Source organism: Dama dama, chromosome 30 (assembly GCF_033118175.1).
Source record: "Dama dama isolate Ldn47 chromosome 30, ASM3311817v1, whole genome shotgun sequence".
Classification (NCBI taxonomy): domain Eukaryota; kingdom Metazoa; phylum Chordata; class Mammalia; order Artiodactyla; family Cervidae; genus Dama; species Dama dama.
Window position 1 is genome coordinate 16,183,248 of NC_083710.1, and position 243,677 is coordinate 16,426,924.

Below are 243,677 nucleotides of genomic sequence, written 5' to 3' on the forward strand. Positions count from 1 at the left end.
GTCTTGTAGTCTATGGGGATCGCAAAGAGTCAGACACGATTTAGGGACTGAACAATAACAAAGCCATTCTCGGGTTGGAAATAGACTGAAACAGTCTCCGATGCCCATAAGGTGCACTGGGAAGACCCAGAGGAATCGGGTGGAGAGGGAGGTGGGAGGGGGGATCGGGATGGGGAATACGTGTAAATCTATGGCTGATTCATATCAATGTATGACAAAACCCACTGAAATGTTGTGAAGTAATTAGCCTCCAACTAATTAAAAAAAAAAAAAAGTATCAGAAACGCTGTTTGAAAGGTTGTTTTCAAAGGTTGGGACCAGGAGACATGTCATTTATTGAGCGCTCACTGCGAGCCAGTCCCTTTCCGTAATTTGAAGGCAGCAATCTAATTGGAAGGCAGATCCACTCCGGAGCCGGGTTTCTTTCCTTGAAACCGTTAATCACTAAAAAGGCATAAAAACAAACAAACAAACAAAGTACTCCCTGAAGCTGAACCCCTCTCGCAGATGCTAACCCATCTGCAAGGCTTTTTAGTGTCACAAAGCATAAACCATCCCTGGCGCAGCTGGTTCAAGAGCGGCTCTGGAATGCAATGATCTCCCTCGCTCTGTCGAAGTCGGTTACCGTCCAACGCGATTCGGTACAAGCCTCAGCGCCCGGAGGAGGGGAGCTGCCCGCGCGCGGGCCGCCGGCGTGGCGAGGCAGGCGGGCGCGGGTTGCGGGCACCGGGAGAGGGAGACATGGGGACCGGGGCGCTGGAGGCGACTCCGGGGACGCGCGGTCGCCGCCGCTCCCATCGCCAGCGCATCGTCCGGCCGAGCCGGGCTTTCCCCGCTCTTCCCCGCCGCTCTTCCCGCGCGCGCGCGCGACGGCGGCTCGGCGCCCGGTCCCCGGGGGGAGGCCGCTCGCGTCCCCGCGGCCGCCCGGCGCCCCTCACCACCCGGCGGCCGCTTTCGGTTCCGCGCCTTATAAGGCCGGCCGGGGGGGTCACGTGCGCCCCGGGCCGCCCGCCGGGAGGAGGGGGCGGTGGGGAGGAGGCGGGGCGGGGAGCGGGGAGGAAAAGGGGAGGGAGCCGGGGGCGGAGGAAGGCGCGGGAGGCGGACTCCGCGGCCGCGGGAGGCGGCGGCGGCGGCGGCGGCGGGGAGCGGATCGCGCGGCGCTGGACCGCGGAGGAGGAGGAGGTGGACGGAGGGCCCGGCGCGGGGGCGGGAGAGCGCAGCGCGGCGGAAGCCGGAGACGGCGGGAGGGCCGGTGGCTGGGAGCCGGGCGGCGGCGGCCGCGAGCACCGCGGCGAGGGAGGCGCATCCAGCGGCCCCGGCGGCGGCGGCGGCGGCGGGGGGCCCGGGTCCGCACTCCGCGGGCGGCCGGCGGGCGCGGGCCGGCGCGATGGAGCCGCGGCACGTGCGCCCCGCGCCCGGCGCCCGCAGCCCGACCTGGGAGGAACCGGTGGGTACCGCGCCCGCGCCCGCCCCCTCCCGCTTCTTCTCTGTCGCGTCCCCCTCCCTCCCGCCCGGGCCGGGTTCCGTTCAGGAAATGGCCCGGGATGAGGTTCCCAGCTGCTTCCCAGCCGGGGCCGCGCTTCCTCCGCCGCCCCAGCTCCTCCTCGCGCGCCGCCCGGAGCCCCTTTGTCCGGCCAGCCGAGGCTTTCCCCGAGGGGGGCCGCCGGCGACCCGCGCGGACCACGGCCCTCGGAGCACCGTTTGATTTCCGTGCTTCATCGACTTCTCAACTTTTTTTTTTTTTTTTTTTTGGACTTGATTTTAGAGAGAAGAGGGTAGGTAGGGAGGAAGAAAGGAGAAATCCAGACCGTGGGTCGGCGGGCAGGGCTCGGAGGAGACCCGCGTTCCCGCCTCCCGAGACCGCGCCCTGGCCCATCACCTGGGCGCGCAGGTTCCCGGGGACCCGCGCTGGCCCGGCGCTTCGCGGCTTGAAGCCCGGAACCATGCTTCCGACTCTGGCTCGCCGCTAAAGCCCCGGGCTTTTCTAGAGGGTCAAGGGGGCTTGCCAGGGGTGAAGCGGGAAGCTGACCTTGATTTCGCCTAGGTTCTTCGCCGCCCATAAAACGCGGAGGTTGGGTGATTTTAGGGACCCGAGTAGCCAGTACATGTGCCTGGTATGTGCGACGGTAACGAGCAGGAGCCCGGGGGAGAGGGGGTCTTCGCATCCGTTCTCTCAAACTCTTTCAACTTCTTTCTTGCAACTCAGTCAGTCAGAACCACCTCACCACCCTCCAGTGTTTCTACCCCGAAATCCCCGTCTCGGTCAGAGCTCTGTAATACTGTGTGGGCTGCCTTTTTCCCCTGGCATCGAATTTTGGCTCTCTGCGCCCTGCCTCGATGTTTGGTACTCCGTCCTGGTTGATATTCTGGAGCCTCTTTGAAAAGCCTCACCGGTGTTCTGTTCACCGTGTTCCCAGGGACTCCCGCATTATCTGCTCAGGCTGGCCCCCTGCCTGTTGAGAGCTTCTAGGTCAGGTGCCAGGGTTGGTTCTTTTTCGTTTCCAATGTGTACCCTACCGGCTCCTTTGCCCAAGTTCCTCTGCCTTCTGTTTCCCGACCTTTCGGGAGTGTCCTTCAACCCTGATCCGTCTGTATCTGCAGCTGTCTTTGCTTTCATAAAGTTGAACATGTTATTAGCTTGCCCGTCTGTTCTTATTTCTTACGTTGTGTGTATTACTGAGGATTAAAATATCCCTGAAATTCAAAATACAGTTCGGTTTTGGAGTTTAAGTCAAAGATCCCTGAAAACTAAATTCAGTGACCTGTTTTGGTAACTTTTTTACTTTTAACTTTCCTACCTGGGAAGTCCTTTATGAACTTGCAGACCTGGAGTCAGCAATCACAATGAAAAATGCCCAGTTGTAGTATTTTACTGTAGGATGCTGATGCCACAGCTACTTTGGCAGGAAAACTTTTATTTTTGCTTTCCTTCAAGTGACAAAAATGAAAATGTTCATTTATTAGCCTTTAAAACTAGAGCCCAAACAGAAATATGTGAGTGAATTGTGACACTTTGTCCAGTCTGCATAACTCTCCTTTAAAAAAAGAGGTTTATTTTCTTTAAACTCTGTGGGCCTTTTTATTTACTCAACAGGTGTTTTATCCAGCACCTATTATGTTCTAAGACTGTTGAATGTAGCAGTTGACTGCACAGACACAAACCCTTAAATCATCACAGAGCCTTCATTCTTAAGTAGACAGAATGTCTTGTTTCATACATTTTACTATTTTAGAGTAAAAAGAAAACAGTTCAAAGAAGAAAATCATCAGAAATCTTGTGTATGTGGCATAAAATGATCCTTTGGACACAGTGATTTTATTTGAAACCCCGTGGCTGTCCATGTCTGACATGAAGTCTAAGAACTAGTAAAGAGGACTCTCATTTAATTTCTTAAAAATGATAAGTTATCCAAATTACTGAAAAGTGGAGTGGACAAGAAAAATGACCTGGTAAAGTAGGGGAAATAATGCATGTAAATGTCAGTTATTTCAGACATGGGGAGCTAACTGGGGAAATGTCAGCTTAATCTATGTTGAAGGACAGATTTCCCTACAAAAACTTTTCTCGGATCAGTGATCCCTTATTAATCTAATCAAAGCTATGGACTGTCTTTCCAAGATGTACCCATGCAACATACATATAAAAATTTAATAAAATTTCATGGGAATCAGAGTCCCCATAGCCCAGTCTGTTGACCCTCAAAGACCTTGGGTTAAAAAATCTGCTTTGACCTGGATTCCATTTTGCTGTCATTTAAAATCTCTTTTTTTCTGAATTCCAATACAGGCTACTTTAATACTTTACCATAAAAGTATACTCAGTTACATTTATGAAAAGGAATATTCAGGAGCGAACAGGAAATATTCACAGCACACAGATCCTGTTGCATTGTTTCTTACTGTAAATAACAGCATACATGTAAGGATATACTTTCTCTGGTCTTTTTTGCCAAGTCCCAAAATATGATATGATTCTACATGGAACCATTCAGATAGAAGAGTTAACATCATGTCGTGAATAGATGCTGAGTACTAGTAAAGAGAACAGCCCCTCTAGCTTGAAATGTACTCATACCTGGAGCAGCGAGGCAGCTGCTGGCCATCAGGATGGTCTTTCTACTTGGAGATGAAATTAAATTATTTAATTAAGGGAGGGTATTTAAATAAACTGTTAACCTTATCATTACCCCACTGAGGGCACTGGGCCTGCAAGAAGATAAATGTTAGCATTCAGGTGTCTGTGTATTTCCTTTAATGCTAGCTTTAGAACGTAATCAAATCAGTGGAAACGGGCATTACCTAAATTTCCAATTAAAAGATATTTTGGTGGTGGTAATAGGTGGGTTCAGGAAGATATTTAGCCAAGTAGTCCTTGTAGATAATAGCCTGTGGGAAAGTAAATAGAGTTCTTGCCAGAACTTAGCAGAGTATGAGGGTGTTTACAGAGTAGCTCTTGAACAGTACTGGGATGCTATAGTACCCTTTACTTATTAAAATTCATTTTTATTTCCGAATGATTGTTACCTAGTTGGCTCTGATGAAGCTATTCAGAACCACTGAAAAATTAGGGAGAGAAGAGTTTCAAAGGAAAAATGGCCAACACATAAATGAGAGTTTATGTATGAAGTCTAGATGACCGAAGTTGTGTGCCTTAGGTGCAGGGATGGGCATACGTACATGGAGTTGATATCATGATTACTGTCATTTCAAAATCCTCTTTGTTGAGATAACAAGGGAATTTTAATGAAGCTTTCGGTGTTACATTCTAAACACGGAATAGGTAGTGTATTATGGAAGCTGTTTTAAAGTTTGCATGAAAGCAGATCTGTACCTGTTCAACCTGCAGTGTTCTTTGTATGGCTCCCATTAATTAGGAATGTGAGTTTTAGAACATGTTTTTAAAGTGCCTATGTACTTTGGTTCTTCAGAATCTACTGTAGACTTCATGTTTTATGACATAATATTAACGTAAAGCCCTCTTAAGTAGACACCTAAACATAATTTAGTGGTAGCTTCTATTTCCACTTCTTTCTGAATGCAGAGTCTATGTGGCTTATGTCCAAGCTTATAATAGTTTGTTTGTGATACATTATGTTCAAAACAAAGATTTCAAAGTAATAATAATAAGATAAATATGTAAGATGCATCTAAGAAATTATTTGAATATCTGAAAACACCAAGTAAGGCAAACAGTTCAAGGAAATCTTATAAATTAAAGAAATAATGTAATATGCCACATATTTGAAATTTGTTTTAGTTGCTATTTTGAGCTACATTAAAATGGTTGTACATATTGAGCTCTTGACATTGCTATTATATTTTTAGGGGAAGTGAAGTGCATTGCAGATATACAGTGTACAGATTGAATATCCCTTCTGGCAATTTCTAATTTACAGATAAGACTTGAGAAGATGCCAGTGGGTCAGCTACTTTAAGTTAGGGATTGTAGTTCCTCAGAAGAGATGACTGGAGAAAAGAGAATCTTTCATGAGCTACCTTTTGTGGGAAATGATGCGACATTCCTTCACTTGTTTATACAGTATTTCACTCTAAGTATGTGCTAAGGAAAATGCAGACCAGGGATCATTTAGTTAACATTGGCGGGTGAAGACTGACTGTGCTTTCAAAGTCACAACCAAATTTTAGAACTTGTTACAAGAGTCTTTGAAGAGCAGGGTTAGCAGGTTAATTTTTCATGAAGTAATGAATACCTTTACTTTGAGGTATTAATAGCCCAGTTTTTGCACGTGAAGCTATATATATATATATATATATATATATATATATTTACTTTTTTATTTAATATTTTTAAGTGATCAATGTTTGAATGAGAGTGAGAAGTGTTTTCAGTCCTGTTCTTAAGATCCCAGAATAGGCATGGACATAAAACAATGGACCTTGCCCTTCTGTTTCACTCTCTGCCTGGATTTTGGAAAACATTACTTATATAAAACTTTAAACCTAAATGTGAACAGAAGCATGATGACGGACAAATCAACTTTTGTTGTGTGGTGTGGTAATGTGAATAGAACATTAGAATAAGACACATGATTTTGACTTCGGTCCTGCTTGTGACTTTGGGCCTCAGGTTCTTTACATTAAAAGAGAAGGTCTGAACTAGGTTTATTCTTTCAAAAGGCCATTGACTTAGGTGCTCTTTCGATTTGTGAGACCACTGGATTTGTCAGTGACCAAACAGTTGGGTTAGAATAAAGGCCATTATTTTGATTTTTTTTTTTTTTTTCTTTTAAAAGAATGCCCTCGTCAGAGGTATGTTCTCTGTAGATACAGACTTGCATTTTTATGGCGCCTTAAGTGTTCTTAAGGTTTATTCTGCCCAACTACTTTCCCTTCCTAAAGAAGACAACAGAGCCCAAGAAGTAGCCTTTACTAGTTAGTAATACCTGGCAGCAGTCTCCTGTCGTTCCACATTTGAATTAACCGTCACATTTTACATTTCAATCAATTTAATCTGCCTAGTGGCTAGACAGTGGTATGGGGATTGTAGATTGTTTCTGAAAATCTCTTAGAACTGTTCTGTCACAGCATCAGATTATTGACAGGAAGATTTAAACTTAAAAAAAAAAAAAAAAGCAAAACACCCCTCCGTTATTCTGGAGGACCCTTTAAAGGTCATGTCAACTGAAAAAAGTTCGAATGAATTTGAAGGGCGCGACCACGCTAAAGAGACTGGATGCTTTCCTGAAGTGTGAAGACTCCATGGTGTGGCAGGGGCTTTTTGCCCTACTTAAACACACAGCTTAACAGCAGCCTGGAATCTCCTGTGGATGACAAGAGGAACCTGTCACTTGAGTCTCTTCTCCCCGAAGCCCTCCCACAGCAGGCGTGCACATGGCAAGGCGAGGCTGCTGTTTCCCAAGCGTCCGCTCCACCAGCTCGCAGGGGACGAGCTGTGAGCGGTGGCTGCCGCCTGTTGATCCCATTTCCTCCCGCTGCAGTTCGGGTTAGGGAGTGGCTCTCTCCCAGGACCTTCCAGTGTTTTCGTGCTTGGGCTCTGGCGTTCGCAAGGCTCCAGCGCATTGTTTTCTTCTAGGCAGTCCCCCGTTGGCGCTTGAGCTCAGACCTTTCTCTTGCCCGCCGTCGTCGCGGGCTGCGTGTAACTCGCTGGTTTCTGCGCGCTCTCCACGCCCTTGCCAGTTTCCTGTTAGCCCAAGGGATCGCTCTTTCCGAACGAAAAAGTTCTCCGAGCGGAGTGGAGCCTCCCGGAAAATGCTCTTCTCTTCCGTGTGCGCCGGATGGGGGTGGGGGTGGGCCAGAAACTGAAGGCCACGGTCGGGAGAGCCGACGGGACCCGGACCTCCGGGCGGAGGCGGGAGAGGTACGCTTCATCACAGAGGGACTGGGGGATCCGGAGACCCACCAAGGGGCAGCGCCTGTCCATCTCGGGGCCGCAGGGGACTTGTACTCGCGGGGACTGTGTGGCGAGGCCCGAGTGTCTCTGCAGAGATCCTGGGTTCGGGAGGGTGGCGGGGGCACCCAGGGGAGCCGGCAGGAAGCCAGGTTCCCTTTCTGCGCCCGGGGCCATTCTTGCCACGGTTGCCCGGGAACCGAGGGAGGGAGGAAGCATCGCCGCCGGCCGGGCCTGCGGGAATGGGGGTGCGGAGGTTTCGCGCCTCTCTCGCCCTGCGCGGCTCACCCTGGGGACCCCAGACCCTCGGGAACGTGGGACGTAGTTCTGATCCCTCCGTCGCTCCCATCACCGCTACCCGCACCGGTGGTATTCCGGGCCAGGAGCCCTACAGCACGCCGGGGGCTGGGCGCGCTGGGGTCCCAGGCGGGCCTGGGTCCGCGTCCCCGGCGCCCCGCCGTGGCCGCTGCTCGGGCCGGAGCCGGACGCGGGGTCCCGGAGGCTCCCGGCCGGGCGCGGGATCCAGGGGGCTCCCGGGCGACCCCTCCCCGGCGCGGGCGGCTGGGGGGTGAAGATGGCGGCGGCGGCGCGGGGCTCCGGGCCCCGCTCGAGCGGAGCGCGGCCCCTGATCGCCGCCCCCGCCGGGCGGGGCTGTGTTCCCGCAGGAGTCGGACAGGATGGCCGGGGCCGGCGGCCAGCACCACCCCCCGGGAGCGGCGGGAGGAGCGGCAGGCGCCACGGTCACCCCCGCCACTGTCCCGGCGGGGCCCGGAGACGACTCGTCCGACAGCGAAGCGGAGCAGGAGGGACCCCAGAAGCTGATCCGCAAAGTGTCCACCTCTGGGCAGATCCGCACCAAGGTGAGGCCGGTCGAGTGCAACGGGGAAGGCGGGAGGAGGCAGGCCGGGGAAGGGGACGGAGGGCGCCCGGGCGCGGGGAGCGCGCCGGCGGATCCCGGGAGCGTGGGGAGCAGAGGTGAGGGCGGGGCCTGGGCCGGGGGGCGGGGCCTGGGCCCGGGAGCTCGGTGAGCCCGTGGAGGGCGGGGCCGGGGCCGGGGGCGGGGCCTGGACCCGGGGGCGTGGGGCGCAGAGGTGAGGGCGGGGCCGGGGCCGGGGGCGGGGCCTGGACCCGGCGTGGGGCGCAGAGGTGAGGGCGGGGCCTGGGCCGGGGGCGGGGCCCGCGGGAGCTGTTCCAGGCCCCAATGCTGGGGCCTCCAGGGTGGGCTCCCGGGGAGCCAGCGTGGGAAAAAGACGAAACGCTCTTTAGAGTTCCCGCTCAGGGATCCAAAAAAGAGTGTTTTATTATTTTTGGTCCTACCTGCCGAGCAGTGGTTGCGGAGACCTTGTGCAGGGAGAGAAGTGCAGGCAGGCCAGCCAGAACTGCTGCGACCTTCGCCACCTTCTCTTCCCGCGGGCAGCAGCCTGTGGCTTCCTGACCCTCCCAGAGAGGGAGGATGGGGAGGTGACCCCCGCCTGCCCCTTTGCTGTCCTTTGGTAAATGATGCTCGTACCCTGCGCAGCACAAACCACAGACCTCGAGTCCTAGGTTTCCACTAAGTGCTGTATTCAGATCTTATCAACACACGCATGGTTATTTTTAATACTGAAAAGTAACTGCTTTGTGGTATATGGAGATACGCAAGCTGTGTTACTCTTTCTGTAGCAAGTGCTACTGACCTGTGAGGGCTCAAGTTGAGAGTTTTAATTTGATTTTACATAATATATATATTTCAAATGCTTGCAACTTAAACATTACGTATATATTCTAAATTTGGGTCATTTTAGAAATTATGACGTGGAGAGTCTGTTATCACTGGGCGACTTTAAGGAGGAATTAGAAAAGGGAACCAATAAAATTTTTAGATTTGTGTGCTCTTTTAAAAATAAATGTGCAGAAGTTAATTTATTCCATACCTATTTTTACGAGAACTTGTTTTCTAAGGTTAATGGACCCACATATGAAAATAGAAGTTTTATTATATGCCTGTGGATTCATGTTTGCACTTGCCTGCCTCCTTATTTTCTAAAATAAATATGTGTAAGCACACACACAACTGTTAACAATCTTCACTGAGTGAAGAGTCAAAGACTGCTTCATTTTTAAGTGCACATCTTGTAACTGCTTTTAATAGTGACATTTTTAATTTAATAAAATTTGTGATAAATTAAGGGTATGGAGTTTAATGTATTTTTAGAAGATTAAGGCTAAATAAAATAGGGACTTTCGTAACAGAGAGTGCCTTTAACATTTGAAATCTTAATTTAAAAAGTTCACAAAACTGTGTTGATAATCAGCAAAATGACAGGTAGTTTAAAGTGGTATTTTTACATATTCACCTGAAATGGTTAAAATTCCATGTATACTTACATCAAAGTTGACCAGTAAATTTATACTGTTTGGAACAAAATTTAGAGAGATCGCTAATTTGAACCGAGTAAAAATAAAAAACAAATTTGTTGGGAGTACCCCTAAAATTTGAAAGATACTTGAACTGATGATGATAGCTACAATTATACTGTTTAAATTTGATATTTTCTGTGATTTGGGGAAAAGCTTATATATCAAGACTGAGAGTCAATTCAAGAAGCATATTTATTGTTGGTTTCCCATTTAACTTTCTAACAAAAATGTTTAACACTAATGTTTTGCCATGATTAGGGATAATTAATGATCATTAAATGAAATGTTCCTTAAATTACCAAAAATGTATTGAATTTCAGAAGTTGTGTTTTTTATACTCGCTTAATGCAAGTGCATACAAGTTCATCAACATTATCATACATGCGATGGACACATGCGATCAGGGCCTAAATTGGCTGAAACTGCTGATTCTTGGCCTTCCTACTTGCCCCATCGCCCACTCCAGACTGTTCATATCTGCCACAAATTTCAGCAGTTACATCTCTTATACTGATTCTCAGGGATGAAGGCAGAGCAGTGGGGGGAAGGAGCACCGCTAAATTCAACTGTTGGTTTCCAGTCTTCAGTTATGATCCAGATAAAAGTTGAGCGAAAAGATCTTTAGAAAAGGACCGACACTCTGTTGATCCCTGCACAGGTGTGTGAGGTGGGAGAGCCTGGAGGAGGCGGCCCTGGGACTAGCCCAAGGCGTAGTCATTTTTTAGACAGCAGGAGCTCATACATCCTGAAGATAAACCAAGGGATCACTAGGTCTGACAGGTTGTGGTTACTGATAGCATCTTCAGTTATGGTGTATAGCAGTCTGGAATGGTATATGTGGCACATGAACATATAATTTGTGTGCCTATATCCACATATTTACGTATGTTTGTGTATGTTAATATACGCTGTCTCTTTGGAAAGCACTTGTGCACATACTAAGGGCCTACAGCAGAGTAAGTTGAACAGATGAGTTGAACATTATTTCTTGAATGACTGTGTATACATTATGTATGTTCATGTAATGCTTCATATATATGGGTATTATGATTAAAATGCACTACTTCTTTTAGTTTCCTTTAAAATCCTTAGGATCATAAAGCTGATTGATGTTTAACTTGGAGTGAAAAATAACCACTAATTTAAGTCATTACATTATTTTAAGTGTTTTTTGTGGTAAATGCTGGTTAATGTTTTAAATAATTTGAGTGTTAGTGAAGAACCTTCATTGTGGCATTTGGAAAGTGTCCAGACTTTTCTTAATTGAAAAAGTAAAGTGTGCATATAGTAAGACATTCAGATAGTGTGAGAGGATATTTGGTGATAGGACAGCATCCAATGAAAAGTCATCTCCCTCCCACACTAGACCTCATAGTCTATTTCAAAGGCAATTGTTGACAGTTTGTGTGTTTCCAGAAAATTTCTATGCACATAAAAGAATATATATATATGTATACATATATGGACTTCCCTGGTATCTCAGATGGTAAAGAGTCCACCTGCAATGCAGGAGACTTGGGTTTGATCCCTGAGTTGGGAAGATCCCCTGGAGAATGGAATGGCAACCCACTCCAGTATTCTTGTCTGGAGACTTGTATGGACAGAGGAGCCTGGCAGGCTACAGTCCATGGGGTCACAAAGTGTTTGACATGACTGAGCAACTAACACACACACATATGTGTGTGTATATATATATATATATATACACACCCACACACACACTTAAATATGTAGTATTTTAGAAATACTGATGAGAACATTCTGTACACATTCTGCATCTTGTTTGTTGGGGATATAATATGGAGATCATTTCTCTAATGTTTGTCTATAAATACCTTATTCTTTCTGATGATGGCAAAGTATTCCTTTATATCAGATTGAGCTCAGTGAAACTACAGTGTCAGCAGGTCAAAATGGTAGAGAGTAAGGCTGGGAGGTAAGGAAAATGGGGAGAAGTACATGCTTTCAACTATAAGAGGACAGTCTTCTGGGGATTTAATGTACAGCATTGTGACTGTAGTTACTAAAACTGTATCGTGTATTTGAAATTTGCTAAGAGAATAGCAAAGTATTCTCAACACACACACAGGTACACACACGGTAGCTGTAAAGTAATGGATATATTAATTACCTTAACTGTGGTAATCATTCCACAATATATATGTCTATCAAATAATCATCACGTTAAGTACTTTAAGTATATACAATTTTACTTGTCAATTAGACCTCAATAAAGCTGGAAAAAAATGATCCCATATGGGAAATCTCATATGGTTTAACCTAGCATGTTATGTCATCACTTAATTAACCAGCTCTCTATGAAAGGAAATATGGGCTATTTTAAGACAATAACAATCTCAGCTTTTTTGCAGTGGATACTATATACTTTTTAAGTAAAGAATAAATAAGACTGGCATGCGTTTTGAATTAGTATGGTCTAATAAAATCCGCATGTACATTTTAGTATCCTCCTCAATCCCGTATTGTATACTCTTTGTTCCTCTGTTCATTTCCCATTTTTTCCCTCCTGTTTCTTTGTCCTTGCTATCTCTTCGCCTACTTTTCTCATTCTCTGTTTTTCACCACTTTTGTTTCTATGGTTTCTCAGATGGTACAGAATCTGCCTGCACTGCAGGAGACCTGGGTTCAATTCCTAGGTTGGGAAGCTCCCCTGGAGAAGGAAATGGCAACCCACTCCAATATTCTTGCCTGGAGAACTCCATGGACAGAGGAGCCTGGCGGGCTATAGTCCGTAGGGTTGCAAAGAGTTGGACACGACTGAGTGGCTAACACATACACACAGTGATTCTCAAGAGTCCAAGATGAAGTTGCTCAGTCGTGTCCGACTCTCTACGACCCCATGGACTCTTGCCCTCCAGGCTCCTTCATCCATGGGATTCTCTAGGCAAGAATACTGGAGTGGGTTGCCATTTCCTTCATCCAGGGGAGCTTCCTGACCCAGGGATCGAACCCAGGTCTCCCGCATTGTGGGCAGACGCTTTACCCTCTGAGCCACCAGGGAAGCTCAAACTATCAGCTAAATGGAATTTCAGGTAGTCTCATCTAGCTACCCAGGTGCTAAACACTAGATAATTTTATGGCTGCCTCGATTTCCTCAAAGGAAATAAATCACTTGTATACAGAAGTTTAAGTACTGCTGATTGGGGAAACTAAAGGGAGATGTAACTCATCAGATCTCTTCCTTTCTCTTTACCCTTGACTATTATCCCTAAATTCTTCCTCTTGCCTCAAGGAGAAGGTTGATTCTGCATTTAGATGTACTGTTGTAGAGAACTTCACAGGTGTTTACTGGGTGTGAGACATTCTGGAGCAGCACTAATACAAACTCAGAACAGCTTAATTTTGAACATGATTTTGAAGGTCACTTGGCTAGCTTTTTCTTGGCCCATCAATACTGTAATGTTTCATTTTGCAGTGAATGGCTGGAGGAACCTTGGTCAGGACTATAGACTAGAATTGTTCAACTGTCATAAGCCAAATGGTAAAAACAAATAGGAACCAACTCAAAGACTTTTTGACTCATCCTGGCTAAGGTCATGAAGCTTCATGTGTCAAAAATGCTTCCTAATTTGCTTTATTATGCTCCCACTTATTTTTTCCACATTTATATGTCTTACAGTTAATTTTAATGTCCATAAATGAGTTTCTAAATTTAGGTAAAACATACCTAAACGCTGGAAAGATATTTAGAACTTTGCAACATTATACCTGTATTAGGACATCTCTTTCTGCCCAGTAAAAGAATAACCACCACATTCTTCAGTTAAAACCTGGTTTTACTTTAACTTGAAGGATGTATAAATAAACTCATGTCTTTATGGTAAGGCGTGATCAACATGGAAATATTGATTTGTATTTTTCACTGCTTTATGAGATGCAATTTGTGCAATTAAACATTATCTTTCACCATAAACCTTCTGTAGAGTAGATTAGGGAAGACTTGCTCAGCGTTTTTCAAATTGTAGATGGCAGCCCATTAGTAGGTTCTGCTAGTTCATATCCAGTGTTTGAAACAGAAACAGAATAGATTAGAAAATACTATTTAAGACATAGCCACAGTTCTATGTGGAAACATTGAATTGGGTAATGATCCAAATAATATGGGACACAGAAACAAGGCCAGCTAACTAATAATAAAGCAAGTAATATTAACAAGTTTATTGTTCAGAAACTCACTATGATGTGAAAGGCAAGTAGGAATATTTATATTTTGATAGGTGATGAGCAGGAAGATATCTTGAATTATAAGAGTAATTAACATTCGTCTAGGCAGAAGTCAGCTAACTTTTTCTATAAAGGGTTAGGTGGTAAATATTTAAAGCTTTGAGGGCCATAGACTGTCAGAATTACTCAACTTTACTGCTGTAGTATAAAAGCATCTATAGGCAGTACTTGAATATACCTATGAGTGGCTGTCATGGGATATATGTCTATATGTGGGTTGTTGTTCAGTCACTAAATTGTGTCCAGCTCTTTGCACACCCATGGCTTGCAGCATGCCAGGTTCCTCGGTCCTCCTATAGTTTGCTCAATTTCATGTCCATTGAGTCGGTGATGCTTTCTAACCATCTCTTCCAATAAAAGTTTAAGGATGTTAACATTTGAGTTCATAACATTTTCATGTGTTAACAAATATTCTTTTTTTTTTTAAAGCCATTTAAACATGTAAAAACCTTCTTAACTTGTGGGCTGTGTACAATCAGGTGCTGGAAGTATATGGCCCATGGATTTTCTTATGGACTTCAGTTTCTGATTACTTTTCTAGGTAATGGAAAATGGTTTGCATAGCATTGCAAAGTTAAGGTGCTGCGAAATGCGATCAGCATTGAAGGGACCAAATAAAGCTAGATCTCAATCCATTTAAAAATCTCATCTTTGTAGAACATTTTATTTTTAGCTTGGTTTGCGTCTTTGCTTCCATTTTAATGTGAACTAAATATAGATTGGAAACTCTGAGTCTTGGTACAGTAATATATGGTATAACAACTTTCTTTCCATTTTGATTACAAGTTAAACATGATATCCCATTATTAAAGATGAGACTTAATAAATAATTTATTCAACCTTCACATACAACTTGAGATGCATTATTTGAAGGTATCTAAATTTAGAAAGCTTTCACTTTAAGGCTGCATGTTTGCTGTTGTGGTGGGAGTGATGAAAGGTTTTATGAAACTTCTATTGTAAATGACTCGGGGCTCCTTTCTGTTTCCAGGGTACAGGGTTTCACTCATATTGGATTTGTTAGGCTTTACTTGCTCAGGAAATATGTTTATAAGCAAAGGTTTTAATTAAAGAGAGTTTGGTTTATGTCTAAAAATAGACCTTTGAAAAAGACCATAACATGTTAGTCCATTATGGTTTCCCTTGACAAATTAATTTGATTTTGTTGGGTATGGAGTGGTTTTCTTCTGTGACTGTTTAGTTATTTGAAACATGTTTGTTTTTTTGATTTGGTTAAGTGGCTTAAAAGGTCAATATCCATTGTTGATAATAACCTTAATTTCAGATGCAATATACATTGTTTCTGTTTTATCAATAGATTGTCACTTAGTTTTTTCAAAGTAACATAAATGACAATATTCCCCCCACCCTGCTTACCCCGCTTTTTATTATAAGGATATTTGGAAGACTTGTTAGCCTCTTGTTTTTTTTTTTAATTTTTATTGGAATATAAAAAATGTAGCAAAATGAATCAGTTATACACATACATAGATCCGCTCTTTTTAAGATTCTTTTCCCATGGATATCACGGCAGAGTATTGAGTAGAGTTTCCTGTGCTGTATGGTAGGCCCTTATTAGTTACTTAAGCCTCTTGTTTTATACCAAGGGAGTATGATCAACTTTATCACGTGTGGAGCAGGCATCTCTAACCTTCTCACCGTGCAGGTTGAACACCAGGACTTTGTTTAAACCCCAGATTGTAATTTAATGTTTGTTGTTCAGTCACTAAGTCATGCCCAGCTCTTAAGCTTGGGACATTCATGGCAGAAAGGTAAAGATACCTTTCTCCTTAGTGTTTGTTTATAGAGCAGTTTTATAACATATACATGATCTCATCAAACAGTTGTGTAAAACTATCTGAATTTTACAAATGAAAAAACTGAGAGCAGCAGGTTGGAGTATCTTCTAGGTAAATGGCAGGATTGGAACTCAAAAGCAGGACTTGGAAATAGTGGATGGCTTCCAAGTGTCTTCTTTTAAGTCCAGTAAGCTTCTTGGATTTGAAACTTGACATCTACGGTATATAAGTATGGGTGTATTGGGTTGGCCAAGAAGTTTGTTAGTGTTATGGAAAAACCCTAACGAACTTCTTGGCCAACCCAATATGTGGGTGTCTCCTCACCTCTCCTGCCTGCCTGCCCTCCCCTATGTTACCGTCTCCCTTCCTGCCCTGCCCTTTATTCATCTGTTTAATCTGAATGTATCTCTGACCAATGTTTTAGGTTTCCTAATGCCTTTTTGCATTCAAAACTTGTGTTTTTAGTGAGATGCTGAGCAGTATATGTTTGAAAAGTGACTTTCAGAATAAAATATTTCAGCTGAAATTTCTACTAATTTTAATTACCATTAGCCAAATCACGGAATCAGTTTGAAAATGGCTTCAGAAGGACTCATTTATAAGAAATGCTTATAGATATCTAGCGCTTCAAATAGATTTCCAAAGAAAACTGTTAGTTTCACTTTTGTTTTAAAAGGTCATGATATAGTGCTAATATGAATTATATACTTTTCCATTTGGCCTATCGAGGAAAATACATGAATAAAATTTATTTTTCTAGCTAAGGAATGAACATGACATTTATAAGGTACAGTTTTCTCCATCTGACTCTTCCATTTAGGTTAGAAATAGTTCCAGGATGTGTACTTGAGCAGGCACACCATTTTGAGTGGGGTTATTTGTACAGACTCATATAGTACTTTTTATAAACTCATATAGTACTTTCATTGACTATGCTAAAGCCTTTGACTGTGTGGATCACAACAAACTGGAAAATTCTGAAAGAGATGGGAATACCCAACCACCTGACCTGCCTCCTGAGAAATCTGTATGCAGGTCAAGAAGCAATGGTTAGAACCTGACGTGGAACAAGAGACTAGTTCCAAATTGGGAAAGGGGTACGTCAAGGCTGTATATTGTCACCCTGCTTTATTTAACTTAGGCGCAGAGTACATCATGTGAAATGCCAGGCTGGATGAAGCACAAGCTGGAATCAAGATTGCCGGGAGAAATATCAATAACCTCAGATGTGCAGATGACACCTCCTTTATGGCAGAAAGCGAAGAGGAACTAAAGAACCTCTTGTTGAAGGTGAAGAAGCTGGCTTAAAACTCAGCATTCAAAAAACGAAGATCATGGCATCCAGTTCCATCACTTCATGGCAAATAGATGGGGAAACAATGGAAACAGTGAGAGACTTTATTTTCTTGGGCTCCAAAATTACTGCAGGTGGTGACTGCAGCCATGAAATTAAAAGATGCTTGCTTTTTGAAAGAAAAGCTATGACAAACCTAGACAGTATATTGAAAAGCAGAGGCATTACTTTGCCAACAAAGATGCATCTAGTCAAAGCTGTGGTTTTTCCAGTAGTCATGTATGGATGTGAGAGTTGGACTATAAAGAAAGCTGAGCGCAGAAGAATTGATGCTTTTGAACTGTGATGTTGAAGACTCTTAAGAGTCCCTTGGACTGCAAGGACATGAAACCAGTCCATCCTAAAGGAGATCAGTCCTGGGTGTTCATTGGAAGGACTGATGCTGAAGCTGAAACTCCAATACTTTGGCCACCTGATGCGAAGAACTGACTCACTGGAAAAGACCCTGATGCTGGGAAAGATTGAAGGTGAGGAGCAGGGGATGACAGAGGATGATGAAATGGTTGGATGGCATCACTGACTCAATGGATGTGAGTTTGAGTAAACTCTGGGAGTTGGTTATGGATAGGGAGGCCTGGCGTGCTGCAGTTCATAGGGTTGCAAAGAGTTGGAGATGACTGAGTGACTGAACTGAATATAGTACTTTAAAATAATATTATATATATATATTCATATATACATAAATGAATATATACTGTTTCTGGTTTGTGGAGCATGGTGGTAAAATAAACCCCTATGAACTAGAAGGAGAACATTTTCAACACCAGCCATCTACCTACATGCCCCTACTCTTTTTTACTCTTCTGTTGTCCCTCAGTTCATTCAAAATGGGACTTCCTTAGTGGTCTAGTGGTTAAGAATCTGCCTTCCAAGGCAGGGGATGAGGGTTCTATCCCTGATCTGGGAACTAAGACCCTGCATGCCATGGGGCACCTGAGCCTATGTGCCTCAACTAGAGAGAAGCCCGTGCATAGCAACTAAGGCTGGACACAGCCAAAAGTAAATAAATAAATGTTAGCAAGTGATTTATTCCAGAGGATGCATATGGTGTCCAAGCACTGTCATAGATGCCAGCGATAGAGCAGTAAACAGAACCAAGGTAGACGAAGACCTCTGCCCTCATGGAGCTCACATTTTAATCCGGGAGAACTTAGAAACTTATAAATATGTAAAATGCATAACACATTAGAAGGTGAGAAGTGCTAAAGAGGGAAAAAGAACATGGATGGGAGTGTGGGTAGGGTAGGAAGGGGAAGGTCTTCCTGAGAAGGTGACATCTGAATGGTGACCTTGAGGGAATGAGCCTTCCTCTTGGGGGAAGGCGGCCTAGGCAGAAGGAATAGGGGTACAGTGACCGAGAGACGGAAGCCACAACAAGGAGGGGGTCAGTGGGGTGGGGCTGAAGTGGGGTGGGTATGGGAAGAAAGCCAGGCGTTAACAGCAAATTAATGGCGAGTGCTTTGCTTGGGCCCATGCATTCCCTAGGGTGGCGTTAGTGGTGAAGGATCTGCCTGTCAGTGCAGGAGATGCAAGAGATGCGGGTTCAATCCCTAGGTCGGGAAGATCCCCTGAAGTAGGAAATGATGACTCTTTCCAGTATTCTTGCCTGGAGAACCCTATGGACAGAAGAGCCTGGCAGGCTACAGTCCATGGGATCTCAGAGTCTGACATGACTGAACGTCCACACACAGCACACACAGGCATTCTGTAGTCTGGATGGGCTTCAGAGGGCTCCCCAAATTTGGTGTCCATGTGTATGCCCCTCAGAAGACTTTAAAACCATCGATTTGTAAAGGGGAATTGCAGGACAGATAGTAAAAGATAGATGGGAAAAAAAAACACACACACACACTGTAACCATCAGTTATCATGGTCATTTGGAGAAATGCTAAAATTAGTGATGGATTTAATGAAATGAAAGGAAAAGCCCCATTGGACAGCAAGGTTCCTTGGGACCTTTAAGTGGTGCCGGGTTTGTGTCTCAACTCTTCCATATACTATTTGTTTTTAAATGTGGGCCTTTTTTAAAGTCATTAGTGAATTAGCTGCAATATTGCTTCTGTTTTATGCTTTGGTTTTTTGGCTGCAAGGTATGTGGGATCCTAGTTCCCTGACCGGGGGTTGAACCCACAGCCCCTGCATTGGAAAGGCCTCCACAAGAGTCCCTTCCGTGTACTGTTAGGTGACCTTTCCCATGTTACTTACTGTGGCAGAGAATGCTGTGTACTTCAGTCTCTGGGATTCCCCTTCTTTCCTGGCCAGCTCCTGGGCTTCATTTTGTGTGCAGAAAGGTGGGGCCGTGTGACTGCGTTTCAGCCAGTGGAATGTGAGTGGGAGTGATGCTCGTCACTTTGGCCTCTAAAGCCATCTGTGGGCCCCTCCTTGCCCGGTTCCTTCTCTCACCTGCCAGACAGATGTAGATTATGCAGTGGAAAGAGCTTGGCTCCCTGACTCATAGAGCAGAGCCTCTGTGCTCCTGCCCCCAACCTCACTGACCACATTGGATTGTGACGCAAAAGGGCTGTGGACCTTTACCGTGTTGAGCCCCTGAGATCTGGGGATTATCCGCTGCAGCAGTTAGCGTGCTATGACTGACACGCTTCATCTCTACGAACTTTGGATTTCTCATCTGCCAAGTGGGGCTAGTGATTCCTACCTCTCAGGGTCATGATGAGGATTAGGGAAATACACAGGATGCTCTTGTATCTCTGATTAGTATAATTATTTTTAAAAACTGGAATAAAATCCTCATACCCCGTTATTCCTGATACATGTGCCTTTTAAATATTTTAAGCAGCTTCTTAATCAGTAGGCTATATAGGCCATGGTCTTTTGTTGGCTCTTTAAAAGACTTGATAAAAGTATTATATTTTTACAGATCATTATTTTGTAATGTCCAGAACTATCTTTGCCACCACAAAGGGCCCTTTGGATATCTGAAAACTCACTGCAGAAGCCGTGTCTATGGGCTCACTGCATGACGTGCATGAAGACTAACCTTGCTTCTAGAATAAGATATGCTCCAAGTGTCGTAGGGAAAATTTGCTTGATTAAAAACGAATGACCACTCAGAGCTGGTAGTGGAGATATGTGGCCAGGTTGGCTTTTAGGTGCGTCCACTGCCCAATCTGCTTTATCCTGAACTGATTTCTCTACACTTTGCCTGTCTCCCCTTCCTCAACTCCTCCTCTGTCCCCATGATCTGGCTTTTGCCCCAACCACTTCATGAAAACTTTTTTGCAAAGGTGATCTAATTGCTAACCTCCAACGGTCTCTTTTTAGTTTTCACTCAACTGTATTTCTTGTAATTTTGACATTGTGGACCGTTTTTTTTCTCTCACATCTTCCCTGTTTGCTTTCAAGGTTTAATTCCTTTTCTCTTTCTTACTAGCTTTTGACTGCCTCTCGATCTCTGTCCAGGATTCTCACTCTCTTTGTTCTTCCTTTGGTGGCCTCCTCTATAAGGTTAGGCTTTGGCGTCCAGGCCTGTCTATCTCCAGCCTGTGCTTCATTGTGTGATCTGGACCACAGTTCCTTTACCTACTAGACACTTACTGTGGTGGGTCCTGTGACTATCTCAGCCTCAGTATTTTCATAAATAGCTTAAATACAGTCTCCCCACTCCCTGGGCAAATTTAGCTCCATTATTTTTATCGGAAGAATTTGCTTTGTAGTTAACTGATTTTTTTTTTCTTGCTAATCATCTTCATTAATTCATTTGCTTTTTAGCGAATATGCATTCAGTGCCTTCTTTGGCTAGGGTGAGTGTTGGGCCTAGGAATCACTAGTGTATAGAGCAGACACAGTCCCTTTCCTCATGGAGCCCAGTTAGCGGTCATCATGTTTGGTCAATTGTGTGTTTGCATAGGTTATTTCACTTAATCCCCATAATAAAACTAAGTAGGTAGATACCAATATTATCCCCATTTTAGAAACAAGGAAACCAAGGATTATATAAGTACTTTATCCAAGATCACCCAGCCTTCAAGCGACCTGTTTCATGCCTGATTTAACTGTTACAATATTTATATTGAGCCTTCACTAAGTCGTGTCCAACTCTTGCGATCCAGTGGACCATAGCAGGCTTCTCTATCAGTGGGATTTCCCAGGCAAGAACACTGGGGTGGGTTGCCATTTCCTTTTCCAGGGGATCTTCCTGACCCAGGGATCGAACTGGGGTCTTCTGCACAGCAGGTGGAGTCTTAGGTGGACTCGTTACTGACTGAGCCACCAGGGAAGCCCACTGTGACACATACTGCTGTCTTTTTCTCTACTGCTCGTGTCTGTCGTGAATTCTTTCCTTCCTTCCCACTTCTGTTGCTGTTTTTTCCTAACCTTCTCTTGACCTTTAGGATTTAGCATTTGGGTTTTTTGTCATGGATTTCCTATTCGGTCCCTTCCCTACTATTGCTCTGCCAAAGCTATCATTATAAAAGAGAAGCTTGATTATAATAAAGTTTTGCATAAACTCTTGCCCAGTACCCACTACTGGTAAATTTCTTATGGCTTAGTAGGTCTTTCTCAATTTAGTGGTAAACCACCTTTCTAGTCATTTAGTCAGTATTTATCGAGTACTGTTGTAGTTGCCGGAATGGCAAAATCGCATAAAAAACCCTGCTTGCTAGAGCTTCTAGTCTATTGAGGGAGAAGTTAATAAACATATAAGCAAATACATATCAGATGTTCATAAGCACAATGAAGGGAAATAAAGTAGGATAAAGGGAGAGGAAGTGGTTAGAGCAGTGTGTGCACGCGCGCATGCATGTGTAAAGTGTTTTGGGTGAACTGGTCCAGGAAGGGCTCTCCTGGATGAGGTAGTATTTGAACAGAGATCTGAATGAACTGACATGAGCCATGCAGCTCTCTGGTGTCAGGGCGTATCAGGCAGAGTCAACACTGTGCTCTCCAGCCTGCCTCTGCCGTCCTGGGGGCGGTCAGGCCAGACCTTTTTCTGTTCCCAGAGTAAGGCAGGTGCGGGCACATCGCCAGGTCTTTGCACTTGTTATTCTGTCTACCTGGAAAGCCTCCTCTTTTCTGCTTCTCTGCCTGCTTCATTTTCTGCTCTTCTTTTCCCACATCTCTGAAGCATTGAAGTGGCTTACATCCAGTCCTGTGTATCAAGCTTCAGTACAATGTAGCTCTGACTGTGGGACCAAGAGGAAGGTTAGTGGGTTAGTCTATAGAGCAGAGACTCTGTTCTCTTTCTCTCGCTCTCTTTCTTTATACATGTATTATATAACGTTATATAATACATGAAACTGAAAGTGTTAGTTGCTCGGTCCTGTCCGACTCATTGCAACCCCATGGACTGTAGCCCGCCAGGCTCCTCTCTCCATGGAAGTCTCCAGGCAAGAATACTGGAGTGGGTTGCCATTCCCTTCTCCGGGGGATCTTCCTGACCCAGGGATCGAACTGGGGTCTTCTGCCTTGCAGGCAGATTCTTTACCAGCTGAGCTACCAGGGAAGCCGGTGTAATAGATTTAATAATGCTTTATATTACATATCAGATAATATATACAGTATAATATGTAATGATTTTATAACTAATAATATATACTATATTATATATATTATGTATAAATGTATGCTATATATTTATATATCATAATATAATATATAATTTTATTAAAAAAGGAAGATGAGTTGTAAATTTGGCCCCAAACTTCCTGGCAGCCACAGCAACAAAATCACTTACAAACTTTCACGGTCAGGAGTGAAGAAGCCCTCTCGATTTTAGCAGGAAAACAAGTTTTCCTAGGTCCCCGAGGTGGTGTGGTGTTCTGCCAGTGTCCGCGTGGCTGTTCCTGAGGGCCGAGGTGGGCACTCGCCCACATCCCGACACCGATGTGGGTGTGTCGCTGCAGTGAGACCCTCCCCTTGTCGGGTCTGGACACGAGCCAAACCACAGCTTCGTGCCAGCAGTCTGGGAGGGGATTTAAGTCAGGCAGCTTGAGCTGTGGCTAAATCCAGGCATGAAATCCAAAATATTTTTGAAGATTGAATAAATGGCATGACCTTCAGACCATCGCCTGTTAAACTGGGTGTCTGCTAAAATACTTTGGAAGTATCCTAGAATCTCATGTTCTTTGCTGCTGTTATTTATTCAGGTGTGATTGATAAGAGGGGATCAAAAGGTATGTTCTTAGCTGGTACAGAAAGAAAAATCTGATGTTTCTTGGTAGCTCTCAACTCAGTATTAAATGGTTCTGTGAGTAGGTTTTTTAAGAATATGTTTGCAGCGTTTTATGAGTACAATGCAGAATGTTAAAAACATGTATGTGTTACGAGAAGAGTGTTGACCTCATGGACCCCTGGAGAGGTCTTGAGGACAGTTTGACAACTGCTGTGTCTGCATAGTGTAGTTGGGGCTGATTTTATTTTATTTTATTTTGAGAGAGAGAGCTGGGAGGATGTCTGGAGGGAGAGCAGAACAATCAAGAGAGGAAAAGCCAGTGCAAAGGCCCTGAGGTAGAAGCATACTTGATACCGCCCAGGAATGTGAGGAGGCAAAGGATGCCTAGGGTGAAGTGGGGACGGTGGGAGTGAGTAGCAGGAAGGACCCTAAGAGAGGTTAGGGGGACAGCAGACATGTTGTGAGGATTTCTGTGAGATGATATACATATTTGGCATGGTAGCTGGCACACAGTCAACACTTCAGACATACTACTTATCATAGTAATGCGCTTCCCAGGTGATGCTAATGGTAAAGACCCCACCTGCCAATGCAGGAGACGTAAGAGATGGCCAGTTCCATCCATGGGTTGGGAAGATTCCCCCGGAGGCGGAAATGGCAACCCACTCCAGTATCCTTGCCTGGGAAACCCCATGGACAGAGGAGCCTGGTGGGCTACAGTTCATGGGGTCGCCAAGAGTCGGACACAACTGAGTGACCTAGCCCAGCACACAGCATTTCATAGAAATAGTAAAGTAATACAGTTACAAATTTGACCTTTAAAATAAAAACAGCGTCTAAAACAGACTCTAGAAGTAGGAGAGACAGGAAGCTGTAGCTAGAGAGAGACCTAGGGATCAAATGAGGGGTTTTGTTGTTGTTTTTTTCTTAGGAGAAAGAAGGGAATATTGGTTAGTTGAGAGGGAGGATAAGATGATGCAGAAAGGAGAGCCATGTTGCTGAAGCAGCGTTCCTGAATATGTGAGGCAGGATGGGATCTTGTGAGTAGCTGGTCTTTGCTGGGAACAGGGCAGTTTCTCTCTAGTTTGAGTAGACCCAGCGGTAAGCATTTCTGGAAGTTCTTTTCTGATTCTTTCAGTTTTCTTAATGGAATAAGAATTGAGGTCAATAGCTGAGAATCAATATGGCGGAGAAGATATTAGCAATCTGAAGAGAGAAGAGAAGATGTGAAATACTTGAATGGGAGAGTGGGAAGTGAGTGGCGTGGAGAAACAGTGGGAATGAGCTGTGCTGTGTTCAGCTGCTCAGTCGTGTCCGACTCTTTGCGACGCCCCAGACTGTAGCCCACCAGGCTCCTCTGTCCATGGAGTTTTCCAGGCAAGAATGTGGCAGTGGGTTGCTGTTTCCTACTCCAGGAGATCTTCCCAGCCCAGGGATTGAACCCTCGTCACTTGTGTCTCTTGCATCGGCAGGCAGATTCTTTACCACTGTGCCACTTGGGAAGATAGTGGGACTATCAAGTGGCATTTAGGGTACTCCTGAAGTGAGGGGCTGTGAGTTTAAGGTCAGCACTGCCAACCTTTTGTGGGACCACGTTTGGCTGCATGAGTATAAGCACAGAATAAGTGGAGAATTGGATTACACCAGGATTGAGGTTTGTCTAAGAAAGTATGGCAAAGCTGGAGGGGATGGGGAGATTGAGAGTGGATACAAAAGAGAGGTTATCATGACAAGGTCTGAGATTTGTGTTAGGTATCCAGTGGGTGCTTGAAACAGGTTCTAGGAAGTAGGGATGGAACCCAACACCTAAGGGAGGGTGGAAGAGAACATTATTGCAAAGGGTTAAACTGTAGTCATTTAAATTAAAAAAGGAAGAAAAAAGATGAAAGAAAGACCACCAGAAGAAACTTTAATTGTTTTAAATGTGCTTTGCACATGCATTAGTAATAGGTTTTCCTGGGGAAATCTTTAGATCATGTATGTACAGCTGGTGTCCCTCCATCAGTAAAGTACAAAGAATATTTTACTTAGATAATGAAACAAACAGTTCCTCAAAGAAATAAGTAGATCTGCTTCGGAATTTTTTTTTTTTTTTTTTTTTTACTATGCAGTGACAGTCTAACGTGCATTAAGTAACCCAAGTGTTCCCGTGACAGCTCTTATTGGTTAACTTACAGGACCTCTGTCAGCCTTCGCTTCCTTATATGTAAACCATCTTGAGGGCTTCCCTGGTAGTGGAAAAGAATCCACCTGTATTACAGGAGATGTGGGTTCGATCCCTGGGTCAGGAAGACCCACTGGAGAAGGGAATGGCAATCCACTCCAGTATTGTTACCTGAAAAATCCCATGGACAAAGGAGCCTGGTGGACTGTAGTCCATGGCGTCACAAAAGTGTCGAACATGAAGTATCAACGTTAACAAGAAACTATCTTAAAACTTTGTGGGGACCAAAGAGATAAAGTCTTTAGCTCATTGCCTGGTACACAGTTAATGCTAATAAATGTTCATTGTATTATTCAAGAATCTTGAAGTAAATAGCACTTTTTCAAGAGGATACCTCTGTGCTTACAAGTATATGCATGAGTGGGTGCTAGTAAAGTCTTCAGTCATTGTGAAAAATTCCCAGGCTAATTCTGCCTTTGGCATGCAGAGCTCAGAGCTGTTTGACTGTAAACAGTTGGGAAGTTTATAGAGATCTTATCATAAATCTGGTTCGGATTCCATGGTAAAGGGTGGAATGTTGAAGGAGGAGATTCAACTTTCCCCCATAACACTTCTGCCTTATCATCACCCATACTTGTCATAACAGTTCTAATTTACTACCACTTGAGTATTCATGGTCTTTCTCCTCCTCCTCTTAAAGAAAAACCGCTCTAACTTGTTGGATCAGCTTCTTTATTCTCCTTAGTTATGGAGTAGGAGAACAGCTATGATGATTCGACAAGAGAAAATTCCCTCAACGGCATTAGTACCATAAGGGACTAATGGTGTAATTGAGAGACTGGAATGAATGAGCAGGAAGTCACATACACTTGGCTTTCTTGTTAAAACAAACTGTGAGCACGTGTGAGACATTTCTGAGGAAATATGTGGGCAAAGGAGGACGACTGGGGTCCTATGTGAACAAGTCAGAGAAACAGCCAGTCAAGTGGAGCATTACCATTGTTGTGATTGCATGTATATTTGCAGGCTGATAACGTCCGGGACTTGATGTATGCTTTAATTTTCCATCGTGGTATACTATGAGCATGTGGTACATAAAATACTTAAATTACAAAGCCATGTACACCTGTGTTCACAGCAGCGTTATTTACAGGAGCCAAAAAAATGGAAGCAAATCAAGTGTCCATTGATGGATGAATGGGTAAACAAAATGTGGTCTATATAGACAGTGGGATCTTAGCCTAAAAAAGGAGAGACATTCTGACACATGCTATAACGTGGCTAAACCTTGAAGACATTATGTTAAGTGAAATAAGCTGGCCATGAAAGGACAGGTGCTGTATAATTCCACTTACATGAAGCCTCTAGAGAAGTCACATTCAGAGAAACAGAAAATAGAATGGTGGGCTCCAGGGGCTGGAGGAACAGGGCATTAGTGTTTAATGGGTACTGGGGTTCACTTTGCAAGGTGAGAGAGTTCTGTGGGTGGACGGTGGTTATGGATGCACAGCCGTACACTTAAACATGGTTAAGAAGGATTGACATATGTATACTGTTATATATAAATTAGGTAATTAATAAGAACCTACTGTAGACCACAGGGAACTCCACTCAGTGCCCTGTAATGACCTATGTGGGGAAAGAATCTAAGGGAGAGTGGATATATGTATATGTATAGCTGATTCACTTTGCTGTACTCCTGAAATTAACACATTATAAACCAGCTATATTCCATAAAAATTAATTTTAAAAAAGCTGGTGAATTTTATGTTATGCATATTTTATAATTAAAGCAAATTATAATGCAAACTTCATAGAAATGGCCCACTATAAACTAAAATAAAATATTATGAGAATTTTTTAGTGAGACAAAAGTGAAAAATAAACTCAAGAAATTTGAAAAATATCAAGAACATTATGAAAACATCAGAAAACTCTGAAACTTTGCTTAAGGACAAAAAATTTGAATGAATGCTCTAAGTTTTACCTAATTTTATCTGTAACTTTTACACAATTACAAATACATTTGCTACTGGAATTTTGGCTTACTGAAATGATCTGAAAGGCCATAAAATAATATCTAGTTACATATTGAAATGAAAGAGTACTGAAGAGAGTCTTAGCCAATCAGGTATAATTAAACTTAGCCTAAAACTACACAAAAATTAATGTGGCTTTGATATGGGAATAAACTGAGAGATCAAAGGAACGAAATAAAAAGTCCAGAAACTTTCCCATAAATATATAAGAATATATTTTACAGTACAGATAATATTTCAGATCAGTGGCGAAAAAAATATATTACTCTGTATTCCTCTTGTGGCAACTAGCTCACCATTCAGTCAAAAACTTTGGAAGCCCAAACTCTACCTCACACTATGGACTATGTGGTTTCCGGATGGGTTAAAGATCAAATTTATAATAAGTGAATCATAAAAGTACTAGAATTCATAAAGATAGGTAATTGCATTGTCACAGGGTTGGAGGGAATTTCAAAATGTGACACCAAGGAAGAAAACAGAGTTAAAGCTTCCTGAATCCTAACATATTGAAACTCACCATGAACCGATTTGCAAGGCAAACAATTTCCCAAATTAGTGTTTAGCTAGAAAGATTCTCATTATATGGTTATGACACAAATGTTCAATAATAAAATATTGGTGAAATGAATTCTGCTGTGTTCATATCAAATAAATCACTGTTCCATCAGATGTACAGTGCCTGGCAGTTGTTATTCAGGAAGTACATAAATGAACAAATAAATTAATTTACATCATGTTGACCTGGAAGAGATTCACAATATAGTGGGTAGAAAAAGGAGATTATAATGCCATGTGTAGCCGTGTGTAACCCATAAAACCCCTACAAGGTGTGATCCATACTTATAAATATGATTGCTATAAAGATGTTACTGCGATGTTAGAAGCTGGAAGCCTGCATAGCTAAAAAAAAAAAAAATCACCATCCATTCATGCATTGATGGATATTTGTTTCTGTACTTTGACCATTGTAAGCAGCCCTGCAGTGAACATGGGGGTGCATATATCTTTTTGAGTTAATGTTTTTATTTTCTTTGAAAAAATACTCAAAAGTGGAATTGTTGACTCATATGGTAGTTCTTTTTTAATTTTTTGAGGAAACTCCATGCTGTTTGCCATAGGGGATGCGCCAGTTCACATACAACGTTGCACAAGGGTTCCCTTTTCTCCATGTTCTTACTAACACTTGGGGTTTTTTATCTTTTTGATAATAACCATTCTAACACAGATGATATCTCACTATGGTTTTCATTTGCATTTTCCTGATGATTAATGATGTTGAGCACATTTTCATGTGTTAATACCTGTTGGCCATCTGTATGTCTTCTTTAGAAAAATGTCTCTTCAGATCTATCTGGAGAAGGCAATGGCACCCCACTCCAGTTCTCTCGCCTGGACAATCCCATGGACAGAGGAGCCTGTTAGGCTGCAGTCCATGGGGTCGCAAAGAGTCGGACATGACTGAGTGAATTCACTTTCACTTTTCACTTCCATGCATTGGAGAAGGAAATGGCAACCCACTCCAGTGTTCTTGCCTGGAGAATCCCAGGGACGGGGGAGCCTGGTGGGCTGCCGTCTATGGGGTCGCACAGAGTCGGACACGAATGAAGCGACTTAGCAGCAGCAGCAGCAGATCTGCCTATTTTTTTAATCAGATTTTTTTTTTTTTGCTATTGAGTTGTCTGAATTCTTTATATATTTTGCATATTAACTCCTTATTAGATACATGATTTGCAGATGTTTTCTGTCATTCTGCTGGTTGCCTTTTCATTTTGTTGATGGTTCCTTTTACTGTGAGGAAGCCTTTTAGTTTGATGTAGCCCAGCTTGTTTATTTTTGCTCCTGTTGCCTTTGCTTTTAGTGTCAGGCCCAAAAAATCATTGCCACGACTGATGTCTTAACACATATTTTACGCATATGTTTACCACCTGTGTTTCCTTCATGGAGTTTTGTATTTCAGGTCTTACATTTATGTTTTAAATCATTTTAAATTGTTTTTTGTGTATAGTGTAAGAAGTGTAAGATTGTGGTCCAGTTTCCTTCTTTTGCATGTGGCTGTCCAGTTTCCCCAATACCATTTACTAAAGAGACTGTCCTTTCCCCAGTGTATATTCTTGGCTTTTTTGTTGTAAATTAATTGACCATTTATGCATAGGTTTATTTCTGGACTCTCTGTTCTATGTGTTCATTATTGATCTATGTGTCTGTTTTAATGCCAGTAAAATACTCTTTTGATTACCATAGCTTTGTGATATAGTTTGAAATCAGGAAGCATGATGCCTCCAGCTTTGTCCTTTCTCAAGATTTCTTTGGCTATTTGGGGCTTTTGTTGTTTCCTCAGTGGCTTTATGGAGCGTTACTACTGTAAGTAATGAGAATTAACTGTATATTAAACTACTTTAAAGGAAAAATGTCACCAATAACTATTCTTTTCAAGGAAAATGAAAATGTTCTGTGGAATCCAGTTTAGGTAATGATTCTTCAAAAAAGCATTTATTAAATACCTTAGTTCTGTTGAGTTCATTTTTGTTCTTTAGGAGAAAAGAATTATCAGAGGTTTTTAAAGTATTTTTTATTATCATGAAAGCAAAGCTGGTATTTGAGCTGAAACTCATCACTGCAGAACCAATCAAATCAGAATAGTATACCAAAAAATCTGTTCTGTCAGAAGAGAATCAAGTCTGTTGTTTCCATTTTCGACACACTTAAAAGAAGAATTTTAAAGATAGAGCACAATTACTCACTTCATTAAGAGGACTCATTTTTCTCTATACCAAGCACATATTTGACTTTGAGATCATCTGTTTCATGTCACAGAAAACTGGCCTTTATCCCAGAAAGAACATAGAAGCTTGAAATAACAAGTAGATATTGTGTCTGTTGACCCCAACATTTTACATTAGTTCTTAATCTTTGGGCTTAATTATTAATTATTGCTACTGTTGACTTAGCAATCAACAATACATTTCTCAGTCCTATGTTGGTTTAATTTAAAAGGAACAACTCTGAGACTAGAGAGATTCTTAGCGACAGAAGGATGCGGTTTCCTTTTGTTTTTGTCAGTTGCTTTTTATTTCCTTTTCCCTATCAGAATGACCCTTCTGGGATCGCTACTCCCTGTGTTTATGTAATAGATTCCTGAAGGGGTCTTTAAAAATAGGGGCTGTATTCTGCTGCTTGGAGTTCATATTACTTGATGTCTGAATTACAAGAAAAGTTTTTGTTATGAAATCTTTCTGTATTAAGTTTCTATTTGGACAATTAATAAGCAGGTATATTGAAATGCTATATATTAATAACATAACTGCTCCTTTGAAGCAGTAGAGTGTAGTCGTCAAGGACACTTTGCTTTTTGAGAAAGGCCTGGTCTGAATCCGAGTTGTCCAACTTACTACCTAAGTGACTTTGGGAGAGTCAATCTCTCACAACCAGTTTCATTAAATTTGTTATAGTAAGAGCACCTACCTCATAGAGTTGTTGTGAGGATTTAAATGAGATAATAGGAGTATTTAGAACAGTGGCTGGAACATAACTGGTAACTAATAATGCTCAGTTATATGTTAATAGTAAAGAAATATAGCTAATGTACCATGACAAGTTTGGTGTTTAAAATAAAGCCAGCATCTGAAACACACTTTACTCTGTGATGATGATCAAGAAAAAAGAATGTTTACTTCACAAAGAAACATAGATCTGCCCATTGTCATCAGACAATGGCATCCCATTAGTTCTGTTGTAAATAGTTTCTATTAATAAATTTACTACATTGTGAAATCTCATTATGAAAGCCGAGACAGGGCATTGTCTATTGGAGTTTTGCTTATTATCAACAACTTATAGGACATAATGTTTCTAACCGATGAGGGTGTTTTGGCAGCACCAGGCCTTGTTGCTCTGCGTGGGCTTGCTGCGGCGGCGGGGAGGGCGGGCGGCTGTCCTTCACGGGGAGCGGGGACTTCTCACTGCGGCGGCCTCCCTTGCTGCGGAGGGTCTCTCGGGGGTGCGGGCCCCCGCACAGCGGCACGTGGGCCAGTCCTTGCAGCCTGCGGGTTCCGGGCACACAGCTTCCCTAGTTGTGGGGCGCGGGCTTCGTGGCTCTGCAGCTTGTGGAATCTCTTCGGACCAGGGATTGAACCCGTGTCCCCTGCATCGGCAGGTGGATTCTTATCCAGAGTCACCAGCGAAGTTCCCAATGAGTTTTTAAACGATGGAAAATAATTTCTAAATCCTCTCCTCCCCTCAGACGTCACCTCCTTAGTGAGACCTGCTCTGGCTGTGCCGTGGAAGTTGCAGACCCCACTCGTTCTGGGTGCTCCAGCGTCCTTTCCTTCCCTCCTGGTTCCCTTAGCACGGACCAGTGTCTGATGCCTACGTTATACGTGTATTTATTTCCTCTGCTGTTGATCTTCTGACTCTAGACTATAAACTGCACGGGGGCAGGGACATTTGTCTGTTTTGTTTTCCGCTCCATCTCCTGTCTCTAACAATGTGTGCGTGTGTGTGCCCAGTTGTGTCAGCTCTCTGCAACCCCATGGACTGTAGCCCACCAGACTCCTCTGGCCGTGGGATGTCCCAGGTGAGAATGCTGGAGTGGGTTGCCGTTTCTTTCTCCAGGGGATCTTCCCAACCCAGGAATCAAACCCACATCTCCTACATTGCAGGCAGATTCTTTATCACTGAGCCATCTGAAAGCCCCGCCTATCACATAGTAGTTGCCTAGAAAGTTTGTTGAGTGAATAAGGGTATAATTCTAGTTTTGAGAAATTCTTCTATATATTTTAGATGTTGTAATATTCATCCTTCTCTTTGATATCAGTTTAATTAAGAGTAACTCAGTTTTAAATTAGGATCCTTCCTGATAGATACTCTCAATATGTTATAGCAGAGTATGCAATATAGTATGTAATTCCCAGATGGTGCTAGTGGTAAAGAACCCACCTGCCAATGCAGGAGACGTGAGAGATGTGGGTTCAATCCCTGGGTTGGGGAGGTCCCTTGGAGAGGGCATGGTAATCCACTTCAGTATTCTTGCCTGGAGAATCCCATGGACAGAGGAGCCTGGCTGGCTATAGTCCGTAGGGTCGTAAAAAGTTGGACACGACTAAAGTGACTTAGCATGCATGCAACATATTAATGGTGTGCAGCTATTAATACTTCATTTCTTTGCCATTTATTAAGGGTTTATTCTGTGCTGAGGATATAAAATTAGTAAAACACAGTCTTCTCTTAGCAGAAGTGATAGCCCTGTGTACAAATATATAATATATGGCAGAGTTCCCAACCTCTGGGATCTAATGTCTGATGATCTGAGGTGGAACTGATGGAATAATAATAGAAATTGAGTGCACAATAAATGTAATGAGCTTGAATCATCCTGAAACCATTCCCCCCAACCCCAGTCTGTGGGGAAATTGTCTCCCATGAAACCGTCCCTAGTGTCAGAAAGGCTGGAGACTGCTGATTCGGTGACTGATGCATGCTGTAACACAGGCAAACATAGAGGGCGCTCTTGGGCAGATAGGGAAGCCTTCCAAAGGTCACACTGAAGTGAACCTTGGCCGCCGGTGAGTAAGGAGTCAGGGCCGAGGGAAGCGCCCCAAGGAAGAAGGGCATTCTAGCCAGATATTACTGCGTCTTGGCTTTTTTCTTCTGGTGCTCTGCTGTAATTACTGTGTTACCCTTTCCTTAAAACACTGTTTTTTAGTGTTCACTGAATTCATGGAACTTTTTTCAGGGGTTCTCATGGAAATTGCCTATGGTGTTTTTCTTAGACTGAGTATAACAGGAAAGAGTAATTAGAAAAATTGCCAAGTTCTGTTTATATTCATTATGATGCAGTATGTGTTTCTGAATTAAAGATTTTTCTTTTCACTGTAGTCCCTGTGGTTGTAAGATACACAGTAGAAAACTCTAACAGTTGAAGAATGCCAGTCTATTTCCATTTTTGTGTTTTGAACATAGAGAATTATTACAGGGGTTATATGTGTTTTTTAAAGAGAAACTTAGGCATATTAAGGAATTCTTCAAAACATGATTTTTGCCCTTTTTAAACTCTGTTGTTTGTGCACGTTCATATCTTCTATGAGGTTACTACATTTACTAAAATCTACATTCTGAGGACAATGAAAGTTCAGGTATCTCACTCAAAATCAGTTGTGAAAAGCACCAAATTTCATTGTCCTTTTCGCCTTTGAATAAATTGTAAGCAAAGAAAATATTTGTAAACTTTTGTCTGTGGCATATTAAAATAACTATTAAGATGACAGTTGAATCACCCTAAGGGGAGATATATATGTGTGTGTGTGTGTATATATATATATATCTTTATTTATATGTATCTTTTACATATGTATATATATAAAGCTGATTCACTTTGCTGTAAAGTAGAACCTAACCCAACATTGTAAAGCAGCTGTACTCCAATAGAAATTATTTTTTTAAAAAGAGAAAAAAGGATGACACATGTAATAATCTACATCACGGAAGAGGAAAAATGGCATCCTTGCCGTCCCTTGGCCTATGGGCTGCAACATATCTGTGTATCTCCTGACCCAGATAATGTTTAAGCACAGGCTGTGTGTGGTTCAGTATCCATCCACTCACCTGCTAACAACTTGAACTTGGGAGCTGTTTATGTGCTGAAATAACAAAAATGAATGAAACACATCCCTCACATCTTAGCTGTTCACTGTCTGATGTGGCCTTCTCGTGTTGAATAATACCTCAAAACTTACTTCTCATAAATACATAGCTTGATTTAACAAAACAATTTTTGGAAAATGGAATTGAATATTTGAAAATACATGTCACTCTTGAAATAAATAGTACCTGGTACTTTGTTCCACACCCAGTATTATTGAAGCGATGCTTCAGAATGGATAGTGTTGAGTGTCTTAAGGACATACAAACCATTCTGCCGCTTATAATTAATTGTGTGATAGTAGGTGAGTCAGTTAACATTTTCAAATCTCAGTTTCCTAATTTTAAAATTGAGATAATTCCATCCACCTTTTGGGGTTGTTATGACGATTAAATGAGATGAAATGTGGAAAAGTGAGCTTCAGTTTGTTTTCTGTCTCTTTTGTACTTTTTCCTGCTTTAGGTCATTTTTCTGCAACTTGTTGAGTAAGTTCAGGTTTCATTTTACTACGAGTTGTTTGAAAGTGCAGGAGTCCCTCTAATTTGGCAATATTAATTTCAGACTGGCAGCTTTGCAGTGGTTCTGCTGCTGCATTGTGTCTCGCTGTTCTAAAGTGAAAGAACCTTTAAAATATTTACTTGATCATGAAAACGTATCTCCTGGGACTGAGGGCATCAATGAATAAGACATCTAAGTATAAAAGTGTAATACATACTTGGCTTGACATTCACCATCATTATTTTTGCATCCCTGTTAATCTATAAATAAAATACTGTCATTCTCTTACCTTAGCTTGCAAATCTTTCAGAAGGCTCCCTTTTTTTAAATGAGTTTTTTTTATTTTTGGCTGTACCATGGGGCATGTGGGATCCTAGTTTCTGACCAGGGATCAAACCTACCCACCCCTGCATTGGAAGTGCGAAGTCTTAACTATTGGACGGCCAGGCAAGTCCTTCAGAAGTCCCTTTAAAATTCAGCCTTCGGTAGACTTGTCAGCTGGTCCTCATCGCGTCAGCCCTCTTCTTTAGACTACTTCTTGTTGTTCAGTTGCTAAGTCTTCTCTGACTCTTTCTGACCCCTTGGACTGCAGCACGCCAGGCTCTTCTGTCGTCCACCATCTCCCAGAGTTTGCTGAAATACATGTCCATTGAGTCGGTGATGCCACCCAACCGTCTTATCCTCTGTCACCCCCGTCTCCTTTTGCCTTCAATTTTTCCCAGCATCCCAGCTGACTCCTTTCCAGTGAGTCCGCTCTTTGCATCAGGTAGCTGAAGTATTGGAGCTTCAGCTCAGCATCAGTCCTTCCAGTGAAGATTCAGGACTGATTTCCTTTAGGATTAACTGGTTGGATCTCCTTGCTGTACAAAGGACTCTCAAGAGGCTTCTCCAGCACCATAGTTCGAAAGCATCAGTTCTTCAGTGCTCAGCTTTCTTTATGGTCCAACTGTCACATCCATACACGACTACTGGAAAAACCATAGCTTTGACTATATGGACCTCTGTTGGCAAAATGATGTCTCTGCTTTTTAATATGCTGTCTACGTTTGTCATAGCTTTCCTTCCAAACAGCAAGTGTCTTTTTAATTTCATGGCTGCAGTCATCATGCGCAGTGATTTTGAAGCCCAAGAAAATAAAATCTATACTGATTCCACTTTCCCCCCATCTATTAGCCATGAAGTGATGGGATCAGATGCCATGATCTTAGTTTTTTAATGTTGAGTTTCAAGCTAGTTTTTTCACTTCCTCTTTCACCATCATCAAGAGGTTCTTTAGTTTCTCTTCACTTTCTACCATTAGAGTGGTATAATCTGCATATCTGAGGTTGGTGATATGTCTCCTGGATATCTTGATTCTAGTTTGTGATTCATCCAGCCCAGCTTTTCGCATGGTGTACTCTGCATAGAAGTTAAATAAACAGGGTGACAGTATACAGCCTTGTCATATTCCTTTCCCAATTTGGATCCAGTCCATTGTTCCATGTTGGTTTTAACTGTTGCTTCTTGATCCACATACAGGTTTCCCAGCAGGCAGGTAAGGTGGTCTGGTATTCCCATTTTTTAAGAGTTTTCCACAGTTTGCTGTGATCCACACAGTCAAAAGCTTTAGTGTAGTCAGTGAAGCAGAAGTAGATGTTTTTCTGGAATTCCCTTGCTTTCTCCACAACTCAGTGAATGTTGGCAATTTGATCTCTGGTTTCCCTGCCTTTTCTAAATCCAGCTTGTGCATCTGGAAGTTCTCAGTTCATGTACTGCTGAAGCCTCGCTTGAAGGATTTTGAACATAACCTTGTTAGCCTGTGAAATGCATGCAGTTGTATAGTAGTTTGAACATTCTTTAATTACCTTTCTTTGGGATTGGAATGAAAACTGACCTTTTCCAGTCCTGTGGCCACCGCTGAGTTTCCAAATTTGCTGACATATTGAGTGCAGCACTTTAGCAACATATCTTTTAGGATTTGAAATAGCTCAGCTGGAATTCTATCACCTCCACTAGCTTTGTTCGTAGTAATGCTACCTAAGGCCCACTTGACTTAAAATTCTAGGATGTCAGGCTCTAGGTGAGTGATAACACCATCATGGTTTTCCGGATCATTAAGACATTTTTTTGTATAGTTCTTCTGTGTATTCTTGACACATCTTAATATCTTCTGCTTCTGTTAGGTCCTTACTGTGTCTTTCTTTTATTGTGCCATGCTTGCATGATGTGTTCCCTTGGTATCTTTAATTTTCTTGAAGAAATCTCTAGTCTTTCCCATTCTGTTGTTTTCCTCCTTTTCTTTGCCTTGTTCATTGAAAAAGGCCTTCTTATCTCTCCTGTTCTCTGGAGCTCTGCGTTCAGTTGGGTATATCTTTCCCTTTCTCCCTTGCCTTTCCCTTCTCATTTTTCCTCAGCTATTTGTAGGGCCTCCTCAGACAACCACTTTGCCTTCTTGCATTTCTTTTTCTTGGGGATGGTTTTGGTCACTATCTCCTATACAGTGTTACAAACCTCCATCCATAGTTCTTCAGACACTCTGCCTACAGTATCTAATCCCTTGAATCTGTTCATCACCTCCCCTGTATAAACAAAAGGGATTTGATTTAGGTCATACCTGAATGGCCTAGTGGTTTTCCCTACTTTCTTCAGTTGAAGCCTGAATTTTGCAGTAAGGAGCTGATGATCTGAGCCACAGTCAGCTGCAGGTCTTGTTTTTGCTGACCTTGTAGAGCTTCTCCATCTTCAGCTGCAAAGAAAAGAATCAGTCTGATTTTAGTATTGACCATCTGGTGATGTCCATGTGTAGAGCTGGGTTGGAAAAGGGTGTTTGGTATGACCTGCATGTTATTTATTAATGTCTTCGGGTAGTTGGAGCCACCAACTGAAGTGAAAGGAGCGTGAAGGGGACTCTTCTAGGTCTGATTCTGCCACGGCTATTCATCTGTTACCCTAGTTGCTATGTCAGTACTTGCTGGTGCCTGTTCAGCAGCTTCCTCCTACTCTCTCTATTTTCAGGCTGCTGTCTACATTTTACAGACTCGTCGTCACCTCAGCTCCGCCTGTGTTAGCTATTGTCATCCTTGATTTCTGTACTCCTAATTGAACCTTCCTGGTTTTATTTTTGAAGGCCCTAAATCTCCTGAGTGATTTTAAACAATGTAGAACATATTAAGCTTTAAATCTCGCGCAATAATAGCTTTTTCCTTTTAACATGAGCCCACTTTCAATGTAATTCCACCTTCCATTTTGGATCATTGTATATAATCCTCTTAAAACCTTTTTTTTAAAAAAAAAAAATTGCAGATGGTGTTTGTAAATATTGTACTAATAGTTTATATCAATAAACTTAGCAAAATTTAGTCTATGATTTGAAAAAAAAAAAAAAAAAAAACAAGAGTCTTGCCTCCTTAAAATAAGTTGAAAAAATTGCTTGGCTAGTAAATCATGTTGTTTATAGCCTGAGTCACAGACTTCTGTGTTGGAAAGGAAACAGCTAGATTCTTTATTGGCCTAGAAAATAAAAGTGGTATTGCTGAATGTTTGTGTCCCTACAGAATTCCTGTGTTGAAAGCTAATCCTCAGTGGGGATATTTGGAGGTGGGATTTAGGGAAGTGACTAGGTTGTGAGTGTGAAGCTCTTACGAATGGAGTTAGCGTGGATGTGACCCCAGAGAGCACCTTTGCCCCTTCTGCCGCATCAGGTCACTGGGAAGCCAGCTGTCCACGAACCAGGACATGGGCCTTCCTCAGACACTGAATCTACTGGCTCCTTGATCGTGGGCTTCCCAGCCTCTGGAAGTCTGAGAGATAAATTAGTATTGTTTATAAGCCACTTAGTCTATGGTATGTTGTTATAACAGTCCATATGGACTAAGGCAATTATTATATGTCAAAAGTAATTCAGTGTTTGGTATAGTTGGATGTATAATCTGTGCTAACATAGTAATTTATTTTCTATTATCTATAATGGAAAACTTTCTGCACTGGATTTTTGGACAATGACCAGCTGAAGAAAGAAGAGAAAAATCAACTTCCAGCATAGAGCTGGAAGGCGAAAGGCAAAATATTTATCTCAGTTGAGTGTTTTTCAAGAAAACACTGTAATCTTTTTTATTGCCCATTTTCTAGAAATTTTACTGCTGTTCAGGTTAACCATGTTTTCTCTACAGTTGACTATTTTAATTTTATTTCTATTTTCTGTGACTGTAGGGTTTTGACATATAATGTTATGGATGTGATTATTTTATAAGTAATGTATGGCTCTTTTTCTAAGAATACATAAGCAACAGGATATTGGTTTAAGACCTGTGTTATTCAGATATGGCAGTACGCTTCATCCAAGAGAAGCAACTAAGACCTGCTGGTTAAACTAATTTGATACAACTCCAATTTCCATAGCATTGAGAAAGAAGTTAGTAGAATGTTATATATTTTTAGAATATGTGTATGTGTGTTTTTTTTTCTTTTGGTTGTTTGTAACTAAGACTTTTATCCTCTTAAAACAAAAGTCCCCACGGGTATTACATATAAATATGCACCACTTTCTCTTTCTCCATAATGTTTATTCACACTTTTCTTGCAGGATGGTTCAGACATTCTTGTTGGTGCTTTTAGGGTGCTTATATTTGTAATAATCCCTCCACTTAACCATTTAATAAAACTTTAACATGCCCCTTGAGAAATTATAGGTGTATCAAAAGACTAGGAGAGGGACTTCCCTGGCATTCCATGGGTTAAGACTCTGCGCTTCCACTGCAAGGGGCTTGGGTTCGATCCCCGGGCAGGGAATTAAGATCCTGCATGCTGCATGACACAGCCAAAAAAAAAAAGACTAGAAAATGTTCCTTAATCTGCCCGTATTATAAATGTAGCACTTTTTTTCTGATGTGATTTAGATCACCACTTTATTAATACTTGAAGGGAGGATGTTGCAGACTTCAGAATAGAAATACATAATTCATGAAATTCTGTTGTTAGAGCTTTTGAAAGCTTGCATGGCACTTTATTGTTGATTATTACTGATGGCACTTGGCTTAATGTTGCAATACTAAGAAATAGTAAAGTCATTTACCCAAGAAATTAAAAAAGGATTAGTAATATGTTCAGATAAGGAATGACTGATACAAATTTCTGAATACTGTTTCTCTGAATCAGAGCTGAAATTGGAAAGTAATTTTTATCATCCTTGGCACTGTCCTTGAACTTTTATCTGTTTAATGGAAATGTTAGGGTGAATAAGGTCAGCCTATTTAGAAACATTTCAAGCTAATTTGGCTTTTGGTTCAAGGCAGTCTACTGCTATTCTGGCTAAAGAAAATAAAAGAGGCTGCTGACTGTCAAGATTTAAATGTTACCTACTTCTGTTTCCACCAAATAGATTTTGTATGAAAATGTCTAGCTATAAGTGTTCCTGCAAGGGCAGTTCAAGATGTTGCATCAGCATTCTCAGTGGTTTTCCCAATTCCAGCCTTATTTTGCCTCTAAAACTCTCTCTACAAGTGAGTCCGTGTTTTTCAGACAAAATGTAAGAGTATTAGAGAAGGCATTTAACTTTCCAGTTCTAGATCTAGTCTGTACCTTATGTCTGTACCTTACAAAATGTTGTTTTCTGCCATTCCCATCTGTGAGCATTTGTTGAATGGGTTGGGTTTCTGTTCTCTTGGATAGAAGATTGGACTAGGTGACCAGTGGGCTTCCAAGGTGGCACTAGTGGTAAAGAACCCGCCTGCCAGTGCAGGAGACGTAAGAGAGGCGGGTTTGTCCCCTGTGTCAGGAAGATACCCTGAAGGAGGGCATGGCAACCCACTCCAGTGTTCTTATCTGGAGAATTCTGTGGCCAGAGGAGCCTGGCGGGTCTGTAGTCCATAGAGTCTCACAGAGTCACACGTGACTGAAGCGACTTAAGCATGCATGCACGATCAGTGACCCTTTCAGCTCTGATATTCCTCAATTAGTATTTCGTGACTTCCAGTATCAGCCTGTAACTAGGCAATATTATGGGGAAATCCTTTGCTAATTATGCTTGTTGTAATGAAAATGAATGAACTGTTTCTAGTTCTTGATAATCTTGAAAACTAGCTTCTGAATCAACTCACTTTTTAGAAGTCTTTCTCTAAGAGTTTCAGATTCTAAGAAGGCTGCTGAATTGACGATTATAAATGTCAAGTCTGCAATATTGTTAAAACAGAAACTTTTATGACTTTTTCTCTCGCCCTATATATTTTTCTTGATGTCTGAAAACTTGATATTTCTGAGCATTTTTCATTAAGTATACCCTTTTTAAAGGTTTTTTTTTAATGTGGGTCATTTTTTTTTTCTATTGAATTTGTTACAGTATTGCTTCTGTCGTCTATGTTCTAGTTTTTTGGCCATGAGGCATGTGGGATCTTAGTTTCCTTACCAGGGATTGAGCCTGTACCCCCTGCCTTGGGAGGTGAAGTGGCTCATTGGACCGCCAGGGAAGTCCCAAGTGTACCCATTTTAGTTATTATTTAAATTCTCCTCAGAAAATTTTATCCCCATACTACCTGAATATCATAGATTGTAGTTTCCATATAAAATTTTACTTGGGAGGGAAAAATGGATTTCTTGACTCTAACAATTTAGAACCATGAGTCGAGTTTATGTGTTTTTACATGTAAGGAAAGTTTAAGAATCAGAAATAACTAAGTATTAAGTCCTTGGCAGTAAGTCACAGAGCCAGATTCCTAATTTCTTTCAGTCACGCAGTGCTGGGAAACAAAAACTCAGATCATTCTTCATTCCACACTTACCATCTTATATACCTATTTTAAAATGCTGTAGCATTTTGGGGACAATTACTATGGTATTTGCCAAATGGGTATTTTAAAAATTGCATCATTTTCTATACTTGTGCATTTCTCTTTTACTAGGGAGATGTTTTCACTTCTGTTTATTTAAATTAATTCATTTTTGGCTTGTGCTGGGTCTTCATTGCCTGGCAAAGGCTTTCTCTAGCTGCGGTGCATGGGCTTATTACTGCCGTGGCGTCTGTTGAGGAGCGCAGGCTCTGGGCGCGTGGACTCAGGAGTAGCTGCGGCTCTTGGGTTCTAGAACTTGCAGCTCAGGAGTTGTGGCGCGCAGGCTTAGTTGCCCTGTGGCATGTGGGATCTTCCCGGGCCAGGGATCCAAACCTGTGTCCCCCGCATTGGCAGGCGGATTCTTACCCACTGCACCAACAAGGAAGTCCTCCCCATTTACTTCTAAGTTTGCTTTTGCCTGTGTCTGTCTGGACTTGTGACTTTCTGTTTTACTCAATGGACTATAAGCTGCCGACACTCCCCACAGGGTTCTGGGGAGACAGACCTTCATTACCCGGGTCGGCCGCCGGCTCTCTGCTCACCTGCCTTGCTCAGCCTCACCTAATGGGCTTTTGAACTGAATTAGTAAAGAAGGAAAGGGAAACATATTTGTTATTGGCAGCAATAATAATGCAAAGTGAAACTACCTTTTGAAATGTTTTTTCTAGGCCTTCCAACTGTATTTTTAGTGACCTTTTTGTTCTTAGGGTTTTCACATTCCTTAATGTTTTTTTCCTGTGTTGTTTGCCGCCTTATCTCAAATTATATTTACCCATCAATTTCTATTTTATTATTATAGAGTTTCCCCTCCAATGTTAACATATATCAGAGGCAGAGGCCCACATTTTTAGACCTTAGTTTATAGCAGTGTTTTTGTTTGATGCCATGCATCATTGGATCTCATTGCTTGTCCTGTGATAGAGCTAATGTGTATAAAATAATGCTAGCTTTTTCTGAGTAGTCACACTGATATTTTCAAATCATCATTTTTACCAGGCGCTAGAATGCTCTTTGGGAGAAGGCAATGGCAACCCACTCCAGTGTTCTTGCCTGGAGAATCCCAGGGACGGGGAAGCCTGGTGCGCTGCTGTCTACGGGGTCGCAGAGTCGGACACGACTGAAGCGACTTAGCAGCAGCAGCAGAATGCTCTTTGTTTAATTTATTAAGAGAAGGGCACTCCATTTTGATATCTTCTGGAGGAGGCTAGATGTCCCTCCTGTAGGCATTGATAACATTCCATATTCCTCTTTACTCTACAAATTGTACTGTCATTTTATATTTGTTTCCCCGCTAGAGTCTCCAGCCTTTGCCCTTGGGCCCAGGAAAGGGCTTATTGAAAGTCTTTTGAAATGAACTGAAGAGGGTGAAAATAAGCAGTCAGTTTTAGAACTTCGGGATAGTGGAGAGTTGGTAGGGTTTATGCCAGAGGCTCTGAGTGCCCAGACTCTCTTCCTATTTTTGGTCTAGGAGAATAGCCTAGAAATTTCTGCTTTAGCTAGCCTAATACTAGCTAAGATCGTCAGAATTTATTAAGAAAAAATTATTGGAATATAGTTGTTTTGCAGTGTGGTGTTAGTATCTTCTGTATAGTGACATGAATCACCTACACGTATGTATGTATGCAAGCAGTGAGGTCCTATGTATATGGATCTCCTCTTGTTTGGAGTCCCTTCGCATTTGGGTCACCACAGAGCACCGAGTATAGTTCCCTATGCTATACAGTAGGTTCTCATTAGCTACCCATTTTATCCATAGTAGTATATTATAAGATCATGAGAATTTTCTAAAGATAATAAATTGAAGAATCTTTAAAAATGGCGCTCTTAGTAAGTATGCTACTGGTTGTCAGCACTTTAAAATGTTTGAGAAGCAAAAAAATGAAAAAGATTCACTTTTTGCTTCAGGAACTTGCACCTGGAATGGGGAGATCTATCGAAGGGTCAGTGACACCAGTATATATAGTGGTGTGACACTTGTGAGGTCCTTGAAATTATTCTTTCATTTGTAAAGTAATGACTGCCATCCTCTCTTCCTGTTTTATTCAGCTGTGAGATTCAAATAGAGACACGTCAAAAACCATAAGAGTTATGCAAATTCAAGGTTCTGTTATTTCACTATTCAGAATGCAGGGAGTACAGTCATCTCTTAGTCTCCAGGGAGCTGGCTCCAGGGCCCTCAGGCTGAACTCCATGGATGTTCACGTCTCGTATATAAACGGGCTTAGGGACTTCCTTGGTTGTCCAGCTGTTAAGACTCCGAGCTCCCAACGTAAAGGGCCCAGGCTTGATCCCTGGTCTTAGTTGTAGTTGAGGCACGCGGGAACTAGTTCCCAGAAACTTCAGGCACTTCCCCCGTGGTCCAGTGGTTAAGACTCTGAGCTCCCAATGCAGTGAGCCTGGGTTCAGTCTCTGGTCAGGGGACTAGATCCCGCATGCTGCAACCAAGACCTGGTGCAGTCAAATAAACACATAATATAAATGAAGACCCACCCCAGTGGTTGAGACTCCACCTTCCAATGCAGGGGGCGTGGGTTCAATCCCTGGTCTGGGAACTAAGGTCCAACATGCTGCAGGGTGTGGCCAGAAATTAAAAAATGCTGAAAATGAAATAAGCCCTGCCAAATCAATCAATCAATCAATAACCCGGAAGTCAGCACATTTTCTCCAATCAATCAATAAATAGAAAAAGAAAAAATACCCCAGAAGCCAACATATTTTCTCAAGGATTATACAGAATAAGAAAGACAAGTGGGCTTGGTGTTATACCCAGTTTTAAGTGCAGTAGACCCAGAAAGAGGGGCAGCTGGTTTACAAGTAGAAGCCGTGACCATAGCAGGGGATCAGATGTGAGAGCAGATTAAGGCAAATAGTAGAATAATAGAAACTGGTGATCGAACTTTAGTAACAATCTCTACATAGGGATGTAGGAACTCCTAGTTGTGGATATTTATGTGAAAATATTAAGTATTTAATATAAAGAACTGGAGAAGGAAATGGCAACCCACTCCAGTATTCCATGGACAGAGGAGCCTGGTGGGCTACAGTCCATGGGGTCTCAAAGAGTCAGACATGACTGAGCGACTACCATAAACACAATATAAAGAGTGTTGGACATCCCTGGGGGCTCAACGGTAAAGAATCCTCCTGTCAGTGCAGGAGACCTGGGTTCAGTCCCTGCGTCGGGAAGACCCCCTGGAATAGGAAATGGCAACCTACTCCAGTTTTCTTGCTGGGAAATTCCTTGGGCAGAGAAGCCTGGTGGGCTGCAGTCCATGGGGTCGCAGAGTCAGACATGACTGAAGCGACTTATGCAAAGTGATTGAAGACAAAATTTTTTTGAATTGTTTATTCACAGGTATCTCTTGTAAGTTCTTTGCTGTTCTTCTTACTGCTTTCCAAACAGAAATAGTACAATCTGTTCTTTTTTTCTTTGCTGCTACATTGTAGGAAATGATTCCATCTGCCATTCAGTGTTGTATATAAGAGCGCTTGTGTGTTTTTAGTTTAGGTGTAAATATTTAAAACTACCAGGAATTTTTTTTTTTCAGGAAGCTATTCACAATAGCCTCATTCATCTTAAAGAGCTTTACTATTACAAAAAATGGCTAGTGATGTTAACTTTATATAAACATAATGAAGTATGGATTACCTTAATGTTAATCTATTTATTAAGCTTCACATTGAAACATGTATATTACCATATGTGAAATAGATGACAGGTGCAAGTTTGATGCATGAAGCGGGGCACTCAAAGACAGTGCTCTGGGACAACCCAGAGGAGCGGGGTGGGGAGGGAGGTGGGAAGGGCATTCAGGATGGTGGGACACATGTGCACCTGTGGGTGATTCACATTGATTTATGGCAAAAGCCACCACAATATTGTAAAGACATTATCCTCTAATTAAAATAAATTAATTAAAAAATATATATATATATGTTTGTTAAGCTTTAGCTGAATGGAGCACTGCCTATATTCTTTTCATTCTGAACTAATATTAAAATAACCTTTGTGGGTATGCTTGATGCAACCAATACAGGCTTAGAGTGCAATCTTAACACTTAATAGTACTCTTGTAAAAGGGGGAGCTAAGGATTAGATTTGTTTTCTAGATTAGTAGCTTAAATATACTAGATTTAAGTTTCCTGCAATATATTTATAATACTTATAATATTTAGGGTTGTCATTGTTCTGGCAAAATTATTAGGACTTTATAGCTGCCTATGTTCTGAAAGTAATGGAGAAGTATAGCAAATTTGGCAAAACAGATGGTAGTGGTCAAGTGAATCCTGCTTTATTAACCCAGTGGAAATTTTCATAATGGACTTTCTCTGTTAGTATAAAATAACCTGTAATCCCACAAATGGATATTGTATGTACTCTGGATTTCTGTTTCCTATTTTTCTCATGGTACTTTATATTGCTATTTTTATCCCTGCTTTGAAATAGCCAGCAGTCTACAGATCTACCTTATGAGTTGAGGATATGATGCAATATTTTAAAAATGCAAATTTAGGTTATATTAACATCCCATTACTTCATGGGAAATAGATGGGGAAACAGTGGAAACAGTATCAGACTTTATTTTTTGGGGCTCCAAAATCACTGCAGATGGTGATTGCAACCATGAAATTAAAAGACGCTTACTCCTTGGAAGGAAAGTTATGACCAACCTAGATAGTACATTAAAAAGCAGAGACATTACTTTGCTAACAAAGGTCCGTCTAGTCAAGGCTATGGTTTTTCCAGTAGTCATGTATGGATGTGAGAGTTGGACTGTGAAGAAAGCTGAGCGCTGAAAAATTGATGCTTTTGAACTGTGGCGTTGGAGAAGACTCTTGGACTGCAAGGAGATCCAACCAGTCCTCCTAAAGGAGATCAGTCCTGGGTGTTCATTGGAAGGACTGATGCTGAAGCTGAAACGCCAGTACTTTGGCCACCTCATGTGAAGAGTTGACTCATTTGAAAAGACCCTGATGCTGGGAGGGATTGGGGACAGGAGGAGAAGGGGACGACAGAGGATGAGATGGCTGGATGGCATCACCCACTCGATGGACATAAATTTGAGTAAACTCCGGGAGTTGGTGATGGACAGGGAGGACTGACGTGCTGCGATTCATGGGGTTGCAACGAGTCGGACACTACTGAGCGACTGAACTGAACTGAGCTGAACATAAAATGATAAAAATGTTCACTGAGACAGGCTGGATCATCAATTAAATACTAGCTGTGGTGTACTGACCAACTCTTAAATTGACAGGGTATAGGGAACTATTAACTGTTTGTAAATTATAATATTACATTTCATATATGTAAAATGTGCATGAACAAAATAGTGGCAAGGATTCCCCTCCCACCCCTCTCTCTCCCCTGTCCCTGCAAAATAATGGCAATCCTACCTCCAGAAGGGCTTCCCTGGTGGCTCAGATGATAAAGAATCTGTCTTCAATGCAGGAGACCCGAGTTCAGTCACTGGGTTGGAAGATTCCCTGGAGAAGGGAATGGCTACCCACTCCAGTATTCTTGCCTGGACATCCCTTGGACAGAGGAGCCTGGTGGGCTACAGTCCATGGGGTTGCAAAGAGTTGGACACAATGGAGCAACTAACACTTTCACTTTTGCTTGCTGAAACTGCCCAGGATGGTGATGGCTCCGTGGGATACAATTTGAAATACATTGATGTAAGGGGAAAAGTATGGGCTTCCCAGGTGGCTCAGTGGTAAGGAATCCGCCTGCCATTGTAGGAGACATGGGTTCATTCCCTGGGTCTGGAAGATCCCTGCAGGAGGAAATGGCAACCCACTCCAGTATTCTTGCTTGGAAAATTCTGTGGACGGAGGAACCTGGAAGGTTGCAGTCCACAGGATCTGCTATGATGCAGCAGCCATACTTCTTGAAATGTTAAATGATCAAGAATGGTAGTTCTGCAGCAGAACTTGCCTTTACGTGGATGACGTGGATTGTTTGGGGAAAAAACATAAAGTAGAATAAAGAGAAAATAATACTAGGATTTAAGACTCTGAGACATAGCTCTATGCTTTTTTTTGAAGCTAGTGTAGGCAGAGTTTTTAAAGTGAAATAATGAGTTTTTAAAAAATACTTCAACTCTTGGAAGATCCAGGTATATTTAAAGTTCATCATCTGAGTCCTCTCTTTCCTCTGTGAATATCTGTAGCACTTAAGTATCTTTCCAAAGATGTTTACAACATAGTGATGGTATTTGTGGGATGTCTGTAATTTTATCTCACTTATTATTAGACTTTAATTTTCTTAAAAGAGCACTAAGAGCAGAGATCTTTAAAAAAAATAAAAATGAGGATCTCAAAAAGTTATGCGTACACTCATAATGCCCATAGCAGTGTTGTTCGCATTAGCCAAGTGATGGAAACATTCCAAATGTTAATCAACTGACCAATGTATAAACAAAATGTGTTACATATTATGTATATGTATTATGGAATGTTATTCAGTCATAATAAGGAAGGAAATCCTGACACATGTTACGACATGGATACATCTTGAGGACGTTATGCCAGGTGAACTAAGCTAGCCACACACAAAAAATTCTGTATGATCCCATTTATATGATCTACCTATAGTCATTAATCATAGAGACAGAAGGTACAGTGCTGCTTGCCAGGGACTTGGGGGTGTGGGAGAATGGAGAGCTGTTTAATGGATGTGAAGTGTATGTTTCTCATACAGAGTTCTGGAGGCTGGTTGTACAGTAGTGTGAGAATAGCCAACATTATTGAATTGTACACTTAGAGGTGGTTAAGCTGGTCAAATTTGTGTTACGTGCATTGTACCCCAACTTCTAAGGAAAGCCTGCGGAAACTATTAATATATATAGGTGCTTGTTAAAATAGTGTTCAGCAACAGTTGATCGAATTTGGTTATACTTCTAGATTTTAAGACACAAACTTTGATTCAAATTTGTAATGTGATATCAGCAGTAAAGAATCCGCCTGCCAATGCAGGAGACACAGATTTGATCCCTGGGTCAGGAAGAGAAGGGAAGAGAAGGGAAACCTCGTAAAGGGTTTATATTTTTCCTAGTTCTCGTAGACCTAGATCTGTGTGTGAAATGACTCTTACCATTGGGCAGAGTTAAGAGACAAGTGTGCAACAGTGTGCCATTTAAGAATTTTATTTTTAAGAATGATGTAATTAGACTTATTAAGGCTTCCCTTGTGGCTCAGCTGGTAAAGAATCTGCCTGCAATGCGAGAGACCTGGGTTCCATCCCTGGGTTGGGAAGATCCCCTGGAGAAGGGAACGGCTACTCACTCTAGTATTCTGGCCTGCAGAATTCCATGGACTGTATAGAATGAAGAATTTTATTAAAAAAAAAAGATGTAATTAGATTTCTTTAGAAATTGTATGACGTATATATTTTATTTTCTTAAGAGTTGAAACTTTTTTGTTTTTTTTAGTTGAAACTTTTTATTTTGTGAATAATTCCAGGTTAACTTACGTCAATTCAGTAGTGTTAGGTTGTGACAAGTAATTTTTGAAAGACGTCAAATTCATTTCAGGTCCCATTATCATGGTAAGCATTCTACAGTCATTCCAGATTTGTTGATTTTTGTGCCACCCATGACTTTCAATAGCTGTAATTTAATATTAATAATGTAATACATTGTACATTCTCCTATGCTTAGTGGAACTGGCAGAATGGTTAAAGTTGACGCTCTACTGGGAGAGAAGGTTCTGGTCATGTGACCAATGTCTTTCTGGGGGGAGGTCTTATGCGAGGTGGAGTGGGGGAACCATGGGAGAGAGGAGAGTGTGTAAGGATGATGCAGAGTCTGATGACGGGTGTGAGCACGTTGGAGGAGGTCCTCTGCAGGTGGGTTTCCGTGTCTGAAGGTGGGTCTGCTTTTTGATCACACTGGTTTGATGGCTTGGCTGGTTTAGAATTCTTGTTTGGAAGTCATTTTTTTTTCCCCCTCAGAACACTGAATGCATTGCTCCACTATTAACAGTTTCCAGAATACAGAAATTCTTTTTCATTCTGGACTTTTGAGGCTTTTGTATATAGCTTTTCCTCCATTCTTTGTGGAAGCTTGCAGGATCTTCTCTTTTCCTCAGGAATCTGAAACTTCAGAGCAGTACTCTTGAGTAGATTTTTTTTCATCCACTCGGTGGGCTTCTTACACCCTTTTGGTCTTCAGTTCTGGGAAATTGGCTTGAATGATCTCTTTCATTCTGTTTTCTCTGCTCTTTCTTTGAGAATCATTATTTGGATGGCAGCCCTTCCCCACACATCATCTTATTTTCCTCTTCTCCCTTCCTCCCCCATTTTCTGTCTTTTTGGTTTTCCAGATGATGTTCTCAACTTTATTTTTCTAACTCTTTTATTGCATTTTCCACGTCTTTAGCTAGGTAGACACACGTGTGCTAAGTCGCTTCAGTTGTGTCCGACTCTTTGTGACCCCATGGACCGTAGCCCGCCAGGATCCTCTGTCCACGGGATTCTCCAGGCAAGAATGCTGGAGTGGGGTGCCATGCCCTCCTCCAGGGCATCTTTCTGACTCAGGGATCGAACCCGCGTCTCTTATGTCTCCTGCATTGGCAGGCGGGTTCTTTACCACTAGTGCCAGCTAGACACATAAACCTGCATAAATGTACGTACTGTGTGTGTATATATGTATGTGGAGGGGGTGGCTTGGCAGGGTGGCGGAGCTTGAGAAGAAGAGCGGGAGAGAGGGAACAAACAGGAGCACCCTCAAAGCTGTACGGACTGCGTGTGCGTGGGCTGGGGGCTTGTCGCTGTGTAATCGGGTCAGCCGTTGTGTCGGTAGCCTCTGCCATCACTGTCTTTACAGCTTTTCTCTTCACTTTGTCAATGCTCCAGAGAAGACTCCTCCAATGGAAAGTTGTGGTCCTGGGTGCCAGCATTCATTGAGGAGTCTGTGGAGCTCTCAATATCCAGTGTGTAAAATTTTGTGTAATTTCCCTGTTTTCTAATAGTATGTCCCCACTTTCAGTTATGCCTGGGCTTCTATTTCCAGCATTCTCTGTGTGACCCTCTGCAGAATAAACCTCCAGTTTTATTCCAGGGTTGAAGAGGGCAGTTGCTGGGCTGAAGTTGAAGAAACTGAGGATGGGGGTGTTGGGGGAATATAGGGAGTGAAGAGGGGACTGAGTGATTTTCAAGTAGGTTTTCTTTTCTTTATTTTTTTATGGGAGGATAATTGCTTTATAGTGTTGTGGTGGTCTCTGCCGTACATCAGTCATGCCGTACATCAAATCAGTCATAATTTTATATAGCCCCTTCCTCTTGAGCCTCCCTCCCCCGTCAAATTGATTTTCAATCACTTCCTTTTCAGTTCAGTCCAGTTTAGTCGCTCAGTCGTGTTTGACTCTTTGTGACCCCATGGACTGCAGCACGCCAGGCCTCCCTGTCTATCACCAACTCCCGGAGTTTACTCAAACTCATGTCCATTGAGTCAGTGATGCCATCCAACCATCTCATCCTCTGTCGTCCCCTTCTCCTCCTGCCCCCAATCCCTCCCAGCATCAGGGTCTTTTCAAATGAGTCAACTCTTCGCATCAGGTGGCCAAAGTATTGGAGTTTCAGCCTCAGCATCAGTCCTTCCAATGAACACCCAGGACTGATCTCCTTCAGGATGGACTGGTTGGATCTCCTTGAAGTCCAAGGGACTCTCAAGAGTCTTCTCCAACAGCATAGTTCAAAAGCAACAATTCTTCGGCACTCAGCTTTCTTTATGGTCCAACTCTCATATCCACACATGACTACTGGAAAAACCATAGCTTTTACTAGATGGACCTTTGTTGACAAAGAATGTCTCTGCTTTTTAATGTACTATCTAGGTTGGTCATAACTTTTCTTCCAAGGAGCAAGTGTCTTTTGATTTCATGGCTGCAGTCACCATCTGCAGTGACTTTTTAGCATCACCTTTATCGGGCATCCAGCAACACCTGGGAGCCAGTTCTTAAGCCATCTGGGGATTGTTTGTTCAAGAGCGCTGGTGTTCACCTTTTCCTCATTGCCCTCCTAGATTGTGCTGAGTCCATCCATACTCATCCATTTGTTTTACATGTTATAGAATTTTACATCTCATTTCATTTATCCTTGTGGTTTTATGCCTTTTTAGAAATCCCTTTATTGAGATTTTGAAGTGTTGAGAATGGGTAGAGCTAAAAGCATGTGTCCAATCATCCATTTTAAATTGGGAATTTGGAAACTTAAAATTTGATCAAGGTGATATAAGAATGGGTATCTTTATTTCTTTATAGTTTTAAAATTATAGTTGGTTTGCATTGTTGTGTTGGTTTCTGGTGTTCAGGAAAGTGATTCAGTTGTGTGTGTGTGTGTATATATATACACACACACATATATATACACACATATATACATTCTTCTTCAGGTTCCTTCCCATTGTAGTTTATTACGAGATATTGAATATAGTTCCCTGTGCTATACAGTAGGACCTTGTTGTGTGCCTGTTTTATCTATAGGAGTTTTATCTGCTAATACCAAACTCCTCATTTGTCTCCTTCCCATTCCCTTTCCTTTTTGGTAACCATAAGTTTGTTTTCTTTCTTTTTTTTTTTTTTTTCTTTTTTTCTTTTTTAATTTTTATTATTATTATTATTTTTTTTCCCAGTGGGTTTTGTCATACATTGATATGAATCAGCCATGGATTTACATGTATTCCCAATCCCGATCCCCCCTCCCACCTCCCTCTCCACCCGATTCCTCTGGGTCTTCCCAGTGCACCAGGCCCGAGCACTTGTCTCGTGCATCCCACCTGGGCTGGTGATCTGTTTCACCATAGATAGTATACATGCTGTTCTTTTCAAATATCCCACCCTCACATTCTCCCACAAAGTTCAAAAGTCTGTTCTGTGTTTCTGTGTCTCTTTTTCTGTTCTGCATATAGGGTTATCGTTATCACCTTTCTAAATTCCATATACATGTGTCAGTATGCTGTAATGTTCTTTATCTTTCTGGCTTACTTCACTCTGTATAATGGGCTCCAGCTTCATCCATCTCATTAGGACTGGTTCAAATGAATTCTTTTTAATGGCTGAGTAATATTCCATGGTGTATATGTACCACAGCTTCCTTATCCATTCATCTGCTGATGGGCATCTAGGTTGCTTCCATGTCCTGGCTATTATAAACAGTGCTGCGATGAACATTGGGGTGCACGTGTCTCTTTCAGATCTGGTTTCCTCAGTGTGTATGCCCAGAAGTGGGATTGCTGGGTCATATGGCAGTTCTATTTCCAGTTTTTTAAGAAATCTCCACACTGTTTTCCATAGCGGCTGTACTAGTTTGCATTCCCACCAATAGTGTAAGAGGGTTCCCTTTTCTCCACACCCTCTCCAGCATTTATTGCTTGTAGACTTTTGGATAGCAGCCATCCTGACTGGCGTGTAATGGTACCTCATTGTGGTTTTGATTTGTATTTCTCTGATAATGAGTGATGTTGAGCATCTTTTCATGTGTTTGTTAGCCATCTGTATGTCTTCTTTGGAGACATGTCTGTTTAGTTCTTTGGCCCATTTTTTGATTGGGTCATTTATTTTTCTGGAATTGAGCTGCAGGAGTTGCTTGTATCATAAGTTTGTTTTCTATGTCTGTGAGTCTGTTTCTGCCTTGTGAATAAGTTCATTTGTATCATTTTGTTAGATTTCACATGTAAGTGATATCATATGACATTTGTCTTTCTCTGTCTGACTTACTTCACTTAGTATGTTAATCTCTAGGTTTATCTATGTTGTTGTAAAAGGCAACATTTCAAGGAATGAATGTTTTAATTTGAAAATTAATACTTAAAAATTTGTTAGTGTGTAGTAGCAGTTGGAGCATAGTTTAAGAGTGAATTTTTGGATGACAACCCCAAATAGTTCAGAAGAGGCTTAAGTGTATGATTCCTCATGTGTTCGTGTTCTTTAAATTTGTAGTGTAATGCCACTTTCTCTGTGATCTAAATATGTGATGACTACTTCAGAAGCATAAATAATTTACTCTTCACTTTTTTTAACTGCACGTGTTTCTAAAATGAGTTATATTAAAAATCCAATAATTGCATAAATATTTGAACGCATATACATGCTAGTACCATATGAGCTATTCTTAAGCCAAAGGCAGTGCTTCAGAGCTACTGTTCACTGAGAAAAGTAATGTTAAATATTCAAGGACACATCCCAGTAGGACACTAAAGTGTGTGGGTATTTAACGAAAACTTTTCTCGTTGGAAGAATTACAAATTCACAGAGAGCATGATTAAATGCTAAATTTTATATTAGGCCCGAGTCTGCTGTATATGAAGACTCGGGTTCGATCCCTAAAGATCCCCTGGAGGAGGAAATGGCACCCCACTCCAGTATTCTTGCCTGGAGAATCCCATGGACAGAGGAGCCTAGTGGGCTGCAGTCTGTGGGGTCCAAAGAGTCTGACACGACTGAGCGACTCACTCACATGCACACACACACACACACTGGGTCTTTAGTTGGAGCACGCAGGGTCTTTAGGTGGGGCATGCAGACTCTTAGCTGTGGCATGTGAGATCTAGTTCCCTGACCAGGGATCAAACAGGACCCCCTGCATTGGGAGCACAGAGACTTAGCTTCACCAGCTCCACCAGCAGGGAGGTCTCTCAGGCTGCTTTCATTGCAGGTGAGACACCAGTGGTAAGTTTGGGCAAAGGCTCAGAAGTTACTGAATTCATTCATTCAGCAAATATTTATTGAGCATCACAGTTGGTTTCATTCAATTATGAAACCAGGCAACTGTGTCACAATTGCATGCAGCAGTGAACAAGACATATAAAAATCATATATACATATGTCATATATTCATACAGAAAGCTTAAGTGTAATAAATAGATTGTGCAGCTTTTTAGAAGGTGATAATTGGAAGGGAAAACCATAAAGCAGAGGGATGGAGAAGGAAGAACTTGGGGCCTACGCTGTGCCTGAATGCTTTTCATACTGTATTTCCCAGAATGCTGGGGGCTGCCTTGGTGGTTCAGAGGATCAGTAACCATGTGCTCTGAATTTTATTTTTTTTAATATGTTTGAGAACATTTCAAAAATAGTAAAGAGCAATAGCATGTGCAGACAAATATGTATGAAGTTTCACACATTAGATACCACCATCATGTTGACTGCTGCCAACGCAATAGTCATGTTTGGGAAGAGGCCTGGGTTTTCACACAGTTTTGTTCATACTATAATATACAATTTTTCTTCTTATCATAATATGCAGTTTTACCCATAAACCTAAAGATAGTTTGCTTTAATAGAACATCTCGCTTCCATACATTTTGAGACTGCACTGCTAAAAGTTTTTGAAAACCACCTTGTAGAATCTAATTTGCCTTCCCCTTGGTTTACCAGGATTGTCTTCAGCACCTTCAGACTTTTCTCCTTTCTAATCTCTCTTGCATACCATTGATAGAGTTAATTTTCTTAAAACACTGAAGTTTATAATTAAATGCTTGAAACTCAAACCCTATTGTGGGGGAAAGTAAGACCCTAAACAAATCTTTGTTTCCTCATCTGTAGGTATCTTCTCTGCTCTAAACTTTTACTTCTGTGATTTTTTTTCTCCTAGCTGTGTCAGTGGTTCTTATGATCCATCTCTATCTTACCCACCCAGTGCCTCTCTCCCCCCAAATAATCCCTGCCCTTTGAAGATGCTCTAGTCTGCTCTTCTTCTTCACTCCTGTCTCCCTTCGCCAACGCACACGCCACTTGCTGATTAATTACTCTTTGTTTATATTTTTGTTGTTCCTCCAGATTGGGTTCTTTCTTTAGGCCATTGATTTAAATTATGCACATTGTTTTAAAATAGTCTCCTAGAAATCATGGTTAAAGACAAGTTCCTGGAAGAGTGTTGGCAATACCAAATGATACAGCATTAAAGTAGATTGGAAACTGGGAACAAGCCACTTGATTTGTCAAGACTGTGCTTTCCAGCACAGTAGCCACTAGCCATGTGTGGCTGTTTAGATTAAAATCAATTAAAACTAAGTACAATTAAAAATTCAGTTTTTCAATCTCTGGGCTTCCCTGGTGGCTCAGATGGTAAAGAATCTGCCTGCAGTGTGGGAGACCTGGGTTTGACCCTGGGTCAGGAAGATCCCCTGGAGAAGGAAATGGCAACCCACTCCAGTGTTCTTGCCTGAAGAAGTCCATGGACATGACAAAATTCAACACTCATTTATGATTAAAACTCTCCAGAAAGCAGGAATAGAAGGAACATACCTCAACATAATAAAAGCTATATATGACAAACCCACAGCAAGCATCACCCTCAATGGTGAAAAATTGAAAGCATTTCCCCTGAAATCAGGAACAAGACAAGGGTGCCCACTCTCACCACTACTATTCAACATAGTGTTGGAAGTTTTGGCCACAGCAATCAGAGCAGAAAAAGAAGTAAAAGGAATCCAGATAGGAAAAGAAGAAGTGAAACTCTCGCTGTTTGCAGATGACATGATCCTCTACATAGAAAACCCTTAAGACTCTTCCAGAAAATTACTAGAACTAATCAATGAATATAGTAAAGTTGCAGGATATAAAATTAACACACAGAAATCCCTTGCATTCCTATATACTAACAATGAAAAAACAGAAAGAGAAATTAAGGAAACAATACCATTCACCATTGCAACAAAAAGAATAAAATACTTAGGAGTGTATCTACCTAAAGAAACAAAAGACCTATACATAGAAAACTGTAAAACACTGGTGAAAGAAATCGAAGAGGACACAAACAGATGGAGAAACATACCATGTTCATGGATTGGAAGAATCAATATTGTCAAAATGGCTATTCTACCCAAAGCAATCTATAGATTCAATGCAATCCCTATCAAGCTACCAACGGTATTTTTCACAGAACTAGAACAAATAATTTCACAATTTGTATGGAAATACAAAAAACCTCGAATAGCCAAAGTAATCTTGAGAAAGAAGAATGGAACTGGAGGAATCAAACTGCCTGACTTCAGACTCTACTACAAAGCCACAGTCATCAAGACAGTATGGCACTGGCACAAAGACAGAAATATAGATCAATGGAACAGAATAGAAAGCCCAGAGATAAATCCACGAACCTATGGACACCTTATCTTTGACAAAGGAGGCAAGGATATACAATGGAAAAAAGACAACCTCTTTAACAAGTGGTGCTGGGAAAACTGGTCAACCACTTGTAAAAGAATGAAACTAGAACACTTTCTAACACCATACACAAAAATAAACTCAAAATGGATTAAAGATCTAAATGTAAGACCAGAAACTATAAAACTCCTAGAGGAGAACATAGGCAAAACACTCTCCGACATAAATCACAGCAAGATCCTCTATGACCCACCTCCCAGAATATTGGAAATAAAAGCAAAACTAAACAAATGGGACCTAATGAAACTTAAAAGCTTTTGCACTACAAAGGAAACTATAAGTAAGGTGAAAAGACAGCCCTCAGATTGGGAGAAAATAATAGCAAATGAAGAAACAGACAAAGGCTTAATCTCAAAAATATACAAGCAACTCCTGCAGCTCAATTCCAGAAAAATAAATGACCCAATCAAAAAATGGGCCAAAGAACTAAACAGACATGTCTCCAAAGAAGACATACAGATGGCTAACAAGCACATGAAAAGATGCTCAACATCACTCATTATCAGAGAAATGCAAATCAAAACCACAATGAGGTACCATTACACGCCAGTCAGGATGGCTGCTATCCAAAAGTCTACAAGCAATAAATGCTGGAGAGGGTGTGGAGAAAAGGGAACCCTCTTACACTGTTGGTGGGAATGCAATCTAGTACAGCTGCTATGGAAAACAGTGTGGAGATTTCTTAAAAAACTAGAAATAGAACTGCCATATGACCCAGCAATCCCACTTCTGAGGAAACCAGATCTGAAAGAGACACGTGCACCCCAATGTTCATCGCAGCACTGTTTATAATAGCCAGGACATGGAAGCAACCTAGATGCCCATCAGCAGACGAATGGATAAGGAAGCTGTGGTACATATACACCATGGAATATTACTCAGCCATTAAAAAGAATTCATTTGAATCAGTCTTAATGAGATGGATGAAACTGGAGCCCATTATAGAGAGTGAAGTAAGCCAGAAAGATAAAGAACATTGCAGCATACTAACACATATATATGGAATTTAGAAAGATGGTAACGATAACCCTATATGCAAAACAGAAAAAGAGACACAGAAGTACAGAACTGACTTTTGAACTCTGTGGGAGAAGGCGAGGGTGGGATGTTTTGAGAGAACAGCATGTATATTATCTATGGTGAAACAGATCACCAGCCCAGGTGGGATGCATGAGACAAGTGCTCGGGCCTGGTGCACTGGGAAGACCCAGAGGAATCGGGTGGAGAGGGAGGTGGGAAGGGGGATCGGGATGGAGAATACGTGTAAATCTATGGCTGATTCATATCAATGTATGACAAAACCCACTGGAAAAAAATAAATAAATAAAGGAGAGAGAAAAAAAAAAAAAAGAAGTCCATGGACAGAGGAGCCTGATGGGCTACAGTCCATGGAGTTGCAGAGGAGTTGCCAAGTGAACAACACTTTCACTTTTCGGTCTTAGCTGCACATTTCAAGTGTTCAGTAACCATGTGTGGCCAGTGGCTACTAAGACGTGCAGATAGAGAACATTTGCATCATTGCAGGATGTTCAATTGGGCAGCATGTGTCTAACAGGTCACAAGTGACTTTGCAGTTCTGTTTCGGGAACTTCTGGAGGAGGAATACATTCGCAGATGATCAGAGGAAATGCCTGATGAAAAAACGGAAGTGATGAGTTTAGATAGTTGATCCTAGAGGTTTGAAAGTGACAAGAGGGATAGGGGAAAAGTAATAACGAAGTAAAATGAGGTGTGTTGGGGGGGAAATCCATGAAAACAGGACTGAGTTTGTTCTATACATCGGAGGAAGAGTAAGGAGGAAGAGCTAGACATATTGGATTTGGGGATAAACAAGAGAAACAAGAGAAACAAGAGAAACAGCATGGGTTTCACTTTATTTCAGTTGTGAGTGAGTCTCCAAAAGGTGTCACACAGTAAATGGCAATGACATCCATGTTCCTAAGTAAGGTTTGCATCCCCGAGCCCCGCACCTTAAAGGTGTGGTCCAGCTGGACGAGACCCAGACAGGGGCTGAGAGGGCGGGAGGGAAACGGATGCGTCCATCTCACCTGAGTGAGGGGGTCGGAAAGAGACCACTTGGTGCCTTTTCCTCTCTTTTTCTGGTTTTGCTGGGTCTTTGCTGCGGGGAACAGATTCTGTCTAGTTGTGGTGCATGCAGGCTTCTCGTTGAGGCACGCAGACCCTTAGAGCACCTGGGCTCAGCAGTTGAGGCTCCCGGGCTCTCTGGTTGCCCCGCAGCTTAGGGGATCTCTGTTCCCCCACCAGGAATCAAACCTCCTTCCCCTGAATTGCAAGGTGGATTCTTAACCACTGGACCACCAGCGAAGTTCCCCCCCGCCTTTTTTTTTTCCACTTGACTCTTGACATGATCTGTGTGGTCTCTGAACCTGGACTGGACAAGGTTAGAGGGCAGGTGCTATAGCTCCATCTCCCTGCCTGGCTTCAGAACAAGGAGAGGCGGTTGTGCTTTCACTGACAATAAAGCAGCATGTGGTCCACATACACAATGGAATATTACTCAGCCATAAAAAGAATGATGTGGTTTGCAGCAACTTGGAGGGACTTAGAGATTATCATATTAAGCGAGACAAAAGACAAACATCATATGATATCACTTATATGTGGAATCTAACAAAATGATACAAATGAACTTATATACAAAGCAGAAATAGACCCACAGACATAGAAAACTAATTTATGGTTACCAAAAAGGGAAAGTGTGTGTGTAGATTAGGAGTAAATTAGGAGTTGGGGATGAACAGATTCACTCTTAGTATATGTAAAATAGATAACCAACAAGGACCTACTGTATCACTCATGGAGCTATACTGAGTATTTTTGTAATGATAACCTATAAGGGAAAAGAAGAAAAAATAGATCTGTCTGTATGTATACATGAATCACTTTGCTGTACGCTTGAAACTAAAGCAACGTAAACAACTACACCTCGGTTGAAAATAACACAGAGCAGCAGGGTTTGTTTTCCGTGAACCAGGACAGGGCCTGGTGGGTGGCCTTTCACAGAGTGACCCCACTCAGGAGCCTTTCCTGCCGAGGACAGCATGACCTGCTTGGTACAGGCTGGAGGTGTGCCCATCAGATGCAGAGGCTGGAGGCTGACAACCACTCTGATCACCTTTCGTTGTTGTTGTTCAGTCGCTCAGTCGAGTCTGACTCTCTGTGACCCCATGGACCGCAGCACGCCAGGCTTCCCTGACCATCACCATCTCACCGTCTCCCGGAGTCCACCCAAACCCATGTCCACTGAGTTAGTGACGCCATCCAACCATCTCATCCTCTGTGGTCCCCTTCTCCTCCTACCTTCAATCTTTCCCAGCATCAGAGGCTTTTTCAGTGAGTCGGCTCTTCTCATTAGTTGGCCAGAGTACTGGAGCCTCACATTCCGCATCAGTCCTTCCAATGCTTGAGCCCAGAATAGAAGGAGTGCCCAAGGATGTTTCCAGAAGGAAAATCTCTGCAGAACTCACGAAGAGGCCCCTTTGAGGAACCAGATGCTGTGGGTAGTAAATGAAAGTTAGAACCTGACAGATTCCAAGGGAAGAAGCCTTTTCACACCTGAAACAGCCTGAACTGGGCAGGGGGAGAAACTTGAACAATGAATGAAGTTTGGAGTTTGGTATGGACGCTTTACCTAGTGAAATATGAATATAATGGTTTTTGTGTCTAATGGTGGCCAGAGAACTTTTAATTTTTATGAATGGCTGGAAAAGCTTTGGAACAGATTCCATCCTTGATAGGGGATGAATAATGGCACAGGGGGCACAGACCACAGTTTTTGCTGCTTGCTCTCTAGGGAGTCTTATCCATTTGGGCTAGAGGCTGTACTGATTTGGAGTTTGATGAGAGTGTAGAATGTTTAGAAGAGCTGTTAAGAGATTATGTTAAGGAGCTTCCCTGGTGCCTCTGAGGTAAAGAATCCACCTGCCAGAGATTCTTTTATGCGGATTCTAAAGGCAGGAGATTCACATTCAATTCCTGACCTGGGAGGATCCTACATGCCGAGGAGCAACTGAGCCTGTGCGCCACGACTACTGGGCCTGTGCTCGAGAGCCTGGGAGCCGCATCCGCTGAGCCCACATGCGCTAGAGCCTGTGCTCCACAACAGGAGAAGCCACTGCAGTGAGAAGCCTGCGCCCCACTGCGAGAGAGTAGTCCCTTCTCATTGCAGCTAGAGAAAAGCCCGTGCAGCAATCAAGACCCGGCATAGCCAAATAACAATAATGATAAAGTTTTAAAAAGAGATTATGTTGAGAATTAATAAGAAGTAAGCAAAAGGTACATCATGAGAAACTCTGGGCTGGATGAAGCACAAGCTGGAATCAAGATTGCTGGGAGAAATATCAGTAACCTCAGATATGCAGATGACACCACCCTTAAGGCAGAAAGCAAAGAAGAGTTAAAGAGCCTCTTGATGAAAGTGAAAGAGGAGAGTGAAAAAGTTGGCTTAAAACTCAACATTCAGAAAATGAAGATCATGGCATCCGGTCGCATCACTTCATGGCAAATAGATGGGGAAACAATGGAAACAGTGGCAGACTTTATTTTTTGGGCTCCAAAATCACTGCAGATGGTGACTGCAGCCATGAAATCAAAAGACACTTGCTCCTTGGTAGAAAAGTTATGACCAACCTAGACAGCATATTAAAAAGCAGAGACATTACTTTGTCAACAAAGGTCTGTCTAGTCAAGGCTATGGTTTTTCCAGTGGTCATGTATGGATGTGAGAGTTGGACTGTGAAGAAAGCTGAGCGCTGAAAAATTGATGCTTTTGAACCGTGGTGTTGGAGAAGACTCTTGAAAGTCCCTTGGACTGCAAGGAGATCCAACCAGTCCATCCTAAAGGAAATCAGTCCTGAATATTCATTGGAAGGACTGATGCTGAGGCTGAAACTCCAGTACTTTGGCCACCTGATGCGAAGAGCTGACTCATGTGAAAAGACCCTGTTGCTGGGAATGATTGAAGACAGGAGGAAAAGGGGATGACAGAGGATGAGATGGTTGGATGGCATCACCAACTCAGTGGACATGAGTTTGGGTAGGCTCTGGGAGTTGGTGATGGACAGGGAACCCTGGTGTTCTGCAGTCCATGGGGTCACAAACAGTCAGACACGACTGAGTGACTGAACTGAACTGAACTGAAGCAAAAGGAAGGAAATCAAACCAGTCAGTCTTAAAGGAGATCAACCCTGAATACTCTGGAAGGACTGATGCTGAAGCTGAAGCTCCGACACTCTGACCATCTGATGTGAGCAGCTGACTCATTGGAAAGGACCTTGATGCTGGGAAAGTTTGAGGGCAGGAGGAGAAGGAGTCGACAGAAGGTGAGATGGTTGGATGGCATCACTGGTTTAATGGATGTGAACTTGGGCAAACTCTAGCAGACGGTGTGGAACAGGAAAGCCTGGTATGCTGCAGTCCATGGGGTTGCAAAGGGTCAGACACAACTTGACGACTGAGCAACAACAACAAAGCAAAAAGAATAATTGTCATTTGGAAGTAAAAGCAAGTGGAAGATGCAGTATAACACAGTCGAGTTTTCTTCTGTTGGTGCTTTTAGTGCCGTTGATGCTATGGCGGGGATAGTTATTAAATGTGTTTCTTTCAGTTTATGATTGGGCTGGGGTAGTGTATTACTTCTATTTTATTCTTAGGCTTGACTTATTTATGTATGTTCTATGGGGGACTTCCCTGGTGGCTCAGCTGTAAAGAATCTGCCTGCAATGCAGGAGATGCGTGTTTGAACCCCGGGTAGGGAAGATCCCCTGGAGGAGGGCCCGGCAACCCCGTCCAGTATTCTTGCCTGGAGGATCCCATGGACAGAGAAGCCTGGAGGGGCTGTGGTCCATGGGGTCGCAAAGAGTCAGGCATGACTGAAGGGCATAGGGCTTGTAGGGGGGAAGGAATCCTCATAGCAACTTACTAAACCAAATAGAGTCAGCATCCCCCCAGCATAGGGCTTGCAGGGAGAGAAAGTGGGTGTTTAAACCAAATTGGGGTTCTGTGAGGAAGGAGAAAAAGATGTTGGGTAAACCCTTGTACATATTCCTAGAATTATATATACCAACTTATTATAGATTAGATGGTAGGACCGTAGTATGCATTGAACACAGCTTGTCCCAAAACACCGTAATATAGTGGGTTTAATTATACAAAAGTTCATGTCTTTTTTTTTTTTTTTTGATGTGAACCATTTTTAAAGTCTTTATTGAATTGTTAACAGTACAGCTTCTGTTTTATGTCTTGGCTTTTTGGCTGAGAGGCATGTGGAATTTTAGCTCCCCGACCAGGGATCAAGCATGTACCTCCTGCATTGGAAGGTGAAGTCTTAATCATTGGACTACCAGGGAAGTCTGTTGTGAACTTTATTTCTTTCTCACCAAAAACAGTTCAGCAGCATGTGGCCCAGAGCTGATGGGATAGCTCTAACATAGCTTGAATATTAAGAGTTGCCAAGTTGTAATAACAACGAACCTCCCCCAGATTCAGAGACTGAGAGAACAAGGAAGTTTCTCTCTTATGCAACAGTCCCAGGAAAGCTTCTGAGGTGAGTGGGTATCTCTGCTACGTCGGGCTGCTCAGAGACCGTGGTTCCTTCTGTGTTGTTTCTTTGCCATCTGGACATGAGTTTGAGCAAACTCCTGGAAATAGTGAAGGCAGGGGAGCCTGGTGTGCTGCAGTCCATGGGGCTGCAAAGAGTTGGACGTGACTTAGCGACTGAATGACTGCAACGAACAGCATGGGATTGATTGTCCTTAACTGGGGGGTCCAGTCTGTTACCGTTTCCAGGTTCCGGCCAGGAAGTGGAGAAAGAAAACATGGAGCAGGGAAGCCCGTGTATCAAGGGCCAGGCCAGAGGGCGCTCATTCCTTCTGCTCACATTCCGTGTGCAGGATCTTAGCCACAGGGGTCATCCAACTGTGAAAAGCCTGAGGTTGTTCTCTGTTTCTGCTGCTATAAGAAAATACTGAAGGCTGGGTGGCCTATAAACAAAAAGCATTTATTCTCACAGTTGTGAAGGTAGGAAGTCCAAGGTCAGAGTGCCAGCAGATTCAGTATCTGGTGGGAGCCTGCCTTTGCGTTCATAGGTGATCATCTTCTAGCTGAGTCCGCCCATGACAGAGGGGATGAAGGAGCTCTCTGGGGTCTCTCTTACAAGAGCACTAATCCCATTCTTGAGGGAAGAGACCTACTGATGTCCCCAAGGCCTCACTTTCTAATATTATCCCACTGCGGGGTAGAGGTTGACATATGAACTTTGCAGGGACATAGCTAGTCAGCCCTTGGGAAATGGAGTGTCACTTGGCAGATTCCAAGTTTGCCCCAGTCGTCATCATCACCAGCCAGCAGACGGTGGGGAAGAGGCCAAGGGTCTTAAAGGGGATTGCACCTCAGTTGTACTCATCTCTTCTATTTACTCCCCATTGGCCTAAACTTAGTCACGTGGCTGCGTACACGGGAGGCTGGGAAATGCACTTTGTAGCTGGAAGGCCAAGTACCAGGGGAAGGGAAGAATGGATTATGATAGCTGTTTCTCTCATACAAAGGTTTCTATCTTGGGACTTCTTATTATTAGACAAATTTTTATTAATGCCTAAAGGCCAATATCCTTCATCATACCGAAGGCATCATCATCACAATGTTTTTGAATTGAGTTACTTGCTATCCTATCACCATAGGAAAAACTGATGTTAGTAGTAAAGTAGTATTAGTAGAATCATTATGAAAAAGTTTTTTCTAAAGGCATTTTTTATTAAAAAATATATACATGATCTTGGCCTTGTAAGACAGTGTGTGTATTTGTATGTGTGTGTGTGTTTGAACTTTTATTACCTAAGGTTATATGTTTGATAAAAGAAAACAGGCGTCTCTTTGGAAGTGGATGGTGAAATTTTTTCCTATAGCCCATTTGGATTTTGATTCTGCTACTCGGAGGTGGTTGCTTTCTACTCAGGTAGAAAACGATTTTTGAGTGGTAGGATGTTGTCCTAAACTTTTATTATTTTTTTTTTTTCCAAATGTTCAAGCTGGTATTATTTATTTATTTTTAGAATTTAAAATATTTATTTATTTTACTTTACAACATTGTAGTGGTTTTGCCATACATTGACTTGAATCCGCCATGGGTGTACATGTGTTCCCCAGCCTGAACCCCCCTCCCTCTCCCTCCCCATCCCATCCCTCAGGGTCATCCCAGTGCACCAGCCCCGAGCACCCTGTATCATGCATTGAACCTGGACTGGCGATTCGTTTCACATATGACAGTTTACATGTTTCAATGCTATTCTCCCATTTCATCCCACCCTCGCCCTCTCCCACAGAGTCCAAAAGACTGTTCCATACATCTGTGTCTCTCTTGCTGTCTCGCATACAGGGTTATCGTTATGTCTTAAGCTTTTAAAAATCATTTTTATTGAAATGTAGTTGATTTGCAATGTTGTGTTAGTTTCAGATGTGCAGCAAAGTGAATCAGATACATGTATCCTCTCTGTTTTTCTTTTTTAAGATTCTTTTCCTGTATCTGCCATTACAGAGTATTAAGTAGAATTTCCTGTCCTATGCAGCAGGTTATTAGTCATCTATTCTCTATGTAGTAGTGTGTATATGTCCATCCCAGGCTTCCCAGGTGGCACTAGTGGTAAAGAATCCGCCTGTCAATGCAGGAGACGTAAGAGATGCAGGTTCGATCTCTGGGTTGGAAAGATCCCCTGGAGGAGGGCTTGGCAACCCACCCCAGTATTGTTGTCTGGAGAATCCCATGGAGAGAGGAGCCTGGTGGGCTGTAGTCCGTGGGGTCGCAAAAGAGTTGGACACGACTGAGCAGCTAAACAACCACCACCACAGGTGTGTGATGCCGCCTAAGATAGGCATCAAGGTGTAGGTATGTGTGAACTGAAGAGAGGGAAGGAAATGTGCCATTCCAGCCAGACAACAGAAACATCCATTTTTCTCAACACGGTTTTTCTCAAGTGGATTATAGTCTGAATGGGTTAAATAAATAAAATAATTTGGACACTAGAATGACTTTGTGAGGTTAAGGAGATAGGGTAAACTGTTGTCTATGCCTACCGACTGAGTGGGTAGCTTGACTTGTTTTATGATTTATTTTCTTCTCAAACTGTAATGTATTTTTCAGAGTTCACATCCACTGATAATATTGAAAAATGAGAGATATAATAAGCTTTTTAGAGTAAACATAGTCTTAGCACATTGCTCTCCTTTGGGAATGCATTACCTTTTACAAATAGGGCTCCATGAAGACTGAGCACATGAAATTGCAAATGAGTGAGCTCTGCCTGGGTAATGCATGTGGACAGGAGGGTACTTAAGCCCAACAGTTAAAGGTGAGCCAATGAGAAGGGAAGATCCTGGAGAAAAGCATTCCAGGCCTTTAAAAACACGTAAATGTAGGTCCCAGCTCAGGAGAGTCTGTCGCGTTCAGCCCACGGCAGGTAGACCAGTACACCGGGAGCATGAACTGCAGGACCAATGAGGCTGGAGACTGCCCGCAGAGAGTGGACTGCAACGGCAGGAAAGGTGTTGGCAGCCACGGGCCTCAGATGCAGGGTTTTTGTTTCACTCTGTGGTTTACGAGCAACCAACCAAGACTTTGAATAAGGAAGTGACAGGATTAAAACTGTATCTTAAGGGAACAATTCTGGAGGGAAGGAGTATGGAGAATTAGCAAGGATGAGATTTCCTTTTATGAACAGGAGGGAAGGTCTGTTGGATGGTAGTGTTCAGCTGAGGCCTGCTCCATAAGCCAGCGTCCCTGTGAGTAGAGAGCAACGGTGAGATCAGGGTCTAGACAGGCCGACAGGAGGGTTCTTCTTCTTGGTTTTTGTTCGGAGACTTTGACTGTAGTGTTTTGGTGGTCAGGAAACCCCTGGTGTGTACCTGCTGGGGGAGCCAAGATACAGAGGTCCTGGGTCGCTCTTGGACTCACAGGACCAGAGGACAAGAGGTCTTTTGTTTATACTGCCTGGCAGGGTCTTCTCTGTGTCTCGTCTGTTTATTTCTGCCAATCTTCAGGGAAGACTTGTTTGGGTGTTCTGTCTTGCCTTCACTTTAGTATGGGCTAGTGAGAGTGGAGTTGTTTTCCATCCTCAGGCCAGACTTTGAGGGGAAGCAGTCACTTCCAGATGAAGGATGGTGCCGGAGACAGCAGCCATGCAGGAAATTCTTCCTCCAGTGCCGGTCCCACTTCTCCGTAGTAGGTCACGGCTGACATCTAGGTGAGAAGTGGGCTCAGGGCAGGTGGCTCAGATGGTAAAGCATCTGCCTCCCGATGCGGGAGACCCAGGTTTGATCCCTGGGTCAGGAAGGTCCTTTGGAAAAGGAAATGACAACCCACTCCAGTATTCTTACCTGGAAATTCCACAGACAGAAATTCCACTGGCGGGGTCCAGTCCATGGGGTCACAGAGAGTCGGACACGACTGAGCAACTAACACTTCACCTTCAGTTCAGTTCGGTTGCTCAGTCGTGTCCGACTCTCTGCGACCCTATGGACTGCAGCATGCCAGGCCTCCCTGTCCATCACCAACTCCCAGAGTTTACTCAAACTCAGGTCCACTGAGTCGGTGATGCCATCCAACCATCTCATCCTCTGTCGTCCCCTTCTCCTCCTGCCCTCAATCTTTCCCAGAGTCAGGGTCTTTTCAAATGAGTCAGCTCTTCACATCAGGTGGCCAAAAGATTGGAGTTTCAGCTTCAGCATCAGTCCTTCCAGTGAACACCCGGGACTGATCTTCTTTAGGATGGACTGGTTGGATCTCCTTGCAGTCCAGGGGACCCTCAAGAGGTGAGAAATAACAGAATGAACAGAACTGGAGCACTGGCAGTAGGAACAGAAAGAAAGACAGGACTTCAAAATCGTTTTGATGGCAAACTAAGGAATTTAGGGCAAGAGTGAATTAAAGATAGTTCAGAAGTCTGAGGGTTGTGTGCTTCGGAAAACGCCACTGCTGCTGTTGACAGATGGGGTCACAGGAAGAGGAACAAAGCTGCCGTGGGAAGGTGCTGAGAGCATTTCGAATTTCAGATGGGTGACTTTTACCCAGCGTTGTGTGGTTACTTCCCGGAAGTTTCAGAATTAGAATCTAGGTTTCCTGGACCAGACAAACCTGTTTTTAAAAAACTATACCAAGACACATTCTGTGAAGTAAAAGGGGCTTGTTAAGTTTCAGATGGTGATGGCATCTCCATGGAGCTGGAATAAAAAACCAAGAGTAAATGGAGACATTGGTTTTAGGAGGCCTGTATATATTTAGAGGACATAATTGGCGAATCAGCTCACAGGGAAAGATTGGCCAGATAGGATATATTTGGAAATAGCCAGGGGGCAGTTGTTTTGAAGGAAGGAGTGAAAACTGGGTAGTAAGGAAAAGGAAAGAGGCAAGAATACTCTGTATTTGGAGGGGAGAAAAAGAAGTTTAGAGGGAGTTTAAGTGAGAGGCAGGGCATAGATTGTAACCTGGGACATAATTAAGAGGTGAAACAAGTTTTTGCTTTTTAAGTGCAGACTTGCCAGGGGAAAAGAATGGGTAGGGAAGGAAGGATTAGAGATGGGAGGCAGAGGGAAGAATTCAGTTCAGTTTAACACAAAAATTATACCACTGAGGTGATGAGCGTGCTGCTGGGGACCAGGGATACAGAGATGGAGTAAACACGGTCCTGCCTTTGGGGCGTTTACTGCGTCATAAAGGGCAGGACCAAGAATAAGATAAGGGGGACTTCCCTGGTGGTCCAGTGGGTAATACTCTGCACTCCCAGTGCAGTGGGCCTGGGTTCGGCCCCTCGTCGGGGATCTAGACCCTGCGTACATGCCACAGCTAAGAAGCTGCGAGCTGCAACTAGGGCTCTGTGCAACCAAAATAAGTAATAAATAAGTAAATATTTTTAAAAATAATTAAAGAATAATGTAAGAACAACTACTATCATCTGCTAAGATTTATCTGTTGGGAGCTGTTGTAAACACGTCACATAAGTAAACAACAAAGTCCTACTGTATAGCACAGAGAGCTATATTTAGCGTGTGTGTGTGCGTTAGTTGCTCAGCTGTGTCCGACTCTGCAACCCCATGGACTGTAGCCCACCAGGCTCCTCTGTCCATGGGATTCTTCAGGCAAGAATACTGGAGTGGGTTGCCATTCCCTTCTCCAGGGGAACTTTCGGACTCAGGGATGGAACCCAGGTCTCCTGCATTGCAGGCAGAGTCTTTACCACGTCAGCCACTGTAAGCAAACAGAAAGGTCCTACTGCATAGCACAGAGATCTGTATTTAGTACCCTGTGATAAACCATAATGTGTGTGTGTGTGTGCGCGCGTGTGTGCGTGCATGCATGCTCAGTCATGTCTGACTCTCTGTGACCCCAGGGACTGTAGCCTGCCAGGCTCCTCTGTCCATAGGATTTTCCAGGTAAGAATACTGGGGTGGGTTGCCATTTCCTCCTCCAGGCAACCTTCCTGACCCAGGGATCAAACCCATATCTCTTGTGTCTCCATGTTGGCAGACAGATTCTTGACCACTGCACCACCTGGGAAGCCCCAAACCATAGAGGAAGAGAATCCTTTTAAAAGAGAAGGTGTGTACGTATATAACTGAGTCCCTTTGCTGTACGGCAGTAATGGATGCAACGCTATGGATCAGCTATGCTTCAATAAAAAAAACACATAAAGTTAAATCGAAAAATAAGATAAAGTTAAATTGAAAGATAAAAAAGATAAGGTTAAATTGAAAAAAAAAACTTCACATAAATTCATTGGCTCATTTAGTCCTTAACCACACCCCCTACATGCTGGTTATCATCGTTAGTAGCCACAGTTCAAAGGACGAGAGCTTCAGGCACAGAAAGATTGAATCACTTGCTCACGGTCTTTATCAAGTGGTCCGCTCTGGAGCCATGATTTGCATCCACACTGTAGCTCTGCCCCCCCGGGGGCCATGTGAATGGACAAAGAGAAACGTAGGAACAACGCACAGAAGGGAGGGAGGAGGTGAGTTTTTCTGGCAGTGGATAGAGTAGGGCAGGAAATCTCAGAGCAGGAGTGAGTGGAGGGCAGGAGATGGATCCTAATAAAGGAACATGTGGTCACAAGCCCTGTGTGGAACCCATGTTGGTCGTGCATGTGTGTGTGTGCACACACACATGTGTGTGTTACTGTAATTTCACAGCTTTCATCTCTGATCTTTGCTCTGTTCCATTCTAATCACAGAGGACAGTCACATTTGATTTTATTCATTTTTTTGAACAATTAAGATGCTCTTAAAAAATCTCCTGGGGAGGTGGGAGGGGGCTTCAGGATGGTGGGACACATGTATACCCACGGCTGATTCATGTCAATGTATGGAAAAAAACCACTGCTATATTGTAAAGTAATTAGCCCCCAGTTAAAATAAATTAATTAATTTAAAAAAAGGAAAGAAAACCCAAAAAAGGAAAAAAAATCTCCTAGAACCAAGTTATCCTTTTAGGAGTATCAGTCCTGCCAATTGAACCATCATTAGTGTGGAGTTTATGATTTTAAAAATAATAAAATTTCTTTCTTTCTTTCCACCTACCTCCTGACCTGTCCATCTACTCACCTGCCCACCTATCAATGAAATCAGAGAACTGGCAGACATCTAAGAATTTCCTATGCAGTTGAGACCCAGATAATCTCTGGGAAAGAACCAGTGAACTTGAAGAGTACTATTGAAGATCACAACTGAAATTCCTGAAAATAAGCAGATACTTTGCACAGAATGGTTACTTGCCCTTTCTGATATAAATGTGTGGTATATATAGAACTCCTGGTTAGATGATCCTGAGCATCACCCCGTTTCCCGTCTCATTGCTGACTGTCTGGGCCCTCTGACCACTGGCCCCTCGGCGGAACTGCCGTCTGACCTGGGGACTCAGGGCCGCAGTGTGGTGAGACTTGGGCGTGGCCTGAAGTTGTTTGTCATGCACATTGCTTACTCGTTAAAAAAATAAGCATGATGCTTGGTGGTTTGTGTTAACCACATCAAAACAGTTGTGTCATTGTGGCCAAGTGGGAAAGTAGTCACATCACTCCAGTATTCTTGCCTGAAAAATCCCATGGAGAGAGGAACCTAGCAGGCTACAGTCCAAAGGATCACAAAGTCAGACATGAGTGAATACCTAAGAACACACACACGCGAAAAAAGAAGTAAATTCTGCCTCTGTGACAACATGGATGATCTGGAGGGCATTTAATTGCTAAATGAAACATGTCAGTCACAGAAGGACATATAGAGCATGATTCTTATATGAGGCGTCTAAAATAATCAAACTCATAGAAATAGAGTGGAATGATGGTCGTCAAAGTCTGGGGGGAGAGGGGGAAATGAGGAATTGCGATCCAAAACGTATAAAGTTTCGGTTACACAAGATGAGCAAGTTCCAGAGACCTGTTACAGGTCTGCCTGTAGTCAGCAGTACTGTATTGTATGCTCAGAAACTTGGTAAGGGTGTAGCTCTGATGTTGTGTACTTACCTCAGTAATAATGAGAAAGAAAAGGGCAGGAGGAATCTTCTGGAGGTGACGGACATGTTTATTACCTTGATTGTGATGACAGTATCACAGGTTTAATCATATGTCAAAATTCATTAAAGGGCACACAGTCCTTTAAGTGTATGCAGGTTTTTTGCATATCAATTACATCTCAATAAAACTATTAAGATTGATCTTTCTACAGAGGAAAAAAAATGTCATGTATAGGCAAAGGGATTATTCTTAAAAGTGAGCAGAGATGTTTAACAAAAGAAGTGAATTCAGCATTAAAAGGAGAGATTTTTTTTTTTTACTCCTTTACAACAGAGTTATTTTATGCCACTCACGAGTCTAGGCAAGGATTGGTCTAACTCTGACCATCTCTGTTCCCAGCTCTGAAACAACAGCCAGGCGTTGGGCATGACACCACCACCACCCTGTGGTAATATGTTGTAATTCAGGGTATTTCATGAAAAACCGTCCAGCCGATGCGTTTACAGTATGAGCATTTTGTTCCTTCTCCTTTGTGTAACAGTATAATAGCACTTTATAAAATCATGTATCTTTATCCCTTTAATATCAATTAGAAAAACATTTAGGAACTTCTAAAGAAGGAACACATTAAAAATAACTTCACAAAATAACCACAGTCTCAGGAAGGTGATTCTCCCTACAGCGTTTCTTTCTTTCTTTTTTTTTTTTAGGGGTGTTAGGAGTATTTTATTTTATTTTATTTTTCATTTATTTTTATTAGTTGGAGGCTAATTACAATATTGTAGTGGTTTTTGTCATATATTGACATGAATCAGCCATGGATTTACATGCATTCCACATCCCAATCCCCCATTCTCAGGACAATTACAAAGCAATGTAGAGGACAAAGTACTTTCATAATCATTAGATGGCTTAATGACATAGAGGTTAATTGGAATATATTTATATTTAATATAGTGCTTTTTATATTGCTTTAGAATGCTTTAATTTATAAATATGGTGAATTCTAAACTATTGCATTTCATTGTTGTTCAGCCACTAAATTGTGTCAGACTCTTTGTGACCCTGTGGACTGCAGCATGCCAGGCTCCTGGTGTTCTATAGAATGGATAAACAGCAAGGTCCTACTGTATAGCACAAGGAACTATATTCAATATCCTGAGATAAACCATATGGAAAATAATATAAAAAAGAATGTATATATGTGTATAACTGAATCACTCTGTTGTGCAACAGGAATTAACACAGCCTTGTAAATCCGCTATGCTTCAATTCAAAGTATTGTGCATTCTAAATATGTGTCCCCAAGTTAGAGTTGATAGTATTAAAGGCAAAATAATGAAGCTGAGCTTCTAGGGTGGTCCAGTGGTTAAGAATCCACTTTGCGATGCAGGGGACCTAGGTTCGATCCCTGGTCAAGGAAGATCCCACAAGCCACAGAGCAGCTAAGCCCGTCCGATGACCACTGAGGCTGCGCTCTAGAGCCCTCCAGCCACAACCAGCGAAGCCCGGCTGCCTGGAGACCACGCTCCACAAACAGGAGAAGCCGCTGCAGCAAGAGGCCCTCACACGGCAACTTGAGAGTAGCCCCCGCTCGCCACAAGCAGAGAAAAGCCTGCGCACAGCAACAAAGGCCCAACACGGCCAAGAATTGTCATAAATAAATAGTAATGGGGATGTTTTTAATATATCCAGACATTTCAGAGCCCTCCTCTAGGCGTGGGGAAACTATGGTTTCTTCATTATGTTTCCCTGGGCACGTATGGTCTCCTGATTTCTTAGGGGGCAGACCTGATCACTTCCCAGGGTTTGTGTTTATTGCAGCATAACAGACTTTTATTTGACAGATTACATTTTTTCCTTTTGGGACAGGGAAGATGTCAGGAGTTGTAGTGGAAAGCCTTTTCTGTCACTCTGTTGAACACGGCAGGGTGAAAAACTGCAAAGCCACGTACAGGGCCACTTTAGAGTTTTATGCTTCCCTTGACTTAACAACCTCCTACACGCACAGTGCTAGCAGGTATACACCAGGTATTATACACCCATGTATGATGGATGGCCAGACTGCGTTTTTCTCTCAACGTATACATCCCAGACAAACTGCAAGCTGAGTGTGTCTCTGTGTGTGTGCCTGCATGTGCTGGAGGATTACGCGCATATGTGTGTTACATGTAAAGGTCAACAGTTACTTCTGGACATTTTCTTTAAAAACGGAACAGTAGCTTATTTTTTTCTAAGGATAAAAGCGAAATGATTTTACAAACTTCTAGAATAATAAATGCCAAGATTTTGTTGTATGACTCTAAATATCATTATGTTAAATGCATCTCATCATTTGTCTCATAGTTTTTGAGCTGTTTTTTATGCAGCTGTAGAATTCTTCAGAGTAGCCCAGAATGTGGCGGTTGAGCTGGTTAGGTTCTGGAATACCTATTCAAAGTGCCTGGTCATGCACAGAGAACAGACTTGACAAGGAGGAGGGGCAGGGAGGGATGGATCGGGGGTTTGGGATTAGCAGATGGAAACTATTATATGAATAAATAGCAGGGCCCTACTCTGCCTCCCAATGCAGAAGACGCAGGAGACACGGGTTCAACTCCTGGGTTGGGAAGATACCCTGGAGGAGGGCATGGCAATACCCACTCCAGTATTCTTGCCTGGAGAATCCCATGGACAGAAAAGCCTGGCAGGCTATAGTCCACAGGGTTGCAAAGAGTCGGACATGACTGAGCACACACTGTAGCCCAGGGAAATATATTCAATATCCTATGATAAATCATAATGGAAAAGAATATGAAAAAAAAATATATATATATGTATAACTGAGTCACTTCACTGTACAGCAAAAAAAGAACACAACATTGTAAATTAACTATACTTCAATACATTTGAAAAAATAAAATAAAAACAAAGTTTATAGTCATATATTCTGATACACAAAACTGCTTGAGGATAACTGCTTCAAGTGATAGTTTATAAAAAGGAAAATGATTTGTAACTTTGTAATTTGTAAATAGAGCTCCTGCATCACCTTATTAAAGTGAAAGTGAAAGTCTCTCTGTCATGTTCAACTCTTTGAGACCCCATGGACTATACAGTCCATGGAATTCTCCAGGCCGGAATATTGGAGCGGATAGCGTTTCCCTTCTCCAGGGGATCTTCCCAACCCAGGAATCACACCCAGGTCTCCCGAATTGCAGGCAGATTCTTTACAGCTGAGCCACAAGGGAAGCCCAAGAATACTGGACTAGGTAGCCTGTCCCTTCTCCAGCAGATTTTCCCACCCAGGAATTCAACTGGGGTCTCCTGCGTTGCAAGCAGATTCTTTAACAACTGAGCTATGAGGGAAGCCCTATCACCTCATTGGGTTATTCTTAAATACTAGTTGTGGGAACACACGCCATCTCCATTCTTCTATAAGCTGAGATCCGCCTCCCTTGCTACTTATCGTCTGGCACTAAGAGTGCAGAGTCCTAACAACTGGACCACTGGGGAATTCCCAATGTGCTCGGTTATCAAAGCCAAGTGACTGCTCCCACCTCTGCTGGAGCAGACCAAGTGGGGGTGGAAAGAGGGCAGAAGTGTGCGCTAATGGGCTCCATACCCAGAGGAAAGGCCTTCCAGGTGCAGTAGTGGCAAAGAACCTGTCTGCTGGTGCAGGAGACAGAAGAGATGCAGGTTTGAACCCGGTGTCAGGAAGTTCCCCTGGAGAAGGGAACGGCTACTCACTGCAGTATTCTTGCCTGAAGAATCCCATGGACTGAGGCACCTGGGGGGCTACAGTCCATAGGGTCACAAAGAGCTGGACACGACTCAAGAGACTTAGCACGCAGGCATGCATGCATACAGAGGAAAGAATGGCTTTGAATGTAGAGATGCAGTACTTCCTAGAACTGTATTTTAGGAAGATTCTTACCCCCAGTTTTTAAAATGTTCGAAGTTAAGAGTGAATGATTCGACTGAATGGAATCAGTTAAAGTGCTAACATATTTTTTAAGGCTTTATACAAATTATTATACTTAAATATTTATGAGAGTTTATTAAACCTGACTGATAATTGTAATCACAAAAAAAATTTTCCTTTTTTTAAAAAATTAATTAAAATTTTTTTTAATTGGAGGATAATTACTTTACAATATAGTGATGGTTTCTGCCATGTATCAACATGAATCAGCCACAAGCATACACATGTCTCCTCCCTCTTTTTTTTTTTTTTTTTATTAGTTGGAGGCTAATTACTTCACAACATTTCAGTGGGTTTTGTCATACATTGATATGAATCAGCCATAGATTTACACGTATTCCCCATCCCGATCCCCCCTCCCACCTCCCTCTCCACCCGATTCCTCTGGGTCTTCCCAGTGCACCAGGCCCGAGCACTTGTCTCATGCATCCCACCTGGGCTGGTGATCTGTTTCACCATAGATAATATACATGCTGTTCTTTCAAAACATCCCACCCTCACCTTCTCCCACAGAGTTCAAAAGTCTGTTCTGTATTTCTGTGTCTCTTTTTCTGTTTTGCATATAGGGTTATCATTACCATCTTTCTAAATTCCATATACATGTGTTAGTATGCTGTAATGTTCTTTATCTTTCTGGCTTACTTCATTCTGTATAAGGGGCTCCAGTTTCATCCATCTCATTAGGACTGATTCAAATGAATTCTTTTTAATGGCTGAGTAATATTCCATGGTGTATATGTACCACAGCTTCCTTATCCATTCATCTGCTGATGGGCATCTAGGTTGCTTCCATGTCCTGGCTATTATAAACAGTGCTGTGATGAACATTGGGGTGCACGTGTCCCTTTCAGATCTGGTTTCCTCAGTGTGTATGCCCAGAAGTGGGATTGCTGGGTCATATGGCAGTTCTATTTCCAGTTTTTTAAGAAATCTCCACACTGTTTTCCATAGCGGCTGTACTAGTTTGCATTCCCACCAACAGTGTAAGAGGGTTCCCTTTTCTCCACACCCTCTCCAGCCTTTATTGCTTGTAGACTTTTGGATAGCAGCCATCCTGACTGGCGTGTAATGGTACCTCATTGTGGTTTTGATTTGCATTTCTCTGATAATGAGTGATGTTGAGCATCTTTTCATGTGTTTGTTAGCCATCTGTATGTGTTCTTTGGAGACATGTCTGTTTAGTTCTTTGGCCCATTTTTTGATTGGGTCATTTATTTTTCTGGAATTGAGCTTCAGGAGTTGCTTGTATATTTTTGAGATTAATCCTTTGTCTGTTTCTTCATTTGCTATTATTTTCTCCCAATCTGAGGGCTGTCTTTTCACCTTATTTATAGTTTCCTTTGTAGTGCAAAAGCTTTTAAGTTACATAGAAAACCCTAAAGACTCTACCAGAAAATTACTAGAGCTAATCAATGAATATAGTAAAGTTGCAGGATATAAAATTAACACACAGAAATCCCTTGCATTCCTATATACTAACAATGAAAAAACAGAAAGAGAAATTAAGGAAACAATACCATTCACTATTGCAACAAAAAGAATAAAATACTTAGGAGTATATCTACCTAAAGAAACAAAAGACCTATACATAGAAAACTATAAAACACTGATGAAAGAAATCAAAGAGGACACAAACAGATGGAGAAACATACCGTGTTCATGGATTGGAAGAATCAATATTGTCAAAATGGCTATTCTACCCAAAGCAATCTATAGATTCAATGCAATCCCTATCAAGCTACCAACGGTATTTTTCACAGAACTAGACCAAAGAATTTCACAATTTGTATGGAAATACAAAAAACCTCGAAGAGCCAAAGTAATCTTGAGAAAGAAGAATGGAACTGGAGGAATCAACCTGCCTGACTTCAGACTCTACTACAAGTCTCCTCCCTCTTAAACCTGCCTCCCACCTCCCTCCGATCCCAATCCTCTGGGTTGAAAGATAATACTGATGATCCTATTGTCAGGGCAACAAAGAAAGCACAGACATAAACAGACTTTTCGTCAAAGTGGGAGAGTGAGACGGTGGGAAGACTTGAGAGAGTAGTATTGAAACATACGTCACCAAATGTGAAATGGATAGCCAGTGGGGATTTGCCGTGTGATACAGGGAGCCCAAAGCTGAGGCTCGATGTCATCAGAAGCAATTTTTAATATGTGTAGGTTCCTGTGCCTTACTCCAAATCTATTGAAGCCAAACCTCGCAGATGAAATGTGAATTGGTGCAGTCTCTGTGGAGAACAGCATGGAGGTTACTTTAAAGACAGAGCTTCCGTGTGATTCCAGCAATCCGCTCCTGGGTACATATCCAGAAGAGACGAAAACTCTGTAATGGAAGTTTCGTGCACCGTGGTGTTCATAGCAGCACTGTTTACAGTAGCCGAGACATGGAAGCAACCTAATGTCCCTCGGCAGATGATCCACTTAAGAAGATGTGGTGTATATACATAATAGAATATTACTCAGCCTTAAAAAAGGGTGAAATTTCACCATTTATAACAACATGACGTTGTTGTTGATAACAACAGATGACATTATGTTAAGTGAAATAAGTCAGAGAAAGACAAATACCGTGTGATATCACTTGTGTAATCTAAAAGCATAATAAAAGCTAATCTGTATACAAAACAGCAGCAGGCTCATAGGCATAAAACACAAACTCACAGATATGAAGTTGAACAAACTCTGAGAGAGAGTGAAGGACGGGGAAGCCTGGCATGCTGCAGTCCATGGGGTTGCAAAGAGTCAAGACACGACTTAGCAACTGAACATGCGCATGGTTACCAAGTGGGAAAAGGAGCTGGGAGGGACAAATTAGGAGTATGGGGTCAGCAGATACAAACTACGTAAAGTAGATAAGCAATGAGGATTTACTGTATAGCACAGGGAACTATATTCAGTATCTTATAATAACCTATAATAGAAAATAATCTGAAAAAAAGTGTAACTGAATCACTTTGCTTTACACCTGAAACCAATACAATATTGTAGATCACCTGTTGTTCAGTAGCTCAGTCATGTCTGACTGATTGGGACCCCATGATCTACAGCATGCCAGACTTCCCTGCCCTTCACCAGCTCCTGAAGTTTGCTCAAAGTCCTGTCCATTGAGCGCTGATGCTATCCAACCATCTCATCCTCTGTCGTCCCCTTCTCCTCCTGCCCTCAGTCTTGCCCAGCTTCAGGGTCTTTTCCCATGAGATCAACTATACTTTAGTTTAAAAGAGTCCTAGATGAACTGAGACTGTTCATGTCTATAAAGTTCTCCATGTGATTCAGTGATCAGCCAGATTTTAGAATAATAACTGGTGTATCTGATAGAGCTTAATGTATGTCTGTTTTAACAGAGATTTCCTACAGAATTCAGAAAGGGAAAGAAGAATACAAGGCACAAAACCAAAGGATCTGGAATTAAGAGGAACTGAGGGAAATTTGGAGGCTGATAGAAAAACCAGGCGTTAAGCCGTTGAATACGTGGCTGATAAAATAGATTGACAGACTGAATCAGAATGACAGTAATTGGCTAACCTTCCAAACTCTTAAGATGATGGGCAGTAACCATTCAGCATAAGCTTGGGCATATTTGTGGAGACAAATAGTTCTTATTTTATAATCAGGCACAAACTAGAAGAGCTAATAAAAGAAAAAAAGTGATGCTGTCATAGAAGGCACATACATTAATGTGCAATCTTGTGATGAAGATAGACTTTTAGTTTTAGAGATGGAGAGCAGAATTTGGATCTGTGTGGTTTGCGTTTGACCTTTCAAGCCAAATTTTGTCAGTTTAACTGTTGGACAAAATAGACCCAGAGGAATCAGGTGGAGAGGGAGGTGGGAGGGGGGATCGGGATGGGGAATACGTGTAACTCTATGGCTGATTCATATCAGTGTATGACAAAACCCACTGAAATGTTGTGAAGTAATTAGCCTCCAACTAATAAAAAAAACAAAAAAAATAGGGAATGATAGAAAGTTTATTGCTGTTAAGTTATAGATAGATATTTATAGAAATATCTTAGAAAGTTTTTTATAGAAAGATGATCACTGATATACACATTTTATAGATATATGCCTGGATACCATTCAAATACAATATTAATTATGATGCAGTGGATCATAAACACCAGGCTCCCTGGTGTAAAGGCTTCCCTGGTGGTTCAGGTGGTAAGGAATGCACCTGCAATGCAGGAGACCCAGGTTCGATCCCTGGGTCGAGGAGATCCCCTGGAGAAGAGAGTGGAGACCCGCTCTAGTATTCTTGCCGGGAACATCCCAGGGACAGAGGAGCCTGGTGGGCTACAGTCCACGGGATCACAAAGAGTAGGACGCAGCTGAGTGACTAACACTAGTGGAGTGAAGGGTAGTGAATAAAAGCGAACTGGCTTTCCATCCTGGGGGGAAGCAAACCCCAGAGAATAGTCAGCAATGAAATGCTTAAATCTGCTGCAAGGACATTTGCAACTAAGAAAGAGATGTTTCTGGACTTGGTTCTCAGAATGCTGTCAAGTTTCCTGCCCAGGCTCTCCCTTAAAAGCTCACGTTTCCTCTCAAAGACATCTCAGCTGCTTTATTTGAATATTCACTTCGTTTATTCATTTGTACAATTAAGAACTGTTCTCTGTGCTGGGAACCATGATAAAGTGCTGGCACTGCAATGGTGAATAAGGTGGGCCTGGCCCTGCTCTAACTAGTAGGGAGGTTAGTTTGAGGCTAATTTTTTGAAGAGCCCCTGGCACCCGAGTGGAGTTATCCAACAGCAGTGGTCATCGTTTTGTAATTCTTACTGGTAAATAAGACTGATATTCTCAGAAGTAAAATACTAATACTATATAAGAGTTGTAAAGTCTGCTCCATTATTAAATGTAATTTCATGATTAATTTATTTTTATGTTTAGAAAACGAGTATACATTTTGGGGTTATATACTTAATATAATTAAACCTGATCTTTTGGGGATAATTTCTTTAAATGTAAGCATCGAACCATTGTTCAGAAATGGTATATCTCTTTATTTAACTGTGTCAGTTCCACTTAAAATACTTTTCCCAAAAGTACGGCCTGTTAAAATAGTACCTTGCTTATGAAACTTTGTATGACATTTGGAAGTTTATGAAAGATGTTTATGCTGTATTTTGTTTTGTCCTAACAACTCTGAGGAGTGCAGGGCAGGTGATATTTATCCTTACCTTACAGATAGGAAAACTTAGGGTCATAGATGTTGTCACTCATATGCAGCCACAAATACAGTAAATGTAGCCAGAAATGGAACTTAATCCAGGGTTCTTTTTTTTAAAAAATATATTTTATTTATTTGGATGTACCGGGTCTTAACTGTGGCATGTGGGATCTATTATAGTTCTCTGACCGGAAATCAGACATGGGTTCCCTGCTTTGGAAGCACGGAGTCTTGGCCACTGGAGCACCAGGGAAGTCCCAAGGCTCTTTTTTTTTTTTTTTTCATATGTAGTTACAGTTTATTTTATTTTTTTATTTTTTATTTTTTTATTTTTATTATTATTATATATATATTTTTTTTCCAGTGGGTTTTGTCATACATTGATATGAATCAGCCATGGATTTACATGTATTCCCAATCCCGATCCCCCCTCCCACCTCCCTCTCCACCCGATTCCTCTGTGTCTTCCCAGTGCACCAGGCCGGAGCACTTGTCTCGTGCATCCCACCTGGGCTGGTGATCTGTTTCACCATAGATAATATACATGCTGTTCTTTTGAAATATCCCACCCTCACATTCTCCCACAAAGTTCAAAAGTCTGTTCTGTATTTCTGTGTCTCTTTCTCTGTTCTGCACATAGGGTCATCGTCATCACCCTTCTAAATTCCATATACATGTGTCAGTATGCTATAATGTTCTTTATCTTTCTGGCTTACTTCACTCTGTATAATGGGCTCCAGTTTCATCCATCTCATTAAGACTGATTCAAATGAATTCTTTTTAATGGCTGAGTAATATTCCATGGTGTATATGTACCACAGCTTCCTTATCCATTCATCTGCTGATGGGCATCTAGGTTGCTTCCATGTCCTGGCTATTATAAACAGTGCTGCGATGAACATTGGGGTGCACGTGTCTCTTTCAGATCTGGTTTCCTCAGTGTGTATGCCCAGAAGTGGGATTGCTGGGTCATATGGCAGTTCTATTTCCAGTTTTTTAAGAAATCTCCACACTGTTTTCCATAGCGGCTGTACTAGTTTGCATTCCCACCAACAGTGTAAGAGGGTTCCCTTTTCTCCACACCCTCTCCAGCATTTATTGCTTGTAGACTTTTGGATAGCAGCCATCCTGACTGGCGTGTAATGGTACCTCATTGTGGTTTTGATTTGCATTTCTCTAATAATGAGTGATGTTGAGCATCTTTTCATGTGTTTGTTAGCCATCTGTATGTCTTCTTTGGAGAAATGTCTGTTTAGTTCTTTGGCCCATCTTTTGATTGGGTCATTTATTTTTCTGGAATTGAGCTGCAGGAGTTGCTTGTATATTTTTGAGATTAATCCTTTGTCTGTTTCTTCATTTGCTATTATTTTCTCCCAATCTGAGGGCTGTCTTTTCACCTTACTTATAGTTTCCTTTGTAGTGCAAAAGCTTTTAAGTTTCATTAGGTCCCATTTGTTTAGTTTTGCTTTTATTTCCAATATTCTGGGAGGTGGGTCATAGAGGATCTTGCAATCCCTATCAAGCTACCAACGGTATTTTTCACAGAGCTAGACCAAAGAATTTCACAATTTGTATGGAAATACAAAAAACCTCGAATAGCCAAAGTAATCTTGAGAAAGAAGAATGGAACTGGAGGAATCAACCTGCCTGACTTCAGACTCTACTACAAAGCCACAGTCATCAAGACAGTATGGTACTGGCACAAAGACAGAAATATAGATCAGTGGAACAGAATAGAAAGCCCAGAGATAAATCCACGAACTTATGGACACCTTATCTTTGACAAAGGAGGCAAGGATATAGAATGGAAAAAAGACAACCTCTTTAACAAGTGGTGCTGGGAAAACTGGTCAACCACTTGTAAAAGAATGAAACTAGAACACTTTCTAACACCATACACAAAAATAAACTCAAAATGGATTAAAGATCTAAATGTAAGACCAGAAACTATAAAACTCCTAGAGGAGAACATAGGAAAAACACTCTCCGACATAAATCACAGCAAGATCCTCTATGACCCACCTCCAAGGCTCTTTTTTAGGAGTCAGGTCTATTTCTTTTGTACTTTCTGACACTATATTGACTTGCTGGAAAGAAAATTTGAAATCTCTTTCTCTGTTGAATTCCTCAAGTTCTTATAGAGAGGTATGTTTTAATCCTTTAAATTTCTTACTTTTTGTTTCTTACTTATTGAATAAATCTGTTAACATACTCATTATTTCCTTAGTGTCAAGTACATGGTTATATGTGTAGAATGGAAAAATAAATAAGATACAGAGGAGCGAGATAAGAATTTTTTATTTCACATGGTTAGTGTTACGTGTGTGTGTGTGTGTCTGTGTTACACTGGGTGCACCCAGGGTATGGTGGTGACCGAGCCTTGGAGGATGATAGGATGGAGTGGGAGGTTTCTAAGAAGAAGCAGAGGAAAGTATTATGAGTAGAATGAAACGCTTGAGTAAGAGATTGGACACAGGGATTCTTGGAAGATTTGGGGATTCCCAGGTACTTCTCCTCTACTGTGGATGAATTTAGGACTGCTGAAGATGAAACTATTAAAGAGGGTGGGTCATTTGTGGAAGGAAGAGTCTCTGCCTAGCTCACAATTCTAGATTTACACTGTGGGTCATAGGAAACCATTGAAGGTATTAAATCAAATTTTTGCAGGATCAAAAATTTTTTTCCCCCGTGGGTAATTCTGTCCACAGTGGGAAGAATGGACTAGTGGTGGCAAAAATTGCGAGTATGGAGACCACATAGGGTACTTTTGAGTTCAAAGGAGTGAGAGAAGCTTGAACTAAGGCAAAGGCAGGAGTGGAAAGGGATGGAATGAAAGACAAGATCTGTTCTATAATAAGTAATGCTTATCATGGGGACTGAGGTGACTGATGATGATATCTTGTCATACCACCTTTTTAAAGAATTACATAGCTTTTTTTATCCATTGTTTCACATATCACAATACCACGTAAAGATATACAGATATTATTTCCACTTTAGAAATTAAAGTCTATAAAACTAAAGAGGCTTACCGTTTAAGGAAGTCTTATAGATTCATTGATGTTATAGGTTCTGGACAGGTACCCTGTACACAGACAGCTTTCCTGGATCTTATATAACAAACTGGATATGGCAGTGAAAGGTATAAGACAAAGAATAATTCTCTATTTGGGAGGATGAAGTAGACAGAGAATTAGAAGGAGATCCTGTTCTATTCCTGGGTCAGAAAGATATGCTGGAGAAGACTGTGTACCCGCTCCAGTATTCTTTTTCTTTTTTTTTAATATATCACTCCAGTATTCTTGGGCTTCCCTGTGGCTCATCTGGTAAAGAATCCGCCTGCAATGTGGGAGACCTGGGCCCGATCCCTGGGTTAGGAAGATTCCCTTTAGAAGGGAAAGGCTACCCGCTCCAGTATTCTGGCTTGGAGAATTCCAGGGACTGTATAGTCAATGGGGTGTCAAAGAGTCAGACACGACTGAGCGACTTTCAGGGGAAAGAAGTGATTACATACAAAATATACAGTGGTAAAAATTCTGTTGACCTATGTCTTTGTCTGTTCAGGCTGCTATAACAAAAATGCTAGACTGCCAAAATAAACAATAAATACTTATTTCTCACCGTTCTGTAGTCTGGGAAGTCTAAGATCGGTGTCCCAGTAGAGAGAGCCATCTTCTGGCTGTGCTCTTCCCTGGCGGAAGGGGCAGGAGGTGGCTCTGGGGTCTTTTTTGTAAGAGCTTTAACCCCATTCATGTGGGCTCCACCCTCTTGACACACGCGTGCATACTAAGTCGCTTCAGTCGTGTCTGACTCTGTGACGATGTGGACTGTGTAGCCCGCCAGGCACCTCTGTCCATGGGATTCTCCAGGCAAGAATACTGGAGTGGGTGGCCATGCCCTCCTCCAGGGGATCTTCCCAACTCAGGGATCGAACCTGCATCTTTTTAAGTCTCTTGCATTGGCAGGTGGGCTCTTTACCACTAGTGCCACCTGGGAAGCCCCTCTTGAGGTCTCCTCCCAAAGGCCCTACCTCCTAGTACCATCAAACTGGGAGTTAGGATTGCTGTCCAACATTTAGCCCATAACAGCCCAATCTCTTATCACAACAAATTTTATTCCCATTCCCTAGGAGAGAAGTTAAGGGGTCATGCTGGGACAAGACGAGGAGAAGCTCAAGATGCTTCTGGAATTTTTGAAGGCATCTGTAAAACATGAGTCACAACTGACATTTCCCCTTTTCCACATCAGACTCTTCACCACGCCTATGTGGTGTTCCCCCAAAGCCAACATATGAAAATATACATTTATAAGATAAATCAGGCAGGAACAGATTTTTCAGAGATTCTTAGCTTTATAAAAAGGCTGTCTGAATGGCTGTTTGTAAAGCTGCACTCTCCTTAGGACATCGATGTAGTAAGTCCCCAAAGCAGCTTCAACTTTGGACGCAGAGGTGTTTCCGAAATGTTAGGTGAAATCCTGGAGCACTCATGTGTGTATAATTTAAAAGACAAATTACTTGTGTTTGCTTTTAGAAAGGGGTGTGAAATGAGTAATTCCACAGCTTGAAGACGTTGAACTGCAGAAAGCCAGATAGAAAAGAGATCTTAAAACTTTTAAAACTTATTTTTTTGAAACATTTTTTGGCAAAGCCAGTTCATTTGACTTTTTGGTTTTAATATTTGGAAACTGGGTTATTGGATTACTACTGGGGGCTCTGTGGCTTTCCTGATTTTTCACGAGGGTCAAATAATACTAAACTAATATATGCCAGATTATGTGACGAAAAGTGAAAGTTACTCAGTCATGTCCAACCCTTTGCAACAGTCCATGGAATTCTCCAGGCCAGAATACTGGAGTGGGTGGCCTTTCCCTTCTCCAGGGGAATCTTCCCAACCCAGGGATCAAACCCAGGTCTCCCACATTGCAGGCGGATTCTTTATCTGAACTGAACTATCAGTTTATGTGACCAAATGGCTGTTAAATGCAAATGTTTCTAAGCCCTTTTTTTGAGGGAGGGGAGAATTTATCCCTTATCCTGGAAATTGCAAACAACATAAAATTCTAATATGTATTTTTAGTAGATTTTAATAATAGCTCTCTGGTTATAACTATTTCTTATTTCTGTTACCAAATTCAGTTTGAACATTTTCTAGGTGAACAGTAATATTGAATATATTAAATATTGTGATTTTTAAAAAGCTCCTTGTTTCTTCATCTATTTTACTTATTATTTTGAGATTTTTCAAACCACATCATTTTTCTCTGAACCATACTTTACTTATATGATTATATTGGCTGGAGCTGTTGCAGATCAATCTCCTTCTTTCATGAGAAGTGTTTGTTTAACTCTCCATATATAAACAGAAGTTTATTTTGAGGATTAACTTTCATGTGAAAAACTGCCTCCTAGTTAAATCTTTTTGATCACATCTCTAGGAAAGTGAGTTAACTTCAGATGTTTTTTTTTTTCCTTGCTTTTTTTCTTTCTTCAAGAATTTAAAATTGGCTGTTTGTGTATTATAACATAGAGAAGTTTATAAATGTATGAAAATAAGGAATATATCTTAGAAATCTCTGTATTCTCCTCAGCCTTACACATTGCAAATAAATCCATGCTTGCACAGGATTGAAAAAATGTGTAAAGTCAAATGGGACAACACATGTAAATTTGCTTTGAAAGTGACTGTGTAAAGAGCATCTTTAAATTAGCATTAGTCTTAAAATCAGGATAGACAGATGTCTTCCTGTCCCTCTGACTGTCTCTCCCCAGCCCTTCACGCAGGGACGGCACCTGGAGCTCTGAATACACTTTTTTTTTTTGCGTTGTATCTGCTGTTTTTTGGGCTTTCCTGGTGGCTTACATGGTGAAGAATCTGCTTGTAGTGCGGGAGACCTGGATTCGATCCCTGGGTCGGGAAGATCTCTTGGAGGAGGGCGTGGCAACCCACTCCAGTATTCTTCCCTGGAGAATCCCATGGACGGAGGAGCCTGGTGGGCTACAGTCCATGGGGTTGCAAAGAGTCAGACATGACTAGCGACTAAGCACTACTGTTTTTATACACAGTAAAAAGAAGCAGGCTCAGATGTGCTGAATGCCAGGAACCATTAAGTCATTTATAGCCACTCTTTTCCATTTTCTACTGCTTTCTTTAAAAGACAAACTTATATACCATTTTACACGTTCACAGTTGTTTGGGGATTTCCCTGGTAGTCCGGTGGTTAAGACCTCACACTTCCAATGCAGTTCTAGTCCTGATTGGGGAATGAAGGTCGCATATACCGCCTGGCACGGCCAAGAAATAAATAAAATAAAAGTGGTTTCGGTTTAACACTTATGGAGGTCTTAAAGTGTCAGTGAAGTGAAAGTTGCTCAGTTGTGTTTGACTCTTTGTGACCCCATGGACTATACAGTCCAAAATTCTCCAGGCCAGAAGACTGGACTGGGTAGCCTTTCCCTTCTCCAGGGGATCTTCCCAACCCAGGGATCAAACCCAGGTCTCCCACATTGCTGGCGGATTCTTTACCAGCTGAGCCACAAGGGAAGCCCCGTAAAGTGCCAGCGAATGTGTTAATTGGTGACGTTGTTAAAATACGGAGAACACAGTCTTTGCTCTGTGAACGTCACAGCCTGGTGGGACCACAAACATGCCAGTCAGTTGTCAGAGGTGCCGTTAAACAGGGAGGAGAAGGATGCATTCGGTGGACAAAGGTGCAGGTATTCACTTCTTCCTAGCGGGTGGGGAAGCCTTCCGGGGGCCGTGGCACTGAGTCAGAGTCGAAGTGATTAGGAGCTTTCAAGACAGGCGATTGTGGGGACTTCCCTGGGGGTCCAGTGGTTGAGAACTCTGCCTTCCAGCTCAGGGGATGCGGTTTGATGCCTGGTGGGGGGCTAAGATCCCACATGCCGTGGGGCAGCTTAGCCCTCCTGCCACAACTACTAAGCCCTTGCCCCGCAACGAAGATCCTGCCTGCTGCAGCTGAGACCCGACAAAGCCAAATGAAAGGAATAAATATATATATATATATATATATATTTTTTTTTTTTTTTCTTTTCTAAAGACAGGTGATTGAGGAAAGGACATTTAGGGCAGAGGGAGGAGCCTGCAAACGGGCAAGTGGGGAGTTTGGAGAGCATCACATATATGTGTGTTTTCTGACACATATAAAAGTTTGGACTTTATATTCCAGGCAAAAAAAAAAAAGAGATGAACTGATTTACAAAATAGTAAAAGAACCACAGACATAGAAAACAAATTTATGGTTACCAAAGGGGAAAGAGGGGGGAGGGATAAATTAGGAGTGTGGAATTAAAATATACACACTTCGGTGTACAAAGCAGATTATTAGCAAGGACCTACTGTATAGCACAGGGAACTCTGCTCCGTATTTTATAGTACCCTATAAAGGAAAAGAATCTGAAAAGGAACTGGTATATGTATAACTGAATCACTTTGGTGTATATCTGAAACCAAGACAATATGGTAAGTCAACTGTACTTCACTTAGAAAAAGAGAGAAAACTGGAAGGACTTTAAGCAGTGGCATAATGTTATCAGGTTTTCATTTTAGAAAATTACTTTAATAAACATGTGGAGAAGAAGTATTAGGTTATTTATGCTTTTAAAAAAACAGCCTTATAGAACATAAGTAGACTAAACGTTAATTTTTCTTCCTCATTGCCTTAAGCAACTTCACAAAAATCTGAAAACACCCACGTTTTAGCCTTTGAATTGCCAAGAGGTTTGTTCCCTGCATGAGTTATATCTCCCTAGCATTTCAAGATTTTGTGTTTGGGTTTAAGAATGTAGGCTTTCTACCCTAGGCTACAGCAGGGTGGCTCACCACCTAACTCTTCCTTATTCCTACCCTTTCTCTCTCAATCTTTTTTTTTTTTGACATTAAATTATTTTTTTAACACCGAAAAAACATTTTGTATTGGGGTTAGCCAATTAACAGTGTTGTGGTAGTTTCAGGTGAACCGCGGAGGGACTCAGCCATATGCACATGTAGCCGTTCTCCCCAACCCCCTCCCATCCAGGCTGACATGTAATGGTGAGCAGACTTTGCAATGGTCGCGTACACACTGCTGTGTTTAAAATGAGCAACCAACAAAGACCTCTTGTCTAGCACACGGAACTCTCTCAATCTTTTGCATCTAGTTGCCCAAGGCAAGTGCTTCCACTTTCTCTTGGTTCCTTTCTGTCTCTTGCCCTTCATGTCAAGAAGGTCAGGCTGGTAAGGTAAAGTAAGAAGGTAAGGCCAGCAAGGCCAGTAGATTCTGCCTCCACACTAACAGCTCAACTTCCGCTACTTCTGTCGTCTCAGTGATGCTACAATCCTAGTTCCGTCTTCCCTGGTCTCTCCCTGGGACTCCTGCAGTCGCCTCCTAAATTGGTTCTCCCCTTCATTTCTCACCCATTTTCCCAGCTTCTGCTTCAGACAGCTCACTAGCTTTTTGCACTTAGAATAAAAAAGCAAACTCCCCTTGTGGTCAGCATCTCCTGGCTCTTGGCTCCCTTCGCTTCATCTCTTGACACTCTACTTCCATTCCAGCTGTTCTTTGCTCTCACAGTGGCCTGCAAACACTTACTCACTTCTTCCAATAAGCTCTTATAATTTGGTGCCTGGCAAATACTCCCTGAACTTAATAGCATCATGATATCATAGTAACACTTTCTGCCATTTATTAAATATTTTCTGTAATCCAGATGGTGTGCTAAGTGCTCTTGAGCCATTATCTTATCATTAAATTAGATGCAACCAGCTTGTGAAGTTGGCGTTATTATGCCTGGATTTTAGGGGAGGAAATGGGAGCACAGACAACTGAAGTAACTTGCCCAGATTTGTATTGGTAGTGTGTAGTGGAGCCTGGCTTGAAGGCTGTCTGTCTGATTCTATGTCGGGCTCTTTGGTACTGAAGATACGAAAATGTTTTGTTATTATTAAACTTTAATGCTCTCACAATTCCTGGAGGACCATCTGAGAGCAAGCTCTAGAGGGAATCTTATAATGAAATTGAAAGTAAACATTAGTATGACCTAACTACCCTATTAGAGGAAATAAACTTTTCTCAATATTTTATGTTTTGTTGATAATAAAAGATAGTATAGTGTAAAAGTTGGAAATAAACTCTGGAGTCAAACAAACATGAGTTAATCTCAGCATCTTCTATTCATTCATACAGACTTCCATATCATGAAAGTGAATTGAAAGTGAAAGTTGCTTAGTCGTGTCTGACTCTTTGTGACCCCATGGACTGTATAGTCCATGGAACTCTCCAGGCCAGAATACTGGAGTGGGTAGCCTTTCCCTTCTCTAGGTGATCTTCCCAACCCAGGGATCAAACACAGGTCTCCCCCATTGCAGGAGGATTCTTTACCAGCTGAGCCACAAGGGAAGCCCCCAAAACTGGAGTGGATGAACACAATAAATATAATAAATTACATTATATAATGGACTTCCCAGGTGATGCAGCGGTAAAGAATCCACCTGTTAATGCCGGGGACACAGGAGACCAGGGTTCGATCCCTGAGTAGGGAAGATTCCCTGAAGTAGGAAATTACAACTCACTCCTGTATTCTTGTCTGGAAAATTCCATGGACAGAGGAGCCTGGCAGATTACAGTTCCTGGGGTCACAAAGAGTCAGACACCACTGGGCACTCACGCATGCGCATTGCATTATATGTTACAAGATGGGAAGCACTTTGTGTGGGGAAAGTAAAAAAGATCAGGATGGAGGGAAATACGAAGAGTATGTTAAATAGGTTAGTGAGGTGGGTCTCATCGAGAGGATCAGAGACTTGAAAGAAATGAGGGAGTTGATCAGATGGATATTTGAGGGTAGAACCTATTCTTCCCTAGAGGAGGAAAGAATAGGTGGTGTTAAGTCTTAAAGGTCGTGCATGTATGCCTACTTAAGAGCAAAGTACTGTTGTGAAGGAGGGAAGGTGACCAAGTGAAGGAGACATACTAGGTGAAGTCAGAGGGGTTCCAAGGATGTTGTTGGTGGCAATAAAATGAACCGGTATACACATAAAGCACCTGTGCAAGGTGTAGCCAAGAATCATAGAAGCCCTGCCCACTCTTCCAGCCACATCTCTTGTTGCTCCCTGTTGAAAGCCCTACCCTGTGTTTATAACCAAAAATTCTATGAAGATCCCCCAAATATCTGTGCTGATTTAAACTTTTCTACTTTTGCACACACCTAAAATACGTTTGGAAAACTCAGCAGTGACCACAGGACTGGAACAGGTCAGTTTTCATTCCAATCCCAAAGAAGAGCAATGCAAAAGAATGTTCATACCACCATATAGTTATGCTCATTTCACATGCTAGCAAGGTTATGCTCAAAATCCTTCAAGCTAGGCTTCAGCAGCACATAAGAACTTGAGAGCTTCCAGATGTAGAAGCTGGATTTAGAAAAGGCAGAGGAACCAGAGATCAAATTGCCAACATTCATTGGATCATGGGGAAAGCAAGAGAGTTCAAGAAAACATCTACTTCTCCTTCATTGACTATGCTAAAGCCTTTGACATGAGGATCACAGCAAAATGTGGAAAATTCTTAAAAAGATGGGAATACTAGACCACCTTACCTGTCTCCTGAGAAACCTGTATGCAGCTCAAGAAGCAACAGTTGGAACTGGACATGGAATAATGGACTGGTTCAAAATTGAGAAGGGAATATGACAAGACTATATTGTCACTCTTCTTATTTAACTTCTGTCTAGAATATGTCATGTGAAATGCCAGGCTGGATGAAGCACAAGTTGGAATCAAGATTGCTGGGAGAAATATCAACAACCTCAGTTAAGCAGATGATACCACTCTAATGGCAGAAAGTGAAGAGAAACTAAAGAGCCTCTTCATGAGAGTGAAAGAAGAGAGTGAAAAAGCTGGCTTGAGACTCAACATTCAGAAAACCAAGATCATGGCATCTGGTCCCATCACTTCATGGCAGATAGAAAGGGAAGAAGTTTAGCAGTAACAGATTTTATTTTCCTGGGCTCCAGAATCACTATGGACAGCGACTGCAGCCATGAAATTAAAAGACTCTTGCTCCTTGGAAGAAACACTATGACAAACCTGAACAGTTTATTAAGAAGCAGAGACATTACTTTGCCAACAAAGGTCCGTCTAGTCAAAGCTATGGTTTTTCCAGTAGTTGTGTATGGATGTGAGAGTTGGACTATAAAGAAGAGCGCCAAAGAATTGATGCTTTTGAAATGTGGTTTTGGAGTAGACTCTTGAGAGTCCCTTGGACTGCAAGGAGATCAAACCGGTCAATCCTAAAGGAAATCAACCCTGAATATTCTTAGAAAGACTGATGCTGAAACTTTAATACTTTGGTCACTTGATGCGAAAAACTGACTCATCTGAAAAGACCCTGATGCTAGGAAAGATTGAAGGCAAAAGGAGAAGGGGGCGACAGAGGATGAGATGGTTAGATAGCCACTAACTCAATGGACATAAATTTGAGCAAACTCTGGGAAAGAGTGAAAGACAGGGGAGCCTGGTGTGCTACAGTCCATGGGGGGTCATAAAGATTGGACAGGACTTAATAACTGAACAACAACAAAAAACCCTTCCTTATCATTCTGATAAACTCCTTCAAGACCTACCTAAGGCTGTCCCCTGGGAGGATGACACATTTGACTCTCTCTGACGCAGAGCTTCCTTTTTTGAACAGCCATGCACCATACTTTGTGTATGTGTTTGTTACAGTAACGCATAGTTGATGATAACTGACATTTAATGAGCACTTCCTGTGTGCCATGCAATAAATCCTTTACATGTTTTAAAGATTTATTCTTGACAACAGCAGCCCGGAAAGGTATGTCTTGTTGTCAACTTCATTTTGTAGATGAATAATTAAAGGCAGAAGATGTTTATTGATTTGCTTAAGATCATCCAGCTACTCAGAGGTGTCACCAGGAGTTGATCACAGTGTTTCTGGCTCCAGAGTTCATGCCTTCTTAACCATTGCATTTACTGTACATCTACCCTTCCATCATTTATTAAATTTTTACTATATGTAAGTGTGTATATATATATATATATATATATATATATACACACATATATATACCTATACACTTGTATAGGTATTTATATAGGTACCCTTCCATCATTTATTAAATCTTTACTATGTGTAAGTGTGTGTGTGTGTGTGTGTGTGTGTGTGTGTGTATACACACACACTTGTATAGGTACATGTATTCATATTTTGTGCATATATCTTCCATACTATTTGTGACTGCTTTGAGGGCGTGTCAGATTCACCTTTGCTACTCGGAGCTTTGCACGTGTGTTTCCATGGTTGAATGGTGAGAGTAAAATATTTTCTCCTGTAATTTGCAAAACATGAGAAATAATATTCAAAATGTTAATGATAGTGTGTCATTAATTTTGAATGTTATTTGGCTTTGGATTTCATTTTAATCATGTTGTTGTGCTTCTGCTTCTCCCTAGACCAGTGTTAAAGAGGGACAGCTGTTGAAGCAAACCAGTTCTTTCCAAAGGTGGAAAAAGCGATACTTCAAACTTCGAGGTCGTACACTTTATTATGCAAAGGACTCAAAGGTAATTTGAGAGAATGCTAGTTGCAAGCATTTGAGGGCTGTAGATGGTTCTGTAAACTGTCTTTGTCTTGGGCCTTCATATAGCATTAATGGTCTAATTCAATATAAATATGATTCATCTTGGACCAGATCGCAAGGGGGTCTATTTGGGTCAATTTCATGTGATGTCCCCTAAGGACAATCTTATGGCAAGTTCTAGTGTAGTTTTCTTTCTTTTTTCCTTCCAATTAAGATGAACAGTTAAATGTAACTTTATTAGATATAATAAAGTCTAAACTTGAATTCCCCCCTTTCTTGCTAATTTTTACCTTATAAATCTTTTCCTGAACATGAGAGAGAATTTGCTATAGTTGCTAAGAATTCATACTCTGGTTTCAGACAAGAGTTCATATCCCAATTCTTACGTATTCCAGTGGAGTGACAGTGAACAGCATATTGTTGAGAGGAGCCTTAAATAATGAAAATGAAGTGCTCATATAATACCAAGCTCAAAGCAATCATTCAGTTAGTCTAGCAGTTAGAAATAAAAATCATAGTGAAATAAAATCAAGGCTTAAACAATTTTTATAAAATAATTGAATGAAATAAGAATGATGTAGCTTTGGAAGAAAAAATGATGATGATGAGCTTCCACTTAAAACTGATACTTTACTCTTCCTTAAAAAATAAAATTAAGATGGGTGCCCTCAGTAGACACTGGAGCCTCACCAAAGTGGCCCCCTGTCCTGGCAGGCCTGGCAGACCCCTTTGGCCATCACTCATGTTGCCTCAAAGTGTCTCCTGCCCCAGGGGTTGTCCCCACACATCAGAGCATCCATCACAGTTGCAGTTGGGCCTTTCAGTCAGCCACACTGGGGCCCAACCCTGCATACAAGCACATCCTCAGAAAGTACAGCCAAGCCGCAACAGGAAAACAGATGCCACCCACCAAGGGGACACTCCTTGGGCATCTGAACCTAGTAACCAAAGACCATGTTACGGGGACAAGCCATACTATACAAAGCCACTCTCTCAAGACCAGGAGGCATAGCTGGTCTACCCAATATGTAGGAAAAAACACAAAGTTAGGCAAAATGAAGAAACAAAGGAATATGTTCCAAACAAAATAAGAAGACAAAAACACTCAGAAATAGATTGAATGAAATGGAGATAAGCAACCTTCCAGATAAGCTGTTCAAAGTAATGGTCATAAAGATAACTCACTGAACTCAGTAGAATAGAAAAGTGAGAATTTCAACAGAGATAGAAAATATTTAAAAAAAAAATCAAAACTGAAGAATACAATAATGGAAATGAAAAATACACTAGAGGAAGCCAGCAGCATATTAGATAATTCAGAAGAAAGGACCAGTGATCTAGAAGATAAGTTAGTGGAATTCACCCAATCGGAACAGCAAAAAGAAAAAAGAAACCAAGAAATGGAACTAGCTTAAGGGACCTCTTGGGCAACATCAAGTGTGCTACGATTCACATTATTGGAGTCCCAGAGGGGAAGAGAGTGAGAAGGACAGAAAACCCATTTGAAGAAATAATGGCTGAAAAACTTTGCTAACCTAAGGCCTAGCACCACCTGCGAAGCCCCAGCCTAAGGCTGATGGTTTTCCTTATTGATTTCTGTCTGAATGATCTATCTACTGACGTAAGTCGCCTGCTATTACTGTATTACTCTCTGGTTTCTGCCATTGTGTCTGCTAATATTGGCTTTATGGATCCAGGTGCTCCTGTGTTGGGTATATATGTATTAACTAGTGTCACATTTTCCTGTTGGATTGATCCCTTTCTCACTAGGTAGTGCCTTTCTTTGTCTCTTGTTACAGTCTTTGCTTTAAAATCATTTTGAATGGTATAAGTGTGTTATCCCATATTCCTTTTCATTTATGCTCGTGTGGAATAGCTTTTCCGTCTGTGCGCTTCCGGTCCGGGTGTGATTTTAGATCTAAAGTAAGTCTCTTGCAGACAGCATGTGTATGGGTCTTGTGTTTGTGTCTCTTAAGCTACTGTGTGTCTTCTGGTTGGAGCATTCAGTCCATTTACAGTTACAGTGATGATCGACAGGCATGTGCTTCCTGCCGTTCTGTTAACTGTTTTCTGGCTATTTTTGTTGTTCTCTGTTCCTTTCTTCTCTTGCTTTCTTCCCTTGTGATTCCATGACTTTCTCTAGTATTATGTTTATATTCTTTTTATTATTTGTGTATTGTTTTCTCTAACATCCTGCAGAAAAACCCAAAAGAACTTTTTGACCAAAGCTATATTATCAGTTTTTGGTTTGTGGTTACTGCTTATATCACACTTTATATTGCGGTCTATTTTAAGTTCATAGTTGCTTAAGTTTGAACATGTTCTAAAAGCACTACATTTTTACTCCAGTCAACATTTTATGTTTTTGATGTTATTTTGCTTTGTGTATTCCGTAACTAATTATTGTAGATATGTATGATTTTACTGGTTTTGTCTTTTAACCTTCACATGTCTCCTGCATTGGCAGGTGGGTTTTTTTTAACACTAGCACCCCCTGGAAAGCACTCATAGCTTTTATCTATTACCTTTACTACATTTTTGCCTTTACTGGTGAGATATTTTCTTTCACAATTTTTGTATTTCTAGTTATAATTTTTCTTTTCTGTTTAAATTTCTTTAACATTTCTTGTGAGACTGGTGTAATGGTGATGGACCACAGTGTAGACAAGCTGTTGCTTGCTTGGGAAACTGTCTCTCAATTCTGATTTATGACTTTGCTGGGTATAGTATTCTTGGTCAGGTTTCCTCCGTCCAGGGCTTTGACTTTATCCTGCCACTCCCTTCTGTAGTGCTATGGAGCATCCATGTATGTAACCAGTTGTTTTTCTCTTATTGCTTTTAAGATTCTCTCTTTAGTTTAGCACTTTAGCATTTTAATTATAATGTGTCTTGGTGTGGGTCTCATTGGCTTCGTTTGAGTCTTTCTGTACTTCCTGGCCCTGGATACCTGTGTCCTTTGCCAGGTTAGGAAAGTTTTCAGCCATGCAAATAGAAATGAAAAGAAATACGGGATAACAATCTTGCCATTTGCAAAAACATGGATGAATATAGAAGGTATTATGCTAAGTGAAATAAGTTAGACAGAGAAAGACAAATACCATACACTTTCAATTACATGTGGAATCTGTAAATGATATGTGGAATCTGTAAATGATATGTGGAATCTGTAAATGATATGTGGAATCTAAAAAAACAAATGAACAAACAAACCCAAACAGAGAGACTTATGGGTACAGAGAACAAATGGGTGGTTGACAGAGGGGAGGAGTATGTGAGGTTCGTGAAGTAGGTGAAGAGGATTAAGAGATCAGACTTTCAGTTATAAAAATAAATATCATGTGAGTTTAATATGCAGTAAAGGGAATATAATTAATAACATTGTAATAATTTTATATGATGACAAATGGTTACTAGGCTTATGGAAATCATTTGATGATGTATTTGATTGTCAAATTACTATGTTGTACTCTTGAAACTAACATAATAGTGTATGTCAACTATACTTCAGTTTAAAAATAGTAAGATTTATTGTTACTGTACCAGTAAGATAATTGATAATTTTTATATTAAAAAATATGTGTGTGATATAATAATTAGTAGAGTTATACACCAGAAAGTAAAAAATAAATAAACAAACCTAATTCTTAGCTTATGCAGCTATGGAAATAATAACAAAATAAAATAATCTTATTCTAAAAGTCATTATGTTCATAGTTAAACCCTGATCTGGCTCCATCCTGACCCCTCATATTTATCTCCAGACAACACTGACAATTTGATTGCCTACAGCCCTGCCCCATATTTTCCATCTGCCAAAACGATTTTCCCTCTATCTCCACTTGAAGAAATTCCCTGTTTTCTTTAAGATCCCTCTAAAATTGTCTTTATTCCAGTATACACAAGAGAAAGAGTTTGTTTTCTGCTGGAGAAATTATCTCTGACCTTCCATAGTACTTTGCGTATCTCCTCTTCCACATTTAATAGTCTACCTTACTTAAAACTACTTGTATCTCTTTCAGTTCCCATGCTAGATTATAAATTCTGTCTAGTGAGGGAACAAGTCTTATGGTCAGATTGGTTGGCTTGAAGTAGAGTTGCATTACACCCTGGAGATCTTGGGGAGTGGTGGAAACTTAAATTAGATAAGGGAGCCCTTTTTTCTGTAGTTCTAGGGGTGTGGTGTTATACCAACCTCGCTGGAAGTACATTGAAGGACTGTGAACAAGGACCAGCTGACTGAAAGTAGGAAGGATACATGTATTGACTAGAATTTCCTAATCTTTCAGTTGTCCATTTTTAAAGATTTTAATTCTGTGGAGTTTTTAAACACTGAAACTTTTTTGATTAAAATGCTTTTCAGCCTAAAAAAAAATGTGTTTGAACTGGGCCAAAAAAAGAATATAAATAAATAAAACTTTGAAAAGTATATAAAGGAAGTCACCTTGTATTTGCAGAGCATATGCACCATCTTGTTAGAACACATTTACAGATGCGGACAGTCACATTCAGAAAGTTCGGTAACCGGCCGTGATCTGAGCCAGGACTAGTTCTTTCGTTGTGGGGTGTGTGAGTAGGTGTGCATGTAACACACTTAGTAGGTTCCCCATAAACGATGCTTCTGGACAGCACAGAGCGTTTTGTAATGAAACTGTGTACTGGGGGGCTTCTCTAGAGTCCTCTACAGTTTGAAATTTATGTGTTTGTTGAACTTTATGGTTTAACCCACAAAGTATCACTGACTTAAGTTTTTCATCATTTTTTATTTCTAATTCCTGACATAGCTTCATGGTCATGACCTGATGGTAAAAAAAAAATATATATATATATACATATATATATATATAGGAACACTGAGTTAGGTTTTCACATAATATGTTTGTGTTCTTTTTCATTAACAGTCTCTGATATTTGATGAAGTTGACCTCTCAGATGCCAGTGTAGCTGAAGCAAGCACAAAAAATGCTAACAACAGCTTCACGGTATGGTTCTATTCTGCTAACTCCCTCCTCGAACGTTATCGAAAAACCTTTCCAAAGTTTATACTGAATGCCCTCGTCAGTTGCCAACTGTGTGTCATGCGTGTTGGAGTTCTTACCAGCACAATAAATTTGATTAGTACATTGTAGATTCTAATACCCAGAACCATTCATGATTGTTTGGGTCAATAAACCAACCCGTTAAATGTATATTTAAAATGTATATATATTTAGACTTTTTAATTTTAGTGCTTTAAATTTTTCACCCCCTTAAATATAATAGTTCAACTAATTCCCCTGTTCTTGAATATTCACATTTGCTTTTTACCTTCAGTCTTAAAAACAGTATTTTCTCTTTTTCTTCAGTTACTCCAGTTGCTAAAGTTTAGACCTTCATTTCTTCTCACTTAAGTAATTCATTTGGCAGCTATTTAAAGAAGAGTCCTCAGTTCCAGTTAATTTTTTTTCCAATTGCAAATCACGTTGCTTCAAAGACCTCATAGGCTTAGGTTGCATCTGTAACGCCATTATAAAGTCCTATAAAATCCTGCCTCTGCGTTCTAGTGTTGCTGATAATTGTCCATATACATTCCACCTGTCCAGCATTTCTTTCTGAGCCTAATGCTTTTTCTGTTCCCTCTGACTTAAATGATGCCTCTTGCATCTGTCGCTGTTGAAATTCTAGAAACGCTTCAAAGCTTATGTCAGATATCCTATTCTTTTTCTACTTCTTTGATTACAAAAATATGAATTAATTATGAATTGAGGATCCACCATGTGCCAGAAACTAATAAACATAATAAACGAGATTCAGAGATGAAAATACATATATTTATATATACCACTCTGCTGAAGATATGCACGGTATAATTGAGTGAAGTTCATCTGTGATACTTTGTGCAGCTGCATCCTTAGGTCCGCTCAGGTGGTCTTTCTGGGTCCTGTTGCCATCCACGCTCCCAGCCCCTCTTCTGGGAGGCCAGCTCCACAGTCAGCAGTGTGTTGTGTTCATGCCCTGGGCACTCAGGGCACCCTGGACATGCAGGGCAGGGAGGACGGACAGATGCAGGTCAGTGCCATGGTGGAGGTGAGCACTGGAAGGTAGGACTGGGGATGGAGAGGAAGCAAAAGAGTTCAGACTTAGTCTGATTGATTTATGGGCGTGAGAGATAATTCTTGCTGCAAACATTCCTCCCCCTCTCCCCTCCCCAGGGACCACTGAGTTTGAGAAGAGAGAGGACAGCCAAGAATAGCATCCTGGGAAAAACTTAACAACGTAAGGTTTGACCACTAAAGACTGAGAGAGAGCATTCTGAAGTCTAGAAGGAACAACAGGAGGCAGCGATGTTATGAAAAGACAGTGGAAGGGAGTTTTAAGGCGGAAGTTGTCACACATCAAAAGCTGTAGAGAGGTCAAGTCCAAGAAGAAAGGAAGAGTGTCTGGTGAATGTGGAAACAGGGCAGGTCATCCGGTCACGCTGGTGGGAGCAGTTGCAGCGGAGAGTCTTGTGCACGAGGCACACGGAGATGCCACGTGGAAAGGCAGAGGGAGTCAGCACGGATTCCTGATCCCACAGCCTGGCTGTTAAAAGAAGGAGCTGACACAGAGCAGTAAGAACTCTCAGGTTCCAAGAGGCGGTTCTGGTTTCGTTCTTGCTGTTGCAGTGGTAGATCTTTCGCTTTGTTTTTCAAAAGTGGGTTTTGAGCCTGTCTGTACCACCAAGGACAGAAGTGTTAGATCAAAAGTTTGAAGCTCCAGGAGAGAGAGGGCGTAATTGATGGAGCGAATTTGCCGAGTAAAGACGGGGGACCCAGAACAAAGGTGAAGAGGTTAGCCTTTAAAATGGATATCTGGAACAGTGAAAGTGTCAGTCGCTCAGTCGTGTCGGACTCTCTGCAACCCCATGGACGGTAGCCCACCAGGCTCCTCTGTCCATGAAGTTCTCCAGCAAGAATACCGAATCTACAGCACAGAGTTCAGCCTGGTGTTCTGTGGTGACCTATTCTGGGGTTTGGGAGGAAGGCCCTGGAAGAGGGGATATATATATATGCATATAGCTGATTCACTTTGTTATACAATGTTGTAGAGCAGTTATACCCAATTAAAAAAAAAAAGAAAGATAAGCCTTGAACAAGACATAGAAAGTTGTTTTTGTTTTTGTTTTTGAAATTTAATGTTTAATATAAATATAAGATATAGTGAATTCTTAAACAGGTCAGAAAACAATGACCATAGGGAAAATACACTTCATTAAAATAAAAAACTTTGAATTTAAAGAAAAGTATATAAAGAATGTCTTCAAATAATCATCTAACAAAACCAGGCAACCCGACACAGAAAGTTTATGGAAGTAAAGGTGTGGTTAGGAAGTTCATATATTTCAAAACCAAACACTACTATTTTCCCAGTGAAATTGAAGATAAGGATATGTACTATGAATAAGAGTTCAGGAGGGTTTGCAAGAGCTACTGCAGAAAATGAGAATTAAAACTGAACAGAGACTAGTAGAAGATTACTAGGTAGTAGAGAGTGTCTACCAAAGATTGGAGATTGAGTTTAGAAATGTTCTTAATTCCTAGGCCAACAGAGTTCTCTGTAACATGGAGTAAAGAAAAACAGCTAAGTTGGCCCAGGATTGATGACTTCTAGGGTACATTGGAGGGCTTTCCAGGTGACACTAGTGGTAATGAACCCACCTGCTGATGCAGGAAACATAATGAGACCTGGGTTCGATCCCTGGGTTGGGAAGATCCCCTGGAGGAGGGCATGGCAACCCACTCCAGTATTCTTGCCTGGAGAATCCCGTGGACGGAAGAGCCTGGCATGCTACAGTCCATGGGTTCACAGAGTCAGACATGACTGAGCGACTTAGTGCGCACGCAGGGCATATTGGAGAGAAAGATAAAGGGGTTGTTGGATTTCAGGGATCGGTAACTCATCCATCTTCCTCCTCTGTGTTCTCAGTTTTTGAGTACAGAGTGTAAGGAATAAGGGATGACTTTATTAATGGCTGAACAGGATCCAGTAACCAGTAAATACAGAGCTTCTGATAAGTTGTTGGAGGCTCAAGGGCAAAATGTTGCTTATTCTTCCTTCCTCTGAAGTGAAGGTGGGGTGGGGTAATTAAGCTATCAGATTAACCACTTGCTTTCCCTGAGGAGTGGACAAGAGTCTTCTCCCCTCCATGGAGACTCAAAGTGATGGTTGCAGATAAGAGTTTCTCCCTGACCAGGATCTAGAGTTTAATGTGAAAGAGGGTTCCAAAATTTAAGATTTGAAAGTAACTTCTGGTGAATTCAAGACCTAGGGTGTTGGACTACATAAAGGGACTTGGAAAGCCTGGGTTTGGGAGAGGTTATTCAAATTGTTTGTACAGCTCTTTCTTGGACCTTCAGCTGCATGCAGTGTCTCCTGTTGTGCCTTTTCCTGGAATTTACTATTTTCTGCCTTTTTTAGTTAGGTACTTATGTTTTCATAACCTTATCCATAAATATTTGTTGATTTTAACAAATAAAATGAAAGTTTATTTGGGGTATGAGAAGACTTTTTTGTTGAATTATTTTCAGGAAATTTCTTGACTCATCCAAATGTTGTTTCTCGTTTGTTGAACTAGAAATGCAGAGACTAAAATGTTGGGTGGACTGCTTAGAATTTTATAGCAAGTCAATTCAGTAGAACTTTGCAGGGTATAAAATGGAATAAGAGATATGTTTTCAAGCAGTCATGGACAATCCTCCCTGTCTTTAAATATTTAAGTATTCCACCTTCCTGGGTCACAGTGACTGCTGACTGATGCTGTTATTTTGACCAGTGTGTGTCAGAGGTTAATGGTGTAGTTTGGTGAATCCAGCAAATGGTCGAATTCTGCTTCCCTTCAGTCACTCCTCCTTGCCTTGAAGTCCCTAAGGATGATCTATCGACAGGGGACACACAGTAAATGGAAAATCTATAATTAGCAAATGGAAAGTGAAAACGCTGTGCTCCACCCAAAAACCCAGTTGTCAAGCTCTTGTAAAATGGATTCTAGAGGGAGTGTTCTAACTCATTCTGTGGTTATGAGCGGGCATCAAGGCTGGCTGGGGTTCAGCAGGGGAGTGCTGCAGGGAGTTGGGGGGACACAGACCTCCCATGGATGGTGTTAAGGGATCTGCAGGCATGGTTAAGACCTACCTACATGAGGACTGCTTTTAAATAGGCGTGTGCTCTCATCCCCAGAGTGAATAATTGTTTTGCTTTGGAGGTTGTTTAAATTGCCTCAGGTATTGTATTAGTTTTCTTTTGCTTCCTAACAAATTGTCACAAATGTAGTGACTTAAAACAATGTTTATTTATAATCTTACAGTTTCTGTCAGTCTCATAAAATAGCTGGATTCTTCTTCGTCAGGTCTCATGATGTTGAAATAGATATGGTAAATTAAATACACACACACACACATATATATACTCATTAATTACCTGTGTACTTAGTCACTCAGCTGTGTCCAACTCCCTGGGACCCCATAGACTGTAGACCACCAGGCTTCTCTGTCCATGGAATTTTCCAGGCAAGAATACGGGAGTGGGTTGCCATTTCCTCCTCCAGGGGATCTTCCCGCCCCAGGGATCAAACCCACATCTCTTGCATCTCCTGCATTGGCAGGTGGATTCTTTACCACTAGTGACACCACTTTGCGCTAATTTTTTTAAAAGATTTTTTTTTTTAATGTGAACTGTTTTTAAAGTCTTTATTGAGTTTGTCACAGGATTGCTTCTTTTTTTGTGTTTTTGTTTTTTTGACCTTGAGGCATGTGGGATCTTAGCTCTCTGACCAGGGATCAAACCGGCACACCCTGCGTTGAAAGGCAGAGTCTCAACCACTGGACCACCAAGGAAGTCCCACATTGGCCTAATTCTGACCTGTGTTTGAATTTCTGGTTTTACAAGTGTCTTCTGCTTTAGGCAGCAGCAACAAAATCTACTAATGCTGAATAGCTGTCAGTGATGTGATTGGGGAACAGAAAAGACCAATTCCTGACAGCCTTATTATATCTTATGAGTCCTTAGGTTAATGTTCACAATTAATTTGCAGTTTTAAGTTCTGCCACGACGTTTTCTCTGACTATGGAATCAATAAAACTTTCTTAATTTTTTTGGTCTACTTTTAATCGTTCATTTTCTTCTTTATTTCATTGACATTTGCATAGTGTTCTGGAGTTTTATTTTCACGTTAACCTTTTTATCCTTAACACTACTGTACTGTATGTGAATGTGGTCTTCTGATACTAGACTGGGGAGCACTCCTTTCCCTGTGGTCCCACTCAGGCCCCCCAGGAAGGGATCGCAGTTCTCCTGATAGTTAACCCAGAGTGCTTTCCTGCCGTCTAGTCTTCTTTCTGTCTGCTGAGTCTTTGCCTCTGTTCTGTCTCTTCTCACATCCACTGCTCTCTTCGTCTTTTTCTCACTAATCATGGCGTTTACAAACCCAGCTTCTACTGATTTATTATTGAACCATAATTGCGTTGCAGTGTTCATTAGTTTCGGCTGTACAGCTAAGTGGATCAGCTGTGAGTATACACATACCAGGGCTTCCCCGGTGGCGCTAGTGGTAAAGAACCCACCTGTCAATGCAGGAGACCTAAGAGACACAGGTTCGAGCCCTGCGTGGGGAAGATCCCCCGGAAGAGGAAATGGCAACGCACTCCAGTATTCTTGCCTGGAGAACTGCATGGACAGAGGAGCTTGGCAGGCTATGGTCCCTGGGGTCGCAAAGAGCCGGACACGACTGAAGCGACTTAGCACATACATGTATCCCCTAGGTATAAATTCATTCCTTCCGTCTTGAGCCTCCTTCCTATGCTCCCACTGCTTCGGGTCATCAAAGCCCTGAGCTGAGTTCCTTGTGTTATGCAGCAGCTTCCCCTAGCCATCTATTTCACACATGGTGGTGAATGTAAGTCAGCATTGCTCTTCCAATTCATCCCTCCCTCCCTGTCCTGCTCTGTGTCCACACATCCATTCTCTACATCTGCAGCTCTTCCTGGAACTAGGCGATTTTTCCAGTTGCAGTGCTTAGACTCTGAAGTCAAACAAGTCAGGGTTTGGGTTGGGGCTTGGCCGTGTCTAGTTAGGCGGCGGTGGTGGTGGTGGATTAGTCGCTGAGTCGTGTCTGACTCTTGCGACCCAGGGACTGTAGCCTTACAGGCTCCTCTGTCCATGGGGTTCTTTAGGCAAGAATACTGGAGTGGGTTTCCGTTTCCTTCTGCGGGCTAGTTAGGTGACCTCGGACTAATTAGTTAACTGCTCTAAATCTCAGTATCCTTACCTTTGAAAGTGAAACGTGAACGTGTTAGTCGCTTAGTTGTGTCCGACTCTTTTTGACCCCACTGACTGTAGCCTGCCAGGCTCCTCTGTCCATGGAATCTTCCAGGCAAGAATCTGGAGTGGGTAACCATTCCCTTCTCCAGGGGATCTTCCCGGCCCAGGGATCGAACTCTGGTCTTCAGCATTGCAGGCAGATTCTTTACTGTCTGAACCACCGGGGAAGTCCTACATGTTGGTGACTACTATTAATCATGCCCTTGAACTTAATTACCCCTTGATTCCTTTCACAAGCATCAGTATTGCCAACTTTTGTATGACAAAACCCACTGGAAAAAAAAATAAAGAAAGAAAGAAAAAAATAAATAAAAGTTGGAGAATTTTGAAAGAGAATATGGACAAACTTCATCTTGAGAAAACATTCCATCCTGCCTGTCTCTCTGAAATGTCGTGAAGATTTATTTCCACTTTTATCTCATATTATATTATTAGGCAAAGGGGCCATTTTGTAATGAATGAAAATACAGTTGTTCCTTGGTTAAATGTTCTTTGCTAAAGAAAAGCTTTTTAATGATTTGAAAGCCATCACAGTGGTGTGGTATACATCAGGCTTTCAAAGTGTACTGTTCAAATGACTGTTTTCTTTAAATTTTAATGAAGTTTAGGCTAAACCTTCAACAAAGGAGTCATCATATTTAAGGAAGTGATTGTATTGACGTTGGTGAAATTTCTTATGGAAGTTTGTAAAGAAAGCATTTTTTTTTTTTTAAACAAGAAAGAGGTACAGAGGTAATTTATTTAACCACACTTAGCATCTTTAGTGAGTGATCTCCAAATGTGTTTCAGATCCCACGGCTATTTCACATCCGTGCCGGCTTACTCAGTTGTGTGGAAACAGATGCCATGCGGCAGCCCTTGTTTTTAGAACTAAGTGAGCACTGGAACAAAGAGTCCTTTTAGGTCTGGGTCACTTGCCATGGTCGTGTAAATATGATCAAAAGTTGATTAGCATTAGGTTATGATTCTTCTGATGAGGTTTTTAAAAGGAGACATAAAAGCAAACCAGTAGAATACTCATAACGGCACATAAAGTGCTGAAAATTATGCTCCCATAGTACAGTTAAAATAAGCAGGCTGAGTTTTAATGGAAGGAATATATTTTTAAGAACTTATTTCTTTCGTGTTTACTTTCTGTTTATCCTGTTTTCCCCTTAGCTTCCTCTCTGTTAATGTAATTCACTTCATCTTCTCTCTTAAGAGAGATGTCACATCCTTTGAACCTAAGGAAGTGTCAGTTTACTTTTATCTATTAGCAGCACAATCTTTAGTTAGATGGAAATAGCAAAAAGTTATTTTCTTTTTGTCATTTTTGAACGCCCATCACAAAACAGGTATTCAGATAAACAAGTTGAAGTACAATCACTTGGGAAAGTAAGTTGCCTACTTATTAGATAACATTTAGTTTGCTACATGGGGCTTCCCTGGTGGCTCAGATGGCAAAGAATCTGCCTGCAATGAAGGAGACTCGGATTCGATCCTGAAGTTGGGAAGATCCCCTGGAGAAGGGAAAGACTACTCAGTCCAGTATTCTGACCTGGAGAATCCCATGGACAGAGAAGCCTGGCAGGCTACGGTCCAAGGAGTCACAAAGAGTCAGACAAGACCGAGCAAGTAACACTTTGACTTTTTTCAGTCTACTGTGTACCTCTTTTTTATAGTGTACCACTGTTTTATAAGATCACTGATCTCATCACTCATTCAATTTTGTATACCAGTCCTGTAATGTAGGTTCTAGTATGCTTCCCATTTTACAGTGAGAAATCTGAGACAGAGAAGTTAGCATCTAACGTATCTGGGTTGTAAGATTTGTACTTCTGTTCTGGCTGTGCTGCCTCTCTGTTGCGTGGGCAGGCTTCTCTGATTGCGGTGGGCAGACTTAGTTGCCCCGTGGCATGTGGGTCGCCTGACACACCCTTCTTCCCAGCGTGGGAAGGTGGATTCTTACCCACTGAACCCCCAGGGAAGTCCTTGATCTGTACTCTTGATAGTCTGCTCTTCTGTCCCTGTCTCACAGAGTTTTAGACGAGTATGATTCAGATAGTATTCCTGTTATGGTGTTTTAACATGTTCAGTTGTTTTTTCTTTTCCAGGTCGGTCATAGAGTCTCAGTGTTACTTGATGTACACTTGTTGGTTCTACCACAAATTTAGAGCACTACATTTTATTGTGAGGGCTGCACTTTAAATAGAAAGGTCGATAACAAGGCAGGTAACTAATACTATAAAAAGCTAATATTTTTTTAAAAAGGGTCTGGGAATCATGGGATTGATTGACATTAAAGGGCACTTTTTATTTTAAAGACTTGGGAAAATGTGAGATCTCTTTAGTATTTGAGGGATTATTATGTATAAGAGGGCTTCCCAGGTGGCTCAGTGGTAAAGAATCTGTATGCCAATGCAGGAGATGTGGGTTTGATCCCTGGGTTGGGAAGATCCCCTGGAGTAGGAAAAGTGGCAGCCCACTCCAGTATTTTTGCCTGGGAAATCCCATGGACAGAGGAACCTGGCGGCTACACAGTCCATAGGGTCACAAAGAGTTGGACGGGACTGAGCATCTGAGCACGCATTTATGTATAAGAAACAGCTGACAGGTTTGGTGTACAGAGCAAAGATCCTGTATTCATGGAGGGACAGTTTCAGCTCTACCCAAGGAGAGAACTTTCTGTGTCATCTGATAGAACAGGCCTCTTGTGAGGTAACGGCTCTGCCCATTATTAGAAATCTCTAGTCATTTGCTTCCGTGTGATCTGGAAGGGGCCTTCAAGAAGGGAGTTCTCAGAGCAGACTCAGGTGCAGAGAGCCGAAGTGACCTTCTCAAGGTTGGATGACTGATATCTGTGCACAGCTAGGATAGAATTCAGAGCCTTCCGCCCTCGGGGTTTGTTGGGAGTAAGCAGGGGGCAAGGGCTGTAGAGATGGCTGGACTTCATGCTGGACAGTTTGAGTACTCTGTCTCATAGCACAGAGCAAGAGCTAAGGGACCCTCCTCCAGATTGCTGTTGAAGAGACCACAGTGGTGTGTGTGTGGGTAAGGGCTAAGGAGATGGTGGAGCCTGAAATTGCCTTAGGCGCAAAGACTGTCTTCTTCCACCACTGAATCCCCAAGGCTAACACGGGGCCAGACACAGAAGGGAAAGACAGTAAATATTTGTCGAATGAATGAAAGAATGGGTCTTGTTGAAGGAGTGAATGATATTTGTAGACTCAAGTTTTTAGAAAGGTGTTATCTCAAGTTTTAGCCTAGAGAGCACAATTTCCTAATTTCCCCCCCATGGTGTTGGATTATAATGTACCCATAAACATGTATATCCTTCTTTGACATCTGTACATTATGACTCAGACTATTTTTATACCAACAATAAGCCTTAATTCTCGCCTATGTTGATCATTGCAGTATTTCCACATAATTACTGGATGCCTGAAAGTAATGTTGATGAAAATATTTTAATATTTATGTTGATGAAAATGTTTTTTTTGTATTCTAAAGTGATACCATGGGCTTCCCTTGTAAGCTCAGTTGGGAAAGAATCTGCCTGCAATGGTGGAGGCCTGGGTTCAATTCCAGGGTCGGGAAGATCCCCTGAAGAAGGAAATGGCAACCCACTCCTGTATTCTTGCCTGGAAAATCTCATGGACAGAGGAGCCTGGTGGTCTAAAGTCCATAGGGTCACAAGACTTGGACACAGCTTAGTGACTAAACCACCACCACCACCAAAGTGATACCACATTAATGCAATTGGAGTGGCTATTGTTTTGCTTTTAAAATTGATTTATATACAGTTTAGGTTAGACTTTATATTATGATTCTGATGATTTTTACATTTTTTGAAATTTGTATTTGTTTTTCTATAAATGACACCAGGCCTTTAGAAATGAAATAACATTGGTTCTGTGAGTGTATCATGTTAATCTTTTCATTGAGTGATATACATCTTTTCCAAGAGTGTAACACAAATACTTTTTCACATTTTCATGAGCTCCCTTAAGCCACAGTCCTAGGAGGTAAGAAAACATTAGTCCTTTTGTAGCTAGACTGAAATGTTTGGAAATATGGTATGGGTGAGAGAACTGTACCTTTGTCTCCACCTTTATTAGTACCCTTCCATGAACCTGTCAAATAGGTTAACCGAGGTCTCCACCTTCACTAGTAGCCTACCATACATCTTTTAAATGGACTTTCTGAAGTAAACCCTTGAGCATGTCCTTGAGTATCCTAGCAGCTCAGGAGCTCTGGGAACCTGGGCTTGGTCACATAATCAGACCATCAGTGTCCAGATGAGTTTCACAAGAGAACTTGTTGTGTGAATAGATGCCACTAAAAGACTGGGAAGGTTCTCTCGTCATTGAGAGAACTGTGTCCCTGGAGATCCGGGCAGGGTACCATGTTCAGTTGCTGTGCCTGGCATTTCCACCTGCCCCTTGCCCACCACTGATCCACAGCTCAGGAGGAACATGGGGCTCGGGATCAGAAACCTGCAACCTGCACTGCAGGCTACGCTCCCCCGATTCTCCATTTTCAGAACTGCCCTTAGACATTCATTCATTCCTTTAGCAAATAGTCATCCAAAGCTTAGGGGCTTCCCTGGTGGCTGAGACAGTAAAGAATCTGCCTGCAGTGCAGGAGAGCTGGGTTTGATCCCCAGGTCAGGAAGATCCCCTGGAGAAATGAATGGCTACTCACCCCATTCTCCATGCCTGGAGAATTCCATGGACAGAGGAGCCTGGCGGGCTACAGTCCATGGGGTTGCAAAGAGTCAGACATGACTGAGCAACTGACCCTATCAAAAAAGCTTACTGTATGTATCAGATACTGCTAGATTCCGGATACATATAGTGGTGAGTAAAAGAAACCGGCTACTGATACTATGTTTTGAAAAAGTTTAAAAGCCTCCAGGAACAGGTCCCCATCTCTGAAGTATGTGGCCTTGGAATAGGGTTCTTGAGATACGAAAAACAATGAATTGCTTCCCAATTAGGTCCAGAAACTATGCCGTCCCAAAAGCTCAAGTTAGAGGAAAGAGAAGGATTAAAAAGACTCTTAAACCTTGAGGGCCAGACCATTGAGGATTCCACAGACAAGAACCCTCTGGTACTGCTTCTGCTTCTCTCTGCAGACGTGCACCCTGTACCAGTGTTTCTGTGACCACAATATGGTGACCACATAGAACTGCTTATTCCTGCCCCTAAACACCAGTGTTTCATGAAGCTTGTTCCCTGGGAAGACAGCCTCAGGGGCCACGGGGATGGCCAGTGGAAGACGTCCATCCACATGGGAGGCCTGGCCTGTATCCTGGATGGCTGGTCTTCACGGTGCCCCCGCTGCACTGGAGCATCCAGTGAATGGCCGCAGTGCCACCCGGCCTCCCATTCCTGGGCTTGTTGTAAATCTGCGTTTCAGCGATACGTTCCACATACGAGGTCTTTCCCAGGTTCCAGCTAGCTGGTGCTGAGCTGATGCTGCCTCTCACTGTGATCTTGGGAGCAGCAGCTATAGCTGCACAGAATTGAACTTTTAGATTGTATCTGCTCTCTTGAGAGATGCTGCGTGAAGACTGGCAAGGGTTGCCCAAGGTCTTTGAAAGAGCAGCCCCAGGCTCACTGGCCACCCAGCTCCACAGAGGCTTCGAAGGGGTGCAGACCATGCAGGAGATGCATTCACACCACCAGCCTGGCCGCTCCACCAAGGCTCTTTTTGGATAAGGGCTCTGGGGTTTATTTGAACATCTGTGGACTTGACATGGCTAAAGGCTCTTTAGTTCCATGCCTCATTTAGGTTAGCCCTGACTTCTGATCTCCATTTGTGGTGCAGAGTAGAGCCTCGAACCCTGTAAGAGAACAGATCCTGTCTCACAGAGGTACTGAAATAGAGGCCTAATATGGGAAAATAAATTACCAGCAATAAAAATGTTAAAAAAAGACCCAAACCATCATCAGTGTCTGGATCAAGCTTGCTCCTTGGAAAGAAAAGCTATGCCAAACCTAGACAGCATATTAAAAAGCAAAGACATCACTTTGCCGACAAAGGTCCCTCTAGTCAAAGCTATGGTTTCTCCAGTAGTCATATACAGATGTGAGAGTTGAGCCATAAAGAAGGCTGAGTGCCAAAGAATCGATGCTTTTGAATTGTGGTGTTAGAGTTCCTTGGACAGCGAGGAGATCCAACCAGTCATTCCTAAAGGAAATCAATCCTGAATATTCATTGGAAGGACAGATGCTGAAGCTGAAGCTCTAGTACTTTGGCCACCTGATATGAAGAGCTGACTCATTGGAAAAGACCCTGATGCTGGGGAAGATTGAAGGCAGGAGGAGAAGGGGATGGCAGAGGATGAGATGGTTGGATGGCATCACTGACTCGATGGACATGAGTTTGAGCAAGCTCCAGGAGATGGTGAAAGACAGGGAAGCCTGGCATGCTGCAGTCCATGGGGTCTCAAAGAGTTGGACACGCCTTAGAGATTGAACAGTTACAACAATCAGCTAAAGATATCCTGTTATCCTGTGGTCTTCTGACTGAAGCAGCAGAATTGTGAAGGGTTCAGTGCCATGGAAGTTCTGTCCTCACTAGGCGAGCAGTCTTTCTAAGGAGTTTGATGTTCTGCATCTCCCAGGAAGTCAGAATCTTTGGCACCCTTTTAAGAAATTAGAAATAGTTAAAAGCCATGGTGCTCAAACATTCCAGAAAATTCTAGAGATGTTTGCCATCCTGTGCCTTAGTAGTGATCCCGGCCTCCTGCAGCCTTAAATCACTCTGACAGAGCCCAAGTGATGTGCACACAAAAAGGGATGCTTTGTCCACGACTCCTGGCCTTGTTGATGACTCCGGCATCTGGCCTTGCATTCAGCCTGAAATGCTCTAAAAATTAAACGTATCATTATGCTTTTCAGATTATGGCTCCATTAGACAATTTGAAATATCAACTGCTTATTTTTTTAAATATTAAACTAATTTTAAGTTTACCTTGAACGTTAATGAAATGTTAAAACTTCCAGGTGGCTCTAGTGGTAAAGAACCCGCCTGCCAATGCAGGAGATGAAAGAGACACAGATTTGATCCCTGAGTCTGGAAGATCCCCTGGAGAAGGAAATGGCAACCCACTCCAGTATTCTTGCCTGGAGAATACCATGGACAGAGGAGCCTGATATGGGCTACAGTCCATGGGGTCGCAGAGTCAGACCTGACTGAGTGACTGAGCACACACAGGAAAGCCTGTTTATTATTCTACAAGTTTTAAAAATTTAAGCTGTTTATAATATAAGTAAGAAAAATAAATGATTATTCATTTTCAAAAGTTCTTTGGTCTGTCCATTAACCCACAATAAGGAGTCATGAGCATACACCTGGTACTTTTTAGTTTATAGCTTCCTTCATTATCTCATTTAACCCAGGAAATAGTTCTTCCCCTCAGTGCATGAAGAGGTGAAGTTCAGAGAACTTAATTTTGCAAATTTATATAGTTAATGGGTAGGATGATTAATATTTAAAGTCTGTGATTCTTCCATGAGGATGAATAGCATATTACAATTTTATGAGTGCAAGAGCAGTAATCAACATTTTAAATAGGATTTAGTTCAATCCAGACATTCTTAGTGAATCCTCATTACCTTACAAGTGGAGAGAAGGATATGTAGACCAGTGTACCAGCTAGCAATGATTAGAGTGCTTGCTCATTGTCAATTTTTGTGTAGTCATTAGGTTAATTATCTTTAATGGAAGAAAGAGGATTTCGCAATTTTGATTGCCCTCCGCATTGTGACAGGTCTCCGGTAACAATTTAATTTCCAACAAAAACATTGTTAAAAAAGATATTTTTGAGTTCAGTCACTTATGCCTTAAATATTCTGTGGTCTCTGGACCTAGTGCTTTTAAACTTTGCATGCAGGCGAAGATGGGTTTATACTTAGGGAATACAAATTACAGTCTAGTCAGCAACACATCAGAAGAAAGACTTTCCTATGGACAACAGGCAGATGGAGTGCTAGGCGGTCAGAGATTTTTTTCCTGTTTGGTTTTGCTTATTGTCACGGAGAAGACTTGCTGAGAGCAGATCTGAAGGCTTGTGGGTGGTCCTGGCACTTAGACTGTGTCCGCTGATCAGGATTTATGAAGGATTGGACAGCTGTATAGGATAGTTTAAGAAGTTTCTTGTAAGCTGCCCCCACTATGGGATTCAAGGCAGAAGATGGTCTTTAAATCTCGGAAGAAGCAGATTATCATCAAGAAGCTGTTAAACAGAGCTGGCATCTTAGAGTGGAAGGTGTGGCCATTAGATAACTCGGCCCTTGACATCAGAGCTTGATTAGACCTCCTTCCAGCAAGAGTGAGTGATACCTTCCAGTGACACGGACCCTGGACATGATCTAATGATGCTGTCTGTCTGGGTCAGTTGGTAGACTGTCTAGTCTCTGCGACTGGGATGCTTTTGGACATTTCACTAATGCTTGGTGATAATCTGTGTGTGTGTGTGCATGCTAATAGACTAAAGCCTGCCAGGATCCTCTGCCCATGGATTCTCCAAGCAAGAATATTGAATGAGTTGTCATTTCCTTCTCCAGGGGGTCTTCCTGAGCTAGGGATTGAACCGGTGTCTCTTAATCTCCTGCATTGCCAGGCATCACCTCAGAAGCCCTTGTAATAATCTAGCACAACCCTGTTTAGAATGAGCGTCTGACGGTGGGTAGTTAATGGGGTAGTGAGCAGAAGTCATATAGACCTGCTGCTAATATTTCAAGTGGAAAGAGTCACAGTATAGCATGTGTTGTCTGTCAGTATGTTCCACATAGCTCACGTTTATGAGAGTTGAGTATTTGGCCTCTGTGGTCTGGCTTCCGCACAAACCTTGGCCATTTTCTCTCTCGGGATCCCAACATTGATTTTTCATAGTTGCTCAACAGTAGTGTTAGAACTTCCCTGTTTGTTAACCTCCTAACATGAGAAAGGCTGTCTGGACAAAGTGGCAAATCCTTCTCCCTTTGCAGACCTTTGTAAGAATCCAGGGTGTTTTGTTTTGTTTTTGTACAGATGAGGCATTGTTCCTATGACTCTGTTCTAGGTTTGGGTGGAAGCATGCCCACCAGCAAGGATTGACGTGGCTATGCAAAACGATTACTGAAAAGCTTCTAAAAAATTTTGACCCCAGGTTTAACACCATATGATCAAGATACATAACTTCCTGGGGTAGATTGTAAAGAATATTTTTTCAGGCTTTTAGAGTCATCAATGCCTTTGCTGCTCACAGTGTCTAGAATTAGCAGAGGGAGTGAAACGTACTGTGGATGTGTGCAAAGACATATGTACAAGGATATTTATTGCACGCTGAAATAAGGAAAGATGGGAAACGACCCAAATGTGCAAATTAGAGGCTGGTTGAAATGATTGATGAAATTTGTCACTCAGTAGAGTGTTATACAATAATGAAAGAGAATGATTCAGTGAGCTCTGTCTGTGACAGTATACACCAGGGTATCTTTGGCGGTCCAGTGGTTGGGATCTGCCCTTCCAATGACAGAGGTTCAGTTCCTAGTCGCAGAACGGGGTTCCCACATGCCACGTGGCACAGCCAAAAAAAAAAAAAAGAAAAAATTAAATTAAAAAATATGCACCGAACTCCCAAGTTTTATTCAGTGGGAAAAGCCAGCTGTGGAAAAGCATGTGTGTATAAAATGCCACACTCTGGTTTGCATGCACATGCTTACATTTAAACCTCAGAAGACCACATATTTGTTGTGTATGCAGAGAAGGTCTCTGAAGAGGTACACGGAAGCTTACAAATATTTCCATCAGGAAGGAAACTTACGAATTTCTTATTAAAAAAGTTTTAGATGCTATATGGGAGCCCTTTCTGATAGCTTCGTATCAGATACATTTGACAGGAGTGGTGGCTTTAGTGTGTGCTTGCTCAGTCTGTTGTGTCTGACTCTGGGATCCCATGGCCTGTAACCTGCTAGGCCCCTCTGTCCATGGCATTTCTCAGGCAAGAATACTGGAGAGGATGGCCATTCCCTTCTCCAGAGGATCTTCCCAACCCAGGGATCAAACCCGAGTCTCTCGCCTCTCTTGAACTGGCAGGAGGGTTCTTTACCATTGCACCAGATGGGTTTAGTAGGAAGCCCAAGTTGGACACCGCTAGAGTGTCAAGGAAACCATGATAGGGTGCATATGAGACCGTCTGTAGTAGGAGGGAAGGAAGGGATGGATGAGAGAGAATGTGGGAAAGACCAGAGAACAATGCCAAAGGAAGAGGAGGAAACAAACTTAGAACTGTTGAATTTGGGAGGAGTGGTATATAAATGTTACTTTTATTGAAGGATAGAAAATAAGACAGGCAGGTTTGTGTAAACTGGACATTGTGAGTTGAAATAATGGTAAGACATCCTGGTGATCCTTAGGAGGCTATTGAGAGAGATGCTTTAAAAAGCTGTTAAAATAACATGAAGTACTTTTGGGGGGCTATCATTTTCATGGCTCTTTCTCTAGCATATTCAGATATCTTCTCTATTCCTTATGTATGATTGTGGTGTAATGGAAATTTTAGATTTTAGAAACGTTTCAGTTTTGTGGTGACCAGTACAAATAAGATAATTACTTTGTTTTGACAGTTTCCATTGCCTATGTGTTCTGTACAAAGCAATTTGTGGTTAGAAACCAAAAGAGCGTGTGCCCAGGGAATGAGGCTAATGCATTGTTCCAATCCCTAGTACAGTCTAAAAATATTAAATGAAGGGTAAAAGTTTTAATGTGTCCATTAACTAATACGCGCTGCTAATTTTCAGCAGAAGTGTATGTGACAGCCTACATAAGTAATTTCTGAAATCGCTGTGATCCTTGTTATTACCATTGATACTGAACAAACAAAACGACCTTTCCGTTTCCTATGGACAGTGTAATACTCCAAGTACAGTGCTCGATACGGTCGTCTTTGTTGTTGCTGCTCAGTTGCTATGTTGTGTCCGACTCTTTGCAACCCCATGGTCTGCAGCACACCAGGCTCCCCGGTCCTTCACCATCTCCTGGAGTTTGCTCAGATTCATGTCCGTTGAGTTGATGGACATAAATCTTATCTGTCTAACCATCTCATCCTCTGCTGCCCACTTCTCCTTCTACCTTCAGTCTTTCCCAGCACCAGGGTCTTTTCCAGTGAGTTGGTTCTTTGAATCAGGTGGCCAAAGTATTGGAGCTTCAGCTTCAACATCAGTCCTTCCAATGAATATTTAGGTTTGACTTCCTTTAGGATTTCCTGGTTCTTCTCACTGTTTTGTTCTCCAAAGATATCTGGTTTGCAGAGAGATCTGTCTATATTTGTAAATGAAGTTATTATTATTTTACGAGCACCTTTCTGTGCTCATCTTTAAAGAATGTACAAGTATATACAGGATTGAGATATAACTGAAATATCCCTGATTATTTTTTAAGGGGAGAAGAAGGTAGCAGTTTCTACAGGCTTTTCTGTCTATTCTTCTAGGATAATGCCAGTAAATTATTTGATGTTCCTTCATTCTCTAGGAGATGGCTAGGAAAACAGACCAAATTTAGTTTCAAATCCTACATGTGCATTGTGACCTTGGGCAGGTTACAAACCTCTTTGGGTTTTAGGTTCCTCAAGTGTGAAATGGTTTGCTCCTTTTTGAGCTCTGCGGGTGAAATTTGATACAATATGATATGTGATGTAATATGATATATGCTGGGCTTCCCAGGTGGCACAGTGGGAAAGAATCTGCCTGCCAGTGCAGGAGATGAGGGTTCGATACCTAGGTCGGGAAGATCCTCTAGAGGAGGAAATGGTAACCCACTCAAGTATTCCTGCCTGGAGAATCCCAAGGACAGAGGCGCTTGGTGGGCTACAGTCTATGGGGTCACAAAGAGCTGGACACGACTAAGCGCGCACACTCATGGTATATGCTATATGATATATGAAATGATATATGATGTGATATATTTTAGTACACGTGTCCTGGCCTGTTATAATTACTCCGTAAATGGTCAGTCTTAACATTTTGGACTTTAAACTGATTTTCATTCCAAGTGTGAAAGCCGGAGTCATCTGAACTGCTGTCTCATTATCACTCTTCACAGCCGGTCGCCACGTCCCATTAGTGCTGCCTCTGGAAAGCTGTTAAACCCTTCCCATCTCTGCTGTCTGTTCTGGACCACTCCTCTCCATAGCAGCCCTCCTCCACCCTGAGCTCAGACCCTGTCTTGTCTTGCCTACAGTTTCAGAAGAGCCCCTGTCTCCTGCCCACCCGGCTGACCCGCTGCATTGCTGCCAGAGTTCTCTTTCTAAGATAAAGGGCTCACTCCCTTCCTTGCTTATAGCCCTTTTGTAGTTCTGTCACTGGGGGTCAAAGCCAGAGTCCTGAGCATGGCTGAAAGCTTTTCATAACTACCTTTGGCTTCTCTTTGTTCTTCTACCTGTGATTGGTCTATCATACCACTTACAATACTGGTTCTTACCTTGACCTTTCTTCATCTGTGTGGTTTGTGTGTCCCTTTATTGGCAATAACCCTCCCTCCCCATAGAAATGCACTCAGAATCTTAACTTGAAAAAAAAGGCACTTAATGGGACAGTTGGGGAAATTTTGGCCATTGACTGATTATAAAATGATAGTAAGGAATTATTAAATTTTCTTTTAGGTATGAAAAAAAAAAAATCTTATTTTCATCCTTAAATGCTTGAATATCAGCTCCCTGATGCATCAGTCTTGGTCATTTGCCAAAGTTTCACTGTATTCTAGTTGCACCCTGGGTGCTGAGAGCATAGATAAGGGTCCAGATCTTGAGGGATCTTGAAGTCGGGTCACATGGTCTAGAAGATGGCAGGAACTGACTGTACTGAAACCATGTGTACTTATCCGTGTTCCTCATTGTTCTGTGAGCCCCTTGAGAATGGAATATTTCATTTCTTTGTCTCCAGGGCTGCAATATTGCTTGGCATAAAATAGGCACTCTTTGTATTTTCTAGTGACTGAGTGAGTAATTTGATGGATGGATTCAAATAGACAGGGTAAGTTTTTAAACGATCACAATAGATAGTCTTTAGCACTTTCCTCATAATCTTATAGCTCATCTAACCCATTATCTTTGCCCATTGCTTAATACATTAATAAGCTCTGTGCTACACTTGCTTTTGATTTTTATTTTTTTATTATTTATTTATGTTGTGTGTGTGTGTGTTTGACTTTTAGAATACACTTGTGCAACAGACATGAAGTGGGTGGAGTCAGGAAACAGTCAGATGTTATTCTCTGAGTGGAGAAAAGTGCTCTAAAGGTGGAGAGTGAAAGTAGAGACCTTAGATAAGGTTATCAGGGAAGTTCAGTTCAGTTCAGTTCAATAGCTCAGTTGTGTCTGACTCTTTGTGACCCCATGGACTGCAACACGCCAGGCTTCCCTGTCCATCACCAACTCCTAGATCTTGCTCAAACTCATGTCCATCGAGTCGGTGATGCCACTCAACCATCTCATCTTCTGTCATCCCCTTCTCCTTCTGCCTTCAATCTTTCCCAGCATCAGGTCTTTTCTAGTGAGTGCATTCTTCACAGCAGGTGGCCAAAGTATTGAAGTTTCAGCTTCAGCACCAGTCCTTCCAATGAACACACAGGACTGATCTCCTTTAGGATGGACTGGTTCGATCTCCTTGCAGTCCAAGGGATTCTTAGGAGTCTTCTCCAACACCACAGTTCAAAAGCATCAATCCTTTGGTGCTCAGCTTTCTTTATAGTCCAAGTCTCACATCCATACATGACCACTGGAAAAACCATAGCTTTGACTAGACAGACCTTTGTCGGCAAAGTAATGTCTCTGCTTTTTAATATGCTGTCTGGGTTTGTCATAGCTTTCCTTCCAAGGAGCAAGTGTCTTTTAATTTGATGGCTGCAGTCACCATCTGCAGTGACTTTGGAGCCCCCCAAAATAAAGTCTATCACTGTTTCCATTGTTCCGCCATCTATTTGCCATGAAGTGATGGGACCAGATGCCATGATCTTCGTTTTTTAAATGTTGAGTTTTAAGCCAGCTTTTTCACTCTCCTCTTTCACTTTCATCAAGAGTTCTTTGGTTCTTCTCTTCTCTTTCTGCCATAAGGGTGGTGTCATCTGCATATCTGAGGTTATTGATATTTCTCCTGGCAATCTTGATTCCAGCTTGTGCTTCATCCAGCCCAGCATTTTGCATGATGTACTCTGCATATAAGTTAAATAAGCAGCGTGACAATATACAGCCTTGACGTACTCCTTTTCCAATTTGGAACCAGTCTGGTGTTCCATGCCCGGTTCTGACTGTTGCTTCTTGACCTGCATACAGGTTTCTCAGGTGGCAGGTTAGGTGGTCTGGTATTCCCATCTGTTTAAGAATTTTCCACAACTTGTTGTGACCTACATAGTCAAAGGCTTTGGCTTAGTCAATAAAGCAGAAGTAGATGTTTTTCTGGAACTCTTATGGATGTTGTCAATTTGATCTCTGGTTCCTCTGCCTTTTCTAAATTCAGCTTGACTATCTGGAAGCTCATGGTTCACGTACTGTTGAAGCCTGACTTGGAGAATTTTTAGCATTACTTTGCTAGTGTGTGAGATGAATGCAATTGTGTGGTAGTTTGAACATTCTTTGGCATTGCCTTCTTTGGGATTGGAATGAAAACTACCTTTTCCAGTCCCATGGCCACTGCTGAGTTTTCCAAATTTGCTGGCATATTGAATGCAACACTTTCACAGCATCATCATTTAGGATTTGAAATAGCTCAATTGGAATTACATCACTTCCTCTAGCTTTGTTCATAGTGATGCTTCCTAAGGCCCACTTGACTTCTCATTCCAGAATGTCTGGCTCTAGGTGAACCCAGACACCTAGAAGCCAGGTGAACTCAGGAAGTCATTCAAGTCTGTTTTTCAGACACTTGGGTGTTGGACGTATGGGGAACTTGCAAACACTAAGCAAACTGTATAGAAGTACATAGCTGATTGGTGCGGCCTGGCTTTCGGTTCTGAATTCTTTTAATTCTCTTTGGTAATTGTGATATAGGTTTGCTTTTTACTGGCAGTGTAAGTATTAATTGACTTTGGTCTCCTCTTAGAATGATGATCAGTGATTTTTAGATTTTTTAGAAACCAATTTTGGTGAACCAAGTATATTTTAGATACTACTATATAGTTAAGTTATAGTTTAATTATTTTGAAAATTTTTATAGGAAATTTTTTTTGTTATTGCTAATCTGAAATTCTCTTCATCTTAAGCCTTTTGTTTTCTGTTGACATAATTGTTTTGTTAACAGTTGGTTTCTTAGAGTTGAATATCTCAGTTTATAGCACAAGAGAGTTCACTTTCAGCAGCTGAGAAACAGGCTCTACTTATCTGGCTTAACAAGAAAAAGAGGTTGTGATATGAAGCTGGACATTCTGACTGTACACTCTCGCTCTCCTACTTAACAAGTTTAAATAGAAGATTTTAAACAAGTTAAATTTATTTTTACCTATCATGTCAGCCAGCTAAATATCTGGATGATTAAATGAGATAATGTATGTGACCTTATTGACAGTAATGTACTCTGAAAATGTAAGATGCTTGCAGGAGTAATCATTCTGTCTGTTAACATGAAAGTGAAAGTGTTATCTGATTCTTTGTGACCCCATGGGCTGTAGCCCTCTAGGCTTCTCTGACAATGGGATATCCCAGGCAAGAATAATGGAGTGGGTTATCATTCCCTTTTCCAGGGGATCTTCCCGATCCAGGGATCAAACCTGGTCCGAGCCACCAGGGAAATCCATTTATCAACGTAAGAGGCTCCTATTTTTTAAAACCTTTTTATTTTGTATTGGTGTAGAGCCAGTTAACAATGTTGTGATGGTTTCAGGTGAATAGTGGAGGGACTCAGCCATACGTGCACATGTATCTATTCCCCTGTGAACTCCCCTCCCATCCAGGCTGCCGCATTACATTGGGCAGAGTTTCCATGTGAAGAGCCTCCTATTTTTAAGGAACTTAATTATTAATCCCTTTGAAGAGAAGTTGTTTGCATCCATGGATACTAATTAAAATTATGAATATAATAAAATATACTAGGGGTGCCATTGATTTATCAGTTCATTATTACAATATCAAAAGTTACAACTATATGTTTATTTTGTGGGTGTGATAAGCTGAATAATGAACCCTGAAGATGTTTACACCCTAATTGCTGTGACCTGTGAACATCACTTTCTATGGCAACAGAGACTCCCTAGTTGTGATTATGTTAAGGATACTGAGATGAGGTTATCCTGAATTATTGGAGTGGGCCCAGTGTAATCACCTGGGTCCTTGTAAGAGGGAGGCAAGAGGAATGGAGTCAGAGAAGAAGATGGTTGAAACGATGCGATAAAGGAAGGCACCATGAGCCAAGGAATGCAGGCAGCCTCTAGAAACCGAAAAAAAACAACCAGAAAATAGATTCTTCCTACAGCCTCCAGAAGGAATGTAGCCCCTCAACACCTTTGATTTCAAACTCCTATCACAACTATATGGGAATCCTTTGTTATAGCAGCAATAGCAAACTAATACAGTAGGAATCGCCTGACATTAATAATTGTACTTCCCAGGTGGCTCACTGGTAAAGAAGCCTGCCAACGCAGGTAATGCAGGAGACGTGGGTTCAATCCCTGGGTCGGGAAGATTCTCTGGAGAAGGAAATGGCAACTGGATCCAGTATTCATGCCAGGAAAAACCCCACGGACAGAGGAGCCTGGCGGGCTACAGTCCAGGGGGTCGTGAAAGAATTGGATGTGACTTGATATAACTAAACAACAGCATTAGTAATTATAGGTCATTTGAGTTATAAGAGACTATTAATACTAACTTGGATACAAACTTTCTTTGTCTTCAAAGAAACAGTGGTTTGTGATTATACAACTAACTTACGTATGTAAATGATACATAGGAAATCCCAACAAGCAACAGTTTCATAGCTTTCCTTAATAGCCTCCATGAAGGCTTCGCCATGTCTTGTTTTCCAGGGTTAGCAGGTCGTCCAGGGAAGCACGGCTTCAGAGGTACTGTCTTTACAGTTTCGCTGAGTCCCCTCTGACTCTCTAGTGAGCCGAATGCTTCTAGGAAGAGACAGAACAATTATCCTGAAGCAAAGCCTTAAAGACACAGCATTCCCATAAAGATGTTAAATGCACTGCTTTCTTTTACAGTTTTTGTATGGATTCTGGGACTATATGAATTATGTAATGTTGAGTTCATTGCTCCTTTGAAAAATATTTAGATTCTGGCAGCTTACAAAGTCTCTATTTTGTAGTGTTAATATTTTATTGTTTTTCAAGAAAATTTTGATTTTCGAGTATTTTAAATTTTTTTAAAGTGAAGGGAAACCTTGATTTTTAGAATGTGAGATCCTGTGGAAATACTAGATATGTAGAGAGAATATGGTACTGATGGCATTGAAGCCTGTGGTTCTTTTCTCAGGGGAAGAGGTACCAGAATTTATGTCATTTATATTTGACATTCTAAGGCAATTTAAAAAATCCAATAGTAGGTTATAAAGAAAATCAAATTAGCATGGAAAATGACATTGTTATGAAGCCGTGATTCCCTGTATCAAGTTTTGTGACCTACAGGCTTAATCTTAAGCAGAATCATTGAAACTCAAGAATTCTCTGGGAGCAGGATTTACACAGCTCTCTGTAGCGTATTTTATCCCACCCCATCTCCATCAGTAATCAGAAGTCTTGCTTCGTTAGATTCTGTGGACATTTTGGGCCACTTGAGCAAGGGAACCACCTTGCTCATCTAATTTGAGTTTGGTATGGGAGAAGGAGCGCTTCCCTGGTGGCACAGTGGTAGAGAATCTTCCTGCAATGCAGGAGACCCGAGTTCGATCCCTGGGTTGAGACGATTCCCCTGGAGGAAGGCGTGGCAACCCGCTCCAGTGTTCTTGCCTGGAGAATTCCCATGGACAGAAGAGCCTGGGGTGCTGCTGTCCATGGGGTCACACAGACTCAGACGTGACTGAAGCCACTCAGGAGCAGCAGCCTGGGAGAAGGGAGTGGGAGGTCAGACGCCTGTGTCCAGGTGGGTGTGGCCTGCAAGCTGAGATTTAAGACTCCCACATCCCTTGTCTTCTCATTTCCTTAAAGAGTTTTGCTGGGCGTTCCCAAATGCTTGGTACATTTTTTTTTAAATCCAGACTCAGAATAACTGTGATGAACCCCCACATCCTCATTACCTCACTCTTACTGCCATCTAGATGTTGCCACACTTGATTTATCTATCACAGATCTTTCTCATTGTTGTATTGACCCCTCATTCTTTAGTAGGCATCCCTCAAAATTTAGTTGCCAGATTTTAACTCTGCCCCTTTTCCATCTTTCTTCTCAAACAAAACCTGGGTGTGCAGAAGCTGTGAAAGAGAAAGAGATACTGAGTTGACCATAGTTACTTAGTTCAGTGTTTTACAGTGAAGGAATAATTTTTTTTTTTGATTTGCTCTAACACTTTTTAAACCCCTTGTATAGAAAGTAGGGGGCTTCCCTAGTAGCTCAGCTGGTAAAGAATCTGCCTGCAATGCAGGAGACCCTGGTTCAATTCCTGGGTCGGGAAGATCCCTTGGAGAAGGATAAGCTACCCACTCCAGTCTTCATGGGTTTCCCTGGTGGCTCAGACGGTACAGAATCCGCCTGCAATGCAGGAGACCTGGGTTCAGTCCCTGGGTTGGGGAGATCCCTGGAGGAGGGCATGGCAACCTGCTCTAGTATTCTGGCCTGGAGAATCTCCATGGACAGAGGAGCCTGGCAGGTGTGGTCCACAGGGTCGCAGAGTTGGACACGGCTGAAGCCGTGTCCATAGCACAGCGGCGCATCCATCAACACCTCAGAAAAATTACTTTTTAGATCAGTATTTGTCATCTTAGGAAACCAGTGGGGCTGAAGCAACTATGATAAAAGAGGGAAGCACTGACCTTAGAAGGCAAAGCTGTCCGAGTTTGTGTAGGATTTGCAAACTCAGTGCCTCTAGGGACCAACAGTGGTCAGCTGAAGAAAATAGGTTTAAGCTGCTTGTATTGTGATGAGCAAGGAACCTGTCTAATATGATAGATATTAACTTGTTATTTCACAACACAGCTCTTCAGTGGTCAACAGAACGGCCAAACAAAAACCTCGAAGATCACCATTTGGTAACTAATATTGTATCACGTGGGGTGCTGAAGGTGGTGGGCTGTTACATATGAGTGAGTGAGTAATCATCACTCAGTCGTGTCCGACTCTTTGCAAGCTCATGGACGGTAACCTGCCAGGCTCATCTGTCCATGAAATTCTCCAGGTAAGAATACTGGAGTGGGTTGCCATTTCCTTCTCCATGTTACACATGGGTCCCACACAAAGAAATACTACTAGGGGCAGAACTCTGGAAACTTGGGAGCACAGGAGTATGGGGAAAGGGGTATGGCTCTTTCCCCATAAAGAGCCATGAAGTTTAAGACCATTTTCCTTACATTATTTAGACCAGATCCTCCCTTAACTAATGGGAAACTTGGTTGCTTCTGTTATCCTTCATGGTTGATTAATGGAGGTGCACCAGAATTACCTGTATAGCTTTGTCAATATACAGTAATATCTCAAATTATTTATGCCCCCCCAATAAGATTTTGATTCACCAAGTCTGATTTGGAGCATGTTTTGAAAAACTCTCGGCTTGATTCAAGTATGGACACATCATTAAAGACCTGTGCCTTTGGATGTAGTGGTCCGTGTTTACTCTCTGAAGTATGGGAGTATCTTTGCTCTCAAAATACCCACACAGGATGCTTAGCTATGTTGCAGTTTGGCACATTTAAATTGTCAAAGTGAATTATTTCATTCCATAAAAGGAGAATGGAAAAAAAGAGAACATACATAATTTAAGAGATGGATGTAGATTTTATGAGGAAGGATGGAAGAGGAATATTAAGACTGAGCTTTTGGCCACTTCATGTATAGCCAACCTAGTGTTATAAAAACATATATCTTTAACTGGTTCGGCTTTAACAAAGTCAAAGTGTAGTCCCTAAGTTATAACAAATACAGACAGCAAACATTGTTACAGCGCAACTAGACTTTCTGTTTGTCTTGCTTTCCAAGAAGGGCTTCTCACTGCATACGAATTTTTATTTCAATCAAGGCAATTCAGGATTAATCACTAAAGATATAACAGTAAGTACTTGCCAGAGGGCAGACATATCTGTGTAGTAGACCTTTTGATTAGAAATAAGAATTTTCTAACAGAAAAAGTTGTTGGGCACTTAAAGTTACCAAAGAAGGTTGCAGAATTTCCGTCATTGCAGAATCAGAAATGTTAATTAAAAGGAGGAACCGTCTATGTTTTTATCCCTGCAACACACCACACACTCACACACACACACACATTCTATCTTACACATACCCACCTGACATGTGTATTATACATATATATACACATATATATATGTGTGTGTGTATATGCATATATATATGTATGTATATATACACACTGGAGAAGGAAATGGCAACCCACTCCAGTACTCTTGCCTGGAAAATTCTATGGATAGAGGAGCCTGGTGGGCTACAGTCCATGGGGTTGCAAAGAATCGGACACGACTGAGTGACTTCATTTTCTTTCTTTCTATAGTTCCTTTTGGAGAAGGAAATGGCAACCCACTCTGGTGTTCTCGCCTGGAGAATCCCATGGAAGGGGCCTGGTGGGCTGCAGTCTGTGGGGTTGCAAAGAGTCGGACATGACTAAGCAAGTAACACATACACACATTTACCACCACCTCCACCTCATTCCTTCTCTCTCTCACACCCATGCTCTCTCTCACATGCATGCTCACACACACACACACACACACACACACACACACACACTTTCTCTTACTCCCTCCTCTGCCCACCTCCCCCATCCCTGCAGTAGGAACCCTCTATCTTAATTAGTTGAGACACGATGCCTACCAGAGACAGCATTCTGAACTCCTTCACTGGTGAACTGGGATCTCATGCTCTCTGGTAAGCCTTTCGCCATTATAATCCTGCTTTGGGTAAGGTTAGACACAGTGCAATTAAAGTGGGGGGGACCATTGTTTCCTGATTTGTTTGTTGATATTTCCTAATGTCTTCTAAGGAATAGGTCATTATCTTTAATTCTATTTTGGTGGTTTCCTAGTCAGTGACTATTTTGTTGGCAAAATGCCTCCATTTTTGACCCAAGTTCCTATTGCTTTTGTCTATGACCACACTTACACAGTGTAAGAGATGAGGGTTTGGTTCTTGGGTCGGGAAGATTCCCTGGAGAAGGGCATGGCAAGCCACTCCTGTATTCTTGCTTAGAGAATCCCATGGACAGAGGAGCCTGGCAGGCTACAGTCCACGGGGTCACGAAGAATTGGACATGACTGAAACGACTTAACGTGCATGCACACTTTCACAAGATATATGTATATTATAGAGGAAAGCTGTGAATATGTACGTCATCTCATCTCTGGCTTCCTCACAGACACTGTGCTGAGGGCTTTGCTTGGATTGTCTCCCTAATCCAGACCACACTCTGCAGAGCTGTGAGGAGCTGTTATGGCCTCTCTTTGCAGATGCGAAACAGGCTCAGAGAGCCAGGAAGCGTTCCTAGCCACACACCTAAGGAAGGATGCTGTTGGTATTCATTCTAAGTGTGACTTCAGGGTTCAGACACTGAATTACTCTGTTGTTACATTCGTGGTTTCCAGTTGGGGATTTACAATAAAATATTTTTAGAAATGGCAACCCACTCCTATATTCTTGCCTGGGAAATCCCATGGACAGAAGAGCCTGGCGGGCTACATTCCATGAAGTTGAAAAGAGTCGGACACGACTGAGCGACTGAGCATACATACATCTTTAGAACATTGGCTCTCAAACTTGGCTGCACTTTGGAACCACTTGGGAGTTTAAAAAAATTACAACTGGTAGCTGGATCCCACCCTCTTATGTTCTGAGTTCATCAGTGTGGAGAGTGGCCTTGAATGACATTGGAATTTTTTAGTCTCCCAGGTGATTTTAAAAATACGGCCAAGTTAGAAAAATCCTTCTTTGAAACAGTGCAAAGTTTTAAATTCCTATTCTAATGTTAGAAAAAAAAATTAAAGAATGTTTTTATGACTGAAATACTACATATTTGCTTTAGAAACCACAGACAAACCAAAACAAAATATTTAAATTATCTACAGTTCTTTCACTGAAAGATGACCAATATAGTTATTTGTTTTTTTCCTGTTCATGTATTTAAAGTCTTTAACTATAATGTTACTCTTTGATGTAATTTTATATATTAATGCCAGATTGTTTTATATCTGTTTTTTATGTTTACATGCTTTACTGGACTGAGAAATTCTTGATCCTTTTACAACATAATCATGGTGTTGGATTAACCCTTATAGGCCAGTAACCATCAAAGTGAAAGAGTATCTCTGTTTCTGCAGAGTTTGTGTTTTATTCGAGGTAGCACTTAGAAAACTAATTTAGATATCTTTCCTTTTTAAAAAAAATTTATTGGATTGTAGTTGATTTACAGTATTGTGTTAGTTCAGGTATAAGCACGGTGATTCAGTTATGGCTGTATCTCTCTCTATATATATATATTCATTCTTTTTCATATTCTCTTCACACATAGGTTATCATAGAATTTTGAGTAGGGTTCCCTGTGCTGTTCAGTAGGTATTTGTTGGTTATGTATCTTATGCATAGTAGTGTTAGATGTCTTTCCTTTGTACTCCAGGGATCGAACCTGTGTCTCCTCATTGGCAGGTGAGTTCTTTACTGGTGAGCCGCCGGGGAAGCTGGGGTAGTGCAAATCCCGCAATAAAGGGAAAAAGTCGACTAGTTCCAGAAACATCCCAGCTTTGGCCCCCAGTAGGGCTTCCCCAATGACTTAGTGGGTAAAGAATCCGCCTTCCGAAACAGGAGACACAGGTTCGATCCCTGGGTCAGGAAGATCCCCTGGAAAGGGAAATGGCAACCCACGCCAGTATTCTTGCCTGGGAAATCCCGTGGATGGAGGAGCCTGGTGGGCTGCAGTCCATGGGGTCGCAAAGAGTCAGACAAGACTGAGTGAGCACCCACAAACTTAGTCTTCCCTGGGAATGGCCCCTCTCCCGTCCTTCCATCTCCCCACCCTACTCCCTTGTCTGTTGTAATAAAAAGGTTTTCAGAGTAGAACTCAGTAATTCTCAGAGTTTGCTGCTTCTCAGATATTTTCCTAATAAAGATTTGGATGAAGGACTGCTGCAGTTTAGTGGAGTTTGGTGACGATGCAACCAGAGCCCATCAGTCAGCTATGACTGTCAGGTCACATTCTTTTCCTCCTCTTCTCAGTGATGAGGAAGAATTTCAGCTAAAGGTGGGGAGAAGACTCGTGCTTCGGCGGATGGATGAGGGATTACCCCACCGGGGAAAGGGGCAATCTGGGAGGTGTCACAGGTTTGCCTAGTGAACTGGTCTTGTCTTCTGTTCAGCCCAGCCAGTTCTGGGCTGCTCCCTGAGGTATTTTTGGTCCTGCAGCCACAAAACGAGATCTGTCTGCATTTCATGATTTATGGAGGATTTCCTTTTTCTGGATCAATATCTTAACTTGTTAATCAGTAGATTTCTTAATCACAAGGCTTGTAAATCACGATTATTTATAATTTCTGTATGGCTCAAAAAATCTTATATTTTAAGAATATATTATGATCTTTACTGGTTTATTATTGCCCATTTTAGAATGCATTTTTATTTTAAAAAGGAGAATTTGAAATGTTAACATTTTACTTTGTGAATGCATGAAGTACGTGCATGATTTATGTTGCTGAAATCCTTCAGCATTGAGGCATTTATGTAGTTGCAAAAACTGCAAGAAGAATTAGAAGCTATTTCTCCATCTTTCTTTAACCTCTTCATATAGAATTCACAATGGCTTTTAAAGAATATAAAGCCATTAAAGATAGTTGAAACCATCAGATGTCTTGCTTTACTAAGAAATTAACAACAACAAAAACAAAATGAAAGAATAAGATAGCAAGCCTGGTTTATTTACCTGTATAATATGTATCTCACTCACTCTAAGATCATAATGAAAGAGAAGGAATCCTTAAACTGACATCATATCATATAGCAGAAAAATTAAGTAAAGCATACAGGATATGATACTTATTTAAACACCAGATTTATTCAGTCAGTCCCATTGACACGCAGATATTTCTGGAGTGTTGTGCCAGTCACTGGGGCCAGGGGTGTTTTATCATTTAATGGTACCTCTCTGCTGCGCTTGATGAGCTGTCCTGGAAAAACATTTTGAAGCAATAAAGCATCCATTTGGCTCGTAAGTAATGAGGGAGGCATTGCTCTTTGCATTAACTATTTATTGAGAAAGAGGAGTGACCAATTGCTAATAAGCTTTATCCAGAGAGCATAGTGGAAAACAGAAGAAAAGTGAGGTTCTGTTCAATTTCACATGCAATTAACAAATACTCAGTGCTGAATGGTGCTCCCCACCCATGTGACTTCTGGCCAGCTGTATTAAGCCTGTGCAGAGTACTAAAGTCCCCTTGGTCTGCGGAAGGACTGTTAGCCTTAACTAATGATGGTTAAGAGGAGGCAATAGGCAATGACCGGTGAGTAACTACAACTGTGCTGAGCTCTGTAGCTTTGAGTAAAGGACTTATTTCCTAAGATGAGCTGTAGAGATTGAGGCTTGCCAGTTTACTCCTTTGGAGAAATGCTCCGTGTTTGTTTGTTTGTTTTTAATATAATTATTACTTTTCCATAACTTGGGAAATCTGCTCTCTAATGCAATATGTAGATTATCACTCAATCAAATGGCTTTTAACCTGAGAAAATTTTTTGTTTGCTCTATAAATAAATATATAATTTATTATTCGGAATTAGTTTCCAGGTAGTAATGTAACATTTTGTTTTTCTTTCACAAATAAATTAATGGTCCCTTCTTTCTGTAAATGCTTAGGGTGTAACAACTTCAAGATTACAACCAGAGTATTGTATTCACACATAAATAGTGGCTGCTTTCAAATCATTTCAGAATTTTATACCTCGAAGAATCTTACTTTTGGTACTAAAAGAGCATGAAATTTTTATTCCTCTTGCTTTAAGATTCTTGGTGTCATGAATTTGCCTTCTTTAGTAACATGAGAAAAAAGATGAAAGTCATAATTATTTTCTTCTCTTAAAGCCAACTAAAGGACTTGCATGCTAATTCCTCTTCCCTGCTCTCACTAAAAAGTAGTACAGTGGAGTTCCACACAATAGGAAGAAAAATTCATCACATAAATCATATTACAATAAGCCATGGGAAGGATGTGTAAAACCCAACATTACTTAAAACAGAATAGTCTTGAAACTGTAATGAACCCATAATGAAATCATTTAATATTACATTCCTTTAATTTTCTAATTTAAAAAATTTTCATATTGAAAAATGTATTCTAAGCTTACTGTGAATTATTTTGAAGTATATTTTAAATTAAGTTTCAAGATATATTCCATGAAATAAGAATATTCTGCTCATTTGAGTTCACAGGCTTGGGTAAAGGGCTGAAAAGCCTGATTAAGTGAATAGCAATGAGATAAAAAACCGGAAAAGATTCGTCAGAATGTGTCTTTCCTAGAAACATTCTGTACCCCAGTGAGAACTAAATCCGTTAACATTATAGGGAATCATACTTTCTTCATCAAGGAAGTAAGGACTCAAAGGTTAGAAACAGAATCACCTTGCAAGATGTTAGGTCTTGTAATAACCTCTCTTTGATGCCTGTTAGCAATCATTAGGTTGAATTCTCCCTTTCAGATAATCACTCCATTTAGAAGACTAATGCTGTGCGCTGAGAATAGGAAAGAGATGGAGGATTGGATCAGCTCACTGAAGTCTGTACAGACCAGAGAACCTTACGAGGTAAAGTAGCATCTCTCTTGTCCTCTTGTGCTCTTAAGAGAATAAATGTGAACCGTAATGCTACAGCTGTACTCTGTGGGGAAGAAAAAGTATGTGTAGATTCATTCAGCAACCTGTTTAAACCTGATATAGTGTTGTTTTGGTTTTTTTTTTTTTTAGCTAAAGCAGAGTGTTTTAGTTTTAAAAATAATGGATTTGAAATTTCGATCATCATCTGGTACCTCCTGAATGTAGTCCTGTTCTCTTGTCTGGCACACCTACCCTGACGTCTCGTTTCCAGGTGGCCCAGTTTAACGTGGAACATTTCTCAGGGATGCATAACTGGTACGCGTGCTCCCACGCCCGACCTACTTTCTGCAACGTGTGCCGAGAAAGCCTCTCTGGAGTCACCTCCCACGGCCTGTCCTGCGAAGGTACGGTAGCATCCAGGGTGTGTCCTCCCTCGACACTGTCCTTACAGTAAACATGCGGCCGCCGGTACCTCTGCGAACAGAGGATCGGCGTCGCAGCAAGACATTGCCCTTGGGTGGAAGCAGTGAGTGGGAGCCTCTCAGGGGACCAGAGTGTTGTCCTTATACTGTGGCTTCAAGCGGAGCTCTGCCCGGATGTGAACGGCTTAGAACATGGTTGAGCTTAGGAAAAGATAACATAAAATCACCTGAAGGAGGAAATGTCAACCCACTCCAGTATTCTTGCCTGAAAAATCCCATGGACAGAGGAGCCTGGTGGGCTCTGGTCCAAAGAGCCGCAGAGAGTAGGACATGACTGAGCGAGTGAGCATACACGCGTAAATCAAAATATGGCATTTCCCTCCTCAGGAACTAGCATCTACTGGTAAAGAAAATTCTGTAGACTGTGTATATCGTTCTCATCTCCCAGCATTCTTTTTCTGTTCTGTTTGATTATAGAGGACAAAACTTTCTGGTGGACAGTATACACTCTTTTGGCAGAATTTCTGATGGTTACTTATACTACATCATTTTAAATATTTTATTTCATTTGTGTTTAATATAAATGGGGCTTCCCTGGTGGCTCAGATGCTAAAGAACTTGCCTGCAAGGCAGGAGACTTGGGTTCGATCCCTGGATCAGGAAGATCCTCTGGAGAAGGGAATGGAAACCCACTCCTGTATTCTTGCCTGGAGAATCCCAGGGACAGAAGTTGGCTGTCTACAGTCCATGGGGTTGCAAAGAGTTGGACATGAATGAGTGACTAACTCACATACACCTTTTTTTTTTTTTTTTCTCCTTTGTTTATTTATTTTTTTTATTAGTTGGAGGCTAATTACTTCACAACATTTCAGTGGGTTTTGCCATATATTGATATGAATCAGCCATAGATTTACACGTATTCCCCATCCCGATCCCCCCTCCCACCTCCCTCTCCACCCGATTCCTCTGGGTCTTCCCAGTGCACCAGGCCCGAGCACTTGTCTCATGCATCCCACCTGGGCTGGTGATCTGTTTCACCATAGATAGTATACATGCTGTTCTTTTGAAATATCCCACCCTCACATTCTCCCACAGAGTTCAAAAGTCTGTTCTGTATTTCTTTGTCTCTTTTTCTGTTTTGCATATAGGGTTATCGTTACCATCTTTCTAAATTCCATATATATGTGTTAGTATGCTGTAATGTTCTTTATCTTTCTGGCTTACTTCACTCTGTATAAGGGGCTGCAGTTTCATCCATCTCATTAGGACTGATTCAAATGAATTCTTTTTAACGGCTGAGTAATATTCCATGGTGTATATGTACCACAGCTTCCTTATCCATTCATCTGCTGATGGGCATCTAGGTTGCTTCCATGTCCTGGCTATTATAAACAGTGCTGCGATGAACATTGGGGTGCACGTGTCTCTTTCAGATCTGGTTTCCTCAGTGTGTATGCCCAGAAGTGGGATTGCTGGGTCATATGGCAGTTCTGTTTCCAGTTTTTTAAGAAATCTCCACACTGTTTTCCATAGTGGGTGTACTAGTTTGCATTCCCACCAACAGTGTAAGAGGGTTCCCTTTTCTCCACACCCTCTCCAGCATTTATTGCTTGTAGACTTTTGGATAGCAGCCAACCCGACTGGCGTGTAATGGTACCTCATTGTGGTTTTGATTTGCATTTCTCTGATAATGAGTGATGTTGAGCATCTTTTCATGTGCTTGTTAGCCATCTGTATGTCTTCTTTGGAGAAATGTCTGTTTAGTTCTTTGGCCCATTTTTTGATTGGGTCATTTATTTTTCTGGAATTGAGCTTCAGGAGTTGCTTGTATATTTTTGAGATTAATCCTTTGTCTGTTTCTTCATTTGCTATTATTTTCTCCCAATCTGAGGGCTGTCTTTTCACCTTACTTATAGTTTCCTTTGTAGTGCAAAAGCTTTTAAGTTTCATTAGGTCCCATTTGTTTAGTTTTGCTTTTATTTCCAATATTCTGGGAGGTGGGTCATAGAGGATCTTGCTGTGATTTATGTCGGAGAGTGTTTTGCCTATGTTCTCCTCTAGGAGTTTTATAGTTTCTGGTCTTACATTTAGATCTTTAATCCATTTTGAGTTTATTTTTGTGTATGGTGTTAGAAAGTGTTCTAGTTTCATTCTTTTACAAGTGGTTGACCAGTTTTCCCAGCACCACTTGTTAAAGAGGTTGTCTTTTTTCCATTGTATATCCTTGCCTCCTTTGTCAAAGGTAAGGTGTCCATAGGTTCGTGGATTTATCTCTGGGCTTTCTATTCTGTTCCATTGATCTATATTTCTGTCTTTGCTCACACACACCTTTTAAATTTCTTTAAAGTTTTCTAAAAATAAGGTCTATGCTGTTGTTCTCATCACAGGATTTGTGGGTTATTTTTAAATTTAAGAGAAGTGACCACTTAATGTCACCAGGAGAAAACTCGTACCTCTTCTGATTTATTTAATTGCTCAGCGGTTCCATCACTGTGCACTTCTTTTAAACTACATATGCTACTACTATTAGCTTTTTTCTCTTAATACAAAAAATTCTTAGATAATTTTGTAATATAACTGTATTACAATCAAATAATAAATTAGAAATAGAGTCACAGTTTTAACTCATTTTGAGTTATAAAATCCAAGATGCATCAGTATTTCAGCTATTTAACATGACCCAGCTTAGTGCATAAGAACAGGGTTCTGTAGTTAAACTCTGTGGGTTTAGATTCCAGTTTCAATACTACAAACTATGACCAGGACTGGTTTAACCCTTTTAGATTTTTGCTTCCTCCTCTCTAAAATGGGGATAATAGTCATTTATACTCTAAAAATGAAATAAGAGAATGCATACAATGATGCTGTTTTCCTAGTCAGATAAATTGTAGACATTTTTGGAGAGTTATATAGGAAATTCATCAAATTACAGATTGCTTGATGCATTAACTGCCTGATGCATTAAAATTCATGAAAATGAGAATTTGGAGGAGACATAAACATTTTTTTTAGATTTAACAAATGATTGAAAACAAAGACATAATTAGTCTTTCTGACTTTAGTGATTATATGCAGTTATTCTGAAGGTCTTTGTACGATTACCTTGGTGGTGGTCTAGCCGCTAGGTCATGTCCAACTCTTGTGACCCCATGGGCTATAGTCTGCCAGTCCCCTCTGTCCATGGGATTCTCCAGGCAAGAATACTGGAGTGGGTTGCCATTTCCTTCTCCAGAGAATCTTCCCAACCCAGGAATTGAATCCAGGTCTCCTGCATTGCAGGCAGATTCTTTACCAACTGAGCCATGAGGGAAGCCCCCCTACAGTTACCTTATAGTCTATTATTCCTCAAACTGCTAAAAAAGAATCTAATCTAATAGTATCTTAGATACTGTTAGAACTGATCTGTGGTACCCTTCTGATCTGAGAGTTATGCATTATTAAATATATTTAATTGTAAAGGAGTTGAACTTAACAGTGAGATGACTGAATATTTTTCTAAGCATTTTAAAAGAAAAATGAAAATTACATTAGCTGGTGAGGATAAAAAACTTCCAAGTCTTTAAAAAGATGTGTTACATTATTCTATTGATAATTAAGTTTCTGATTTTTAAAGGCTCAATTATAGCATTTTTAAATTATCTTTTAGAGGAATATATGTTAATATTCAATTTTTTTGTTGATAAAAGTTTTAAATCTTGCCCATTAGTATATTTAGAACTGCAGCAGAAGATTTTAGAAATCCCAAGGGTTGTATCAATACCCAAAAAGGTTGCCTTTTATTTTGTGTCATTTTATTGTTTAGTTGCTAAGTCATGTCTGACTCTTTTGTGACCCCTTGGACTGTAACCCACCAGGCTCCTCTGTCCATGGGATTTCCCAGGCAAGAATACTGGAGTGGGTTGCCATCCCCTTCTCCAGGGGATCTTCCTGACCCAAGGATCAAACCCACCTCTCCTGCATTTTCAGGGGGATTCTCTACAATGAACCACTAGGGAAGCCTTTTTATTCTGTGAGAATGTAGTTATTTAGGATATGTTTATTGTAAACAAAATTAAACTTTTAGAAATCCCCCTTGAAATCTGCATAAACTGCTTGTTTAGCGAAACTGAAGGCTTACAACACAAAAAATTTTTAGTTATAACAGAGGTGCAAATACAGGAAAAATTCATTCAATAATGACAATGAATAATGTATTATAATAGAATCCAGCTTCCAGGGTGCAACGTCAACACTATATTTACTTAGTCTTTCTGCCCCTTTTTCACAGTAAAAGGAGTCTGTACTGATTTGTTTTCTAGGCTTGTGCTGAACAGTAACTAAATGATCATTTTAAAGCCTGGCATATACAAAGTCTATGAATGAAAAACAGAAGGCAGGAAATACATTTCACGGATAATTCCCTAAATCAGTTGAGAATGTTAATTATAATTTCAGAGCATAGTTGTGCTTCACACATCTTTAAACAGCACCCTAAGAATAAAAAGTTAGATGGTAATTCTTTTTAATCAACAGCATAAAGTATCTCTATACGGGTATTTATGAATTTTTGTCTTAACCACTTTTGAACACTTAAAACTTGTTAAAGACTGTATTGCAATAAAGAATCATAATTTTATTATAAGCCAGGATATTTTTTAAGTTCTGTAGTTTAAAATAATGGCTATTACAGGCCAGGAAAAAAGGCTTTATTTCAGAATCACTTGTTTGGAGAAAATTGTCACCTACCGAATTAAGGTGCTTATTCCTCATGTCCATTCCTTAGTGACCATAATTTCAGTCCAGTTTGTTTTATTTTAATCATTATGTATTATATTAAACACCTTTGTGATTCTCCATGCTCATTGCATGAAGAATTTTATTATTACAAAAGTGATTTTTATTTTTCATGAAGTGTTTAATTTTTAATGGCAAAATCTTCAAAGAGCCATGAAATTAGACCCTGTTGCCCTCTTTGTATTACTTCCTTCTTTGTCTCTTAGAAAAGTTATTGACTATCAACACATATTTGTACTTAGAAAACAGTTTGCTTTTTTACTAAAACTAGAACCATTCTTTTGAGAAAGAAAAGAACAGATTGAGCCAGTTAAATAATTTAAAATACTAATGTAAAAGTCACTTGCCTTATAGCAAAAGGGAGCAGATATCATGCTGAAGTAACTTTTCAAACGAAGCTTACTTCCTGCATTGCTGTTTCTTTACATTACTGATTCTCAGCAATAAAGTTAAGTGGAAAATTTGTTTTCTATATGAAGACTGTTCTTGAGTCACGAAGTCATTTATAACAAAAATATTATGATTTCCAGTAAAGAATTTGTCAGTGTACACGAAAGAGCAGGTAAATGTAACATTGCCAGTGTCTATATACTCATGTTGTTTTTACAGAAAAACAGCTCAATTTAGGTGGCTATTTATATACTGGCTATTTATGATACCTGAAGCATTCTGAACATTTGGCTATATAGGCATCTTATTTATTTTACTTGACCTGTTTGTTTTCATGTTATATTAAATTAAGACAATTTAAAGAGAAGGGCGCATAACCTGTTACTTCAAATTTGTTAATGGTTTACTGGTAGACATTCAAAAACCATGCTAAAAGGAGTCACCTTTTCATTTTGAATTTGCAGCAGATACCTTATTATGTTTCTACCAAAATGATCTCTACTTTTAAATATTTCTCCGAAAAGTCAGAGACTCTTTATAGCGTCAATATTCATTAGTGATTGGCTCAATGTATGTTAACGCGTGTCCTTGGTGGGCTTCCCTGGTGGCTCAATGGTAAAGAATCTACCTGCAGTGCAGGAGACGCGGGTTCCATCCCTGGGTCGGGAAGATCCTCTGGAGGAGGACATGACAACCCACCCCAGTATTCTTGCCTGGAGAATCCCGTGGACAGAGGAGCCTGGCGGGCTACAGTCCATGGGGTTGCAGAGAGTCCAACAGGACTGAGCAACTAATGAACAACAACGTGTGTCCTTACAGGGATGGATAAGCTTAGTAGTAGTCAAGTTCTGATTTTCGTAAGCAAGGTTTAAGTTTTCAAATAATCTGTGGCTTGTTTTTTTCACGGATGTGCTGCTTCTGTCTTGCTGTTTCCTCTCATTTCTCTTCTGTAGGTATGTTTCTGATAATATGGCTGGGGAGCTTTAGTGATGCATGTAGTGGGAGTGTCACTTCATTATTCCTTTCTTCTGCATTATCATGTAGTCATCCCAACAGGATACTTTTAAAATCTTTTTTAAAAAAACATTATTTGTTTTCAATGGAAGGATATAGGACTTCCCTGTAGATCAAATGGTAAAGAATTTACCTGTGATTCAGGAGACCAGGTTCAATCTCTGGGTTGGGAAGTTCCTCTAGAGAAGGGAATGGCAACCCACTCCAGTATTCTTGCCTGGAGAATTCCATGGATAGAGAAGCCTGCAGTCCATGGGGTCGCAAAGAGTCGGACGCGACTGAGCGACTAACACACACGCAAATGCTTTACAGTATTATATTGGTTTCTGCCGAACATCAGTATGAATCAGCCATAGATTTACCTGAGTCACCTCCCTCGAACCTCCCTCCCACCTCCCTCCCCATCCCACCCCTCTCAGTTGTTACCGAGTGCTGGTTTGAGTTCGCTGAGTCACACGGCAAATTCCCAAATACTGTCTCTTTTGCACGTGGTACTGTATGTTCCGTGTTACTGTCTCCTTGCATCCCACCCTCTCCTTACCCCCTGCCCCATGTACACAAGTCTGTTCTTTATGTCTGTGTCTCCATAGGTGCCTACAGATTATTTCATCAGTACCATCTTTCAAGATTCCATATTTTTGCGTTAGTATACAATACTTGTTTTTCTCTTTTTTACTTACTCACTTCCAACAAGATACCTTTTAAAAAATATTTATTTGGCTGTACTGGTCTTAGTTGTGACATGTGGGATCTAGTTCCTTGATCAGGGATCGAACCTGGGGACCCTGCATTGGGAGCACAGAGTCTTGGCCACTGGACCATCAGGGAAGTCCCAACAGGACACTTTTAAAAGATAGTGCCATCTTTGTGACCCTCGTCGATGTATTTCCCATGATGCCTGGATATTTTCTTGACGTACTTGGACTTTCAAATTCCCCTGAATTATCTTGTTCTTTATTTCTCTTATATTTTCAAACTTTTTATTTAAGTGTAATATATGAACAGAAAAAAGAAAATATCACAAGGGTACATAGTTTGTTGAATTTTCACAAATTAAATGCTTTTATGTAATTAGCGCCCAGACTTAGAAATTGGATGTTACCAGAACTGCTGTATTACTGAATTTTATCTTCTTATTTGTGTGTGTGTGCGCGCGTGCGTCGTCTCCTTTCTCCATAATTAATTCTTTTAGTATTTGTTTCCTTTCTTCTCTTAGGAGTAAGTGAAATCTCTCTAAGTAGCAGTCTGTAGCTTGATCAAAATGCTTCATAAGCACATTATCATATTTGCTTTTTAGAATATCAACTGTTATTGAAGAGTAAGAAACTTTTAAAAATATTGTCTTTCTTCTACTCATGCCCCCCACTCCTTTGAAATTTCATGCTGTGATTTCCTTTCATTGTTGGTCCAAAAGTACATATTCACTTAGCAATGGTTGGCTTTTTTTTTTAGTGTGTAAATTCAAGGCTCACAAACGGTGTGCAGTGAGGGCAACAAACAACTGCAAGTGGACGACCCTGGCCTCCATCGGGAAGGACATCATCGAGAACGAGGATGGGGTAAGCTCCTTTCATCTCCACTCTCTCCCAGGTCCCCCCACTCCTTTATTCTCTGCTCCCGTGGAAATTAAGTGGGAGCCATCTAATTAGTTAAATTACAACAGGAAGTTAAGAGGAAGTGTTGATTGTTAGAATTAGATGGAAAGTTTGGGTAGATTGTGACTTTTTATTTTCAATTCAATCCTTCGTAGCTTCTTTCAGCTCTTAAATTTTAAGGGGATTGGTGTGTAAGGGCTTAGGAGGGGTTGTTGGGCTGGGCTGATGTTGTAGACCCTTATCTGGCCGACTAAGGTACTCTTTAAGGCTCAGCTCAGCTGTATACTCAGACATTCACTCCTCAGATTTTGGGGCCTGCTCCCCCCATGTTCAAAACCTTATCTCCCTTGCATGCAAATCTCTGATACCCCTTCCTGGTCACTTTATGATAATCCCTCTCTGTGCTCAGCGAGAATACAAATCCTGCAGGGTAGGGGTTTAGTCTTATTTTTGTATCCCTATAGTGCTTGGGCATAATAGATGCTCATTAAAAGTGGGGGAAAGGAACGCATGCCAGGAATGATACATGTTGCTGATTCCATAGAGTAAGAAATCACTGTATCTCTTCTGTGGGCTAGAATGATGTCCTCCGTGGTCTTTAACTTGACTGCCCTTTCTTCCTGCTGTGTAGGTGGCTATGCCTCACCAGTGGCTCGAGGGTAACTTGCCCGTGAGCGCCAAGTGTGCTGTCTGCGACAAAACGTGTGGCAGTGTTCTCCGTCTTCAAGATTGGAGATGCCTTTGGTGTAGAACGATGGTGAGAGTTTTACAGATATTTTCCATTAAGAGAAATGTTTCTTCCTGTATCTTTTCATCTGTGTGATTTAGAGACAAAGCTAAGAATTTATGGCGGAGCGCAGCCTGGTAGCACATGCACCCGTTTTGGTGGTGGTGGTTTAGTCGCTTAATCGTGTCTGACTCTTGTGACCCCGTGGACTGTGTAGCCCGCCAGGCTCCTCTGTCCATGGGATTTCCCAGGCAGGAATACTGGAGTGGGCTGCCATTCCCTCCTCCAGGGATCTTCCTGACCCGGGGATGGAACCCACGTCTCCTACATTGTAGGTGGTCTCTGGCATTGCAGGCATTCTCCTGCATTTCTTTACCAGCTGAGCTACCAGGGAAGCCCATTTTAAGGTGCACCTTTTTCAAAGTGTATTCCTTCCACTCTGGGTACTTTTGCACGTGCCCTGTTTAGGACACCTATTCTTGTTATATATTTCTTTTATCTGAGGACCTCTTTCCCACAGTCTTATTGTTTTTCATCAAGCTGCAGCCGCATCTAGTGGTTTGCTATTTTCAGCCTGTTTTAACACCTGTTGCTGACAGAAAGCCACCAGATTTTGACTGACAAGCAAGGTGTGGGTTTGCTACAACCTCATGCGTTTTCTCTTGACAGAAGCCAAATTCAGTAGGCCCTGCACTGATACAATTTAAGTTGTATGCATTTATGTTTTAGAAATGAGTAAATATTTAAAATCTTCTTTGCACATGCAAGCAAGTGGTGGGAAGCAGATACAGCGTAGCATGGAGCCCACGGCAAGGAATTCTCCCACCTCTGACAGACTGCGTGAGGACTGGGCCTCCATGCTGCAGGAGGGTGGTCCGAGCAGGAACTCAGGGTGACCTCACGGCCCTCAGAGGGTGACGTGGGGCCAAAAGACGGCCGGGCGAGGAGGCAGTGTGTGCCCACCTGAGCGCTGGGCAATGCTGTCCCACTAGGGTGCTGATTGCCTTGCATTGAGGCTGAGTTATTTGGTCATGTTTTGAGTCTTGGAAGTCACCCCCTCCCCCCAACAAAAAAAGATGGGAAACCATTGCGCTCTGTAAGTATGTTGAAGGGACTTCCGTGGTGGTTCAGTGGTTAAGAGTCTATACTTCCACTGCAGAGGTGAGAGTTCAATCCCTGGTCCAGGAACTAAAATCTTTTCATGATGTGGCCAAAAAATTAAAATTAAAATAAAAAATAGTGTTAATAAAAATTTCAAAAATACTGTTGATTTGAAGATCAGTGAATGCAAGAGGTCTGTGTATGATGTCTTGATTTTGTAATCAATGAAGTTGATTCCATGGGCCACGGAGGAAAAATAACTCCCATGACTTATTTTTAGTCAGGACTGATACGTTATATTGTGTTCCTTTTTCGTCTTTGAATCAAACATGATTCTCCTTTTTTTTTTATTTATTTTATTAGTTGGAGGCTAATTACTTTACAATATTATAGTGGTTTTGTCATACATTGACATGAATCAGCCATGGGGTTACATGTATTCCCCATCCCGATCCCCCCTCCCACCTCCCTCTCTACCCGATCCCTCTGGGTCTTCCCAGTGCACCAGGCCGGAGCACTTGTCTCATGCATCCAACCTGGGCTGGTAAACATGATTCTCCTGATCGCCATGATTTTGTTTTCCGTCATCAATTAGCTCTTTTATTGCCGTAGATGTTACTTTTTATTTTTTTATCCCATTTAATATAATATACAGATTATATTAGATAATCTCTTTCTTTTTGGAGTTTTCGAGCAACCCTAACCCTGAAAACATTCTTGTGCCATTCAAACCAGATTTTAAGTCAAGATTCCATCCCACCTAAGGTTTCTTTTTTGGGGGGATAACTGCTGATGTATACCTCTACCACCGCTTTTATTAGTCTGCATTTACTGAAGTCTGTTTCTCTACTTCTGAAACTGCAGCTGCTCTTTTTATAACTTTTTGAAAAGAAAGGAGATCATCTGTGTGATGATTCATTTTAGCAAGGTTTTATGAAAGTTGTCTTTACATGCAATATCTAGCGCTCTACTTATCTTTAGTCAGCTATTATTTTTTTTTTAATTGAAGTATGCTTGATTTACAGTGGGGTGTTAGTCTCAGGCGTACTGCACTGAGATTCAGTTATACATAAGTAAATATATACATATTTATATATATTTATTTTCAGATTCTTTTCCCTTACAGCTATTAGAAAATATTGAGTAGAGTTCCCTGTACTGTGTAGTAGGTTCTTGTTGGTTATCTATTTTACATACAGTAGTGTGTATATGTTAATCCCAAACTCCTAATTTATCCTGCAGACATAGGAGATAAACTTAGGGTAACCAAACAGGAAAGCTTGCTGTTATTCAGTCGCGCAGTCGTGTCTGAGTCGGTGATGCCATCCAACCATCTCATCCTCTGTTGCCACCTTTTCCATCCCTCTTAATCTTGTACATCACATACACTATCATTGATCTGTTATGATATTATTTTGCCTTTAAATTATGAGTTTCTAACAGCAAAATATCTAGTATCTAAACATAGTCACTTGGTTCAAAACCAAACCAAGCCTTATTTCCACAACCTTAATGAATGAGCTCCTAAGTTTCCCAGCTGTTGTCTAGTTTGTGGACATAGTTTTACCTTTTTCATAAAAATAGTGAAGATATAATTTTATTTCTGCTTGTTTCTTTTAACATTGTTATAATTTTTCTGTTTTACTTCATGATTCTCAAACAGTTTTCTTTTAAAACTGTGCATTCTCATTTTTCTAAAATCCTTATGGATTAATTATTATAAACCATATTAGGAAACTGTCCCATGTCAGGTCGTCAGCAGAACAAAAATCACTATTAAATTTCAATTATTTTCTCAAAAGTTTTGATAAATATGTGTTTAACTGATATGCCAGTTTTCTAAAAGGACTAATGAAATAAAACCACATTAAATAAGTGCTTTATGAAGTGCCTGCTTTTACTGATAAAGCATTTAAAGGCTCTCTAGGTAGGTGCTTAAATTATTCTAAATTGCCTAGGTCCTACATTATTTGTTTGCCCTGCTTGAGTGACCTTGCATCTTTTTTTGCTACGGAGTTAAGACATCCGCTGAGTGCCGGTGATGTGGATCACTTCTCAAGATTAGTGGGCGATAGTAAGACCTTTCTCTTTTCCTTTCTGAGCCTGCAGTCTAGCTGAGACAGTAGGCACAGATGTCCTTATAACTGTACTAGCATGACGGTGTTATAAAAAGGGTGTGAATAGAAAGTTGCAGGGTCCCTGCAGACGCCTTGCAGGCTGTATTTATTTTCATTATATTCTGTAAGAATTTTGTACAATGTCATCAGTTTTCCCTATGGACAGTGATGCTGGACACATACCATTTTGCTTCCCTTCTTCATCCCTTCTTCCCTCCCTTCCTCTCTCCCCTTCTTCCTTCTTCCTTCCTCTGATCTCCTTCCTCTATCTCTTCCTTTCTCCTTGCTTTCACCAGGCATTTGCTGACTATATACAACTTGCCTGAGTCACCCATGGAAACAGACTGCACAGACCAAATCAAATTCCTATCTCTAAAATGATTAGTCCATTCCTTAGAAGTATAAACACTGTGCCATTAAAATAATTTATGAATTCCTGAACATTTGAAGATGCACTTGATCTTCATTTTTCAGTTCCTTAGACATAGTTTGTACCATGACGAAACGTGGGTGTATGTTAGTGATTCCTGAAGGTTTATTTCTTTGCTTCTAGGTACACACTGCCTGTAAAGATTTATACCATCCTGTATGTCCACTTGGCCAATGTAAAGTATCTGTCATACCTCCAATTGCACTAAATAGCACTGATTCTGATGGTAAGTGTCAGTAGTATGTGTATTCCTGGTTTATCCAATGTTGATATGTACACTATTTCCTAGTATCAATAACATTGTAGTTGGTTATTCTCGTCAGTTTTTATATAATAATTCCATTTCAGTTGCAGAACAGTACACTTAATTTATACAAGAACATTTTAAAATTAAGGTTTAACATAACTATTAACACGGTGGTGAAATTACAGTGTAGAAGATTTATAGATTTTACATTTCTGCAAATCAAATAAGATCATTATTCCGTAAGAAAATGCAACCTGAACAAATTAATTTTTTATAAGCATTTTTTCCTTTCTGTAATTGAAACTGCCCATTAGCAAAGCTCTTTTTGAAACCTGGTTTCCTATCGTTTCGTTGTAGGAATTTATATTCCCATACATTCATTCGCTTTTTTAAATGTTAATATTTTACAACTTAATTGTACATGTGGAAGAACCCATTTATAACACTGGTTTGGGGATAGCATACTTATCACTTCTTTGTAAGCAAACTGTATTACATAAGGCTTTTTCCATAAACTATTATTAATGTTTTGCATCAATAAAGTGCCTTATGCTTTTCAAACTTTTTATAGAAATATGCCAATAGATATCATAGCTACTAGAAGCTGCACAAGATATGATTTTTTTTAACCTGTGCTGTTAACAACCTCCCCTTAAGCCCCAATATATCAAAGTTCTGTTATTTATTATAAAATTTAAAAATACTTTGAGACCTTAACACGGGAGGTGTTAAATATTTTATAATACTGAAAATTAGCATGACCCTTTAACAACTGTGAATTTGTAGACTATGATTGGTCTCTCTTAATAATTAAGTGTCGTTAGGGCAAGTGGTAGATCTCAAATTATCTGTGCTTAATACTTTCACCATCTTTTGTATGATTTTTCATTATAGCTCATATTTTAAAAGGTGAGTTCTGTGTTCTTAATATGTAAGTGATAAACCTGTCTGCATATGGGGGCTCTGAAGTATGAATTTCTTGTTTTTCTTCTAAAGTTTTGTTAAGAGAAAGCGGTACATACTGATCTTACATTGTGTTTTTGTTTTTCTCCCCCACAGGTTTCTGTAGAGCAACGTTTTCATTCTGTGTTAGTCCTTTATTGGTTTTTGTCAATTCTAAGAGTGGAGATAATCAGGGAGTAAAGTTTCTTCGTCGATTTAAACAGTTACTAAATCCAGCTCAGGTGTTTGATTTGATGAATGGCGGTCCTCATTTGGGGTAATTGATTACTGACAAATCTTCCTTGAATGAAATGTAGCACTAAGTGTGAAATACATTTGGTTTTTCGGTTCATGAAAATTGTAGATTCATCTATATGCCTCTGGGTTGATCTTCTCACACTTCCCTTTTTTTAACGTTCTAATTATAAATTTTAACACAACCTTTTTGATATTTATGTAACTTCCTTATGTGCCCAAAGTTCTAAAATTTGTTTAGAAAATGTTTTAGAATATGTCCTACATCAAACAGTTCTGTTTGCTTAGCTCTGCAGAAGTAGACCAACTTGTGTAAATGGAGAAATACAAAAAAATAACTTCAGAAAATGATTTGGCATGAGAGGCTAGTATTGAACTGTAAACAGTACAAATAATCAGTTATTTAACGGAAACACAGATGCTCTTGTGGCTCTCAGAAATAAGTTCTTAAGGATTTCAGACTTGGTTCCCATAAATGACAGAAAGTACTTTTGTTAACTGTCCATTTCAAACTTCCTGGAATGTCATATAATTTAAAATCTGGGGGAAAAAAATAAGTGTTTCAGTGACGGAAAATATGCCTTGAGGCACTTTGAATACATTTTTAGTATCTATCTATATATTAGTATATATATATGTGTGTGTGTGATATTTGTTGAAGAGGTGATATTGAGTCATCTGAACCAGGGGCGTACAATCGCTTTATGATTTACCGATGCCAACTTGGCTTTTCTCTTGAATTCCACTGTAACACAGAAGTAGAAATGAAGGTTTTAGATACCAGTTCCTGAAAAGGCCTTCTGTGTTTTGTGATTCAGCACTCCCCCGTCTTCTCCGTCTCTCTTTGTGCCCCTTTTCACTTTTGTCCTTTCGGGGTCTTCCTTCCTGTTTCCATTGCCTTTTTCTTGCTATCTCAGGCCCTTCTCATTCCGTGGGTATCGATCTTCATTTGAACCCAAGTCCTTCCTTATGTGCTGTGTCTCCCTTCCTTCCCTCTGCATGGGTCCTGGCTCTTTCTCATCTAGCTTCTCTCATCACCTCTGTCTCTCCCATTGCTAATTAGCTTTGTCTCCCTTTCTAGCATATCTTTTATAATCCTTCATGGCTCCAATATCTTATTTTTTCACCTTTTTTCTACTCATCCTCTAAAATTCCAAGGAACTCCTTTTGTGAAATTTCTTGAGATTGTCTCCATATTTTTTCGATTTTCCACAATACTTGAGGTGTACAAAGGTACATTCAGAAGGTGAGATGTGTCAAAATTTGAGATGAAGGAAGGCAGAAGTAAAAAGATTGACCTGAGAAAAGGAAAAGAGGAAGTAAAAAAACTACTGGCAGTATGGTGGGGGTATAATAGTGATGTTGGGTGGATCTCTAGGAATCGCCCCCAGGCCACTCAAGAGCATCAGTGCCCTGGATTCTCAACCCTGGGTTTAATATGCTACTCATGGAAATAATATATCCTTGTGATAGAAAGAAAAAGTCACCACTTTCACCATCATCTATCGCTTAACCTTTAATAATCTTTCTTGGGTTCTGCTTCTTTTTTGTTTTCGCATTTCTCACTCCCCTTTCTTCCTAATTTTGTCTCCATTTCTGCTTATAATCCTCTTTCCTCTTTATGATTAAGACATTTTCGTGAGTTCAGCATTGCACTCAAATTAATTTTTATAGTATGATTCACCTGTAAGAGTTCTTATATTTAATCTGAACATGAGTACCAATAAGTAACAACAGAATGACAAAAGAATTGGAGAAAGTGATTTTTATTCACTTATCCTAAAATAAAATACTTCTTACTTTCAGTTTAAGATTATTCCAGAAGTTTGACAATTTCCGGATTCTTGTTTGTGGAGGAGATGGAAGTGTAGGTTGGGTTTTGTCAGAAATTGATAAGCTCAACTTGAACAAACAGGCAAGTGGTCATATTCTTTTCGTTGCTAGTTAACATGAATGTACCCTATCCTGCTGACCAGTGAAGTGCAGAAATGTCAGAGGCCCTCTCTCTCGACTTGTCTGAGGTCTGCTGTGGGGCTGTTTTTCAGTGTCAGCTGGGAGTACTGCCTCTGGGCACGGGAAACGACCTTGCCCGCGTTCTCGGCTGGGGAGGCTCCTACGATGACGACACCCAACTTCCTCAGATACTTGAGAAGCTGGAACGAGCCAGTACCAAAATGTTGGACAGGTAATAACAAATCCTCTTCTAAAACTAGATTGAAAGCAGCATACTGATACCCTCTTTTTGATTATTAGAATTGTACTGACAGTAAGCCCATGAAGGGGTTCCACCCTTGTGGTCTAGAACAGAGCCTGACACAGATCAGACACTCTGTAAAAATGTTTTTTGAGTGAATGAATGAATTTTTTTTTTTAATGAGAAAACTAGTTTAATGAACCCATTATTTTAAAGATAGATGGCTACATTAATACTTACTGTTGTTTAGTCACTCAGTCCTGTCCTACTGTCCACAAAGTACAGTCCTACCCATGGACTATAGCCCACTAGTCTCCTCTGTCCATGAGATTTTTCCAGGGAAGAATAGTGGAGTAGGTTTCTACTGCCTTCTCCAGGGGATCTTCCCAACCCAGGGATTGAAACCACATCTCCTGCATTGGCAGGCAGATTCTTTACCACTGAACCATTTGGAAAGCTCATGTTGATACTAATTACTTTTAACTGCTGTTTGGGTCAGAAAGCTTAAATAGTTAATTTGTGGGGGTCTTTTGATGAATATACTAGGTATGGCCCTTTCATCTTCTGGTTTCATGAGAACCAAAGAAAACATACAAACTTTAGATAGTATATCTTCTTAATTATACATGTTAATAAGAAATTGAACCAATAAAATACTAAAAAATATAATCCTTTCCCAGGGACAGGAAAATGCTAGGAAAACAGCTTCACATGGAGGAACCATCACTGTTTTTATGGTGTTCTGGATTGCATCTCTTAACTGATCTCCCTCTGAATACCCCACATGTAAAAAGAAAAAAATCCCAGTCTGTGTGACCTGAGTATTATGGAGGAGGTGTTTAGAATTGACATATAGGGAGCAACTGGGCTTCTGTAGTGACTCAGTGATAAAGAATCCATCCGCCAGTGTAGGAGATGTAGGTTCGATTACTGCATCAGGAAGCTCCCCTGGAGAAGGAAATGGCAGCACACTCCATTATTCTTGCCTAGAGAATGCCATGGACAGAGGAGCCTGGTAGGCTACAGTCTACAGGGTTGCAAAGAGTCAGACACGACTGAGCGCAGGCGCATAAGGAGCAACCAGGACTCAGTAAGCAGTAACCTCCATCATCACTGGAACACAAATGTCAAAATCTCATTAAAACTTGAGCTAGCATGAATCAAAACAACTCTGATAGGATTAGCCATCTGGGGAACTCTTCCTGAAAATAACAAAATCTCATCAGGGAGCTACCAATCCAAAATGTGATTACTCTGAAATAAGCTGTAACCTAATTAATGGTAACCTTGCCTGTCATAAGGTAATGTTGCAATGGCTGATTCTTCTGCTGACAGGATATTTAAAAAGAAAGCTAGATTGGTGAGCATTTATCTGTGTTAATCCCAAACCAGTCATGAGCGGGATCCGCTGGTAGTTTGGGAGCATAAAGTGGGCTCAGTCCGCAGTCTTTAAAAGAGTCTGGAGGTGGTTTCCCAGAAGACTGCCCAATTCAACGCTTACCAAACCCCACAAGGTATTTTAAATGGCTTTTTGTTGTAAATTTAAATACCACTCTCCCTACAACCTCGGAAATACTGTGAGGCATTTCCTCTGAACTAGGTATGTGCTTTTCCCTTGTATATTATAATAATTAACTTCTTCAGGTGGTTAGCAGAGAAACAATACCTCTGCAGTAAAATTCCTTAATACAGACCTGCAAAAAAAAAAAAAGTGTAAGTGAGACTCTCAGTTGTGTCTGACTCTTTGTGACCCCATGGACTATACAGTCCATGGAATTCTCCAGGCCAGAATACTGGAGTGGGTAGCCTTTCCCTTCTCCAGGGGATCTTCCCACAGGGATTGAACCCAAATCTCCTGCATTGCAGGTGGATTCTTTACCAGCTGAGCCACAAGGGAAGCCCCCAACCCCCCACCCCCCGCCACCAAAAAAAAACAAGCAAAAAAAAAAAACAAACAAAGGGGATTTAAAGAGCTAGGACTATGGTTAGAAACATAAGACAGTTTTGTTCCTGTGCTTTCTTTACTAATTTAAGAATTGTTGTTGTTGTTCAGTTGATAAGTCGTGTCCAACACGATGAACTGCAGCACACCAGGCTTCCCTGTCCATCACTATCTCCTAGAATTTGCTCAAAGTCATGTTCATTGAATTGGTAATACCATCCAACCGTCTCATCCTCTGTCACCCCTTCAGTCAGTCAGAAGGCCACAGGATAACAAGATATCTTAAGCTGACTGTTGTTGTTCAGTTGCTAAGGTGTCCAGTTCTTTGCCGCCATGGGCCACAGCACACCAGGCTTCCCTGTCCTTCACCGTCTCTCAGAGTTTGCTCAAACTCATGTCTATTGAGTCAGTGATGCCATCCAACCATCTCATCCTCTGTCACCCCTTTCTCCTCCTGCCTTCAATCTTTCTCAGCATTAGGGTCTTTTCCAGTGAGTAGGCTCTTTACATCAGGTGGCCAGAGTATTAGAGCTTCAGCTTCGGCATCAGTCCTTCCAAGAATATTCAGGGGTGATTTTCTTTAGGGTTGACTGCTTTGATCTCCTTGCAGTCCAAGGGACTCTCAAGAGTCTTTTCCAGCACCACAATTTGAAAGCATCCATTCTTTGGCACTCAGCCTTTTTTATGGTTCAACTCTCACATCCGTACATGACTACTGGAAAAACCATAGCTTTGACTATATGGACCTTTGTCAGTACAAGTGGAAAACTGATGTTTAATAATATTCCACATCTTATATGCTTTTTCTTATATATTAACTTATTTAGCCCTCAAACAACACTGGCTAAGAAAAGCATTATTATGACTATTTCACAAAGATGAATGCTGAGTCTTCTGGAGACAGTGGGTGTAAGAATGTCTAATATTTTTGGCTGCCTGGCATATCTAGTTGCTTTTCTTGAGAGAGTATCATCTTGTTTAATCCTCACTATACATTTAAGAGATGGATAATACTATCGTCTCTATCTTACAGGTTAAAAGGCTCAGGAGATTTTTTATGTTTTCGAGGTCAAATCACTGATAAGTGGTTGAAGTGATTGTCTACACCAAAATACAGACTCTTTCCAAGGGCCTTTGTTCAACACTGTACTCACTCTTTAATGCACATGCATGCATGCTAAATCGAGTCAGTCGTGTCTGACTCTTTGCGACCGCAAGGACTGCAGCCCACCAGGCTCCTCTGTCCATGGGATTCTCCAGGCAAGAATACTGGAGTGGGTTGCCATGCCCTCTTCCAGGGGATCCTCCCAACCCAAGGATTGAATGCACATCTCTTTTGTCTCCTGCATTAGCGGGCAGGTTCTTTGGGAAGCCCTTAATGCACATAATCACCACCAAATTGGTTCTTACTTTCTGCCTCCAGCTCTGCCTAGTAGGTACCAGTAAGCATCCCTTCCTGGCTCGTGCTGAGACTTTCTCCCGTTTCTTCAACTCCAGTCATTTGCCAATAAAGGGAAGAGGTATAGGTGGAAGGTGCAAGGACACCTGGGTGGATTTCTTTCCCAATTCTTTAACCATCCTTTGACCAGAGAAGTATTTCTAGGTATACGGAACTTGCCTTCCTTGTTTTCAGTTGTGATTTTCCCTTCTTGATGTTTTACAAAGTTTTATTATTTTATTCATTGCTTTTATTACATCTGTTTTCTGCACCAGAATATACGCTTTATTGGAGAAGTTATATTCACTTTTGTATTACCAGACCCTTGAATACTGTCAGTGTGAGATGTTCAGTACATACCTGTTGCATGGATGAATGAAGGAAAGAAAGACTTTTTATGCTCAAATATGTATATTTGTAATGAGGGCTTCCATGCTGGCTCAGCAGTAAAGAATCTGCCTGCAATACAGGAGATGGCGGTTTGATTTCTGGGTCAAGAAGGAAACGGCAGCCCACTCCAGTATTCTTTCTGGGAAAGTCCCATGGACAGAGGAGCCTGGCACGCTGCAGTCCATGGCGTCTCGAAGAGTCAGACACAACTTAGTGACTAAACCAGCAACAGGCATATATTTATAATATATTCATGTCAAGAGTTCAGTAGTAGTTATACACATCTATTTAGTTTGCACACCCTAACAGATAACCTATGTCTTTCAGGGAATTCTCTCAGAATTTGAATTTTGATGCAGACTTATTAGTCTGATTGATACACTAGGTTCACTTTACATACTAATGCTAATCTTGGGATTTTCCTCTAGGTTCTGTCACTGTGATTTGCTTTTCTTAAAATTTTATAATTTGCAGTACTGCTCTTATTACGCTTTGTGTGTTTGAAAAATCTTTATTTCACATCTTGTTACTGACAATAATAATATCTATACCCAATTGTTCTTCTCAAGTGTTGAAATTATTTTAGATAGATGACTGGATTTATCTGGAGTTGATTGCTTATGTCTAACAGCAAATGATTCAGTGTTTGGTTTGAAATTAATATTTATAGCTAATTGAAATGAATTTGCTTCAGTTAAGCATTATTTCTATTAATATTTTCCTCTCCATTCTGCACTTACTTTCTTAATGTAAGGACTATTTAGTTAATTTCCATTTCATGTCTGTATAAGCTGACTTGGTAAGACTGTTACTTGCAGAATGATTTGTTTTTCATAGGTACTGTGCATTTATTTAATCTTGGACATTATTTTAGAATTTGGGGTTGTGACCCATTAGTAACTTTTATAATCTAATTCGAAATTGCAGTGAGATTATTTAAAAGGTAAAACAGACAAGAACAGAAAAATCATAATGCTTTGCCCTTAGTGAAGAGGGGCGGTCTTGTTAGATATGTACATTTCTTACTGTGGGCCATGGCCTTCAAATGTTTGAAAGTCTCCGATCCGAGATTTGATAAGATAGGGAAATCATGAATTATGAACCAGCGTTTTATGAGATTACAAGAAGTCCATCTCTTCCCATGTTTGGTTATTTCAGACATGGTAAACATGTTCATGAATGTGTGTACACGTGTTTGTGAGGGGCTTCCCTGGTGGCTCAGACGGTTAAGAATCTACCTGCAATGCAGGAGACCCGGGTTCGAACCCTGGGTCAGGAAGATCCCCTGGAGGAGGAAATGGCAACCCACTCTAGTACTCTTGCCTGGAGAATCCCATGGACAGAGGAGCCTGTTGGGTTACAGTCCATGGGGTCGCAAAAGAGTCAGACAAGACTGAAGCGACTTAGCACGAGCATGTGTGGATGTGAGGTGAAACCAAAATCTATTAAATTTTAAAGGAATTTTAGACCAGATATTCTTCTCCCTTCAGGTGGAGTATTATGACCTATGAACTCAAATTGCCGCCAAAAGCTTCTCTACTTCCCGAACCTCCAGAGGCGTCTGAAGAATTTTATGTAAGACTTTAACTCTTTACCTGTTTATCATTTGAAAACAGAGTTGAGTATCTTGAACGATAAAGAAAACATGTATAAGATATGGTAGCATGTTCACTTAATTGTAATTGTTCTTATTTGGGGTTTGGTCTCACTGACTGCCTCTACTCCTCCCCTCTAGAGGAAAGAATCCTTCCCGTCTCGGGACGGGACGCCCTCCTTGGCTGTGTGAATTCAGCCACATCACTCACCTTCGTGGGTCTTGTCTTCATGGACCTCATCTGTTGGGGAGGTGCCATGTTGGGAGGATTGAAGGAGGTGATGAGGTGTGGAAAGCTTTGCACATGCAGATTCCCTTGCTCACACCCCAAGAGAATTCTCCCTGAATATTCTTCCTGCCTGCTGGTTTACTCTTTCCAGCAGGGCTCTTGGGAAGCCAGCTGATGCCTGGCTCCTGTCAGCTTTCACTCATCTCCTGCTTCAGCCATGAGCACCTGTTTGATTATTAGGTGCTCACCCAGCTCCCTTAAATAACCTCCAAGCACACCAATACTTGTTGCCAGAATATTGTAGACTTTCTCTCTTGCTGCTTTGCCCTCTGTGTTGAGGGCGTATCAGAATAACCTCCCTAGGTTATGCTTCTCTAGGTTAAGCCTGTTGATCAAGATAAAACAAAGGAAGACAGTGCCCTTCATTCCATCCCTGCTCCACACCGTTAATAACTAGTTTTTAGACGTTCTTAAAGACTCTACATTCTGATTAAACCTCAAAGCACTGGAGATTTTAAAAATAATGTAATTTTCAAAGGATTATTCTCTGACTTACTAAGACCGTTTGATCTATGATAGCTTATTTTTTCCCTCTAGGAAAATTCATCTGTTTATTTTACAGTTGAAATCTTTGTTTTGCATTAAGAAAATTATGATCTTGTCAAAACTAAGGAAGGGAATAATATCTAGAAACATGGGCTTTATTCCTTAAAGAAACTAATTGTATTTAAATTTTTTCCCTGATATAGAAATAGCAAAAACTGCTTCTAAAAAATTAGGAAAATACAAAAACACCTAACAAAGAAAAGAAAAATTTTATTTATAGTCCTGCCACCCAGAGGTACATGTGTGCTAAATCACTTCAGTCACATCTGGCTCCTTGTGACTCCATGGACTGTGGCCCTCCAGGCTCCTCAGTCCATGGGATTCTCCAGGCAAGAACACTGGAGTGGGTTGCCATGCCCTCCTCCAGGGGATCATCCCGACCCAGGGGCCGAATCTGTGTCTCTTCTGTCTCCTGCATTGGCGGGCAGGTTCTTTACCACTAGTGCCACCTGAGAAGCCCTAATTACTAATATTTAATAATCACTGTTAAAGATGAATATATTTTCTACTTTATTTCCAGCAGCATTTCTGTTTGTGTTTATAAGAATATTTTATCCAACTATAAACGTAAAGGTTTTATAGGAACCAATCTTTTTTTCTTCATAGAATTTTTTAATGTTATAAATTTTCTCTCCAGAGGGACAAAAGGAGGAGATTATCTTGCTCTTCTTACTTCAGAGGTGTCTATCTCCTAGCATATAAAATAAAGCTGGACAATTTACTTTTATCACATGTGTAGTCACTGAATATAGGGTACAGCTGTGACTACATAGAAGGCTATTTTTAGTGTAAAAGATTTTGAATGAAACTTCCTACAAAACTTTAAATGGATTTTCTGAGTTTCTCTGAGAATATGAATTAAAGAATCCAGAAACTAAGAACCTTTCAGAGAAAGGAAATACTTATATATTTTGTATAATGACTCTCATAGATGTATTATTTATTTCATTAAAGTCATTTATATTTCATTATAGCCATTGCCGTGTGTCCCATGCGTCAAGATGATCCCATTTTTGAAGCACTAATAACAGAGTTGTATGAATGCCAGCAACAGTAATACAGGGTAGGTTTTTTATTTTTTCCAGATGACAATTTATGAAGACTCAGTTGCAGCTCATCTTACAAAAATCCTCAATTCTGATGAACATGCAGTGGTCATATCTTCTACCAAGTGAGTTGTGGCGTTCAAGTCATGAAATAGTTATATGGCGAAAATGAGAGGAAAGCATTTTATCTTTCTTATTTAAACAAACATTTATGATTAATTGTGATGTGGAAAACACATTTTACTATAATTCATTATTTCCATAAACACTACTATTTAGGGGTCGTTTACATCAGAAAAAGGAAAATAGCAATGAGATTTTTCAAAATGACATTTCTCAGCTTGGTTAAATTTTGTAATTATATTTGAATTCAAAGTTATCAGATTTTAGTTGTTGATGCCATACGTGGACCCCCAAACTACTTGATTTTATTATGTTTTATTAATTGTTGCCTGGGTAGAATTTAGGATTTTGGTGTGAAGCATTGTCTACTGCTGTCATAAGAAATGGAAAATCAGCTGGAGGAAGGGGTGAAACCCACTCAAATTTTCAACTGATAAGTGAAAGTAAAAACATGCTTTAGGATTCTGGTTTAGCAAGGAAATATTACTGATACACAGAAAGAAGTGAGAAAGAGGAAGTAAAGAAAGGTGTTGGGAAAGTGGTGGAGAAAAAAAGACATACAATTTAGTATGTTACATACTTAATTAGCCAATAAATCAAGGAAAGACAAGATAAATCATTATAAACAAATTTGCTTGTGACAAAAGTACGAATGTCGTGCCAGTCGCTTTTGATGCTATAAAGCCCCAGGAAGGGGAGATATGACCGAGCAGTAGGAAGAGAGTTGAGCCGTGTCAGACAAGGGAGCACACTGGTTGCCCAGATCGGTGGGCTCCAGAGCTCTTGTTTGATGCACAGTGCTGCTACTGGGTTTTTGCGTTTGATGCCTCGGTTGGGTGTTTTCTAATTAGCTGTATTGCTTTATGGTGAAATGTACAAATCTCAACTTTGTCCCAGGCCTTAACACTTCCTATGGTCTTTTTCATCTTGGGCCAAATCCATACACTAAAGTTATTTCCTTAGGTATTTCTTAAGTTACTTCTATAAGGAAGCTATTTGCATTTGCACTCTGGCCCTATGAGTCAAATGCTTCTTTACAGGACATTTTAAAGGACATTGTTAGAAAATATGAATGAAATGGGACCTTTATAAAGGTATAAAAAGTTGCAGAGTTATTCTTTTATATAGTTAAGTAAATATTGTATTTGGCCACCTTTCTTAGTTTGGATGTTAGCAGAACTTTAATATTGAACTTTGTGTATTTGATGTGTTTGGTTACTGCCTCCTTTACATTTTATATATTTTTTATTTTATTTCTTTAAAAAGGAGTATAATTGACATAACATTTTTTAAATAAAATTTTATGCAGAATCTCAATATTTAAAAACTAAAATTCTGTTTTGTTGACATTAATACACTGGATAGTATTAAGTTATTGGTTATTTATGAGAAAAAATAAGCAATAAGGTTACAGGTGACAGTTTTAGTTTATATTCAATGCAGTTTCCAGTTATCTGTATTTTATGTTGGTTATGTAATTGTAAGAATGCCATTTTTATTTATTAATTGAGGACAATTTCCTTACAACTATGTAAGGAAATTTATGTACAACATAAAATACAGAAATAGCTGGTAACTGCGTTGAATATAGCCCAAGACTTGCACAAAAAGTAGTGAATTCAAAATTAAAAGCTAACGTAGTATTGTTCTCTTACATGCTTAATGATTTGAGAACATTTTTAAAATTATGATCTATATTTCTGAATTAAATTTTAATCTAGCCTTGGTGGAATCCTTGAAATATTTCTGAAAAACAGCTTGAAAACCACTGACGTAAGTCCCAGTGCTGTGCTGTCAGTCTGAGGTCCTAGATGAGATCCGGCCATTTGCTGGCTTTGTGACCCATGTCTATTTTATCAAGTGTAAGAATGGAAAGAATGCCTGTCCTTCCTCCCTCATGGAACTGTTAGGGGAATTAACTTGAGGAACGAAATAAATATAGAACTTATGAAGTACAGAGTGCTGTATTAAATTGTGGTGTCATCACCTCATGTTTTACCCAACTGCATTTCACATTTTTTCTTTGACCTTGACCTGGCTTCCTGTCTAGCCTCTACTGTTAGCTTAGCTTTGGATTCCTCCCTAACTGGCTCATTTGCCTTTAAGCAGACTCTGTTCCTGTCTTGGCCCCTCTTGTCACTTGTCTGGGCTCCCAGACCTGCCCAGCTGCCTGACCTTTGCAACTGCAGATTAAAATTCAAGGACATTTGCCATAATGAGGTTCAAGAGAGAAAAGATGGGACTATATGCAATAACTTTGTATCAGTAATATAGTGATAGTACCAGTATAGTATGTTTTTACTATGCCAGTAATACAGGACCAATATAGTATATTTTTATATCAGTATAGTATATTTTTGAGTGTGTTTTTTTTTCTTTTGGCCTTACCAAGTGGCATGCAGAATCTTAGTTCCCCAACCAGGGATCAAACCTGCACCTGCTGCAATGGAAGTGCAGAGTCTTAGCTGCTGGACCGCCAGGGAAGGTCCCTACTTTGATTTTTTGTTACAGACTTTTACAGACATAGAAAAAAATTGAGACATTAGTATAATGATTTTCTACCATACCTATCACTCAGCTTCAATATTTTGTCAATGTTTTGTTTTCTACTCCCCACTTTCTCTTGCCGGTGTATCTAAGCAAATCCTGGAAATCATTTTATTCCAGTTTCAGTTTGTATATCCAATAATTTTTTAAAACTCTAATAAAATTAATAATAATTATTCAACTTATATTCCATTTCTTTAATTTTCTTGAAGTTCTTTTTTTTTGAACAGTTGATTCATTCAAATCAAAATCCTAACAAGGCACATATTGCCTTTAGGTTTTATGTCTCTAAAACATGGAAAATCTATAATATTTCTCCCTGCTTTTAAAAAATTGTGTTATTGAGGCATGACCCATACACAATGAAGTGCTCAAACCATAAAGGTATAACTGAGTGCTTAGAAAAAAACACAACACATTCACACTCACATTCTTCTGACCACCACCCAGATAAAATAAAGAATTTCCTTCTCTTGTTAGTGCCATTTAATTATTGAATGATACAGTATTAAGGCAGAACATTTTTTAAATAAACCTCCTGTTTTTTATGGCTATATTTGTTTCATAAGATAGTAATTCTCAGTCGCTTAAGCTATTTTAAACTATTTTTAAATGTTGGAAATGCTGATGAAAAAGCTGTATTTCATCAGCATAGCTAATAAGTAGGTTAACTAATGTAGTTCAACACAACATCAATATTTCTTTGACTTTGAAATTTTGTCAGTCCAGTAAGTCAACATGAGTTATCTTCTGAGATTCAGAAGCACTAATTAGTCGTTATAGATGTCATTTATTAATAAAGATAAAAAGAAAGTTATTAAGTAAATGCAATTTTCTCTATAGACAAAACTTCTCAGAAAATGGGATCACTAGCAAGAAACAGAATAATAAAATTGGAATCATTGTCTTAGAACCATAAAATTTTAGATTCGGGGACTGTCTTAGAGATAACTTAGGCAACCCGCCCTCACTTGAACAGATGAGGTATGATATATAGTTGTTAGACTCTTTCCTCAGAGCATGTAGATAGCTAGGGATTTTAATATATTATGCATGGATACTTGTACATCACCTTTAATTTCTGATTGGAACATTAATATCAGATTAAAAATGAAATTTTCGGGTTCTGATAGTATGGTCCCTGCCTACCAATATGAGATCCTGTTTGGGCACCATTGCCATTTTTCTTACTGTAGCGTTTGCATGCTTTATTGCCATTTATCTCTCATAAAAAATAAGTGAAAAACCGGTAAATGACGGTACTGCTACTGATAAGTATGGATCTCATAACTGAGATGATGGTGGGAACCATCAGACATGCTAACTGTGGACTTTTGTTAGGTTCAACTGAATATTCATTGCACATGTTTGTTCAGATTGAAGAGAGAGAGCAAAACTAAAGAAATACAGTGCTGGAAATGCTTCATTAAAATAATAGCTAACATTAATTAAATATGTAATTAGGAATTTAAAATACATTTAGTTCTGTTTGAAGGTCCATGCGCCACTTTTATTCATTTGATTTTTGCACGTGTTTTCTGGACGTCTTTATGTATTAAGGGGTAATTGCATCAGTTGGAGAATGTGTTTTGTGTTACTATGGTAAGTACATCTTAAACCTGTTTTTCCCCAATTTTGCAAGTTCCTGGTTGGTGTGACTTTGAAATCATACTGCTTTTAAGTATATATTTTATTTCTATTTAAAAACTCTACCCATTTAGGTGTAACAAGAAGTGAATTCATTCCTCTGGGTTATAATAAATATCCTCTATCTTCTGGAATATGGAACTTAATGAACCATAAGATTCCTCCTGCTAAGTGGCCAGTGTTCTCCTAACACAGAATCCTAAAGTCCACAGAAGAAATTTCATAGTAGCCTGTCTTAATATTTCAAGAAATTCCATAAAAGTATTATACATTAAACAAAGAAGACCGAACGACATGAAACACATGAATGAATCTCTAATAAACTAAAGTCTCTGTAGAAATTTGAGTTTAAAAGGGTGATCAAAAAGGTTGAAGGTTAGGAAGTATTACCTTTTGTCCAAGTGACATCTAGAAATTGTTGCCAAAAGACAAAACAAAAATTGTTTGGAGTAATTCGTTTATTTCTTAGATGATAAATGTGAAGGTTTGGAGTGTGTGTGTGTGTGTGTGTATGTGTGTGTGTGTGTGTGCGCTTGCCCCCTATATCTATTGCATGGCTTGATTTTATAGTTATTTAAGTATCTGAAAACTTTATGTTGCTCACATACCAGAGAAAATTGTCAGTATAATAGAAAAAATAATTGCTGGAATCTTCTTTTTCTTAAAATTCCTCAACTTTTATCAATGTTAAAGAGAAATACTATTTTTTAGATAGTCTGATTTTGTTTTCAAAATCACTTTATAAGCTCTTGCTTCAGAAAGCTGGTCATACCATTCTGTTGGTTGTAGTTTTTAATCCAACACCAATTCTAGACTTTTGACAAATTTTGTTTTTATTTCAGATGATTTTTTTTCTTTTTAGTCTATTTCATTGCAAAGAAACCAAATGTAATTAAAAGAAACAAACAAATAAACCATGTATTGCTGACACTAACAAGACCTAAATTCAATTAGTCTGCATGGTATTGCATTAGTTATCTTAAGGGAGGCAGGGAGATTGGATTTACAGAGAATATGTCAGCTCAAGTGGCAGGTTGGTTTCCAGCATAATGTACAACCTCTTTTCAGGAAAGATATACTTCCCAGATACACATATAATGAATATAAGAGCAACAGGGACATCATCAGTGACAAATTTTTTTGTTTGTTTGTTTAACACTGCAAATTCTAGTATAAGAATACGTAAGACGCAGAAGATAATGTCTTATTTTTTAAATACGATCTAAAACTACTCTTCTCAAGAATTTAAAGCTTTTAAATATTTGAGAAAGACTTGATACAACCTTAAAACGATTTATTTCAATTATGTAGAGCAAGGCTTATTCATATATCCCTTTATCACTTCGAATATCCTAAACTAATCTAGGGCCCACCACACAGCAGATATAAGTTTGGGTTTATAAAGCAATGATCCTGATATTTTAACAGTTTACTCAATTGTGCTTATTTTTAAATATGTTTGTAAATCAAAGCAAAGCAGCTTTCTGGGTTTCCTGAATTGCACAATTTCTTTTGCTCAAAGGATACTTTGTGAGACTGTAAAGGACTTCGTTGCCAAAGTAGAGAAGGCACATGAAAAAACGCTGGAAAAAGCTGTTGCAGCCGATGCCGTGGCCAATAAAGTAAGCGGGACACGTTCAGGGCGGGAAGGTCTTTTGCAATGTGAACATCAAACTGTGTTTTACAGCTGCATTGATTAAGTGGCTTTTCTGCCAAGGCATCTCAAGGCAAGAGAAAATTGCTTTTTTATCAGATATGAGGATTTCAAACATATGCTATTTTTTTCCTTTTCTTTTGGAGTATAATTGCTTTATAATGTTGTGTTAGTTTCTGCTTTACAATGAAGTGAGTCAGTTAGAGGTTTTCAAATATCCCTCTTGGCCCTCCCTCCCATTGGTATGTACGAAAACTGCATTGCTGAAGACCAACAATCTGAATTTGATAACTCACCTCCTTTTCCCCACTGGTTGACATTTTGAAGGAGAAATGCACAGTAGTTGGGTCACATGGGGGAAATTGCTAGGCCGCTGGTGCTCCAGTGGGGAAAGGAATGGCTTTCCATTTCCAGGCAAACCTTGACCACCCAAGTTCCCTGCCGGATTCCCCAGATGTTATAGTCCTTGGCATCTTTCAGGTTTCTGTCTCTTGCTTTGCCTTTTTTCCCCTTTGTGAGCTGTCTTAGGCTAAAATAAGAACAGTTTACTGAACCCTGAAAGCCACTGTCTTTGCTTTTATTTGCTAACAACAGGGCATTCTTACAGACAGTTTGGCTCTCTGGGGCTTTGCAAAGGCATGATCTCCCCTAGCTGCGGATAGTGGTTGGATTGAGTGGAAGGGAAAGAAAATGGAAATAATACATGTGAAGTTTTCAGCCTCTTTCTCTTATTTTTCTACTCTATGGAGAGCTTCAGAAAACAGAAACCTTGTGTCATCACACGTTTTTCTCCTGAGTATTTCCGCTGTGACTTTGTCTTGGCCTGTGATCAAAAAAAGGCAGAGAGGACTGGAAATTTGTGTGGCGATAAAAGGTATATTAGGCAGCAGCATCAGTAGCTTTGGGCTTCCCAGGTGAAGCTAGTGATAAAGAACTTACCAGTGCAGGAGACAGGAGATGTGGGTTCAGTCCCCGAGTTGGGAAGATCCCCTGGAGAAGGAAATGGCAACCCACTCCTGTTGTTCTTGCCTGGAGAATCCCATGGACAGAGGAGCCTGGCGGGCTGCAGTCTTAGGTTCTCACAGAGTCAGACACGACAGAAGCAGCTAAGCAGCATGAGCCACACTTTCAGTCCCAAATGTTTCTTTACCCTTAGGAATTCAAGAAAAGCAGAAGGAAACAAGGGCCCAGCACTAGTTTTTCTTTCTGCGTCGTTATTTCTTATCCTGGGCACATCCCTTTTCTCTTTCTTTGAGCCAATAATCCCTTAAATACTCACACTCCTTTGCAAAACCAAAGCTTTGAAGGTGTAAAGACTCAGCCAGGCTTGGCAATTTGTGATGCTCCAAACAGTGCCATAGGTTGATCACTTAAAAAATGTTTATGCAGTGTTTTGTGTGAATGAGTGTGCCAAGTCTCTTCATTCATGTCCAACTCTTTGCAACCCCATAGACTGTAGCCTGCCAGGCTCCTCTGTCCACGGGATTCTCCAGGGAAGAATGCTGGAATGGGTTCTATGCCCTCTTGGAGGGGATCTTCCCAACCCGGAGCTGAACCCTCGTCCCTTATGTCTCCTGCATTGGCAAGCAGGTTTTTTTTAACCATTCACACCACCTGGGAAGTCCATGTTTTGTCTAATGTATAGCAAATTTTGTATAATGTATAAATTGTTTATGTAATGTGTCACTTTATCATGAAATTTTCTTTGTTTTCTTTTAAAGAAAAATACTTTAAGAGGATTGTAAAGATTTTTCACCCATGCAATGGAGTTTAAATAGTTCTGGAAGTATAAATCAGTAGATTTACAGAATAATTGTGCAGTTTTTAAAAAAATTTAAAGTTATTTAGTCCATAGTTATCTAAAGTATAATTTATAATATATAGCCAATTAATGATAATGGCTTCCCAGGTGGCTCAGTGATAAAGAATCCACCTGCCAATGAAGGAGACTCTGGTTCAATCCCTGGATCAGGAAAATCCCCTGGAGAAGGAAATGACAACCCACTCCAGTACTCTTGCCTGGAAAATCCCATGGACAGAGGAGCCTGGTGGGCTACAGTCCCTGGGGTCACAAAGAGTCAAACACGACTTAGGGACTAAACAACAAAATTAATGATAAACATCAATGTAGGCATCTTCCCTCTAAAAAATTGAAAACCGTTCAAATGAACTATCACTTTCCATCTCCACTAAATGAACATTCATCACTGTTTTTGTTTTCTTAGTGTTCCATCCTAAATGAGAAGCTTGAACAACTGCTCCAGGCTTTGCACACAGAGTCCCAGTCAGGTCCAGTTCTCCCAGGCATCAGCCCTCTCATGGTAGAAGAAGATGCTGTGGAATCTTCCAGCGAAGAATCCTTGTGTGAGAGCAAGGAACATCTCTTGGATCACACTACAAAACCCTCTTCCCAGAAAGCTGTCAAACCAAGGGAGATAATGCTGCGGGCAAACAGTTTAAAGAAAGCAGTGAGGCAAGTCATTGAGGAGGCCGGAAAAGGTACACGTTAACAAAAGCAGCTTCTGAAGTTAACAACATGTTTATTGCAAGCGCAAGAGAGTTTTCATGTTGGTCAGACTGTGTGTGCTCGGTCGTGTCTGACTTTACAGCCCCGTGGACTATAGCCCACCAGGCTCCTCTGCTCATGGAATTTTCCAGGCAAGAATGTTGGAGTGGGGTGCCATTTCCTACTCCACGGGATCTTGCCTCCCACCCCCCGCCAGGGATTGAACCCACAACTCTTGAGTCTCCTGCATTGGCGGGTGGATTTTTTACCACTAGCACCAACTGGGAAGCCCACTGGTCAGACTAGACACATGTTAAAAGGATTTCGGAGATAAAGTACACTGAAAATGTTAAAATAAAATTACAAATTACTTTTAAATCATATTTCTGAAATTAAATTTTTTAAACTGGAATCTGTTAAATTCTTGAAAGAAAATCAAGCCTATAAGCTACTTTGAAAATATTTTCTTAACATTTATCTCTTAAATGTTTATGTTGCTTTTTTAAGAGTTTTTTAAAAAGTTCCACGTGTTTTAGTTTTTCTGTATTCCTGTAATATATGTACTTCTCTTAGAATTTGAGGTAGTTGACTAAAACTTAACTTTAAATAATATTCAGAAACCCTTTATGAATTGTAACTTGTAGTTAGACTTGTCTTTCATCCTCGAAGTTCTTAGATTAAATTTTTCTTTTCTGCTAAAAATATAGTTCTGAGATTTTAAAATATTTCCTTTTATAGTCTCTAGTATTAATACTTAACAGACATCACATGACCCCAGAGTTCACTGCCAATCAGTGCTTATTTGTGAATGGGAAATTTCTTTGAGTTTATATTTCAATTTTCCAAGCATATGTTAATATTTATAGATCTTAATTTTGCTCATTCAAACATATTTCTCTTCTTGTTACTTAAAGTGATGGATGACCAGCCAGTTCACTCCTCTGAACTAGTTAATCAGTCGTTCGATTATGATAGCACAGAAACAGATGATTCCAAAGATGAATTAAAAGAAGATGATGTGAAAGAGTCATTAACTGGTAAGAAAACTGTGATAAGATTATTTTGGGATTAGATAAAATGTAATTCTGCTTTCTGTTTTTGAACAGCTTATTAGTATGAAATAAACTATTTGCATTTTTATTTTTAACAAGGTTTTTCAGAAATTGAAGCTTAGATATTCATGAATGCTGAAATAATGAAGGTAACGTTGTTTAGACTATTGTCAGGTACTCTCACATCCTTTTTCATCATTTAATCTAGAAATCATCATAATAAACTAAGAATTTGGGGACCAAACATGGCTAAATATCTTAATTTTCCTTTAGGAAGAGTAACTACCAAAACTGAAAATTTTAACTTGTTTTAGCCTTCAAATCTCTTTGAGAATAATATGGAAGCTGCAGGCCTCATAAGCATAAAAAATGGCATTTAAATAATTCATTGGTCCCTTGAGTTCTATTGATCAGCCTAGATGGTTGATAATCCTTATTGATAAATTAAATCATAGGACATCTAGTTACAACCCTGTCTCTACTGAAATTGTTTTTGCCAGGGAATTAATATAGTTGCCTGAAGACTATTAACTATTTCTCTACTTTTCCTGTTTTAACTGAAGATGAATTTATACTTTTAATTTTTCATATTGAATAAGGGAAAAGGTATTAATTTACTAGAATATAAAACAAGCAGAGTTCTTAATGAAGGTGAGAAGATAATATGAAAATAACATAGTACGAATGAAAATCAGTACTATTATATCACAACCATTTGCAATCATTAAATTTTTGCTTTTACTTTCATTACATATAAACTTGGGTAGCTTACTTAAGTTCTGGGTGTCCTCATTTGTAAAATGGGGATAATAATGTACCTACTTTTTTGTGATGTTTAAAAAAGTTAACACCCTTTATGTGCCTAGAACAGCTCTGGATACATTGTGCTAAAAAGGAATGTTTGCCGTCAGTGTCACTATTATGATTATTGCTACTGCTTCTGCTGGTGTTGCTACTAACTACACTAACTCTGAAAGACTAGTTCTTAATTGTATTTAAAACTCCTAGAAACTTTGAAATTGCAGCATATTATAGACCTCATGTGTCTGACATATAACCAGTTCTTTCATATTTTACAGCGTTTTTTTGGACCTTATTTTAGACCTTTTTAGACCTTTTCCAGCACATAACCCAGTTATATTAATTTAACCTTTGACCTTTTCGACCTTAAATAGCCCCATTGCAAAATATAATGCGGGCAGGCGTATTTTACACCCTTGACCAGTGGTCTCTGAGCCTTGGGTTACTCACTGTCACTACAACCCACTCTCGTTGTTGTTCAGTCTCTAAGTCATGCCTGACTCTTTGCAGCCCCAGAAACTGCAGCACACCAGGCTTGCCTATCCTTCACTATCTCCCAGAGTTTGCTCAAACTCATGTTCATTGATTTAGTGATGCCTTCCAACCAGCTCATCTTCTGTTGCCCCTTCTCCTCCTGCCTTCATTCTTTCCCAGCATTAGGGTCTTTTCCAGTAAGTCAACTGTTTGTATCAAGTGGCCAAAGTATTGGAGTTTCAGCTTCAACATCAGTCCTTCTGATGAATATTCAGGGGTGATTTCCTTTAGGATGGACTGGTTTGATCTCCTCGGAGTCCAAGGGACTCTCAAGAGTCTTCTCCAGCACAATTTAAAAACATCAGCCTTCTTTACAGTCCAACTCTCACATCCCTACATGACTACTGGAAAAACCATAGCTTTGACCATACAGTCCTTTGTTGGCAAAGTGATGCCTCGACTTTTTAATACACTGTCTGGGTTTGTCATAGCTTTTCTTCTAAGAAGCAAGCATCTTTTAATTTTAATTTTTAATTAATTTTAATTTTAATCACTGCAGTCACCATCTGCAGTGATTTTGGAGCATGCTTTCATGATCAGCTCTAACTGTTAGAAAGTTTTTGTTCTGTCAATGTATTGAGCTCTATATTTTCTTCCTTAAATTTCCATGGTTACGTTATTATTAAAAAAACTTTTTGTATGATCACGTTAACAGAAACAACTACTGACATCTGCGTTGTGCTTTATGGTTCAATTTTACACACATCATTTCATGATATTGCAGATGGCTCTTCGATGAGATAGCCCTTACTGCAAACAGCTTTCAGGGCATCATATCCTCTTCCCACACATTGTATGTTCTTTTTCTAGATTCTGTCTAGTAAATTATCTTACCAATCTAATGTGATCATTTTAAACCTTTTGTTTTTCTCATTAATGGTCAATATGATGCCCCATTAAAATATGATGCCCCATTTTGAGCAGCATCTTCCAGATATTTCTGTAATGTAATAGCACACCAGTACTCATACACTCCTCATTCTGGACATAGTGAATGGCTCTTTAGAGGACTGGATTTTCAGCGCTCATTGGTTTTGGTTTTCCAACCACCTACCATCCCATCTTACTATACTGTCATGAATTTGATGCTTCCATTGTAGTCTGCAAAGAAAACCAAAAAAATAGAGATAGAATAACGTAGATATTGTTATTGAAATAAGCATAGATTATGCAAGTCTTTATGGTGCAGCATTTGTTCTTAGTTTTTGCCTAGTATTCCAGTTTATTGGGCATCAGTATTGGAGGACTGTTTTCTGAGTTAAATCATTAACTTTATGAAGCACATTCATTATATTATTATTGAATAATTTAATTATTTGTATGTCTGAGATGTGTAAAATACACATTAATATGATCAATGATATGTTATGTTTAAGAAGAGCCATGAAACATTAATTTAGTTACCTGTAGTGAAACATCAATCTTGGTCACTAGAATGCTCTCTGGTTTTTTATAAGAGATGAATATCAAAAGGTTGTTTTTATAAGAAATTAGTTCCAGGGCTCCCATCTGTCCAAAAAAAAAAAAAAGAGTTCTGTTCTGTTCCTTTTCCTGAGTGCAACTGGACAGTTTTTGAACAGAGATGAGAGTGTAAGATTAATATAGTTAGTTTATAATTAGTCTTAGCAAAGTAAAGATAATAAGGTTTTAGAGTATTTTTAAATTGAGTTTGAGGATTACTGTTTCTTTTAAACACCTGCCAACTGCCGCTAAATTAGTTAAAGATACTATTTGATCTCCATTAAATTACACCAGTTTAGGTAGAATTAAATCTCTTTTTATTGTTTACTTTGAGAATAATTCTGTTTTGGAATAATTTTTTTAATGAACTTTTATAAGGATATGATAGAACTGTTTTCTTTGAGTAAATGGTTAATTGAGACATAAAAGTATATTGATTTCATTTGAAAAAATAATATTTTTTCTCTGGGAAGTACATTAATTACATTTGATTATTTACTCAACATTTTTGAGGAAAGGATTGCATTGGTAATATACACTGCAATATATATGTTCCATCTTCCAAGATTGTCAGGTGTCAAAATTTCCTCTCTTTAAATATGGATTGCTCACTTTCAAATTAGGAGTATCATTGACCTTTAATTATGGTGAAAAGTGAAAGTGTTAGTCGCTCAGTCATGTCCGACTCTTTGTGACCCCATGGACTGTAACCCACCAGGCTCCTCTGTCCATGGGATTCTCTAGGCAAGAATGCTCGAGTGGGTTGCCATGTACTCCTCCAGGGAATCTTCCCGACCCAGGGGTCCAGCCCTGGACTCCTGCGTTATAGGCGGATAGTTTACCATCTGACCCTATTGATCATCATCTATTTAAAATGAGAGATCCATACAGCTACATGTGACACATTCCTTCCACATGGTAAATCCCAAGAAAATGAATAGAAAATGGTAGAAGAATAGGTAAGCCACAAGGTAATATTTTCAGTTCTACTGATTAAACATGTATGAAATTATTTTATGTCATCAAGTGTATAGAGACTTGCTCGTTCTCTAAAACAACTTTATGAGTATCTCTTTTTAATCTGGACTTTTTGCCCACAGTTAAAGGTGCACCTCGGTCTCCAGATGGCCGGTCTGGTCGTTCCCAAACTGATTCTGGCCCTGGTGCCCCTGTGGCCGCCAGCAAGGAAAACCTCCCTGTGCTCAATACCAGAATAATTTGCCCAGGTAGTACTGACTCTGAAACACAGTGTATTTTTCAGTATTTCTGTGAAAGTGTATAAGTACTCATCTTCATGAACTGTATAGAGATGTTCTCATAAAGTGTTCCTTTAAGAGAGTGTTCTTAGTAGTTTTAGTAATCAAAGCCCAGATCCTTAGACTGTGGTGTGTATTAGAATTGCCTGGAAACTCTTAGAAAGCATATTCCTGGCCCCTGACCTGAGAAATTTTGATTGAGTAGCTCTAGAGTGGAACCCAGGAATCTGCATTTAAGTCCTAAGGTAAATTTGAACTTATATTTAACGAATTTTTAAGTGTCCCTACAGCCTTCCTCTTAGTTTTAAGCCACAAGTATCTGTAGTTATTTTTAGACTAATAATATTGCATCATTTTGGAATATCTGAAGCATCTGTTTCAGCCCTGAGAAGGGCTTGGGATTTAGGATAGCATTAGTGGAAACTGAGGGATGTGTATGGAAGTGGAGGGAGGTAAATGTAAATGTCTCAGAGATCTCCTTAAGTACCATTTGTTTGCCTTAGTGAAAACTTTCCAAAATTCATTCCAGAGTAGTTTGGAACCCAGATTACACCCTAAAAATCAGTCTCTTCTACAAATGATTTTTAAAGGTGTATCACAATTCAAGAGTAATATTTGGAGACTTTATTGTTGTTTATAATAGTCAAAAAGTGGAAACAACCCAAATATTCATCAGTTGATGAATGGAGAAGCAAAATATGGTGTGACCATACAATGGAATATTAGTCATTAAAAAGGATGAACCACTGATATGTAACATAATTACCCTTGAAAACATTATGCCAAGTGAAAGAAGCTCGACACAAAAAGACACATATTATATGATTCTATTTACATGAAATGTCCAGAAGAGTCCAATCTATAGAGAAAGAGAACTTTCGTGGTTTAGTGGTTTCCAGGATCTGAGACCTGGGGGCCCTGGAAGGAATGGAAAATAACTGCAAACCCATATGGGGTTTCTTTCAGTGGTAATAAAAAGTTCTGAATCAGGTAGTAATGATCATTGAACAACTTTGTGTATATAAAACTTCATTATATACTTTAAAGGGGTGAATTTTGTGGTATGTGAATTATATCTTAATGAAAATATTAAAATATAAATGATAAATCCAGGATACATTTGGTTCCGGAAAGGAATCTATGTCTAGAGGTCATATCTCTTCTTCAAACCTGGACCTTTCTGGATGGAAGAAGCTGTACATATGGCTAACCTTAAAACATTTTAGAAAATACTACGCTTTTCTTTGGAGCATCTGAAATATGACTCTTCACCTTTTCAAGCTGTTTTTCCTCTCACCAGCATGGTTGTTTTGTTCATTTATTTACTTATTTAGACATAAAGGGAACTGGAATAGCCATTGTATATTTGAAACTATGAGAGTAAATGACAGAATAAAGTTAATCTTGATTATTTGATAATCAGGTAAACTTTGTAACTAAAATAATGAACATTTTTAAGAGGAGCGCTTTGTTGAAGAAAGGAACGTTAGCTAAAGAAAGGACTTTGTTTCCTAATTTCCTCTTTCCTTTTTGTCTGTCTGTTTCCTGAGGTCCTTATTCCTAGTGCTTCTAGCCCTAACATTTGGTTTGCTAAATCATAAAACTCATTAGCTTTGAATACTATAACTAGTTAGTGGAAAGGTAATTAGTTGAAATAAATTTGAAGTTTTGCATGTTTAGAGATAAGATGCTTCATTTTTATGTTCAATACTGTATTCTTCTAAAATCCATAAATACCTGGGTTTAATATTTTACTACTTATTCTTGACACCAGCACTGAGCTTTCACCCTTGTATGTCAGCATTTTTACTTGAGTATTATTGTCTATGCTTCGAGAGTATGAAAATGATAACTCTGTGACATTCTGGATAATTCGGCCTTTACTGTAAATTCCTTACAGACTTCCTACCTTCTTTGCTAATGAAAAGGAAGCAATGGTTACTTGTTGAAATTACAGAATCATCAATGGTAAATGAGAAACTGTCACAAAGAGACTCCTATTTAGGTCCTTACCTGTTTCACTTTTTATGACAACAGATCATAAAAAGAAGCATCAGAAACCTTGTATTTACCAATGTCATAATTCTTAGTTTTGGATAATGAGAACAAACACTGAAAAGCATGGAGACATTTTGCTTCACGCTTTGGGAGCAAGATGTTTCTGATGAAAACTAAAAACAATGGATTGGCTCTTTCTGTTTTTCTCTTAATGTGTGATCCTGTATTTTTTTTTTTCCGGCCAGGTTTAAGAGCAGGACTAGCTGCCTCAATTGCTGGAAGTTCTATTATCAACAAAATGTTGCTAGCAAATATTGACCCTTTTGGTGCAACGCCATTTATTGACCCAGATCCAGATTCAGTGTAAGAATATACTTTTGCATATATTTTGTTTTGGCTTTCCTTGTTTCTGTTTTATATGAATGGTAACATTTTAAATACATTACAATAAAAATAGTCCCACATCCAAAAAAAGAATCATCAGAAAATTTCAAAAGTTGATGATGATGAATACATTAACATATGTGAAATACAGTGGTTTTCATGATCTAAGGTAGGTCCCTTCCAGTTTGTAGTCTCAGATACCAACCCAGTGGCAAAGTGAGTCACAGCTCTATACGCTTTTCCCTGGAATGTTTTATTCATCAGTGCCTTCATAATCGTAATTTTGCTATTCCTTTCACCTCATTTTTTTCTCAGCCTTGCCAATTCTGTCATCTTTCCACATTCAACATCCAGGTTTACTTATTTCAGGGAGTTTCTGGCTCGCACTGATCCCTTCCCTTCTTAAAATTCCTTTAAAACATCAATTGTTCAATATGTAGTGATACTTTGTTTTACTTCCATATTTAATTTTGCTTTTTTATGTCTCATTTCTCTAATGACACTCCTGAAGGACTGTACCACACTCCTTTGTACTTTTTTAAAGCGCCTAGAAGAAGGGACTAATCTAGTTGTTTTCTGTTTAATAAATACTCAATAAAAATACAAATGCGAAGGAGACTTTTTGACCAAAAAAAGAGTATTAGCATCTGACTGTGAGGCCCTCTCATTTGTGTGTGTAGTGAGGGACCTGTGTAGGAAGTAGAAGAACTAAGGTTTTGTTACAATTAGTAGAAAAAGCATTACCACTACTGTCTCCACTTTCCCCTGCCCACAGTCCCTTTGGGTCACTTGTTCTGAAATTTACGACATGCTGGGGCACGCACATGGCACATAAATAGGAAATGATTCCTGCTAAACCTTCCTCACTTCTATAAGAAATGTAAGCTTAAATGGTGTCAAGTGTTATTTTGTGTGCAAATTGTAATTGTTGTTATGAACCTGAAATTGACTTCCACGTACTTTTCCTTATTGTAGAGATGGCTATTCAGAAAAATGTGTCATGAACAATTACTTTGGGATTGGATTAGATGCAAAAATTTCATTAGAATTTAATAATAAGAGAGAGGAGCACCCTGAAAAATGCAGGTAATTTGGATAATAGTGATAATGTAATTACACAAAGGCAATTTTACTTTAATTTCATTTATTACCTCTTTGGCTCACTGTGCGTTTAAAGGGTAAATAAATAATGGTTATAGAAATTCTCTGCCAACGTTTATTTTCAGGAGCCGAACTAAAAACTTGATGTGGTATGGAGTCCTTGGAACTCGGGAATTATTACAAAGATCATACAAGAATTTGGAACAGAGGGTTCAACTTGAAGTAAGTTCATTTTGATAGTAAAGACATTTCAGATTATCTTGTAAGATTTATTTGTGGAGCTGATTTGGCCTTAACTGTTCTCTTGAATGGGCTCCCCTGGTAGCTCAGATGGTAAAGAATCTGCCTGCACTGCAGGAGATTCCAGTTTGAACCTTGGGTCGGGAACATCCCTTGGAGAAGGGCATGGCTACCCACTCCAGTGTTCTTGCCTGGAGAATTCCTTGGACAGACCAAGGGGTCACAGGGAGTCGGACATGACTAAGTGACATACTTAGGACATTTGGGGCACACTTTATTCTCTTGAATAGTGCTTAAACACTGGAGGGAAAAAAAATATATGTGGTTTTCTACTTTATGTCAAAGGAGGTATTAGACACTGGATATGAGTGACACACCTAATTACCATTATCATTAGATCCTGAAATTTAGATGTTTCTATGAAATTGAGGTTCCCCGCGAAAAGGCCAGACCTTGGAAGTGTGTACATATACAGGATAGTATTTTTAAATTTTATTTATTTTTAATTGGAGGATAATTGCTTTACATTGTTGTGTTGGTTTCTGCCATACATCAACCATTAATCAGCCATAGAGTATACATAGGCCCCCTCCCTCTGGAACCTCCCTCCCAGGATAGCATTTTTATCCGATTTTTTTTTTCATTTAAGTTTCCAAATTCTGACTTGATTCTATAATGCCTGAAGTTTCATAAATCTCTGAAAATACCATTCACAGTAAATAGAAGTTTTTAAGTTAAATGTATACTTTGTTCCAATTAATTCTAACAAGTTAATAAAATCAAAAGAGATTCCGAGCATTTACATTTTCTAGTTTTTTTTTTTTTTTTTACTAATTTAAATAGGATGATACGGACAGCAAAAGTTCTTTAATCTGATAACAGAAAAAAGAGGATGGAGGACATGGCTCTGAGAAGTCTGCTATGTATGTGTGTAGTTACTCACTCAGTTGTGTCTGACTTTTTGCAAACCCATGGACTGTAGCCCATCAGGCTCGTCTGTCCATGGGATTCTCCAGGCAAGAATGCTGGAGTGGGTTGCCATCTCCTCCTCCAGGGGATCTTCCCAACCCAGGGATTCAGCATTGAAGGCAGATTCTTAACCCACTAAGCCACCAGGGAAGCCCCGAGAAGTGTACTCATTTCTTACAGTATTATTTTCTTTCACCTTTGGTCCAGAGCTCACTGTTTATGATGAAAGGCTTGTCTTTCCCATCTTGTATCTTTTTATAACCAGATATTTTAAGTTGAGGTATAGACTGCATACAGTGAAAGGGAAATTGTTTTCTCCAACTCTTTGTGACCCCATGGACTGTAGCCCGCCACACTCCTCAGTCCATGAGATTCTCAAGGTAAGAATACTAGACTGGGTTGCTATTTTCTTCTCCAGGAGATCTTCCCAACCCAGAGATCGAACCCCAAGTCTCCTGCATTGCTGTCTGAGCCACCAGGACAAATCTTAAGTCGACAGCTCAATGAATTAAACAATGTCTTTTATTTTAGTTATTATCTTAATAATGGAATGTGGACTAGAGAGGTGTCTGGCTCATTCATTATCAACCAAATTTCCTGGCAAAAATAAACCTATTCTACCTGCCACTCCAGAGCACAGCTGTGTGATCCACTGTTTTGATTTATCATTGTTTATGAAATTAAGATATATGTCACTGGCTGAAAAGGTACAAAATCAGGAAGGCTCATACTCTGTAAATGCTATTGTTGGCCGCCCCATCCATTGCTCAACTTGGGTTCTTGCCTATGGATTGCTTATGTAATCATTTTCCTTATTCATGTCCCCTAGTCAGCTACACTCTGCTTAAGGACGGGTAAGAAGTTGTGTTCATCTTTGTTAGCCCCATAAGCTTGCACAGGTCCTGGCCCTGACTCGAGAGGGAAACAGACAGGCAAATGATCATTTACATAATTTATTAAGCATTGTGTGGTCAAGACCCATAGCTGGCTATCTTTAGGATTTGGGGAACTATTCAGGAGAATGGCTTGATTGCTTTATTTCTAGGAGAGTCTTCAGCTCTTCAGACATTCTGTTTCTGTCCTTTTTGATTGATGGTCCAAATTCTGAACAATATCCTACGCAGCTGCTTTGTAATCTCCATTAAGCAGAGGTTCTTAACACTTTTTGACCTGTGAACCCTTTTGGCATGCTAGTAAAAACTATGGACTCCTTCTCGGAATATTGTTTTAAAGCACTCTTTAAATATATATAGACACAAAATAAAATAATATTGAAATAAATTAACAAAATATTTTTAAAACATTGTAGAGTAATATATGTGTTTCTTTATTGCTACATCAAATGACAAAAATCTAATGGTATATATAATAGTAAGTGTGGACTTCCCCACACTTCCCCACCATGGTGGCTCAGATGGTAAAGAATCTGCCTGCAATGTAGAAGACCCAGGTTTAATCCTTGGCTCAGGAAAGTCCCCTGGAAAAGGGAATAGCAACCCACACCAGTATTCTTGCCTGGAGAATTCCATGAGCAGATGAACCTGGTGGGCTACAGTCCATGGGGTCTCAAAGAGTCAGACACAACTAAGTGACTAACACTTTCACACTTTTGCCATTACTTTTGAAGTAATGATGAACATAAATGATATTAAAAGATATCTGAAACGTCTGTAATATAATACAAAATATCTGTTTCTATTGTGATGAAGTCACAAGTACTGTATTGCCTTTGTGTGGCTTGTTGTCTACATTTATAATTGAGTGCATTGCTAGATTTCAGAGGTTGCTGACTATGAGAGAGATGTTTTTACCATTCCACTTAACAGACTGTGAATCTGTCCGTGGACCTTTGGTTTCTGTACCTCAGGTTCAGAACTTGATATAATTCTGACTTGATACAGAAGTTTATATTCAATGATTAAAGCGAAAATAAATTTAGGAAAACAAGATCAGTGAAAACGTCTTGTTAATATGCACAAAAGGTAAAGTAGAAAAATTAGATAATTCTTTGCCAGAGTTAAAAATAAACAAACAAAACACCTGCTACTTCTGAAGACCATGGAAGGTCCGTTGTTTAAAAATTAATTTCCTTGATGTTGGATCACTTGAGATAAAGGTGGAGAAGAGAGGTGCAGGGCTTAGGAAATTTTTCTCAGAAAGATCCCTTTTCATCAAGTGCCAGTCACTGACCAAAAAAAACCTCAACTTTTTGCTCAGGAGTCTGCCTTCCCCTGTTGTGTTGTATAGAAGTCATGTGTTGACTTTGAGTTTGTACAAAGCAAAGACCTTGGCCTTGGCTTCTCCAACTGCAAAATGGATAAAATAATGCTTATGTGCAGAATTATAATTCATTGATATGAGAAATCACAGTTTAAACTGTTAAGAATTATGCAAATATAAGCCCTGTTTCTCAAGCCATATACCCTGTGAATCTGATAGGTACTGAAGATTTAGAACCTTTGGATGACATTTATAATCCTCTCTACAATCATGGGAATGCCAGAAATGTAGAATAATGTTGTAATATCAAATTTTGCAATTTTTAGGGCAGAAATACCTTTGACCCGTGAATGAAAAATGTCATTAAGATTCAAATTTTTTTCTTAAAGATGACTTTTTTGTCCAAGTATATCTAATTTATATGCATCAAGCAGCTTGTTCTAGATTTTAAGTGAAGTAATGATCAGATACTGCTTTGAGTCCTTTAAATACTAAGATACATGAAGGAGAAAAACAGTGTTCACCTGTAATCCTTAATAAAATATAACAAGTTGTTTAATTCACATTTTTGTAATTTCACATATTTCCATAATCTCATAGCAGTTGTTTACATACTTTGTTAAAATTGGCTTATCGTAATTTCTATCTTTGCTTAGTTCATTCAATAAAAATGATTATAGCTACATCTTAAGTCATGTTATTATAATTGAAGGCTTCCCTGGTGACTCAGTAATAAAGAATCCTCCTGCCAATGCAGGAGACGCAGGTTCAATCCCTGGGTCGGGAAGATCCCCTGGAGCAGGAAATGGCAACCCACTCTAGTATTCTTGCCTGGGAAATCCCATGGACAGAGGAGCCTGGCAGGCTATAGTCCATGGGGTCAGAAAAGAGTCAGACACGACTTGGTGACTAAACAGCAACAAAAATAATAATTGAAGCTTCCTGAATGTTTTCTACATACTGTGTTTTATACTTAAACTTTATGAGATAGTTATTATCATTCTTTATGAGGCAAGTATTATTATTTGTTTCAGAAATAAATTTATTAAAATTTATTTCATTTTAAGTCAGTTACCTAACTAATATCAAGCAATTGGTACCTGCAGAAGCCAAAACTTCAACTCCAGTTTTTTCCCCCATAAAACATTAATTTGTAATTAAAACTGAAAAAAGACATTCACTGACTCCCTACTATGTGTTTTAGATGTTTCTTGTCCCGTACCTTGTTGGCCACACTATGGACTAAGTATTATTAGCCCATTTTCCAGATAAGCAAAATGAATCTCTGAAAGACTAAGGCATTTGACCAAATAAGTGACAGAATTCAAAACAGGCCCACTGTCTTCCCATATTTCCTAATGAAAGGAGCTGAAAAGCAAACACTAATCAGAAAAAAAGTGTAACTGCAGTTTTAAAGCATTTTGCAGCATCATGAACAAGTGGAAATATAAGATTAGAGAAGATTATACAAAAAATATAACACTCCTGAACTTACTCCTGAATCTGAAAGAAATAGTTGAGTCAGGTGACCTTAATTTATTGAATCTGTACTGCTCATACTTTCCCTGAGACTGTATGAAATGGACATTAAGCTCTTAACTCTGGGTGTTTTCCTAATGCATGTATGTTAAATTCAGCAAAGTATATGGAGCTTTTGACATTTTCATCTTATTCCATATTATGCTTGCAAATAGTATATTCGTTGATAAAATCTTTAAAGACTGCTCTGAATTTTTTTAGTATTCCTTTTATATTTATGAAGATATCATTTTTCCATTTCCTTTGTGACTCACACGACTTTTTTCTAAAGCACACAAAAATATTAATTCAGTTGAGTTCAGAAAAGGTTTATTGTTCAACTAAATACTTTATGATCATTCATTTATCAAATACTCACTGAGCACCTGCTATGTGCCAGGAACCACCCTAGGTACCTAGTACAGTGTGAACCTTTGATTATGTTGTCATGTAAAAGAAAAAGGTTAAAAACACCTTGTGGATGTTAGTATTAGGAAGTATTCGCAGTTATTTAAAAAGACCAGATTCTCATTTGTTCTAGAGGTTGAAGATCATTTTCATTGGGCATTAAAATGAAATTTTTATAAAATTATGTTAATTATTTTTTAATTTGAGAATTAGTGAAAATACAGCATCTGTTTTAAGTATGACATCTGCAGACTCCTCGCTTTTAAAACAAAGGCTAAAACCTTCTCTTCAGCAAGAACTTACTCAGGTGTGACTCAGTGGTAAAGAATCCGCCTGCCAGTACGGGAGATGCGGGTTTTGATCCCTGGGTCAGAAAGAGCCCCTTGAGAAGGAAATGACAACCCACTCCAGCCTGGAGAATCCCGTGGACAGAGGAGCCTGGTGGGATAAAGTCCATAGGGTCACAAAGAGTCGGACACGACTGAGCAACTAAGCATAGTGCAGCATATTACATATATATATATCACTTTTTTAATCCACTTATCCATCAGTGAACACTGAGATGGTTTATAAAACATGTTTTTTCAATTTGTTTTTCTGTAACAACTTCTGCTATAATTACTCTGTAAAATGGTTTAAATTAAAAAATAAGATAAAGATAATTTGTAGGAATATATTTACAGGAAAGCTAACGTCACCACCACTTTCGTCCATTGTCCTTTGTCTTTGGTCTTCTACTGTCTTCCAAACTTGTGGTTTTGCTCTTTTGATCTGACCTCTCAGCTTTTGACCTTACAGTGCGACGGGCAGTATATTCCTCTCCCCAGTCTACAAGGAATAGCGGTGCTGAACATCCCCAGCTATGCCGGAGGCACTAACTTTTGGGGTGGAACTAAGGAAGATGATGTAAGTATTCCCTTGCTCTGTCTAGAAGTTGCCCACACTTCTTGGCATGAGGTCCCTCCCTCCGTCTCCATAGCTGATGGAGGCGGTTGAGTCCTTGTCACGTTGCATCACTCTGATCTCTTCTGCCTCCTGCTGCCACTTACAGTGACCTCTGTGATTACACTGGGCCCACCCCAGTCATCCAGGATAATCTCCCCATCTCAAGGTCCCTAATTTAATCACATCTGCAAAGGCTCTTTTGCCATGTAAGGTGCCATTCCCAGGTTCCAGGAATGAGGACACGGGCATTTTGGAAGTCAGGGAGGGGAATATTATTCTGCCTACCAAAATACTTTACTGTACCTTTACTTTTCTAAATTTGTATTTTATTACCGTTTTAATTTTTAGAAATGTCAAAGGGCTCACTTGGCCATTAAGGTATATGGCTATTTTTGTTTTTATTAAAAAAGAAAAAACACAACCTAAGAAGTGCAGTTGTTCTAGAGATGAGAGATGAGACACTTATTAATGCACATATAACAATAAAAATGGGAAGTTTACCATGATCTTTGAAGAGTCACATACACTGAATGTGCCGTTTGATTTGAGGCTTATGATTGGCTCTCACTAAACCAATTTTTCAGAGCTCTTAAATGTGCAGGCAGGGATTAAGGTGTAAAATAAATTGGAAAATATTTGTAATTTTCATAATATGAATATATTCCAATCCTATTGGAGTATAGAAATTTAAATTAGCAACCAGTTATTTGTCAGCCCATCATCACTCTGAAATATTTCAAGGAGAAGAAATCAGTGAGATTGAGATAAACAAAGCTAATGTTTTTTGAACCCCTGCCAGGTAGGCAGACATTGTTCTGAGAGTTTCACATTCATAACTTAATAACTCACATTTAAAAAAAAACATGTATTTATTTAAATACATTTATTTAAAATGTATTTTTTATTTGAAGGATAATTGCTTTACAGAATTTTATTGTTTCTGTCAGACAGCAATATGAATCAGCCATAGGTGTACATAAGTCCCCTCCCTCTTGAACCTCCTCCCAAGCTCCTCCCAATCACTCCTCTAGGTTGATACAGAGCCCCTGTTTGAGTTCTTGAGACATACAGCAAATTCCCGTTGGCTGTCTAGTTTACATATGGTATTGTAAGTTTCCATGTTACTCTCTTCACACATTCACCCTTTCTTTCCATTTCCCCATGTCCACAAGTCTCTTCTCTGTGTCTGTTTCTCCATTGCTGCCTTGCAAATAAATTCATCAGTACCATCTTTCTAGATTTCATATACATGCATTAGTATGTGATATTTATCTTTCTCTTTCCAGCTTACTTCACTCTGTATAATAGGCTCTAGGTTCATCTGCCTCATTAGAACTGACTCAAATGCATTCTGTTTTATGGCCGAGTAATATTCCATTGTGTGTATGGAAAACAACTTCCTTATCCATTTATCTGTCGATAAACATCGACAGAACATCTGCTTCCATGTTCTAGCTATTGTAAATAGTTCTGCAATGGACATTGGGATGTATGTGTTTTTTTCAATTTTGGTTTCCTTGGGTACATGTCTTTGGTATATGCCTGGAAGTGGGATTGCTGGGTCATATGGTGGTTTTTATTCCTAGTCTTTTAAGGAATCTCCGTACTGTCTTCCATAGTGGCTGTACCAATTTACACTCCTACCAACAGTGCAAGAGGGTTCCCTCTTCTCTGCACCATCTCTAACATTTATTGTTTGTAGACTTTTTTTTTTTTTTTGGTAGACTTTTTGATGATGGCCATTCTGACTGGTGTGAGCTGATATCTTATAATTTTGATTTGCATTTCTCTAATAATGAGCGATGTTGAGCATCTTTTCTTGTGTTTGTTAGCCATCTGTTTGTCTTCTTTGGTGAAATGTCTGTTTAAATCTTTTTCTCACTTTTTGATTAGGTTGTTCATTTTTCTGGCATTGAGTTGTATGAGCTGCTTGTATATTTTAGAAATTAATCCTTTGTCAAGTGTTTCATTTGCTATTATTTTCTCCCATTCTAAGGTTTGTCATTTCACCTTGTTTATAGTTTCCTTTGCTGTGCAAAAGCTTTTAAGTTTAAATAGGTCCCACTTGTTTACTTTTGTTTTTATTTCCAATACTCTAGGAGATGGGTCATAGAGGATCTTGCTTTGATTTATGTCATCAAGTGTTCTGCCTATGTTTTCCTCTAAGAGTTTTGTAGTTTCTGGTCTTACATTTAGGTCTTTAATCCATTTTGAGTTTATCTTTGTGTATGGTGTTAGGAAGTGTTCTAATTGCATTCTTTTACGTGTAGCTGTCCAGTTTTCCCAGCACTACTTATTGAAGAGGCTGTCTTTGCCCCATTGTATATTCTTGCCTCCTTTGTCAAAAATAAGGTACTCATAGGTGCATGGGCTTATTTCTGGGCTTTCTATATTGTTCCATTGGTCTATATTTCTGTTGTTATGCCAGTTCCATACTGTCCTGATGACTGTAGCTTTGTAGTATAATCTGAATCAGGAAGATTGGTTCCTCCAGCTCCATTCTTCTTTCTCAAGACTGCTTTGGCTATTTGGGGTCTTTTGTGTTTCATATGACTTGTGAAATTTTTTGTTCTAGTTCTGTGAAAAATGCCATTGGTAATTTGATAGGGATCACATTGAATCTGTAGATTGCATTTGGTAGCATAGTCATTGTCATAATATTGATCCTTCCTACCTAGGAACATGGAACATCTCTGCAACTGTTTATGTCATCTTTGATTTCTTTCATCAGTGTTTCACAATTTTCTGTATACAGTTCTTTTGTCTCCTTAGGTAGGTTTATTCCTAGACATTTTATTCTTTTTGTTGCAATGGTGAATGGGATTGATTCCTCAATTTTTCTTTCTGATTTTTCATTGTTAGTATATAGGAATGCAAGTGATTTCTGTGTATTGATTTTGTATCCTGCGACTTTGCTAAATTTATGGATTAGCTCTAGTAATTTTCTGATAATATCTTCAGGGTTTTCTATGTATAGTATCATGTCATCTGCAAATGGTGAGAGCTTTACTTCTTCTTTTACATTCTGGATTCCTTTTATTTCTTTTTCTTCTCTGATTGCTGTAGCTAGGATTTCCAAAACTATGTTGAATAATAGTAGCGAGAATGGACACCCTTGTCTTATTCCTGATCTTAAGGGAAATGCTTTCAGTTTTTCACGATTGAGAATATTGTTTGCTGTGGGCTTATCATATATGGCTTTACTATGTTGAGGTAGGTTCCTTCTGTGCCCATTTTTTGAAGAGTTTTAATCATAAATGGGTGCTGAATTTTGTCAAAGGCTTTTTCTGCCTCTATTGAGATTATCATATGAATACCCACAATTTTTATCTAAATTTTTTCAATGAAGAAACTGATATAAAGTTTACACAGTTCATAAGTGGAGGAGACAGAGTTTAAAACCAGGCAGTCTGGTAACAAAAAGTTCCCAAATTTGTGTCCTGAGATTTTCAGTAAAAGTTTTAATTATGATACTACTTTACATTGAATATTTTTTCAGAGGCATAATTATGTATGATACAATAAAAACAGGGAGTAAAAGGAACAAAGTAATAGAGCTGAAATTTAAAGTTTTTAGGTTAATTTTGTGAAAATACATTTAACATCAAAGCAAAGTAAGCCCACGTGTTTTCATCTTCTGAGATTTCTTTTCATGTTCTTAAATGCCCTAAAAAGTTGTAGTAAGATATATAATAAAGCACATACAGATACTGCTTGTAACACCTTGAAAAATTTCCCTTAGAACATATCAAGTGAACTTGATTGCAATTTCCATGTTCATTACGTTTAATTTTATGAAATCTGCATCACTTTTTGAAATGTTGAAGTTTCCTAAAATTACATGCATCATTTTATTGAATACCTGAGTTATGTATGAACAGATATTTAATACATCTTATACCAAGATGGGGCTTTCCAGGTGGTGCAGTGGTAGACATTAGCTTTAATTTTCTGAAACCTGCATCACATTCTGAAATTTTAAAGTTTCCTAAAGTTACATGCATCATTTAAATGAGATACCTGAGTTATGTATGAACAGATATTTAGTACATCTCATGCCAAAATGGGGCTTTCCAGGTGGTGCAGTGGTAAAGAATCCTCTGGCCAATGCAGGAGAAGCAAGACGCAGGTTCCATCCCTGGGTCGGGAAGATTCCCTAAGTAGGAAATGACAGTGCACTCCAGTATTCTTGCCTGGAAAATTCCATGGACAGAGGAACCTGACGGGTTACGGTCCATGGGGTTGGAAAGAGTCAGACACGACTGAGCACAGCGCGCGTGCATACACACACACACACACACAGAGGCACACACACACACCAAGATGAATTATTTGAAAATATATTAGTTCACTCTTGTCAAAGTTGCTTTATAAGAGGGGCATGAGTATTACATCCATGGGTTTTCAAACCTTTATTATATTTATTTTAAGCTCTCTTCAGTGATTAATTTTGTCCTTGAAGTATCATTTACTGATAATATTCGCTTACTTTTCTGTTTCCTATTTTTATATATTTTTAAAAATATGTATGTTGCAGGATTTACATTGCTTGGTGTGCCATTTCATTTAAACCTTAACTGTATTAGTGAAAGTGTAATGTGGTTTTTCTTTCAGATATTTGCTGCACCATCATTTGATGACAAGATCCTAGAAGTCGTTGCAATATTTGACAGCGTGCAAATGGCCGTTTCAAGGGTCATTAAACTGCAGCACCATCGAATCGCGCAGGTCGGTTTCCCTACTGAAACCTGACTTCACTACTTGTGTGCATGTGCGTTCTAAGGCGATTCAGTTGTGTCTGACTCTGTGCAACACTGTGGACTGTAGCCTGCCAGCCTCCTTTCTCCATAGAATACTCCAGGCCCAAATACTTGAGTGGGTTACCATGCCCTCCTCCAGGGGATCTTCCCGACCCAGGGATCAGACCGTGTCTCATACATCTCCTGCATTGGCAGACGGGTTCTTTACCACTAATGCCAGCTGAGAAGCCCTCACCGCTTGGGCTGTGATGAATATATACTGTATATTCATCTATAAAATAATGGGCTTTCTTGTTATTCCAGTTGTTACTATGTCATCCTATGTGGAAAAGCATAACATCCCATTCCACAGAATGGACTAAGAGTCAACTTTGAATACAAGATTGAGTGTCAGATGAGTTGTACTCTCAAATAACTCATTTTATTTCAGTGCCGTACAGTAAAAATCACCATATTTGGTGACGAGGGGGTCCCAGTGCAGGTGGACGGAGAAGCATGGGTTCAGCCTCCGGGGATCATCAAGATTGTGCACAAGAACAGAGCTCAGATGCTCACCAGGGACAGGGTACGTAACTGGAAATAAGTCCTTCTCGAGTCTGTTCAACCTGTAAAAAGTAAATAGTCATGAAAAACACAAACCTAGGGAAAAGATTTAAATTGTCTTTTAGGTCTAACATTTAGATCATTCTGGCTCAAAAGTATGAAAAAAATATTTATTTAGTTCTTAAAATAATTTCTTCTTTTGGGTTTAGAGAAAAATTGAGCAGAAACTGTGGAGAATCCTGTTTCTGTTCCCACATATGTCCTCACCTCCCTAACAAGCACATGAATTTCCCTATTATATTTCCCTATTCTGTTCCCCTTAATATCTTGCTTTAGTGTGGTACATTTATTACAGCTGATGAACCACTATTGATCCATTATTACTCACTGAGGTAGTAGTTTGTGTTCTACATTCTATAGGTTTTGACAAATGTATAATCATTTGTGTCCACTGTTACAGATTCATGCCCAATAGTTTTACTGCCCCAAATATTCCTGTCCTCCACCTCACATCCCTCCCTCCCTTATCCCAACCCCTGGCATCCCCGTCCTCTTCTGTCTTTACAGTTATGCCTTTTCCAGAATATGTATTCTTAATTAAGGTCACACCCGTAACAAGTAAGACTACAACATCCATCCTGTTTGTTATACATACAATAGTAGATATTGAAGCATAAGTTGAAGCTTTTTAAAGACTCTCTGACATAATGATCATCAGTTACATTACTTTTTATTTGTTGTAATATATGAGAAAACTTTCAAATATCTTCTCCGTCCTTGTGATATATTTCATGAAGTGTGAAGATTAGGAAAAAAGTAATAGTAGTTTTAAAGCCATTCGTGTACTACCTAAGTACACATTTATTTGTGTGTGTGTAGCTCTAAGCGCACAGTTCATTGCCCTGTTGATTCTAAATAGGCCTTTGAAAGCACCCTGAAGTCTTGGGAAGATAAGCAGAAGTGTGACTCCTGTAAGCCAGTTCATCGAGCGAACTTCTTCACCCAGCAGGCGGCGGACCTGGCCACGGAGGAGGTGTCTCAGATGCAGCTCTGCTCGCAGGCGGCCGAGGAGCTCATCACCAGGTACCCGAGCGCCGCCGGCCCTGCGGCCCCGCGCGAGGCCCGTTCTGCTCTCCGTAGTTTCACCCCGTCTCTGCGGTGGTTCCAGGTCTGCGGAAGGAACGCCTCTGTTCTCCTCCACTTGCTGCCGCCCTTGTGCGTCAGTCATCCCTGTTTCCCTTCCTCAGTCCCCTCCGACACCGCGTGCACACCCTGTGGTCCCCACAGGCCGGGTCTCAGACTTCCTGAAACACACGGGAGCGCTTGCCTAGTGTACACTCTTGTCATTTTATATATTTTGCGTTTTATATATGTGCTCAGTCGCTTCCATCGTATCCGACTGTTGGCGACCCCATGGACTGTAGCCCGCCAGGCTCCTCAGGCCCTGGGGTTCCTCTGGCAAGAACACTGGAGTGGGTTGCCACTTCCTTCTCCAGGGGATCTGCCCCACCCAGGGATCGAACCCGTGTCTCCTGCATCTCCTGCATGGCAGTTGGATTCTTGACCATTGAGCCACCTGGGAAGCCCTATTTTATAGATGGCACTCGTGGTGAAGAATCTGCCTGCCAAGGCCAGAGATGTAAAAGATGTGGGTTCAGTTCCTGGATGGGGAAGATCCCCTGGAGAAGGGCATGGCAACCCACTCCAGTATTCTTGCCTGGAGAATCCCATGGACAGAGGAGCCTGGCGGGCTACAGTCCCTGGGGTTGCAAGAGTCGGACACAACTGAAGCAGCTTAACACATATAAAACATACATGTATGTATTATGTGTATATATATTATATATATAACCCTTCTGTTATTATTTCCCCACTTTACAGGCTTTACTGTGTGTGTGTGCCCAGTCGTGTCCACCTCTTTGTGACCCCCACAGACTGTAGCCCACCAGGCTCCTCTGCCCGTGAGATTCTCCAGGCAGGAATACTGGAGTGGGTTGCCATGCCCTTCTCCAGGGGATCTGCCCGACCCAGGGATCGAACCCAGGTCTCTTGTGTCTCCTGCACTGGCGAGCGGATTCTTTACCCCTGAGCCACCCAGAAAGCCCTCTTTACATTACATTACTGACTTATATGGTGCTTTGTAATTATTAAATATTTATAGGATATAGAAGGAAATACAAACATTAACCCTGCTCCCAAGAAGAGTTGGGGGTGGGGATGGGTGGGAACAGTCCAAAAATCTGTTTCCAGTAGATACATCATGGACTTTGCCAGACCACCGAAATTAATTTTAGGAGACAGAAAGAGAAGATTTAAAAAAAAAAAAAAAAACAGTTCTGTGAACATAAAGCAGATTAAAATCACTATGACCAGGATTAAAGGGACCAGAGGCATGTGTCTTTTCGCCTCCTCACCCAAATCTCGTCTACCCAACGTGGGTAAGAGCTGCCTGACCAAGTCACTGTGAAGGTTAAGTGGGACCCGCCATGGCAAGCGCCGTTGGCACGGCAGGTCTGGCATATTCGGTGTTCTGTGCATGATCGCTGTTATAGTCTTCCCGCACTTCACCTGGTCACTGATCAAAATGCTGGAATAGAAAAGAAGGCAAGCAAAGCTTAGGAGCCTGAGGAGCCAACTTGCTTGCTTTCCCCTCCCCACCCTCTCCATCTGCTCTGTCTCACTCATTCCTTATTTTCCTCTTTAAATATGTGTTAGATGCCCAGAGTATGCTACATGTTAGAGATAGGAAAAAAGATACACACTCCCTACTGCTGGAGACCAATATTTAAAATTTTAGAATAAAGGATGATAACTGTAAGATACTCAGTAGCTTAGGAAAAAGATAAGGAGAAATATTAATATCTAATATTAATATTTAATTAATTAATTAAAATTTAATTTCTATTTAGCCAGCTAAATCCACATAACTGCATTATTATGCATCTCAGCTTCTTATCCACAGACATAGTAGTTTTTTTTTTGTATGTCATTTTTGCCATACATTGACATGAATCAGCCATGGATTTACAGACATAGTAGTTTTAAGGTAAATACATCTTAGATACTGTGAACATCTTCTGTTGACTTCAATTTACAGAATTTTTTGTGTTTTTTTCTTTTTTCCTGGCTTTAGTGAGGTACAATGGGCAAATAAAAATTCTATACTGTATATTTAAGGTATGCAGTGTGATGATTTGATGTACATATACATTGTAAAATAATTAATACAATCCAGCTAATTAATACATTATGGAAAGCAGTATGGAGTTTCCTTAGTTTTCTTGAAACTAAAGCATACTTCCTTGAAACCACAATGTTCTTCCTATATGATCATCCTGTCAACCAAGCAAATATCCTTATCCAAAAAAAAGCCCGGGGGTGGGGGTGGGGGGGGACATGATTCCCCATCAGCCAGTAAATCAGGCTCACTCATCAGTTTTCAGAATGTGTATTCATTTGGAAAAACGGAAAAGTGAAAGTTAGTCTCATAGTCGGGTCCAGCTCTTTCTGACCCCATGGACTGCAGCCTGTCCCGCTCCTCTGTCCTTGAAATTCTCCAGGTAAGAATACTGGAGTGGGTGACCATTCCCTTCTCCAGGGGCTCTTTCTGACTCAGGGATCAAACCCAGGTCTCCTGCGTTACAGCAGATTCTTTACCATCTGAGCCACCAGGGAAGCCCGCACCTAGTAGGAAGTTCAGTTAGCAGTTGGAAATGTTCCCTTGGTGTTGATTACTTTCTTTTGCCTTGAAAATTAGAAAAACATTTACTCATCTCTGTTCTTCTGATTAATAACCTTTTCCTCATGATTTCAAGGTTATTGATAAGGATGCTTAGGTGATGTTTGCAAGTTCCTTTGTGTCTTGGATATCAGTCATATGATCCTTAAGAATTAAATTCTTTCCCTTTGCTCATGACTCAGCCATGGAGGACTTCTGTCTCTTCCTTTGTTCTTCCCTTCCTGGATTGAAGATCCTTCTCCTTGAAGATGTCAGAAGCAAAAGGATTAAAATAGATGTACCTTCTTGCTTATTGCACACCTTGCTCATTTTCTAGCAGTCAGTAGAATTTCTCCTTTATCTTCTTTGACCTTATTGCCCTGCCTTTATAGATGCTCTCTTTCTAGGACTGTTCTTGAAGGTCTAGATTCCAAAGGACTGCGGCACAACAGGCTTTGGCATTGGATAGACAAAAACTAAAATCCAGGCTCTATCACTGATTAGCTTTGTGTACATACTAATGTTCTCTGAGCCTCATATGTCGTCATCTGCAAAGTGGAGAAAAACCACAACTACCTGTTAGGTTGTGAACATTAAATTAGATAATGCATATAAAGCATTTAGCATGATGATATATGTGGCAATATTTTCCCCTAACTCGAATACTTTGGCCACCTAATGCAAAGAGCTGACTCATTTGAAAAGACCCTGATGCTGGGAAAGATTGAAGGTGGGAGGAGAAGGGGACGACAGAGGATGAGATGGCTGGATGGCATCACCGGCTCGATGGATATGAGTTTGGGTAAACTCTGGGAGTTGGTGACGGACAGGGAGGCCTGGTGTGCTGCAGTCCATGGGGTTGCAGAGAGTCGGCAGGACTGAGCGACTGAACTGAACTGACTGAATCTGTTGTAACTGCCTGGTTGAAGTTTCAGTGAATAAAAGATGTGTCTGCACTCTATATTTGGGACCCCTCTCAACTTTCCAGTGATAAAGCAAAATGAAGTGTTACTGTATCTTGTGCTTCCAAGTAGCACCTTGGTATGCGTTATCTCTGATGCTAGGCCTAACATTTTTTTCAATTTAATTAATTTATTTTTGGCTGCACTGGGTGTTCATTGCTGCACATAACTCTGTCTAGTTGCAGTGAGCAGGGGCTCCTTTTTGTTGCAATGTGCAGAGAATTGCGGCGGCTTTTCTCGTGGAGCAAGGGCTCTAGGGTGCGCGGGCTTCAGTAGTTGTGGCACTTGGGCTTGATTAATTCCTCAAGGCATGAAGAATCTTCCCAGACCAGGGATCAAAGCTGTGTTTGATATGCATTGGCAGGCAGATTCTTAACCGCCCGGAGAGTCCATAGGCCTAACTTTTTATATAAAAGATTTGGGGGTTGGTATTTTTTGTTTCCTGGTGGCTCAGATGGTAAAGAATCTGCCTGCAATGTGGGCTACCCGGGTCCCATCCCTGCGTTGAATCCGGGATCCCCTGGAGGAGGGCATGGCGCCCCACTCCAGTGTTCTTGCCTGGGAAATCCCATGGACAGAGGAGCCTGGCGGCCTCAGAGTCGCAGAGTCAGACACGACTGAGCAGCTAACACACACACACATTTTTTGTTGCAGTAGGGTAGGGTTTGAATTTTGTAAATCTACCCTGTGCCATTCATAATTGAGCAGTTATTAAAAACAATTTTCCTTTCATCATCTTTTTTTACTTGTTTTATTCTACCGTTTCTACACTTCAGAAAACTCAAGCAGTGCTCGGGAGAGTGGTGTGTTCATGGGTCTTGTTTCTGCTTCCAGGATCTGTGATGCGGCCACCATCCATTGTCTCTTGGAGCAGGAGCTGGCCCACGCGGTGAACGCCTGCTCCCACGCCCTGAACAAAGCCAACCCACGCTTCCCAGAGGTGAGGAGCTAATGGTAAATGCCCATTCCGCACAGTTTTTTGGTGTTACGTACAGAGCTTGATACTTTTAAGCGTGCTACACACTTTGAAAGAACACAGTATAGTCTATATGAGTCTCTACCAAAAGCTTACCCTTCACTTATGACCAAAGTTTTCTTGATTTTCTTTTCCTGCCACCGTTTTCCCACTCACTCCTGCTCTTAAGTTCACTTCACCTCTTTTCTATTTCACTTTGACTCTCTTGGCACCTTACCATCTTCCTTGTACTCCTTCTCCTTTTAAGTATTTACCATTTCTCTTTTTTACCTTCTCCCCTGCACCTTCACACAGGGCACACCTAGGTATCATGCATTTAACTAGAACTGATCACTCAGTGTTGAAGTTGTCTTCATTTCGTTTTACTGCATCAGTAAATTTGGTCAGTTTTCTAATGTAGAAGTTACAATAGGTGGATAGAGTCTAACTCTTGAAGTTATATTCACTTGCCAAGTGATACATGGCTTTGTTTTTATCCTTTCAGTTATTTAGTTGAAGTTACCTAAGTGAGTGTAAAAAGAAGTGTTTGTCCTCAAGATGAAAGTCTAGAAATCAGTCTAGTTGGTTGGACCTAATGAGAGTGAAATTCAGTGGCTAGAACTAATCATGATCAGATAATGCCCCTTTTAAGACATAATTTTCTTTGACTTAATTCTCGTGGGAATATGTGTCTTTTGTCACAAGCATATGCATGCTTGTGTGCCCGAGATGTGGTTCTGTGTGTATTCACTATAGTCACCATATTCTTTTGGTTTTGTGCTGTAAGAAGTAGAAGAGGTAATCCTGCCAACAAATGTGAGTGTGAGATTTTGCAGTTACAAGAGTATTTTGGCAGGTTTTTAAAAATATTTGCAATGTGAATTTAAATCAGAAAGATAAAATGTACTCTCTGATGATTGAATCCCAATTTAATACAGAACTACTTGTCTTTGATGTCTCTGTTTTTTTTTTTTTTTTTTCCTAGAGTCTTACAAGAGACACTGCCACTGAAATAGCCATCAATGTGAAGGCCCTATATAATGAAACAGAATCTTTACTAGTGGGCAGGGTTCCTTTGGTAAGGAAAAGAAATGATGGATACCATCAGAATGATGATAAATGTATGGTTCTTGCCTTCATTAGGGAGCATGCATTCATCAGATTCTAATGCACAGGCAGGCTCTGGCCACCATCTCTAGAGCTTCCCTATCACCTCGCTTTTGCTTTCAAGAAACTATATGGCTGTACCTGGGAGTTACACTTCAGGCTAACAGGAGTAGAGGGCTTCCCTCATAGCTCGGTCAGTAAAGAATCTGCCTGCAATGCAGGAGACCCAGGTTTGATTCCTGGGTGGGGAACATCCCCTGGAGAAGGAAATAGCAACCCACTCCAGTGTTCTTGCCTGGAGAATCCCATGGACAGAGGAGCCTGCTGGGCTTCAGCCCGTGGGGTCACAGGAGTCAGAGACGACCTTGCAACTAAACCACAGCAGGAATAGAGTTTCCTGTCATCATGTCTTTATATAATCATGCTCTCCCCAGCCAGCTTTGAGAATCTTGGGCTTTACAGAGAGTGAGACCTTCTTCAAGGACTCATTAACCCATGAATGCAGAAAAGTAGAGGAAGGCTTGAGCTGTGTCCCCGAAATTAACCTTTGAAATATGATTGTTACTGTTTTCTAGATTGGCTTAGATGATGCTTTCTAGAGTCGGTGTGTCCAGAACTAAATTTCAGGAACTAGACCTAGCCCTGGATTAACTCAAGATTGGTGCTGGAGATCGAGTTGAGGCCAAGTGTGAATCAGACCACAGTCCATGGACCTCAAACACAAGTGCTAGGATTCCCTAGATGTTTCTGCTTGGTTTGCCCAGAATCCTTCCCTTGTTATTTCCTGCCTCACCCTGGAAATGTTCTAGCATTGGGTCTTTTCGCCACCTAGTGTTCAATTTTAGGTTATTCACACATGCTGTTGTAAATGTAGAAAGCCTAATATATTAGCTATTTTTTAATTCCTTGTAACAATTTTGATTGATAGATGAGGTGATGATCTTAAAACATTTCTCTTTACTATAATTTTATCTCTTCCTGGGGAAAATTTATACATCTAAATAAAAGTGAGAATAAAAATCATAGTATCTGGCATAGTGAAAGAGTGAGAGAGGTGATCCATAGCCTAGCTAACTGGAAGTGCTTGGTTGGAATTTCTGTTTGGCTGCTGTCCAGAAGAATATTGCCACTGAAGCATCCTTTGCTCTGAGAAGAGAATCTTAAAGGCTGCATGAACCAATTGGTTTTATCCACTTCCAAGGGAAACTCAAGAGCACCTTCCTTGGGGCAAGAGGTGGCTGCCTCTGCTATGGTTGTGAATAGAAACTTTTAGGAAGAAATATTGGATGTATCTTTTGATAAAACCAATAGGAAAATCATCTTGGTTATTCTTGGCATTTCTATTTTTAGCCAGAATCTTATTGCTGCTCTTCTAAAATTAGTCCTATAGGAAATCCAGCAAGTCATGACCTCAGTACCAATTACTGGATGAAGGACATGTTTTTTGTGTGTTATTTGAAGTATATTTAAGATAATTGCTGACTGAAAAGAACTAGAAGCATAACTTATCTTATATTTTAGCTTTCTATACTGAAAGTACCCACTGAGTGTTACTTGGTTAATAGTAATCAATTATATTTTGTTAATATAGAAGGATTCTTCTGCACTTTTAATTCTTCTGTCATAGTCAAATATGGATGTTTGGTTTGAAAATGTACACCAGTGAAATTTTTATTTTTTGACTATACTGCACTGCTTGTGGAAGCTTAGTTCCCTGACTATGGACCAAACTTTGGTCCACGGCAGTGAAAGGATACGTCCTAACTGCTTTACCAGTGGATGATTTTTAAATGTTCGTCAATATTGATATCAAAAGAAAAAAATCAATCATATTTGAGAGCAGCTAAGTTACACTCTTTATTTTCCTTATAAAATGAATGTAGCCAATGAAGGAGACATAAGAGAAATAGGTTCAATCGCTGGGTCAGGAAGATCCCTTGGAGGAGGGCATGGCAACCCACTCCAGTATCCTTCCCTGGAGAATCCCGTGGACAGAGGAGCCTGGCGGGCTGCAGTCCACAGGGTCACAAAGAGTCAGATACAACTGAAGCAACTTAGCACATACAATTACTATTTTATCAGTTTTATAAGACATATATACTTAGACTAAAATAAAAGTGGTAACTTTTATATGATATGGTGGAGAATTTCTGTATTTTTATTAGCTTCTGGAAATACTAGAATTTGAATAACAGGGGATTTGAGAGCATTTGAATAACAGAGGGGAAAAAATAATGTGCATAGTAAATAATAGTAATCTCTCTGAACTTTCAGTTTAAAATCTTGAGAACCAGAACTTCACTGGTGTTCCAGTGGTTAAGACTATGCTTCCCCTGTAGCGGGTGTGGCTTCCATCCCTATTTGGGGAACTAAGATCTCGAATGCCTTGCAGTGTGACCAAAATAAATAAATTCAATCCTGTGAACCTATATATAGGTACTATGCAATTATGACATCATTTATCAAAGTTCAATTTGCTGGAAGAGATCCTCGAATTGTGTAGTCATGTTCTACTATTTACCAGCTGGGCCACAAGGGAAGCCCAAGAATACTGGAGTGAGTAGTCTGTCCCTTCTCCAGCGGATTTTCCCGAGCCAGGAATTGAACCAGGGTCTCCTGCATTCCAGGCGGATTCTTTATCAACTGAGCTATCAGGGAAGCCTGAGAAGGAAACTGAGACTCCTCAAATCAATTCATCATCCCTTGGGGGCATAGTTAGTAACAAGGCCAAGGCTAGCATTCAGTTGCCTCCCAGTTCTGCTTGTAGCAGTGTTGATTTCACCTTTATTTATTTATTGAATTTGTGACTTTTAATAACTGCTTTATGGACTTCCCTAGTGGTCCAGTGGTTAAGACTCCAAGCTCCTAATGCAGGGGGCAGGGGTTTGATCAATGGTCAAGGAACTGTTCCCCATGCTGCCCCGTGTAGCCAGAAAATTTTTAAAAATAGTGATGATAAGTGCTTTAAATGAATGGGCAAGAGGTGACCAGTTAAATTCTCTTTAAAGTTTCCAAACCTTCTTCCAGTTTACAAGCCATTGAGCTTTTCCTGATTTGTACAACAGCTTTTTATCACCAATTTTTCTGAGATCCATAGGCTTTTTTTCCCCTGAAGTTATTATTTTAGTTACCCAGAAGATTTTTGTGGCAGGTGATTCTTATTATGTGACATGTTTTTGACCAATTTGAAATATCATTATTTGTTTACACTGTAGCCTATGTAAATCAAAATGATTTTTGCCACAAATAAGTTAAAATGATGAGATTCTTTACTAGCAAGGCAGATGGGATGCAAGGATAAGAAGGAAGAAGGGATTTGCCTAGGAAAAAACCACCAATAGCAATAGTTTTTTCTGTGAAATTATTAAAGTCACACCAGTTGCTACACCAGTTGCTTATATCACCTTTGGGAAGTGAGGATAAATCTATGCAAATTTGCTTAAATGAAATCAGTATAAAATAATTTGTTCTTTTTGCTCTATTTGTGTTAAAACCAACAACACTCTAGTGTTGCCTCATAAGAGGTGAGGATGTTCAGTGTCAACAAAATAGTTTATTCTGTTTGAGGGTTTGAGATGGTCTCTGAGGCTTGTTTTACCTCAGTTTTCAATCTGCTGTTAAATAGCAATTGGAATCTCCACATGAAGAGCGAGTATCCAACGCCTTACATTCCGTGGAAGTGGAGCTACAGAAGTTAACAGAAATTCCGTGGCTTTATTATATCTTACACCCAAATGAGGATGAGGTATGTAAAATTCAACCTGTTTATAAATGTGTGCACTTTGTGACAATAGAATTTGAACGCACCTTTTGAAAAAGAAATGTTCAGGAGAAAATACATTTTAAATATAGCCATCCTCCTCTATCTGCAGGAAGTACATTCTAAGACTCCCAAGGGACCCCTGGAATCTCAGTACCAAACCCTACATGTACTATGTTTTTCCTTACACAGACATACCTAGGATAAAGTTGAATTTATAAATTAGGCACAGGAAGACATGAACAACAACAATAATGAATAGAACAATTATAACAATACACTGTAACAAAAGTTACGTGAATGTGGTCCATCTCTCAAAATATCTTCCTGTACAGGTGTCATGCCTCTTCCGTCTTGGCTGAGCGTGTCTCATGCACTGTGGCTGTAACCTTTGCAATCTGAGATGTAACAGCAAAACTAGCATGAATTTTTTCTTTCTTCCTCACAGTTTCACAGACAGAAGATTCATTTCTGCCATAGATCTTAGCCAGCTCAGCATACGATTTTTTTTTCCTTATTAAGTTAAGAACTGTCGTCTTTTCATTAAAGGAAGCACTTTAAAGCTTCTCTTTAGCATATCTGAATTGCTAGCATCACTACTTTTGTTCTTTGGCACCATTATTAAGTAAAATAAGGTGACTTGAACACAAGCACAGTGATACCACAACACCTGGTCGGATCACTCAGATGGTTCCGAAGGGACTAACAGACGGGATGGATGAGGATGGCTCTGCTGCTCAGAGCCGTGTACAACTTAAAACTTGTATGAATTATTTATTTCTGCAATTTTCACGTAGTGTTTTCAGGATGAGGTTGACGGCAGATAACAAAAACCACAGAATGGGGAACCACACTACTGTCCTAGTCGGGGAGACTACTGTCGTCCTTTCGAATGCACTTTTCTTGAGCAAATGAGAAAAAGCTTTTATGTGAACAAAGGCATCTTGCAGGAATCAGTACATTTTCAGGAGTATGCAACATCATGAACTTTTGGGGAGGGAGTTATCACTCCATCAGTGTTCTGTGGGTATAACCTATTCCTGTGTTATCTCTGCTGTCAGAGTGGGTTTTTCTTCTCTTAATATCCTGAGAAAATTCTTTCCTTGATTGACTCAAACAGGAGCCCCCCATGGATTGCACCAAGAGAAACAGCAGAAGCACAGTATTTCGTATTGTGCCCAAATTCAAAAAGGAGAAGGTTCAGAAGCAGAAGACAAGTTCACAGCCTGGTAGGTGATCCACATGGAAAGGGAAAGTGTAATGTTATGAAAAAAATAGCAGATGAACATGATATCATTGAGGGGATGAGAACGATTTGAGATTAGAGAGTGATAATCATTGTACCACATTATGGATGTCCTTATAAATAGCTTTTATGGATGTACTTATAAATAGCATTTATGCTATTGAATCATACACGGTAAAATGGTTTAAGTAGTGAATCTCATTTTGTGTTCACTGTACCATCATACAGAAAATCATAGCACACCTAAAGTAAGTCCCATTGTGAGCAGGAGTCTGTAGTCATGAGGCACACAAGACTAAGAAGTGGTTTGCTGACTTGCTTCTGCTGCATTGTGTAAATGTCAGCACCTCTGTTGATGGTTCATCATCTTGCTCAACAGCAGCTCAAGGCTTATAATTTGTTTTCCTTCTTTAGCATGCGCAATCTGTCTCATTTTGACAAATGGAACGTAGAAACTTTCGTTTAATCCTTTAACTTGCCAGGTGTATTTTCCACCTCAAGTTATATATTCTGTTCCTCCTCTTTTAAGGACTTGGAATGCCGTTTCAGCTCATTAATAACAGTTCACTGTGATACTTGCATTCTCAAGCAAAGATTAAACTCTTTCTTGGATATTCTTTCAAATTCCCTTTTCACCTTTCCCTAGAGATTAAATTTAGTGCTGTACTACTGCTGAAGACCTTCAAGTTCTGTGTATATGATGGTAGATGTCTTAATTTATTAAATAATTTTATAACTCTTCTGAGTTTCCCATCTCATATTAAAAAGTGATATATGACCTTATTTTTGATAATGCATAGAGCAGCTATTGAAGAGCATTTTAAAACCAAATGTGGCAAACAAGGAGACTTTTTATTAAGCTTATCAATGTTGGGTAAAATGTATGAAAGAGAATACATACAGTAAAATAACCCAATTAATCTTGGAAAGCAGTGTTGACAGTTTTTAGGCAATGTTAACTTGATTTAACAATACACTTATTGCATAATTGTACTTCCTAGGTGGCGCTAGTGGTTAAGACCCACCTGCCAATGCAGGAGACATAAGAGAGATGGGTTCGATCCCTGGGTCGGGAAGATCTTCTAGAGGAGGGCACAACAACCCACTCCAGTATTCTTGCCTGGAGAATCCCATGAACAGGGGACCCTGGCGGGCTACAGTCCGTGGGATCACAAAGAGTCGGACACAGCTGAAGCAATTAGCACGCATGCAAGCCTTGCATAATTACTAGCACGCAAGCATTGTGTGATTGTCTGTAATGGGAATCATCAATAGAATAGAACCAATAAAGGCAGCTGAGAACCCATAAAGGTCTTGAAGTTGGCAAGACCTGAAGCAGAAGTTTGTGTAAAATTATATGCTGTGTCAGATTTGAAATTTTTATTAGCATTGGTAGCTCAACTATAATAAGTTTCATATATGATCTTAAGGATATCATCAGAGTTTATTTAGACCTTGTACTGCTGATCCCAATTATGAGGAACACGTTTTTATACATGTTGTGTAGTTTGCATGGCTTTAAGGAGGAAATTGAGCTAAAGCGAAAGGCACAAGTGCGCAGCAGTGAATGCCTTTGTAGAGTCAGAGCCTCATGTTCATTGATAGTCTGAAACTTGCATGGGAAACAGCCGAGTTGTAGTTTCCTTGAGACAGTACCTTGAACCTTTCCCTTGGCTAGCTGCCACCGTGCTCTGCTTTGCATCTTCTTTGGCCAGCCTGTGCTTTGTAATGCACTGAGCATGTAGAAATTAAGGGGGTTTTGCTCTTAACTTTGGTAGTTCAGAAATGGGGCACAGAGGAAGTTGCTGCTTGGCTGGATCTGCTCAATTTGGGAGAGTACAGAGAAATCTTCATCCGTCATGACATCAGAGGGGCTGAACTCTTGCATCTGGAAAGGCGAGATCTTAAGGTATTTCCTTTGTGCTACTCTTCTGCTCTTAAATTTTTTTCTTGCAAAACAGACTCCTTTCTCCTGCACCCTTCAGTTCTGTGCTTGCAGCTTGGCTCATGTTATGCGTATGTAATCTATATAATATACATTGTCCTGTGGCCTGAGTTCCTTATATGCTTTTGAAAAGAGAAAGTCTGTAATATTTTTCTGTAAGAATCATTGTCTGACAGTTACAGCTAAAGCTTAGCATGAACTTAGTAATTTTTCTCTGTGTCTGTTGGCATGGCTGTGCTAATATTTCCAGATGGATCGTGTTTCCCTCAGTTCATTTTCTTGGATCAACATGAAAGGTGATGTCTGTTGCTTAAAATGACTGAAAATATCTACTAAAAGGTTCAAATAACTAAAAATTCATTCGAAATACCAAGAACGAAGCCTTCCTAATATAGAGAACTAGATGAGAGACTTATAGCAGTGGCTACTTAGACTTCTATGATTTGGTTGTGTTTCTAAATTGACCTTTCAGAGGTTACATGAACAACTAGACAAATTCAAATTTCCTTTCCATGGCTTATTATTGAAATTGTATTCTTCCCCCAAATAAACGTATTTTCCTTTATAGTGAATGAAATAAAAATTATGCTTGTTTTTGCTAGAGAGTGTCTCAAAACTTATTTCTCTTTTATGACAGGGAAGAAAAATTATGAATTCATGGTCTGCAGCAATTCCCTTTTCTTCTTTGAGTGGACCCTCAACCTCAGAAATAGCCAAAGTACCATATTCTGTCCCAGGGTTAAAAGTAGCATTCTCTCATGTTATATTTTCTTGCCACATACTGCCATTTAAAAATTCCAAGATTGATTCATTAAGTCAGCGATAAAGCCTTCAACATTTGATGGATTGATTCCTTTCCTATGCACCTGGTTCTAAAATGTATAAAATTATGAGACAGTAAATTCCTAATAAATTCATGAGCAGTTGTGCCTTTATCTAAAAACATGTTAGTAGAGACCTTTAAACCCCAATGAGTAATATAAAGTATATTATACCCAAACATTGGCACTTCCCTGGTGGCGCTAGTGTTAAGAACCTACTTGCTAATGCAGGAGATGTAAGAGACCTGGGTTCGATCCCTGGGTCAGAAGATCCCCTGGAGGAGGGCATGGCGACTCACTCCAGTGTTCTTGCCTGGAGAATCCCATGGACAGAGGAGCCTGGTGGGTTACAGTCCATAAGGTCACAAAAAGTCAGACAGGACTGAAGTGGTTTAGCATGCACACACACACACATAACTAAACGTTATACCTAGACATTTTTAGCCAGAATAATAATAAAATAATAGATTAACTAATTACCTTTGTTGAAAGTCCCAAATCTGGAGCATAGCAAAATATATAGAATATATAGTATTAGAGTAAAAATTGACCAGCACTTGAAATGAATACACCAAAAAGTAAATGTAGAAGACCATTACATGTAACATATTTGTGTAGCTTCTGATATCCTCAACAGGCAGCAATATTTATTGAATAGCTGGTGATGAATGGGATTCCCTGGTGGCTCAGAGGGTAAAGAATCTGCCTGCAAAGCTGAAGACCCAGGTTCGATCCCTGGGTTGGGAAGATCCCCTGGAGAAGGAAATGGCAACCCACTCCAGTATTCTTGCCTGGAGAATCCTATGGACAGAGGAGCCTGGCAGGCTGCAGTCCATAGGGTTGCAAAGAGTCAGGCACATCTGAGCGACTAACACATACGTATGTACATATTGATGAGTGTATTATTCTCTTCTATAGGTAGCATCTGCCCTCTAGAAGCTTGCATTTCACTTGCCATGAATAAGCATACATTCAAGGAAAAGACTTTGTATATAATATATGTATTATAAACATACACAAACGTACATAAACATACATATGCACACAATGAGTTATAATATTTGCAGAACAAAAAAACAAAAGCTCACATATAAAAGTTAAAGTTAGACTGGTAGAACCCGGCTGAGAAAAACAATGAGTACAAAGGAGATGATTAAGAATCATGTTAGTATAATTTTTATTTAGCATGAGACTTTTTTGTTTTTATTTTTAAGGCAAATGGCTTTCCCTTAAAACTTTGCTTTCAGAAATTTGTATTGACATAGTCCATTTTAACTTTTTTGGTTCTAAAACAGAGTATAGGACAATGGGAAGGGTAGTAATTTTACAGTCTTCAGTGGAAGAAAACCAAGTTAGAAATGAGCTCACCTTGTTCTCTGTCATTGGAGCTTTAAGAGAGAGCAAACCCTTCAGAGGAAAGTCTCTGAATGTTGATGAAGGGTTATCTACTCCCTAGGCAACCATATCCATTTCCATGACTTCAGATACTGTCCATGGATATATCGTTGGTTCATATAGTTCTACTTCTAGCCCTGACCTCGTTTGTAAACTCTAGGATCATATCACCACGTCTGCTTGCCACTAGACCATGACACAGACTGTCAGCCTTAAAGTGTCCGCAACCAAACTTTTGCTGTCCTGCCCTACTCCTATTCTGCCCCTTCTCCTGTGGTCTATTATCTTAGCAACTCAGGGACCTGAGCCAGAGAAACCCAGGGTCATATTTAGCATCTTCCTCTTCCTTATCCTTCTCCTCTGACTCATTAAACCATCACAAAGTAGTTTGATTTTAATCTCCATTTATTTGTCTTTCTCCTTTCTCCTTTCCACAATCCTTCCTCTTGCCTGTGTAACATCAGTAGCTTCCTCACTGGCCCACGCATTGATACTCTTGCCCTCTCATCTATTATCATTGCAACTAGAATGATGTTTTGTGTGTGTGTGTTTGTGTATATGTGTTAGTTGCTCAGTCTTGTCTGCCTCTTTGTAACCCCATGGAGTATAGCCCACCAGGCTCCTCTGTCTGTGGAATTCTCCAGGCAAGAATACTAGAATGGGTTGCCATTCCCTTCTCCATTGGATCTTCCCAACCCAGGGATTGAACCCGGGTCTCCCACACTGCAGGCAGATTCTTTACCATCTGAGCCATCAGGGAAGCCCAGAGTGATGCTTTTAATAACATCAGGTATATCACTCTTCTGCTTAAAACCTTTTGGTGGCTTCCCATTTCAATTCCAATAAAGACTCAGCGTCTATGGGACTACCTACAAAGTTCTGCCTATGTATTCAACCTGCTGTGGGGTCACTGACCCTTCGGGGCTATACTCTTCCAATCTGGCCGTGCTTCATTTATTTAAAAATATGAAACTCTCACGTCAGGGGTGTACCCTCTGAAGGTATGCTTCTTCCCTACCTGCCACTTGGCTAGCTGCTGCCCAGATCTTGGCTCAGGTGTTACTTGGTTATCACCAGGCAACTGGAGATAGCAATGTGACAGCGTAAAGGTGGGAAAGGGAAGATATTTCTAATGTGCTGTAACGGACAGACTGTTGCAGTATTTTCTCCCCTGGAGACGGTAGAAAAGAGTGAAGGGTACCAAAGAAAACAGGGCTTCTCAGGTGGCACAGTGGTAAAGAATCTGCCTGCCAATGCAGGAGACACAAGAGACTCGGGTTCGATCCCTGGGTTGGGAAGATCCCTTGGAGTAGGAAATGACAACCCACTGTAGTATTCTTTTCTGAAAAAATCCCATGGACAGAGGAGCCTGGCGGGCTGCAGTCCAGGTCTCAAGAGTTAGACATGACCGAGTGACTGAGCGCACATACACACACCCCCCAAATAAAGTGGTAAAGACACGGTGGGGTTGTTTGGTTGGTGTTTTGTTTTCTCCATTTGGAAAGTTGTTTTTGTCTGGGCCAAAGGATAACAGTAGCTACAAAGCATGCCTCTGCAAAGTTAAAGCTCTTCTTCCAAAGAAAGAAAAAGTCAACACTAATGAATATGATCTCATGGCATAACTTTATCACAGCCTGATTCCTAGAGGACATGAATGTGTTGAACTCAAACTAAAGAAAATATAGCTAAGAAGTTAGTGTAACTCTAGGGAAAACATTCATCTCGTGACTCCAAAAATAATAATTGTGAGTAGAGTCTGCTTCTCTCAAATAAGCTTTTATTCTTGAGAATAAAGTATGCCTATGGCCTAAAATAATTGTTTGATATTAAATATCTTTCTTATTCACATAACTGCATTATCATAAAGTATAAAGAATACTTAACTATTCCACTCAAATCAAATGCATCTACATTTCCATCTTCCTTTAAAGTTTGGCCTTGCTTTTAAGTTTGCTGTTTTAGCACATACTTCAGGAGTTAGATAGTTGCCTTAAGACTAGTTTTGGATGACCTGGTGTCGATGAGCAGATATTTTTCAGGATCGGTTAAATATTGTAAAAGCATTACCCGGAAATGATCTCAAGCTTGAAAAGAGCACTGACTGTGGAAAGATCATTTTCCAGAAAGATGCAGAATCCTCAGTAGCAATGGTGCTACAGAATTCAGAGAGCTCATAAAGTATATGGGGGAGGTTGAGAGAACGTGTGTGTGTGTGTGTGTGAGACAAATAATCTTGTGATACCTTATAATCCTACTTTCGAGACTGCTTTGCAAATCATCTTTTTACTTATTTTCAGATATTCCACACTCTCTGTTTTGTGAAGAAGTTGACTTCACATACTGGCAAGTTCATTATGGCCATTAAGCTTAAGGAAGCTATCGGGAGTGGAGATCTTCGCCATCTGTTTAGTTTCTCAGAGAGCAGATATTATGGCTGTCTTGAACGCATCTCCTTTACCCGTGCAACAAGCATTCATTTGCCAAGTGCCTGCTTTGTGCTGCGCACTCAGCAGTCACCATTCATTTCTGAGAACTCTTAGGTTGGCCAAAAAGATCATTTGGGTTTTTCCATAACATCGTATGGATGTTTCCATCAATGTTACAGGAAAAACCCAAATGAACTTTGTGGCCAACCCAATAAATCTTGGCTTCTTGGTTCTTTTCAGGAAGCTGGGTCTTTAAAAAACAAGAGGAGTTCTGAGGGAAAGGAGTCAAAAGTGTTTTGAGCAAAAACATCAACTCATACATACCTATGTTTATATGATTTTTTTTTACACTTATAAAATATAAAAATTATTTAAATATTTCACACACATCAAAGACTCTAAATGCAAGTGCAAAAGGGTTTAACATTCCACATGTAGGTCATAAGTACTAGAGTAATTTCTTGAGGAGCAGGACTTATTTGTAAGTTTAATATTTTAGCAAGGAAATGTGTAGTTGTTTTAAGACTACGAAATTTATTTGAGTAAATTTTGTGGGTACCCTGTGTCACATGTCACTTCTCTCCGAGATTCCAAAAGGACCTCTGTTTTTCTAAATCAAAAAAGAAGAAAAAGGAGAAAGTAATTTTGACTGTTGAAGAATTGCCCTTGTGTGTAACCTATGAGAAAGTTACATTTAACAGTTTGTGTAAGATGTGGTTTTTTTAATGGTTGGTAATTTTTTAATTTCAGGATTTTTTGGTTTTATAAACTTAACTTTTCTGATTTTACTTTGTAAATCATTGAATCTGAGATGAATGAACTGAATGCTAACTACATTTTATTAGCTAGCTAAATATTTAACCATTAGTTTTCTCTTATTGGTTAACTTCTTTCTCTTTCTTTTTCCCTTTTTTTCCCTTTTTTTTAGGACCTGGGGATACCGAAAGTGGGTCATGTGAAGCGAATTCTCCAGGGAATTAAAGAGCTTGAAAGGCGCACCCTCCAGCCTGAGGTGTAATCATACTGGTGCTATTCCTTGGAAGGAAAGTCATCGCTACTTAATACAAAGTCCTTGGGAGCCAATGGCTGTTCTTGTAGTTTTCTGCCTAGATGAGTAAGCACCCTAAGACACCTCTATGGCTTAATATTTTGCTATGGGTGAAAATTTTGATTTGAAGTATTAGAAAATATTTTTGTGCCAAAAAAATACATTCCACGAAGCCATTTTCTTATTGTGCAAACCTGACATGTTCAAATATGCTCATATTAGTAAAAAGGTAGGAGGAATCGGAGACAACTGCATTGTCCAAAAGGTGGAACTGCAGAATGTTTACTTTCCTTTAATCTGGTCAGGTGGGGTTTTCTTATCGCACAACCGCATAAAAATATGTGGCTGAAACTTACTGGGTTTCACTGTTAGAGGCATTGGCTTCTTTCCTCAAATCACTGGCTAGAAGACTAAGATGTCAGTTAAGTGGTGTTTTGAATTGGTATCATTTCAGATTTCTAGCTCTCAGTGGTCAGAGAATATGGTTAAAATCCCTCAAACACTATGAATGAATGCAAATCTTAATGCACGATGTTGCTGCCTGAATTGTTTTTTTGTTTCTTGCATGTCACATTTAATATGTAACACTTAGCTTTAATGTCAGTTTTAATGGAATTTAATTTATTATTACCTAAGTACCTTTTGGTTGGCTAAAGGCACTTTTCTGTTCTTTGATGTGGAATTTTGCATATTCTATATCTAAGAATCTGTGAACATGTGTCTGGGCCCCAATCAACAAATGATATGTATCTTATGCAAGCCAATTTTATATCAGTCTGTCATAAACAGCAGGTATGCACAGTAAGAAAATTCTCTGTATATTTTCATAAAATTATATGTTCTGTTGTCTTAAGATAACTTAGTATAGCTCTCCAAACCAAAATTCTCACACTCTGTTGTTCATTTCAATTTAATATTTATTTAATACTGTGTTTGCATCTATAATATAGCAGACTGTTGACAACCAGGAATTTCCCCAGTGTCTCAAACTAGGATCAGTATACTGACTGGCCGCCAGAGTCATTCGCTTACTAAAGAGACAACTGACCGAAACTTCCCAATGAAAGAGATTTAAACTTTTTCTTAAGGGCTTTCCATTATTATATGTCACTTAATTCTTATATCCTGTCAGGCAGATATTATTTCCTTTTTATAAACCACTGTACTTCAGTATAGTGCATGAGAAGTTAACATTTCTGTGATCAAAATCTTTGAAAGCCAAAGGCATACCTATCAAAAAGTCAGAAAAATGTCCTCAAATAAATTTACTTTAGACATCATATACTAAAAAATTCATTGTAGTATTTAAAAATCTTCTATATAAGAGAATTAAACAGGATACTGACCCAGTGGTGACAGTTGTCATAAAGTAGCCTTCTAGGAAGGTACTCAAAAGATATACATATACACATAAATGTATAGACACATATATATGTACACATACACGTATACATTTATATGTACATTCACACTTGCATACGTGTAATCTAAAATATACTTTCATTGATATTTTCTAGACTTTTTTGCCAAATACTTAAAGAGAAATATTGATGGGAAAACATTTAAAACGAGCTATTGTCAGACATATAATTTAATTGTATCAAAAGGGTTTACATATTTGACACTTTATTCTTATTTATGATTTGAGTATTTACTAGTAAAAGTCACAGTTTGGATATCTTAAAAATAAATGAACTCAGGCTCCTGACCAAATGTGTCTGACTATATATTTTACCTAAGTTGTGAATAAATGGGAAATTTTCCACATTGTATCAGGTAGCTTAAAAGAGCCAAGAGCTACTCACTTAGTAATTTTAACATTATCCACACTTACGAAATCAAAAGTCATTTCCAGTTCCTTTTAGAGTCATCCACACTGGAAAGTGTCCTCAGTCACTTCCCTGTGAAATCAGGCAGTCCAGATTCTCTGAACTCTGCTTAGATCAGAAATCCTTGTCCACACACACACAAAGAAAGGAAAGGTGGAGACAAGGAGGCAAGAAATCCTAGAAAAGAATGAATTAATATAAAAAACCTTTATTGATTTTTCACTCTCCCCAAATTCTTCTTTGCCAGTAGAAAAGATTCTCAGGTTATCTCTTGTTCAGAGTTTAAGAGTAAGATGTTAATGACTGAATTTTTTATTTGATGTTGCTCTTTCACTCTCACCCTGGAGAAGCGAATGGCAACCCACTCCAGTGTCCTGGCCTGGAGAATTCCATGGACCAAGGAGCCTGCTGGGGCTACGGTCCATGGGGTTGCAAAAAAGTCAGACACGACTGAGTGACTAACACTTTTCACTCTTGAGTAACATCGCTTACGTATGCCAAACCTCACTAAACAGAATCTTTAGCTAGAATTTTCCTGCATGTGGCTTTTGGATGAGGGAAATTCTTTTTTTTTTTTTTTTTTCATTTAATTTTATTAGTTGGAGGCTAATTACTTTACAATATTGTAGTGGTTTTTGCCATACATTGGCATGAAATTCTTTAAAAATGACAAGATTGATCTTTAGGGTTAAATAAGAGCACTTTTCACTCTATGAACCATCCATGCATGGTTCTGTAGGACCCAGAGGCCTTCACCCTCACCTGCTTGTCAGGACGGTGCCCTCAGAGCCTCGGGAGGCCACAGTCCAGCCTCGCAGAGGAACCAGCTTCTGTGGTAGATGGGGTTACAGCAAGGCTAGGGGGAGCTTCTCCATGAGAGCTGATCAGAGCCCGGGGAGTGCAGAGGGGCTCCGTGCCTGGGTCCACACATAAGCTGAAGTGAGATGCTCAAACTGGAGCCTGGCTTGGGGGCTATAATTGTGGCCTTTCCTCCCCTCAGGCTCTCCCACACATGGGTAATCTCGGAGCACTGGAGGAGACTCACAGCCAACCTCCCAACACTCACTTCCTTTCATGTTCCCTCACTTTCCTCATTTTCCTGAGGAACAACTGACTTTTCAAGAAAGACAGGGACATGGTCAGGCCTGAATAAAATTTCCAAGTACTCATTTTCGCTCATCCATCCATTCTTCTACATCACTTTCTGAGTTTCATTCTTAAACTGCCTGGCTTCCCATCTTTCAGGACTTCCCTGGTAGCTCAGACAGTAAAAGCATCTGCCTGCAGTGCGGGAGACCTGGGTTCGATCCCTGGGTCAGGAAGACCCCCTGGAGAAGGAAACGGCAACCCACTCCAGTACTCTTGCCTGGAAAATCCCAGGACGGAGGAGCCTGGCGGGCTACAGTCCATGCGGTCGCAAAGAGTCGGACACGACTGAGCGACTTCACTTTCCCATCTTTCTACATGCCCAGTGCAGAGATGGTTACTCACAGTCTCACTGCCATGTACTACCCTTTCCTCTTCACCTATCCCACTGCAAAAGGGCTCCTTTTGTCTCACCCCACTTTTGCCCCCCCAGGCTTCCCTGGTGGTTCAGTGGTAAAGAATCTGCCTGCCAATGCAGAAAGGCGTGCTAAGTCACTACAGTCACATCCGACTCTTCATGACCCCATGGACTGTAGCCCATCAGGCTCCTCTGCCCATGGGATTCTCCAGGCAAGAACACTGGAGTGGGTTGCCATGCCCTCCTCCAGGGGATCTTCCCCACCCAGAGATCAAACTCACATCTCTTGCGGCTCCTGCATTGCAGGTGGATTCTTTACCACTAAGCCATCAGGGATGCGGGTTCAATCCCTGGGTTGGGAAGATCCCCTGGAGGAGGAAATGGCAACCCTCCAGTATTCTTGCCTGGAGAATCTCACTAGCAGCAGAACCTGACAGGCTACGCAGTCCATGGGGTTGCAAAGAGTCAGATACTACTGAGTAACCAAGCATGAGCACCTTTGCCCCCTCATTGTGGGTCATCTAGCCAAGTGTTATTAGGAAGAAAACAATTTAAATTTTATAGTTTTCATTTAATGGAAGGAGACTTACTCATCTAAATGAATTGATGGATTAGAGCATTTGGGGACCATGATGTAATTGCTCTGGTGGAGAAGAGGTCCGTGAATGTCCAAGATCCGAGCTGTCCTGCATTGTAGCCACTAGCTCCATGTGGCTATTTAAAGTTAGTTTAAGTATAAATTTACTTTCTCACCTGTCCTAGCCACATTTCAAGTGCTCAGTAAACCATAGTAGACGATTCAGATGTTGAATACTTCTATCATTGCAAAAATTTTACTGGGTAATGTTGCACTACAGTCATTGCTACTCAAAATGTGGTCCATGGACCAGTGGCATCCTGTCACCTGGGAGCTTAGAGAAGTGCAGAATCTCAGTCCACTCCGTCCCTACTGAGCCAAAATCTTCCTTTTACTAAGATTTGTGAAGTGATTAGTACTGGCCTAAATAGTTTTATCTCTTCTAGATGAGTGGGATCTGAGGTCTTCAAAGGTGCTCAGAATAGCTGACTGTCCAACCCACTCTTTCCTATCCCTTCTCCAACTAATCCCAGAAATGAGCTGAAACTCATTCATCACCCAGCTGAGTTTCCCTCTCAATCCTTATTCCTAATTCAGTTTCTAGATGAGCCCTGCCTACCCAGTATATATTTTGGTAACCAAGGTGGCACACAGATACTGGCCAACACAGCTGACCTCACTCTAGGCCCTCGCATCTAAGTCACTGACAGTCTGCATTTGCTCATGTGACATTCTCATTTGTTCACAACTTAAACCACAGGGAACATTTCGGAACAATATGTACTGAGATAAGGAAAGACCGGGTCAGTCTCCCGCAACTTGGACTTTTTGCTTTCTCTTATCAGTAGTTTATCCTATTGACATTGTTCATGTTTGAGGACACATAGCAACACACACATTAAATGAATCATTAGGCATGCAAAAAAAAAAAAAAAAAAGAGAGACCCAAAATGATTGCAAGTAAAATGAATATGTCATTAAAGCCCTCAAGGCATGTTTTGCTAGACTAAAATCTGGCTTTCTTATTATGCTACCTTATGTTGATTTTCAGGTAGTTAATAATTCTTTAAAAGAGTGCCTGAAAAATAATATATTCTTGACCCTCAAAATACAAATTATGTAATTCTATAATAAGATCTTTCCCAGTGACATACAGTTAGTAAGCCTTTTCAATTTACGTAATGATATAATTGACCAAAGCATTACTGCCTAGAGATTCTTTAGCTACCTTTAAAGAATAATGAGATCACTACTTGAGTCTCCATAGAAGTTATTTGTAATAGGAATGGAGGAAGGAAATACTCATGCAAAGCTATGACTTAAGAAATTAGAGCGGAAACTTCCCTATGACATGTCTAAAGTAAATGATCTGGTTTGCCCAACAGGGTTGACAACATAGTGGACTTTTAATGTTGTACAGATGTGAATTCTTTAAAGATACTGCTTTTCTTTAAGCTGTAAAAACATTACATCTCTCAACCTTGACATCTACGGTCCCTCCTGCCGTCCCCTTCCAAAATGAACTTACCTTGAATGTTTCAAGTGCAGGTTGGACTGATGATCGAAGTGGCAGTTCTTTAAGTCAGCTGAAAAGGATGGGAAGTGAAGAGTCCTCAGTACTCAGTACTGGTCAGTGGAGTGGCTTCCCAAGTGGTTTCCAGAGCTGGGCTGCCATGTCTGTCCCCTCACTGCCCCTCGCCGGATGCCAGGGGGCCCGGGGCTTGTTTCTCTCTGCTACGGCATCTCCCCAATGACTCCTGTATAGCAGTCTCTGTCTTAGATGGATAATATGTTGACTTTGCAATGGGATGCCTTCCTGAAGAAACAAGCAAAACTTTAGAAGGACAGTGATTGATTTTTATAATATGTAGAGCACTAATTTATATCTTTCTTATTGTTTTCTCTATTATTTTCTCCAAGTTTTGTTGAGAGATATTTCCGTTAGAATGGAAAAAGCTATAAAGGTTTGTCGTTATAGAGAACAGAGAGAGAAATGACAGCTGGACTGTACCTATTTGTGTATTTCTTTCTGTTATTTTCAGGAGAATCTTAACACAGTAACCAAGGCTGTGTTAAACTCAGTAACGATAGGGACTTCACCAAAGGTCCAGTGGGTAAGACTTGTGCTTCCAATTCAGGGGGCATGGGTTCAATCCCTGGCCAGGGAACTGGGATCCTGCATGCTGCACAATGCGGCCAAAAAAACTCAGTAATGGTGTTTAATAAAAACCCCATATTACTAATATAAGTGAACAAGTTAATTCTTTTATGTAATTAAGATTCTATTTACATGTATTTATATCTTCTCTCTTAATTTTGTATGCACTTCCAAGTTTTAGTTGGAAAAATAGAAACCAAGCCACTACTTACAAGTTATTAAAAAAAAAAACTCCACATAAAATATTTCATTTTAGCTATGAGTTACTCATTGTATAGAAATTTATGAATAGTCTGGATATTTCATAGAACTGCGCTTCAAGAATAAATTAACCTAACCTAAAGGAACATATGGTAACTTTTTAAATGGAATAAAATGTTTCATACTCAGCTGATAAGGCTATTGAAGTAGGTCAATGAGGTTAGGTATACAAGCTAAAAAGGAAAACAAATATATTTTGTGGTCCTTACTGTTTGATTGCACTATTGTTTACCACAGCTTAGCCATATCTATTTCTATATTCTAAGTATTAAGCTGATATATAGCTATAAGATTTCTTACAGTTCTGGTAACTGGTAGCTAGTGCTGTGAAAGGTTTTGGTGTTGTAATATTCCCAGTTTTGTGACTTATATATTGTATATTGAAGATGACTAATAAATTGGAGTAATATATTTATCTAGAGCTGGGAAAATATGATATTTTCAAATCTTCAAGTAAGTTGTATCAAATTTTTTCTTTCTCTTAAGTGAGATAAAAGTCTCACTTTTATGTTAAAATGTCTATTTATACAACAGGTTTCACCTTTTACTGGTTTTATTAATTTTCATATTAAAATTTTTCTTATCTTTTTATACCAAAATAGTGATCACGCTGGTGATTCAAACTTCCAAGATGTATTTTAGTTTGCAGGGCTTTTGGCAAACAAAATACTTAATAACAAAGCAGCTTTGTACATTTTGTGGCTTTGGGGGCAAGGATTTTGCCTTTGAAACTCTATGTGAGGCAGTGCTGATATCAGCAAAGTCAATGATGGACAGTATTATTCATAATCAGCAGCAGAAGGTTTTTGCAAGATGTGTAAATCAGAGTGCATTTATTTATTATACCATGAAATTTAATCTTTATACAAAATGCATATTCTAGCTCTTTTCCTTGTTACTGCTGTTGCTTAGAGTGTAATAGCTCTGTTCATAACTTACTTATGTACTTGAAGGACTCATTTCTGCCAAACAGATGCCCAGTTTTTTTCCTTGTAAAAAATGGTATTCTTCACCTTCCTAGACAATGGAAAAGTCATAGGGACTTTGTTTTAAAAAAATCATTTTCATGTTTAAAATAAATACGGAAAAAGGCATAAATCAAAAAGTGAAATCATCAAGATTAAGAACTTAATGTTACAAAGGGATTCATCATGCTGTATTTGCCCAATATACATTTTATCTTCAAGTCAGAACATCTTTTCTGTAGTAAACTTTCAACTTTTGTTGTAAAAGAGAGCTCAGTGATTATACTGCCAGTATAACATTTGAGGGCTTCCCTTGTGGCTCAGTGGTAAAGAATCCACCTGCAATGCAGGAGATGCAGAAGACACAGGTTCAATCCCTGGGTCGGGAAGATCCCCTGGAGGAGGGCATGGCAACCCACTCCAGTATTCTTGCCTGGAGAATCCCATGGAGAGAGGAGCCTGGCGGGCTACAGTCCATGTCCATGGAGTCACAAAGAGTCGGACACAACTAAAGTGACTGAGCATGCAGGCATTTGAATGAACATTCAGAATCTTGAACCCTCCAAATCTCACATACTTCCAGCTCTTGGTTTCAAAGTGTATGTTCTTAACAGGTTTGCATTTGACTCTGGGCTGCTTTAGTCAGAGTACCCATAAGCGATTATGGTTTGTCACTTTGTTTCTGTCAGTTAAGTCAGTGAGATTCTAATTGAGTCTTGAATTATTTCTGTTTTCGAAATATTCTCTATTCAACTTTTTAAAAACCAAAAATTTGAAACCTAATAGCACAACAGCATACCACACGGAATAAAAATCACATTTTCAAGAAAAATGTCACATATAAAGAAATCACTTTAATAAGCCCTAAATTCAGCTGCCATATTGCTTTACAGTATAAGCGGTAGATGAATTGTAAACTGTTTAAGAAATGTAGAAAATTAAGAATTTAACTCAAAAGAGTTTTATATTAATTTTACTATTGCACAATCAATTATTGAAGGCAGGAAAGAAGAAAATATATGAGAAACATCCTGTGGAAATTAAAGGATAAAGGAGCTTGGTAATTTGGGAGAGTTTTGGAAATGAGTGTGAATGTAGATCTCTTTCAGCTTAAATTATAGAAATGCAAAGCCGGTGTGAGATATATGGCGGACATGAAACAAGAAGAATATAAAAATGTCACACTGGTGAAGTTTGGAATTGTACCTTTACTCTTTTCAAAATTACCAGTGAGTTTAAGGAGCCCATTTCTACTGTTGAAGCTTGGAAGTCAGTTAAAAGGTATTGGTTGGCCAGAAAGCTCATTTGGGATTTGCCATAACATTTTATAGCTATGATATAGTTGGATAACCTGATGATTTGTGTGCATTACATGAGGCAAAATAAACCCCAATATATATACAGCCTTCCTAGACAATAATCCCTGGACTTCCCTGGTGGCTCAGATGGTAAAGCGTCTCCCTACAATGAGGGAGACCGGGCTTCGATCCCTGGGTCAGGAAGATCCCCCTGGAGAAGGAAATGGCAACCCACTCCAGTACTCTTGCCTGGAGAATCCCACGGATGGAGGAGCCTGGCAGGCTGCAGTCCATGGGGTCGCAAAGAGTCGGACTTGACTGAGCGACTTCACTTTTTTCAAGTAGTGAGTGATAAAGAGAGGACTGGTCAGTAGGGCTTAGCAACTTCTCAAAGAAGAGCTCTGGTGAAGGTAGATCAGACCAGACCACACAGAGTAAAGAGATGCCTATGAACCTTCTCAGCCTTGAAATTTGTTAGCAAGGATGGATTTTTCTTTGATTTGAAACAAAAACAAAGTATTCAAATTTACAGTATTCCTAGTAGCTGAATCCTGTGATGCTAGATGTGGGAATAGAGTCAGGTTCATTGGATTCCAAAAACTGACTTTGGCCCTGGCTCACTGAGTCCTTTCTACGAGCTCTATGTTTTGGTCCTTTGGCTTCCCTTATTAGAAATGGTCCACGATATTTTCAGTTACAAGTACCAGGTGATTTTTCTTTTACAAGAGGAATTATGTAAGTGTGAATCGTACTTAAACGTACCTCTTTTCCCACTGTCGTTAGATATAAAGGATTCCCAGACTATAGCATGAATTAAAAGTCCGAGTTAATATCCTTCAATGTTCATTTTAAAAAGGAGAGTGAAGTTACATTAGCACTGTCTTGCCCAAAATAGGTTATAGGTATTTTCATCTATGTAGTATAGATTTATATATTCATTTAGGATAGGCTAAAATCTTAACTTCTAAAGTCTTCAGAAATTTAGAGTAATTTTTTTACACTCACCCCAGACAAACATTTTATTAATACATATATAGTGCATATTATATAATATAGCTGAGTTCTGTGATTCTGTTATATATATATATATATATATATATATAACTAAGACCTGCACATCTTTTCATAGCTTAAATCCCCAAAGAGGAAATGTCTCTTTAAATCAGTGTTGAAAAAAAGGAACACTGGACTCCTCCCTTACCATATTTTACTCTGTGATGTCACTTACCCAGTGAATTCTGAATGGTTTCCTTGCTATTTGATCTGAAGCATACATCACTGTCTTCTCTAGCTATGGAGTGGTACTCTCTTGCAAAGTACCTTTAAAACTTCCGGTAAAGAAATTAAGCTAGAGATTGTCTTACTCATTACCATAATGAAAATCTGAGTACAATTAAAGGAAAGAAATTAGAATAACCCAGTTAAAATGATCAAATGTAGATGAGGGTAAATGAATATTGACTTTATTTTTCCCTGACCCTTGAATTCAGTCACTCTGACCACTTGACTCAAAAAGTTCTTTGCTAGATATGCTATTTATAGTAGTATAATATGATACATTGGCGCTCCTGCGGCATCCCTCTCCCCTAAAAATGTTGGGATTTTAAGAGGCTGTAAGCTGCATGACATCAAGGAAAAGAGTGAATCAGAACTCATTCACCTGTGTTTTAATCTATCTTAATGGCTTCTCTGGCAGCTCAGTGGTAAAGAATCCACCTGCCATTGCAGGAGATGCAGGTTCAATCCCTGGGTCAGGAAGATCCGTTGGAGAAGGAAATAGCAACCCACTCCAATATTCCTGCCTGGGAAATCCCATGAACAAAGGAGCCTTGCAGGCTACAGTCCTTGGGGTCACAAAGAGTTGGGCACGACTTAGCGACTCAACAATAACAACAATGGCACAACTTAGCTTTCATAATAACAGATCTCTAAATGATGATTCCCAAATGATTTGGTACAGTGATGGGAATAAGTTATTTTTCTGGGAATTTGCTTCCCACAATGACCTGATATACAGTTGATCTTAGTATAACTTAAATTAATTATAATTTTAATTAGAACCTTCCCTGTTTACAGATTTCTGTTGTGCAGCAATTTTTTTATATACGTAATGATGAGGATGAAAGCATTGCAAACTCAAGCAGTTCTTTTGTTTCCTCGCCTCCTTCTACTTGAAAAGCTTTCAGAAAGCTTTTGAGAGGTGACACAGTTCTCATAGCAACATTATGTGATCATGTTCTTCTGCCAAGAAACTCCTAAGCTAAAATATGGAACAAAACACAAGCCTAAGCTAATCTTGGTTTTGAATTGTGTAAACCGAAGCATTTTCTATATCAAAGGTTTTTTTTTTTTTTTTTAGTATTTATACAGTTGCATATTTTCTTTTTTGTCCATCTCAAAAATTGAATTGGCATTTTATGTTCTATTTCTAATTAGTTGCAGAAAAGCAAAGTGATAATTCCATTCAGACCTTTATCACCACAAACCTTCATTATTATTCTCTCTTGTGCTTTTGCTCTAGTTTTTCAGTAACCAGTTTTCCCTCCTAATTCTCCCCTACCGCTCATCCAACTTCCACTAGACTGACTGAGTGGTCTTTTTAAAACACAGATTTCTTTTGTCATGACTCAGCTGAAAAAAATCTTAACTAGACTCTCCCTCTTTACAGCACAGCAACCCACCTCCTTAGCGTGATGGATAAGGATCTCCATGACCTCGTCACACCATTTTTAGCATCCTCACCTACCATTTCCACTAGAGACCTTTTGTAACCCAGGAATTTGGAGCTACTCACAGTTCAGTGCTTTGGCATAATCACTTGCTGGAGATTAACTCATTTAAGATTCAGTTCAGATTTTACCTTCTGTGACACTCTGCCTAACTACCCAGAAGGTTAAGTATTTCATCCATGCTCCATAGTCTCTTGGAATTTATTCTGTAAAATTATTTCAATAATTATTGAATATGTATGAATATATGAAAGAAAAGTTAAAGTGTTAGTCACTCATTCGTGTCCGACTCTTTGTAAGCCCATGGATTGTAGACCATGAGGCTCCTCTGTGGAATTCTCCAGGCAAGAATACTGGAGTGGGTAGCCATGTCCTTCTCCAAGGGCTTTTTCCGACCCAGGGATTGAACTTGGGTCTCCCACATTGCAGGCAGATTCTTTACTCTGAGCCATTCGGGAAGCCCCCATATATGATATATATATATCACATTTCAGCAATTCTGTGTATCTGCTTGTCAACAACTGGATTTCTCTATCTTCGTAGTTTCAGTGTCTAGCGAGCCCATGGTAGGATTTTAATAAATGTTTTTGAAATGGTGAAGGTAATACAGAGCCCAGACTTCTCTGTCTTTTTGCACTTAACACATAAACTTTCCTGAGAGTCCATAAGAGGTGGGTGTGTGTTCAGAAGCATGCAGGAACTCTAGGAGAATCAACAGAAGAGAAACAGCAGGAAAGAACAGTTGATTTATGAAGGATAATCATTTGTTAACTACTCATGAGAAATATTTACCAAATTTGAATTCTTGTTTCTTAAAGTTGAGGCTTAGAAAATTTTCATGTAACTGCAGAATTCTTATTTGTAATTCATAGATATGCCTTAAAGATGATCTTTCTCGTTGGCAGATGTTCTGTATTCAGTGTATACAGTCTACATAGATATATATACTAATGACCTACACAAAACAATGACACTTGAGAAAGAATTTAAAAAAAACGCGAAGGTAAAATTTTCTGAAAAATAGTTTTCAACCAGAGATAGAGAATGATTTGTGCAGTTTCAGGTCATTTTTCAGGTCATTTATAGTTAATGATTATTTCATTTTTTATTATGTAAATGCAAGAAGGCTTCTTTGCCGCTGTTGGTGACTCAGATGGTAAAGAATCTGCCTGCAGTGCGGGAGACCAGGATTTGATCCCTGGATCGGGAAGATCCCCTGGAGAAGGTAGTGGCTACCCACTCCAGTATTCTTGCCTGGAGAATTCCATGGACAGAGGAGCCTGGCAGGCTACAGTCCATGGGGTTGCAAAGAGTCAGACATGACTGAGCAACTCACACACACACACGGAACATAAAGACTAAAAACTATTACCTAAGGGACTGTTTTTATTTTGTGATTCTATAAAGCCTTTCTACCATGTCTCCAAATTATGATAAAGGTTGACACAAAAAATCCTTTAAAGTCAATTTTTAAAATTAAATACGTCCAAAATTTGCATATAATTAAATTAAATGACTTCTTACTTCACTCAGGATTTTTTCTACCTGGTCTACATTTGACCTTTGATTCATGCTGGGGATGCAAATAAAATAAGACCGCTCTTATCTAATAGAGTTCAAGTTCATGTTCATGATTATTTTTCTAGTCTGTTTAAGAAATTGGGAGGACATGTTTTTAAGGCAAATATTACTTCTCAGGGTTTTCCAGAGAAGTCATCACCTTCCACCTAAAAAACTAACAAGTTCTGTGTCATAAAGGACTAATCTTGTTTTTATGTACACAATTTTTGTATTTTCAGGTCAACTGCAAATAATTTTTGACCATCACTCGTCAAGTACATCTTTCACCAAATCTATAAAACCCCATTTCCACAACCATAGGTGCTGTACATTATTCAAATGACTAATGAGTTTATAGAACACAAGTTCAACTTTAAGTCCATTTGAGGAAGGCATATATCCTTATTAATGACAGTTACTCCAAAATATATGAAATATCCATTGGGAATTCACAGTAAAAGGAAAAAGTTATAAAATAATGCTTTGCAATGTACTTCAAAGGCTCCATTTGTAGTTATGGGTTGATGTTTCCACCACTTTTATTTTTAATGGGGAAAAAGGAGTTGTAATACTAACAGCTAGCATACTTATCTAAGCATATAGTAAATCCACTATTAGTATTTATGTGCCATAATACACTGATATATAGATGAAATAAAAATATTTGAGTTGCAAAAAATTAACTTCTCTGAATATTTATTAATGGTTAGATAATTGGGTTCCTTTATAAGAAGGAAAAAATATTGTAAGTATGAGAAAAACCTTACTTGAATGTATACTTACATTTTGATAGGCACATTTTGAAGTCACCATTTCCCATCAGTATAAAGTATCAACCATTTCTATGTTCTCTAGCAAAAAGAAATTCTTAGTTTGATAGAACTTAACTCTTTGTTCCATGTTCTGAAAGGCCCACAAACAAAGGAGGCTCAGAAGACTGGACACTTGACCGTTACACTCAGCATCTTCATTCTACCTTTCAATAACGAGAATCAGTAATGATTTGCCTCTTATTTATCATCACATTGAATATCTAACAGCATAGTTCCTTTCGTCCCTTGCATTGCAGAAGATAGTTGTATTCTAGCCTTTGCCATATTACTTATAACTAATAATTTACTACATTTTTGTAGTCCGTTTTGAAACTTTTATCTGAAAGATGGAGATCCTATCTATTTATTATACAGTGGGCTCTGTTTGCTGCAGAAAAGAGTGAAACTTTAAATTGCTTAGCACACTTGCCAGTGAAATATACCTGACAGAGCAGAGGTTATAACTTTAGCTCTAATAACTTTTAATAATGGTAAGAAAACGTGAGTTTTGTTTGTTTACATGCTGTTTACAATGGCATAATTTTTTAAATATATACAACAATTGAGATATTTATTGCATACTATTTTAAAGATGTTTTATGTGTTTTCACCTTTGGAATATATTATTACAGTTCCTTATACTGATAATTTGGGTGGCTTTGTTAATGTAGCTAGTAACTTTTATGACTACTAAGTGACCGGGTTTCCGTGCCTTTCATTGTGGGATGCATGATTATGTATTTATTGTATGGAAGTCACTGATGCGTGTATTTTTGTACTTTGCCGAGAGTAATGGTTGATCTCGATGTATCTAATGATGAGAGATGCCTTTCCCAAAGGGCACTGCCTTGAGATTGTCCTTCTCAAATAAAAAGAATGCATTTGGAGTGTGTGAAGTCTCCATTTTTTTTTTTCTGGTTGGAATGTTTTTTTTTAAATTAAATATATTCTGTTGACATAATTGTGGAGTCTAATATAGTCATAAGAAAATAACAGAGAGACAGAGATCCTGTGTACCATTTCCCCCTGGTGATGACATCTTGCAAACATATAGGATATTGACACAGGATATTGACACTGACACAGTCAAGACGGAAACGTTCGCTCATCACAAGGACCCAAAACAAAGATCCCCTTGTTTTGCCACATCTATTTCCCTCCCACCTCCACCCCATCCTTAATCCTGAGAAACCGTTAATGTAGCTCCACTTTTATAATCTGAGCATTTCAAGAGCATTGTATTAATGGAATCATACAGTATGTGACTTCCTTTTTTAACTCCGTCTGGTTTTCTGAGATTCATCCAGTTGTTGCATATATCAATAGTCATCAATAGTTTGTTTCTTTTTATTGCTGAGTAATACTCCACTCAGTGGGGGAATTCATGGTAAAAGTTTATTTGGTTTCTCCTTACAGTAATCAGTCATTGAAGTTTACTGATAAACACTTGTTAAGAACCAAGTAGCTGTTTCCAGTGGGAACAATCTATGAATAGTCCTGTCTAGTGAGAAAGAAAGGCTATTGTAACACAGACCATTATGTGCAGTAATAAAAGTCTGCAACCATGTACAACAAGTCCCCCACATAGGAATGAGTTCCAGTCCAAGAACACCATTCATAAGTTAGCCTAGGTACCTAATGAACACAATTGGCTGTCTAGAACTGTACTATAATAGCTTTATAATACTTTTCACCCAAATAATACATGAAAGCAAACAAAACATTTTATATTTTATGGTACCATACATTGAAAAATACAGTGCAGTACCAGCTACATCACTGCTGCTTTTATGCTTACTTCCGGACCTCTTGGGTTTGAGATAAAGATACTGTACTCTCTACAATACTGTACAGTGAGGTACACAAAAGCACAGCCACGTGTAGGGGATCACCCACATGACAATGTAGGTTAGACATGACCTAACTTACGTGACCGGACATGTGAACATGTGTTCTCATCTTTGAAATTTGCATCTTGAAGGTCCGTAGGTAGGGGACTCACTGTATGTGGGGAGCACAGAGGAAGGATGTAGAGGAGGTTTAGGGGTGCCTTCCTGGATCGGTCACCTTGCGTCTTCAAGCAATTAGCCAGGCGAAGTTCGGGTGTGTGATATAGGGCTGACAGTGCAGGAGAAGACAGCAAAACATCATGGTGGGTGCAGCCTGGTGCAGAAGCATAAAGGGAACACAGCGGAGATGGAAACTGAGCTGGTGACGGCCGGACAGCGTGATCAGATCTGACCTCCGTGGGTGGAGTAGACCTGCAGAGGACTAAAGACAGGAAGATTAGAGGTCGAACCAACAGATGATGAGGGACTTCTTTAGGGCAGTTTTAGTGGAAATGGGAAGGAGGGAACAGATCTGAGAAATATTGAGATGAAAACGGCTTGCGCTTGGAGACTGGCAGTGCATAAGCAAGAAGAAGAGAAGACTCTGGTTTCTGCCAACTGAAAAGGAAAGTACCTTGGTCAACTTCATATTCAGGCATCACAGTGTAAGACGACCATAGGATTTCCATGAGGTGCATGACAATGTCAGGGAGAGAGATGGGAAGGAAATACAGATCTGGTAGCCTCATTAGGTGGGTTGAAGCTGTTAGAAAGATGAAGTCCTGAAAGATTCCCCAAGGACTCAGAAGAGGGGCCCACAGAGCTAGGACTCAGACCTCAGAGGAAGGGGTGCTGTCCAGATGGTGCCTCTGGGAGATGAGGATGATGAAGCTGGTTCTGGGCTGGAGAACAGGACCAACTACACTTCGGAGGTGAGAACTGGTCCCAGGCCATGCTGGCAACAAGGGTGAACAGAGCAGAAGAGTAAACCTCCTTGCCTTCCCTTGCCCTCCTGTGCCCACTTTGGCAGAGCGGGCAGGAAGCCAGCTGGCAAGGGAACCGAGCATTCGTGTTGCGAGAGCCTCAACCCCAGCATCACAGTAGACAGTGTGTGTCCTGGGAGCTGAGAGGCCAGTGGCCTCTTAGTCTCACAAGGCGCTTTTCTTCGAGCACAGTGGAAAGTGGGGCGAGATGTTGCCCCCAGAGGAACAGCTGAGGGACTAGAAGAAAGATTCTTAGTTTGAAAAAGAGAAAATTTCGGGTTGAGGAAATGGGGTAGAGGTGGGAGGAGATGAGGTTGGACCAAAAGTTGATTAAGATACTTGAGAGACAATCACAGGGAGTTGGGCTTGCATTAATTTTAATTTTTTATTAAATTAGTTATCTTTTATTTATCCATCTTTAATAAATTATTAAATCATTAATACTTTACAATTTTAATATTTTATACAATATTAAAGTTTATGTTCCATTTACAGTTATTTCAAAATATTGTCTATATATGTATTGTACAATGCATCCCTCTAGCCTGTCTTCTAACCAATAATTTGTTCCTCCTGCTCCCCTCTATATTGCCTCCTCTCTCTCCATTGGTAACCACTAGGTCACTCTCTGTATCTGTGAGTCTTCTTTCTCATTATATTCACTAGTTTGTTGTATTTTTTAAGATTCCACATGTAAGTGATGTTAAACAGTATTGTCTTTCTCTGTGTGGCTTAGCATAATACCCTTAAGTCCCATCCATGTTGCTACAAATGGCAAAATTTTCATTCTTTTTTATGGCTGAATAGTATTTCATTATATATTTTATATATATATATATATACACACACACACACACACACACACACACACACACACATATATATAAAACATCTCCTCTATCCATTCATCTATTGATGGACACTTCTAAATGAGATAAACAAGTGAAATTGACAGGAAAAACTGTGATGTCCAAAGATGCACTGGACTGTCTCATTGAATGAGTTCCCCTTTAAGAGAAGAGTTTAGAGACTGAGAGGATGTGAACCCATGGGGAAGAAATTTTTTAACCACTGTATCTCAGTGTATGGACCAGTGCTTGGCACATGGTATATGCACATTATCTGTTTGATGACTAGAGAAGAATTAATTCAAGCATCAGATCACAGGATCAGAATATCTTGGGGGGCCCTTTAATCTTGCATTTGCCTATATATAAAAGGAAAATATGCAGAATCTTAACCAAGTTAGAAAAAAAAGAACCAGAGTTTAAACTCCAAAAAAAACCCCTTGTCATCCAGCATCCTTTTAAAAACAAGTCACTAGTGACTGAAACATTTATTCATTTCCATGGTGACCCTGAGATACTGTCTGAAGGACTTTCTGAATCATCATATTAAATTATTTTTACTTTAAAATGCAAATTATGTTGTATAAAAATTCTTTAAAGCAGTAACTTGTTTATATAATCATAATTCTTCCTTAATCAGAAGGTCAGTTTCCTAATCTTGGCAGCTAACGGTGTATAGTCTGTCTTTGTCCATTCAGGCTACTATAACAAAATACCATAAACTGGATAGATTTTAACAACAGAAATTTATGGACTACAGTTCTGGAGGCTGTGAAATCCAAGATCAAGGTCCTAGGAAATTCTGTGTCTGAGGAGAGCCCATTTTCTGGTTCATAGAGGACCACCTTCTTCCTCTGTCCTCATATGTTGGAAGAAGCCAGGAAGCTCTCTGGAGTCTCTTTTTGTTGTGTGTGCTCAGTCACTCAATCGTGTCTGAGTCTTTGTGACCCCATGGATTGTAGGCCACCAGGCTCCTCTGTCCATGGGATTTTCCAGGCAAGAATACTGGACTGGTTGCATTTCCTTCTCCAGGAGTTTCTTTTATAAGGGCACTAATCCCACTCATGAGGGCACAGTCCTTGTGACCTACTCACCTCCAAGAGCCCCGGCCTCCTAATATCATCTTGAGGGTTAGGATTTCAACAAACATTCAGATCGTGGTGTAGTGCTAGCAAAATAATTTTTTACCAGGAAGTCTAAATACAGTAAATTTCCCTGCATTATTGTTACTATTTTAGAAACAAGAATTTTCCCAATAGTCCAAGGATCTGAACCTTATCTTTCCTTCCCTATCTCTAGCCTTGGTGTTAGTCTTCCCCAGTCCTTGTGCCATCACTGGTGCCTTCACAAAATGCGACAATGAGTGCATATCGTTGGTAACATCCTAGAACTTGCCTCTGACTGGGGTAAAGATTCCAGCCACAAGAATGAGAGGCTACAGATGAGAAATTGTAGAGTCCTAGAATTGTATAGCACTTCTTAGTTTGAGGCACTATATGTACATTTAATGGAATAGGAAATGTCAACCCACTCCAGTATCCATGCCTGGAGAATTCCATGGACAGAGGATCCTAGCACACTACAGTCCATGGGGTCACAAAGAGTCGGACACGACTGGAGAGACTTAGCATACATGCACACATGTACACTTAATCTTCATCATAACCCTATTTTAGCATTAGTCCCATGGGAAATGTTCTCACACCCTCCACACAACTCTGGTTGGTTCTACTTTTGGCCATGATATTTTGGATCAATATGGGCTTTGCGCATTACCCTTCCTTAAAGGACAGACACTGACTTACCAAGTAGGAAGCAGCCCCAGAAGCATGGTATCAGTAAAGCACATTCTCTGAATACCTCCATTCCCACACACACCTCCTTCCCACCCCAATCCACCCTGCCATAGCACCCTACCAACTGGGAGAAAGTCCACGAAGAGAAGGGACCAAAGATTATCCTGTGGTTTTTTTAAAGCATTCTACTCATTTTTTCCAAAAAATACATTTTTTCCAGTATACACAAATACTGCAAGGAGCTCAAACCAGTCAATCCTAAAGGAAATCAATCCTGAATATTCACTGGGAGGACTGATGCAGAGGCTGAAGCTCCAATACTTTGGCCACCTGATGTGAAGAGCCAACTCATTGGAAAAGACCCTGATGCTGGGAAAGATTGAGGGTAGGAGGAGAAGGAGATGACAGAGGATGAGATGGTTGGATGGCATCACCAACTCGATGGATATGAGTGTGAGCAAGCTCCGGGAGATGGTGAAGGACAGGGAACCCTAGTGTGCTGCAGTCGCAGAGTCAGACATGACTGAGCGACTGAGCAATTGAACAACACAAATATATACATATGTGTGTATGCATACATATGTATACATATGTTTATATTTTAACAAGTTTAACTAAAAGCACTTATGCACATGCAATGTGCTTTAATATTCTCTATTTTTTTGTAGACCATTTTTTAAAAAGTCTTTTACTGAATTTGGTACAATATTGCTTTCTGTTTTTAAGTTTTGGATTTTTGGCAGTGAGGTAAGTGGGATCTTAGCTCCCCAACCAGGGAACGAACCTGCACCCCTTGCACTGGAAGGCAAAGTCTTAACCACTGGACTGCCAGCGAAGTACCTCTATTTTCGCTTTTAAAATACTGATTGCAACCTATTGAAATGATTTTATAACTCACTAGTGAAAGGATCAGCAAACTTTTTCTGTAAAGGGTTAATAGTGAATATTTTGGACTTTGTGGGCCATGTGGAACTCTTAAGTCTACTCAACACTGCCGTGTCAGCAGAAAAGCAGTCACAGACAACATGTGAATAATGGGCATCACTGTGTTCCAACAGAACGCTATTTACAAAAACAGATGACAAGGGGACTTCCCTGGTGGTCTGGTGGTTAAGAATCACCTTGCAATGCAAGGGACATGGGTTTGATCCCTTGTCGGGGAACTAAGATTCCTCATGCCTCTGGGCAACTAAGCCCATGCACGGTAACTAGTGAACCTGGGAGCTGCAACTACTGAGCCTGCGCCCCACAACTAGAGAATCCACGCACTGCAATAAAGGATCACGCATGACACAGCAAAGATCCTGCATGCTGCAAGGAAGACTCAATGCAGCCAAATGAATAAATAAATAATAAAACAGAAGGCAGCCTGACCCCTGCACTAATGGGTCATTGTCCATAGTTCTACAGTTTTAAAAATGCAGCCCTAGTTCAACAGTTTCCAATGCTCTGCTGACTTCCCAAGAATCATCTGGAAAGCAGGAAGTGTCCAGGACCTATGGAACTAGAATCTTTGGGGAAGGGATCAGTGTGCCATTCTGATCACCCTCCCTGCATAATTCTTACCTCTGACCAGGCTTCGGAATCACTGATCTGATCCAATGTCTCTACTCGCCTTAGCCCCTAGTTTACAGAAAATAAACTAGAGCTTGAAAGGCTAAGTTCTGGGCTTCAAGCAATTGTCAACAAATTTAAAGAACCCAACTCATACAAACTAGAGACTCTTAACCATAGTGCAGTTAAGTTGGAAATTAATAACAAGAAATCTGCAACAGAGCATAAAACTTACCTCTCATAACTTGTTTAAAATATATCCCCGCAGTAAATCAGCAAAACTGAAAACCAGTTAAAGCTCAGAAGCCAATGACCGTTAGACTGACAATTAAGAATATTAAACATTTCAAGACTATGATAAAAGTTTGTCCAGCTCAATGGCATGAGTGTCTAAAAGCTCATTATTCGATGATGACAATTTTTTGACCATCAGGAAACACTGATATGTAACACTTTAATTAGCTTAATTATGATTTGATGAAATATGAAATTTCAATTGGAAATCAAATTATTAATGAGCACTTCAGCTGATTTGAAAATGATTATAGAATCCTGGAAATATACTTTACTGTTTTTGGCCAGAAGTAATTTCTAAATTTAAAAGTAAAATTCAGTCTCTATTTTTATCAAGATAGAAATTAGCTTAATATAATTTCTATCTATTTTAATATAGGGACATCAATAACAATAAAATGAGTAAAAATAGACACAAGCAAAAATTGGAAGTCAAACTAACTTTAGTGAATCAATTCATTGTAAACTCTGTGAACTTAAATATTAGTTTATATTCATTTTATATTGACTCATTCTCTGATATTCTGCATTCTCTGATAACTTTAATTACAGAGTAGTTTAGGTATTAACTAAAATCACTTAGGGCTTCCCTTGTAGCTCAGCTGGTAAAGAATCTGCCTGCAATGCAGGAGACTCCAGTTCAATTTCTGGGTTGGGAAGATCCCATGGAGAAAGGGATAGGCTACCCACTCCAATACTCTTGGGTTTCCCTGATGGCTCAGACAGTAAAGAATCTGCCTGCAATGGGGGAGACCTGGGTTAGATCCCTGGGTTGGAAAGATCCACTGGAAGAGGAAATGGCAACCCACTCCAGTATTCTTGCCTGGAGAATCCCCATGGACAGAGGTACCTGGAGGGCCACAGTCCATAGGGTTGCAAAGAGCTGGACACAACTGAGTGATTAAGCACAGCACAAAGTCACTTATCTCCCTTGTATATTGAGTCTACATGAAAGGAAAGCTTTCAAGCCTACCTCTGAATTGATGTTTTTTCCCTCATCCTTGTCTACATCCTTTCCCCTGTCCCCCACATACAACACATACCACACCCCCACACACCCACACCCACACACAGAGTACCCTAAATTACACACCTACTCTCCTCCCTGGCTCCACTACCAACACCACCTCTTGTCTACCTGTCAAGCTTCCACTTTATATCCATAGAGTCGCAGCTCAGAAGATCTCCCAATGCGACCTTCTCAAGGCAAACTTAGACATTCTGTTCCCATTACACTTCGTTCTTGACTAGAGTGATTATATTACAGCATAACTGCATCTCTCTTCCCACTAAATTTGCTATTTCTTAAGAATAAAGAGCATATATTATTCATCTTGTCCCCATCACATTGAACAAAACTTGGCTCCTAGTTGATCTTCAAAAAACATCTATTGAATGAGTGAAGAGGATATCTTACTTGCAATATTTTGTTTAAAATTCTTACATCTATGTTCAAAAGTGACACTTCACTGCCCTTGCTTAGTTTGAGAGTCAAGTTCACAGTAACTCATAAAATGACTTGAGAAAGCATGTCTTCTTTTTTATTCTGTGAAAGAGTTTAAGAATGGAGTTGTCTGTTCTTTGAACATACAGTGGAGTTACCAGTAAAACTATTTAGTCATGACTTTATTTCCTCTTAGTTTCTTAGTTAGTTGTTAGGGTCTTAGTTTCTTAGAATCTCTCAAAAAAAAAGAACCTCTCAGTTGGTTCTCTTTTTAGTTTTCTATTTCTTGGGTTGGATGTTTACTATAATCTTTTTATTAATTAATAAAAGGATACAAATATCAATTTTCCTTTAAGTACTATTTTAGCTGCATCCCACAGTATTTTTCTTTTTCTATTTTTAGAGGCCATGTATGCGTCCAAGATGGGGTTTCTCACTTGGCCCAGTAGTAAAGAATCAGCCTGCCAATGCAGGAGATGCAAGAAATGTGGGTTCAATCCCTGGGTTGGGAAGATCCCCTGGAGGAGGAAATGGCAACCCACTTCAGTATTCTTGCCTGGGAAATCTCATGGACTGAGGAGCCTGTCAGGCTTTAGTCAGTGGGGTCACAAAGAGTCAGACACAACGGAGCACACACACATGGATAGGTCCAAGATAGTCATCTGCCTGTCTGGCACTTCCTGGACAAGTTCAATTACTTAAGAGATCTGTGGGTTGAGACTTAGGACAAGTCTCTAACCTCAGTTAGGAAACTCAGGCAGAATCCCAGTCAGACAACCAACCCAGCATGGTAGAAGCAGGAGAGAGCTGGAATTCAGTGGAAAAATTCTGTGGGTGTTCAGACTTGAGAGCAAGTCCTCCAGCCACCAGACCTGCAATTTCATACTAATGCTGTATGATAGGCCCTCCAACAGACAGAGGCCCATGCCCTGCTCAGGACTGAAATGGCAAGGCTGAGCCTGATGCTGGGAAGGTGTCACGTATCCCCCAACTTGTAACATTCAGCTTTGTTATCCAATTTCAAGCATAAAATAATTTACTTCATGATTTTTTTCTTTGATTCACAAGATTTTAATACATGTGTTAATGGCAGCTTTTCATTCTGGAGATGGTCTAGTCATAGCCCGTGAGATGGATTAATTTCCGACTCACCTGAATGAGGTTGAGGGGGCAGCCTTTTTGTGTTTTAGGGAGGGGGAATGGGACACAAAAGAGTCAGATATGAATGAGCTACTAAACAACAACAATGACAACAATTTCCTGTTAGACTCCTCACCTAGGGTGGTTCCTGACTTGACAGTCTTTCTCCTGAGATCCTGGAAGCCATGAAAATAGCCATTCATTCAGCCATTTTGGCAAATGCCCTCAGATAAAATCAGATTCAGTAATAAACTTAACTCTTTAGAATTCTGTCTTCATTTAGATTTTTTTTTTTTTTTTTAATATACTTTCCCCGCCGTCGGGGGTGAGCACGGAGCCTCCATGCTCTTAGTGGTTTGAGGACTACAGTGGGAAGCCGGAAATGTTTGCTTCATTTAGATTTTATCCAACATTTTTAGTTATTTACAGGGAAAGTGTTAGTTGATCAGTTGTGTCTGACTCTTTGCGACCCCATGAACTGTAGTCCACCAGGCTCCTCTTCCCTGGGATTCTCCAGGTAAGAGCACTGGAGTGGGTCAACATTCCCTTCTCCAGAGGATCTTCCAGATCCAGGGATCACACCCAGGTCTTCCACATTGTGGGCAGATTGTTTACCATCTGAGCCTCAATATGCACTATCCAATATGGTAACCACTGGCTACATGTGGCTATTGAGCACTTGAAATTAGGTTAGTTTGAATTCAGATATACACATCAAATTTTGCTACTTAGGATGAAAAAAAGAATGCAAAGTGCCTCAATAATAACTCTTATATTAGCTAAATGTTGCCATGATAATATTCTTAATATATTGGGCTAAATAAAATATATTATGGAATTAGTTTTTCATATTTCTCTTTACCTTTTTAACATGGCTACTAGAAAAAAATTTAATTACATGCATGGCTTGCATTAAATTTATTTTAGACTGTCCTGGCTTAAATAGTCCAGTCTGTAGTATTATTTATGAAATGTAACTGTTTTTAATCACAGCGTTAGTTTTTTTGTACTTTATGGATGCTTAATACACATTGTAAAGGTGTTTATGAGCACACATGGAGATTTTAATTTTTTTAATTGAGTAAGAAATTTTAAAAAACTAACATGCAGCAGAGACTTTGAATTCTAGTTATTTTCTAGAATTTTTATTCTAAAAGGGAGTATTTAATAAACACTTAATTTGCTGTCAATGCCATCTCTCAGAAGTGACAAGATTTTGGGCTTGTGGAACGTCATGCTATTTGAGAGGACAAAATATGAATGTAGAAAAAGCAGTGTCAGGCATGTTTCTTAGACTCTAAGAATAAAAGTTGATGCTTAAAATTAAGAGGGAAATGAAAAGCTGTTCAGTCAATAGTGCTGAAATTATTAGAGATCTACAAGGAAAAAGAAAAAAATTAGATCCTTTTCTTTACATCATATTCAAAATTAATTCTAATAAATAAAATGCATCAATGTAAAAAGCAAAACTTCAGACTTCTTAAAAGAAAATATAAGAAAATATTCTGTGTTGTTGGACTAGGGAAGGATTATTTTAAATAAGGTATAAAAAGCATAGACCATTTTTTAAAAAGGATTCACAATTTGACTAAACAAAATTATTAAGGTTCTGTTCAATAATAAACAACATATAAAAATTAAAAGATAGACCACAGACTGGAAAAATACTTTCAAACATAAAAGCTATTGTACCATGAATTAGTATCTATTATATACATATGGGTTTCCCTGGTGGCTCAGTTGGTAAAGAATCTGCCTGCAATGCAGGAGACCCTGGTTCAATTTCTGGATTGGGAAGTTCCCCTGGAGAAGGGATAGACTATCCACTCCAATGTTCTTGGGCTTCCCTAGTGGCTCAGATGGTAAAGAATCTGCCTGCAATGCGGGAGACCTAGGTTAGATCCCTGGGTTGGGAATATCCCCTAGAGGAGGGCATGGCAACCCACTCCAGTATTCTTGCCTGGAGAATTCCATGGACAGAGGAGCCTGGAGGGCTACAGTCCACAGGGTCGCAGAGTCCGACACGATCAAGTGACTGAGCCCAATGAATGGGGAAGTTCTAGTAGGTTAGCTTATCTCATTATAGTTTTACTCTGCATTTATTTAATGACTAGTGATATTGAGCATCTTTTCATATGATTCTTTTCCATCTGTATAAATTCATAGAAAATAATTTCAGAAAGCAAATAATCCATTAGAAAAATGGGCAATTTGAATGGAAAATGCAACTTCTATCAAAGGAATTCAAATAATCAATGTTAACAAAATCAAAAAATATGCTCAATGCTACTGTATTCAGAGAAATGCAGGCAAATGAGAGATCATTTTAGATCCCTCGGATTGGCAACACTGTATGATAACAGAGGTTTTGGCAAGGGCAAAAGAAAATAGGAATTCATACACACTGCAAATGGGAATGCAAATCAGTATTACCACTTGGAGACCTATTTGGTAATACCTTATTGGTTGAAGATACCTCTGGTCTATGACCTAGTGATTCCATTCCTAGGTATATACACATGGGCACAAAGAGATGTGTATAACAGTGTGTACTGAAAGATTGCCTTCATGAAAACTAGATATTTAATAATGTGTGTGTTAGCCTCTCAGTCTGACTCTTTGCGACCCCATGGACTATAGCCTGCCAGGCTCCTCTGTCCATGGAATTCTCCAGACAAGAATACTAGAGTGGGTAGCCTATCCCTTCACCCAGGGATCATCCCAACCCAGAGATCGAACCCAGGTCTCTCACATTGCAGGTGGATTCTTTACCATCTGAGCCGCCAGAGAAGCTCAAGGAGAATGTGTAAATAAACTTGTCTATTAATACAGCTGAATGAATCATATAAACATGCATCAATCAGTATATTAGACTTCTTAGTGTTGAATGAAAGAATAAGTGGGTTGTCAAATATATACACGCCACGTGACCACGTGACACCATTTATGTAAAAATTTTAACACTCAAATAGCATATATTGTTTATGAATTCATACATTAAAAGTATAAAAACATTTGTGGTAAAGATATGCATCAACTTCAGGATGGCAGTTTCCTATGAAGAGAAAAGAAGAAGAAAGCATAGTGAGAATAAAGCTTTAACTGTACCTGGAACATTTTACTTCTTTAAAAAATATCTGTTGTATTACTTGCAGTTACTTGTAAATTTTCTTAATTTAAAACTATACCTAGTTCCCATCATCTGCCTCCATCTTGTCCCTGCAGAACAAGCTGAGCCAGGTTCTAGAATTCACCCTTACTTCAAAACTTCTTTAAGGTATACAAAACATCCTAGTATTTTGTTTTATTAACTAATTTATGTATTTGGCTGTGCCAGGTATTAGTTGTGGCCTCTGGGATCTAGTTCCCTGAGCAGGGATCGAACCTGGACCCCCTGTATTAGGAGTGCAGTCTTAGCCACTGAACCACCAGGGAAGTCCCCCAAATATCTTAGTGTTAGCCCTGATCTTATGTCTCAATTTAATAACTTGATTGCTGATTCACACAATTGATTCCTCTCTTTTTGTTGAACCTGAGCTCTTGGGTACCTAAGGAGTTGATCTAGGAACAGAAGTTCCCCTGTTTGGGCCACTTCTCTTCCAAAACTGATGTCCCACTTCTGCACCCATATGGAGAGACATTATTTTATTAATGTCTGCCAGCTGTCAGCCTGGATTTCTGAATATCTCCGGAGCCCAGGTTCCCTGAGCCTGGATTTGTCTGTTTTTTGAATCACCTCTTAGACTTGTTGTTAGATCTTTTGACACCTGCTGCATTTGTGAACTATTTCGGGATATGGAACTCTGAGTTCCAGACTGGATTTCCTCCCAGCTCAGTTGTCTGAAACCTCTCCCAGTCCAGTGAATGAGTGTAATAGATAGCTCAGCTAACAGTGATGAAAATTTACAGCTCTCCACACTTGCTAAGCTTTCAGACTTCCTTTCTAACCTGTGTCAGGCTGATCAAATTAAACACTCTTGAGATCCAGGCCTTCAGAATAGAAACTCATTTATTAGGACACAGCTGTCTCTCTTAACCTTCTCTTACTCCTCAGACCTAAAGCGCCTCTTGGAAATATAACCCTCTGTCTTAGAGAAGACTGGGATATCATGAGTCCTTTAAGCACATACCCAGGACGGCATGCTTCCAGGCTACTTATGTTGTGAAATACAACACTTTGCCCAAGGTCTCCTGAATAGTTCTGCATTGAGCAGTGTGGTCTTTCTGCTCTCTGAAGATTCTCTCTGGCTTTACTAGCTTGTCTTCTTGTTTCTTCTAAGACTCCTGTTTATTGCCCTTTTAGAGATGACTACAGCTCAGGCCTGATTTAGATCCATTAGCAACTGGATCACACCTAAACTGAAGCCCCAGTATCTTCAAGGCTACTAACTCTGATCCCAGAGCTCTACTGCTTTAAAAACAATTTTTTTAAAATTTTCTATTGGAATATAGTTGATTTATAATTCACAATATATTTTAAAAAATCTTATAGAGCTTAATAGAAAACCAAACAAACATCCAAGTTGAAAAATAGGGAGAGGCTCAGAAGAGACATTTTTCCAAAGAAGACACAATAATGGCCAAGAAGTACAGGAGAAGGAGTTCAACATTATCAGTACTCAGGCAAATGCAAATCAAAACTACAATAAAATAACACCTCACACCTGCAATAAAATAGCACGTCAAAGAATGGCCATTTACCCATAAGACAAGAAATAACAAGCGTTGGCAAGGACGTGGAGTAAAGGGAACCTCTACGCACTGCTGGAGGGAATGTAAACTGGTGCAGCCATCGTGGAAAACAGCGTGGAGAGTCTCCCCAAAACCAAAACTAGAACTCCCATATAAACCAGCAGTTCTACCTCTTGATATTTATCCAAAGGAAACAAAATCACATCTTGAAAATATATCAGTACCCCAGTGTTAAATGCAGCACCATTTATAATAGCCAAGAGATAGAAACAACAAGAGATCTTCAAGAGATGAATGGATTTTTTAAATGTGACATATATACAATTGAATGTTATTCAGTCATAAAAAGAAGGAAATCCTGCCATTTGCCACAACATGGATGGATCTAGAGGGCATTATATTAAGTAAAGAAAGTGAAAGTAAGTAAAAGTGTTAGTGGCTCAGCTGTGTCTGACTCTTTGTGACCCCATAGACTGTAGTCCACCAGGTTTTTCTGTCCATAGAATTCTCCAGGCAAGAATACTAGCAAGGGTAGCCACGCTCTTCTCCAGAGGATCTTCCTGACCCAGGCACTGAACCTGAGTCTCCTGCATTGCAGGCAGATTCTTTACCATCTGAGCGACCAGGGAAGCCCCATATTAAGTGAAGTCAGACAGAGAAAGGCAAATACCAATACATGTGTGATCTCTCTGAGTTTCTTCTGGTAAAGGAACCCTGAGGACTGATCAGCTCTTGCAGGTCTAAAACCAAGGCTGATGGATCAATAACATTCAGGGGTGTGGCCATAGAGTTCTTTCAGCATGAGTGGGAATTTCTCAACCCTGTTCCAAAGAAGGTGTACCACGATATGATGATGGAGAACTATAGTGATTTGGTCTCATTGGGCCATTCCATTTCTAGGCCTGACATAATTGCGTTACTGAAAGAAGGAAAAGAACCCTGGATGGTTGTGAGAGAAAAAACAAGAAGCTAGAGTACAGATTTTGATTCAATTTGTAAAATAACCAGAAGTAGAAAAACAGTTATATATAGAAAACATACATCTCTTTTTCCAGTGCTTTTTGCTCCCATTCTTCAGACTGAGCCTCGAGGCCAGCATATGAAAAGAGAGAGCTACAAGATATAGTGAAGCAGCAGGGATGAGTCTGCTGCCTAAATGATGCTCATTGCGCAGTTCTTTGTTGTTGTTTAGGCGCGCAGTCTTATTTGACTCTTTTGCGACTCCGTGGCCTATAGCCCACCAGGCTCCATGTCCATGGGATTTTTTTCCAGGCAAGAATACTGGAGTGGGGCGCCATTTGCAATCGAGACTGTGTCTCCCGCAGCTCCTGCATTGGCAGGCAATGCACTGTATCATTGCACCACTGTGGAAGCCCCTTGCCTAATTCTGTGACATGGGGAAAGTCGATGATAAACAACACACAGTCCCTGCCTGCCTTCAAGTGGCATGGCTATCAAACAGGTTGGAATGAAGCAAAAATAATGGGTGAAGAGGGCAGGATCAGAGTGGAGGATAATTTATCCCATGGAGGCTTCCTGCCAAATGAGTTTTCAGAAATTCTCAGGGGGGCTTAGACCCTTGGGGATAGGTAGTGGTGCCATTTTCTCTAAGTGGACTAGATAGTTTTCTCAGGCCCAGGTGGCAATAGACACTTCAGAACTATGGGACTCTGCATCATCTGCATAGGTTAATGGCCTAGGACTGCAAATGGCAAGCAGAGATGAGAAGGTAGGCTCCCAGCCTTGGTCTTCTGCTTGTATTCCATTTATTGAAGAACTGGAATTTTTTCCAGGACATCCAAGAAATCTGGTATGATATGAACTACATATTCCTAAATATCCTTTATTAGTGGGAAGAGTGGGGATTGTACTTGGCAGGATGAAGGAGAGGCTGCTAGATTTGAGAGCTGTAGAATTTGCGAGCACTTAGGAGCTGTAGTTGTAGATCAAACCAATATGACAGGCTTAATGTTGAGAAGATGAGACAGGTGTCAGGCAGCTTTGCAAACGGTTTTAAAGAGAGTAAAGGTACTTTCTCATGCTACTGAGATTAGTAACATGCTTGTAGGGTTGTCCCTGGGTACCACTACTGACATATCACTTGAAGGTCACTTTGGCTTCCTTGAGAAAGCTTGTCAATTACCCTTTGTGACTTAGAAATCCTCACCATATTTTACAGCTACAAATGCTAACAAAGAAAATTAAGTCCAGGAAGTACCCTAGTTAGAAAATGTAGTTCATGCACATTTGATATTCTGAGGTAAGGGTGGATGATATTTCAATTTAGATGGTGGGAAGGAGAAATGACCAATTACATTTCTTGGTAGGGGGAAGAGTAGAACTGAAGACTGTAACTTTAGGATTTGGCTGGTTATTTCTCTCTGGCAATTATCCCAGGTCAGATCCATTTTGACTTGGCAGGAAAGAAAAGGTCTGTCTAGCAGGACATACATACAATGTCATTATACTTTATTTTACAAGCTGAGATTTTTTTTAAGAAAGAAAAGAGGCACTGATCACAAGCAAGAACCATGATTATATCAGGATGGTATATGATTTTACCAGGCAAAAACAGGATGTAAAGTGATCCTGAATATTGGGGCTGGGGTGAGAGCGTGGTCCTTAGACTACAGCAGTTTTGTTGATGCCTTTCTGGAGGTAAAAGATGACCAATATGAATATCCCAGTGGCTCCTGGCATAGGTGGACGTGAACCACTTGTTATTGGAACAGCCATGAAGCTGGTGTTACATCACAGAAAAGCAGGGAGCTTAGTGAGGAAATCCATCATGAAGGTGGACAGGGAAACTGAATTCTTGGCAGGGAACACAGAAAGCCTTTGGCTTCTCCCAGCAGGTGTTTGTTCTTGTGTATATATACTTATGCATCTTTATGTTTCATTACTTTCACCTTTTGACCTGCAGGTATCAGAAGCCGTGAGTCATGAAAAGTAGAACCCAAGTTGGCCAAAGTTAACAAATGAACAGAGGTCAGGATTCATGGCAATTCATAACAATCTTCTCTGACTTGTAGGTAATTTGAGAGAGACTTCTGTCTGAGGGAAGACAGAGAATTTGCTGGGTCTGTTCATATATTATGGGCTTCAGATGGTAAAGAATCTGCCTGCAATGCAGGAGACCAAGGTTCAATCCCTGGGTTGGAATGATACTGTAGAGAAGGGAATGGCAACCCAGTCCAGTATTCTTGCCTGGGGAATTCCATGGTCAGAGGAGCCTGGTGGGCTACAGTCCATGGGGTCCCAAAGAGTCAGACATGACTGATCAACTAAGACTTTTCATATATTATTGTCATTTCTGGATGAGGGACAAGAGTGGAATACAGGCTGGATCAGAGGACGGAACATTTTGGTGTCACAAAACCCTGTCTCCAGGGAAGGTGGTGAATCACATCATTAGAAACAAGAAGAGGAAGCATTTGCCATGTCCTGGCAGAAGGACATGCCATGTCCTATATACCATGTCCTACAAATTCCAAATGGCATCTAAGGATCAATTATTTCTTCAGAAAGAGCTGTCTGTTTGCAAAATGGCATTGTCCAGTTCTGTTTTAATGAAGGATGCTGTAGCAGAAGGCTGCATTGACCTTTTTGGTAGAGAGCAGGTAGAAATGCAGGCACTTTGGAGGATGCCAATATGAGGAGGTAATAATGATTCAGAATCGAACAGGATGACGTACCTTTCAGCAGACATCCACCGAGGGCTTTAGTTCCTCCTGGAATTTAGCTGAATTCTTGGCATTACATAAAGAGTACAGTGAGCAAGGAATGTTCATAATAATTAAGAATAGTCATAAAAAATCAGACTAATATTAAAGTTGGCAAGTTGACACGAAAGCCCAAGAAGTACCTAGTATTGGGCTGATGAAAAAGTGATTGTGGTTTCGGACTGTGACTTTTAAATCATTATAACTAGGCTTGAACACAACTTTATTCATCAAAATAGGAACCATTACAGTCAATACATTTTTTGCCAATGAGAAAATAAGTTTGTTTTCCTGTAGTGTAAAAATCCATATTTGGGATTCGATGAACTCTTGGAAGTCATCTGCCTCCTGCTGGTTGTGAAAGCATTTTCCCTGCAAAAACTCATCGAGACACTTGACGAAGTGGTAGCTGGTTGGTGAGAGTAGCCCAATTCATACAACTCTTGAAGCGCTGGTTGTGCGACATGCCATGTGGTCAGGCATTGTCATGGAGAATTGGGTCCTTTCTGTTGAGCGATGCCGGCTGCAGGCATGGCAGTTTTGGGTGCATCTCATCGATTTGCTGAGCATTTTTCTCAGATGTAATGGTTTCTCTGGGGTTCAGAAAGCAGTAGTGGATCAGGCCAGCAGACCACTGAACAGTGACCATGACATTTTTTAGTGCCAGTTTGGCCTTGGGAAGTGCTTTGGAGCTTCTTCTTGGTCCAGCCACTGAGTTAGTTGTCTCTGGTTGGTGTCTACAATCCAGTTTTTGTTTCACATCACAGTCCAATGGATAAATAGTTCGTTGCTATTGCATACAATAAGAAGATAACACTCCAAAACAATTTTTTTGATTTGTGGTCAGCTCATGAGGCACCCACTTATCAAGCTTTTTCAGCTTTCCAATTTGCTTCAAATACCAAATGACCATAGAATGGTTGACTTTGAGTTCTTTGGCAACTTCTCACGTAGTTTAAGAGGATCAGCTTCGATCATGGCTCTCATTTGATTGTCGTCAACTTCCCATGACTGACCACTATGCTCCTCATCTTCAAGGCTCTCACCTCCTTTGCAAAACTTCTTGAACTACCACTGCATTGTACATTCACTAGCAGTTCCTGGGCCAAATGCATTGCTGATCTTGTGAGTTGTCTCCACTGCTTTACAACCCATTTTGAACTTGAAAAAAAAAATCACTCAAATTTGCTTTTTGTCTAACATCATTTCTATAGTCTAAAATAAACAGCAAGTAGTGTCATTAGCAAAAAAACATAAAGTGAGAAATGTGCATCAAAATGATGTATAACATAACCACATTTATTTAAGACTGTATTCCAATGTCAGATGGCAAATTTCTACAGTGCAAAACCATAATTACTTTTGCACCAAGCTAGTAAAGTCTTGACTTCTATTTTCCATAAAAGAATGACATTTCCGCAACCCATTCACAAAAGGTAGTGTGATATTCTGTCGATTATATTTTACCAAGGATCTTATTTTCATCAGATGTTTATACAGGAGTTTCAGAATAGCTACTGACCATCCCAGGTGGTGCCAGTGGTAAAAAGCCTGCCTGCCAATGCAGGAGATGAGGGTTTGATTCCTGGGTCAGGAAGATCCCTGGGAGGAGGGCATGGCAGCCCACTCCACTATTCTTGCCCGGGAAAGCCCATGGACAGAGGAGCCTGGTGGGCTACAGTCTATGGGGTCACAAAGAGTTAGACACGACTTAGTGACTAAATAACAACAACAAAACTGAAGTGACTTGCCACGAATGCATGCACCTGAAAAAAAGAGTTAAAGGCTATTTAAGTGTGAAACAGGAGCTCTGTAAGAATCATGTTACACCCATTATACCTTGCCTTTAAGCATGATGTTTCAAGATAACAAGATCCTTGTAAGAATCTTATTACAGCAACTGATAAGGATAGCAACCTGTACAATCAAATGTGAGATATGGACAGGCTTTCAAAAGGCAGGGCTTTCCTGGTGGCTCAGATGATAAAGAATCTGCCTGCAAGGCAGGAGACCTAGGTTCCATCCTGCCTGGGTCAGAAAGATCCTCTGGAGAAGGGACTGGCTACCCACGTCAGAAAAGCTCCTGGAAAAGGTCAGAGTTCATTCCGATACCAAAGAAGGGCAATGCCAAAGAATGTTTAACACTACTGCACAATTGCACTCATCTCACATGCTAGCAAGGTCATGCTCAAAATCCCCCAAGCCAGGCTTCAACAGTACGTGAACTGAGAACTTCCAGATGTTCAAGCTGGATTTAGAAAAGGCAGAAGAACCAGAGACCCAATTGCCAACATCCGCTGGATCACAGAGCTGTGGTCTGCAGGAGGGGGCTACGCTCCAGCTGCCACATTCCGGCTTCTCATCGCGGAAGCTTCTTCTGTTGTGGGGCATGGGCTCTAGAGGACAGGCGCTTCAGTAGTTGTGGCACATGGGCTCAGCACTTGGGATTCCCCGGCTCTAGAGAACAGGCTCAATAGTTTGGTGCATGAGTTCAGTTGATTCTTGGCAAGTGGGTTCTTCCCAGAGCAGGGATTGAACCTGTGTCTCCTGCACTGACAGGTGGATTCTCTACCACTGAGCCACCAGGGAAGTCACTGTACTAAGAATTTATGTTATAAAACGTTGCTGTTCTATTTTATGATTAACTCTTTGTGCTTGCACTCAGTCACGTACAACTCTTCTGCGACCCCATGGACTGTCACCCATCAGGCTCCTCTGTCCGTGGGATTCTCCAGGCAAGAATACTGGGGTGAGTTGCCATTTCCTCCTCCAGAAGATCTTCCCAACCCAGGCACTGAATACGTGTCTCTTGTGTCTCCTGCACTGGCAGGCAGATTCTTTATGACTGCACCATCTGGAAAGCCCACAATTAACTCTATACCAACCATGCAAAATAAGTAGGGCATTGATATTTTAAAAACTGTCTTATGAAGCAGTTACATTTAGACATTGTTTTTGAATTTCATACAATTATACATTATGTTTTCTTAAAAGACAGTATACCTGTATTTTACATATTGGAAGTTAAGTTAGTAATTTAGCTATGACTATGATGTTTTAAAGACGCTTACTCCTTGGAAGGAAAGTTATGACCAACCTAGATAGCATATTAAAAAGCAGAGACATTACTTTACCAACAAAGGTCCGTCTAGTCAAGGCTATGGTTTTTCCAGTGGTCAGGTATGGATGTGAGAGTTGGACTGTGAAGAAAGCTGAGCACTGAAAAATTGATGCTTTTGAAGTGCGGTGTTGGAGAAGACTCTTGAGAGTCCCTTGGACTGCAAGGAGATCCAACCAGTCCATCCTAAAGGAGATCAGTCCTAGGTGTTCATTGGAAGGACTGATGCTGAAGCTGAAACCCCAATACTTTGGCCACCTCATGCGAAGAGTTGACTCATTGGAAAAGACCCTGATGCTGGGAGGGATTGAGGGCAGGAGGAGAAGGGGATGACAGAGGATGAGATGGCTGGATGCCATCACTGACTCGATGGGCATGAGTTTGAGTAAACTCTGGGAGTTGGTGATGGACAGAGAGGCCTGGCGTGCTGCGATTCATGGGGTCGCAAAGAGTCGGACACAACTGAGCGACTGAATTGAACTGAACTGAACTGATTATATTTTAAATCAGAAGAATTATTATATATTAGTATGATATATAATAGCACTCAAATATATTTTTCCAATTCAATATGTCTTTAATTTGGAGTGGCACTTCTGCATTATCCTCTGTACTGTTTACTAATACTTATAGTCATGATTTTAGCAGTCATAGAGCATTTAATAAATACCTACTATACATAAAATCATTACTGGGATAAACCATAATGGAAAAGAATATTAAAGAATGTGTATATGTCTATGAGTCATTTTGCTGTATAGCTGAGACAGACACATCATTGTAAACTAACTATACTGCAGTAAAAACAAACAACAAAAAATGTTAACTAGGGATCATTTTATACAAAAGGTTAAGATGAACTTTTGTCCTTTAGGAGACTCATTACAAACGAGTAAGTAAGTGTTATAAATGACACAACAGATTGTGATGTAATACACACACTAGTGAAACAAAGGCAGGGCTTCCCAGGTGACTCAGTGGTAAAGGATCTGCCTGCCAAGGCAGGAGATGAGGGTTCAATCCCTGAGTCAGGAAGATCCCCTGGAGGAGGAAATGACAACCCACGCCAGTATTCTTGCCTGGAGAATCCCACGGACAGAGGAGCCTGGTGGGCGACAGTCCATGGGGTCACAAACAGTCGGACATGACTGAGTAATCACTCACGCAAAACAAAGTCATGAATGAGATACTTCATCTTTTAAATTTTAAAAGTATTTTTATGTTTTTAACTGGCTGATGAAATTATAACTTTCATATTTTCCCACCTTCCAAAGTTGGTTTATTAAATATTATTAAACAATGTACGTAAAGTGAAAACGTTAGTTGCTCAGTCATGTCTGACTCTTTGCCACCCCATGGACTGTAGCCCATGAGGCTCTTCTGTCCGTGGGATTCTCCAGGCAAGAATACTGGAGTGGGTTGCCCTTCCCTCCTCCAGGAGATCTTTCCGACCCAGGGACTGAACCCACGTCTCCTGCATCGCAGGCAGATTCTTTACAGTCTAAGCCATCAGAGAAATGGTAATGTGTGTAAAGCAACCACCAGAAAGGGAATCAGCTCTAGTCTCTTTTCCCGTATTTTCCAATATTCTACGTAACGTGTGAGTATTGATTTATTATTACTAAAGCCTCCCAAATCCCCAAACAGAGAGCAGCGTGACAAAGAAGGACTGACATCTCTCTGTCACAAGTGCACAGCCAGCTGGCACCATCACTCAGGCAGGAAACAGGAATTCAGCCAGTGGGCCAAAGGGAGACTCAAGTTTTCAAACAGGAAGCGACATGGAATCTACTCCTGGCTGTCAGAGGTTGCTGGTGTAAAGCTCCAGAGGTCTGGAGGAAAGATGATGCCTGCTTTGTCGTCAAAAGGTCATTAGGGGGATTACACTGACAGCTAGCTTTGTGTCGCATGCCTAGTCCCGTGGAAAGGCAGAACAAGACTGAACGAGCTAACTTTAGTCAGAACCATGAGACTCAGTGGGCGTCCCAGGGGGCTGTGATAAAGAATCCGCCTGCCAATGCAGAAGATGCAGTTGATCCTTGGGTTGGGAAGATCCCCTGGAGAAGCAGATGGCAACCCACTCTGTATTCTTGCCTGGAGAATCCCATGGACAGAGGAGCCTGGCGGGCTAGTCTGGAGGGTTACAAAGGAGTTGTAAATGACTCACTAAACAACAGCCACAACACATAACGCTCAATGCCCCAGGTGAGCAGAACAAATCATTCATCCAGGCTGGGCCAGCATTCTTTCATATGCCTATAACTCAAATGTCTTGGCTCCATTAGGCTATGCAGACAAATGGAAGTAACATTTTCATTAAATGGCAAGACTACTTTGGAGGAGATCCACCAGCCACTAACCTGACTGCTGGGAATCAGTCTACTAAAGTGTGTCCTGGGGACTGGGGACCGCCGAGGCTTTCCTTGGCATATGTTAGATAAAGCAGACACAGCCTGTGTTCTCTGACTTGTCACACTGAGGCCTCAGCTTCACTGTACACCACTGCCTTCCTTTCCGCACATCACCCTCTCTGTAGGCATCAAGGGGCAGGGGATGTGTGTGTCCCCTGCAACACCATCTCAAGCCTGGGCCAGGCTTTCTATTCATTTCCTGTACCACAGCACAGACTGGCCTTACAACAGACTGGCCTTACAATATTTATCAGGACTTTGCTGAAGATTCCCGGTATTAAAAAAATGCTTAAACAATTTAGGTGATACAAATGAGCTAACTCTTCATGAAGTAGACAGCCTCCATTCCGAGAATTGCCAAATGGAGTGAAAGGCAGGAAGCTTTTACAGGTTAAAGAACAGGGAAAAACAAAAATAGAAAATATCCGAGTGCCTGGGGCCACACTGTTAACCTTGCTTGGGGTGAGAAGGACCAAGAACATCAATTCAGCGTTGCCTTGGCATTTGGGGATTTGTTGCTGTTTAGTTGCTCAGTCATGTCCGACTCTGCGATCCATGGACTGTAGCCTGCCAGGCTCCTCTGTCCATGGGATTCCCCAGGAAAGAACAGAGGGGTTTGTCCGACTGAATATATGTTTCTGGTCTAGTGGATGAATTACAGGAACATGAAAGTTCTCTAAGTTTTGGTTTGCTGAGGTAGTACTGTGGGCCCAAGAGTCTCCATGGTGGGCCTAAAATTTAGTTCAAGTCTAGAAAAAGAGGGAAAAATAGAACTCTCCTTTCCTTCTCTTCCTTCCTTCTTCCCTTTCTTTCTCCTCCCCACTCTCCCCTCCTTCTCCTCCCTCTCCTTCTCTTCCTTCCTCCTTTCCTTCTATTTTTCTCTTCTTCCTCTTCCTCCCCATCTCCTCCCCACCCCCTCCCTCTCCTTCTTCCTCTCTTTCTTCTTCTCTCCTTCCTTCCCTCCCTCCCTTACCTCCTCTGAATAGTTATTGAATAACTACTAACACCTGCTATGTGCCAGGCATGTTTAAGTAAAAACAGATGTGGTTCCTGCTCAGGGATCTTGCAGTCTAGCAGGGGAAAGAGACAGACAGTAACCAAACAATTACTCAAATAGAAATCATTTTAAGTTGATGAATGCTTTGAAGAAAACGTAGAGAGTCCCAGATAAGGAGGAGCTTAGTCTGGGGAGTTACGAAGAGTTCTTGAAGAACTGAGAGCAGGGCAGGATGCTGGCAGATTCACGGGTGTTCATTCAGAGGCTAAGGGGAATGGGGAGAGAAAGAACATTTAATAAGGAAGGAACAGCTTGTGGGATGGCTCTGAAGCAAGGAGGGTCTGGTCCTACGTCCAGGAACTGAAACGAAGACTCTCTGAGAGAGAGGATGAGGTCAGAGCAGGGAAGAAAGTTGGAAGATCACGGGCAGGCCAAGCATAAGCCACTGAAAGGTTTAAACAGGGCAGTGATGTGGCCAGATGTGAAACACCCAAGTAGAAATGTCAGCCTTCTGGGGCTGAGTGCAGATTTCAAAGAGCAGGCAAAAAAGACAAAGCTAGGGGCTTCCCTGGTGGCCCAGTGGGAAAGAATCCAACTGGGTTCAATCCCTGGGTCTGGGAAGATCCCCAGGACAAGGGCATGGCAACCGACCGCAATATTCTTGCCTGGAGAATCGCATGGACAGAGGAGCCTGGCAGCCTAGAGTCCACCAGGTCCCGAAGAGTCAGATATGACTCAGTGACTAAATATCAAGGAGCAAAGTAACTGTGCTAGGAGAAAAAAATATGGACTTGTAAACTGGATATGTATTATTTTTTAAAGTGTTAAAAAAGAATAAGCAACATCCACACAAACAGCCCCAAAGTGGAAACAAATGTCTATTAACTGATAAGCTGATAAATAAAATGTGCTATATCCATACAATGGAATCATTATTGGGCAATTAAAAATGAAGTACTGATACATGCTACAACATGGATGGCCCTTGAAAACATTAAACGACCTGAGTGAGACAAATGACCACATATTGGATAATTTTGTTAATACAGAATTTCCAGTAAAGGAAAATTTATAAAAAAAAATAGTTGTTGTGTAGGGCTGGGGACAGGGTGGAGGACTGACTGCTAATAGATAAGGGGTTTCTTTTGGGGGAAAAAATTGTTCCAAGGTTAGATTTTGCTGATGATTGGGCAACTCTGGGAGTATACCCACACCACTGAATTGTACATTTGAACACTGTATGATATGTGGATTATATATCAATAAAGCTGTTAAAAAAGAAAATAAAAAAATCTAGAAACTAGGGACAGCTGTAGAAATGGATTTCAACCCTAATTTCTTCCCATTTTATATTCGTTGGCCTAGAAATAATTGTAGCCGGCAAGAGACAACAGTGACTGTCTTGCTAGCTTGAGCTGGGAGGGTTTATTGCTGTATTAGTTTAGGTTAGAATGGGAGAGCTGTGCCCATTGGGCATTAAATTAGCAGTACTGAGCAGCTGTTTCAGTTAATCATTATAAGGACTGCAAACAGCATTTCAGAGTACTTGGTTCCTTCAGCATTTTAAATGAATGCTCTTAATATGTTAAAATAATACTCTTTCTCATTCAGTATTTTTCCTTTCAAAAAAAATAACCCTATAGTGTTGAAATCTTATTTTCATTAAAATCAAGGTGTTGGCTTAATTTTAAAATATTGCCCCAGATCTTTTAAATATTTTTCTAGTTCTTAAATTTTGATTAGGAATATGTGAATCATTATTTATTAAACACTACATAGATTCAAAATAGCTACAGAGAAAGGGAATACGAGGTTGAGCAGGTGGCAATGTTTCCGTTTTCACACTCTGAGAAGGCCAAGGTTTCTTAGGGAAGCATTCCTGGTATCTGTATTAATCAGTTGGATAGTTTCTCAGCTGCTGTATGTGCGTGCATACGTGTGTGTGTGTGTGTGTGTGTGTGAGCTTCTAATTTCATTTGACTTGTGCTGACTCTGTTAGGTTTTTATAAAAATTCATTTCATTTCCCTTTCCAGCTTCCCTCTTGCTGGTGTGTGCATGCCAAAATGTAATTCAGGCTTAACCACTTTGCGTGCAGGCTAGGTCATTGCCTTGTTTTATGCATGAGGAAACTGAGACTCACAGATGATAAGGTACCTTGCTTGATTTGGCTGAGTCACCAATTAATGAGTTCTTCTAGTTGGAACTCAGTTCTCCTGATTTCTGTTTTTGTTAGTGAAACATCTCCATTTTCTAGCCCTAAACCTCTACCTTTTCAAATCTTATACTCAGGAATAAATATCTGCATTGAACATCATTTTATGTTGGCTATTTTTAGAAATGACTTTTGGACAGAAGAGGTGGTTATCTGTGTGTTGTCAATGGAGGGGGAAAAATCAAAGGTAATGATTTTTTTTGGGCCATTCGTTTTCCCGTGTAACAAAATTTCTAATTTATTTCTCCAATTGTAATTAAACAGCAGTAACTGAAGAATACCTAGATTTTTTTTTTAAACAAAATATGGCTAACACAACCAGGACTTTGACCTAACAGATTTTAGAACAGGAATGTCAATGTCATCGGAAATTAAAATTTTCGGGGCTCCTTCTTACATATATTACTAATCCTCTAATCTCCCTTCTTCCTCTGTGGCCTTCTTAAGATCCGTGCTCTGTAGCGAAGAGCTTAAAATTATTAAACCATAGGTGTCTCTTCCCTATTTAAAACTCTCCAGTGCTTTCCACTGCACTCAGAATAAACTAATTCCTATATTGCCTTACAAAACCCTACAGGATGTAACCTACGCTTGTTTACTTCTCCAAGTGTTTCCAAGCTTACTTTCCTTTTACTTTTTCATACCTTCCCCCTCAAACCCAATTTAGGGCCTTAGAATTAGCAGTTTCCTTTGCCCCAAAAGCTTCTCTGATATTTGCATGCCTGTTACGCAAACCGCTTCCTAAATGTTTCCTCCTCAAAAGGGCCATTGCAATCGTCATCACATCATTCCCTGAATTTCTTCTGCGTGGAGCTTAACACCAAGATATTTTTCTCCCCTGCCCATAAACTCCCCAGAACCTAGATTTACGTGTTTTTGAGGGTGCTCAATCGAGAGTCTGGAATAGTCCCTAACATAGAAGCTCAACAAAAATTTGCTAAGTGAAGAAACGAACATATGAATATGCCCTTTCTTCCTTGCCCTCCTCTCTCCCAACCAGGGCAAAACTCATAATGAAGATACACTTAAAAATGTCCTTCTCATCTGTCAGGTATCTCCACTCTTGAGGAATAGATGTCTTCGAGGAGACTGCAACTTCACTGGACTAGCCCTTCCGATTCTACCTTGATTCTAAACATGCTAGCTTTTCATCTCGGTCTCGGTTTCTCCGTGATCAAGGCTTTACTTCCCGATTCTGACATCGCCTCACGACGGAAGGGTGAGCATTAGGGCCTGGAGATCCCTCGATGCCAATTGTCGAGGTCTGGATGGGGCCAGTGGGCCTGGCGCGCTGTGAGTGGTCCTCCCTGGAAATGCTGGGGGGAAGGGGCGGAGCTGTGTCAGAGGA

The 243,677-nt window shown here is 40.4% G+C and overlaps 1 protein-coding gene across 1 annotated transcript; it reads left to right on the forward strand.

The window, feature by feature from the left end:
- The first annotated feature begins 7,210 nt into the window (after positions 1-7,210).
- Positions 7,211-216,180, forward strand: DGKH (diacylglycerol kinase eta). Its single transcript, XM_061133431.1, has 31 exons — positions 7,211-7,339; positions 8,035-8,229; positions 92,732-92,842; positions 97,758-97,838; positions 129,980-130,084; positions 130,365-130,497; positions 138,145-138,251; positions 138,919-139,044; positions 142,786-142,888; positions 143,969-144,128; positions 145,913-146,021; positions 146,152-146,291; positions 151,561-151,645; positions 153,585-153,670; positions 159,385-159,484; positions 161,742-162,015; positions 162,937-163,059; positions 166,971-167,096; positions 169,370-169,487; positions 170,484-170,594; positions 170,735-170,831; positions 176,763-176,870; positions 181,524-181,637; positions 182,100-182,234; positions 183,132-183,295; positions 187,727-187,832; positions 188,833-188,925; positions 192,580-192,699; positions 193,835-193,943; positions 195,739-195,869; positions 201,476-216,180. Exons 2-31 carry the CDS (start codon positions 8,047-8,049, stop codon positions 201,563-201,565), a joined length of 3,648 nt encoding a protein of 1,215 aa, XP_060989414.1. The 5' UTR covers positions 7,211-7,339; positions 8,035-8,046; the 3' UTR covers positions 201,566-216,180.
- Positions 216,181-243,677: the final 27,497 nt, after the last annotated feature.

Coding starts and splice junctions, on each gene's coding strand:
- DGKH (XM_061133431.1), top strand. CDS start 8,047: ATGGCCGGGGCCGGCGGCCAGCACCACCCCCCGGGAGCGGCGGGAGGA. Junction 146,022..146,151: donor AGCTCAACTTGAACAAACAG/GCAAGTGGTCAT, acceptor GCTGTTTTTCAG/TGTCAGCTGGGAGTACTGCC. Junction 169,488..170,483: donor GACCCAGATCCAGATTCAGT/GTAAGAATATAC, acceptor TCCTTATTGTAG/AGATGGCTATTCAGAAAAAT.